This window comes from Leuciscus leuciscus (genome assembly GCF_965113295.1).
Source record: "Leuciscus leuciscus genome assembly, chromosome: 1".
In the NCBI taxonomy this organism is placed as follows: Eukaryota; Metazoa; Chordata; class Actinopteri; order Cypriniformes; family Leuciscidae; genus Leuciscus; species Leuciscus leuciscus.
This window is the reverse complement of record NC_138725.1, coordinates 4,300,729-4,511,109: the sequence shown is the minus strand read 5'-3', so window position 1 is coordinate 4,511,109 and position 210,381 is coordinate 4,300,729. Positions and strand designations below refer to the sequence as shown.

General features: G+C 39.0%; 10 protein-coding genes and 1 long non-coding RNA gene across 14 annotated transcripts; 8 read left to right on the top strand and 3 right to left on the bottom strand.

Moving 5' to 3' along the window:
- Positions 1-8,951: 8,951 nt before the first annotated feature.
- On the top strand, positions 8,952-47,284 carry LOC309494221 (alpha-2-macroglobulin-like protein 1). Of its 4 annotated transcripts, XM_082163482.1 has the most exons (36): positions 8,984-9,042; positions 23,647-23,864; positions 25,226-29,462; positions 37,336-37,516; positions 37,590-37,746; positions 37,866-37,918; positions 38,052-38,072; positions 38,169-38,334; positions 38,410-38,494; positions 38,572-38,686; positions 38,758-38,878; positions 38,985-39,094; positions 39,169-39,336; positions 39,432-39,653; positions 39,738-39,950; positions 40,030-40,179; positions 40,412-40,561; positions 40,650-40,725; positions 43,597-43,708; positions 43,790-44,015; positions 44,097-44,220; positions 44,291-44,412; positions 44,491-44,542; positions 44,637-44,720; positions 44,807-44,983; positions 45,094-45,169; positions 45,255-45,411; positions 45,485-45,559; positions 45,654-45,816; positions 45,894-46,078; positions 46,148-46,369; positions 46,455-46,576; positions 46,680-46,761; positions 46,847-46,930; positions 47,003-47,108; positions 47,187-47,284. In XM_082163482.1, exons 4-36 carry the CDS (start codon positions 37,343-37,345, stop codon positions 47,225-47,227), a joined length of 4,191 nt encoding a protein of 1,396 aa, XP_082019608.1. In that variant the 5' UTR covers positions 8,984-9,042; positions 23,647-23,864; positions 25,226-29,462; positions 37,336-37,342; the 3' UTR covers positions 47,228-47,284. The 4 variants fall into 4 exon arrangements, 3 of the variants coding, with proteins under 3 accessions (XP_082019609.1, XP_082019608.1, XP_082019607.1); XM_082163483.1 differs by lacking the exons at positions 23,647-23,864; positions 25,226-29,462 and having other exon boundaries at positions 8,952-9,042; XM_082163481.1 differs by lacking the exons at positions 8,984-9,042; positions 23,647-23,864; positions 25,226-29,462 and adding an exon at positions 36,467-36,845.
- Positions 47,285-51,039: 3,755 nt separating this feature from the next.
- On the bottom strand, positions 51,040-67,228 carry LOC309494476 (uncharacterized protein). Its single transcript, XM_082163860.1, has 12 exons — positions 67,185-67,228; positions 59,405-59,498; positions 55,047-55,194; positions 54,678-54,771; positions 54,109-54,406; positions 53,394-53,571; positions 53,213-53,289; positions 52,938-53,118; positions 52,595-52,843; positions 51,954-52,125; positions 51,708-51,853; positions 51,040-51,413 (listed from the first exon to the last, which is right to left on the bottom strand). Exons 4-9 carry the CDS (start codon positions 54,686-54,688, stop codon positions 52,782-52,784), a joined length of 807 nt encoding a protein of 268 aa, XP_082019986.1. The 5' UTR covers positions 54,689-54,771; positions 55,047-55,194; positions 59,405-59,498; positions 67,185-67,228; the 3' UTR covers positions 51,040-51,413; positions 51,708-51,853; positions 51,954-52,125; positions 52,595-52,781.
- Positions 67,229-77,789: 10,561 nt separating this feature from the next.
- Positions 77,790-79,613, top strand: LOC309474018 (uncharacterized protein). The gene is made up of 6 exons (XM_082136283.1): positions 77,790-77,845; positions 78,569-78,663; positions 78,752-78,878; positions 78,979-79,099; positions 79,175-79,242; positions 79,418-79,613. The coding sequence occupies exons 2-6, from the start codon at positions 78,611-78,613 to the stop codon at positions 79,529-79,531; spliced, it is 483 nt and encodes a 160-aa protein (XP_081992409.1). The 5' UTR covers positions 77,790-77,845; positions 78,569-78,610; the 3' UTR covers positions 79,532-79,613.
- A 4,019-nt stretch (positions 79,614-83,632) lies between these two features.
- Positions 83,633-96,504, top strand: LOC309494246 (alpha-2-macroglobulin-like protein 1). The gene is made up of 34 exons (XM_082163507.1): positions 83,633-83,795; positions 84,316-84,496; positions 84,568-84,724; positions 84,842-84,894; positions 85,028-85,048; positions 85,145-85,310; positions 85,386-85,470; positions 85,547-85,661; positions 85,733-85,853; positions 85,961-86,070; positions 86,145-86,312; positions 86,408-86,629; positions 86,713-86,925; positions 87,005-87,154; positions 87,387-87,536; positions 87,625-87,700; positions 90,613-90,724; positions 90,806-91,031; positions 91,113-91,236; positions 91,307-91,428; positions 91,507-91,558; positions 91,653-91,736; positions 91,823-91,999; positions 92,110-92,185; positions 92,271-92,427; positions 92,502-92,576; positions 92,673-92,835; positions 92,913-93,097; positions 93,167-93,388; positions 93,474-93,595; positions 95,904-95,985; positions 96,068-96,151; positions 96,224-96,329; positions 96,407-96,504. The coding sequence occupies exons 1-34, from the start codon at positions 83,716-83,718 to the stop codon at positions 96,445-96,447; spliced, it is 4,278 nt and encodes a 1,425-aa protein (XP_082019633.1). The 5' UTR covers positions 83,633-83,715; the 3' UTR covers positions 96,448-96,504.
- Positions 96,505-100,296: 3,792 nt separating this feature from the next.
- Positions 100,297-116,180, bottom strand: LOC309494433 (uncharacterized protein). The gene is made up of 10 exons (XM_082163786.1): positions 115,981-116,180; positions 105,902-106,049; positions 104,966-105,263; positions 104,251-104,428; positions 104,070-104,146; positions 103,795-103,975; positions 103,452-103,700; positions 102,811-102,982; positions 102,565-102,710; positions 100,297-102,245 (listed from the first exon to the last, which is right to left on the bottom strand). The coding sequence occupies exons 3-10, from the start codon at positions 105,215-105,217 to the stop codon at positions 102,067-102,069; spliced, it is 1,434 nt and encodes a 477-aa protein (XP_082019912.1). The 5' UTR covers positions 105,218-105,263; positions 105,902-106,049; positions 115,981-116,180; the 3' UTR covers positions 100,297-102,066.
- A 7,649-nt stretch (positions 116,181-123,829) lies between these two features.
- LOC309512824 (uncharacterized protein) lies at positions 123,830-132,715 on the top strand. The gene is made up of 11 exons (XM_082188552.1): positions 123,830-123,869; positions 124,022-124,253; positions 124,400-124,676; positions 124,755-124,932; positions 125,034-125,110; positions 125,348-125,528; positions 125,670-125,885; positions 130,858-131,022; positions 131,146-131,317; positions 131,560-131,708; positions 131,817-132,715. The coding sequence occupies exons 1-11, from the start codon at positions 123,845-123,847 to the stop codon at positions 131,993-131,995; spliced, it is 1,851 nt and encodes a 616-aa protein (XP_082044678.1). The 5' UTR covers positions 123,830-123,844; the 3' UTR covers positions 131,996-132,715.
- A 14,689-nt stretch (positions 132,716-147,404) lies between these two features.
- Positions 147,405-192,509, top strand: LOC309512054 (uncharacterized protein; the record flags this gene model as incomplete). The annotated part of the gene is made up of 4 exons (XM_082187460.1): positions 147,405-148,971; positions 151,425-151,624; positions 191,179-191,428; positions 192,184-192,509. The coding sequence occupies one exon, from the start codon at positions 147,405-147,407 to the stop codon at positions 148,830-148,832; it is 1,428 nt and encodes a 475-aa protein (XP_082043586.1). The 3' UTR covers positions 148,833-148,971; positions 151,425-151,624; positions 191,179-191,428; positions 192,184-192,509.
- On the top strand, positions 158,873-171,627 carry LOC309511274 (alpha-2-macroglobulin-like protein 1). The gene is made up of 34 exons (XM_082186372.1): positions 158,873-159,032; positions 159,583-159,763; positions 159,829-159,985; positions 160,101-160,153; positions 160,287-160,307; positions 160,399-160,564; positions 160,640-160,724; positions 160,801-160,915; positions 160,989-161,106; positions 161,214-161,323; positions 161,398-161,565; positions 161,661-161,882; positions 161,965-162,177; positions 162,257-162,406; positions 162,638-162,787; positions 162,871-162,946; positions 165,549-165,642; positions 165,724-165,949; positions 166,031-166,154; positions 166,225-166,346; positions 166,425-166,476; positions 166,571-166,654; positions 166,741-166,917; positions 167,028-167,103; positions 167,189-167,345; positions 167,420-167,494; positions 167,593-167,755; positions 167,833-168,017; positions 168,087-168,308; positions 168,396-168,517; positions 171,027-171,108; positions 171,191-171,274; positions 171,347-171,452; positions 171,530-171,627. Exons 1-34 carry the CDS (start codon positions 158,953-158,955, stop codon positions 171,568-171,570), a joined length of 4,257 nt encoding a protein of 1,418 aa, XP_082042498.1. The 5' UTR covers positions 158,873-158,952; the 3' UTR covers positions 171,571-171,627.
- LOC309506612 (uncharacterized protein) lies at positions 176,759-183,294 on the bottom strand. The gene is made up of 11 exons (XM_082180499.1): positions 182,901-183,294; positions 180,991-181,138; positions 180,623-180,716; positions 180,054-180,351; positions 179,343-179,520; positions 179,162-179,238; positions 178,887-179,067; positions 178,544-178,792; positions 177,902-178,073; positions 177,656-177,801; positions 176,759-177,352 (listed from the first exon to the last, which is right to left on the bottom strand). Exons 1-11 carry the CDS (start codon positions 183,195-183,197, stop codon positions 177,174-177,176), a joined length of 2,019 nt encoding a protein of 672 aa, XP_082036625.1. The 5' UTR covers positions 183,198-183,294; the 3' UTR covers positions 176,759-177,173.
- Positions 192,510-203,957: 11,448 nt separating the features above from the next.
- On the top strand, positions 203,958-206,090 carry LOC309510468 (uncharacterized protein; the record flags this gene model as incomplete). The annotated part of the gene is made up of 7 exons (XM_082185249.1): positions 203,958-203,997; positions 204,150-204,381; positions 204,528-204,804; positions 204,883-205,060; positions 205,162-205,238; positions 205,476-205,656; positions 205,798-206,090. Exons 1-7 carry the CDS (start codon positions 203,973-203,975, stop codon positions 206,088-206,090), a joined length of 1,263 nt encoding a protein of 420 aa, XP_082041375.1. The 5' UTR covers positions 203,958-203,972.
- Positions 206,091-206,110: 20 nt separating this feature from the next.
- LOC309481971 lies at positions 206,111-206,977 on the top strand. Its single transcript, XR_014200157.1, has 3 exons — positions 206,111-206,341; positions 206,584-206,732; positions 206,841-206,977. It is a non-coding gene; the product is annotated as an uncharacterized lncRNA (long non-coding RNA).
- Positions 206,978-210,381: the final 3,404 nt, after the last annotated feature.

Below are 210,381 nucleotides of genomic sequence, written 5' to 3'. Positions count from 1 at the left end.
TGCTAATACACTCGTGATCTATCTGTTCAGTTTCCTGGAAGTTACCCTTCCATCAGTGTCGTTGCTCATGATGGCTCATGAGGTATGTTCAGCGTAGTGCTTGAGTCACTCTATCATGAATAATTCAAATAAAATAAAGGTGTTGTGTCACGGTGACACCGCCTGTCGGTACTGTTTGTAATCATTCTCATGACTATTAATTTGGTGACGCACACCTTCGTTTTATTGTATTTATTCATGAGATTGCGAAAAAAGCGCTTACCTCATGGATACGATGAGCCTACGTCACCTGGCATCTTCCGTTCGGTGCGCGCCCGTGATGAGAATCGTATAGAGAGACGGGAATCCATACATCGTTTTTCCAAATTATATATTAGGCTACACTTCTTTACAGGTAACTGTGAACAAACTAGCTTTCGGTTATAATAAACACTGTTAAACATATTACGGTGGGTTGAAAATAGTTTTTTTTTAAAAACTTTATTTAAGTTTGTCATGAGATTGTTGCTTCGCAATTAGCGCGACAGCCTGCCATTATATGCAATACATCAAAAATACCGTTGCATGGAATCCATAAGAGTTGATGTTTCAGAGTTATGCATTTTCTTCGACTCACATATTTGGTCATTTAACCCCCTGTGATATGTCTATTAACAGCGAGTTATAGTACTAGAATAGGCTAGCCTATGTCTTAACACATTTAATCATTTTTTCCCCCAGAGTTTCCCCACATTTGTATGGTATTTACAAGATAATTAAATAATCGATATCAATTATATAAAAAAAAAAAAATACTTTAAGGCTTTTACTTTTATGGCACAACTAATCAAATAAAATGATGACACAATTACAAAAAATCTAGAAATTGGATGCAGTTATTATAAACTTTATTATAAACTGAATAACACAACAAATAAGTAAAGATAGATAGATAGATAGATACATGGTTTTACTACAGTTCTATTGTATCAATACAGTAAAACCATAGTAACCATCACTGTAGTAACCATGGTTTTACCAAATTATCTAGAATTACATTCAAGCCATTTTGTTACAACAAACATCTACAAAATAACAACAGAAAGAAAAGTTACCATTCTATGATACAGAGTTGATGACAGACAGATATAACTAGGCTACATAGATATCTATCATAGATAGATAGATGAAACCATCACATCAGCATTATTTCCTAAATATATTCCTAACTATATTACACTTATTTTATTCCTAAGTAACTATATTACACTATAATACACTTCTTTTCAGGAGGATTACAATGTTTTTAATTATATATTTAAAATTTGTAGTTAGCTTAATGGACATTAGGCTTAATAATAAAATGTATTTTAGAGTTATTTTTCATGCAATTTTATTGCTGTTTTATTTTATTTTATTCCTGGGGACAGAAGAAAAGACATTCCCTTTCGGTGGAATGACTCATAGGCTATAGGCCATCTGCGCATCTATACTTTACAGCTATTATATGGAGATAAATTTGCTGCCAACACTGATTAAGAATACACTATTAATAAACAATTAAAATGCTATGTAATTTTTTCAGACACATTTATTATCATTAGCCCACTTTTGCCGGTGCTTTGCGGCAATATGCATGCGCTTTGCACTCAGGATTGAATATAAACATGCGATTAGTCCGTGCTTAAATGAATGACCCTAGGAAAAATATTTAGTCTATGACAACTCTAATCAATAGCCCATTAAATAGCTGACATGATTTAATTAGTAGCCTAATTAGTTCCCAGCTCTTACATTAAACTGAGTTAGCATAATTAGTTAATTAACTAATAAAATCACAAAATAAATTTTCATAAGATGCTAACATATAGCATTGCTTATTCCACCACACAAATGACTGTTTATAAGGTGACAATCCGTTATACGATTGTAGGCTGTATCTTGAAGATTTTTGTATTTTATTGTATCTTCGATCTGTTATAAACACGAAGATTGACATTTCGTTAATAAAATAAATAATAACACAATGTTGTAAAAAAATAAACAACTCTAAGTTCTGGCTATTGTCACAACGCGCTGAGTGGAAGACAGACTAGAACAGGATGATGAAGAAAGTTTCTTTAATACTCAAAATAATTTCCAGAACAGAGAGATACTCACACACATGTAGCCAGGGCCGTTTCTAGGCATAGGCAAACTAGGCAGTTGCTTAGGGCGCAAACAGCCGGGGGGCGCCAGTAAGAGCCCTAGTCACACCAAGAGATTTTTTTCTCGCCCAAGCAAGTGGAAGAATTTTTTTTTTACATTTCCAATAACAGACAGTATATTTGCACAAAATTCCTGTGTTTATGACAAAAAGACACCTGCCACTAAATATCTACAGTGGGTAGGTCGTTGGGCGCGAGGTGATTGAAAGTAGCTTTTTTTTACACATTATAATGTATAATGTGCAAAGTGTGTGTTGATATATATACGATATATATCAGTCAGATTCACAAGTCTTAATGTGTTATCAGAAGGGGCTCTCTAACAAATAATGCATAGTAGTTAAATTATAAAAAGATGCTTTAGAAATATGCTACAGTAGGAGTGTAGGCTACATGAAAATACTATTTGAAGGAAATGTGTAATATTATCCTAACACAACTTCTATTGTGATTGTGAAAATGGTCATGACTTTCAGAGGCCAATTTAAAATATGCTGTAATTATATGTAGGCCTAGTTGTAACCTATATTCTGAAAAGTCATTGTTGAACATGTATTTTCACCTTAAAAACTGCTATTTACAAGCTTAATTTAGGTTCTCTGTGTTTGAGCAAGAGCAGCACCAAACCAGTAGGTGGTGCTAATGTCCCAAATTTAGGTACGCGTTAACACGTCATTTACGCGTTAACACACAATTTACGCGTTAACACGTAAATACGCGTTAACGCGTAATGACGTGTTAACGCGTAAATTGCGTGTTAACACGTAAATACGCGTTAACGCGACAGTTTCACACGTTTTGGCCCTTTTGGCCTTCCATAAATTTGGACGCATTAACACGCACAGTTTGTACGCGTCAATACGAAGTATATGTTCGGGTGTCGCGTCAGACCGCACAACAGCCAATAGCGTTGCTCTATTTAGGATTTCATTTGCATTTGTGATGCGATGGCACGTTGCTGTATACATATATAAACATCAGACGACATTTCTTTCCGTGAGGGATGATGTGCTGTTAGGTAAGCAAATACCTATGCAAACGTCACACGTAACATTTGTTCGTGAATGAAATCGTAATTTTACGTTGGCATGTACGTAGGCAAGCGTAAAACTTTAGAGTCAATGATGCATTTATACGTTGGCTGTGATGTCAGTGCTGTGTCATGCTGTGGCATCTCATCCCGTTTGTACTCATGCAGGTTTTTTTGTCTCCGGTAACGTGGAAAAGTGGATTGCTCTCTACGATGGCTCTTAGAAATGTTTTATTAAACTGTCAAAGAACTTTTACAGACTGCGTTCAGTTGGCATCCTCTTATAACAGGATGTACAGTGCTTAATTTGTAAAGTGGGAGGTCCCAGAGCGCAGTGGATCCGGCGACTCAAAACGGGGGTTGGAGGTAACGGAACAAAACAAAACAAAAAATAAATAAATAATTACACTGCCTAAGTAGCTTCTCTGCAGGGACAGCGCCAGAGAATTTTTAACGCATGTGCTGAGTGGGTGCTAGATTTGACGGAGAGCCGCGCAAAACTTGGCCACTAAATATTTAATATTCAGTTATGTTAATGATCACAATTAAAGTTTTAATTTTATTAAATTGAACAAGGGCAACTTTCAGCATTCAATCAAATAGGCCTATTCTAAAAGATGTAGGCTATTATTAATAATAATGTTATTTCAACACAATATCTCGTTATTTCGAAATAATATGTGTGCGTGCATCTGTAAATCCGGTGACGCGTGTATTGATTTTTATTAATAAACAAGTGTTTTCTCTAAAAGTGTCGACTCGGCTGCAAAGATGAAGTTGATCGATCGCCATCTCCGTGTGAACGCGCTTATAGAGAGAAATGCACATAATAAGCCTAATGGATTACATAATCAGAGAGTAGCCTTTTTCTTTTTTCGTTTTGAATTATTTCGTTTAAAGACATTTCAAGCTTTGTGTATTTGATGTATTTGTCATGTCTGTGTGAGGCATACACTGAGTTTCGTTAAGTTAGGGTGTGCTCTAGTTCACGTGCAATGCAAGTGAGCGCGCGGGCGCCTCCGTTATATTTGTTTCGTAGGCCTATTGATTAAATACAGGCAATTGGTTGATGAAAAATTGATTAAAATTAAGATACAATTTATACAAAACGAAATTCACTTTAAAGAAAGGCTTTCTACAAAACAACTTCAACTTCAACGGTCAAAATCATGTCTGACCCGCTCCATGTCTCATATTGCGCATCTTACTCGGTCGTGCTGTTGACTTTTCATAAATCAACATAAATGGGAAAAAAAATAACATTATAATATTTTAACAAATATGAAACTAAATACGCTTTTTTAATGGCTAAAACAGTATAGTAGGCCTACATACTTTCTATTTGTAAAAATTTCTGCACATTAATTTAATTCTGAATTTTGCACACACAAGTTGAAAGGCATTTGTTCAAATCAAGTTCACGGATAATTGTGCGGGCATTTATTAATCATTATGATACTAAAATCCTAACAAATAGGCTATGCTATGTACAAAAAACAGAAAAGCCCAAATCAGAAAAACAAATCAAATGAGCCCAGAATATGAACGCAATTACACGTTAAGCATTTTCCTCCCATAGAAACCCATTATAAGAACGCTTAATGTGGCTTAATGCAGATTAGAATGTCCCCTTATTATGTCGAAATAACGAAATATTATGTCGATACTATAGGCTACTGTGTCCACCGTGGTCTCCTTTTTGATCAGCGGAAACGATTTTTGCTTGTTTGGGATCTGACTGTCCAGCGTATTTGAAAAAGTTAAGCAAACTTTCCTGTCTTTTTGACATTTTTCCCCTGCGTGAAACGATCGAGGCTAACAGCAATCTCAACTCGTACAACAAGCGCGCAAGTCATGTGTCACAAACATTGAACACTACACAAACAGTATTTATTTATTTATTTATTTTTCATTTAGGCAATTAATTTTAGTGACACAGTAGGTGCCGGATGATCCGGATCCAATAAAAAAGGTGCCGGATCCAATGTCGGAGGTGACGGAACATCCGGCGTGTTCCGGCTCAAATTAAGCCCTGTGTATAACATATGTTAACATACAACATACAACACTGGATACGGCCATAGCCAGGGTTTAATAATTAGTGAGGTCCAGGGTGGGGTGTCAATAATTATACATAATAGTGCCAATAAATGCCATAAATCATTCAACTTTAATAAATACAATGAATAATAAAGTTAGCAAAGGCTAAATACTAAATACTGTGGCTATTGTTTTTTCAAAATGACTGGAGCAATCTGGTATGAGAGACTCTGGAATGCTCCTTGAAGTCGGGATGTCAGTTTGACTGGAAATAATTAATACACATATAGACTGTATGTATACTGTATACTGTATGTCAGATAAAAATAATCTAATAACAACAATATATTGTAACAATCACAAATTTAACAATTATATTATAACAATAAGGCAAATACAAAAGCAGAAAACAAAGCACCAGTAGCCTATGACAATTTACAAATCTTTATTCAACATTTAAACACAGACACAATCATACGACACATAAACATTACAGAATCACTACAGCAGGCGGACCACGTAAACTGTGGGGCAGCCAGTCCAAGTCCAAGTGTAAATAGCAACAGTTGTGGATTCAGTAGACATTTAGATGCTATAAATAGTGACAGATAACGTTACTATTTGCTCATCAGTATTGTTGTGCATTAAACATCCTGCAATATAACTGACAGTAGATTATTAGATTTATAAAACAATATTAAAATCATGGCAACTTATTGAGATATTAAAGACTAGAGCTACCCCTAACCTTACCCTAAATGTAACTTTTATGAATTAAAATGAATTTTAAGTCAAATAATTTGTATTGAAAACAAATGCGTTTAATAACTGTAAAGTTATAAAAAAAAAAAAAAGCGCTGTCAGTGGGAATAGAACCCCGGTCTCCCTTTACACGTTACGCCACAGAAACCGCTGACTAAAGAGGTGACTTTTTCCACATATAGGGTAGACTGGCCTAGTGTAATTAGTTCTGCCAACAAGTAGGCTATTTGCAGTGGTCCAAATAGACACCTCGAATGCATTAACCAGAGGGGAAATATGGTCGTTGGATCACAGAGACCACTCACTTTTCCTACAGGACAAATTCCTTTAACGTTACAAAAGAATATAATGTTAATGCAGTCATTGAATGTATTTAATCATTGACTCTAAATTATCACCAGTTTAACTAAAACAGAAAAATTTGTATGTCACACATCAAATAAGACTCAGAAATATTACACGTTCAAAAATGTCATGTTTACACGACGAAAACGTTCGTCTAGAAACACGTAACAAAAAAATACACGGCCAAAAATGTTGCGTTAAGGCGATACAAACGATCGTGTCTTTAAATAACATGACAAAAAACTTCGCGTTTAGACGTACAAAACGTTCGCGTTTACACGGACCAAAAAGACGCGTACAAACTGTGCGTGTTAATGCGTCCAAATTTCACGCGTTGCATATAATAGGTATTGTCCCCAACGGCGTTCCATACTGGAGTAACTGGAGTCACTTCAGTTCTAAAATAATAATAATGGAAAGCTACTAGTAAAGCTGAATCTGCATGGCCCTGATTGGCTGCGGGGGTGTCCCGTACGCTCCTGCGTTGGAGGCCGATGACGTCACGCCACCTGCAGACTCGGAGCCTGCATCTACAGTCCCGCACCCAGAGTCCCGCATTCTCAGACCCCTCATTTTTCGAGACAGCGCCTCCTGCTGTTCAGAAGATCGTATAACACCCATATCCAAATGCCATTGAAAACAATAGGATGCAATATTACGGTCTCGTTTTATTCAAAGTTATCCAAATAAATATTTGCGTTCCCTGCTTAATGCATGTGTCAAAAAAACTCATTCTGTTCTCTGACTAACAAATTACCCAGTAGTTATTTTTTTGAGCAGGGGTGTATTTGAAAGAAAATTACTGATGGAAGGGATACAATTACAGATTGAACTATCTTCTGAAAAATATTATGTGATATTATATTGCTACAATGTTTTTTTTTTATTCAAATTCCAATTTTTCTTTCAGTTCAACCTATAATGGTCTAATTAACATTATACCATGCTAACATTACAAAACCTGTTTTTTTTTATATTTTGAATGCAAAGCAAAACCCAAATAAGAATAGACAAAACCCCAATAATAAACAATTCTGTACTTTATTTAACAATCACCTAAACATCATCTTGCTGTAAACAGGACAAAGCAAAGAAAAAATTGTGTTAGTGACTTTACTTTTTCGTCTTCAGTTGCATTAAAAAAAACTCCTCATTTATAAGTCGCTTTGGATAAAAGCGTCTGCTAAATGAATAAATGTAAAATGTAATGTAAATGCATAAGGTAAAATAATTACTTTCTGGTAGGCGAATGTTGCTTTTTTTATTCTTTTTGCAATCGCTCTGTCAAATTCCTCGACTTCACTAAAATAAAAGATGAATGCCATTGTCAAAAATATTGTGTAATAATAAATAATATATATATATATATATATATATATATATATTTTTTTTTTTTTTTTTTGCAAATGCAAATTACAAGCATACCTAGGGTGATAAGTAGTGCCACGGAGGAACACCTCCTCAGCCTCCTGTCAAGATAATGCCTGCATCTCACATAGACTGGTTAATACATGAAGGCATAGTAAATTTGATTATTCGGCAATTGTATGAGTTGTAAATGGCTGGCAACAACTTCATATCACAGTTAAATTAATATTGATTCATTTTAATACTTACGTTTCATAAGAACTGATTTAAGTAGTCTACAAAAATTATATAAAGTAAAATAATTACTCCGGCATTAATTAATTCAATTTATAGTTTCAGGAGAAAAGGTCCGGTAATAAAAAAAAAGGTCAAATGGTAAATCTGATTAAATAATTAATGATGACATTCACCCAGCACACTTTCTGTTTGAACTGTTACCGTCTGGTCGACGCTACAGAGCACCGAGCACAAAAACAACCAGACACAGGAAAAGTTTCTTTCCCCAGGCCATCTACCTCATGAACACTTAAATGTTCCCCTACTGTGGAACAAACATGTGCAATACTTCCCTCAGACATTTCATTATAGCACCTTATAACTTTATATATATTTATAATTTATAATCTTTTATTTTTATTTTATTTTTATTTTTTCTATTTTTTTATTTATACCTATGTTACTTGTCACTTGTCTTGTCACTTTATATTGTATGTGTACTGGAAGCTACTGTCACCAAGACAAATTCCTCGTATGCGCAAGCATACTTGGCAATAAAGCTCTTTCTGTTTCTGTTCTGTTTCTGTTTCTTTGATATTAACACACTTAATGTATTTAATTGGTCTACTTTAATGTCAACCAATTTTAATCAAATTTTTACAATGGCTTGTCTACAAAAAATCTAAGGTTAAAGGCTAACCTTAGCTATAAAAATATTTTCGGGGGAAAAAGGCGAAAAAACATACGGTTCAAATTTTGTTAAAAACTATCTTTACAAATATTAAATGGACTATTCATATGTTTGTGTATCGATGAGCTATAAAGTAGTTTGATTAAAAAAGAAATCAAATGAGTATGATTCGCTAAATAAAATTGACGATATACTTACGTATATCGTCAGTACTTACGTATGGCTTAAGTTCTTCACATGTTTATCCGATCCAATTTGATAGGAGGCGCTGTCTCGAAAAACGAGGGGTCTGAGAATGCGGGACTCTGGGTGCGGGACTATAGCTGCAGGCTCGCGCCGTCTCCTCCGTCATTGTGTTGTGTTTTTCAGCGTCCAGTCTTGTGAGGCGAGGAGAGCAGTTCACGGTATTTCTCATATTTACTCAACCATCACACACACTTTAAACAGTTTGATTAAGCGACAGACTCATTTCTGTAGTGTTTTCATCGATCACAGCGATACTTGTGCGTCTTTTCTGGCGTCTTCCTTCTGAAATAAACATTTAGTGCAGCAGCAGCGAGCATGAGGAGAATATGTTGAGTTCATTCAGACCTGAGCGAGTTTGTGTTCGTTTGTGTGATTGTTTCCTCAAGTCAAAAGTCAAAGATTAAGATCTGTGAAGGGAATTAATGGATATCGATCTCAAGTGTCATACTGGAACAGAGACTGCTAAATGCTTTACATTATTTTACTTTACTTTTACATACTTTACAGCCTATAATGAGCCACTTGAGACATTAAACCAATAGCCTACTTATAAGAATAGCGTTTTACTCTTGGAACAATAGTGCTCTTTATTTTCAAAAGTTTTATAATAATTTTCAGTTTCTGCACATATAAAATGTTATTATAATGATTAACTTATAGTGATTACTGAATAATAAGATCAAACTATATTTTAGATTAGATAAGATTAGATTTTAGATTATTTATCTGTAGTGGTTGATGAAGATGAGTGTCATTTAGGGATGTAAATGTTCATAAATTCCCATTGATCGATTGTCGTTTAAATTAACGATCAATTAAAGGGGTTGTGACATGAGAAACCAAATTTGCCTTGATCTTTTGGTATATAAGAGGTCTTTGTACCATTAAAACGTCCTGCAAGTTTCATAGCTTAAGACGTCCTCTCCATTATAAACGAACCATTTATTTAATCAAGCTCTAAATACAGCTCGTTCTGGATCCATGGTATGAAGTGATGTCACGGTACGAAGTGACGTAGCAGTCGTTTGCATATGACCGCCTCCAGCGTAGACAACTACGCTTCCAGCGTAAAGACAACAACGCCGATCGTGTCGTTGTCGCGCCGCGTGTCTCAAGTGTGTTCATGACATGTAATACTCAAACATGCAGATAAACATAACTATTATTATTTGTCTTTTATTATGTGCACATACTTCAGGAGTCTCCATGCAGCATTTATGTTCTTGCTCAGTGGGCATTGCACCACAATTGCCACAAGTGCACCTGTGAATGTTTAAAGCAAACATAAATGTATTTGATATGACACCTTTTTTTCAGCACAAGACTGAATAGTCATTTTAAGGGTATTTACGATATTACTTTTTATCTCTGGTTAATATAAACACATTTGTATAATAGAATCTTGAAAATATGTTGCCTTTCTAGTAGGCCTACATGTGATAGAAAATTAAAAATGTTGACTTATCAATGCTGCATCTTCAAATGTGACCCTGGATCACAAAACCAGTCTTATGTTGCACGGGTATATTTGTGGCAATAGCCAACAAAACATTGTAGCCTATGGGTCAAAATTATAGATTTTTCTTTTATGCCAAAAATCATTAGGATAGTAAGTAAAAATCATGTTCCATGAAGATATTTTGTAAATTTACCACCTTAAATATATAAAACATTTATTTTTGTGAATGGATACAGTACAATCTCCAATAGAAATGAACAACTTTAAAGGCGATTTTCTCAATATTTCGATTTTTCTCTACCCTCAGATTCCAGATTTTCAAATAGTTGTATCTCAGCCAAATATTATCCTATTCTAACAAACCAAACATCAATGGAAAGATTATGTATTCAGCTTTCAGATTATGTATAAATCTCAATTAAAAAAAAATACCCATAAGACTGGTTTTGTGGTCCACGATCACAAATGTGGCAAATATGAAATATATAATTTCATCGAAATTAGATATATAATGTTAAACTGTTAGCAAAGTAAGCTATATAGGATAATTATGCAACAATAATCCGTTTTCAAGTGTCTTGGGTCACAATTTTATTAATTCAAAACAGTTTCACTTTCCATGTGGACACGGGCTGATCCAGTCTTCGTTGTTGTGGTGATGGTTCATTTTCCTCTTGATTCCTCGTCTGATTCCGGCTCAAACATATAAGGTTTTATCATTGCAAAAGCCATCGCTTCTCGAGCATCAGCCTCTACTAAACAGTTACGCTAAATCCGCAAATGTTCTGGCTGGGGGCGTTGATAATTGATACTTGGGCACTTACGTGTGCCAATCATAAGAGTGGGCGTTAACACTGAACTCTTAAAGGGGAAACACACCCAAAACAGACTGTTTGAATCAGAGGTTGAGAAACTGGTTGGGAAAAGGTCATAAATCAATACATTTAAAAAGTTTTTTGTTATAAAAACTATAGTAATACTATAAATGCACCTAGGGGACCATAATAATAAAATAAAAAATCACATGTCACGACCCCTTTAATAGATTAATCGTTAGCCTTAACACTGCAATATGAGTCTGCTGCAGTGGCATATGGCCAACAGCATGACAGGTTGTGCAAATACTAGGGCTGAACAATTTTGGAAAATAATCTAATTGCGATTTAGTTTTACCAATATAGCGATTGCGATTTAATATGAGGTTTTTTTAAGCTCTTTATCTTTTGTATTATTCAACCAAAACAAGCAATAAATTAGGGCTGTAGCTATCGATTATTTTAGTAATCGAGTATTCTACGGATTATTCCATCGATTAATCGAGTAATCGGATAAAAAATTGTGGTAATAAAAATAGATCCAAGTGAACAACAGCCTTTAAAATTACTTAAAGACAAATAGGTAACACTTTACAATATGGTTCATTAGTTACTAAGAATGAACAATATTGATTTCTACAGCATTTATTAATCTTAGTTCATGTTAATTTCAACATTTGCTAATACATTATTAAAATTAAAGGTTGTATTTGTTAACATTATTTGTAATGAACTAACATGAACAAACAATGAACAGCTGTATTTATATGAACAAATGTTAGTTACAGATGTAGCTATTGTTCAATGTTAGTTCATGTCGATTAATACATTAATGTTGACTAATGAGCCTTATTGTAGTGTTACCCAAATAACAATAACAAGCAAAAAATTATTGGTTCAAATAAAGTATCAAAGTAATCATATGGGTTTTATTGAACAACGCTGTTAAAATACACCATGTAAAATATATGATAACTAATAAACATAACATTTAATTCAAATGTCAACTTAATCTTTCATATTTGGTCACTTATGTACGATAGAAATGCAACAGCTGTCGTAATTTCTTGAAAAGAACATGTGCACGTCAAAACATGCAAGCAGTGCAAGGGTTAAACTTTTATTTTGAAATCGCGATGAACAACAATTCGCACATGAGAATATATGCGATTGCGAATATATTTCTGAATATATTCAGAAACATACTTATGTATTCTCCTGTGTTGGCGAAGATTTATAAATGAGCTGCGTTACGAATCTTGTGAAACGGCGCAGACTGCGTGTAGATGAACGTTAGCCGCACAAACTCAAAGCACGCAAAGATGGAGTTTGAGAAACCCGAGACGCTCCACGCATATAAAATGACAGTAAGTTACTATGAAACACGCATCCGGGGTTTTGCGTTCCCAAATGCATATTATTGGAAACTTAAACAAACAGAACATGCAGAGACTGAGTATGTTTGGAGCAGCGTTTACTGTGAACGGAGCTGAGGTACTTTTAACACAATCTGCACGCATGCAAATAATTAAACCGTCATGCTTTCTCTGTGGGAGAAAAAAAACAGCGCACATATTTATTTAACTTAATCTTAGCCTTTGTGATTTCACGATATCATGATTGTAAACAGTTAAATATATCGCGTAGCCTTAGAAAACTGTGTAATAATGCGGTTCATGGACTCTCGTCTGTGGAATGCGCCACTTCCGGTATTTTGCCGGTTACTCGACACGGGTAAATTGCAATCGAGGATCTTTTTAAATCGAGTACTCGACTTAAATCGAGGAATCGTTACAGCCCTACAATAAATCATTGTAAAATAGGGAAGGGAATCTTTAGGCACCTCATGAGCCGATTACATTTTGTTCTTTTATTGATCTTATTAATAAAACTTAAAATATTTAATTACATAATTATAAGTAGGCCTACTTATAATAATTACACATTAAAAAACTAAATTAATACAATTACATGTTAATAATTTTAACAAATATAGCTTCAAAACAAAAAACAAAGAGGGGAAAAAAATATTAGAAGCAATAAACAAAGAGTGCTTTCAGGATTTAAGAGTAGGCTATTTCAATGTTTTCATCTCTTTTGCAATTATAAGATGTGGTTTGTCCTGTCTGTTTAATAACTTAAGATATAACTGACTGTGTCTCATTAATTTTGCGTCATAAAAGCATTTTGAGATGCAAGTACATTTAACCACGTAGACGGAGTCAATCACAGCCGCATGCTCAAACGCTCTTCGCAAAGCGCGCGCAAGTATTTGAAATTGAAAGCAGCTTCTGTCGGTGATTTTCATATTTTTAATATATAAGTCAACTGCATTCCAAGACATATGATGCCTTCTTAGAGCATTTGTAAGTAAAATACCGGCGGGCGAGACCGCGCACTACAAAAGTAACATCACGTATCTGTGTTTAAAACTAAGCTCAGACATAAATCTGAAATGATCTTAATCGATACAGAATCGTTGGAGAGAATCTATAACACAATATCACATAAATTAAACATAAACTGTTATTTCCTGTAGCCAGGCCTATATGCGTAGCGTGCCAAGTTGATGCTTCATCTGTAATACAGACTGGTTTACTCTCGCGTGCCACGTGACCAGACTGTAATCGCAGCTTTGTGGTTAAAAACTCGCATTTCGTCATATCGTGATATTATCGCAAATGCAATTAATCGTTCAGCCTTAGCAAATACACAAAACGCTTCCTCACCAAATGAATGAGAGGGTTTTTAATCTAAATAAAGGGCTAGTAGGATTGTAAAATGTTTCGATGAGGTTGATCATTTAATTAAATTAATTATTTAATAATCAAATATAATGACTAATGAAAAGTGTCACCAACGCCTCAGATGCGTGCTTGTCAGAATATGTGACTGTTGTGGACGTCCTCTTCCTGGAACAACATGCTGAAAATGGCAACTAAACCCAAAGAATTCACAACGATTTAATAAATAGTGTTCTCATGTAATGTAATATGACGGTCCTAATCATAGTTATTATTAACCATGCATTGCTGTTTGAGCTACACGCTGAAAGGTAAACTGGAGCATTTTGCTAGCGCGTTATTTAACTCAAAGAAACGCATCCTATATGAGATTAATCAGATATACCAAATAAACATAATATTGCAAATTATATCTGCACAAAATTAAGCGAATGCACAAGTGAACTTAAAGGTAGGGTAGGTAATCCTGTTCAGAAACACTTTTTTTTTATACTGGGTGAAATGGTCCTTCCATCCTGAGAGTAGTCAATACATTATGTGTTTAGAAAAAGGAATGAAAAAAATCAGACCTCTGTAGCAGCTGCAGGACAGTAAAAACTCTGACCAATCACTGCCATTCGGTGCGAATGTAAAGAACCAATCAGATGCCTTCATGTCTCGTGCCCGAGCCCCACTGCGCGCGCTGCCCTGCGTGCACTCATCACATGTCACCGTTCCCGGAAATATTCAGCTCAAAGCACCTGCATATGCAGTCAGCGAAGGCAAACAAGGCAAAAACTACTTCCTCGGACCCTGCCCGCACTCTTGAACGACCTCCTCTGCTTCGCCCTCAACCCCGGACCTGTCCTCGAACCGACGATGCGGTACTTGTCTCCGGACTCGGAGTGTACGTTAGTCTTCATTAGAGTCAACAATGTTTTCATCATGGAAACTCTTACATGCAAAACACCGTATATGTTATGAATCTTACACGAAATTCACCTTCATCACAGTGTAACTGATTGTAATGGAAAAACGTGTATCAATGCAACCTGTTTTTAGTTTTGCCTTATAAATATAGCTCGTTACCGAATGAAACTTTACCATTATCGATATGCTAGCTTGATAGTGAGTACTAAAATAAATCTTATTTGTTTATATTCATAGTGATAAAGTTAGGTATTTTATTACATGTGATTCTGACATGATGTCACTGTATGTACTGCGCTCCTTCCTCTCCACTCGTCTCAGGTAATAAATGCGTCTTCCAGCTGAGCCTGAGCGTTTGGCGTCGCGCGTTCATGTGTTTTGGGGGCGTGGCTTTGGAAGGAGCTCAGAAGGGAGGGGGTGGGAGTGAATGGAAATAATGAGCTGTGTTTATTGCAGATTAAAAGGTCTACAGTCACTCGATTTTTATATTTTCTTTTTCAGAGTACTTACATTTTAATTATGTATTGGTATATAAAGACAGTTTAAACAAATTTGGAATGTTTTTTTTTTGAAAAATCCTACCTACCCTACCTTTAAGTGAATAATATGACAGTCCAATAGTCATTATTAGTCGTGCATTGCCGTTTGAGCTGCGCACGCTGAAACTAAAAAGGATCACCGTACACTTTACTACCTATACCTATCTGACCGCTACCATTTTGTCTATTTAAATGGAGAAAAATCGATCATAACTCCAGTAAACTATGGAGTGCCGCAGGGATCTGTATTAGGCCCTCTGTTATTTTCAATATATATGATGCCACTTGGAAATATTATAAGGAAACATGGAATTAGTTTCCATTGTTATGCTGATGACACTCAAATATATATTTCATCACGGCCGGATGAAAACGCTAAATTTTCCAAATTGACAGAGTGTGTTAAAGATATAAAAGATTGGATGACCCGTAATTTTCTTTTATTAAATCCAGACAAGACAGAGGTAATACTTATCGGTTCAAAAAACCGCCCACAAAACCTCGCACAATACAACTTTAACATCATAGGATGTCCTGTTACTTTATCCTCTACAGTAAAAGACCTGGGTGTTATACTCGATTGCAACCTGTCTTTTGAAAATCATATTTCATATGTTACAAAAACAGCATTTTTCCACCTTAGAAACATTGCTAAGCTACGTAATATGCTATCAGTTTCTGATGCAGAAAAGTTAGTTCATGCATTCATGACCTCGAGACTGGATTACTGTAATGCTTTACTAGCTGGTTGTCCTGCATCCTCAATAAACAAGCTACAGTTAGTCCAAAATGCCGCCGCTAGAGTTCTTACTAGATCAAGAAAATATGATCATATAACACCGATTTTATCATCACTGCATTGGTTACCTATAAAGTTCCGTATTAATTACAAGGTATTGCTACTGACCTATAAAGCCCTAAACGGCTTAGCTCCAGTCTATTTAACGGATCTTCTATCACCCTATAATCCATCGCGCTCTTTAAGATCACTAAATTCAAGGCTTTTGGTCATACCTAGGATATCCAGAACCACCAAAGGAGGGAGAGCATTCTCACATTTGGCTCCAAAACTCTGGAATAGTCTTCCTGATACTGTTCGTTGCTCAGACTCGCTCTCCCAGTTTAAAACTAGATTAAAGTCGCATCTCTTCAGCCAGGCATTCATATAATCCTACAGTTCAAACTACAATCCGGCCTCTAGCTCATAAATGCCAGAGGAGAACTGGCCCCCGACTGAGCCTGGGTTCTCCCAAGGTTTTTTTTTCTCCATTAGGTCACCTGATGGAGTTTTAGGACACCATTAGGTCACTTGATGAAGTTTTTCGGTTCCTTGCCACTGTTGCCTTTGGCTTGCTCAGTTGGGGATATTTTGGGAATATTTAATTTAATTTTATCAATCAATAAATTCCTCTTGAAACAAACTTTGTTGTATTATTTTAATTTAATACTGTGAAGCTGCTTTGATACAATCTGTATTGTGAAAAGCGCTATACAAATAAACTTGACTTGACTTGACTTGACTACATTAATTCTTAACCAAATGCATCCTTTATGAGATAAATCAGATATAGATAGGCCTACACAAAATAAACACAATATTACAACTCACATTTGCACAGAACAAAAGGCTGCGAATGCACACGCAAACTTATAGTCATGATAAAGGTGTAAAATGGTCCCAAAAATAACTCCGGCACGCTCGCTACATGTTTTGTGGTCGAGCAGCACGCAGACGCACGCTTATGAACCTGCTTAATCAATGACTGATAAGTTTTAATCGATTAAATGTATTATCGTCAATTAATCGTTAACATCCCTAGTGTCATTAGTGATTGTTTTTGTATTATTGATGTTTTATCCATGTCATAGTGTGAGAAATGACAGTATTGTCTTTCAATGGAGCAGTTTAATAGGCTTTTGTCATCTATCTGACTCAAATAATGTTTCTAACAGCAAACACTCAGAATAAAGTGAGTTGATCTGCTGGTGATTCTGAATGACTTGTTGAATGAGTGTTGATTAGGGCTGTGGCGATATGCGACATGAAACCGAAATCGCAACACTAAGATCCACGAACCTGTGTCGCGGTGTGAGAAGGCAAAATCGCTACTCTCCCCTTCCAACACTCAGATTTATTCTTCCCGTCTAGATCCAGTGCTATCTAGGGCTGTAAAGTGGCAGTTTTTTACCACCACGGTGGAAATTGACCAATACCGGCGGCGGTTAGGGGGTGTTTTTGAAAAAAATAATAATAATAATAAACGAGGCTCAAACGTCCATTTCGTTATTGACTTGCTTTTTTTAAAGCAATTTTGTCAAAGAAACAACACACTAAAGCCCGTAAAGCATTGAAATACATATTAGGGAGGGGAATTTTAAGCAAAAATAATATTTGAAGATCGCTGGGTATTACAAAAAAAACTTAAACATACATTTCATATTTATTTTTAAATAACATAATGTTATTTTTTTTATTTCATCCATGTTGATTATATGAAAACGGAAACCGTATAAGATGAGTAAGATAGGATCATAAGATGCCCAATATATTGGGAGACATATGGAGTGGGTCAGACATGATTTTGACCACTTAAGTTTTGATTTGTAGAAAGCATTTCGTTAAAGTGAATTTAGTTTTTTATAAATTGTATCTTAATTTAATAAATGTTTCATCAACCAATTGCCTGGGTTTAATAAATAAGAAGCAAATATAGCAGACAATATAATCAGGACACGGAGGCGCCGGTGCGTGAACTGGAGCTCGCCTCGTAAATGAACAGAAACTCAGCGTATAGGCCAGTGGTTCTCAACTCCAGTCCTCGGGACCCGCTGCTCTGCACATTTTGTATGTCTCCCTTATTTAACACACCTGAATCAGATCATCAGCTCGTTAAGAGAGACTCCATGAACTGAACTGAGTGTGTCAGATAAGAGAGACATACAAAATGTGCAGAGCAACGGGTCCCGAGGACTGGAGTTGAGAACCACTGGTATAGGCTATACTTGCCTTACAGACCTGAGAAATGTATATAGAAAGCTTTTAAACAGCTTTTTAAACTTTTAAACAAAACAGTTCAAAACGAAAAGAACTGGGCTACTCTCTGCTTATGTAGGCTAATTCGTATGAAGTGTGCATTTCTCTATAGGTGCGTGCACTAAGTACTGCGAGGATGGCGAGTCAGCATCACCAACTTTGTTTGCAGCCGACACTGACAGAAATCACTAGTTTATTAATAAAAATTAAAATGTCTCATGCATAATCATTACTTTTGCCGGTTATTTGTGGCAAGCGTTATGCCTGCGCTTGAGATGTGGAATCAGACTGGCACCCTCTGCATTACAATCTTCTGTTACATACGAGAAACATCAGACAAAACGAAAGTGAAACGAAACTGCACTAATCTTTTTTTTTTTTCGCTATTCGTTTGAGTTGAGCTCAAAACAGGTTTATTCGTGGGCTGCTCTCATTCACACGACACTGTTATTACACAGCGCTGGGAGATCCAGTGAGAAAGCGTTTGAATTCACCGCAGAATTTATAACATTGCAGCGAGATCTAATTGGAAGCATTCAAATTCGGCCACACGTCAGATCAAACAGTGCTGAGGTGGAAACCAGGACAACCTTAAAAGCTTCCACCCAACTCTGAAAAAGAAAAAGAAACTCTATCGCTATATTTATTACCAAATCACTTCCATTTGTTTAATTAATAAAATATATTGGAAGTAAATTCATTATGGATCATTATACTTTGCTTTAAAAGTACCAAGTAGTCACACAGTGGAAAAAAAAGATGCATCGATAACCGTTTTATCATCGCATTGTAGCCCTCTGAATTGTAATCGAATTGTGAGGTGCCTAGAGATTCCCACCCCAATGCTCGAATCATCTCCACATTGTAGTTTGGTTCTGTTTGTTTTTCAACAGTATTTTGTTACAAAGAAAATGTCTCAGGTTACGACTGTAACCCTAGTTCCCTAAGAAGGGAACGAGACGCTGCGTTGATGCTTTGGGAACGCCCCTGCGTAATTACGACTGAAGCACGTATGTCAACTAGTTCATTGGAAAGAACGAACTTCACGGGCGGGTGACATCATGAACAGGAAAGGATAAAAGCACATCCTGTGCAACCGGCGCTAGTTTCGAGAGCCGAAGCAAAGTCGATCACAGGGATGCAGGAAGTAGGGCAGGGCGACGCAGCGTCTCGTTCCCTTCTCAGGGAAATAGGGTTACAGTTTTAACCTGAGATGTTCCCTTTCGAGGGAACTCGCGCTGCGTCAATGACGCTTTGGGAACAAGAATACCCAATACGCCATATTTACAATTGCCTGTATGTAAAACTGTTGGCAATCTATGTAAGAAGCACCAGAGACCCTGGGGCAGCGTCCAGGTCAAGGCTATAAAATCTCACAAATGTGAGCGGCGAGAACCAACCCACCCCATCACAAACCTCTTGAAGGGAAACCCCTGATAACAAGGCTTTAGAAGCCGCCATACTCCTAGTAGAATGAGCTCTGACCACCAAAGGGCACGGCTGGCCAGAGGACTCATAGGCAAGAGAGATAGCCTCAACTATCCACTTGCTGATTGTCTGCTTGGAGGCTGGAAGACCCTTCTTAGGTGATCCAAAGCAGACAAACAACTGATCTGATTTTCTCCATGGGCCAGCCCTGTGGACATAAGTATCCAGTGCTCACACTGGACACAAGAGATTCAGTTTTTCCTGGTCCGAAGAAGCAAACTGAGGAGGACAGAAAGCCTGCAGCACAATAGGCCTCGGAATATTGGTCAGCACCTTAGGGACGTATCCCTGCTTAGGGTATAAGAATGCCTTGACAATCCTGGGAGCAAACTCAAGGCAGGTGGGAGAAACCGAAAGGGCCTGAAGGTCTGAAGGTCTCCGACTCTTTTGAGGGACGAAATAGCAAGAAGAAAGATGGTCTTGAAAGTCAGAAATTTTTCTGAGAGTGAATCTAGGGGCTTGAATGGAGTCCCCTGACAGGCCTTCCAAAACTATTGCCAGGTCCCAAGCCAGCACCCTAGTGCGAGTTGCTGGCCTCAACCTCAAGGTGCCACGAAGGAAACGTATGACCAGGGGGTCTTGACCCAAAAATTTACCACCCTCCGGGGCGTGGAAAGCCGCAATGGCCGCCACGTAGACCTTTAAGGTGGAAGGACATAAACCTGATGCAAAGCGATCTTGCAGAAACTCAAGTACTGTGTTTACAGAACAGTAAACTGGATCCCGCTGATGCTGGTGGCACCAGGAAGTAAAAACTCTCCACTTTAGTGCATATAATTTCCTCGTAGCTGGAGCTCTGGAGCTTAGGATGGTCTCAACAACCTCAGTTGAGAGACCAATCGCTATGAGTTATGCCCCCTCAGGTGAGTGAGGGAAAACCATAGTTGACAGAGCGTTGTGTATTGAGACGGAAACAAATCCACTTCTGCATGGTCGTAAAATTCCCGTATTTGCTCCACCACCTTGGGGTGGAGTCTCCAGTCCCCTGGCCTCAGCCCCTGCCTCGACAGGGTGTCTGCTCCTATATTTTGCCCCCGATACACTGCCCTTAGAGAGAGTGTTTTCCCTAAGGACCTCAGGAGGATCTGGTGCACCAGTTTGCAGAGTGGACGCAAATGTAGACCGCCACCCCTGACGATTTATGTAAGAGACCACCAATGTGTTGTCTGTACGGACAAGCACATGATGGCCTCTCAGGTCTGGGAGGAAATGTCTCAAAGCATTGAAGACTGCCATCATGTGCCACGTGATCTGATCGTACGAAGTGGGTTTCCCCTCAGGGAGAACCCTCTGGTCCTGAGCCACCACTGCAAGGGTCTCATGTACAGTAGGCCCAACAGTCTCTCAAACTGTTTCACAGTGCGTGACTGGCCTAGCTTCAACTCTTTTGTGGCTGTGAGGATAGTAGCAACACGAACAGGCAATAGTGTGGCTCGCATCATGACTGAATCCCATACCACACCAAGGAAAATGGTTCTCTGTAGTGGAGAAAGCACACTCTTCTGAACGAAAGCACCCGGTATTGGTATTCTTTCCCCCCGAAAGAAAACCTCAGGAACTTCCTGTGTCGAAGGAGGATGGAGACATGGACGTAAGCATCTTTTAGATCTATCTTGACAAACCAGTCCTCAGATCTGATTTGAGTGTGAGCCTCTTGAACTTGAGTTTCTCGACTGCTCGATTCAACAGACGAAGATCTAAAATGGGATGCAACCCCCCCCCCCCCCCCCCCCCCCCCCCCCCCATCATTTTCCGTAACATTGAAGTAGCTGCTGTAAAACCCTGATTCTCTATTGGGCGAGTACATCTGCTCTATTGCTCCATTTGTTAATAGAGACTCTACTTCTTGCTCCATTACCAGAGCCTGCTCGGGATGTACTAACGTGGGTAGCACCCCGTTGTACCAAGGAGGAGGAGAACCAAACTGGATTCTGTAACCATTCCCTATTATCAGCAGGAACCAAGGAGATCTATTCAGCAGATACTTCCATTCTGTCAGAAAATCTACTAAGGGTACCAGTCTCTCGAGACTGGCCTTTGGTGTTACTGTAACAGGCATTTCGGTGAATATGAGTATGCACAGCTGAAGCATACTGGCAGGAAACAACCGAACTGACTGTTTTTGAACCCCCCTCAGAGGGAGCGAGTCTGACGCAGCGTCGAGTTGACCCTTAGCCAAAAGCTGGAGACTGCTGCTCCCCGAGGCATCAAGGGTGTCGGGGTTGGCAGAACAGTCCCCTGAGGTCCCCGAAATAGAACGGGCACCATATACTGAGGTGAACACCGCTCCACCCCGGTTGGGGCTAAAGCACGTGGCGTCAGGACCGCTTCTGAGCCGAAGCCTTCTTAGCCATAAGAACGGTCCTCAAATCCGGCTTTGGCTTAGAAGACTTCGGCTAAGAGTGTCGGCTCGGCCGCCATGACTCTCTTTTTGTTGTGCACGATATGAGGATCTCGGCTAGGGATGCTTACGCCCAGCATCCCCAGGGGGCTGGACCCGGCGAGGGAGAAATTTCTTGAAAGCCTCTGATTGTTTTTTTTGGTGTCTTCAAATCTTCAACAACCGTGTTGACTGAGTTGTCAGAGAGACCAGAAGGAGAAATATGAGCATCTTCCTTTAGGAGGAGAACTAGGAGATTTAACCAGAGGTGTCTCAGTAGCTACAAGAGCTGTCATAGACCACCCATGAGCGATCTCCTTCGTAGCCCTGAGAGACAGATCTGTGGCCCGACGAAGTTCTCGAATTTCGTCGGACCCACTCCCTCACTATTATCCAGATCCCCCAACAGGTCTGCCTGATAAGCCTGAAGCACTGCCATAGTGTGAAGACAGGCTCTGGCTTGACCTGCTGCAGTATAAGCTTTGCCCAGTAAATTAGATGTAGTTTTTAAAGGTTTAGTGGGCAGCACGGGAGCCTTCAGGGACGATGCTTAACCAGGAGACAGATAGCTCACGAGCTTCTGCTCAGCCCGGGGCATCAACCCATAACCATGTTCTCTCAGTCCCCTTATGTCTGAATATGTATGCACCTGGTCTCCAACCCCGCCGAGAGATCCATTTGCGAACCCCAGGTATGCAATCTCCGTGCTGCCTCAGCAGCAGCGGGTCCTGCACCCTGAGGTTTGCGAGCCTGGCCACTTTCATCAAATAATGACAGGCGGGAGCGGAGCATGCGTGGCGGGAGCGGAGCATGCTCACAATACTGACAGTCAGCTCCCTCAAAGGCTGACATAGCATGCTCCACTCCCAAACAGATTACACAAAAATCGTGTGTATCCCCACCCGTAAGGAAACGAGGGCAAGGAGAAGCACATGACTTGAATAACTGTTTTGCCATACTTTAGATAATGATGTGACAGACAAACAATAAATATAATAGACAGTTTTGACACAGTGCTTTGCTGAGGCACAAAAGATAGCGCCGGTTGCACCGGATGTGCTTTTTATCCTTTCCTGGTCATGACGTCACCCGTCCGTGACGTTCATTATTTCCATTGGACTAGTTGACATATGTGCTTCAGACGTAATCACGTGGGGTTTTCCCAAAGCGTCATCGATGCAGCGCGAGTTCCCTCGGAAAAAGGGAACAGAAATGTTAGCCTTTAGCTTTGGCTATTTATGTATTTTAATTCGGTATATTGTTAATAATTTGCATAGGTAATATTGTTATTTGGTGTTTCGTTTATACAGGTTTTTCAAATGTTATTTAATAAGAATATCTTTTTTTTCCACAAAATATCTTTTTTTTTTCACTCCTGCACATCATCGGTGAAGCTCCTCCCACTGCAATCACATCATCAGTGAAGCTCCTCCCACAGTAATTCAGCAATAAATGCTGTAAATTCCTATCAGCTACAAGTGAAGACGAGCATGAAAGCATCAGGAAGAGCTGAAATCTGCAAAGACTGAGTTTATTAAAGAGGACAGTGAGAACATGAGTGATCCAGAACCCTGCAGAATGAAACACACTGAAGATCCTGAAGAACAAAGAGGTTGGTGTTTATTCTTCATTCATTCATGATGCTGAAGAACATTCATGTTAGAAACATTCAAGCACTTCATCACATTTAGATAAACAGTTAAACTATGAAATGGTACAGAATGTTCTGGGTTTTCTTCAACAAATGGACAGTAAAGGGAGATTTGAGACATTTTTATATTGATTGTCAACATCAGATCAGGCTAAATACTATTTTAATTGTTTTATTTTATATTTATTTTATATCTGGTTTCCAATTTGCAACAACGTTACCAGAATTGTAGTCATTTTCAACAGTTTACAAAATTAATTTTTTTTTAAGAATAGTCAGTAAACACCAAGTTACTGATAAAGTTGTATTTGTCAAATATACAAGTTATTCATAGTTATAGAGTCTTCTTACAGTAACTTTGATAACAGGGTTGATGAATACAATCAGTGCTACAGTTTGTGTAAAAACTGAGACAATGGATTGAGATTATTTTCTTGTCTTCCCATCATGCAGTAGAAAGAGCCCAGATGATTTCACTTCCTGGGTGTCACAGTTTTAAGAAATGCTCTGTTTTTAAAAGGAGGAAAATCATCTCAGGAGTAACAGGGTTGAGTGAAACATGTAGGACACAGATAAAGATAATAAAAAAAATTTAATTTAAAAATAGTTAAAGCCGCGGCCACTCTACACTTTGACCATGTGATATTTCTACAGACGATGCAACGGCCGTGAAATGACGTCACATTCTGCGGCAGCTTTTTTACAAACATATATATATATAACGTATAACAAATAATAATCATTCAAAATTTAAACAATAAACAATCCACTCCACTTGAATGCTAAACGCTTCTGTTATTTCTCACAGGGTAATTCACTTGAGCTTGTGTTTCTGGTGTCCCACTTTCACATGCGCATGAATGGAAGTCTATTAAGGAAAAGTCTAGTGTGAACGGCCATTAATAATTAAAAGGTTTTTAGTAAAATAAATATCAATCTCAAAGTTGGTGTCAAAACATGGCAGTTTTGTATATTTTAATGTTAATATCATGTTAGATAATTGTCATTGATCAAATACATTTAATAGTTCTTGCTAAAGAAACATGGGATTCGTGCCTATAATGTTTTAAAAATTATAATTGGAAGATAAATTGACCTCATTCATGGAAAGTTTCAAGGACATATAATCAATTTAATGATAATTTTATCATAATAATTACATTTATAAAAAGGCATCAAATTATCACAATCATTTATAACAGTTGTCTACTTTCTACTATTACATCAGGGCTCACTTTCATGTCCATTCACTTTATATTTCTCTCTTTGAATTATTTTGATGTACTGAAAATTAAATGTAATATTTGTTTCTTTCATGTCAGACCTGATGGAAGTGAAGGAGGAGAGTGAAGAACTGAGTGAAGTGGAGGAGGAGAGTGAAGAACTGAGTGAAGTGAAGGAGGAACATCATGTCAAACCTCAAAGTCCCTCAAAGACTAAAAAGACATTTTTAAAGAAAAGAAGAGCCAAGAAATCTTTCACCTGCACTCAGTGTGGAAACAGTTTCTCAAGCAAACAAAGTCTTGAGATTCACATGAGGATCCACACTGGAGAGAAGCCATTCTCATGTGATCAATGTGGAAAGCATTTCACACACATAACAAATCGTAATCGACACATGAGGATCCACACTGGAGAGAAGCCGTTCTCATGTGATCAGTGCGGGAAGAGTTTCAGTCAATCATCATCCCTTATTGTTCACATGAGAATCCACACCGGAGATAAGACGTTCACATGTGATCAATGTAGCAAAACATTTCTCTGTGCATCAGCCCTGAAGACACACCTGGCAGTTCATACGAAGGAGAAGCCGCATTCATGTTCTGTGTGTGGAAAGAGTTTTTCACTGCTGAAATATTTACATGGACATGAGAAAACTCCCACTGGTGTGAGAGAGTACATGTGCTTTGAGTGTGAGAAGACTTTTACTACAGCGTACAATTTAAAACAGCACCAGAGAATTCACACTGGAGAAAAACCTTACAAGTGTTCACACTGTGACAAGAGATTCAGTCACTCAACAAATCTGAAAACACATGAGATGATCCACACTGGAGAGAAGCCGCACACATGTGATCAGTGTGGAAAGAGTTTTGCTTTTAAAAGTGACCTGAAGCTACACATGAGAGTTCACACTGGAGAGAAGCCGCATGTATGCCATCAATGTGGAAACAATTTCGCATACAAACATTCTCTTGATGTTCACATGAAGATCCACACTGGAGAGAAGCCGTTCTCATGTGATAAGTGCGGGAAGAGTTTCAGTCAATCATCACACCTTAAAGAACACATGATGATCCACACCGGAGAGAAGCCGTTCACATGTAATCAATGTGGCAAAACATTTCTTTGTGCATCAAACCTGAAGAAACACCTGGCAGTTCATACGAAGGAGAAGCCACATTCATGTTCTGTGTGTGGAAAGAGTTTTTCACTGCTGCACAATTTACATAGACATGAGAAAACTCACACTGGTGTGAGAGAGTACATGTGCTTTGAGTGCGAGAAGACTTTTACTACAGCGGACTGTTTAAAACGGCACCAGAGAATTCACACTGGAGAAAAACCTTACAAGTGTTCACACTGTGACAAGAGATTCAGTCTGTCAGCACATCTGAAAAGACATGAGAGGATCCACACTGGAGAAAAACCTTACAAGTCATCCTTTACCAACTCTGTGTGAAAACAGCTTATTTGAACCGCATTCAGTCACCATTAAAATCCATTTTGAAGTTGTTTATAGTTGGATTTTCTGCAGGGGTTCAGCCGCAAGACTGCCGAATGAATAAAGAAACGTTGTCAGCAAGATGGTCGAAAACTGTAAATTTCTTGTCTATGACACCCACTACAACTTATACCAATGACGGAAATAAGCGCGATTAAAATATCTTAAAGCAAGGGTTCCCAAACTTTCCAAATGACAAGGCCCCCCAAATACCACTAGGTTCTGGCCAAGGCCCCCCTTTTGCAGGATGTGTTATTGAACCCATCGACAATACTATACTGCAAATGTAGAAATAACTAAAACATCTAGGTGAACATCTGGGGCCTGTTTCAGAAAGGAGGTTAAGTGAAAACTCTGAGTATGTTGACCCTGAAATGAGGGAAACTCTGAGTTTTCTGTTTCAGAATGGGAGGTATGTCAAACCTGAGAAAGCAGAGTAAGTCAAGCCTGTTTCTGAAAGAGAGGTAACACATACTCAGAGTCAGTTACCATGGTAACTTACTCTGTGAACCTAACCTGGTCAGGAGCAGGTTTTATTCGGTAAACCCAGAGTTTCTTTCGGTCTCCTCCCCTTTTTTAAAGAGGAAGCGGTGTTAGAACACCTCATTCATTCTTTCAGTACATTTTTATTAATAAAATTAATCTTTTATTAATAAATGAAATATTGCTATTTTTACTGCTGTTTTTTCTATTTTTTTTTTTTAATAAGATGAAGTCTATATAACTCCTTAACTGGCAACTGAAAATACAGTAGTAGATTAGAGTTACATAATGTAGTTCTAACATTAGGAGGGGGAGGGGGTTATACTTAGATTTAAACTTAGATAGGCTACTCCACATAAAAATGTGAAGAAATCTGAATGTGTAGATTGTTTGATGTGTAGACACATAATATTAACATTACTTCTGTAGAGGCCTACAGATAGGCCTCTCTGTGGCAGCAGAAACTCTTTATCCTCATTGTCATGTGAAGATGAGCATTTGGTTGAGTGCACTTTATAACACTATTTGTCATAATGGTGTATTGAGTAGGCTACTTACAACTGCCTGGGGTTCTGTTGGGACAGGAGGCTCCAAAAGACAGATATTACCATCAGAATCTGTTGGGACCAACAAAAAACCCAACCCAAAGTAAAATAAATTAAAATATCAAAAATAGCCTATATAAAAAAAGAACACCTATGTAAACCTCTTACATTTTATGAGGCCCTTGGATCTTCGGGAGTGACTGGCTCTGAAGTCCCTCCAGGAATTCCCTCAGCCGGAAATGCTGCTGCACTAGATGCTATTTAGTTAGTTATGTCAAATGTAAAGTCAGGTAACCTACACCCATGATATGCTCAAGCCTTACTTGATTGAATTATGTTTTTATATTTAATTTTCAGCTGCTGCCATGTTCTTTTAATGCCAGCAGGATTGCCCCTACATGAAAATTAAAATTAGGTTGAATAACAATGTTCTTCCAGTTTCACCTCTGATATTATAACAGTTGGGTAAGTTACTTGTATTGCTAACTACAAATGACATCTTCAACAGTGTAATTAGATTAATGTAATAATGGCTATCTTTAGAAAGCATTGGTCTACTTATTACTATTTACTAAATCCCATGTCAACCTCGACCACTTGAACAATACAAGGAGAGACAAGAAACTGCACTTTTAATGCTTTCAAATAAACAATATACAATTGCATGAATTATTCTTGAATTGACGTGAAGTGTGTAGAGGGAGAAGGTTACATTAAAAATATACCTTCTAAAAATGTATGTTAAATATAGGCTACAGAATTGTTCTATAGTCTAATGCAATTACATCAGATTTTACTTTAAATTACAGAAGAATTCAGAGTAATCCCTTTAATTAAATTACAGTATTAATGTTCTAATACTGTAAAATTACAGTAATAATGTTCGTACTGGTGAGAAATATGAAGACCTCTTTTTGTCTGGCGCTGTTGCCATGGTGACTCATAATAATAAAAAAAAATAAAAAAATGAATAAATGTAAATAATATCTGCGCTCCATTGATAATGGCTTTTTATAGTTGTGGTGCACGCGCTTAACTCAGAATAGGTTAACTCAGAGTTGATTGAACTAACTCATTTCAGCTGTTCTGTAACTTCAGAGTTTCCCATCTCAGGGTAAGTCAACTCAGAGTTCAGGTTTTAACTCAGAGTTGGTTGAACCTCCTTTCTGAAACAGGCCCCAGATTATGTGATAATGTTTGATACCAGCCAATCAGAAAGATTATAGAGATGCACTGATTACAATTTTCTAGGCCGATTCCGAGTTTTCATTGAGTTTGACCTGCCGATACAGATTTTAGCCGATTCCGATTTCATCTTTTTAACCACTTTACAGCACACACAAATATTTATTTTCTATATACAGTGGGGAGAACAAGTATTTGATACACTGCCAATTTTGCAGGTTACAAAGCATGTAGAAGTCTGTAATTTTTATCATAGGTATACTCTTCAACTGTGAGTGACGGAATCTAAAACAAAAATCCAGAAAATCACATTGTATGATTTTTAAGTAATTAATTAGCATTTTATTGCATGACATAAGTATTTGATACATCAGAAAAGCAGAACTTAATATTTGGTACAGAAACCTTTGTTTGCAATTACAGAGATCATACGTTTCCTGTAGTTCTTGACCAGATTTGCACACACTGCAGAAGGGATTTTTGCCCACTCCTCCATACAGACTGAAGAAACTAGGGTAATGGGAATGGTTCAGGTGGAGTGAGGGTTTGGTGAGCAAACAGAGTCTCGGTCAGAAGACGTCAGAGGATATGGAGTGATGAATGACAAAAGGAGAAGGCAAGGTTTGTTGCAACAACAATGGTTTTATTTTATTTTATCATGAAGTTTGACCTTGGTTCAATGCATTGTCTGTGTGCTACAGAAAGGAATAACAAAAAAATAATGACAATGGTCAACTAACACAAGTTGAACAATTCTACAAATCAACAAAGGAAATATAAATTTACTAATCACTTATACTAATAATACACTTATAATCACTTAAACTGAACAGGCTTTAAAACAGTTCAGACAAACTATCTTCCCACATGGCTCATGGCACATGTCTGGCAAACAAAGAAATCAGTTAACAGAGTGACAGTAGTGATGTTACATATGACACTGAAGCTTCGATGCGCGTATCACACAAGCGAAACAATTTCTAGTGAAGCCCCGTATCGGGGTGTGTATTGGTTTACTAGAGTCACGTGATCGATGACAAACAAAGCCTCACTGTCTCTCCAGTCACGTGCGCGTTTCGCTTTGGGGTGTCAGAAGGCTCGAACTCCAGATCGTATTTAACCCTTTGGGGTCTGAGGTGTTTTCTGGGCCCTGGAGGTGTTCTGACATGCTTTGACATTTGTGCTTATTTCTGTTACTTGTGACATTTTCATGGCTTAAGTCTGATTACACTGTATTCAGCACAAACTCTGCTACAATAATATATCAGCAGCATGTGTGTAAAAGTTTGTAGTTTTGAGATAATGACGTTTATGCGTGGTTTGTGAAAATACAAAAAAAAATTGTCACTGAAATAAGGTCATGAAACCCATACTGATTATTTCTTCACAAGACTTTTGAAAATTGTATCACGTAGCCTAGAATGTTTGCTCTAAAACTATGTGAAAATCATCCTGACTGCTCATTCAGATGAGACAATATATTGATTTAAAAATTTTACGACGTGTTTTGTGTCAAAAAGCTTTATGCGGAGAGGAGTGATCACCTCATTACTATGTATGTTTTCGCACCTTAGAAAGACAAAGACCCTCCCTAATGGCCCTATTAGGAGCTTATCAGGGCCCATCATTCTGAGCAACCTTGCACAAGAATGAGGAGATTTAAAAAAGAATGGCTGTTTGATTGTTAGGGCCTCCAGGACCAAAGAAAGATCCCAAATAGAAACCAAATAAGATCCCAAAAAGGGGGCCGCGGGGTATTCATCCTCCTGGCTCCTCTAAGGAAGCGGATGATGAGCTCGTTCCTTCCTATCGCACGGCTGCACGTCGGCTCAGCGAACGCTGTAATAGCCGCAAAATAAACTTTGAGCGTGGAAGGGGACCTGCCCTTGTCCAACAGCTCTTGAAGGAAGGAAAGCACCCACGAAACCCCACACGTGCGTGGATCCAGGCTCTTTGTAGCGCACCATTTGGAGAACACTGACCATTTAGACGTGTAGAGTCTTCTTGTAATCTAGACTGTGTGATCGTGTTCACGACCCCTTTTGGCAAAGCAACGGGTATCTGTTGATTATCCACGCATGCAGAGACCAGCGCTCTGGATGGTGATGCCAAATTGATCCACCGGCTTGAGAGAGAAGATCTCTCCGCACCGGGATCGGCCATGGGGCTACGTGCAACAGCCTCACCAGCTCTGGGAACCAGGTTTGGTTCTCCCATCACGGGGCTATGAGGAGCACTGAGTGGCGCGTTTCCCTGATCCTCTTGAGGACCATTTTCCCGGGGGAATGTTGTCCCTGGACAGTCTGTCTGGGCCGACTTTCCTATGGCCCGGTATATGCGAGGCTCTCAGCGAGCGCAACGAGTGATGGGCCCACACGAGAAGGCGTTCTGTCAGTTTGCAGAGGTTCCTGGATCTGACACCGCCCTGGTGATTAACGTAGGACACCACGGACATGTTGTCCGTGCGAACCAGTACGTGGTGGCCCCGCAGGTGTGGGAGGAAGTGCTTCAGGGCATTCTCGACCGCTATCATCTCTAGACAGTTTATGTGAAGGCTTTTCTCCCGGTCTGACCAGAGGCCATAAGCCGGTCTGCCCTCGACAAGAGCGCCCCAACCGAGGTTAGAGGCGTCCGTCGAGATCAGCTTTTGGTACGAGACAACTCCCATTGTCACTCCCAACTGGTACCATTCAGCTGCTATCCAGGGCTGCAGAGCTGAAACGCAGTTCTGAGTCACTCTGATTCCTGAGCCGCCGGCAGCCCAGGCTCGGTGAGGCACTCGTTCATAGACAGTACGCAGTAGACCCAGCCCGAGCACTGCTGCAGCTGTCGCCATATAGCCCAGCATTCTCTGAAATCTTTTCAGAGGAACAACGCTGGAAAGACGCCGCCAGGTGCCGAACACAACGCGTGCGCTGTGTCGACAAGCGGGCCGTCATAACCACAGAGTCCAGCTCTATTCCCAGAAAAGAGGTTGACTCTTTTGTGAGCTCTTGGAGCTCCAGTGAGCTCTTGGTCCAGTTGACCGTGAGACCCAGGCTTTCCAGATGGCTGAGAAGCACTGTTCTGTAAGATTTGAGTTCTCTCTCTGACTGTGCCAAAATCAGCCAATCGTCCAAATAGTCCAAGATTTGGTACCCTGACTTCTCAGGGGAGGGAGGGCCGCGTCCATGCACTTTGTGAATGTACGGGGTGCTAAAGACAGGCCGAATGGCAGGACGGTGTATTGAAATACCTGACCGTCGAAGGCGAATCTCGAGAATGGCCTGTGACGGAGTATAATCTGAATCTAAACCAGTCCCTCGGGTGAATTTGCGCGAGGATTTGTCTGGTTGTGAGCATTTTGAATGGCCGTCTCATGAGAGCTTTGTTCAAATATCTCAGATCTAAGATAGGTCTGAGAGCTCCGTCCTTCTTGGGTACGAGGAAGTAACGACTGTAAAAGCCTGACTCGCTCAGAGAAGGATGTACCGGTTCTATCGCCCCCTTGCACAGCAGCTTTGCTATTTCTGCTCGAAGTAGGTGTGCAACTTCCAGATTCAATCTCGTCTCGGTCCGTGCTCGAAAGCGCGGGGGCCGGCGAGCGAACTGTAGTGAATAGCCCTGCTTAACAGTATTCAGCACCCATTCTGACACGCCCGGAATCGCTTCCCATGCTTTTGCATGCATAGTCAAGTCAAGTCAAGTCAAGTCAAGTTTATTTATATAGCGCTTTTCACAACATAGGTTGTATCAAAGCAGCTTCACAGTAATAAATTAAAACAATACATCAATGTTTGTTTCTAGTGGAACGTCCACGTTTGGTAATGCTGATCAATAGTATCGTTGATTGATTAATTAAATTAAATATCCCCAACTGAGCAAGCCAAAGGCAACAGTGGCAAGGAACCGAAAAACTCCATCAGGTGACCTAATGGAGAAAAAAAAAAAAACCTTGGGAGAACCCAGGCTCAGTCGGGGGCCAGTTCTCCTCTGGCGTTTATGAACTAGAGGTCAGATTTACCTGTCAGATTAAAAGAATTATATGAATGCTTGGCTGAAGAGATGCGTCTTTAATCTAGTTTTAAACTGGGAGAGCGAGTCTGAGCAACGAACAGTATCAGGAAGGCTATTCCAGAGTTTTGGAGCTAAATGTGAAAATGCTCTCCCTCCTTTGGTGGATCTGGATATCCTAGGTATGACCAAAAGCCTCGAATTTAGTGATCTTAATGAGCGCGATGGATTATAGGGTGAAAGAAGATCCGTTAAATAGACTGGAGCTAAGCCGTTTAGGGCTTTATAAGTCAGTAGCAATACCTTGTAATTAATACGGAACTTTATAGGTAACCAATGTAGTGATGATAAAATTGGTTTTATATGATCATATTTTCTTGATCTAGTTAGAACTCTTGCGGCGGCATTTTGGACTAACTGTAGCTTGTTTAATGAGGACGCAGGACAACCGGCCAACAAAGCATTACAGTAATCTAGTCTCGAGGTCATGAATGCATGAACTAACTTTTCTGCATCAGAAACAGATAGCATATTACGTAGCTTAGCAATGTTTCTAAGGTGGAAAAAGGCTGTTCTTGTAACATATGAAATATGATTTTCAAAAGACAGGTTGCAGTCTAATATAACACCCAGGTCTTTTACTGTAGAGGATGAAGTAACAGGACATCCTACTATGTTAAAGTTATATTGTGAGAGGTTTTGTGGGCGGTTTTTTGAACCGATGATTAGTACCTCTGTCTTGTCTGAATTTAATAAAAGAAAATTGCACGTCATCCAATCTTTTAGATCTTTAACACACTCTGTCAATTTGGATAATTTAGCGTTTTCATCTGGCCGTGATGAAATATAGATTTGAGTGTCATCAGCATAACAATGGAAACTAATTCCATGTTTCCTTATAATATTTCCAAGTGGCAGCATATATATTGAGAATAATAGAGGGCCTAACACAGATCCCTGCGGCACTCCATAGTTTACTGGAGTTATGATTGATTTTTCTCCATTTAAATAAACAAAATGGTAGCGGTCAGATAAATACGATCTAAACCAGCTTAATGCTTGTCCTTGAACACCAGTATAATTTTGTAGTCGATCTAAGAGTATTGTATGATCTATAGTATCAAACGCAGCACTAAGATCAAGTAAAACTAATATTGAGAAACAGCCTTGGTCAGAAGCTAAAAGTAAATCATTTGTGATTTTAACGAGCGCAGTTTCAGTGCTATGGTGTGGCCTAAATCCAGACTGAAACTTTTCATAGATGTCATTTTCTTGCAAGAAAGAGCCTAGTTGAGCGGACACAACTTTTTCTAGTATTTTAGACATAAAAGGTAGATTTGAAATGGGTCTATAATTTGCTAGATTATGTGGATCTAATTGTGGTTTCTTAATGAGAGGTTTTATAACTGCCAGTTTAAATGTTCTTGGAACATAACCTAAAGATAAAGATGAGTTAATAATATTGAGGAGAGGCTCTTCCACTATAGGTAACACTTCTTTCAGTAGTTTAGTTGGTATAGGATCTAATAAACATGTTGTTGTTTTAGATGAAGTGATAAGTTTATTTAACTCTTTTTGTTCTATAGTTGTAAAGCACTGTAATTGTTCTTGCGGGGTGATAATTGAGGCTAAATTATAAGGCGCGATTGAAGATTGTACATTTACAATTGTGGTTCTGATGCTTTCTATTTTCTCAGTGAAGAACTTCATAAAATCATTACTACTAAACTGTAACGGGACATTTTGTTCGGGTGACGTCTGTTTATTTGTTAGTCTAGCCACGGTGTTAAATAAAAACCTTGGATTATTTTGGTTATTTTCTATTAGTTTGCGGAGATGCTCAGCCCTGGCCGCTTTTAGGGCCTTTTTATAACGTGACATACTGTCTTTCCACGCGATTCTAAAGACCTCTAAATTAGTTTGTTTCCATTTACGCTCTAAATTACGGGTTTCTCTCTTTAGAACATGCGTAGTATTGTTGTACCACGGTGCTTTAATTTTCTCTCTGACCTTTTTGAATCTAATAGGTGCAACAACATCCAATGTTCTAGAGAGAATGGTGCTCATAGTGCTAGTTAGTTCTTCTAGTTCATCTGTTTGTTTGGGTTCAGGCAGCAGCTGAGACAAATCAGATAAGCAATTCGAGAAATTATCTATGGTGGATGGAAGGATTGTTCTGCCTGGTTGATAACGCGGCGCCGCATGACATATTACAGCAGTACGCAATATGCAAGTTACCATGTAATGGTCAGTGACTTCATCACTTTGCGGTATAATATCTATATCGGTTGGATTGGTTCCATGTGATATAATTAAATCGAGTGTATGATTAAGACGATGAGTTGGTCCGGTGACGTTTTGCTTGACCCCAAATGAATTTAATAAATCTGTAAACGCAGCCCCTAACGCATCATTTGGATTATCTACGTGTATGTTAAAATCTCCAACAATTAATGCTTTATCGACATTGACTAATAGGTCTGAGAGAAAATCTGCAAACTCTTGTAGGAAATCAGCGTAAGGCCCAGGCGGTCTATATACGGTAGCCAAGGCTAGAGATAATAGGGATGTTTTTCTAACATCTAAGAGCGTAACATTTAGTACAGACGGGGCTCATGCTTATAGGAGTATCCAGGAGGAGCAGACTCATTTAGACTGAAATAATCATTTGGTTTAAGCCAGGTTTCAGTAAGGCAAAGTACATCGAAGCTATTATCTGTGACTATTTCATTTACAATAACTGCCTTAGGTGTGAGTGATCTAATGTTTAGAAGACCTAGCTTTAGAAATTGTTTTTGTTTACTAATAGCAACATTTTCTGTTTTAATAACAATTAGATTTTTCCTAGATCCTGCAGTGGATTTATTATTTGATCTCACTAAACGAGGAATAGACACGGTTTCTATGCAATATTCTACACTAGTATTTATATCAGTTAAATTGGTGCAGCAGAGACTATGATTTGGACTTTTGGTTAGTAGTCAAAAGGTATTTAACATTTTGGAGATGTTATCCGACAGAAGATCTGCTCCGAATCTGCTTGGGTGTAAGCCATCAGCACGGAAAAGCCTAGGACGCTCCCAAAACAGATTCCAATTATTTACAAAGAGCAGTTTCTGCTCATTGCACCTCACAATCAGAGAGGAACTGCAACCAGTTCAGAAGCCGGAAGTGTACTGAGAGTGAAACTTCTCGCCTTATTAGACATTCTCTGATGTTACTCATGTATCGCAAAACATTATTGGATAATTCTTATAATTGACATTTCTCTGGGCCAATCGGAATCTTAGCACTTTTTCTCTTGGCCAATCGGAATCTTAGCACTTGCGTCAGAATCTTGAAGCACACAGCGTCAACTGAGCTCACCATTGGATGAGACGCCTGGCTACCGTGTGAGTCTAATGTAAACTCACGCATCGCGCATGACATGTCCAATTCGCGAACTAATGACTCATTTGAACCGATTCATTTTAATGAATGGTTAAAACAACTAATCTTTCCAACTCAGGAGATGTCTGAATCGGTGTTTAACTAATCAGTAACACTTTACAATAAGGTTCTATTTATTACATAAAAAGTACAGTTTGCTTACTCAAGCTTTAAAATAAATAAAACCACTTGTTTTTTTTTTTAAAAGCATATGACTACATTTTTCCACACAGTGCTATCAAGAATCTTAGCTGTGCAGAATTTGCCAATTTCAAACAAGTCTAGAGTTGGCAACCCTGTGATTAATTACTGTGGCTCCGCCCTAAAGATGTCCAGATTGCCTGTGAGAGCTAAATCAAGCTGTTATGAATTATAAATAACGCTGGCAACAGTGCAGCTGATTTAGAGTTAAGCTGTAGAGCAGTGTGGATCTGAACAGAAGTGCTGCAGGGTTTTTGAAAGAGACTCTTGATTTCTGTCTAGTCTTGGATGATTGCTCTTCATGGCTGTGAGGGAGATATGTGTTTGGAAAGGGCTCATTTTAGCCCTTTTCCTCTTTGCTGTTGATGGACAGAAAAGGCCGTAAGTACTATGGGCTTTGAAGTGAAAAGTGGCCTAATGTCTAATCTATGCTGAATGATGCAGTTGTAAAGCTGGCAAAATGAAGCACCAAAGCATTAAATGTTTAAGTTCATTAATCATGTTGTACTTGTTCCCATCTAGTGTTCAAATGATGAATGGAGTTTGTGTGCTGTTGGAGTTATTGTTCCTCAAATATATTGCTGTACAAAAATGGCTGTATTGTGCTCTTATTTTGGGACCATGGCACATTGTTGTTAAATCAGAGGGTTTCCCATGTGTGTGTGGGGTGTGTTTTTTTTATTTTTTTTATTTTTTTTACGTTTGGTACTTCAACCCACTCTCTGATGGAGATAACCACTTTGGCTTATTTTTGATGCACAGACCTGGCAACCCTGTGGCAGCCACTTTCTGTGGATGTTCAACCAACATGTAAATGTTTTGACCTGATTCCCTTTGGTCTCTGAACCTAAACTTCATGATGTTTACACAGGTTATTCATGGTGACTTTCCCTGCAGTGATTGAAACTGGATCTGATGCCAAATTGTGTGCAAGTCTTCTGAAACCCCAAGAGAGTCTCACAATGACAGTTTCTCTGCTTGATGACAAAAGGATAACTCGACTTGTGAAGCAAGTTTCTTCAAAGCCATTTCATCAATGCTTTAGTTTCCAGGTCTGTTGTCATGAGACTTTTATTTTTTTTTATAGTTTTTTTTTTGTCTGAGTTAACTGAGCTTCTCCCACAGGCTCCTCAAGTAGATGGAGAATCTGTGCAGATGCTGAAGGTAGATGTTCAAGGGAAGGTCTTCAAAGCGACTGAAGAGAGAAAAGTCATGTTCAGACGTTACCTGCCTTTGACCTTCATCCAGACAGACAAACCCATCTACAATCCAGGACAAACAGGTGAGCTGTGATTGTCCCTTGGTTTAATATTAGAGGTGTGTATATAGTCCAGTACGCTACAAGTTCTGATTGTCTACAAGTGCATTATGCAAATAATATGAGTTTATCTGTCTTTGCAGTGAATTTCAGAGTTGTCACCATGGATGCCAAATTTGTGCCACTTGATCAGATGGTAAGGTCTGGCCATGAACAAATTGCAAATTTATTGCAGGTTATTTTTACGTGCACAGTTTTGCAGTTCTCTTCAATGATTGCTGCAATAGTGTCTATTTTAAATGCTTAATATTCCTGTCTTTGTCTTTCAGTACAATCTGGTGGTTGTGGAGGTGAGAATTTGTTCTGGTCCGAGTCTTTGAATGGAGCCACTGCCACTGTCTGTACATTTTGTTTGCCGTTTTATAAGCTGTTCATTGTTTTAATAGGACAATAATAATAACCGCATTGGTCAGTGGACAAACGTTTCCTCAACGGAGTGGATATTGCAGCTTTCTCACAAGTTAAACCCAGAGGCTCAGATGGGGATGTACACACTAAAGGCTTTTATTGGCGACCAAATGATCTCCCATGTTTTTGAAGTGAAAAAATATGGTAAGTTATTGTGAATGATGTGCAACAGTTCAGAGACAGATCTGAGGTCTTACAGCGTTTTTATTTCTGGTTTAGTTTTGCCCAAGTTTGACGTGACTGTAAACGCACCACAGACGTACAGCGTTGCAGATGTGGGACTGAAAGTCGAGGCTTGTGCCAAGTGAGTGAAACGTACAGATATTATCTTGTCTTGGGGGTTGGTCGGTTCTTAATTTTGTCCCTTGTGATGTTTCCCAGATACACATATGGCCAACCTGTACCCGGTCTAGCCTTGGTGGAAGTGTGCCGTGATCCTTTTCCATTCGTTGTGGTTCCTGATGTGACCCGTCGTTGCCTGACTAAAACTGCAGAGGTTTGACTCCTGCCTTACAGCGGAGGGTTTTTCTTGTGCTTGACTTTAATGTGACTTTGTTCTGTTACCAGATGAATGCCACAGGCTGTGCCTCCCTTAGCATCGGTACATCAGTGTTTTTCAACACTGAATTTGAAAATAATATGCAAGATACTTTTCTTGTAAATGTGAATGTCACTGAGGTGGGAACAGGTGAGCTTTTGGCTGATCTGAACCAATGGTACTTGCTTTAAAGTTTGTTTGCAGTTCTCTTTTTTTATTTTTATTCTTTTATATATTGCATCTCTCCACCCCCCAGATGTAGTCATGTCAAAATCTGCAACAGTGTCCATTACATTTGAAGTCGGCAGAGTTATATTTTTGGACATCCCAGAATATTTTGAACCTGGATCAATGATTAATGGGAAGGCAAGTATAAGTAATTCCTTGTTGCAGAAGCCTTCACATTGGTTCCCTTTCCTAACCTTGATCATTTCCAAAAGATCTCAGTGTCTCGTTTTGATGGAACTCCAATCGCAAACAAAGCGGTTTATCTCCTGGATAACAGCTGGCCCAACAAACTGCTGCTGAATCTGACCACAAACCAGAAAGGACTGGCCTCATTCTCCCTTAGCGCTGCTAGTCTTCCTAAAGCCGCTCTGAATCTGGTGGTACGATTTGCTCTGTGTTTTGTGAAGTGTAGACTCTGATCTCTGTAGATCTCAATTTCTCTCGCAAGAAGCCAATTCCATTCGTTGTTCCCCAGGCAAGTGCTACTCCAGCGGTTGTCAATGGTTACAAATCGCCATACTTCACTACAGATACAAGGGTTGTTCAGCTTCTCCAACCTGATTCTCCTAACAACCCATCTAGTGAACTGGCTATAGTGAAGCTTGAGCAGCCACTCAAATGTGGTGCTGCGTTTCCAGTGACCGTGAAGTATTCTTTTGGAGAGACTGGTGACTACAGCGTTGACATCATCTATATGGTGAGTGGATATCAGGTTTTTTTAATTTTTTTTATAATCATTGCTCTCGACTGTTTTTGCACCCACTTGTTTTGTGTTTGTCAGGTCTTGTCCAGAGGATTGATCGTCCTCCATGGATTTCAGACGGTCAAAGCGAGGGCTTCTAATACAGTCACGAGCGGCTCGGTGTCTTTCCAGCTGTCTGTCAGTGTCGATATGGCTCCAGTAGTGCAGATTCTGGTCTACTGCGTTCTGCCCAGTGAGAATGTTGTTGTTGGTAGTGCGTCATTTGAAACCGAAATGTGTCTCCGAAACAAAGTATGATGTGCATTAGCACTTTTTTGGCTTTAAGTGGGGTATGATGACGTGTCCTAAAGCGTGTTGGTCCTTGTTCCAGGTGTCTCTACAGTTCTCTCCTGCTACGGCCGTTCCTGCTGAGGGAAATGTTCTGACTGTCTCTGCTCAAGCAGGATCTCTGTGTGGCATCAGTGCTGTAGATCAGAGCATCTGGATCTTGGAGCCAGGAAGACGTCTGAGTGCGAAAATGGTATCCTTGTGCAGTTGATTAAAATTCTTGTTGGCTTTGACTGACATTCAGGTTCAGCTTTAGAATTTGAGTAATGCTGAGAGAAATTGAACAAACCTATTCTGTTATGATTATAGCAGTTTTAGTGTACATCTTAACATACATTTATGTACTCTGTGACATAACATTCCAAACAGTAATGAATCTTGTTCAACATTTTTTTTCAAAAGTGTCCTTTTTTTCATGGTTTCAGGTGTTTGACTTGCTCCCGGTGCGATCACTATCAGGTTACCCAAACAGCGTTCAGGATGAACCAGAGTGTCTAGGTTTTCGACCACGTCTAGCTTTTGATATAGATCCTGCCTACACTGCTCCTACAAATCAAGCCTACACAACCTTCAAGGTAGAAAACTGTATTTTGTGACTACATGGTCACAAACTGAGTCATTGACTTTAAATCTGTCTTGTGTTTTGACTTGTCTCTCTGACAGAGCCTGGGAATGAAGATCGCAACAAATCTCGCTGTACAAGCCCCTCCGTGCCTGCTGTATCCCAGTTTCCCAGATGGTAGGTCTATGCAGAGAGGTCGTTCTTTCAGTGAAAAATTCTGCATGACTTGGTGAACTTGCTTTCAGTTATGTGAGGTTACCCTTATGAAAAAGTATACTTGAGTGATGTCCAAGTGTATTTAAGTATACATTATGTAGTACATATACTGTCAATATGTACTAGTAGTAAACTTGTAAGTGTACTATTTTAATACCGCTTGGGACTAAATTGGCCCACTTTTAGAATATAAGTGTGTTTAAGTGTAAGAGTAGTAAACTGTAAGTGCACAACTAGTTCACAATTGCGTTTCTCATTTGTACTGCAAGTGAACTTATGGGTATACTAGTAGTTTACTAATTTAATACATGTAGCAATTTTTTAGTTTACGAAAGTACACTTTGAAGTATACTCAGTAAACTAGTTTAGTAGTTTTATACTAGTTCTTTAAGTGAATTTAACATCATACTTGTAGTTTACTAATTTTATATTTTTGCTCTTTTACCGTGCTAAGCTACTAGTTTAGTAGTTATATACTGCAAGTTTTCTCTAAGTGAACTTAAAATTATACTTGGCTTACTAGTATATTTTTGCACTTGCAGTAGGCCTATACCACTGTTAATTTTTTTTTTTTTTATATACTTGAAATACCTTTAACTGTACTTTAATTTTAAACATTTTATTAGCTTCATGCATCCTATTTAATCAACACTTGAATGTTGGTAATGTAGTGAATTTCTAGCTCAAATGATATAGGCAATCAATTATGATGAATTGGGGTTATGGTTCATCTTTCGCATACAGTTTAATAAAATTATTGAAGCTGAAAAATAGATCAATTGTGTATATATCAATAACCCATCACAATGAATTATAATTTAATCATTAATATATCAGCGGTCCATTGTTCAGATCAATTATCAGAATAACTTTTAATGGAAATTAATGTAGTTATCAACAGTTGTTTGTCCAACAAACGGCCCAAGATTAACCCATCAATTTCTCAACAAAAACGATCTCTTATAATTCGAAGAAAGCTATTTTCTGGCCATGAAAAATCACCTTCCTGTTCTTATAAGATTTAGGTTACTTAAATAGTAACACATTTGTAGAGCTTTTTGTAGTTGTTAGATCGTAATGTTTCAGGGACTTTGAAATGTTGAGCAAACCGCAGCAATCAGGCATATATTGTTTTTAATAATATAACTACGAATACAGGATATTACAATTCACACAAGTATGCATACACAAAATACGAACACAAACAAATACAAGATACGAATAACGAAAGAGAGTGAGAGAAAATGAGAGGGAGTCACAGGTATAGCAAGTTTCAAACAGTGAAGTCTGAGACACCAAGCCTTTGAATCGCCCGAAAGGGAATAGACAACCTTAAGCAGTTTTGATTTACACGCCGTTTAATGTTTGATCACATTATCTTACATTTGCGTGAGCAATCTTCTATCACTTGTTTCAGCTTCTATGTTTTGATCCGGAGATTCTGTACTAGATGTGTCATAGCGCCCCCTACCATATAACAGTGAAAACATGGACCGCTGGAATTCAGTCAATGGTGGGAAAGAGTAAAGTAGAAGTTAATTCCTATACACTACCAGTGGACTAGCCTACACAAAAAATCAGATACGCAGTATTAGAAATATGTTTTATATCAATTTTCTAACAATGTAAGTTTCATAAGACTGTATATGAAAAACTATGTAAAATTATATTTAATGGGCTACTTGATCAAGAGTTCAAACAACTAGGATACTTAATTATACTTTTGTATATCTCGATCAAAAGATTGAGTACAAGTACAGGCCAAATATACTTTTCTCTCAGTATAAGTCAAGTACACATGTAACTAAGTATATTTGAGAAGTGTATATAAAATGTAGACTGAAAGTATGCTTTCTTATTTTTAGTTGAAAATAAGTATACTAATAGAAAACTTAAACTTTTTTTGTAAGGGTTATCACTGTGTACAAGATCAGGTTCGGTTTCTTATTTTATTTACTCTAAGCTATTCCACCCAAAAGCTTGATGCTATCTGAACATGTTAGTTTATAAGACGGTGTGTAATGTTTTTTTTAAAAAGTATTTATTAAGCTACTCAAACAAAATAGTAAACAAGTACAAGCCAAGAATGCTTAATTATACTTTAAAGGAGAACTTGGTAACTTTTTTTAATGTAATAAAACTGTCTAGAAATCATTTGGATGGTTAAACAACCTGTTCTGGTGATATTGGTGACTTTTCCCGCTCCCCCCAGCGTTCCCAGGCGAAATTGGAAGTCTCGTGAGAAACGAGAATGAGAACGAGCGCGAAATACAAATTGCTTTATGGCAATTCGACATAAACAAACACGCATGTATGATGTATTACCAGATTACCCACCTCGGTAGACATAGCTCCACACAATACAGTTGGCTTGCTCCGATCAAAACAAACGCACATGAGCAGCGGTAGAGAGGGGGAGGAGGCCGCCGCAAGTGAGTTTTTTACGAACGTGTTGTGAAATATACGCCCCCCCACAGCTGTAGGGGGAGCTCGTGGGGAAAACATGCGACAACAAAAGGGAAAATCAGCGAAGAAGTGAGTAGAGTTCGCTAGAGTTACCGAGTTCTCCTTTAAGTAGCCTATATCTCGATCAACAAGTATAGGCCAATTTGAAGTGTATTTCTGAGAAGTACATACAAAGTATACTTTTTAGTTTAAAAGTATACTAATAGCACACTTTAATAAACCTTTTTTCGTAAGGGTACTACTTGTGGATCAACAAATTGTTGGGTGTTTTAATCATTTCCATAAATGCAATAAGAGGGGCAGTTATGAACCCTGTTTATTCTGCAGATACTAAGACAGTTTGGTGTAAAATTGCTTGTCTTTCAGTGGTGGTTTTGAATGGTCCTGTAGAAGAGGCTGGACCCAACACTTCCTCTTTTGAAGTGACTGTCAGGACTTACTTTCCAGAAACATGGCTCTGGCAGCTTGCTCGTGTGGGGTTCGTGAAGCATCTTGTTCCTTCTAAAGCTACTTGCGCAGTTTTTCTCCCTGTTCCCCTTATTTTTCTCCTGTCTTTCAGAAACACTGGATCAACACGAGTTCCCCTCACTGTTCCTGACACCATCACCACATGGGAGACTGAGGCGTTCTGCCTGTCTTCAAAAGGTTTTGGTCTGGCTCCTCCTGCTCTGCTGACAGTCTTCCAGCCCTTCTTCCTGGAGCTCTCCCTGCCATACTCCATTGTCCGTGGGGAGTCTTTTGAGCTGAAGGCCACAGTCTTCAGCTATCTGTCCAAGTGCATCATGGTCTGCCATGGTTTCTTTTATAATTCATCTGTATAGAGAAGGTCATGTGTCTTTGCTCCATGTGTTCTGTTTCATTGGCAGGTTAAAGTAACTCCAGCTTCATCCACTGCCTTCACTCTTAAACCATATACTGATCCGTATTCATCCTGTCTTTGTGCCAATGGGAGAAAGACCTTCAAATGGATTCTCTCAGCTTCTGTTCTTGGTCAGTTTTGGATCCTCTCTAAATTAAGTGTATATTAAGGGTGTTGCTCACTTCCTGTCTGTCACTGCAGGAACTGTCAATGTGACTGTCAGTGCTTCAGCTGAAGCATCCCAGACCCGATGTGGCACTGAAGTCGTGACTGTGCCTACGAGAGGACGCATCGACGTAGTCATTCGAAGTCTACTTGTCCTGGTAAGTGTTAACTAGCCTTCTGTAGTCTGGTCATGGAGCTCATGCTGCTTTACTGATGTGGTGTTATTGCTTCTATAGCCTGAAGGAGTTGAAAGGACAAACACCCAGAGTTGGTTACTGTGTCCAAAGGGTTTGTTTGCACTCCATGATTCCCAAATACGTTCTCCCTGTATAGCCAAACATTAGCCTAGCTCTAAAATGCTGATCCCTTCTCTTGTCTGCAGGAAAAGATCTTTCTGAAGACATGACTCTGAGATTTCCAACAAACATGGTTCAAGGATCTGCCAGATGCTCAGTTTCAGTCCTTGGTACTACATTTCATTCAGTAGAAACTGACGTGAAGTTTGGTAGAATAACTGTTTCTGATGTGGGTTTTATGCTTGACCTCTTGTAGGGGACATAATGGGTCGTGCGCTGAAGAATCTAAATGGGTTATTACAGATGCCATCTGGCTGTGGAGAACAGAATATGATCATTCTTGCTCCAAATATTTACATCCTACTGTACCTGAAGGTCACAGGGCAACTCACCGCAGCCATCCGAGAGACTGCCACAGGCTTCCTTCAGAGCGGTATGGATGACCAAATCCACTTTATATATGTAGGAGACTCAATTTCAAGGAAGCTTTGTCCTGCTCTTCCCATTGGACTATCACTTACATGTGCTGTATGATCTAATCAGGATACCAAGGACAACTGAACTTCAGACACAGCGATGGATCATACAGCACATTTGGTTATGATGAATCAAATACATGGTGAGTTTCACACTGTCCTACTGTTGTGTATAATCTGTCATGGCACAAACAGTTTGTTTAGTTTGTCAACCTTTTTCACGACCAGGTTGACCGCCTTTGTCATGAGGTCTTTTGGTCTAGCGAGGCAATTTGTCTTCATTGATCCACATGTCCTGCAGAGTGCAAAGGATTGGCTGATCAGCAAGCAGGGTTCAGACGGCTGTTTCATGCAGCAGGGAACTCTGTACCATAGTGACATGAAGGTGCATTACATGTTTCTAAATGCACTGGACAATTGACTGGTCTTCTAAATCAGTCTCTTTTCTTTCTTTTAAGGGTGGAGTTGGTGACAGTGTGACCATGACTGCCTACATTGTTGCATCGCTGCTTGAACTAGGTGTCCCCACCACGGTAACCAATCCAGTAGTTGTATAAGCTCCTTGCAGATGACCCTCCTGTTCTGGCTGACTGATATGCGCTTTTTTTTTTTTTTTTTTTTTTTAAGGATTCTGTCATTACCAACGGTCTGTCATGCTTGAGGCCTGTCGTTGGGAACCTTGGAAACACTTATGCCACGGCTCTGCTGGCCTACACCTTCAGTCTGGCCGGAGAGACCACCACTCGATCACAGCTTTTAACAGCCTTGAACAACCTTGCAATTTCTGAAGGTAAGATTTACCAGCCTCTTGATGTTGATTCATCAGGGTCTTTGGCATCAACTTTCTCACCTCCATCTTATCCTAAGGCACTAAGGTCCATTGGTCTCAGACGACATCTGGTGATACTCTGGCGGTGGAGATCAGCTCTTACGTGTTGCTAGCGGTTCTTGCTGTTCAGCCTCTCACGGCAGCTAATCTGGGTTATGCTAACCGCATTGTCAACTGGCTCGTGGCCCAGCAGAATCCCTATGGAGGGTTTTCCTCCACCCAGGTGCCTCTGACTACCAAACATGAGTGCAATCATTTTAAGGATTTATTTTTATCTTGTACTTGTTTTTAGGACACTGTGGTGGCTCTTCAGGCTCTGTCTGTGTACGCTGCTCAAGTGTTCAGCTTGGACGGCTCCAGCACTGTTACCGTACAGTCCTCAGTAGTAGGAGGAGACTCTTATAGCTTCAAAGTGAATCGGGACAACAGGCTGCTGTATCAAGAAAAGCCACTGAAGAACGTTCCAGGCAAATATAGTGTTAAAGCATCAGGATCCTCTTGTGTGTCTGTGCAGGTCTGTATCTTCATCCCATCTATCTATATTTGTTGTGCACAGCCAAATCTAAATGTGTTTGTTTGATTTTCTACTCGTACTATAGGTTGCGTGTTTCTACAACATCCCAACACCCGTTAAAGTCTCCATGACGCTGAGTGTCGAAGCGAAGGTGACTGGAGACTGCCAACCACTTGGAGCCAATCTCATGTTGAAGTTCACTGTGAAGTAAGCCGCATTGTGTCCTGTAACCAACTGATGTTTATGACTCTTACAAAAAGGGAAGCTGTGTTCTTGGTCTGGACTAAACCTCTTTTTCACACTCATTCAGATACAATGGTGTAAAATCAAGCACTAACATGGTTCTAGTTGACATTAAGCTCCTGTCAGGCTTCACGGCAGATGCGTCACTGGTTTGTATTTAAGATGATTTAGAAAGTCCCAAGATGCTTGAAGCTCCTTCAATTGTAATTGTGCAAATGATGATGTTCCCCTCAGCTTGGTTCTTCACCCCAAACGTTTGCCCCACTAGTGGAGCGGGTTGATGTTGAAGATGATCATGTCCTAGTGTATCTGAAAGAGGTGAGACTGGGTATATTACTAGCTGCCATCTTGAGTGTTGTGTATTTGCTGTTCATCCTTTCTGTCTTGTAGGTTCCCAAAGGCGTCCCCATGAGTTACACTCTGCTGCTGAAACAGGTTCTTGCAGTGGAAAATCTCAAGCCAGCAGTCATCAATGTTTATGACTACTATCAGCCAAGTACGCTTTCATCCTAACCATGCTTTGCTCTGGCTGAATTCACTGTTAAATGGAGTTCATTTTCTGTTCCTATTTCAGGTGATTCATTTGAGACCACCTACACATCTTCCTGTCCATGATTTGATTCAGTACTGGCTGTAGGACATGTGACTTGAATAAAACCACTATACAACCAGTTCTGTTGCCTCTTGTTCCTAACTGCACTTTTGCACTGCACTTTCCTTGATCTTTTGACAGTTAAGAGTTCATTACACTATAAAATACCCTGTAAGTTTCAAAACTTCCTTATTTCAAAAACTGCCTTTATTGAAACCAGGGCCAGAAAACCAAGGCATCTCAAGTGGAGACTTGTCACCTCACAGGGCAGTTGTAGACTGCCTTTGCAGAATACTATCAATGCCTGTAGGCTTGTTTGAGATGCGCCTTGCTTCGCCTGAGATGTGAGTAGGCGGCTGCCGTGAAAAGTGCAGGCAAACCGGACAGTTCTCTCTTCTCGCAGTGGATCAGACAGCTGCGAGATCAAAAATGGATATCGCGGGATTCACGCTTGTGCACAGTGTTGCTAAAACTGGATGTGTTTTAAGTTCTGTTGCTTTTATATAAAAATAAATATAATGAACAAGACGCCCAGAGTATGTATTTAATTCCATTCCAAAAACATGTTTATCAATCTTTTTTTCTTTAAAGGTGGTATCAGCGATTTCAGGCCCAAACATAAATGTTCACATTCATCTAATCTTACCTAACGATCCGCTAGCTGCCCACCCCATAAGCATGCCGTCAAAAAAAACGCGTCTCTGTAGGCAGCCTAGGCTCTGAGATCTGCACACAAAAACAGTTGTCTTCACCCAGTTTAGCCAAACACTCAAAACCCAAACAAATAGTGTTCCAACCAATCACTGACAGGGGTGGGTGTTGTGAGGTTTTGCGCTCGTGCACGGCTGCCTATGACGAGCCTAGGCTGCCTACAGAGACGCGTTTTTTTTGATGGCATGCTTATGGGGCGGGCAGCTAGCGGATCGTTAGGTAAGATTAGATGAATGTGAACATTTATGTTTGGGCCTGAAATCGCTGATACCACCTTTAATACGACACGTTTTCTTTAAATAAAAATTGCAATGCATAACCCATTGAGATCGCACTGTCAGATAGTTTGAGAATATTCACACATAACGTATACACATAAAACATAGTTTTAAAATAATTTTTAAAAAAAGAACAATTCATCACGGTTGTTTTAGCTAATGATCATTAAGCTGTGTCGTCAGCAAGTCGTTTCCCATCATGCTTTTGATCAGCGCAGTCGGTGGAGAGCAACTGCGCTCGACTGCAGAATTTGACACATCCGCCTTGCGCTCTCGAGAGTTTTTTGACATATGTTAGCATGACATCAGAGCAAGGCGGACCCAAGGGGGCAATCATTCGGAATAAACTGAAGTTTCCCCGGGCGCTGTCATTGATTAGCAGACCATCACCTGCTGTTAGCATTCCATTGACTCCCATTCATTTTGGCGTCACTTTGACAGTGAATAACTTTACATCTGAGGCTTTAAAGACTCCATTTGTCCATTATTTATTTCTAAAGAAACATGAAACAGTATAAAAGGCTCCATTACCTTGTATCTTACGCTATGGCTACGGTTTTGTAAAAGTAGGCTAACAATTGATTCATAACCACGCGACTCTCTGTCGCACAGTAGAGAGATTACCGTATGGACAGGAGGAGAAGCTCGCGGGCAATCGGGGGGACGTGTCAAGAAGAGACCGTCATTCTTGCCTTCAAAAAGTTCACTTTTGAAAACTTGATTACAGTCAGCAATGTGGTATGAGGACAGCAATGCTAGAGCCTTTATGTAAACGGGTCACGTGCTGTGTTTGTCCAGTCAATATTATTGACACCGCAAATAAGGACTTTAGCCCGGGATTTAGGAATGTGCAGTGTGAAACGGCAGCTTATGAATAACCAGGATTCCTCAGATGTTCCTCGGTTATGCGCAACAGAATGATAGTCACCCCTGCAATTGCTGAAAAATAAGCAATTTAACAAAAGTTAAGGGTCAAGAGCCCAACTAAAGCAAACGCTGATCACCATGATGGGGACCTCAAAGAAAACATTTTCAACCATCATCTAAACATCTGTTGACTCTCAATAAGAACTTCTGTAGACGTCTGATAGAAATAGTCAATCTGTTTAGTACAGAGATGGGAAGTAACGAAGTACAAATACTTCGTTACAGTACTCAAGTAGATTTTTCTGATATTTTTACTTTACTTTACTATTTATTTTTATTATTACTTTTTACTTTTACTCCTTACATTTTAACTTGAATATCGGTACTTTCTACTCCTTACATTTAAAGGAGTCATAACCTAGTATTACATTGGATACCTACTGCTGTATTATAGTATTTCAGGCCCTTCTAAAAAAGAAAAGTGGAAAAAAAATAAACACAGACCTACTTTTACCCTTATTTCTGAAGGCATTATTGTCTCGCGAGATCAATGCGATGTTTTGGCTGTCATGGACGCTCATTTTAATAATGCAAATGATGGGCGCGTTGATTGGTTGAAGGAAGGAGGGGGGTTGACACGCAGGTAACTTCAGCATCATTACAAACTGACATCATGGCGCAAGTGGTGAATGAACCCGACTCGGCCGCGACCTACGGGATTCAACCCTACATGTTTGAGCCGGACTCTGAACCAGAGCTGGAAAGGGAAGATGTAGAGTTGTTGGAAGGACGTCTACATCAAGATGTCTCTGAATGGTAAAGACAATCATTTTGACTGAGACATACATTAACATCGGTAACGAGCTAAAACGTTTGTTGCTATTTTCTCCCACATAGGTTTACCTTTTATTTAATGTCGATTACATTAACGGAGATGTAGTCTACTTATTTTATCAGCTTACAGTGGTTATTGAGATGAGACGTTTACTATCATGTGCTGTTTTTGCCTTGTTTCACGTTATTTAGACATTCAATATTTTTCTTCTTTAGACAGGTAACGTGTTGTTTTTCTTTATGTTTATTATTACTTGACTGTTTGTTTTATTTATCTATGTATCGTTATCTATTCTATAAAAAATCAATACAATGATATGTTGTCATAGTTATATAATATACAATTCTATGAAAATATAGCTGTATCATTTTCTTGTCTGTTTATCACTGAGGGCAAACTTCATAATAACAATGTATCATATTTTAAACTATATTTATGTACTTTTCAGTGAGTCACAGTGTATTAGATGATTCACTAATGTCCAGTGAAGTGGCTCATTTGCTAAAATACCATCCTGACTCCTGACACTGTAGTGGACATTATGCATCAAAGTGTCAATGTCACAATCTCACTCTTGTCTACTCCTAGCAGTGTTTTTGTAATTTGACAGATATATCAAAATCATCTAGTCATTCGTTTGCATACAAGCATTGTAACCTACTTTTTTGTTCATATATGTAAATATATATATATTTTTTATTTTTTATTTATATCACAGGTTTTAAGAAGGATGAATCAGATACAGACTCCTCCCATGTGTATGATTCAGCATCCTGGATTAGACCCAGTGTGTTTGAACATCTATTCTCTTCAAAATGCAAGAAACATTTATATGCAGGACTATGGACATCTGCCTATTGGAGGCAGTGAAAGGCAAGTTTTATTCAGCAACTGTAAACACTAATTGAATAAAGATTATTGGCATTGCCAACCTTATTCAACACAACAATAGGAAAACTAAGATGCTTGTTCAGTCTGATCATTGCATGTACACTAATAATTGCAACTTTACTGGTAATCTACAATTGTATTGGATGTAAATAGAATGTTATAGAACACAATAATATTTACAAAAGTTCTTGCAATAAGTACAATTTGAAGAAACAAACACCTGCAATTTAAACGTTGCTTTATTTTTTTTAAAACATGCAAACTTAAATAAAATTTTTTTTAAACATTGTACATCCTATTTACAGTGAATACAGGCACTTATCATATCGGTGCTTTGTGAGTTGGTGCTGGGGACATCTTGGACACAAGATCAGGGTGGTCATTCCTGCATGTGTGGTGCTGCGTATCCGCCGTGAGTTCCCCGATTCAGATGGAGGATATACAGGCTTCAGGGTCCCGCTCGATTGAAGCGTGACACATAGCGGGCTACAACGTCTTCCTTTGCTGGTGCTTCAAATTGAGAGCAGAGTGAGTCTGGCACAGGTATCTGCTTGAGCTGACTGACGAAAGGTTCTGGGTCAGGAAACACCACATCAAAAACCAGGTGCATCAGCTCATCCACATAGTCTGAAGGCAAGAACAGACATTCTTTGGATTAATAAACAAAACAGCCCATTTTTAAATTGTCATCAACATTCACTTTTAATTATTATTATTTTTTTTAATACAGCATCACATGTATATGTAAATGTTATGTTCACAGATTAAGGTCAGATAGGTTTCAAAAGTCTGTTTATATGGTGTTGTACAAGTCCAAATAATTGTAATTATACATCTGCATTTTATATTGTAATTTATCACATTATTTTTTATATATGTTTGATCAGTGTGCAATAATAAATAATTCATAAGTTAACTTACTGAATGTCGGCTCTTCTTTCAGTGGCTTTACTGTACATGTCCCTTTTCTTCCTTTTGGCCAGTAAAGTTTGAATGAAGGTTTCCCATCAGCCTGCCTTTGTGGACGGTCAGCGTTCTCATTATAGTGCATCGCAGACAGGTAGAGTCTTTGGAAAGAGAAATTCACAAATGTCGTCACTGTGTATTACGGATGTTGGGGCTCGATATTGAACATTTTCACAAACATTAAGACCCATTATTATTTACCTGCATAGCATTCCCAAGAATGGAAATGCCACACTTTTTGGAACAAATCGAATGACCACTGAGTGAAAAGCCTCCAGCGATGACGTTTGGTGATGGGGGCTTAGCTTTGACACGTCTTTCAGGACTCTCTTGCTTGTAAACAGCTTCTCCAACTTATAATGAACTGGTGTTCCTAATAGTTTGATGAAAAAAAAATATTGGACAACAACTTTATGCAACTTTTTGATTGTGACCTACTTGATGAATATAAAACAATGGTTATAGGTTAAGCTGTGTTCATACTTAGAAACCAATACAGTATAATACCTACGTATAGTTTTTACAATTCAAAATTCACTCGTTTTTATTTTACAACACCACATATGGAAAATTATGTGGTTTTTAATTTATTATTGTTGTTTGTAAAAACAGGACTCCACCAGAAGCTATTTTTAGCTTATAAGAATGGGGATCACATACAAAATACATATATATTTTAAATATAATTGCTGCTTATAATAGAATGAAATATGATGAATTTAATTATCTTTTAGAATTATAGATATTCTATTGCATTTTAATCAGGTATCTGTTTTATCGAATTCATAAATTACAATATTTTGTAGGCCATTTGGATTTGTGTGTTACCAGAATAAAATTACCTGCTTTCAACCATTTCTCCTTGTCCGTCGACACACGTGGAGCATGACGACAGGCTGGGTACAGGGGGTCATCGTGGTTATGGATGTCCTGTAGGTGGTTTATCACAGACAACCACTTGGCGATCCTCTCTGGCCCAGAGGTCGATGAAGCCGCAATCCAGTAGATCTGGTTCTTTATCATCGGCAATCATTTTTTCACCTTTTCACAGTCCTTTGTTTTAGAAATAGCCGTCAATTTTTTGCCCATACCTACAAAAACATTGAAAATATAAAATAATGGCCAGGGCAATTAAACATAGGTCAACAATTGCCATAATGAATGAAATAAGTAAATGTCAAACACCTTTCTCAAAGTGCCAGACATCATAGTACTGAGTTATTTTGGCATCAGTGAGGAATTTCTGGATCTGGGGGAGCCGATCCGATACGATGCAGTCCAACTTAATTCCAGACTCTGTGATGACTGCAAGGCTCCTCTTCAAACCTTCCTTTTCCATGTTCACGCTACCTCCAACCTCGTTGCTCTATTAAGAAATATGTATATGAGTGGATTACATTTAATACATTAAGGCTAATACAGCAAAGGCATCTCATAATTTATGTGATTTAGTCAGTTACCTGGACTAGCTGGATGTCGATGACTGTGTTTTTGTTCAAGTCCATCATGGTGTAGCTTCCAAACTTTGCACTATGTCCTGAACACATAATTGTATAAATGTTATTGATGAAAATAATGCAAAAAAAGTGCATTAATCCACTATTTTCCTGTATAAAGATTTTCAAAAATAAAAACAATTGCCTGGTGAATCAGCCCTCATATCGCCACCAAGAATAGCACTCCCGTCTGTACTCAGCTGTTGCAAGACGGCTGCCTGATCATTCTTCCACTTGTGAAGCACAGCGGGCTCGATGAAGTTGCGGCAATGTCTTCGGAACTGTCTGTAGCTGTGCATCTGCAACTGCATGGCCTTGAAGACCTGTCATGAAAAAAACAAAACAAATCACATTTAATGGGTTTACATGTTGATAAACATATTTTATTAACATTGCATATGTAGAAGAAAATTGTGGTGAGTCTAAATCTTATACCAAGCAGTGTTGCTATTTGGGTTTTACATGAAAAGACAAAAATCCAGAAATGGTGGTGTATCACTTTAAACAAACTTCCTTTTGACAGGGCTGACTCAACTTTAGTCCACCAGGTAGACAATCCCACAGACTTTTGAAGTGTTGCTGCTATATAACAGTAAATACAAAATGATTTGGTCATGAGGAGACTACTGGAGAGCTTCGGAAAGACCAATTGAAACCAAATAAGGCGTGTTGCTGCTGTTAATAACCAAATATATAAAGGATAGTGTGCGTTGAGGACTAAGGGGGTATTAATCACTGCACTATGCAACATCAAGTAGATGAGCCCCCAACCTCAGCCATTTAATGAAGAGCATTCCATTACCACAATTAATGGTTTTTGAAGCTATGATAACAATATTAGACAAACTCCTTGGACATACCTTCTGTATATTGAAGAAAGAAGCACCAGACACGTAGATGGCTGTAGAAAGCTGTAAATTTCCCGCTGGTGTGGAGTTTCCAATAACTGGCTGACTCTTCCACCGTCGTTGGTACTGGCAATGTGGACATCTCTGCCAAACTTCCATGAATGTACCTCTCAGTCTTGTCTTGACCTCACAAACTTTTGTACACACTGGGCACTTCTCAAAAAGCTCCATGAGGCATTCTTCAAAGACCAACAGCTTTCTCATTTTGGGAATGGCCGATGACTGTTCAGGAAGGGGAATGGTGTCTTCCCTACATTGACAAAAGTGAAAACAGTCACATGCAAGTACAATGTATAAATGCAGGTTTAGATATATAGGTCCAAGTCAATTGAAAAGGGAATACCAAACATTAAAAATTTTAGCAGTTCTTAGCATACAGACAAATGTCCCTGGTTTATAATCAAATACATCAGTACTCACATAAGGATTAACATGATATATAATTAAAAACAGTTAGTGAAATAGGATAAAAACATGTTGAATAGTAATCAGGCAATTTTTCTTAAATCAGAATAACTTACAATGTTTCCATTGACTGACTAAACACATTAACTGAATTTGCGGGGTTATACGTGGAGTCATCTGCTTCTGGTGCCACAAAAGAGGAGCTAGCCTCTGCAGTACTGGCCTCATCTTCATCCTCCTCCATGAGACGAGGCCTCTTTATACGTGGCTTTATTGGTGTTGAGGACCATGGATGGACAGGATGTAATGTAGATGGTGATGTGCAGATGCCTACATCAGTAGTGGTCTTGACTTTTGTCTGGGTTCCTTTTATGCAGAGAAACAGATAGACATGACAACACAATCAAAAAAAAAATTTTCTTGCATGAATAATGTGACACTCTTTGTCATTTTTTAGTTAAAAAAAAAAATTAAAGTCTACATACCTTCACTTCGGAAGTGTGGTTGCAAAGTTTTAAAAGACAGTTGCGTTCCAGTTGATGCCAGCACCACGGGTTCAGTCTGGCAGCCAACATCTCTAACGTTTGATGAAACGACAGTACTGGTACCAGACACTGCATGAGATGTGCTAGCCTAATAATGGCATAATGAAATAATAAAAAAAAACAATTACAATTAAAAAAAAAAATAAAAAAAATATGAGTGTAATTATTAGGGCTGGGCGATATGGACCAAAAGTCATATCTCGATATATTTAGGCTGAATATCGATATACGAAATATATCCCGATATTTTTTTCAGCAAACTGAGAGCAAATGTTCAGTCAAAGCCAAATATGACATGTTAAAAGTAGTTTTATTGAAACCAGCTATTTCAGTGAACAGTTGCAAAATCAAATGAATAAATAATAAACAGGTTTCTTCACCTTAGGGCTGCATGATTATGACAAAAATCATAATTGCCCATATTGTTATTTGCGATTGATTAATTATGATCATCAAAGTTTAAATTGAATATATATAAACACATTTTGTGTAAACATGTTATAACTTGCCTATATACACACACATATATACATATATACATACTTTTCCCCTTTACTTAACATGAATTGTAAGAATATGACTAATAGTAAAGACTAGTACTAATAAATAAACATTAGGCCTATGCTAAAGCTATTAAATAGCAGTCCCAAACTATTTTTGTTAATACAATGTTGGTATGAGCTGTCACGGGGTGACAAATAAGCCCGGGACTATCCCCGCCAGAGAAATGCCCTTGTTGAGATCTGGGAAGTGAAACACCATTCCAAAGCCAGGGTGAGTGCCTGTCGCTATGGTAACCGAGTGGCGGATTGATAGCAGGTGTGGGTAATTTGCGCTGAGCGTTTGAATGGGGCCACGCTAGCTCATGAGAATATAAAAAGTCAGAGGAAGAGAAAGCATGTGGTTGTTCCTCTCCCGCTTGTGGTGCTTTTGTTCTCGTTTGGATGTGGCTGGCTCCTGTTGGGAAGTGTTCTCTGAAGTGTGTCGTTGAGGGCTCGTTGTGAGGAAAAAGGAACGTCGTGTGTATGAGGAAGTGAAGACGGAGGGAGAGAGGATTTAAAGAGGGAAGTGCATCGTCTGGATGAAAGAGTGAAGATAAGTAACTGATTATTGAATCTCCTACCACACGTTTGATACTGAGATAGATGTGGGTTGAAGTGCTTGGAGTGTACTGTATGGATATCACTGAGTGAATTAAACTGATTCTCTGCCATTCTTATCTCCTCTTTCCGTTCGGATGGTGAAACGAATCCAGTTTATGCCTATGAAGTGTTTAAATTCTCCTTCCTCTCACTGCCGGTCCCTTGCGTTGTGAACCGAGACCCAGGGTGAGTGCTGGCCTTAAAGTATACTTGATGAGTGGATTTGCAGTGTTTGAATTGACGTTCCGTCTCTTCCCCCGTGTGGTATATTGGAGTGGAAATTCCTGTGAGTGTGTGAAGGTCTGTTTTTAAATGCCGTGTGCTCGCCCAAGAGGCAGGCTGGTATATTGTACATCTTCAGAGCTTGGAGAGATCGAGTACGTCCAATTTGCGGGAAGGCTTGGGAAGGACAGCTGGAGTGACGTTTCTGTCTTCCCCACGACACATGTGAGAACATTATATTGCTGTGTGAAGTATTGACTCTGTCTGCCCTAGAGAAAGCCCAGCCCAGTCTGTGACTGTGAGTGTGCTGCAGCCCCGAAGCCCACCTGTATGGAGTGAAGTTCCTGTCTTCCCCACGACACCTGTGAGAACATTATATTGCTGTGTGAAGTTATGATTCTGTCTGTTCCAGAGAAAGCCCAGTTCAGTCTGTGACTGAGTTCACTACAGCTTTGAAGCCCACCTGTACGGTGTGAAGTTCCTGTCTTCCCCACGACACCTGTGAGAACATTATATTGCTGTGTGAAGTATTGACTCTGTCTGCCCTAGAGAAAGCCCAGCTCAGTCTGTGACTGTGAGTTCGCTACAGCCTTGAGGCCCACCTGTATGGAGTGAAGTTCCTGGTTTCTCCGCGACACATGTGAGAACATTATATTGCTGTGTGAAGTATTGACTCTGTCTGCCCTAGAGAAAGCCCAGCCCAGTCTGTGACTGTAAGTGTGCTGCAGCCCCGAAGCCCACCTGTATGGAGTGAAGTTCCTGGTTTCTCCGCGACACCTGTGAGAACATTATATTGCTGTGTGAAGTTATGATTCTGTCTGTTCCAGAGAAAGCCCAGTTCAGTCTGTGACTGAGTTCACTACAGCTTGAAGCCCACTGAGAAAGCCCAGTTCAGTCTGTGACTGTGAGTTCACTACAGCTTTGAAGCCCACCTGTACGGTGTGAAGTTCCTGTCTTCCCCACGACACCCATGAGAACACTATACTGCTGCGTGAAGTTACGACTCTGTCCGTCCTAGAGAAAGCCCAGTTCAGTCTGTGACTGTGAGTTCACTACAGCTTTGAAGCCCACCTGTACGGTGTGGAGTTCCTGTCTTCCTCACGACACCTGTGAGAACATTATATTGCTGTGTGAAGTTATGATTCTGTCCGTCCTAGAGAAAGCCCAGTTCAGTCTGTGACTAAAGCCCAGCTTGGTCTGTGACCGTGAGTTCGCTACAGCCCTGAAGCCATCGGTACGGTGTGAAGTCCCTGTCTTTCTTGCGACACACGTGAGCCATTCTACCTGTGACCGTGAGTCCGCTACAGCCCTGAAGTTCATCTGTAGGGTGCGAAGTACTCACCCGTCCAAGACACCCGTGAGAGTTGTGCACCGCTCCTGAGCTTGCCCCCTCCTGCCCTAGGGGAAGTCTCGTATGGTGTTTACGGAGGACCTGCCGCAGTCTACCTGTCCACTTTTTACCGTTGTAATTGCCCTTGGTGTAGAAGGAGCTCGGTCGACCTACTTACCGTAAGATACTTACCTACACATTATTGACTGCTGTGAACTGTTCCCCACGTGGAAGAGGAGAGGAAGCTTTGATCATCTGCTCATTGGGAAACTCACCTGTTTCACCTCCTCCCATTGTGAACCTGATACCAGCGTGGAAGAAGGAGCTCGGTCAATCTATCTACCGTAAGATACTTACCTGCCCATCATCGACTGCTGTGAACTGTCCCCTACGTGAAAGAGGAGAGGAAGCTTTGACCATCCGCTCATCGGAGAACTCACCTGTCCATTACCCCCCCACCGTGCACCTGATACCAGCCTGGGAGAAGGAACGTCGACAACCTACTTACTGTAAGATACTTACCTGTCCATTATCGACTGCTGGGAACTGTTCCCCTCACGTGCAAGAGGAAAGGAAACTTGGATCATCTACCCACCTGTGAGGAACTCACCTGTCCAATACTTACCTGTCCAGCACTCCTCACTGGGAATTGCCGCCCGTGGGGAAGGGTGTGTCTGCTTGCCCCGCCTGGGATCCTCCCTGGACGAGGGAGAGAAGAAGACTTTTAGATTAGGATTATAAATTATTTTATTCTCAATAAAATTGTTACTTTTATCCTCCGTCTCTGGTCTCGTCTCTGGCACGCTCCTCAAAGTGTTCTTGGTCTAGGGGTGGGTGTAGTCTGGTTCGGCCCATCCCGACCTGTGACATGAGCCACTACAGTCATTTAAAAATACAAAAAATAACACAAAGAAAAATAGTGGCATTTGGGGGTTAACATGGAAACAACAGTTACCATGGCATGGTGAATACACAATACTAACAAGTACTGTTAATGAAACTGCTCCTGTTGAATATAATGAAAATCGTACCTGCTTTACTTTTATTTCGAGTAATTTTCAACGTAACGGCGTTGCATGCTCGTAGTTTCTTTTGCCCTTGATCAGTGAGGCGATACAGCGCGCGGGCGCCTCCGCATTTACGCGTGTATTGAGTGTGCGCTCCGAGCACAGGATAACGGCTGACAGGACAAGAAAGTCAGTTTTTCTGAAGTGAAAGACTTTATTTCAGCGTACACTAATGTCACTGTCTGGTAGTTCCTATTGTACTGGGGTTTCTGAAGTAGTCATAATTCATCTCTCATAACATAACATGCTCTAAACACGCACGCAGAGTGGAAAAGGAAGAGCGGAGGCGCGGGGAGCAGAGCGCAAATTTGAACTATATCGATGCGATATGGTCTAGCAAACAGTTTTAGCCACTGACCATGGACTCCTGTACCATCACTACTGTTGTGTAAAACAAAGTGGAAAGATGTGGATAGCATTCGTAGAGTCCATTCACCGTGTTTATCTCGAAGCTAACGTTACATACAATAGCCGCATTAGCAGTTAGCTGATGTTTGTTAACGTACACACAGTAGAGCAATAAAAACACAGTCTTACCGTTTCAATTTCAGGCAGGTCTCTGATGGTGGGGATGGCACCTTTTCCCAAACGGAGCTTCGAGGCCAACTTCGCCTGATATTGTCCCAAATTACTAAATGAATCCTGTGTAAAATGTTTAGCGCAGACACCAAACGTTAGGCCAGTTGAAAGGGTTGTTGGGACAGCGTCATTAAAAATTAATTTCATCCACTGATCCCTGATAGTTTCGTCCGTTTTGGGTAGAGAAAACACATTAGAATGCTGTTTATGGCAGTCAACCACAGAGCAACGCAGGTGTGCACTTGGTTTCTCCATCTTCCTTCTTCTTCTTCTTCCTTGGGTTTTTAAGGCAGTTGGTATCCAATATGTTACATTACTGCCATCTGCTGTCTATTATCATGTCACTTTTTTATTATATTCTTCTTTCCAGTCCAGTCCTCTTTAAAAAATAAAACAAATATTTCTTTCCTTGCTCACTCTTTCCACATCCTAATATACTTTTTAAATTGTACTGTCCTATACCAATTTCTTGTAAGCTATATTTCAACTCTTGTCTTTCTTTTATAAATTTCCTGCATGACATAAAAATGTGACTAACTGTTTCTTCCTCTTGACATTCATCGCATTGGCCTGTGGGATGTTTTCCTAACATATGAAGAGTTCCACTTAACTTACAATGCCCAATCCTAAGTCTTGTTAGTACCACTTGTTCTGTCCTTCTATTTGACATCTCTCTTATACTGCCTACTTTATTTTGAATCATGTATAGTTGTCTTCCTTTACTTTCATGATCCCATTGATGTTGCCATATTTCCATTATCTTTTTCCACACTAGACTCTTCCCTTCTGATTTTGACAATTTAATTTCAATGTCAACATGCTCTTTTTTTGTTGCCTTTTTTGCCAATTTATCAACTTTCTCATTTCCCTGTATGCCCACATGTGCTGGTATCCACATATATGTTATATTTTTCCCTTGTCTACATACCCTTGTATTTAAAAACAAGATTTCATATAATATTTCTTGATGACTACTAGCTTTTCCAGTCTTCATACTCATAAGAGCTGATACTGAGTCACTGCATACTAGAATGTTAATATCCCTGCATTGTTCAATCCATTCTAATGCAACAAGTATAGCACATAATTCAACTGCATAAACATTTATGCTGTCAGATGTTCTTTTGCTAATTCCTATCTCATATTTAGGGATGTATACCGCAGACCCTGTCGCATCTGTTTGTAGGTCCTTTGACCCATCTGTATAAATCTCCGTATTGTCCTTATACTTGTTCTTATATTTAAAATATTCATTGATTATATCTATATTTCTGTTACAACCTTTAATTACTAAAAGCTCTAGATCAACCTTCGGAATTTCCAATGTCCAAATTGGCTTAACAGGCCATAACACAGTATTAGCAAATCTTTTATTATACACTTCCATTTCTTTTGCAATTAAATCAGCTGTCCAGCCAAAACTTTCTTTCTTTCTTCTCTCCTTTTCCCAACACTTTTGTAATACCTTTTTTGTTGGATGACTATCCTCATGCCCTCGAAGATTTATCCAATAGTTTGCAGTCAGTTGTTTCCGTCGAAGCCACAATGGCATTTCACCTCCCTCCACCTGAAGTGCACATACTGGAGAAGTTTTAATTGCCCCTAAACATATTCTTAAGGCACACGCTTGCACAATGGTTTCTCCATCTTTCTTTGCCGAATGAATATGAGGGGGAGAGGGGTAGGGCGTGGCTTCCTGCTGCGCTGTCCATATATGGCATATCCTCCACCGTCCTGACGTCAAGCCAGGGTAGAAATCCAAAGGTGTGTTGGACATCGGCTGCGGCTGGATGTAACCGATCGGCGAGAGTAGCTGCGTGCAGGCGGGGAGGAGCTGCAAACGGAGACATGAAGTCGGACACTTTCTGGTTCCCGTAGTGACCGCTCACGTGGTGTTTGCATACTTTACCACAGCTGAAGTGAAATAAATGCAATTTTTGCCAAATAATGTTTCAGAGACATTTTCATTCAATACTTTATGTACAGCTTCATGCAACGTCTGTTTGAACAAGAATAAAGTTCAACATAAGTTACTATCAATGAAGTGGAGTCTACGTTTTTTAATCAGTTTTAATTTAATAAACATGACACAATATAACATCGCAACTACATGAAAAGAGTGTTTACTGTTATAAAAAATTGATTTGTGAGCGTTAGAGGAACTAAAGGTGTTCGGATAAACACGAAACACACGTGATCGTTGTCATGCAGTGAATCCGGCCAATCGTGGAACAGCTGTGTCGTCATCAGCCCTCGTGCAGCCGCTCTTGAGAAGCTGCGCTGGCTGAGTTCTCTGGCTACTCTCGAATCACTCTCGCGGTACTTTGATGGCATACGTCACAGTCACGTGGCGTCGGCGCTGGATCAAGTCGGACAAAATTTCTAACCGGCATGCACTGCTTCAAGTCAGCCACCGATCGGTCTGCGCAGAGCTGCATGAAGTCGAACAAGCCTAAAATCTCGTATACATAGTTCCCACAGGCCAATTAATGTCACGTGACCTCCCCGGAGACGCCATCTTTGAGGGCAAAAGCTGCTGTGTTTACAATGTTTTACCATACTGTCTATGAGTTTTACAAGCAAATTTCGAATATTTCTTTCCATTTATAATGTTACGAAAATCATGAAGAGACAAAGTGACAGAGATTATAAAGAGATTCTATTAACACAAGACAGAGAGAGGTACAATGCGAACATTTCAGTCATAAATGGTGTGGATCCGTATGCGCTAACAAAGGAAGCACTGAGCACTGATTATGCAGCTTTGCCTCAGATACAGTATTATCTGCTAGATATAGTATCATTATCTGGTATTGGCTAGGAGTTTTAATACATGTGAGCAATTCCGAGCCTGGAAATATGTGCATGAATATGAATATACACGGTATGAAAATAAATAAAACTCGCGGGCAAATTAATTAATGTAATGCGGAACTACTTTATACGCGGGTTCTTTAGGGACATAATCTGAGATTGCCGTGCTGGAATGTGTGTGTGAGAGTGAGAGAGTCGCGGGCGCGATCGAACAGTGGAAACAATGTTGTTTTTGTATGTTTTTAATATCTCGTCATTTTGTTCATACAGGACATAATTCAAACTGCAAAGTGTTAACTTATATTTGTGTACACTCGCAATAAAAAACAACAAATTCTTGCGTGTTTTGAGGGAGTTTCTTTCCTGTTTATCCTCGCCAGCCATAACCTCCGTCGTTGTTCTGACAAAAGCTTAGTCTTCTCACATTCACAAAGTCTAATGACGGGTATACTGTAAAATCCAAATTTAACTGAACCTCCGACACGATTTAAACATCCATTGACCCAGCAGGAGATCACCATTTTCACTTTTTATCACGAAATTAACTCGCTTCAGCTTCTTCTACTATTGTTCTGCCCACAGAAATGGCGCCGGGTCGGCAAATGCTAAAAAACTAAATTTAACTGAACCTCCGGCACGATTGGAACATCCATTGACCCAGCAGGAGATGACCATTTTCACTTTTTAATCACAAAATTTCCGTTTCAGCTTCTTCTTCTCATGTTCTGCATTGTAAGAATGTTGTGTTCTGCCCTCAGAAATGGCGCCGGGTCGGCAAATGCCCGTATGTTGTGACGTCATGTGGGAACTATGTATTTGAGTGCGCGTGCACGTGGGATATTTTACAAACCCTGAGGTAAACAAACGCTTCACTTTTAAATATCGGCTTCCCGTATAATCGTTAGGCAATCATAACATACATTGATTCTCGTGGAAAAATGCAAAATGTGGGTCATGACACCTTTAAGAGTTGTATGATCATTGTCAGTTTCTGTACATATGAATATGTAACATGTAAATGATGGAATTACTTTATTGCAATTAATAGTTATTATAAAGTCAAACTATATTTAGATTCACATATTAGGCCTATGTGTTGTAGTTATTTGCCTGGGGCCGTATTCACAAAGCATTTTATCTTACCACTAGGAGTACTCCTAAATCGCACTAAAAGATTTTAGCTAGGAGTTTTCTCTTAAAAGTTATTCACAACGTCTTTCAGACCTACTCTTAGTAAAGAAAAATGACAACTCCTAAACTAAGAGCGAGTCTTCGTTGCTATGGATGACTTCATTACTCATGCACGAGCTTGACTGAAGTGACCAGCTTGATTGGCAGATGATTGTAACGCGGTAATGATTCCAAACCCCTCCCCTACGATGATGAGTGACAGGTGAGAGGTCTGAGAATGCGTGCGCTTCACAAGTAGTGCAAAGGACGGAAGATGATGAATAACTGAATAAATAGCCTAAACGAATAAAGAGTAAGGCAAAACAAATAGCCTAGTAGCCTAATGAAACATATGGATTGATGCAATATCTTTGCAACATTATTTAATTAATCTGTCACTATGTGCCTCTGCCTACATTTGCAAAGAGAAGAACATTTTAATTTGATTCACAATGAAACGTTACAATTAGTTTACATGTAATGAGTAGCCTAGTTTTGGTTGTTGTTGGTGGCGTTATTGCATCCCTAGTTATGCCTACAATGCAAAATTGTTCCCTCGCGATCGGAAGCTCCTGTAGCCGCCGCATACGCATTTCAAAACATCGCGACGTGAAATACCACAAAAAGCGGTTTGTGAATAGGTCTTGTAAGACTGAAAATACTGGTTGAGGCCTGCATGAAGCAAAAGGCCCTGATGGCTAATTAACATTCGACCTCCCCCACACAGCCTGACTTCCTCTCACACACTACTAAGAACAACTCATACAAGAACATGGTTTAATGTGAATGTTTATCATTGACTGTTATGTTTTTGGTAGGGCTGTCCCCGACTATGGATTTTCATAGTCGAATCAGAATCGTCATGTCTTGCCTATAGTCAACTAATAGTCGAATCATGGGGGTGGGGGTGGGGGTGGGGCTGGGGGCGGGGCTTTAACGTTTCAAAGCCGTGATGTACAGAAAATCACACAAAGATATAGAAGAAAATGTATAAAAACATTTTTGATCAATAAAACTAAGAAATAACATAAATAACTCCAGAAAGGCCACACTGCAGATTTGCATTTCACATGCAAATCAAATTAAATCGGCTAAATTACCTGTGCGAGCAGGCCAGCCTACAGCACAACATCGATGCACCGAAGAAATAAACAATTAATTTACTAAATTAAATTAGAACAGAATATACCTTTCTAATAAATAAAAATACAAAACGAAATAAATCAGAATCAAGTCACAGGATGAGGAGCAAATGTGTGCAAAATGCCTAAAGTGCAGGGGAACATATATTCAAAACACAAGCCACAAATAGTTAGATTAGATAACCCTGACAGATTAATAAATAAAATAAAAATAAATAAATTATTAAAATAACGATAGTAGCCAGAATTTTCAACTTTGTCTTTTTAACTGCAGAAACAACAATAACTGCTAAACTGGAGAGACAGTCTTTTTAGCTAAAAATGTTCACAGCATCCAAAAATAAAATTAGAACCGGCTGAAAAGTTTTGAAATCACTTGTACCTGATTGAGAGAACAAATCCTGAAAGTCTTTCACTCTGTCTGTGTCCGTTGGAGTCTTTTCAAATTGTGCGCGCGGATAAAATACATTCTAACGTGAAACCCAGTCTATGCGTGAAACATGTTAACGTTGGCCGGCAGAAGTGTGCGATCATGGTTTTCCTGATGCTAAATCCAGCCTTGGAGAATATCCTTTCTAATCGTGTACATCCACACTTTAGATTTTCTTATCCCAGACATTGTTAAAGATTTAAATCCTTGCCGCGAAGACGCTCCTCTGTCGGTCACGGATTGAAAGTGAAACTTAAATCTGTCACGGGGTGTTTGGATTTATTCACGCACGTTAAAAAATATTTATTAAAAGCTTCTTTCTTTGCACATTTTTATATAGGCCTACAGCATTATCATAATAGGCTGAATATTAATGTATTTACATAAAAGCTAGTTCTATGTGAAATCAGACATTGAGCGCCCTCATATAGCCAAAGTGGCATGATCATAACACCTCTGCGAAGATTCGACCGTGAGATCGGTAGTCGAATCAGGCTCCTCCTATCGAAGCATCGAATCTTCGACTATTCGGGGTCACCCCTAGTTTTTGGTGTCATTTGAAATGTCTCAAAGTGAGTGGTACAGATATCTCATATCCAGATAGATAAAATAAAAGGAAATAAGGTTTATAGAAGTTTAGAGAAAACTGGTCCAGATAATGCCATCCCCCTTTTGTTGAATAAGAAGCCATTTTGAGGGTGGCCTCCCCCATCCCCCATGTTACCTGGTCAAGGGGATAAAGGAAGGTGTGCTCCGGGTCTCTGGGCTCTTCTTTGCTGGACAGGAATGGAATAGGTGGTCTCTCTCTCTCTCTCTCTCTCTCTCTCTCTCTCTCTCTCTCTCTGGTACAAGCTGGGTAAGATTATTTGGTGTAACCTAGGGCTGAACAATTTTGGAAAATAATCTAATTGCGATTTAGTTTTACCAATATAGCGATTGCGATTTAATATGAGGTTTTTTTAAGCTCTTTATCTTTTGTATTATTCAACCAAAACAAGCAATAAATCATTGTAAAATAGGGAAGGGAATCTTTAGGCACCTCATGAGCCGATTACATTTTGTTCTTTTATTGATCTTATTAATAAAACTTAAAATATTTAATTACATAATTATAAGTAGGCCTACTTATAATAATTACACATTAAAAAACTAAATTAATACAATTACATGTTAATAATTTTAACAAATATAGGTTCAAAACAAAAAAAACAAAGAGGGGAAAAAAATATTAGAAGCAATAAACAAAGAGTGCTTTCAGGATTTAAGAGTAGGCTATTTCAATGTTTTCATCTCTTTTGCAATTATAAGATGTGGTTTGTCCTGTCTGTTTAATAACTTAAGATATAACTGACTGTGTCTCATTAATTTTGCGTCATAAAAGCATTTTGAGATGCAAGTACATTTAACCACGTAGACGGAGTCACTCACAGCCGCATGCTCAAACGCTCTTCGCAAAGCGCGCGCGAGTATTTGAAATTGAAAGCAGCTTCTGTCGGTGATTTTCATATTTTTAATATATAAGTCAACTGCATTCCAAGACATATGATGCCTTCTAGAGCATTTGTAAGTAAAATACCGGCGGGCGAGACCGCGCACTATAAAAGTAACATCACGTATCTGTGTTTAAAACTAAGCTCAGACATAAATCTGAAATGATCTTAAAGGGACACTAAGTGGGAATTTCTCCCATCTAGTGGTGAAACTGTATTTTGCATTCAAACGAATAATGCTCTCCAGCGCCTCACTTTTCCAAATGCGCGTTGCATCTACGGTTGCCGTTATGTACCAACAAGCTATGACAGGATGTCTTATAATAGCACTTCGAGTTTTCCTTGGTGAACAGGTTTGTTATTTAAAACAAACTGAAACTTGAATCAACGAAAAAAAGAATGTTACAGTATAAATTACTGACTTTGAAAAACATTAACTATGGTAGTTAGCAGTAATGCCGCCTTTATTCGTTATATTTTTTTAAGTACGTGCATTGTTAGATATCATCATCATCCGTGCCTTCTCTAACTTTACTTTACTCAATAGCTGCTATTCATCAAAGAGCCTGTTTAACTTACTATGAATAGAATAGATAAATAGATATAACTATAAATGTTCTACTGTCTATAATAAAGTTCACAACAAAGCAATGAAAAATAAGCTTGTAATTAAGACCGTAACATTGACTTACCTGTCGAGAAGAAAGCAGGCAACTTCAGCATCTCTTTTGAAAGCTTTCTCCTGCAAACTCTATCCCGACAGTAAAGTTGGCAGTAAATTCACAGATTCGAACTTCCCGGGTCAATAACTCGTGAGCTAAACATTGTTTCTGCACAAATAACACCTCTTTTTAATCGTAGTAATGTAGACAATCAGCTACAACCTAATTTTCCTCCAAACGAGCTTTCCCTCGCAGTGGACAAAATACATTGATCTCTATGCGCAAGCGGCAGAGAGACAGATCCGAAGGGACCGTCTGCAAAGTGCAAAACCCGAAAAGCGTTACTACGAAAACAGTCAATAACTTCACTGTCACACACTATAGTGTCATCAAATTCAGTTCACACATCACTGCTGCCCTGATGGTTATACTACAACACTTATTTTGTATAAATATTGTCTTGCATATTTTTTATGATTATTATTTATGAAAAATATTCAATAACTTCACTGTAATTCACTGTAGGCCTATTGTTGGCAAATTCAGTGCACACATCATTGCTGCCCTGATGGTTATACAACAACACTTATTTTGGGAAAAAAATATATTTTAAATTGTATATACAATTGTAAATGTAGAAGTTTTATGATTTTTATCAAAAATATTCAATAACTTCACTGTAATTTACTGTATTGTTGCCAAATTCAGTTCACACATCACTGCTGCCCTGATGTTTATACTACAAACACTTATTTTGGGAAAAATATGTATTTTAAGTTGTATATACAATTGTAAATATGATGTTTTATGATTTTTATGAAAAATATTCAATAACTTCACTGTAATTTACTATATTGTTGCCAGATTCAGTTCACACATCACTGCTGCCCTGATGTTTATACTATAACACTTATTTTGGGAAAAATATATATTTTAAATTGTATATACAATTGTAAATGTAGAATTTTTATGATTTTATGAAAAAAATTCAATAACTTCACTGTAATTTACTGTATTGTTGCCAAATTCAGTTAACGCATCACTGCTGCCATTATGGTTATACTACAACACTTATTTTGGGAAAAATATATATTTTAAATTGTATATACAATTGTAAATGTAGAATTTTTATGATTTTTATGAAAAAAATTCAATAACTTCACTGTAATTTACTGTATTGTTGCCAAATTCAGTTCACGCATCACTGCTGCCCTTATGGTTATGCTACAACACTTATTTGGGGAAAAATAGATATTTTAAATTGTATATACAATTGTAAATGTAGAATTTTTATGATTTTTATGAAAAAAATTCAATAACTTCACTGTAATTTACTGTATTGTTGCCAAATTCAGTGCACACATCATTGCTGCCCTGATGGTTATACTACAACACTTATTTTGGGAAAAATATGTATTTTAAATTGTATACAAATGTAAATGTAGAATTTTTATGATTTTTATGAAAAAAATTCAATAACTTCACTGTAATTTACTGTATTGTTGCCAAATTCAGTTCACACATCACTGCTGCCCTGATGTTTATACTACAAACACTTATTTTGGGAAAAATATGTATTTTAAGTTGTATATACAATTGTAAATATGATGTTTTATGATTTTTATGAAAAATATTCAATAATTTCACTGTAATTTACTATATTGTTGCCAGATTCAGTTCACACATCACTGCTGCCCTGATGTTTATACTATAACACTTATTTTGGGAAAAATATATATTTTAAATTGTATATACAATTGTAAATGTAGAATTTTTATGATTTTATGAAAAAAATTCAATAACTTCACTGTAATTTACTGTATTGTTGCCAAATTCAGTTCACGCATCACTGCTGCCATTATGGTTATGCTACAACACTTATTTTGGGATAAATATATATTTTAAATTGTATATACAATTGTAAATGTAGAATTTTTATGATTTTTATGAAAAAAATTCAATAACTTCACTGTAATTTACTGTATTGTTGCCAAATTCAGTTCACGCATCACTGCTGCCCTTATGGTTATGCTACAACACTTATTTTGGGAAAAATATGTATTTTAAGTTGTATATACAATTGTAAATATATGATTTTTTATGATTTTTATGAAAAATATTCAATAACTTCACTGTAATTTACTGTATTGTTGCCAAATTCAGTGCACACATCATTGCTGCCCTGATGGTTATACTACAACACTTATTTTGGGAAAAATATGTAGTTTAAATTGTATACAATTGTAAATGTAGAATTTTTATGATTTTTATGAAAAAAATTCAATAACTTCACTGTAATTTACTGTATTGTTGCCAAATTCAGTTCACACATCACTGCTGCCCTTATGGTTATGCTACAACACTTATTTTGGGAAAAATATGTATTTTAAGTTGTATATACAATTGTAAATATATGATTTTTTTTTATGATTTGTATGAAAAATATTCAATAACGTCACTGTAATTTACTGTATTGTTGCCAGATTCAGTTCACACATCACTGCTGCCCTGATGTTTATACTACAACACTTATTTTGGGAAAAATATATATTTTAAATTGTATATACAATTGTAAATGTAGAATTTTTATGATTTTTATGAAAAATATTCAATAACTTCACTGTAATTTACTGTATTGTTGCCAAATTCAGTGCACACATCACTGCTGCCCTGATGGTTATACTACAACACTTATTTTGGGAAAAATATGTATTTTAAGTTGTATATACAATTGTAAATATATGATTTTTTTTAATGATTTTTATGAAAAATATTCAATAACTTCACTGTAATTTACTGTATTGTTGCCAAATTCAGTTCACACATCACTGCTGCCCTGATGTTTATACTACAACACTTATTTTGGGAAAAATATATATTTGAAGTTGTATATACAATTGTAAATGTAGAATTTTTATGATTTTTATGGAAAAAATTCAATAACTTCACTGTAATTTACTGTATTGTTGCCAAATTCAGTTCACACATCACTGCTGCCCTTATGGTTGTACTACAACACTTATTTTGGGAAAAAAATTTATTTTAAGATGTATATACAATTGTAAATATATGATTTTTTATGATTTTTATGAAAAATATTCAATAACTTCACTGTAATTTACTGTATTGTTGCCAGATTCAGTTCACACATCACTGCTGTCCTGATGGTTATACTACAACACTTATTTGGGAAAAATATATATTTTAAATTGTATATACAATTGTAAATGTAGAATTTTTATGAAAAAAAATCAATAACTTCACTGTAATTTACTGTATTGTTGCCAAATTCAGTTCACACATCACTGCTGCCCTGATGGTTATACTACAACACTTAATTTGGGAAAAATATGTATTTTAAGTTGTATATACAATTGTAAATAAATGATTTTTTATGATTTTTATGAAAAAATATTCAATAACTTCACTGTAATTTACTGTATTGTTGCCAAATTCAGTTCACACATCACTGCTGCCCTTATGGTTACACTAGAACACTTATTTTGGGAAAAATTGGTATTTTAAGTTGTATATATAATTGTAAATATATGATTTTTTATGATTTTTATGAAAAATATTCAATAACTTCACTGTAATTTACTGTATTGTTGCCAGATTCAGTTCACACATCACTGCTGCCCTGATGTTTATACTACAACACTTATTTTGGGAAAAATATATATTTTAAATTGTATATACAATTGTAAATGTAGAATTTTGATGAATTTTATGAAAAAAATTCAATAACTTCACTGTAATTTACTGTATTGTTGCCAAATTCAGTTCACACATCACTGCTGCCCTTATGGTTATACTACAACACTTATTTTGGGAAAAATATGTATTTTAAGTTGTATATACAATTGTAAATATATGATTTTTTATGATTTTTATGAAAAATATTCAATAATTTCACTGTAATTTACTGTATTGTTGCCTAATTCAGTTCACACATCACTGCTTCCTTGATGGTTATATTACAACACTTTTTGGGGGAAAATATTTTTTTATAATCTTATGATTTTTTTATTATTACAAATATTCAATAACTTTACTTTTACACACTGCATTAATGCCTCATTTTACCCTTATTCACTGTTTGGAGTCAAAATGACCCCATTGGACTTTTCCTTCATTTTTTAACAGTGTTACCTTCATCTCAGGGGCATAAAACTCTGTGACTTTTCCTAAATAATCTATCTAAACATGCACAAAAAACTGGGCTTGATTTGGTTGTTCTAAAGGTGTGTAAAACATTTTTTACCACTTAACGTGTTTGGACATTAATAAACTGCATTTTTTTTTAATGTATTTCAAAATGTTTAAATAAATATTCACAAAATATATATCATAAAGTTGTGAGGAGAAGTTTAAGCATCAAGAAAAATGAAGTGAAAATTAATGAGTCTCTATGGCCCTCTATTGGATACATGTGGTCATTGCAATTTCTTTCTTTAATTATAATTTCTAAAGTTTTTCCACAAACCAGCAGATGTCAGTATTATATTCCTAACACATAGAGCAATGTCCAAAAACTATTTAGATTTAATTAAGATCATCATTTAAGTGATTTTTTTCTTTAAAAAATCTTTTTTCATGAGCCAATGTATGGCCTAGTTATGTAATTGTGCAGTAAATAGTTTAAAAACTTCAAAATTTTCACAAAAACACAGCATAAATGTATAGTTATAAAAAAGATATATAGTTTTCCATATAAAAAATGTATATTTCCTTATGCAATCGCTCTTTAAAAGTTTGGTGACTTATCATTCTGACCCCAAACATCTTAAGTGTTGTCCTTTTTTAAATACATCACTGATGCGCAGTACTTTGTTTGAGACAAAGTTCAAGTTACTGCCTAAACAAATACTTTTTTGTTTTGTTTTTCAAATGCATGATAAAAGAGCCTAATTTTTCAGTAATGTTTATTTATTTTTTATACAAACATGAAAATCTATGAAGACAAAACGTTACATTTTCTTTATTTTTCTACATTTTCCATAATTGTAAAAAAAAAAAAAAAGAAGTGTGCATGCTTGTCTCATGGCTTCTGCCCATAAGCCAATCAAATGATAGTTGCAGAGGGTGACTAAATCAGTAGCCAGTCAGTAGCAACTTTCAATTAATCTCTACCTGTATCACTGCATGCACACATCAAAATTGCTCCTGATTGGCTAGTGAAGTCTGGTAGAGCTAGATTTTTTGTTTTTGTCTGTAAGAACTACTTTCGGAAAAGAATCTTTTCATACATTTTGAATCGTCTGACATTTTTTTCTTCAGTCAAGTTCCATCGTTACATGTAAGTAATATTTTGTTTTTGTAGCCTATAATGTAGTTAGTTGAATGCTTCTTACCTGTTCAGACGGCGTACGGACGTGTTTTGGAGAAAAACATTTATTTCATAATGTGATTTCCCCCCACTTTCAATTATTTTACTTCAATGAAAGGTTAGAATTTTGCAAATTTTTTGAATGAAAGATCTTTTTTTTACAGCCAGTTTTGATCATATTTACCAGGGGTGCCATTAATTGTGGAGGGCACTGTATACCTTGTCTAACCTATCATATATTAAGTTACTAATCAAATTATATACTTAAATCTGGGCTGTCCATCTAATGTTAAGTTAGTAACAAAATAGCAAAATGAACTAAATCAAAAATTAATGCGTTTAACCAATTCTGAGGGAGTGGGGATATTATATTTAAAGGGAAATGATCGATTGTCATTTGCACACTCTTAACAAGTTAATGAAGAGTGATCGACATTTTAATTGACATTGGCACTGGCACTTCGTGAAAAGGAGTACCATGAATTGATTGACATTTCAGCACTTCGTGAACAGGGACAGCGACCTTAGCATAACACGTAAATTCCTGCCGCGCATTTGTTTTGTTGACAAATAAGGGAAAACAAAAAGGAAAAAAAATTGCGAGGCAGTGTCTCGTAAATAGTCATTTCATAAATAACTAATTGTACAATAAAAATAGGAATTTAAAAGGTGTTGACTAGTAAATTTACTAAACATTAATTTACTAAGTGACAAAGTAATTGTCTGGACATTTTAAAGGATAATAAAAAGAGTAAATTTAAAATGATTTAATAAATGAGAAAATTAAAACATCAAAAATAATACAAAAAAGCAAACAAAACCGTTAAAAATGCATGAATGATTAAATAGTGTAATTTAATGTTGAAAATGCATTTTCAAAATATAAATAAATTACTGGATTCTCAAAATGAATCACATTGCTCTACATATTGATAAATACATGTGCATTTATATGTATATAAAAAGGGACATATGATTACCCTATGGATGAACAGTTCCTTGCACAGTTATGATTTATTATTATTACATTTACATTAACTTATTAATAGGCTTTTTTGTGGCATCTAAATGATTCTGTCTGTAACAATAAGGTGATGTATCATACTTTGGGATGTTCTTTCAGCAAATATCAATGCAATTTTAATCATGAAATCATGTTGATTACTTGTGAAAAATCAACATGAATTAATAAAAAAGATATGTAATTAATCTGATGAATGATTTAAATTGATGGACAGGCCTAAATCATTTAAGTTTTTTTTAAAGTGCCTACTGTATCCTTACATACGTGGGCCTACTTGTCTTATTGACAAAATATTTTACTACACAAACTGACTGTATCTTGATGAAAAGATTTGTCTGTTCCCTTTGTCCTAGCTTCGAAAGGCAATTTGAAACAATATGGGTAGAGTTAAAAAAGGACAGAGAGTTCAGAGGAAAAACTTGTGTGCAATGACTGGTGGAATGGATGCTTTGGTCAGAACAATGAAGAGTATTAACATTTCAAAGAGAGATACAAGCTATTCCTCAGAAATCTGGTCTGAACTCTCTCAGACTCTGTTTGGTCAAGATCATAATAAAAACCGTCATTGGCTATGGGTCATGTGGACCACAAATCGAAATGGAGTAAGAGATTTGGTTAGTAACACACAGATGAATGATGCTCAGGTAATGGATAAAAAAACAACTGATTGTAAAACTGAGGAGCCATCAGTATGCAACACAGACAAAACTAATGAAGAGAGATATGTTACAGAAGTATGTACTAAAGACAGTGGGACAGAAGAAGGAAGGAAGGAAGTGGTCACTGATGTTGTTGAAGTATCAGACAGAACTGACACAGAAGATGAACAGGAGAATGTGTCATTGGAGAGTATAGTTCAAGTGGAGGAAGTGGTCACTGATGTTGTTGAAGTATCAGACAGAACTGACACAGAAGATGAACAGGAGAATGTGTCATTGGAGAGTATAGTTCAAGTGGAGGAAGTGGTCACTGATGTTGTTGAAGTATCAGACAGAACTGACACAGAAGATGAACAGGAGAATGTGTCATTGAAGAGTATAGTTCAAGTGGAGGAAGTGGTCACTGATGTTGTTGAAGTATCAGACAGAACTGACACAGAAGATGAACAGGAGAATGTGTCATTGGAGAGTATAGTTCAAGTGGAGGAAGTGGTCACTGATGTTGTTGAAGTATCAGACAGAACTGACACAGAAGATGAACTGGAGAATGTGTCATTGGAGAGTATAGTTCAGGTGAAGGAAGTGGTCACTGATGTTGTTGAAGTATCAGACAAAACTGACACAGAAGATGAACAGGAGAATGTGTCATTGGAGAGCAGAGTCCCATCTGAACGTGGAGAAACAGGGAACAAAAAACAATGGAGAAAGATGACAGTGGTTTCAAAAAGGTTCATAATTACAGTGAACAGAAAGAAATGGCAAACAATTGTTCCACTGCGTGGTTCAACGAAACTGAGACAACCGTGGACCCATATATTCTACAACAGTTTCAGACAGAAAAACCCCTGTTGTACCCTTGCCTTCAAGAGCCAGCATATTAAAACTCCTCACAGCCGGAAAATTAATAGTCCATATTTAAATATTACAGCAGTTTGTACATTTCCTTCCTGCAGTGCAAAATACTTCTTTAAAAAGAAAAAGGAGCCAGTGGGAGACAACCCAGTGAAGATATCTGTGCTACAAAGAGGAAAAATTGCACACAAAAAAAGTGAAAGAAAATTCAGACCAGCATCAAACACAAGAAGAGGGAGAATTGCAAGAGCCCTACACAAAGGAGTTAGCCAATTCTTCTACAGAAAACTAAAACAAACACCTGTTCCTGAACTAATTTCAGGAAACATAACCCGAAGTCTGAACAAAAATGTTCTAAAAGTGATAAGTTCAGAAATTAGAAAGAGTAAAAGAATTCATGACGACATGTTCATTGAGATGTACCTCACTCAAAATATCATGAAGGACTGTGACATCAAATTTCACAAAATGCCTGGGTACATACAGCACTTTCAAGTGGACCCCTTCGGTGTGCACATGTACACTGAAACAGGAGTAAGCATAGTTGTGCAACACCTAAGAAAGAAGACTCCACTGACCTTATACCTAGATGCTACAGGAAATGTTGCATCAAAAGTTCCTGGTCAGACCAAAAGAGTCCTTTACTACTCTCTCACTCTACCTGGATGTGGTCAAAATGCACCTCCCCTCCCCGTCTGTGAAATGCTGACAAATGAACACTCTATACCACCAATCACATTCTGGATGATGCAGTTCCTCCGAAAACTGTCACAGTGTACAAAACTAAGAATTCATCAGATAGAAACAGACTATAGCTGGGCACTACTCCAAAGTGTTCTTCTGGCATTCAACAGGGAGAGCATTGTCAGCTACTTGGACAGGGCTTTTGACATTTGTTCAAAACTGAAGACATGGAAGGATATCGGAGCATTTACAGTGCTACATATATGTTCTGCACATGTGCTCAAAGCTGTCTCTCAGTCATTTGGGAGAAAAACGGCAGACAAAGGTTTGAAGGATTTTGCAACATTTGCATTTGCCAGGTTGCAAAACACTACCTCAATGACCACAGCCCTCAAAATCTTCCACTCACTGTGCACTGTATTAATCGGGAAATACAGCACCAGTACTGTCAGGATTAATCTGAAGGCCATCCAGGACTTAATAAAAGAAGGCAAGATTCCCGACATGGAAGAGACTGACAACTTACAGAACAGCCCCTTAACTCAGGAAGAAAATGATGTGGACAGAGCAAATGCCCGCACAATTGTTGGTAGATCTCCCTTCACATACGAATTCAAGAAGGTCTTGAAGGAGGTACAGGAAGAGCTTGGAAAAGAGGATTCAAAGACTACAAATGATGAAGAAAATGCATACTTCTGCCCTGGCATTGTTGATGTCCTTTTTGACAACTATCTTGGCATTTTTCCACTTTGGAGTGGTCTGCTGTTAGGGGATTTGAAAAGGTATGCAGATGGCAAAGAAGATGACAGCTCCATGCCAAGTAAAACAAGGGACACAAATTGCCATGTTGAGCGATGGTTCGGAATCGTGAAACACTCAATTCTGAAAAAACAAAGGCGATTGAGACCAGGAGCATTTGTCAGAAAAATGTATGGCTCTTTACAGGGGAGGTACAGAGAACACATCATGGCTCATAACTTCTCTGAACATTTGCTACTTAGACCCATCTCAAGAAAAGACATAACTCAATCTCAGGAAGGTTGGGCAAAGAGAGATGGTTCAAAGCCTCAAACCGCCAACTCGAAATTTTACACTCCTCCACTCACTGTTCCAATTCCAAAGAAAACAAAGGCAACCAAGAAAAAAAGCAAAGATGTCAATAACAGTAGTATTGACTTCAAATGTAAAATGTCGGAGACTACCACAGAGGTATGATCATTTAAATTACTAAAATCAACTCATGGTAATTTGTAGAGCCTGAAGCCACCTATAGCACTATAAGGAGCTATACAAATAGTATTTTTATCTTATCTTCAAATTTTTTCTCATTTAAAAAATATGAAAAATATTAATTCATATTCATACACCAAATGAAATGGGTTAGTTTAATGACAGTTGTCTGTACAAGGACAGTAGGATGTGCTGTCAGAGTAGCTTATTAAAACATTTAAAATGTAATTAATTAATATGGAATTTTCAAATACTGTGTGAAGTAATTACAGTTCTCTTCTTCATATCCTTGTAGGTTGATGCCCTTTGGAAATGCAAACCAACTGAAATAGTTGTTGCGGTTATAAGGCATGAACAGAGCCTGAATTTCACCCTGCGGCACAAAGAGTTCCAGACTTTAAGGCCGGATGAGTTCATTGTAGGCGAGGCAAGTTTCTCATTAAAACTGTTCTACCACTTTAATATATTTGTTGACGAATTTGAATCATTAATCTTCTGTACAATATTTTTTAGGCGATTGAATGTTACATTGGAGCCATCCTTAATTCAACAAGTGCTGCTGGCCGGCTATACCACCTGAATCACTACACCATCGATGTCATTTTACACAAATCGAGAGAAGAAATGGCCAGGCAAGGGTTAAGAAATGTAAGAACCTCTGTAATTATTTAATATGTATTTTGTTGCGCTGTCAAAGGATGAATCGTGATTAATCGCATTTGATATTAAATATCTAACAACGACAAACAATTGAGAGGAATTCCCAACTCACTGCAAGCATGTCTCTATTGTTTCTGTATACAAAATGCAGTTGTTCTTTTTTCATTTTCACACATTGTATCAGGTCACATTTGATGACTATGATGGAGCCATTGGATTTGTCAATATAGCAAAAGTACACTGGAAGTTTGTGGTGAGTATAGAGCTCATTGTGTAATAATTTGTGGCTAACGTATCATTCGTCTTTCAAAATTATTATTATTAACAGCATTTCTGCACAGTTCATGGTTTGTGTATTTAAAGCCCATCAGCCTTACAATGCTATAAATATTTATATGAATATAGTGAAGTAAATTCAACTACAAATACATATATTTTGTATTATTATTATTAAATATTTTATATATCACAAATAATATATTTATTTTATATTGCTATCAGTGTGTCTTATCAATTTATGTGAAAACAGTTATGTGTATGGAGGCCAAAATTAGCCAAACTTGACAGTATGTGACTCCTTTACAATGTTAAAAGGACCAATTTTTTAATTAATTCATTTTCAAGGTACTTTTAAGGATGAAGTAATAATTAAAATGTTAAATGTATCATAAATTCAATATTTGTTACTTAGTCGAGAAGTGGAGATAAATATCTTCAGCTGAACAGAGCTGATCACACTTACATGTTCTGTTAAAAAAAAAGTAGGATAACAGTGAAAATTTTTACAGTTTTACATTTAAAATGTACAGACATTTTAAGAAAGAAATGATTTACCTCTTGTGTTGACAGTTTGTCTTGAGCTGTAGAAAATCAGTAATGAGGTGGCCTTGACACCATTGGATTACTGGTCCCTATTCATGTAAAGATTTGAGTCTTAATGGAATGGTAAAATTATATGCATTTTTTTTTTCAACAGTATCTTCATGCCCTTTCAAAACACATTTTTGTGGTTGACCCAATGCAAGGGTCAAACGAAGTGAAGGACTCCAAAAAAGCCTGCTACAAATTTGGGTAATATAAGATGGATTATGGAAACTATTGGGAAAGTTATAAAAAATGGAAATGCAATAAAAAAAATCACTAAACCTTTACTTTTTAGAGAGTATTTCAAGATGCGACGGAATAGACTTGGAAAGGAGGACTGGGTTAACATCAAGTGGCAGCCTGGAAAGATAACCCACACCTTCCAAAAAGATGGTACCAGTTGTGGGGTCTTTGTGATGCAGGTAATTTTATGAAACATATTAATATTAGGATAGATGTGATAACACATACTGTATTTTTACTGTATAAGACACAATACATGTTCTTATGCCATCCGTACAGATGGCCAAGATGACAGTGATGGAGTTTCCAAACATTCCACGGATGTTTGAGATTGACTCATCAAAGCAAGCTCTTCAAAATCTAAGAAGAGACATGGCTGAAGACATTCTAAAAGGATCAGGTATCATATATATTACAATTATGTATACTTATTACAAACTTAACAGTTCATGTGTATGTATAAAATGTATTTCAGTTCCAAACATTGACTTCTGTTCCTTCTGTGGAAATAAAGACCTGCCAAAAACTGTGGATGCTGTTTGGGTGAGATTTATACTTTAATTGTTTTAAAATGTACAGTAGATAATGTAGTGGATTATGTAAAACATCTGGAGTGAAATTCCATGGATTATTTTAAAATCTTTCATTATTGTAACACTTTTATGCATTATAGGATTCCTAAAGCATATAATTGATATAATTATTTATCGCCTTATAGATTCAGTGTGGAGCTTGTGCGAGATGGTTTCACATACGATGTCTTGGAATGACAGCAGCACAAATACCACGCAAAGCTATCCCTTGGTATTGTGCTATGTGCAAAGCAAGTTAAGAGGCCGTAGGAGAGTTTGACAATATCTCTTGTCATTGACTATATTTGGCTCTATAGAAAATGTCCCAGGATTATGCAAAGGTTGTACAAAGGTTGTAAGTTTCTATCACAGTAAAATCTTTGTTAATTTTTTTTTTCATCTTTGTTATTTTTCATAATAAAACATTTTCCCCGAAATAAATTACAGTGAAGTTACTGGATATTTTTCATAAAAATTATACATTTCCAATTGTATATAAAATTTATTTTCCCCAAAATAAGTGTTGTAGTATAACCATCAGGGCAGCAGTGATGTGTGAACTGAATTTGGCAACAATACAGTAAATTACAGTAAAGTTATTGATTTTTTTTCATAAAAATCATAAAAATTCTACATTTACAATTGTATATACAATTTAAAATATATATTTTTCCCAAATAAGTGTTGTAGTATAAACATCAGGGCAGCAGTGATGTCTGAACTGAATTTGGCAACAATACAGTAAATTACAGTGAAGTTATTGAATATTTTTCATAAAAAATCATAAAAATTCTACATTTACAATTGTATATACAACTTAAAATACATATTTTTCCCAAAATAAGTGTTGTAGTATAAACATCATGGCAGCAGTGATGTGTGAACTGAATTTGGCAACAGTACAGTAAATTACAGTGAAGTTATTGAATATTTTTCATAAAAATCATAAAAATTCTACATTTACAATTGTATATACAATTTAAAATATATATATTTTCCCAAAATAAGTGTTGTAGTATAAACATCAGGGCAGCAGTGATGTGTGAACTGAATCTGGCAACAATACAGTAAATTACAGTGAAGTTATTGAATATTTTTCATAAAAATCATAAAAATTCTACATTTACAATTGTATATACAATTTAAAATATATATTTTTCCCAAATAAGTGTTGTAGTATAACCATCAGGACAGCAGTGATGTGTGAACTGAATCTGGCAACAATACAGTAAATTACAGTGAAGTTATTGAATATTTTTCATAAAAATCATAAATCATATATTTACAATTGTATATACAACTTAAAATACATATTTTTCCCAAAATAAGTGTTGTAGTATAACCATCAGGGCAGCAGTGATGTGTGCATTGAATTTGGCAACAATACAGTAAATTACAGTGAAGTTATTGAATTTTTTTCATAAAAATCATAAAAATTCTACATTTACAATTGTATATACAACTTAAAATATATATTTTCCCCAAAATAAGTGTTGTAGTATAAACATCAGGGCAGCAGTGATGTGTGAACTGAATCTGGCAACAATACAGTAAATTACAGTGAAGTTATTGAATATTTTTCATAAAAATCATAAAAATTCTACATTTACAATTGTATACAATTTAAAATACATATTTTTCCCAAAATAAGTGTTGTAGTATAACCATCAGGGCAGCAGTGATGTGTGCACTGAATTTGGCAACAATACAGTAAATTACAGTGAAGTTATTGAATATTTTTGATAAAAATCATAAAAATTCTACATTTACGATTGTATATACAATTTAAAATATATATTTTTCCCAAAATAAGTGTTGTAGTATAAACATCAGGGCAGCAGTGATGTGTGAACTGAATCTGGCAACAATACAGTAAATTACAGTGACGTTATTGAATATTTTTCATACAAATCATAAAAAAAATCATATATTTACAATTGTATATACAACTTAAAATACATATTTTTCCCAAAATAAGTGTTGTAGCATAACCATAAGGGCAGCAGTGATGCGTGAACTGAATTTGGCAACAATACAGTAAATTACAGTGAAGTTATTGAATTTTTTTCATAAAAATCATAAAAATTCTACATTTACAATTGTATATACAATTTAAAATATATATTCTTCCCAAAATAAGTGTTGTAGCATAACCATAATGGCAGCAGTGATGCGTGAACTGAATTTGGCAACAATACAGTAAATTACAGTGAAGTTATTGAATTTTTTTCATAAAATCATAAAAATTCTACATTTACAATTGTATATACAATTTAAAATATATATTTTTCCCAAAATAAGTGTTATAGTATAAACATCAGGGCAGCAGTGATGTGTGAACTGAATCTGGCAACAATACAGTAAATTACAGTGAAGTTATTGAATATTTTTCATAAAAATCATAAAAAATCATATATTTACAATTGTATATACAACTTAAAATACATATTTTTCCCAAAATAAGTGTTGTAGTATAACCATCAGGGCAGCAGTGATGTGTGCACTGAATTTGGCAACAATACAGTAAATTACAGTGAAGTTATTGAATATTTTTCATAAAATCATAAAAATTCTACATTTACAATTGTATATACAATTTAAAATATATATTTTTCCCAAAATAAGTGTTATAGTATAAACATCAGGGCAGCAGTGATGTGTGAACTGAATCTGGCAACAATATAGTAAATTACAGTTAAGTTATTGAATATTTTTCATAAAAATCATAAAAAAAATCATATATTTACAATTGTATATACAACTTAAATATATTTTTCCCAAAATAAGTGTTTGTAGTATAAACATCAGGGCAGCAGTGATGTGTGAACTGAATTTGGCAACAATACAGTAAATTACAGTGAAGTTATTGAATATTTTTGATAAAAATCATAAAAATTCTACATTTACAATTGTATATACAATTTAAAATATAGATTTTTCCCAAAATAAGTGTTGTAGTATAACCATCAGGGCAGCAGTGATGTGTGTACTGAATCTGGCAACAATACAGTTTATTACAGTGAAGTTATTGAATATTTTTGATAAAAATCATAAAAATTCTACATTTACAATTGTATATACAATTTAAAATATAGATTTTTCCCAAAATAAGTGTTGTAGTATAACCATCAGGGCAGCAGTGATGTGTGAACTGAATCTGGCAACAATACAGTTTATTACAGTGAAGTTATTGAATATTTTTCATAAAAAAATCATATATTTACAATTGTATATACAATTAAAATACATATTTTTCCCAAAATAAGTGTTGTAGTATAACCATCAGGGCAGCAGTGATGTGTGAACTGAATTTGATGACACTATAGTGTGTGACAGTGAAGTTATTGACTGTTTTCGTAGTAACGCTTTTCGGGTTTTGCACTTTGCAGACGGTCCCTTCGGATCTGTCTCTCTGCCGCTTGCGCATAGAGATCAATGTATTTTGTCCACTGCGAGGGAAAGCTCGTTTGGAGGAAAATTAGGTTGTAGCTGATTGTCTACATTACTACGATTAAAAAGAGGTGTTATTTGTGCAGAAACAATGTTTAGCTCACGAGTTATTGACCCGGGAAGTTCGAATCTGTGAATTTACTGCCAACTTTACTCAACTAAAGAGGTGTTTCTGCTCATTGCACCTCACAATCAGAGAGGAACTGCAACCAGTTCAGAAGCCGGAAGTGTACTGAGAGTGAAACTTCTCGCCTTATTAGACATTCTCTGATGTTACTCATGTATCGCAAAACATTATTGGATAATTCTTATAATTGACATTTCTCTGGGCCAATCGGAATCTTAGCACTTTTTCTCTTGGCCAATCGGAATCTTAGCACTTGCGTCAGAATCTTGAAGCACACAGCGTCAACTGAGCTCACCATTGGATGAGACGCCTGGCTACCGTGTGAGTCTAATGTAAACTCACGCATCGCGCATGACATGTCCAATTCGCGAACTAATGACTCCTTTGAACCGATTCATTTTAATGAATGGTTAAAACAACTAATCTTTCCAACTCAGGAGATGTCTGAATCGGTGTTTAACTAATCAGTAACACTTTACAATAAGGTTCTATTTATTACATAAAAAGTACAGTTTGCTTACTCAAGCTTAAGCTTTAAAATAAATAAAACCACTTGTTTTGTTTTTTGAAAAGCATATGACTACATTTTTCCACACAGTGCTATCAAGAATCTTAGCTGTGCAGAATTTGCCAATTTCAAACAAGTCTAGAGTTGGCAACCCTGTGATTAATTACTGTGGCTCCGCCCTAAAGATGTCCAGATTGCCTGTGAGAGCTAAATCAAGCTGTTATGAATTATAAATAACGCTGGCAACAGTGCAGCTGATTTAGGGTTAAGCTGTAGAGCAGTGTGGATCTGAACAGAAGTGCTGCAGGGTTTTTGAAAGAGACTCTTGATTTCTGTCTAGTCTTGGATGATTGCTCTTCATGGCTGTGAGGGAGATATGTGTTTGGAAAGGGCTCATTTTAGCCCTTTTCCTCTTTGCTGTTGATGGACAGAAAAGGCCGTAAGTACTATGGGCTTTGAAGTGAAAAGTGGCCTAATGTCTAATCTATGCTGAATGATGCAGTTGTAAAGATGGCAAAATGAAGCACCAAAGCATTAAATGTTTAAGTTCATTAATCATGTTGTACTTGTTCCCATCTAGTGTTCAAATGATGAATGGGACCAACCAAACTATTCATTAACACTTGTTTTTTTATACAAGTCCCTGTTGAATGGAGTTTGTGTGCTGTTGGAGTTATTGTTCCTCAAATATATTGCTGTACAAAAATGGCTGTATTGTGCTCTTATTTTGGGACCATGGCACATTGTTGTTAAATCAGAGGGTTTCCCATGTGTGTGTGGGTTTTTTTTTTTTTTTTACGTTTGGTACTTCAACCCACTCTCTGATGGAGATAACCACTTTGGCTTATTTTTGATGCACAGACCTGGCAGCCACTTTCTGTGGATGTTCAACCAACATGTAAATGTTTTGACCTGATTCCCTTTGGTCTCTGAACCTAAACTTCATGATGTTTACACAGGTTATTCATGGTGACTTTCCCTGCAGTGATTGAAACTGGATCTGATGCCAAATTGTGTGCAAGTCTTCTGAAACCCCAAGAGAGTCTCACAATGACAGTTTCTCTGCTTGATGACAAAAGGATAACTCGACTTGTGCAGCAAGTTTCTTCAAAGCCATTTCATCAATGCTTTAGTTTCCAGGTCTGTTGTCATGAGACTTTTATTTTATATTTATTTATTTTTTGTCTGAGTTAACTGAGCTTCTCCCACAGGCTCCTCAAGTAGATGGAGAATCTGTGCAGATGCTGAAGGTAGATGTTCAAGGGAAGGTCTTCAAAGCGACTGAAGAGAGAAAAGTCATGTTCAGACGTTACCTGCCTTTGACCTTCATCCAGACAGACAAACCCATCTACAATCCAGGACAAACAGGTGAGCTGTGATTGTCCCTTGGTTTAATATTAGAGGTGTATATAGTCCAGTACGCTACAAGTTCTGATTGTCTACAAGTGCATTATGCAAATAATATGAGTTTATCTGTCTTTGCAGTGAATTTCAGAGTTGTCACCATGGATGCCAAATTTGTGCCACTTGATCAGATGGTAAGGTCTGGCCATGAACAAATTGCAAATTTATCGCAGGTTATTTTTACGTGCACAGTTTTGCAGTTCTCTTCAATGATTGCTGCAATAGTGTCTATTTTAAATGCTTAATATTCCTGTCTTTGTCTTTCAGTACAATCTGGTGGTTGTGGAGGTGAGAATTTGTTCTGGTCCGAGTCTTTGAATGGAGCCACTGCCACTTTCTGTACATTTTGTTTGCCGTTTTATAAGCTGTTCATTGTTTTAATAGGACAATAATAATAACCGCATTGGTCAGTGGACAAACGTTTCCTCAACGGAGTGGATATTGCAGCTTTCTCACAAGTTAAACCCAGAGGCTCAGATGGGGATGTACACACTAAAGGCTTTTATTGGCGACCAAATGATCTCCCATGTTTTTGAAGTGAAAAAATATGGTAAGTTATTGTGAATGATGTGCAACAGTTCAGAGACAGATCTGAGGTCTTACAGCGTTTTTATTTCTGGTTTAGTTTTGCCCAAGTTTGACGTGACTGTAAACGCACCACAGACGTACAGCGTTGCAGATGTGGGACTGAAAGTCGAGGCTTGTGCCAAGTGAGTGAAACGTACAGATATTATCTTGTCTTGCGGTTGGTCAGTTCTTAATTTTGTCCCTTGTGATGTTTCCCAGATACACGTATGGCCAACCTGTACCCGGTCTAGCCTTGGTGGAAGTGTGCCGTGATCCTTTTCCATTCGTTGTGGTTCCTGATGTGACCCGTCGTTGCCTGACTAAAACTGCAGAGGTTTGACTCCTGCCTTACAGCGGAGGGTTTTTCTTGTGCTTGACTTTAATGTGACTTTGTTCTGTTACCAGATGAATGCCACAGGCTGTGCCTCCCTTAGCATCGGTACATCAGTGTTTTTCAACACTGAATTTGAAAATAATATGCAAGATACTTTTCTTGTAAATGTGAATGTCACTGAGGTGGGAACAGGTGAGCTTTTGGCTGATCTGAACCAATGGTACTTGCTTTAAAGTTTGTTTGCAGTTCTCTTTTTTTTATTTTTATTCTTTTATATATTGCATCTCTCCACCCCCCAGATGTAGTCATGTCAAAATCTGCAACAGTGTCCATTACATTTGAAGTCGGCAGAGTTATATTTTTGGACATCCCAGAATATTTTGAACCTGGATCAATGATTAATGGGAAGGCAAGTATAATTAATTCCTTGTTGCAGAAGCCTTCACATTGGTTCCCTTTCCTAACCTTCATCATTCCCAAAAGATCTCAGTGTCTCGTTTTGATGGAACTCCAATCGCAAACAAAGCGGTTTATCTCCTGGATAACAGCTGGCCCAACAAACTGCTGCTGAATCTGACCACAAACCAGAAAGGACTGGCCTCATTCTCCCTTAGCGCTGCTAGTCTTCCTAAAGCCGCTCTGAATCTGGTGGTACGATTTGCTCTGTGTTTTGTGAAGTGTTGACTCCGATCTCTGTAGATCTCAATTTCTCTCGCAAGAAGCCAATTCCATTCGTTGTTCCCCAGGCAAGTGCTACTCCAGCGGTTGTCAATGGTTACAAATCGCCATACTTCACTACAGATACAAGGGTTGTTCAGCTTCTCCAACCTGATTCTCCTAACAACCCATCTAGTGAACTGACTATAGTGAAGCTTGAGCAGCCACTCAAATGTGGTGCTGCGTTTCCAGTGACCGTGAAGTATTCTTTTGGAGAGACTGGTGACTACAGCGTTGACATCATCTATATGGTGAGTGGATATCAGTTTTTTTTTTTTTTTTTATAATCATTGCTCTCGACTGTTTATGCACCCACTTGTTTTGTGTTTGTCAGGTCTTGTCCAGAGGATTGATCGTCCTCCATGGATTTCAGACGGTCAAAGCGAGGGCTTCTAATACAGTCACGAGCGGCTCGGTGTCTTTCCAGCTGTCTGTCAGTGTCGATATGGCTCCAGTAGTGCAGATTCTGGTCTACTGCGTTCTGCCCAGTGAGAATGTTGTTGTTGGTAGTGCGTCGTTTGAAACCGAAATGTGTCTCCGAAACAAAGTATGATGTGCATTAGCACTTTTTTGGCTTTAAGTGGGGTATGATGACGTGTCCTAAAGCGTGTTGGTCCTTGTTCCAGGTGTCTCTACAGTTCTCTCCTGCTACGGCCGTTCCTGCTGAGGGAAATGTTCTGACTGTCTCTGCTCAAGCAGGATCTCTGTGTGGCATCAGTGCTGTAGATCAGAGCATCTGGATCTTGGAGCCAGGAAGACGTCTGAGTGCGAAAATGGTATCCTTGTGCAGTTGATTAAAATTCTTGTTGGCTTTGACTGACATTCAGGTTCAGCTTTAGAATTTGAGTAATGCTGAGAGAAATTGAACAAACCTATTCTGTTATGATTATAGCAGTTTTGGTGTACATCTTAACATACATTTATGTACTCTGTGACATAACATTCCAAACAGTAATGAATCTTGTTCAACATTTTTTTTCAAAAGTGACCTTTTTTTCATGGTTTCAGGTGTTTGACTTGCTCCCGGTGCGATCACTATCAGGTTACCCAAACAGCGTTCAGGATGAACCAGAGTGTCTAGGTTTTCGACCACGTCTAGCTTTTGATATAGATCCTGCCTACACTTCTCCTACAAATCAAGCCTACACAACCTTCAAGGTAGAAAACTGTATTTTGTGACTACATGGTCACAAACTGAGTCATTGACTTTAAATCTGTCTTGTGTTTTGACTTGTCTCTCTGACAGAGCCTGGGAATGAAGATCGCAACAAATCTCGCTGTACAAGCCCCTCCGTGCCTGCTGTATCCCAGTTTCCCAGATGGTAGGTCTATGCAGAGAGGTCGTTCTTTCAGTGAAAAATTCTGCATGACTTGGTGAACTTGCTTTCAGTTATGTGAGGTTACCCTTATGAAAAAGTATACTTGAGTGATGTCCAAGTGTATTTAAGTATACATTATGTAGTACATATACTGTCAATATGTACTAGTAGTAAACTTGTAAGTGTACTATTTTAATACCGCTTGGGACTAAATTGGCCCACTTTTAGAATATAAGTGTGTTTAAGTGTAAGAGTAGTAAACTGTAAGTGCACAACTAGTTCACAATTGCGTTTCTCATTTGTACTGCAAGTGAACTTATGGGTATACTAGTAGTTTACTAATTTAATACATGTAGCAATTTTTTTAGTTTACGAAAGTACACTTTGAAGTATACTCAGTAAACTAGTTTAGTAGTTTTATACTAGTTCTTTAAGTGAATTTAACATCATACTTGTAGTTTACTAATTGTATATTTTTGCTCTTTTACCGTGCTAAGCTACTAGTTTAGTAGTTATATACTGCAAGTTTTCTCTAAGTGAACTTAAAATTATACTTGGCTTACTAGTATATTTTTGCACTTGCAGTAGGCCTATACCACTATATTTTTGCACTTGCAGTAGGCCTATACCACTGTTAATTTTTTTTTTTTTTATATACTTGAAATACCTTTAACTGTACTTTAATTTTAAACATTTTATTAGCTTCATGCATCCTATTTAATCAACACTTGAATGTTGGTAATGTAGTGAATTTCTAGCTCAAATGATATAGGCAATCAATTATGATGAATTGGGGTTATGGTTCATCTATTTTGCATACAGTTTAATAAAATTATTGAAGCTGAAAAATTGATCAATTGTGTATATATCAATAACCCATCACAATGAATTATAATTTAATCATTAATATATCAGCGGTCCATTGTTCAGATCAATTATCAGAATAACTTTTAATGGAAATTAATGTAGTTCTCAACAGTTGTTTGTCCAACAAACGGCCCAAGATTAACCCATCAATTTCTCAACAAAAACGATCTCTTTCTTCTAATTCGAAGAAAGCTATTTTCTGGCCATGAAAAATCACCTTCCTGTTCTTATAAGATTTAGGTTACTTAAATAGTAACACATTTGTAGAGCTTTTTGTAGTTGTTAGATCGTAATGTTTCAGGGACTTTGAAATGTTGAGCAAACCGCAGCAATCAGGCATATATTGTTTTTAATAATATAACTACGAATACAGGATATTACAATTCACACAAGTATGCATACACAAAATACGAACACAAACAAATACAAGATACGAATAACGAAAGAGAGTGAGAGAAAATGAGAGGGAGTCACAGGTATAGCAAGTTTCAAACAGTGAAGTCTGAGACACCAAGCCTTTGAATCGCCCGAAAGGGAATAGACAACCTTAAGCAGTTTTGATTTACACGCCGTTTAATGTTTGATCACATTATCTTACATTTGCGTGAGCAATCTTCTATCACTTGTTTCAGCTTCTATGTTTTGATCCGGAGATTCTGTACTAGATGTGTCATAGCGCCCCCTACCATATAACAGTGAAAACATGGACAGCTGGAATTCAGTCAATGGTGGGAAAGAGTAAAGTAGAAGTTAATTCCTATACACTACCAGTGGACTAGCCTACACAAAAAATCAGATACGCAGCATTAGAAATATGTTTTATATCAATTTTCTAACAATGTAAGTTTCATAAGACTGTATATGAAAAACTATGTAAAATTATATTTAATGGGCTACTTGATCAAGAGTTCAAACAACTAGGATACTTAATTATACTTTTGTATATCTCGATCAAAAGATTGAGTACAAGTACAGGCCAAATATACTTTTCTCTCAGTATAAGTCAAGTACACATGTAACTAAGTATATTTGAGAAGTGTATATAAAATGTAGACTGAAAGTATGCTTTCTTATTTTTAGTTGAAAATAAGTATACTAATAGAAAACTTAAACTTTTTTTGTAAGGGTTATCACTGTGTACAAGATCAGGTTCGGTTTCTTATTTTATTTACTCTAAGCTATTCCACCCAAAAGCTTGATGCTATCTGAACATGTTAGTTTATAAGACGGTGTGTAATGTTTTTTAAAAAAGTATTTATTAAGCTACTCAAACAAAATAGTAAACAAGTACAAGCCAAGAATACTTAATTATACTTTAAGGAGAACTTGGTAACTTTTTTTAATGTAATAAAACTGTCTAGAAATCATTTGGATGGTTAAACAACCTGTTCTGGTGATATTGACTTTCCCCGCTCCCCCCAGCGTTCCCAGGTGAAATTGGAAGTCTCGTGAGAAACGAGAATGAGAACGAGCGCGAAATACAAATTGCTTTATGGCAATTCGACATAAACAAACACGCATGTATGATGTATTACCAGATTACCCACCTCGGTAGACATAGCTCCACACAATATAGTTGGCTTGCTCCGATCAAAACAAACGCACATGAGCAGCGGTAGAGAGGGGGAGGAGGCCGCCGCAAGTGAGTTTTTTTTTTTACGACCGTGTTGTGAAATATACGCCCCCCCACAGCTGTAGGGGGAGCTCGTGGGGAAAACATGCGACAACAAAAGGGAAAATCAGCGAAGAAGTGAGTAGAGTTCGCTAGAGTTACCGAGTTCTCCTTTAAGTAGCCTATATCTCGATCAACAAGTATAGGCCAATTTGAAGTGTATTTCTGAGGAGTACATACAAAGTATACTTTTTAGTTTAAAAGTATACTAATAGCACACTTTAATAAACCTTTTTTTCGTAAGGGTACTACTTGTGGATCAACAAATTGTTGGGTGTTTTAATCCTTTCCATAAATGCAATAAGAGGGGCAGTTATGAACCCTGTTTATTCTGCAGATACTAAGACAGTTTGGTGTAAAATTGCTTGTCTTTCAGTGGTGGTTTTGAATGGTCCTGTAGAAGAGGCTGGACCCAACACTTCCTCTTTTGAAGTGACTGTCAGGACTTACTTTCCAGAAACATGGCTCTGGCAGCTTGCTCGTGTGGGGTTCGTGAAGCATCTTGTTCCTTCTAAAGCTACTTGCGCAGTTTTTCTCCCTGTTCCCCTTATTTTTCTCCTGTCTTTCAGAAACACTGGATCAACACGAGTTCCCCTCACTGTTCCTGACACCATCACCACATGGGAGACTGAGGCGTTCTGCCTGTCTTCAAAAGGTTTTGGTCTGGCTCCTCCTGCTCTGCTGACAGTCTTCCAGCCCTTCTTCCTGGAGCTCTCCCTGCCATACTCCATTGTCCGTGGGGAGTCTTTTGAGCTGAAGGCCACAGTCTTCAGCTATCTGTCCAAGTGCATCATGGTCTGCCATGGTTTCTTTTATAATTCATCTGTATAGAGAAGGTCATGTGTCTTTGCTCCATGTGTTCTGTTTCATTGGCAGGTTAAAGTAACTCCAGCTTCATCCACTGCCTTCACTCTTAAACCATATACTGATCCGTATTCATCCTGTCTTTGTGCCAATGGGAGAAAGACCTTCAAATGGATTCTCTCAGCTTCTGTTCTTGGTCAGTTTTGGATCCTCTCTAAATTAAGTGTATATTAAGGGTGTTGCTCACTTCCTGTCTGTCACTGCAGGAACTGTCAATGTGACTGTCAGTGCTTCAGCTGAAGCATCCCAGACCCGATGTGGCACTGAAGTCGTGACTGTGCCCACGAGAGGACGCATCGACGTAGTCATTCGAAGTCTACTTGTCCTGGTAAGTGTTAACTAGCCTTCTGTAGTCTGGTCATGGAGCTCATGCTGCTTTACTGATGTGGTGTTATTGCTTCTATAGCCTGAAGGAGTTGAAAGGACAAACACCCAGAGTTGGTTACTGTGTCCAAAGGGTTTGTTTGCACTCCATGATTCCCAAATACGTTCTCCCTGTATAGCCAAACATTAGCCTAGCTCTAAAATGCTGATCCCTTCTCTTGTCTGCAGGAAAAGATCTTTCTGAAGACATGACTCTGAGATTTCCAACAAACATGGTTCAAGGATCTGCCAGATGCTCAGTTTCAGTCCTTGGTACTACATTTCATTCAGTAGAAACTGACGTGAAGTTTGGTAGAATAACTGTTTCTGATGTGGGTTTTATGCTTGACCTCTTGTAGGGGACATAATGGGTCGTGCGCTGAAGAATCTAAATGGGTTATTACAGATGCCATCTGGCTGTGGAGAACAGAATATGATCATTCTTGCTCCAAATATTTACATCCTACTGTACCTGAAGGTCACAGGGCAACTCACCGCAGCCATCCGAGAGACTGCCACAGGCTTCCTTCAGAGCGGTATGGATGACCAAATCCACTTTATATATGTAGGAGACTCAATTTCAAGGAAGCTTTGTCCTGCTCTTCCCATTGGACTATCACTTACATGTGCTGTATGATCTAATCAGGATACCAAGGACAACTGAACTTCAGACACAGCGATGGATCATACAGCACATTTGGTTATGATGAATCAAATACATGGTGAGTTTCACACTGTCCTACTGTTGTGTATAATCTGTCGTGGCACAAACAGTTTGTTTACTTTGTCAATCTTTTTCACGACCAGGTTGACTGCCTTTGTCATGAGGTCCTTTGGTCTAGCGAGGCAATTTGTCTTCATTGATCCACATGTCCTGCAGAGTGCAAAGGATTGGCTGATCAGCAAGCAGGGTTCAGACGGCTGTTTCATGCAGCAGGGAACTCTGTACCATAGTGACATGAAGGTGCATTACATGTTTCTAAATGCACTGGACAATGGACTGGTCTTCTAAATCAGTCTCCTTTTCTTTCTTTTAAGGGTGGAGTTGGTGACAGTGTGACCATGACTGCCTACATTGTTGCATCGCTGCTTGAACTAGGTGTCCCCACCACGGTAACCAATCCAGTAGTTGTATAAGCTCCTTGCAGATGACCCTCCTGTTCTGGCTGACTGATATGCGCTTTTTTTTTTTTTTTTTTTTTTTTTAAGGATCCTGTCATTACCAACGGTCTGTCATGCTTGAGGCCTGTCGTTGGGAACCTTGGAAACACTTATGTCACGGCTCTGCTGGCCTACACCTTCAGTCTGGCCGGAGAGACCACCACTCGATCACAGCTTTTAACTGCCTTGAACAACCTTGCAATTTCTGAAGGTAAGATTTACCAGCCTCTTGATGTTGATTCATCAGGGTCTTTGGCATCAACTTTCTCACCTCCATCTTATCCTAAGGCACTAAGGTCCATTGGTCTCAGACGACATCTGGTGATACTCTGGCGGTGGAGATCAGCTCTTACGTGTTGCTAGCGGTTCTTGCTGTTCAGCCTCTCACGGCAGCTAATCTGGGTTATGCTAACCGCATTGTCAACTGGCTCGTGGCCCAGCAGAATCCCTATGGAGGGTTTTCCTCCACCCAGGTGCCTCTGACTACCAAACATGAGTGCAATCATTTTAAGGATTTATTTTAATCTTGTACTTGTTTTTAGGACACTGTGGTGGCTCTTCAGGCTCTGTCTGTGTACGCTGCTCAAGTGTTCAGCTTGGACGGCTCCAGCACTGTTACCGTACAGTCCTCAGTAGTAGGAGGAGACTCTTATAGCTTCAAAGTGAATCGGGACAACAGGCTGCTGTATCAGGAGAAGCCACTGAAGAACGTTCCAGGCAAATATAGTGTTAAAGCATCAGGATCCTCTTGTGTGTCTGTGCAGGTCTGTATCTTCATCCCATCTATCTATATTTGTTGTGCACAGCCAAATCTAAATGTTTTGTTTGATTTTTCTACTCGTACTATAGGTTGCGTGTTTCTACAACATCCCAACACCCGTTAAAGTCTCCATGACGCTGAGTGTCGAAGCGAAGGTGACTGGAGACTGCCAACCACTTGGAGCCAATCTCATGTTGAAGTTCACTGTGAAGTAAGCCGCATTGTGTCCTGTAACCAACTGATGTTTATGACTCATTAACCGTTTGTCACAGACTCAAGTGTCTTATATCATTGGAATCCTTGGGTCAAGCCGAACAAAAATGGCCTCAAGGATTTAATTTCCGGTATGCAAATTTTTCCGCCATATTGGATTTTGTCCAAAACCTACTTTTGCGAACTAGTCCCTGGTTTTTTGCCCGATCGGAACCAAACCAGTGCAGAAATGTTCACAGGGGTCTGATTATCAATAATTATCGAAAAAAAGTTGAAATTTCGATCCACGGTTGCTAAGGGGTGTCAAAACGTTAGAAGGAGGCGGAGCCTATTTTACTAAAATGGCTATAACTCGTGAACGAAATGAGATTTTCACCAAACTCGGTACACGTGTATGGGTTCAGTCTGGGGTCACAGTAAAAAAATCGCGACGATTGAGCACTAGGTGGCGCTATAACATGAAAAAAACATGAAAAGGGCTATAACCACCTGACCATTAGTCAGATTGACTTGAAAATTGGTATGCAGTGTCTTGGTCCAAGGCCCCATGTATATCTATGAGGACATTGGTGTATCTGAAAAAACATGGCCGCCATTGGCCAATGAAGTTTGAGCACCTATTAGACAAGGTTAACGGAGGCCGATCGGAACGAAACTCGATGGGCATGTTCGAGTCATGGCCCTAGAGGTCTGTAAGAATTTTGAAAGAAATCGGCCACTAGTTGGCGCTAACGAGTTTTATGGCTCTGTAATCACGTGGCACAATATGCATATCATTTGATAGATCTGCTCATGCTGAACAACTTTGCCTCAAGAACCATTGCTGTCAATCAAACCGTTCATTAATTATTTGCAAATATGTTAAAAGCCTACTTTTGCGAACTAGTCCTAGGTTTTTTACCCGATCGGAACCAGACCAGTCTAGGACAATTTTATGGACTCTCTAGATCAATAATTATCGAAAAAAAGTTGAACTTTTGCATTTGGATGGCTGTAATAGGGTCATTTATAAAATGGGCGTGGCAAAATACATTAAAAAGCCTATAAATCCTAAATGAAAACTCAGAACTTCACAAAAATTGGTGAGCATATGTGACATAACATCATTAACAAGCTTGCCCAATTTTATGGAGATCGGACCAAAGGTGGCGCTATAACTGTTAAAAAGCTTTAAAACCATATATTACCAATGGTAAATTGCCTGCATTGGCTGTAAATGGTCTTTTTAATCTATGATCATATAATTTTCATATAATAATGTTCAAAACTAGTGCAGTACAATTCTCTGGACTCTCTAGATCAGTAATTATCAAAAAAAGTTGAACTACTTCATTTGGATGGCTATAATAGGGTCACATCAAAATGTGGCCTTGACCAAGTGTCCCTGAAAGCTTATATCTTTTAAGATGCTCAGATCTTCTTAAAAACAAGTCAGAACATGTGAAATATCACTCTGAACAAGCATGAAAAATTTCAGACAGATCGGACAAAATTTGACTCTATAACAGTTTAAAAAGGTGAAAATAATATGAATACAATGGCATATTAAGCCAATAAGTGGTATTTTACTGCCCCCTGCTGTTTAAAATAGTTATTTTGTCATATTGTTTCTATAATTCATATTTAGACTTTATAAAATCATTATTTTAACATTTACAATTACATTTAGTCAATCCATCTGTTAGTGTGTGTGTGTGTGTGTGAAATCATGAAGATGAAGATGAAACTGAAACTGAGCCAATAATGGTCTTCTAGTGCCCTCTGCTGGCCATTCTACTTATTAATGAAGTCTTTTGACATGTGCTTTTGAATTCATAATTAGACATTGTAAATAATACTAGAATGTGGTGTATCAAGGTAAATCATGCTAGAACATGGTAAATCAAGGTAAACTAAGATGAATTTATGGTAAACTATGCTAGAACAGGGTAAACCATGGTAAATCATGATAAACTATGGTAAATCATGCTAGAATGTGGTATATCATGGTAAATCATGCTAGAACATGGTAAATCAAGGTAAACTAAGATGAATTCATGGTAAACTATGCTAGAACAGGGTAAACCATGGTAAATCACAATAAACTATGGTAAATCATGGTAAATCATGCTAAAACATGGTAAATCAAAGTAAATTAAGATAAAATCATGGTAAACTATGCTAGAACATGGTAAATAATGGTAAACCATGGTAAATCATGATAAACTATGGTAAATCATGCTAGAATGTGATATATCATGGTAAATCATGATAAAGGGAAGCTGTGTTCTTGGTCTGGACTAAACCTCTTTTTCACCCTCATTCAGATACAATGGTGTAAAATCAAGCACTAACATGGTTCTAGTTGACATTAAGCTCCTGTCAGGCTTCACGGCAGATGCGTCACTGGTTTGTATTTAAGATGATTTAGAAAGTCCCAAGATGCTTGAAGCTCCTTCAATTGTAATTGTGCAAATGATGTTCCCCTCAGCTTGGTTCTTCACCCCAAACGTTTGCCCCACTAGTGGAGCGGGTTGATGTTGAAGATGATCATGTCCTAGTGTATCTGAAAGAGGTGAGACTGGGTATATTACTAGCTGCCATCTTGAGTGTTGTGTATTTGCTGTTCATCCTTTCTGTCTTGTAGGTTCCCAAAGGCGTCCCCATGAGTTACACTCTGCTGCTGAAACAGGTTCTTGCAGTGGAAAATCTCAAGCCAGCAGTCATCAATGTTTATGACTACTATCAGCCAAGTACGCTTTCATCCTAACCATGCTTTGCTCTGGCTGAATTCACTGTTAAATGAGTTCATTTTCTGTTCCTATTTCAGGTGATTCATTTGAGACCACCTACACATCTTCCTGTCCATGATTTGATTCAGTACTGGCTGTAGGACATGTGACTTGAATAAAACCACTATACAACCAGTTCTGTTGCCTCTTGTTCCTAACTGCACTTTTGCACTGCACTTTCCTTGATCTTTTGACAGTTAAGAGTTCATTACACTATAAAATACCCTGTAAGTTTCAAAACTTCCTTATTTCAAAAACTGCCTTTATTGAAACCAGGGCCAGAAAACCAAGGCATCTCAAGTGGAGACTTGTCACCTCACAGGGCAGTTGTAGACTGCCTTTGCAGAATAATATCAACGCCTGTAGGCTTGTTTGAGATGCGCCTTGCCTCGCCTGAGATGTGAGTAGGCGGCTGCCGTGAAAAGTGCAGGCAAACCGGACAGTTCTCTCTTCTCGCAGTGGATCAGACAGCTGCGAGATCAAAAATGGATATCGCGGGATTCACGCTTGTGCACAGTGTTGCTAAAACTGGATGTGTTTTAAGTTCTGTTGCTTTTAAATAAAAATAAATATAATGAACAAGACGCCCAGAGTATGTATTTAATTCCATTCCAAAAACATGTTTATCAATCTTTTTTTTCTTTAAAGGTGGTATCAGCGATTTCAGGCCCAAACATAAATGTTCACATTCATCTAATCTTACCTAATGATCCGCTAGCTGCCCACCCCATAAGCATGCCGTCAAAAAAAACGCGTCTCTGTAGGCAGCCTAGGCTCTGAGATCTGCACACAAAAACAGTTGTCTTCACCCAGTTTAGCCAAACACTCAAAACCCAAACAAATAGTGTTCCAACCAATCACTGACAGGGGTGGGTGTTGTGAGGTTTTGCGCTCGTGCACGGCTGCCTATGACGAGCCTAGGCTGCCTACAGAGACGCGTTTTTTTTTATGGCATGCTTATGGGGTGGGCAGCTAGCGGATCGTTAGGTAAGATTAGATGAATGTGAACATTTATGTTTGGGCCTGAAATCACTGATACCACCTTTAATACGACACGTTTTCTTTAAATAAAAATTGCAATGCATAACCCATTGAGATCGCACTGTCAGATAGTTTGAGAATATTCACACATAACGTATACACATAAAACATAGTTTTAAAATAATTTTTAAAAAAAGAACAATTCATCACGGTTGTTTTAGCTAATGATCATTAAGCTGTGTCGTCAGCAAGTCGTTTCCCATCATGCTTTTGATCAGCGCAGTCGGTGGAGAGCAACTGCGCTCGACTGCAGAATTCGACACATCCGCCTTGCGCTCTCGAGAGTTTTTTGACATATGTTAGCATGACATCAGAGCAAGGCGGACCCAAGGGGGCAATCATTCGGAATAAACTGAATTTTCCCCGGGCGCTGTCATTGATTAGCAGACCATCACCTGCTGTTAGCATTCCATTGACTCCCATTCATTTTGGCGTCACTTTGACTGTGAATAACTTTACATCTGAGGCTTTAAAGACTCCATTTGTCCATTATTTATTTCTAAAGAAACATGAAAAAGTATAAAAGGCTCCATTACCTTGTATCTTACGCTATGGCCCTGTAGAAGCAGTTTTTGTAAAAGTAGGCTAACGATTGATTCATAACCACGCGACTCTCTGTCGCACAGTAGAGAGATTACCGTATGGACAGGAGGAGAAGCTCGCGGGCAATCGGGGGGACGTGTCAAGAAGAGACCGTCATTCTTGCCTTCAAAAAGTTCACTTTTGAAAACTTGATTACAGTCAGCAATGTGGTATGAGGACAGCAATGCTAGAGCCTTTATGTAAACGGGTCACGTGCTGTGTTTGTCCAGTCAATATTATTGACACCGCAAATAAGGACTTTAGCCCGGGATTTAGGAATGTGCAGTGTGAAACGGCAGCTTATGAATAACCAGGATTCCTCAGATGTTCCTCGGTTATGCGCAACAGAATGATAGTCACCCCTGCAATTGCTGAAAAATAAGCAATTTAACAAAAGTTAAGGGTCAAGAGCCCAACTAAAGCAAACGCTGATCACCATGATGGGGACCTCAAAGAAAACATTTTCAACCATCATCTAAACATCTGTTGACTCTCAATAAGAACTTCTGTAGACGTCTGATAGAAATAGTCAATCTGTTTAGTACAGAGATGGGAAGTAACGAAGTACAAATACTTCGTTACAGTACTCAAGTAGATTTTTCTGATATTTTTACTTTACTTTACTATTTATTTTTATTATTACTTTTTACTTTTACTCCTTACATTTTAACTTGAATATCGGTACTTTCTACTCCTTACATTTAAAGGAGTCATAACCTAGTATTACATTGGATACCTACTGCTGTATTATAGTATTTCAGGCCCTTCTAAAAAAGAAAAGTGGAAAAAAAATAAACACAGACCTACTTTTACCCTTATTTCTGAAGGCATTATTGTCTCGCGAGATCAATGCGATGTTTTGGCTGTCATGGACGCTCATTTTAATAATGCAAATGATGGGCGCGTTGATTGGTTGAAGGAAGGAGGGGGGTTGACACGCAGGTAACTTCAGCATCATTACAAACTGACATCATGGCGCAAGTGGTGAATGAACCCGACTCGGCCGCGACCTACGGGATTCAACCCTACATGTTTGAGCCGGACTCTGAACCAGAGCTGGAAAGGGAAGATGTAGAGTTGTTGGAAGGACGTCTACATCAAGATGTCTCTGAATGGTAAAGACAATCATTTTGACTGAGACATACATTAACATCGGTAACGAGCTAAAACGTTTGTTGCTATTTTCTCCCACATAGGTTTACCTTTTATTTAATGTCGATTACATTAACGGAGATGTAGTCTACTTATTTTATCAGCTTACAGTGGTTATTGAGATGAGACGTTTACTATCATGTGCTGTTTTTGCCTTGTTTCACGTTATTTAGACATTCAATATTTTTCTTCTTTAGACAGGTAACGTGTTGTTTTTCTTTATGTTTATTATTACTTGACTGTTTGTTTTATTTATCTATGTATCGTTATCTATTCTATAAAAAATCAATACAATGATATGTTGTCATAGTTATATAATATACAATTCTATGAAAATATAGCTGTATCATTTTCTTGTCTGTTTATCACTGAGGGCAAACTTCATAATAACAATGTATCATATTTTAAACTATATTTATGTACTTTTCAGTGAGTCACAGTGTATTAGATGATTCACTAATGTCCAGTGAAGTGGCTCATTTGCTAAAATACCATCCTGACTCCTGACACTGTAGTGGACATTATGCATCAAAGTGTCAATGTCACAATCTCACTCTTGTCTACTCCTAGCAGTGTTTTTGTAATTTGACAGATATATCAAAATCATCTAGTCATTCGTTTGCATACAAGCATTGTAACCTACTTTTTTGTTCATATATGTAAATATATATATATATATTTTTATTTTTATTTATATCACAGGTTATAAGAAGGATGAATCAGATACAGACTCCTCCCATGTGTATGATTCAGCATCCTGGATTAGACCCAGTGTGTTTGAACATCTATTCTCTTCAAAATGCAAGAAACATTTATATGCAGGACTATGGACATCTGCCTATTGGAGGCAGTGAAAGGCAAGTTTTATTCAGCAACTGTAAACACTAATTGAATAAAGATTATTGGCATTGCCAACCTTATTCAACACAACAATAGGAAAACTAAGATGCTTGTTCAGTCTGATCATTGCATGTACACTAATAATTGCAACTTTACTGGTAATCTACAATTGGATATAGAACACAATAATATTTACAAAAGTTCTTGCAATAAGTACAATTTGAAGAAACAAACACCTGCAATTTAAACGTTGCTTTATTTTTTTTAAAACATGCAAACTTAAATATTTTTTTTTTTAAACATTGTACATCCTATTTACAGTGAATACAGGCACTTATCATATCAGTGCTTTGTGAGTTGGTGCTGGGGACATCTTGGACACAAGATCAGGGTGGTCATTCCTGCATGTGTGGTGCTGCGTATCCGCCGTGAGTTCCCCGATTCAGATGGAGGATATACAGTTGTGTTCAAAATAATAGCAGTGTGTTTAAAAAAGTGAGTAAAGCTCAAAATCCTAATAATAACTTTTATTTCAATACACAAAAATGCATTGGGAACACTGCACATTCTATTCAAGATCAAAACATGAAGAAAAATTTATCAAATTTGTTATTACTTTATAGAAAGTGAAGAAAAGGGAATATTAGGCTGTTCAAAAAAATAGCAATGTCTGCATTTTTCTTTACAAAGTCAAACATTTACTGTATAAAATGAAAAATGCTTGAAGATTTAGCTTTCTTGTGAATCACTGAACTAATATTTAGTTGTATAACCACGGTTTCTGAGAACTGCTTCACATCTGTGTTGCATGGAGTCGACCAACTTCTGGCACCTGTGAACAGGTATTCCAGCCCAGGACGATCGCACTACAGACCACAGTTCCTCTGCATTTCTTGGTTTTGCCTCAAAAACAGCATTTTTGATGTCACCCCACAGGTTTTCTATTGGATTAAGGTCCGGGGATTGGGCTGGCCACTCCATAACGTTAATCTTGTTGGTCTGGAACCAAGATGTTGCTCGCTTACTGGTGTGTTTTGGGTCGTTGTCTTGTTGAAACACCCATTTCAAGGGCATTTCCTCTTCGGCATAAGGCAACATGACCTCTTTAAGTATTTTGATGTACTCAAACTGATCCATGATCCGTGGTATACGATAAATAGGCCCAACACCATGGTATGAGAAACATCCCCATATCATGATGCTTGTGTCACCATGCTTCACAGTCTTCACAGTGTACTGTGGCTTGAATTCAGTGTTTGGGGGTCGTCTGACAAACTGTCTGCGGCCCCTAGACCCAAAAAGAACAATCTTGCTTTCATCAGTCCACAAAATATTGCGCCATTTCTCTTTAGGCCAAATTGTATCCTCTTTAGCACATGTCGTTTTTTCAACAATGGGACTTTGCGGGGGCTTCTTGCCGATAGCTTGGCTTCACATAGGCGTCTTCTAATTGTTGCAGTACTCACGGGTAACTTTAGATCTTCTTTGATCACCCTGGAGCTGATCATTGGCTGAGTCTTTGCCATTTTGGCTATTCTTCGATCCATTCGAACGGTAGTTTTCCGTTTTCTTCCACGTCTTTCTGGTTTTGGTTGCCATTTTAAAGCATTTGATATCATTTTAGCTGAGCAGCCTATCATTTTCTGCACGTCTTTATAAGTTTTCCCCTCTCCAATCAACTTTTTAATCAAAGTACGCTGTTCTTCTGAACAATGTTTGGAACGGCCCATTTTATTCAGATCTTCAGAGAGAAATGCACTATAACCACCATGTACAGTCCAGTACTGCCTTCGTCCTTAAATAAGGGCCACTTATTGACGCTAGTTTTTTCACAGAATGATTAACCTCACTAATTGAACTCCACACTGCTATTATTTTGAACACACCCCTTTCAATTAATGATTCAATTATACAGAATTAGCAGCATACATGTCATGACTGTTGGGTCTGTTGTTTTTCTATTACTCTACTACACCTACTAGTAAATTATTTGCCATGTAGAAATATAATTTCTACCAAAAACAGTGATTGATCTGGTTAGTGATGTTGGACTGCTACTATTTTGAACACAACTGTACAGGCTTCAGGGTCCCGCTCGATTGAAGCGTGACACATAGCGGGCTACAACGTCTTCCTTTGCTGGTGCTTCAAACTGAGAGCAGAGTGAGTCTGGCACAGGTATCTGCTTGAGCTGACTGACGAAAGGTTCTGGGTCAGGAAACACCACATCAAAAACCAGGTGCATCAGCTCATCCACATAGTCTGAAGGCAAGAACAGACATTCTTTGGATTAATAAACAAAACAGCCCATTTTTAAATTGTCATCAACATTCACTTTTAATTTTTTTAATTTTTTTTTTTTTAATACAGCATCACATGTATATGTAAATGTTATGTTCACAGATTAAGGTCAGATAGGTTTCAAAAGTCTGTTTATATGGTGTTGTACAAGTCCAAATAATTGTAATTATACATCTGCATTTTATATTGTAATTTATCACATTATTTTTATATATATATATATATATATTGTCTATGTTTGATCAGTGTGCAATAATAAATAATTCATAAGTTAACTTACTGATTGTCGGCTCTTCTTTCAGTGGCTTTACTGTACATGTCCCTTTTCTTCCTTTTGGCCAGTAAAGTTTGAATGAAGGTTTCCCATCAGCCTGCCTTTGTGGACGGTCAGCGTTCTCATTATAGTGCATCGCAGACAGGTAGAGTCTTTGGAAAGAGAAATTCACAAATGTCGTCACTGTGTATTACGGATGTTGGGGCTCGATATTGAACATTTTCACAAACATTAAGACCCATTATTATTTACCTGCATAGCATTCCCAAGAATGGAAATGCCACACTTTTTGGAACAAATCGAATGACCACTGAGTGAAAAGCCTCCAGCGATGACGTTTGGTGATGGGGGCTTAGCTTTGACACGTCTTTCAGGACTCTCTTGCTTGTAAACAGCTTCTCCAACTTATAATGAACTGGTGTTCCTAATAGTTTGATGAAAAAAAAATATTGGACAACAACTTTATGCAACTTTTTGATTGTGACCTACTTGATGAATATAAAACAATGGTTATAGGTTAAGCTGTGTTCATACTTAGAAACCAATACAGTATAATACCTACGTACAGTTTTTACAATTCAAAATTCACTCGTTTTTATTTTACAACACCACATATGGAAAATTATGTGGTTTTTAATTTATTATTGTTGTTTGTAAAAACAGGACTCCACCAGAAGCTATTTTTAGCTTATAAGAATGGGGATCACATACAAAATACATATATATTTTAAATATAATTGCTGCTTATAATAGAATGAAATATGATGAATTTAATTATCTTTTAGAATTATAGATATTCTATTGCATTTTAATCAGGTATCTGTTTTATCGAATTCATAAATTACAATATTTTGTAGGCCATTTGGATTTGTGTGTTACCAGAATAAAATTACCTGCTTTCAACCATTTCTCCTTGTCCGTCGACACACGTGGAGCATGACGACAGGCTGGGTACAGGGGGTCATCGTGGTTATGGATGTCCTGTAGGTGGTTTATCACAGACAACCACTTGGCGATCCTCTCTGGCCCAGAGGTCGATGAAGCCGCAATCCAGTAGATCTGGTTCTTTATCATCGGCAACCATTTTTTCACCTTTTCACAGTCCTTTGTTTTAGAAATAGCCGTCAATTTTTTGCCCATACCTACAAAAACATTGAAAATATAAAATAATGGCCAGGGCAATTAAACATAGGTCAACATTTGCCATAATGAATGAAATAAGTAAATGTCAAACACCTTTCTCAAAGTGCCAGACATCATAGTACTGAGTTATTTTGGCATCAGTGAGGAATTTCTGGATCTGGGGGAGCCGATCCGATACGATGCAGTCCAACTTAATTCCAGACTCTGTGATGACTGCAAGGCTCCTCTTCAAACCTTCCTTTTCCATGTTCACGCTACCTCCAACCTCGTTGCTCTATTACGAAATATGTATATGAGTGGATTACATTTAATACATTAAGGCTAATACGGCAAAGGCATCTCATAATTTATGTGATTTAGTCAGTTACCTGGACTAGCTGGATGTCGATGACTGTGTTTTTGTTCAAGTCCATCATGGTGTAGCTTCCAAACTTTGCACTATGTCCTGAACACATTATTGTATAAATGTTATTGATGAAAATAATGCAAAAAAAGTGCATTAATCCACTATTTTCCTGTATTAAGATTTTCAAAAATAAAAACAATTGCCTGGTGAATCAGCCCTCATATCGCCACCAAGAATAGCACTCCCGTCTGTACTCAGCTGTTGCAAGACGGCTGCCTGATCATTCTTCCACTTGTGAAGCACAGCGGGCTCGATAAAGTTGCGGCAATGTCTTCGGAACTGTCTGTAGCTGTGCATCTGCAACTGCATGGCCTTGAAGACCTGTCATGAAGAAAACAAAACAAATCACATTTAATGGGTATACATGTTGATAAACATATTTTATTAACATTGCATATGTAGAAGAAAATTGTGGTGAGTCTAAATCTTATAACAAGCAGTGTTGCTATTTGGGTTTTACATGAAAAGACAAAAATCCAGAAATGGTGGTGTATCACTTTAAACAAACTTCCTTTTGACAGGGCTGACTCAACTTTAGTCCACCAGGTAGACAATCCCACAGACTTTTGAAGTGTTGCTGCTATATAACAGTAAATACAAAATGATTTGGTCATGAGGAGACTACTGGAGAGCTTCGGAAAGACCAATTGAAACCAAATAAGGCGTGTTGCTGCTGTTAATAACCAAATATATAAAGGATAGTGTGCGTTGAGGACTAAGGGGGTATTAATCACTGCACTATGCAACATCAAGTAGATGAGCCCCCAACCTCAGCCATTTAATGAAGAGCATTCCATTACCACAATTAATGGTTTTTGAAGCTATGATAACAATATTAGACAAACTCCTTGGACATACCTTCTGTATATTGAAGAAAGAAGCACCAGACACGTAGATGGCTGTAGAAAGCTGTAAATTTCCCGCTGGTGTGGAGTTTCCAATAACTGGCTGACTCTTCCACCGTCGTTGGTACTGGCAATGTGGACATCTCTGCCAAACTTCCATGAATGTACCTCTCAGTCTTGTCTTGACCTCACAAACTTTTGTACACACTGGGCACTTCTCAAAAAGCTCCATGAGGCATTCTTCAAAGACCAACAGCTTTCTCATTTTGGGAATGGCCGATGACTGTTCAGGAAGGGGAATGGTGTCTTCCCTACATTGACAGAGTGAAAACAGTCACATGCAAGTACAATGTATAAATGCAGGTTTAGATATATAGGTCCAAGTCAATTGAAAAGGGAATACCAAACATTACAAATTTTAGCAGTTCTTAGCATACAGACAAATGTCCCTGGTTTATAATCAAATACATCAGTACTCACATAAGGATTAACATGATATATAATTAAAAACAGTTAGTGAAATAGGACAAAAACATGTTGAATAGTAATCAGGCAATTTTTCTTAAATCAGAATAACTTACAATGTTTCCATTGACTGACTAAAACACATTAACTGAATTTGCGGGGTTATACGTGGAGTCATCTGCTTCTGGTGCCACAAAAGAGGAGCTAGCCTCTACAGTACTGGCCTCATCTTCATCCACCTCCATGAGACGAGGCCTCTTTATACGTGGCTTTATTGGTGTTGAGGACCATGGATGGACAGGATGTAATGTAGATGGTGATGTGCAGATGCCTACATCAGTAGTGGTCTTGACTTTTGTCTGGGTTCCTTTTATGCAGAGAAACAGATAGACATGACAACACAATCAAAAAAAATGTTCTTGCATGAATAATGTGACACTCTTTGTCATTTTTTAGTTAAAAAAAAAAAATAAAGTCTACATACCTTCACTTCGGAAGTGTGGTTGCAAAGTTTTAAAAGACAGTTGCGTTCCAGTTGATGCCAGCACCACGGGTTCAGTCTGGCAGCCAACATCTCTAACGTTTGATGAAACGACAGTACTGGTACCAGACACTGCATGAGATGTGCTAGCCTAATAATGGCATAATGAAATAATAAAAAAAAACAATTACAATTCAAAAAAAAAAAAAAAAAAAAAAATATGAGTGTAATTATTAGGGCTGGGCGATATGGACCAAAAGTCATATCTCGATATATTTAGGCTGAATATCGATATACGAAATATATCCCGATATTTTTTTCAGCAAACTGAGAGCAAATGTTCAGTCAAAGCCAAATATGACATGTTAAAAGTAGTTTTATTGAAACCAGCTATTTCAGTGAACAGTTGCAAAATCAAATGAATAAATAATAAACAGGTTTCTTCACCTTAGGGCTGCATGATTATGACAAAAATCATAATTGCCCATATTGTTATTTGCGATTGATTAATTATGATCATCAAAGTTTACATTGAATATATGTGACTGTCTGTGTTTGTGTGTGGATGGAATCACACGGAGAGCAGGTGGATGGTTACTCAAGATCTCTTTACTTAGCCTGCAACAGACAGACTGGGACAAACAGGACCAAAAGCTGGTTAAAGGCAGTGCATCACGCATCAATGTTGCTCATAGATCATCAGCGAGAGATGTGAAACTCTGCTGGATATACATTTTTACAAAGTGATCGTATAGTGGAATTAAACTCAAAATAAAACATACATTAAAGAAATAAAGTACAAATCACTGTCTCTGTTCTCATTTCTCATAAATTCACAAATACAGAGAAACTAAATTTAAGCAACCATCATTTTGTATATTTTTGGAATACAGAAAGAAAAGAACGGCCACCTAAAATGGCGCAGTTACACAGTTCAGCACGTGCGAGCACGTGAGAGCACATAGCACATGTGATAATGCTAACACTCAGTTCAACTAATATATTCTTACACAGACCATGACAAATCCGAATATAAAACATACCTGGGACAAACAGGACCAAAAGCTGGTTAAAGGCAGTGCATCACGCATCAATGTTGCTCATAGATCTTAAATGAAATCAGAGATTCGGAGTTCACAAGCAGGTTAACACACACACATCACGTTTCATCATCGCAAATAACACATTTGACTCGACTGACAGAACTAGGGACTGACAGGCACATGAAGTAAACTTGTGTGTAGTTAAAAAGACCAACCTTACACTTGAAAACAATCTAAACTCAGTTTTTATGACGCAGCACTTATTGATGCGACTTACCATCAAGCGAGAGATGTGAAACTCTGCTGGTGGTGACGTAGCTCCGCCCTTAATATCACGCACACAAATGCAAGGGACGCAACAGCCAATGTCGAGTTTTCCCAATTAATGCATGAATTTAACAGCATTATTTAAACTCCGTTACATACACCCCCCTTAAATTCTGCTAAATTGGGCTAGAACCGGAATATGTAACAAACTAAATATACAGTAAAGATTGCAGAAAAAAAAATATGAAAAAAACAGGTGTGAGTAAAAGAGCTTTACAATACAGTATGTCAGAATTTATCTCTTCCCCAGGAAGTGTGAAAGAATGGAATGGTACCAGGTTCCACACTTAACACAGACTATAGGAGGTGCAGTCTACACGCTCCTAGTGGCTACAAATGTATCTGCTCTTCAAATATCTTTTGATGCAAACAACAAACTTCTCAGATTCTTTCTCAGAGAAGAAACTCACTTCAAAGTCATTCTCTTAACATCATAGTCGACTCTTAGATATGAATCATCATTTAGACTCAGTCATTTTAAACAAAAATGTTCCTTAACAACTCCACTACAAAGTTAGTTCCTTGAAAAATAACTTGTGCATCACTGTGCGAATCACTTTCCACAATTTTCTGACTATCAATTTCACAAATAAGTCTGTTAGGGGGCTTAACTGATCTCCCTAATCGTGTAGTGATGTGGCCTGTATATGTACTTGTGGGCTGTTCGCAAATGACAGGGGCAAGCCTGTTATCAGTTTCTTGCAAACAACTGGGGTACTCATTCGGCTTGGTTGCAGGTAAACTCTTTATACTCTCAGCAGGTTCAGGAACATGCTCAGGTTCTGCACTGTACTGATCATTGCCAGAGCACTCAGGAGTCATCTCATCAGGAATGTCTGAAACTCCACCACAAGTGGCATCTTGCATTTCGTCACTGTCATGTGTTCCATCCATCTGCATTAACCATTCTGATGTTTTTGAAACAGGGTCAGGATCATCCATCAGAGCGGAATCGAGAGCACTGCCACGGGTAGCACCAGTGGAATCTGATCGAACTGATTCTTCCTCACCATCATCCCAGGATAAAAAATTCACTGGAAGCAACAGATTTCTGTGCACCACTTTTCCTTTGCCAGTCTGAACATCTGTAATCCTGTACACATTAATTTCTGGTCTCACTGATTGAACCTCATACAAAACAGAGTCCCACTTGTCCGCAACTTTCCTCTTGCCTTTCTCTCCACGGTTAGCCAGCAAAACTCTATCTCCCACTGCTAAGGGTGAACCTCTGACCTTCCGATTGTAAAGAATGGCATGGCGGTTCTGCTCTTTGAGACTGTGTTTCCGGGCAATTTCTGCAGCTGCGCTCAGATCTCTTCTCAGTGCAGTGACAAACTCATGGTGGCTGACCACCCTCTCATCGCAAAGGACATGCTGAAACATGATGTCGATCGGCAGCCTCGGGATACGCCCAAACATAAGATAAAAAGGAGCGAACCCGGTTGTTTCATGCACAGTACAATTGTAACTGAAGGTTAACGTTCTTAGAAGCTGTGGCCACCTCGCCTTGGATTTCACTGGGAGAGCTCTTATCATATTGCCCAAGGTCCTATTAAAACGTTCTGCCAGACCGTTACCCATAGGGTGGTATGGTGTGGTGTGTGATTTTTGAACACCAGCCATCTCAAGCAAGTTCTTAATGATTTTGCTTTCAAAATTTGCACCCTGGTCTGAATGTATTCTCTTTGGAAATCCATAAATGCAGAAGAGGTCATTCCAAAGGCGATGGGCAACTTGCTTAGCCGACTGGTTGTGACAGGGAAAGGCGTGTGCCATCTTAGAAAAGTGATCCGTCACTACTAGGACATCGACGACCTTCCCTGAAGTCTGTTCAGCACTCCAGAAGTCAATACATACTAGTTCCATAGGCTCAGAGGTGCGGATGTGCTCAAGGGGTGCACGAGCATTTGGCTCTGGTGTTTTTCCGACAACACACCTCTGGCAGTTTTTCACATAAAGCTTGATGTCTTTACTCATTCCTGGCCAAAAGAACCTTTCAGCTGCAAGGGAGAGAGTTCTTGCACCACCTTGATGTCCAGCTGAGTCATGAACACCACGGAGAACATCATGCTTTAGGGAATCTGGTACAACGTATTGGAAGAGTTTCTTATTCATCAGTTGATCTTTCTTCACTCTGTACAGCACATGATTACGAATCTTTAGCTTCTTCCAGTGCTTCAAAAGGTTTGTCACAGGGCTAGGCTCCTTTGCTTTCTCACTCTTTGAAGGACGTTTATGTCTCAGAACATAGTTGATGACTCTACCCACTATGTTGTCCTGCTCTTGGAGGTTTGCAAGTCTGGAAAATGGGATTGCAACAGATGGATCTTCATCAGGGAGCTGGAATGACGTTGGACTTGTCACGGGCAATGGACTAACTCCACCATCGCAGTGAGCACCCAGAAAAGCAGAAACTTCAGCAGCATCAATAGATCCAGGACATGAGTCATTCACGTCATCCTGCAACTCGTTCTCAGTTTCGTCGTCACTGGTAGCCTGCACATTCTGACAGTTGGTAGTGACACGGAAGGCATCCTGCACGGTTCCAGTAACAACACCATTTACCTCATCCAAGAGAGAAATGTATGGTTCTTTCAACAGACGATGGCTGACACAAGACTTGACAAAGGGCTCTCTGCTCAAGGCATCTGCAACAACGTTCTTCGTGCCTGGCACAAACTTCAGGTCAAAGTCGTAAGCAGCGAGCTTCGCCACCCATCGCTGTTCACACGCATCCAATCTGGGTTTGGTTAGAATATAGGTCAAGGGGTTATTATCAGACCATGCAGTGAAATGTCTCCCTTTTAGCCAGTGGCTAAACTTGTCAGAAACGGCCCACTTTAAAGCCAGAAATTCGAGTCTATGTGCTGGGTAGTTCATCTGAGACTTGGAGAGCGTTTTGCTGGCAAAAGCGACTGGACGTGCAATTTTCTCCCCAGGGGGGACCTGAGATAACACAGCTCCTATGCCATCAAATGAAGCATCGACAGAGAGAATAAAGGGATGACTGAAATCTGGGTGTGCTAGAGTAACACTGTGCAGAAAGTCTTGCTTTAAAGTTTCAAAAGCATGTTTTCTGTACAGAAAAAGAATGTACAGAAAAAGCAGTACATTCACTAGTCCAATCCTCAGGTGAAAGCTTCACGACACTGAGTGGCTTCCTCATCCGACCACACTTCCTCTGAGCTCTTTTCTGTGACTGACCTGATAGGAGACTAAAAAGAGGTTTCGCCTTGGCAGAACAGTCTATAATGAAATGCTGATAATATAAAATCATACCCAGGAAAGATCTGATCTTCTTTTGAGAAGGGGTTATACTATCTGCTTCCATGAGGTCAGCAGTCTGGATGTCACTGATCACCTTCACCTTTTCTGGGTCGGTCTGGACACCATTCCCAGTGACAATGTGTCCCAAGAACCTGACAGATCTCCTGAAGAACATACACTTCTTTGGTGCCAGCTTTAAGTTGTGCTTAGACAGGCGTGAGAAAACAAGTTCCAGTCGGTCAAGAGCTACTTGCTCACTTGGAGCGAAAACCATCAGATCGTCCAAGTAGCAGAGAAGGCTTGTGAAGTTTTCATCCCCGAAAATGGACATCATCATCCTCATAAAGGTTGCTGGACTGTTGGTCAAACCCTGAGGTAGACGATTGTACTCATGAAGGCCGAAAGGAGAGGAAAAGGCAGTGTACTTCTTATGCTCTTCAAACAAGGGGACATTATAAAAACCAGAAGTCAAGTCCATGGTTGAAAAGAAAACGTTACCGCCCAAAGCTGCGAGTGCATCCGCTTGATGTGGGAGTGGGTGAGCGTCCTTCACTGTCTTCGCATTCAACCATCTAAAATCTGTACAAATACGAAGGTCACCATTCTTTTTCCACACTAAAACTAGTGGCGATGCATATTCACTCTGAGACTTCCTTATAATGCCTTTAACTTCCATCTCACTCAAGGCAGTGCGCAGCTTATCATAGTGGCTGGGGGCTACACGTCGATAAGGGAGTCGAAATGGCTTCTCGTCCACCAAGTGGATTTTGTGGACAAAGTCGGTGGCTTCTCCACAATCCATTTTTCCACGTGAAAAGGTTGACTCATACTTCTCAATGAGGTTCAGAAGTCTATCCTTCCACTCCTCTGACACTTCACAATCATCCAGATTCAAATCCTGCAGTTCTAACTTATCCAGCACGTTTCTCCTTTCATCACTGGTCCGTACATGATTTACAGGACTTGCAGCACACTGAACGTTACTCTTCAGGGACTCAGGTGTAGACAACTCTTCCACAGCAATACAAGTAAAAACATCCACAATCTTTGTGTTTTTCTTAAGAATGATTACATTGTCTGTAGGGTTCATTATTTTGAACGGCACCCATCTACTGCCCCACATAGGTGTGATGACTCTCCCTATGATCACGTTCCTTGGACGGCATTTACAGAGGGTTGGCTCAACAATGACTGTGCTCCCCACAGAAACAGCTGTTGACTCAGGAAGCTAAGCCCAAGCGAGATGTTCATGGTTCGGTTCTAGAGTTATTTTCTCCTTCAACTTAGCAGTGCCCACTCTATCAGGTATGTCTTCACCCTTCCATCGTTCCACATTTGAAAGTAGAGACAGGAATTGGTGACATTCAACATCTTCAGAGTTAAACGGGCTGGACACGAGTCTCCAGTATCCGTCGGTCTCTTTCATTTTTTGAATCACCCACTTGATAGCATTGCTGCCCAGGATCAAATCGTCGGTTTGCCCTGGAACCACTAAAACTGGAACAACCATCTTGCAGGCATAAACTGAGAGCTCAAGCTCATACATCACTTTTGGTGTAACACGCTGTCCACCACAACCAATTATGACAACATCACTGGCAGGGAAATTTCGTAAATCAGGCTTGTACTGTAACAAGAGACGTTCAGCAGATTCACTCATCGTGCATGCCATGGAGCCACTGTCAACCATAGCTTTCAGCTGAAGGTCGCCCCATACTGTTGCCGGTGTGTAAAACAGACTATCAATTCGCTGTACTCTGTGCGTGTTCTGAAAAATTAAAGTTTTCCCTGCAGGCTCAACAGAACTAGAAAGACTATAAACTGAGGTTGGGTCATTCATACAACACTGGTTTGGAGGAATAAACTCATGATCCACACTGTCCTCCCTTAAGTGCAGATCTTCTAGTTTCCCAGCCCTTGAGAAGACAGAGATTTCACTCTCTCAGGACAGACAAAGCGGGAATGGTCAGGAGAGTGACACTGGAAGCACAACTTTTTCTCAAGACAATGCGTGAGGCCAGAATGATCAGGGCTCGAACAGACAGTGCATGGCAGGTCATTGAGGCCTTTTACTCGAGGCAGGCTTCCTTTGGGCTTCACACGTGAACTTGGCTCTTTGCTGGCAGACTCTTTTAACAGGACTTTTTCCAACAAGCTCATGACTCGTTCTAAAGCAGACGCTTCCAAAGACCTGGACTGCTGAACATCAGAAGGAGCTGGAAGTACTGCAGATGACAGTTCCACTTCAGTTCTGTTCACAGGAATTTTAGTGGGTGCTGCATTTCTTACTGCTGGTACAAGACTGGAATCAGAGTGATATTCGTTCAAAATATCTTGAACTTCTCGCACAGACCATGCGGCAATTGTTTTAGATCGAAAGGTGATGGCAAGCTCTTTACACGGGCAGTGTCTGATGAACATGCGTGTTACCTCTGTTCCTGGACAATCCAGTACTTTACCCTGTTCTTTCAAGCGCTCAGCAGCGACGTCAACTGCACGGTTTAGCCTGATCCAGTACTCATAGGCATCCTCATCTGGTCTGGGTAAGGTGGTATAAAAGTCAGCCAGTGGGAGAGGAGAACAAGGAGCAGCTTCGAAGTGTTTCCTGAGAATACTAAAGATTGCATCAGGGTTATGCACAATGTCAATGTCACAGTTTCTTATGCCAAACTTGACCACATCCCTTGCTTTGCCTCTCAGATGGACCATAATCTCCTCCGCTTGATGCTCTTTCCTCAAATTATTGCGTTTTATATAGTCTCTCATGGTATCTATCCACTCATTTAAGTCAACAGCATCAGAAACTTCTCCCCTGAAGCTAGGAGGTTCTCTCACATTTCTGGAAAAGGACAACTGGCTTTGTATCAGGTCCAGCATTTGTGAAGCTGATCCATCTGCAGTCACATTTTTGGAAGAATTGTCAACTGAATGTGCGTCAACTTTACGTGTTGGGCTTAGTCTGGTGACAATGCTATCAGCAATTTGCTGACCAACTTGGCTGATTATGTCAGTCATTGCAGTGATTACATTTGGTGGCTGTGAGTTAGGGTATGGAGTAGACGAAAACACACCCTGTTGCCCTCTAGAAGCATCTGATTCATAACTTGTGGATGGGCCCTCACAAACTAATGGGTCTGAATTTGAAGTGTTACTGTCTATGACTACATGAGCTTCACTCTGTACACCAGGCCCGCTGAACTGTAATGTCTTTGGCACTTTCAATAAACCCCATCCTCTACCTTTACTACCACAGACTGGAGTGTGATAATTATCAAAACCACTCATAATGAATATCAGTACTTGTAAAAAAAATGAATACAATAAATCAAAAACATAAAATGTGCTGTTGTCTCTATAGCAAATTGTCCTAAGCAAACGTTGCAAACTGCTTGAGTGCAGTCACTGAATGAAAAAAATAGTCTCTTTTTTTTTTAAAAAAAAAAAAAAAAAAAAAAAACCTGTTCCTGAGCAAAATTATGTCCACCTGACTCCAGCGGAAGCTTTAAGATGAACCCTCGGCCGCTTCAGGAAACATCTTGATTGAAGAAACAACGGGTCACGGCACCAATGTGACTGTCTGTGTTTGTGTGTGGATGGAATCACACGGAGAGCAGGTGGATGGTTACTCAAGATCTCTTTACTTAGCCTGCAACAGACAGACTGGGACAAACAGGACCAAAAGCTGGTTAAAGGCAGTGCATCACGCATCAATGTTGCTCATAGATCATCAGCGAGAGATGTGAAACTCTGCTGGATATACATTTTTACAAAGTGATCGTATAGTGGAATTAAACTCAAAATAAAACATACATTAAAGAAATAAAGTACAAATCACTGTCTCTGTTCTCATTTCTCATAAATTCACAAATACAGAGAAACTAAATTTAAGCAACCATCATTTTGTATATTTTTGGAATACAGAAAGAAAAGAACGGCCACCTAAAATGGCGCAGTTACACAGTTCAGCACGTGTGAGCACGTGAGAGCACATAGCACATGTGATAATGCTAACACTCAGTTCAACTAATATATTCTTACACAGACCATGACAAATCCGAATATAAAACATACCTGGGACAAACAGGACCAAAAGCTGGTTAAAGGCAGTGCATCACGCATCAATGTTGCTCATAGATCTTAAATGAAATCAGAGATTCGGAGTTCACAAGCAGGTTAACACACACACATCACGTTTCATCATCGCAAATAACACATTTGACTCGACTGACAGAACTAGGGACTGACAGGCACATGAAGTAAACTTGTGTGTAGTTAAAAAGACCAACCTTACACTTGAAAACAATCTAAACTCAGTTTTTATGACGCAGCACTTATTGATGCGACTTACCATCAGCGAGAGATGTGAAACTCTGCTGGTGGTGACGTAGCTCCGCCCTTAATATCACGCACACAAATGCAAGGGACGCAACAGCCAATGTCGAGTTTTCCCAATTAATGCATGAATTTAACAGCATTATTTAAACTCCGTTACATATATATAAACACATTTTGTGTAAACATGTTATAACTTGCCTATATACACACACATATATACATATATACATACTTTTCCCCTTTACTTAACATGAATTGTAAGAATATGACTAATAGTAAAGACTAGTACTAATAAATAAACATTAGGCCTATGCTAAAGCTATTAAATAGCAGTCCCAAACTAGTTTTTGTTAATACAATGTTGGTATGAGCCACTACAGTCATTTAAAAATACAAAAAATAACACAAAGAAAAATAGTGGCATTTGGGGGTTAACATGGAAACAACAGTTACCATGGCATGGTGAATACACAATACTAACAAGTACTGTTAATGAAACATGGAAACTGCTCCTGTTGAATATAATGAAAATCGTACCTGCTTTACTTTTATTTCGTGTAATTTTCAACGTAACGGCGTTGCATGCTCGTAGTTTCTTTTGCCCTTGATCAGTGAGGCGATACACAGCGCGGGCGCCTCCGCATTTACGCGTGTATTGAGTGTGCGCTCCGAGCACAGGATAACGGCTGACAGGACAAGAAAGTCAGTTTTTCTGAAGTGAAAGACTTTATTTCAGCGTACACTAATGTCACTGTCTGGTAGTTCCTATTGTGCTGGGGTTTCTGAAGTAGTCATAATTCATCTCTCATAACATAACATGCTCTAAACACGCACGCAGAGTGGAAAAGGAAGAGCGGAGGCGCGGGGAGCAGAGCGCAAATTTGAACTATATCGATGCGATATGGTCTAGCAAACAGTTTTAGCCACTGACCATGGACTCCTGTACCATCACTACTGTTGTGTAAAACAAAGTGGAAAGATGTGGATAGCATTCGTAGAGTCCATTCACCGTGTTTATCTCGAAGCTAACGTTACATACAATAGCCACATTAGCAGTTAGCTGATGTTTGTTAACGTACACACAGTAGAGCAATAAAAACACAGTCTTACCGTTTCAATTTCAGGCAGGTCTCTGATGGTGGGGATGGCACCTTTTCCCAAACGGAGCTTCGAGGCCAACTTCGCCTGATATTGTCCCAAATTACTAAATGAATCCTGTGTAAAATGTTTAGCGCAGACACCAAACGTTAGGCCAGTTGAAAGGGTTGTTGGGACAGCGTCATTAAAAATGAATTTCATCCACTGATCCCTGATAGTTTTGGGTAGAGAAAACACATTAGAATGCTGTTTATGGCAGTCAACCACAGAGCAACACAGGTGTGCACTTGGTTTCTCCATCTTTCTTTGCCGAATGAATATGAGGGGGAGAGGGGTAGGGCGTGGCTTCCTGCTGCGCTGTCCATATATGGCATATCCTCCACCGTCCTGACGTCAAGCCAGGGTAGAAATCCAAAGGTGTGTTCGACATCGGCTGCGGCTGGATGTAACCGATCGGCGAGAGTAGCTGCGTGCAGGCGGGGAGGAGCTGCAAACGGAGACATGAAGTCGGACACTTTCTGGTTCCCGTAGTGACCGCTCACGTGGTGTTCGCATACTTTACCACAGCTGAAGTGAAATAAATGCAATTTTTGCCAAATAATGTTTCAGAGACATTTTCATTCAATACTTTATGTACAGCTTCATGCAACGTCTGTTTGAACAAGAATAAAGTTCAACATAAGTTACTATCAATGAAGTGGAGTCTACGTTTTTTAATCAGTTTTAATTTAATAAACATGACACAATATAACATCGCAACTACATGAAAAGAGTGTTTACTGTTATAAAAAATTGATTTGTGAGCATTAGAGGAACTAAAGGTGTTCGGATAAACACGAAACACACGTGATCGTTGTCATGCAGTGAATCCGGCCAATCGTGGAACAGCTGTGTCGTCATCAGCCCTCGTGCAGCCGCTCTTGAGAAGCTGCGCTGGCTGAGTTCTCTGGCTACTCTCGAATCACTCTCGCGGTACTTTGATGGCATACGTCACAGTCACGTGGCGTCGGCGCTGGATCAAGTCGGACAAAATTTCTAACCGGCATGCACTGCTTCAAGTCAGCCACCGATCGGTCTGCGCAGAGCTGCATGAAGTCGAACAAGCCTAAAATCTCGTATACATAGTTCCCACAGGCCAATTAATGTCACGTGACCTCCCCGGAGACGCCATCTTTGAGGGCAAAAGCTGCTGTGTTTACAATGTTTTACCATACTGTCTATGAGTTTTACAAGCAAATTTCGAATATTTCTTTCCATTTATAATGTTACGAAAATCATGAAGAGACAAAGTGACAGAGATTATAAAGAGATTCTATTAACACAAGACAGAGAGAGGTACAATGCGAACATTTCAGTCATAAATGGTGTGGATCCGTATGCGCTAACAAAGGAAGCACTGAGCACTGATTATGCAGCTTTGCCTCAGATACAGTATTATCATGTGTATCATTATCTGGTATTGGCTAGGAGTTTTAATACATGTGAGCAATTCCGAGCCTGGAAATATGTGCATGAATATGAATATACACGGTATGAAAATAAATAAAACTCGCGGGCAAATTAATTAATGTAATGCGGAACTACTTTATACGCGGGTTCTTTAGGGACATAATCTGAGATTGCCGTGCTGGAATGTGTGTGTGAGAGTGAGAGAGTCGCGGCCGCGATCGAACAGTGGAAACAATGTTGTTTTTGTATGTTTTTAATATCTCGTCATTTTGTTCATACAGGACATAATTCAAACTGCAAAGTGTTAACTTATATTTGTGTACACTCGCAATAAAAAACAACAAATTCTTGCGTGTTTTGAGGGAGTTTCTTTCCTGTTTATCCTCGCCAGCCATAACCTCCGTCGTTGTTCTGACAAAAGCTTAGTCTTCTCACATTCACGAAGTCTAATGACGGGTATACTGTAAAATCCAAATTTAACTGAACCTCCGACACGATTTAAACATCCATTGACCCAGCAGGAGATCACCATTTTCACTTTTTATCACGAAATTAACTCGCTTCAGCTTCTTCTACTATTGTTCTGCCCACAGAAATGGCGCCGGGTCGGCAAATGCTAAAAAACTAAATTTAACTGAACCTCCGGCACGATTGGAACATCCATTGACCCAGCAGGAGATGACCATTTTCACTTTTTAATCACAAAATTTCCGTTTCAGCTTCTTCTTCTCATGTTCTGCATTGTAAGAATGTTGTGTTCTGCCCTCAGAAATGGCGCCGGGTCGGCAAATGCCCGTATGTTGTGACGTCATGTGGGAACTATGTATTTGAGTGCGCGTGCACGTGGGATATTTTACAAACCCTGAGGTAAACAAACGCTTCACTTTTAAATATCGGCTTCCCGGCCAGTGTATAATCGTTAGGCAATCATAACATACATTGATTCTCGTGGAAAAATGCAAAATGTGGGTCATGACACCTTTAAGAGTTGTATGATCATTGTCAGTTTCTGTACATATGAATATGTAACATGTAAATGATGGAATTACTTTATTGCAATTAATAGTTATTATAAAGTCAAACTATATTTAGATTCACATATTAGGCCTATGTGTTGTAGTTATTTGCCTGGGGCCGTATTCACAAAGCATTTTATCTTACCACTAGGAGTACTCCTAAATCGCACTAAAAGATTTTAGCTTGGAGTTTTCTCTTAAAAGTTATTCACAACGTCTTTCAGACCTACTCTTAGTAAAGAAAAATGACAACTCCTAAACTAAGAGCGAGTCTTCGTTGCTATGGATGACTTCATTACTCATGCACGAGCTTGACTGAAGTGACCAGCTTGATTGGCTGATGATTGTAACGCGGTAATGATTCCAAACACCTCCCCTACGATGATGAGTGACAGGTGAGAGGTCTGAGAATGCGTGCGCTTCACAAGTAGTGCGAAGGACGGAAAATGATGAATAACTGAATAAATAGCCTAAATGAATAAAGAGTAAGGCAAAACAAATAGCCTAGTAGCCTAATGAAACATATGGATTGATGCAATATCTTTGCAACATTATTTAATTAATCTGTCACTATATGCCTCTGCCTACATTTGCAAAGAGAAGAACATTTTAATTTGATTCACAATGAAACGTTACAATTAGTTTACATGTAATGAGTAGCCTAGTTTTGGTTGTTGTTGGTGGCGTTATTGCATCCCTAGTTATGCCTACAATGCAAAATTGTTACCTCGCGATCGGAAGCTCCTGTAGCCGCCGCATATGCATTTCAAAACATCGCAACGTGAAATGCCACAAAAAGCGGTTTGTGAATAGGTCTTGTAAGACTGAAAATACTGGTTGAGGCCTGCATGAAGCAAAAGGCCCTGATGGCCAGTGGCGGGGCGTGCATTTCACACCTAGGCCTTCAGTGGAATTAATCCACCTCTTAATAGGCTACCATCATTATTACGCCACGACTATATAAACCATCAATATTATACATAAACGCAGTACAACAGGCTGTTGCATCACAGACGGTATCTCTCATGCAGCGAGAATTAATGCCATTACTAAAGCAAAAAACCCTATGGGCCGTTCACATATCGCGTCTAAAAACGCGTCACTTTCTTTAAAAAGCGCGTCTTGCTCTAACATTACTGTCTATGGTCTTGCTTGCGCTCCCATGGCGTCTGTCGTTGCTATGCAACCAGCCACAGCAGCGCCACACTAGCAGAAGCATCTGCTCTCGGTTTTCCGTGCATTTTGTCGATGATTTTTTAGTAGCTACCGTTTGAGTTCTCCGACCACGGAATTGTTTTAAATTAAATTCAATTCAATTTTAAATGAAGGCAAAGTGTGTGTTTTTGTGCAAATTATACGAAAGAAAACGCAAAAGTTTACCAAATGTTTCTTTTGAACAATAAAAATATAGTACATTTCTTTTCAGGTGATATATAGCCTACAAAGTATTTTTCATAAAAAAAAAAATAATTTAAACCCACATTTATTTATTTAAAAAAGTCGATTTTGATAATATGAAAAAGTTTTTAAATAATATAATTTATGAAAATAAAAAAATTATATTTTTCGATCATAAATTCACAATAAAACATAAATCATATTCAGCACAGAAAAAATGGGGCAAAAAACAGGGCCCGAGTTAGCCAAACTAGTTGTTTTACTCGCTGTATAAACAAATGTAGGCTAAATAAAATGCATTATAGCCTACTCACCAAAACTGATTCTCTGTACACAAAATCCATTCTCCTTTCTTTTCTCAAGAAGACTTCAATTACACTGTTGTACAAGTTATTTGTACGTTTCAGTTCCAACAATTCCATTTCTATCGCCATGGAGGTTAATGCTGAAAGTCGAGTCTGTCCAGTCTTATTTCTGTCATACGTTTTAATTCTCTTTAGGGCTGAGAATGTCCGCTCGACAGAAGCAGTGGACACAGGGACAGTCAGCGCCAAACATGCCAAAAAAAAGCTGTATTTAATCGCTATACATTCTTTTATATATTGTACTGTACAGATTCCGTTTGCGGTTTGCTCTGACTAGCTATAATAGCACGGGTTCTGACCATCCAATCGAAAGGACGTGAAAAGGCTGACGTTATTCTAAGCCTTCTAGATGGCCCCAGTGTCGCCATCTCGAAATCTGATTGGTTGATTAAATCTGATATCAGTATCTGATTGGTTAAAGAGCACCGTTACGTTGCCATTCTTTTTAAGCAACAGGCGCCTGCACGATTGATTCTGAAGGCCTTAAGGCAGATTTATTTGATCGTGGCAACACATTGAGACTGAAATATGATTGGATAAAAGCTCTAACATAAAAATACACTACTGGAAGCAGCGCGACCAAGAAAAAAGCTATGAAATTAAGAGAATAGACTATTGGGAATCATTTAATACACATTCACAGGAAAAAAAAATATTACATCAATGCAAGCCAGTGATTCTGATAGTGTTTAGGCCAGCAGAGAAGGCCTTGCTGGCCCTGACGCTCCACCACTGCTGATGGCTAATTAACATTCGACCTCCCCCACACAGCCTGACTTCCTCTCACACACTACTAAGAACAACTCATACAAGAACATGGTTTAATGTGAATGTTTATCATTGACTGTTATGTTTTTGGTGTCATTTGAAATGTCTCAAAGTGAGTGGTACAGATATCTCATATCCAGATAGATAAAATAAAAGGAAATAAGGTTTATAGAAGTTTAGAGAAAACTGGTCCAGATAATGCCATCCCCCTTTTGTTGAATAAGAAGCCATTTTGAGGGTGGCCTCCCCCATCCCCCATGTTACCTGGTCAAGGGGATAAAGGAAGGTGTGCTCCGGGTGTCTGGGCTCTTCTTTGCTGGACAGGAATGGAATAGGTGGTCTCTCTCTCTCTCTCTCTCTCTCTCTCTCTCTCTCTCTGGTACAAGCTGGGTAAGATTATTTGGTGTAACCAATGTATAACCATGTTCTAGATATTTGAATTGATTGTGGAATTAATCTCTGATATCTGAAATATTAAATTGTTACATTTGGTTATTCTAACTGATTTTGACATTGTTCATTTAATGGTTAAAGGAATAGTTAAACATTCGCTCACTTTTAGTGAGGCACAGATATTATTAAAACCTTTCATTTATGGAGTCAATACATATAATCAATGTATTACAAATCTAACCAACCAATACTTTGCATGAGTGAGGACAGAACACATGATACCTTCCCCGTGTATTGGCGAACCGGCAGATTGGACCAATATAGCGGGCCTTAGAGTCTTAGTGAGTTAGGAGTCCTCTCGACTTCTTTTAAGCTATCCCAGGCTTAGGTGCTACTTTTAGGGCTAAAATGCTTCGTGAATTACTCTTAGTCAAAAAAATTAGGAGTCCTAAAGTTACGAGTGACACGCCCATTATATTTAGGAGTTGCTCCTAAATTCGCCAGTTAGGAGCTACTTTTAGCCTTAAAATTCTTTGTGAATACGGCCCCTGAAGAGGTTCATAAAGAGAGGTTATTTAATTATTTTGTTTTATTATTGATGATTTATGTTATATTGTGAGATATCTTTCAATATAGCAGTTTTACAGGCTTTTATCATGTATCCTGACTCAAATAATGTGTTTCTAACAGCAAACACTCAGAATAAAGTGAGATAATCTGCTGATGATCCTGAATGGCTTGTTGAATGAGTGTTGATAGTCTGAGGCTCATCAATATTAACAGATCTGCTGAAAACACTCTTTATTTCATGACAATAGTTCCGGTTTTCACCTCATTTATTATGCTGATGTCTTCAGATCTCCTGTAAATTGACACTTAAAGCTCATTTCATTGGTGTCAGCAGACTGAGGGGATTTGTTGCCTACTATATGTAGCTTTATGAAATTCTAGTATGGTAGTCTCAGCAAAAGCATATAACAGAGGGATTTCTTTGTTCTGAAAGAAGGTACTGTCTCCTATTCTCTATTATGAACACAGTATAAGGGTCCTCCAGGCTACTAATGTACATGTGGTAGGATAGCCAGAAACTGACCATATACAGTATATGACCTTGTTATTCAATGTATATTATTCATATATGATGTAAGTTGTACACTATCTTATTGGTTAACTCTCTGTAACTCCCCTCATATTCTTGCTATATCTTCTGAGCAGAGGTGGAGAGTAACAAAGTACATTTACTTAAGTACACTTTTTGAGTATCTGTACTTTACTTGAGTATTATTTTTTCTGGAAACTTTTTACTTTAACTTCTACTACATTTGAAAGACAAATATCTTACTTTTTACTCCACTACAATTCTGTCAGGTCCTTGAGTAGAAAGTAGTAATGTCAGACAGGGGATGATTTTGGTTACAGGGACCCGCAGGGGTTGCATTTTTGCAGGGGTTGCATTGTGACTGGAAATGAAAGTCGAATTGATGTCAGAAAGTTTTATAATAATTTTCAGTTTCTGCACATATAAAATGTTATTATAATGATCTAACTTATAGTGATTACTGAATAATAAGATCAAACTATATTTTAGATTAGATAAGATTAGATTTTAGATTATTTATCTGTAGTGGTTGATGAAGATGAGTGTCATTTAGGGATGTAAATGTTCATAAATTCCCATTGATCGATTGTCGTTTAAATTAACGATCAATTAAAGGGGTTGTGACATGAGAAACCAAATTTGCCTTGATCTTTTGGTATATAAGAGGTCTTTGTACCATTAAAACGTCCTGCAAGTTTCATAGCTTAAGACTGGTCCTCTCCATTATAAACGAACCATTTATTTAATCAAGCTCTAAATACAGCTCGTTCTGGATCCATGGTATGAAGTGACGTCACGGTACGAAGTGACGTAGCAGTCGTTTGCATATGACCGCCTCCACCTTCCAGCGTAAAGACAACAACGCCGATCGTGTCGTTGTCGCGCCGCGTGTCTCAAGTGTGTTCAGGCGACGTGCAGCGAGTGGGTCTGTGTACAGGAAAATTACAATGCCACGCAGATGTGCTGTTCCTGGCTGTGGACAAACAACATCTTTGAATTCGCTGCCGAAAGATCCAGACGTCAGGGAAAAATGGATGGACTTTATTTTTTGCGGACGTCCCAGTCACTCGAGTGTTAATTTAAGCGTTTGTTCTATACATTTTAAGGATGACTGTTTTGAAAACAAATCCCAATATGATGCTGGCTTTGCCAGAAAACTGTTGCTCAAAGATAAGGCCGTGCCGACTATTCTGGGCTCAACTGCAACGACGACGCAAACTGTAAGTAATGTATTTAAAACTTTAAACTACTTTTTAAAAGGCAATTTCATTCATTACGAATAATCAGTGTTTTTACTTAGTTTACTTGCATATTGTTTTCAGAGACCGCCATGTTCAGGCCCCATTACAAAAGATGTTGGCTGTCAAACACAGCTGTCGTTTCGAACCATGAGACCCAAGTATCGTAGCAAAGGTATTATTTATAAAATCTTAACTTGTGTCATCCTAATTCCATTTTTAAGAAGCTTTATTGTCAAAAAGGAAGTATTTATAGTCCATATTTTTATAAAAATGCAATTACAATTGATATAATAAAACTTCACATTGTATTTTCTAACGTTATAGAAACACAAACAGAGCCGTCCTCAAATCTTTCAAGTGGTGATGTCGCCATACCCTGGACTACTTCACAGCCTTTTACTTCGACTCCTTTAAAAGATGAAAGGCCTGCCAAAAGGCGTCGCTTTGAATTGGAGGTTGAAGAAAGTGTGTCTTTTGAAGAAGTCTGTGACACTCAGGACGTAACATATGACCCTGCTCAGTCTGTCACCAGTGTGACTGAACCATCAAAGCATTCGTAAGTTTTGGTCTTAATCATGTTAAGTTTAGCATACATTTATGTGAACTGTATGTTTTATTGACTCGTAAAATTGATTATGTTGAAAAAAAAAAAAAACACACACAAATTACATTAATTTTGTTATACATTTTTTCTTGTGATAGCATGTACACATCCAAAGCCTCTCATGAAGACACAAAATATATTGTGTTTGAAAACTGTCTACTTGAACTGTTTGAGACCTGTCCAGTATGTTCAAGAGCCTGCAATATTCGGCCTCGTAGCAATGGGACTTTTTTGGCCATTGATCAACTTTGCCCACATTGTGAGTACTTCAGACAGTGGAAGAGCCAACCCTGTGTTGGCAGTACCCCTGTTGGTAACCTCCAGCTGTCTGCTGCCCTGTACTTCTCAGGAGCTTCATTCTTACAGATGAAAAAGGTTTGTGGGGTGTATTGTTTTTTTCCTGTTTATAATAGTTTAAACGTATAATGCATAATTATTTTTTTCCTTTTGAAGGTATTTCAGTCAATGCATTTGAAGATGTTCAAATACAGAACCTTCAGAAGGCATGCCAGCATGTACCTGGAACCACTAATAATATATAAGTGGAAGAAGGAACAGGTGGATTTAGTGAAGGATCTCTGTGAGGCGGACAAGGTGATAATTGGTGGCGATATGAGAGCTGATTCACCAGGTAAAGAGTCATGCTTGGTGATGCAAGTTCTTCTGCAGTCTTAATAATTTGTTCCTGTGTAAACTATTTTATATAATATTATTTGTGTTGTGACATTTTAGGCCATTCAGCCAAGTATGGGAGCTACACCACAATGGATCTTCAAAAGAACCTCATAATAGACATCCAGCTAGTGCAGGTGAGAAAATGCAAAGATCACATCATGTCAATGCACACAAAATTACCAGAAAAAAGTGGCAAAAGAGTATGCCATTCCAGTTTCAAATTAAACAATTTTAAATTAAAATTGTATTATAAATTACAATTGCTATTTATAATAAACCTTTTATACTTCAAAGATGTAGTCGGATATGATTATTGTTTTAAAGGAATTAAATAACTGACTTTCACTGTCCTGATAACTATTTTTTCACAGAGTAATGAGGTCGGTGGTAGCTACCACATGGAGAAAGAAGGGTTAAAACGAAGCCTGGAATGGCTGGAGGAATGTGGTGTAAGGCTAGACTGCATTGTGACAGACCGACATCCCCAGATTCAAAAGTTTCTGAAAGAACGAAACGTCACACAGTACTATGATGTCTGGCATTTGGAGAAAGGTACGTTTGAGTTTTGTTGTCTTGTGGTTATAACTGTACTTATTACAGATCCTGAAAATAAAAACATCTCATGCTAATAAATAGGTAGTTTTTTTTTAATTACATAAACTATATTTCTTTTTGGGTATTACAATTGATTAGGGTTGTCAAAGAAGTTAGAGCAAATTGCCAGAGACAAGGACTGTTCAATAGTGAAAAAGTGGCAGCACAGCATAAGGAACCATCTCTATTGGACTGCAGCATCCTCTACTTCAGGACCAGAGAAGGTAGCCAAGTGGAAGTGTCACAGGCGGGGAGCGCTAACCGCCTCCCCTAAGTTGCGTACCACCCTGAGGAGCAAGACCGTATTCCCACAAAGTCAGAACAGGACACAGAATAGCTTCAAAAGGTTTTATATTTATTAAATGATTAAAAGAGTCTTTAAAGTAAGCAATTACTCCCAGGAGGAATCGACCAGCAGTTCCTCGTTCTCTCTTCAGACAGAGAATGGAGGGTACGTATACTTCACAGCTTTAGCAGGCTCTTCACTAGACTCAGACAGAGAATGGAGGGTACGTACAACTCACAGCTTCAGCAGGCTCTTCACTGGACTCAGACAGAGAGTGGCGGGTACGTATAACTCACAGCTTCAGCAGGCTCTTCACTGGACTCAGACAGAGAATGGAGAGTACGTATAACTCACAGCTTTAGCAGGCTCTTCACTAGACTCAGACAGAGAGTGGCGGGTACGTATAACTCACAGCTTCAGCAGGCTCTTCACTGGACCCAGACAGAGAATGGAGGGTACGTACAACTCACAGCCTTAGCAGGCTCTTCACTAGACTCAGACAGAGAGTGGAGGGTACGTATAACTCACAGCTCCAGCAGGCTCTTCACTGGACTCAGACAGAGAGTGGCGGGTACGTATAACTCACAGCTTTAGCAGGTTCTTCACTGGACTCAGACAGAGAGTGGCGGGTACGTATAACTCACAGCTTTAGCAGGCTCTTCACTGGACTCAGACAGAGAGTGGCGGGTACGTATAACTCACAGCTTTAGCAGGCTCTTCACTAGACTCAGACAGAGAGTGGCGGGTATGTATAACTCACAGCTTCAGCAGGCTCTTCACTGGACTCAGACAGAGAATGGAGGGTACGTATAACTCACAGCTTTAGCAGGCTCTTCACTAGACTCAGACAGAGAGTGGCGGGTACGTATAACTCACAGCTTCAGCAGGCTCTTCACTGGACTCAGACAGAGAATGGAGGGTACGTATAACTCACAGCTTTAGCAAGCTCTTCACTGGACTCAGACAGAGAGTGGCGGGTACGTATAACTCACAGCTTTAGCAGGCTCTTCACTGGACTCAGACAGAGAGTGGCGGGTACGTATAACTCACAGCTTTAGCAGGCTCTTCACTGGACTCAGACAGAGAGTGGCGGGTACGTATAACTCACAGCTTTAGCAAGCTCTTCACTGGACTCAGACAGAGAGTGGCGGGTACGTATAACTCACAGCTTTAGCAAGCTCTTCACTGGACTCAGACAGAGAGTGGCGGGTACGTATAACTCACAGCTTTAGCAAGCTCTTCACTGGACTCAAACAGAGAGTGGCGGGTACGTATAACTCACAGCTTTAGCAAGCTCTTCACTGGACTCAAACAGAGAGTGGCGGGTACGTATAACTCACAGCTTCAGCAGGCTCTTCACTGGACTCAGGAGGCTGTTTATCTGGAACTGTAGATGCAGACCAAACAATCCGAAACCGTCAAAGCACTCGTGCACACACTTCAACCTTCCCAATGTGAACACTTTAAGAACAAGACACTTCAAAACAGTAAACTCACTGTGACCAAGGCAATTGAACAGTGTCCAAACAAACATCTCCTTGAAGTTGGACTGGGCTGGTTAGCTGCTGTGTTGAAAGAAGAGCAGTACAACAGTAGGGTAGTAGAGCAGCAGAACAGTAGAACAGTCGAGCCGAGGGAATCCCTTTTCAACTGGCAGAGAAAACAGAATATGAGCAAAGCTCACCATACAGGTCAGGGGAGTCACAGGCTGTCACACATCCCATCACATTGAACCACGAAGCAGGCACACACGCCTCTCAACCCGACAATCGGGGCCGTGTCCACGCGACGGCGGCAGCCGTAGTGATCGCGAATTCCAGTTCCGTCAGAATGCCGGTTTCGTTTCAGATCCTCGTCGGTTTCGCGTTACAAACGCGCTCGATCAAATCGTCGGCCGAGCGCCCCTTCCTGGGCGCCGGTCTCTCCCTCGTCTCCTGCCGCGTTCTCCCCCGCGTCTGCTGCCCTTTCCTCGGCCGAGCGCCCCTTCCTGGGCGCCGGTCTCTCCCTCGTCTCCTGCCGCGTTCTCCCCCGCGTCTGCTGCTCTCCAACTGTCAGCAACAATGAACATATAAAGCACTCCCATCACACATGTGGGCCAATCGCCAGCATAGACTATTCCCGCCGAACACCTGAAGCTGATTTATCTATTAGATTGCTAGATTGTCACCATTAACATCCAGGCACAGGAAACAGCCATTTTGCTGGGTGTTACATTAAAAACATTCCCAGAGGGAAACCCATTCCCTGGCATGTGCGTTCCTCCCCCACTGAACATAGTCAGCCCGTGACATCCTCCCCCACTATTGAGTTCTAGTCCCTAGAACCTGGATGGAAAAAAAAAAGTCTCTGGAATGGCACAGTGGGGATAGCGGGTCGTTGCTACAACACAAGTGAGGCAGTATTAATACAGTAGAGCAGCAGAACAATAATACACCTCCAGTATGGAAGTTGTTTAAAATAGCATGCACTTGCTTGTCCCAGCCCAAAGTCATCTCTCTTGCTCTCATCAGATTCCGTCTCCCACGGCCCAAGGCAATCCAGCTCTCAAATCACTCGTAATTGCTGTCATCTCCTCGCTACCCCCTCCCAAGTCACGTCTCCAGTGTATCCAGACAGCTCTTGAATCAGCCATCTGAAACTTGCCGCAAACCTCCAGGCCACCATCACGTCCTCCCTTTAGCCGGGCATACTGCTCCCGCATTCAGTCCCTGCAAGCCAGGCACTCGGTGCGCGACTTCCACTCCTGCAAACTCAGCTCTGATCCTCCGAACCTCCGCACCCAAGGGGCACCCATTAAGACCGGCATAACTTGGGGGCATGTTGCTGGTGCTTCGTCGTCTGACATTTGGAGGTCTACGGTTGCTCAAACCCAGGGCGGAATCCTGCCGACTACGCCAAGTGTCACAGGCGGGGAGCGCTAACCGCCTCCCCTAAGTTGCGTACCACCCTGAGGAGCAAGACCGTATTCCCACAAAGTCAGAACAGGACACAGAATAGCTTCAAAAGGTTTTATATTTATTAAATGATTAAAAGAGTCTTTAAAGTAAGCAATTACTCCCAGGAGGAATCGACCAGCAGTTCCTCGTTCTCTCTTCAGACAGAGAATGGAGGGTACGTATACTTCACAGCTTCAGCAGGCTCTTCACTGGACTCAGACAGAGAGTGGCGGGTACGTATAACTCACAGCTTCAGCAGGCTCTTCACTGGACTCAGACAGAGAATGGAGGGTACGTATAACTCACAGCTTTAGCAGGCTCTTCACTAGACTCAGACAGAGAGTGGCGGGTACGTATAACTCACAGCTTCAGCAGGCTCTTCACTGGACCCAGACAGAGAATGGAGGGTACGTACAACTCACAGCCTTAGCAGGCTCTTCACTAGACTCAGACAGAGAGTGGCGGGTACGTATAACTCACAGCTCCAGCAGGCTCTTCACTGGACTCAGACAGAGAGTGGCGGGTACGTATAACTCACAGCTTTAGCAGGCTCTTCACTGGACTCAGACAGAGAGTGGCGGGTATGTATAACTCACAGCTTCAGCAGGCTCTTCACTGGACTCAGACAGAGAATGGAGGGTACGTATAACTCACAGCTTTAGCAGGCTCTTCACTAGACTCAGACAGAGAGTGGCGGGTACGTATAACTCACAGCTTCAGCAGGCTCTTCACTGGACTCAGACAGAGAATGGAGGGTACGTATAACTCACAGCTTTAGCAAGCTCTTCACTGGACTCAGACAGAGAGTGGCGGGTACGTATAACTCACAGCTTTAGCAGGCTCTTCACTGGACTCAGACAGAGAGTGGCGGGTACGTATAACTCACAGCTTTAGCAGGCTCTTCACTGGACTCAGACAGAGAGTGGCGGGTACGTATAACTCACAGCTTTAGCAAGCTCTTCACTGGACTCAGACAGAGAGTGGCGGGTACGTATAACTCACAGCTTTAGCAAGCTCTTCACTGGACTCAGACAGAGAGTGGCGGGTACGTATAACTCACAGCTTTAGCAAGCTCTTCACTGGACTCAAACAGAGAGTGGCGGGTACGTATAACTCACAGCTTTAGCAAGCTCTTCACTGGACTCAAACAGAGAGTGGCGGGTACGTATAACTCACAGCTTCAGCAGGCTCTTCACTGGACTCAGGAGGCTGTTTATCTGGAACTGTAGATGCAGACCAAACAATCCGAAACCGTCAAAGCACTCGTGCACACACTTCAACCTTCCCAATGTGAACACTTTAAGAACAAGACACTTCAAAACAGTAAACTCACTGTGACCAAGGCAATTGAACAGTGTCCAAACAAACATCTCCTTGAAGTTGGACTGGGCTGGTTAGCTGCTGTGTTGAAAGAAGAGCAGTACAACAGTAGGGTAGTAGAGCAGCAGAACAGTAGAACAGTCGAGCCGAGGGAATCCCTTTTCAACTGGCAGAGAAAACAGAATATGAGCAAAGCTCACCATACAGGTCAGGGGAGTCACAGGCTGTCACACATCCCATCACATTGAACCACGAAGCAGGCACACACGCCTCTCAACCCGACAATCGGGGCCGTGTCCACGCGACGGCGGCAGCCGTAGTGATCGCGAATTCCAGTTCCGTCAGAATGCCGGTTTCGTTTCAGATCCTCGTCGGTTTCGCGTTACAAACGCGCTCGATCAAATCGTCGGCCGAGCGCCCCTTCCTGGGCGCCGGTCTCTCCCTCGTCTCCTGCCGCGTTCTCCCCCGCGTCTGCTGCCCTTTCCTCGGCCGAGCGCCCCTTCCTGGGCGCCGGTCTCTCCCTCGTCTCCTGCCGCGTTCTCCCCCGCGTCTGCTGCTCTCCAACTGTCAGCAACAATGAACATATAAAGCACTCCCATCACACATGTGGGCCAATCGCCAGCATAGACTATTCCCGCCGAACACCTGAAGCTGATTTATCTATTAGATTGCTAGATTGTCACCATTAACATCCAGGCACAGGAAACAGCCATTTTGCTGGGTGTTACATTAAAAACATTCCCAGAGGGAAACCCATTCCCTGGCATGTGCGTTCCTCCCCCACTGAACATAGTCAGCCCGTGCCTCATCAATCACATTCAGGATGTTCACATCCATGATGATCCATTATTCCCACAATGTGAACATTCAGATCGAGTGTCAAAGGGCAGCAGTAAACACTTCAAACCTGGTGAGTGCATAATATTTCATATTATTACCGATCAAAGTGGCTGACTGTTGTTCATCTGTGTCCCACAGTGTTAATACTGTTTTCATTATCGTACACACAAATTAATACATACTACTATTCCAGGTTCAAAACCAGTTTACAGAGTCGAAAAGGTGCTGACTAACAACAGAGTCCTCAAAGATGTTGCAAAGCTCAGCCCTCACTTCCAGACATCATCCTTGGAGGCCTTTCACAGTGTTATTTTACGCTTTGCCCCCAAAAGTGTGGTATTTCCTTTTATTGGAATGCTGTGCAGGTATGCAATGTAAAGTTGTATAGAATCATCTTCTTGACATTTAATGAACCATAAAGTACTATTATTTCATAATTGTATGTAATACAGGAAGCCTAGCATAAGCTATAAAATAATTTTAAAAGCAGTTATAAAATTTCGAATGCTTTGTCATGTCTTATTATTTAATATTTTCTTGAATAAATAATAACACTGTGTCACTCCGACTTTTTTGTAACTACATTTTTTTTTTCCTTCTGTTTTAGGTTGTATTTGGCTGGCATGCATTTCAATGAAAATTCAAACCGTCCAAAGGCTACTACATCATCTGGAAAGCCAATGTACAGACTTTTGTTCCCCAAGGCTAAAAAAGGATTGTACACCACAAAACCAGTGACATCAAACCCAACGTACTGTAAGTTTGAATAGATGTTTTAATTAGTAATTTACAAAAAAATTAAAATACAATACAGACAAAGTGTATAGACCTTAATTTACAGTATTGTCAAAAAAAAAATTCCAGGCTACGTCTACGAACTGATGACACTGCTTTTCGAAAAGGTTCTGCCAGATCCTTTTCCCTACATGGAGGAGCTGCATAAAATTACAGTGCCTGACAGTCTATGCACACAGTATGACAGACCTTCATTTGAGGAGGCCATTGCTAAACATGTGTCGAGGTTTAGTCAAGGGGCAGTTTGAATCCGACATAGCTGCCTTCTGCATCTGGGAATTTTTGCCTTATATACAGGACAACGCATGACGGTATTACAACTCTGATCTGTCTGCCTAGATAGCCCCAGCGCCAACTGACAAAGCTTCTGTAAGCCAAATGCCTGTAGCGCCTGATGGAAACAGACAAAAGACATTTCAAATTATACATTTGAAAGGTGTTTTGGAAAGTGTTTTGTGTCTGTATATATATATATAATATATATATATATGCCAAAACTATTGTTATTTGAATATACATTTTGTTAAAATAAAAATTTGTAATCCATATTAACATAAAACAATTGTGTATGTCAGTTTTCTTACTGGTGTAACCCTCTGAGTCTTAACGGACCGTAGTCTGCCCTGTAAATGTTATTTGCATTCTGTAAAGAATACAAATTTAGGCAAACAGGTTCAAGTCCCGGGTGATGAATCATACAGGTAGGTGGTACTGGTGCCTGGTTAATTCTTCTGACAACCTATTGACAAGGCTATTGAGTTTACAATTGTAGTACAACATGTATGACAAGTAATACTCAAACATGCAGATAAACATAACTATTATTATTTGTCTTTTATTATGTGCACATACTTCAGGAGTCTCCATGCAGCATTTATGTTCTTGCTCAGTGGGCATTGCACCACAATTGCCACAAGTGCACCTGTGAATGTTTAAAGCAAACATAAATGTATTTGATATGACACCTTTTTTTCAGCACAAGACTGAATAGTCATTTTAAGGGTATTTACGATATTACTTTTTATCACTGGTTAATATAAACACATTTGTATAATAGAATCTTGAAAATATGTTGCCTTTCTAGTAGGCCTACATGTGATAGAAAATTAAAAATGTTGACTTATCAATGCTGCATCTTCAAATGTGACCCTGGATCACAAAACCAGTCTTATGTTGCACGGGTATATTTGTGGCAATAGCCAACAAAACATTGTAGCCTATGGGTCAAAATTATAGATTTTTCTTTTATGCCAAAAATCATTAGGATAGTAAGTAAAAATCATGTTCCATGAAGATATTTTGTAAATTTACCACCTTAAATATATAAAACATTTATTTTTGTGAATGGATACAGTACAATCGCCAATAGAAATGAACAACTTTAAAGGCGATTTTCTCAATATTTCGATTTTTCTCTACCCTCAGATTCCAGATTTTCAAATAGTTGTATCTCAGCCAAATATTATCCTATTCTAACAAACCAAACATCAATGGAAAGATTATGTATTCAGCTTCCAGATTATGTATAAATCTCAATAAAAAAAATAAAAAAAACCATAAGATTGGTTTTGTGGTCCACGATCACAAATGTGGCAAATATGAAATATATAATTTCATCGAAATTAGATATATAATGTTAAACTGTTAGCAAAGTAAGCTATATAGGATAATTATGCAACAATAATCCGTTTTCAAGTGTCTTGGGTCACAATTTTATTAATTCAAAACAGTTTCACTTTCCATGTGGACACGGGCTGATCCAGTCTTCGTTGTTGTGGTGATGGTTCATTTTCCTCTGATTCCTCGTCTGATTCCGGCTCAAACATATAAGGTTTTATCATTGCAAAAGCCATCGCTTCTCGAGCATCAGCCTCTACTAAACAGTTACGCTAAATCCGCAAATGTTCTGGCTGGGGGCGTTGATAATTGATACTTGGGCACTGACGTGTGCCAATCATAAGAGTGGGCGTTAACACTGAACTCTTAAAGGGGAAACACACCCAAAACAGACTGTTTGAATCAGAGGTTGAGAAACAGGTTGGGAAAAGGTCATAAATCAATACATTTTAAAAGTTTTTTGTTATAAAAACTATAGTAATACTATAAATGCACCTAGGGGACCATAATAATAAAATAAAAAATCACATGTCACGACCCCTTTAACAAATATAGGTTCAAAACAAAAAACAAAGAGGGGAAAAAAATATTAGAAGCAATAAACAAAGAGTGCTTTCAGGATTTAAGAGTAGGCTATTTCAATGTTTTCATCTCTTTTGCAATTATAAGATGTGGTTTGTCCTGTCTGTTTAATAACTTAAGATATAACTGACTGTGTCTCATTAATTTTGCGTCATAAAAGCATTTTGAGATGCAAGTACATTTAACCACGTAGACGGAGTCAATCACAGCCGCATGCTCAAACGCTCTTCGCAAAGCGCGCGCGAGTATTTGAAATTGAAAGCAGCTTCTGTCGGTGATTTTCATATTTTTAATATATAAGTCAACTGCATTCCAAGACATATGATGCCTTCTTAGAGCATTTGTAAGTAAAATACCGGCGGGCGAGACCGCGCACTACAAAAGTAACATCACGTATCTGTGTTTAAAACTAAGCTCAGACATAAATCTGAAATGATCTTAATCGATACAGAATCGTTGGAGAGAATCTATAACACAATATCACATAAATTAAACATAAACTGTTATTTCCTGTAGCCAGGCCTATATGCGTAGCGTGCCAAGTTGATGCTTCATCTGTAATACAGACTGGTTTACTCTCGCGTGCCACGTGACCAGACTGTAATCGCAGCTTTGTGGTTAAAAACTCGCATTTCGTCATATCGTGATATTATCGCAAATGCAATTAATCGTTCAGCCTTAGCAAATACACAAAACGCTTCCTCACCAAATGAATGAGAGGGTTTTTAATCTAAATAAAGGGCTAGTAGGATTGTAAAATGTTTCGATGAGGTTGATCATTTAATTAAATTAATTATTTAATAATCAAATATAATGACTAATGAAAAGTGTCACCAACGCCTCAGATGCGTGCTTGTCAGAATATGTGACTGTTGTGGACGTCCTCTTCCTGGAACAACATGCTGAAAATGGCAACTAAACCCAAAGAATTCACAACGATTTAATAAATAGTGTTCTCATGTAATGTAATATGACGGTCCTAATCATAGTTATTATTAACCATGCATTGCTGTTTGAGCTACACGCTGAAAGGTAAACTGGAGCATTTTGCTAGCGCGTTATTTAACTTAAAGAAACGCATCCTATATGAGATTAATCAGATATACCAAATAAACATAATATTGCAAATTATATCTGCACAAAATTAAGCGAATGCACAAGTGAACTTAAAGGTAGGGTAGGTAATCCTGTTCAGAAACACTTTTTTTTATACTGGGTGAAATGGTCCTTCCATCCTGAGAGTAGTCAATACATTATGTGTTCAGAAAAAGGAATGAAAAAAATCAGACCTCTGTAGCAGCTGCTGGACAGTAAAAACTCTGACCAATCACTGCCATTCGGTGCGAATGTAAAGAACCAATCAGATGCCTTCATGTCTCGTGCCCGAGCCCCACTGCGCGCGCTGCCCTGCGTGCACTCATCACATGTCACCGTTCCCGGAAATATTCAGCTCAAAGCACCTGCATATGCAGTCAGCGAAGGCAAACAAGGCAAAAACTACTTCCTCGGACCCTGCCCGCGCTCTTGAACGACCTCCTCTGCTTCGCCCTCAACCCCGGACCTGTCCGTGTATCAATGCAACCTGTTTTTAGTTTTGCCTTATAAATATAGCTCGTTACCGAATGAAACTTTACCATTATCGATATGCTAGCTTGATAGTGAGTACTAAAATAAATCTTATTTGTTTATATTCATAGTGATAAAGTTAGGTATTTTATTACATGTGATTCTGACATGATGTCACTGTATGTACTGCGCTCCTTCCTCTCCACTCGTCTCAGGTAATAAATGCGTCTTCCAGCTGAGCCTGAGCGTTTGGCGTCGCGCGTTCATGTGTTTTGGGGGCGTGGCTTTGGAAGGAGCTCAGAAGGGAGGGGGTGGAGTGAATGGAAATAATGAGCTGTGTTTATTGCAGATTAAAAGGTCTACAGTCACTCGATTTTTATATTTTCTTTTTCAGAGTACTTACATTTTAATTATGTATTGGTATATAAAGACAGTTTAAACAAATTTGGAATGTTTTTTTTTTTTGAAAAATCCTACCTACCCTACCTTTAAGTGAATAATATGACAGTCCAATAGTCATTATTAGTCGTGCATTGCCGTTTGAGCTGCGCACGCTGAAACTAAAAAGGATCACCGTACACTTTACTACATTAATTCTTAACCAAATGCATCCTTTATGAGATAAATCAGATATAGATAGGCCTACACAAAATAAACACAATATTACAACTCAAATTTGCACAGAACAAAAGGCTGCGAATGCACACGCAAACTTATAGTCATGATAAAGGTGTAAAATGGTCCCAAAAATAACTCCGGCACGCTCGCTACGTTTCGTGGTCGAGCAGCACGCAGACGCACGCTTATGAACCTGCTTAATCAATGACTGATAAGTTTTAATCGATTAAATGTATTATCGTCAATTAATCGTTAACATCCCTAGTGTCATTAGTGATTGTTTTTGTATTATTGATGTTTTATCCATGTCATAGTGTGAGAAATGACAGTATTGTCTTTCAATGGAGCAGTTTAATAGGCTTTTGTCATCTATCTGACTCAAATAATGTTTCTAACAGCAAACACTCAGAATAAAGTGAGTTGATCTGCTGGTGATTCTGAATGACTTGTTGAATGAGTGTTGATTAGGGCTGTGGCGATATGCGACATGAAACCGAAATCGCAACACTAAGATCCACGAACCTGTGTCGCGGTGTGAGAAGGCAAAATCGCTACTCTCCCCTTCCAACACTCAGAGTTATTCTTCCCGTCTAGATCCAGTGCTATCTAGGGCTGTAAAGTGGCAGTTTTTTACCACCACGGTGGAAATTGACCAATACCGGCGGCGGTTAGGGGGTGTTTTTGAAAAAAAAAATTATAATAATAAACAAGGCTCAAACGTCCATTTCGTTATTGACTTGCTTTTTTTAAAGCAATTTTGTCAAAGAAACAACACACTAAAGCCCGTAAAGCATTGAAATACATATTAGGGAGGGGAATTTTAAGCAAAAATAATATTTGAAGATCGCTGGGTATTACTACAAAACTTTAACATACATTTCATATTTATTTTTAAATAACATAATGTTATTTTTTTTTATTTCATCCATGTTTATTATATGAAAACGGAAACCGTTTAAGATGAGTAAGATAGGATCATAAGATGCCCAATATATTGGGAGACATATGGAGTGGGTCAGACATGATTTTGACCACTTAAGTTTTGATTTGTAGAAAGCATTTCGTTAAAGTGAATTTAGTTTTTTTATAAATTGTATCTTAATTTAATAAATGTTTCATCAACCAATTGCCTGGGTTTAATAAATAAGAAGCAAATATAGCAGACAATATAATCAGGACACGGAGGCGCCGGTGCGTGAACTGGAGCTCGCCTCGTAAATGAACAGAAACTCAGCGTATAGGCCAGTGGTTCTCAACTCCAGTCCTCGGGACCCGCTGCTCTGCACATTTTGTATGTCTCCCTTATTTAACACACCTGAATCAGATCATCAGCTCGTTAAGAGAGACTCCATGAACTGAACTGAGTGTGTCAGATAAGAGAGACATACAAAATGTGCAGAGCAACGGGTCCCGAGGACTGGAGTTGAGAACCACTGGTATAGGCTATACTTGCCTCACAGACCTGAGAAATGTATATAGAAAGCTTTTAAACAGCTTTTTAAACTTTTAAACAAAACAGTTCAAAACGAAAAGAACTGGGCTACTCTCTGCTTATGTAGGCTAATTCGTATGAAGTGTGCATTTCTCTATAGGTGCGTGCACTAAGTACTGCGAGGATGGCGAGTCAGCATCACCAACTTTGTTTGCAGCCGACACTGACAGAAATCACTAGTTTATTAATAAAAATTAAAATGTCTCATGCATAATCATTACTTTTGCCGGTTATTTGTGGCAAGCGTTATGCCTGCGCTTGAGATGTGGAATCAGACTGGCACCCTCTGCATTACAATCTTCTGTTACATACGAGAAACATCAGACAAAACGAAAGTGAAACGAAACTGCACTAATCTTTTTTTTTTTTTTGCTATTCGTTTGAGTTGAGCTCAAAACAGGTTTATTCGTGGGCCGCTCTCAATCACACGACACTGTTATTACACAGCGCTGGGAGATCCAGTGAGAAAGCGTTTGAATTCACCGCAGAATTAATAACATCGCAGCGAGATCTAATTGGAAGCATTCAAATTCGGCCACACGTCAGATCAAACAGTGCTGAGGTGGAAACCAGGACAACCTTAAAAGCTTCCACCCAACTCTGAAAAAGAAAAAGAAACTCTATCGCTATATTTATTACCAAATCACTTCCATTTGTTTAATTAATAAAATATATTGGAAGTAAATTCATTATGGATCATTATACTTTGCTTTAAAAGTACCAAGTAGTCACACAGTGGAAAAAAAAGATGCATCGATAACCGTTTTATCATCGCATTGTAGCCCTCTGAATCGTAATCGAATTGTGAGGTGCCTAGAGATTCCCACCCCAATGCTCGAATCATCTCCACATTGTAGTTTGGTTCTGTTTGTTTTTCAACAGTATTTTGTTACAAAGAAAATGTCTCAGGTTACGACTGTAACCCTAGTTCCCTAAGAAGGGAACGAGACGCTGCGTTGATGCTTTGGGAACGCCCCTGCGTAATTACGTCTGAAGCACGTATGTCAACTAGTTAATTGGAAAGAACGAACTTCACGGGCGGGTGACATCATGAACAGGAAAGGATAAAAGCACATCCTGTGCAACCGGCGCTAGTTTCGAGAGCCGAAGCAAAGTCGATCACAGGGATGCAGGAAGTAGGGCAGGGCGACGCAGCGTCTCGTTCCCTTCTCAGGGAAATAGGGTTACAGTTGTAACCTGAGATGTTCCCTTTCGAGGGAACTCGCGCTGCGTCAATGACGCTTTGGGAACAAGAATACCCAATACGCCATATTTACAATTGCCTGTATGTAAAACTGTTGGCAATCTATGTAAGAAGCACCAGAGACCCTGGGGCAGCGTCCAGGTCAAGGCTATAAAATCTCACAAATGTGAGCGGCGAGAACCAACCCACCGCATCACAAACCTCTTGAAGGGAAACCCCTGATAACAAGGCTTTAGAAGCCGCCATACTCCTATTAGAATGAGCTCTGACCACCAAAGGGCACGGCTGGCCAGAGGACTCATAGGCAAGAGAGATAGCCTCAACTATCCACTTGCTGATTGTCTGCTTGGAGGCTGGAAGACCCTTCTTAGGTGATCCAAAGCAGACAAACAACTGATCTGATTTTCTCCATGGGCCAGCCCTGTGGACATAAGTATCCAGTGCTCACACTGGACACAAGAGATTCAGTTTTTCCTGGTCCGAAGAAGCAAACTGAGGAGGACAGAAAGCCTGCAGCACAATAGGCCTCGGAATATTGGTCAGCACCTTAGGGACGTATCCCTGCTTAGGGTATAAGAATGCCTTGACAATCCTGGGTGCAAACTCAAGGCAGGTGGGAGAAACCGAAAGGGCCTGAAGGTCTGAAGGTCTCCGACTCTTTTGAGGGACGAAATAGCAAGAAGAAAGATGGTCTTGAAAGTCAGAAATTTTTCTGACAGGTCCCCTGACAGGCCTTCCAAAACTATTGCCAGGTCCCAAGCCAGCACCCTAGTGCGAGTTGCTGGCCTCAACCTCAAGGTGCCACGAAGGAAACGTATGACCAGGGGGTCTTGACCCAAAAATGTACCACCCTCCGGGGCGTGGAAAGCCGCAATGGCCGCCACGTAGACCTTTAAGGTGGAAGGACTAGTGTTGTCAAAAGACCCGGTACTTCGGTACCAAGTCGGTACTAATTTTTTTTAAACGTCACGGTCAGAGCCGGATTAACGCAAAGGCAAACTAGGCACGTGCCTAGGGCCCGATTGGCGGGATGGGGCCCAGACAGAAGAGGGACAAAAAAAAAAAAAAAAAAAAAAAATTACAAATGTCCTATCTACAATTTATTTCAATATTTAACTAAAAATAGTGACGATGTTTATCTTAACCATAGACTGTTACATTACTGCAGTTAAACCAATTAATGTGTCCGTTACAAAGCGGGTGCCGGCTTCTGAAAGTATCGAACGCATCCATAAGGTGCTGCGAGGCAAAAGCCTAATAAGCACACAAAGAAGCACAGCTCATAATGCAGGTGTGTGAGTTGTCGTCATCTATTTTGGAGTGATTGCAATGTATTCTAAATATAAACTTGTACTGTAGATCAGCGTCATTTCTGGAAAAATCATTCACCGCTTTATTACGAGTTTAAAAGAGCGCGAGCGTCATTAACGTGCCCAGACGCGACGCTTTGAATTTGCGCGTACAATGAATAACATCGCGTCGGGAGCTGACTAGTAAAAAAGCTACAAAATTAAAAGACAAGACGTCTGTATTCTAAGTTAAAAAGCCAACACACTACAACATTTTTAAATGTTTCAAATAAAGGATCTCATATCTATGGGTCTATCTTCTAAATTCTGCTGATGATTAGATTATACCCTGACATTACGCCAATAATATCAGTTTATATATTTTTTTTCTGCTCAGTTGCGATCGTGTCTTTCTCTTCCACTTGATTTGTGTAGGCTATAGCATATTTAAGGTAGCAATGCAATATAAAAGCACTTATGCTCATCTACTGAAGTGGGATTCTGGAACTGTGAATAAATTGAATAAAACAGCAAAATAACAAAAACAACAATAACATCTTCATTAAACAAAAAAGAGATTACCTTAGATAAAGTTTGATTAATATGTACATACAGTACCGGTAAAAGTCTGGACCCATTACTATTTTTAATGTTTTTGAAAGAAGTTTATTATTATGCTCTACAAGCCTGCATTTATTTGATCAAAAATACAGAAAAAAACAGGAATATTCAGCAAGGATGTGTTAAATATATAAAAAGTGATAGTGAAGACTTTTTTAAAACAACTTTTTAATAATCAAAAATCCTGAAAAAAAGTATCACGGGTTATAAAATAAATATTAAAGGAGAAGTTAACTTTTAAAATGAAAATTCTGTCATCATATACTCACCCTCATGTTGTTTCAAACCTGTATGAATTTCTTTCTTCTGCTGAACACAAAGGAAGATATTTAGAAGAATGTCAGTAACCAGACAGTTTTTGGGTCCCATTGACTTCCATAGTATTTTTTTTTTCCTACTATGGAAGTCAATGGGACCCAAAAACTGTCTGGTTACTGACATTCTTCTAAATATCTTCCTTTGTGTTCAGCAGAAGAAAGAAATTCATACAGGTTTGAAACAACATGAGGGTGAGTATATGATGACAGAATTTTCATTTTAAAAGTTAACTTCTCCTTTAAGCACAATTTCTAACATTTGATAATAAATCAGAATATTATAAAGTTTTCTGAAGGTTCACGTGACACTAAATTCAGCTTTGCATCACAGAAATATAAAGTATAGTAAAATAGAAAACCATTATTTTAAATTTTAATAATATTTCACTATATTATTTTTCTGTATTTTTGATCAAATAAATCCAGGCTTGATGAGCATAAGAGACTTCTTTCAAAAACATAAAAAAATAGTAATGTGTCCAAACTTATGCACTTTTTAAAATGAAATGTTGTATAAATAAAAAGGTTAGGAATCATATTTGTTTCAAGTGTTTTTTTATTGGGGGTGGGGGGCCTCCAACATGAATTTTGCCTAGGGCCTCCTAATGTCTAGAACCGGCCCTGGTCACGGTACCAGGTTTTCTCAAACCCGGTACTTGATGCGCGTGCGTGCAGTTGCGTCCTCTTCATAAAAGCGCTGATGGCGATCGGCGGTGCTGCTGCTGATGTGGTGCTGATGTTTTTGCGCGTGCAGATACGTTATTTCAAATGGCGCGCGGCAAGCGCGCTCATAATAGAAGCGGCGCGCTCGCTTTTCCACGTGCGTTCACGGATGTATAGCAACGACAGACGCCACGGGAGTACAAACGCTTGTGCGAACTGCGCTCTCCATGACGACGAGGAAGTGTGACATAGGCCTATTAATTGATTTCTAGCCCTTGCATTAGCTTTACTACTACATATATTTATGGAGATGAGAAATAAAAAGCCGTCATTAATATCAGTCCGTCAGAAAAGCAGCTCTAGTCTTATTCTTGGCTGGATAACTCTTAGCAGGTTTAAAAAGCCCTTTTAAAAGTTAAATATGAATACAGTTTTAGATTAAATAAAAGTAAAGTCAAGTCAAATAAAACATATTTTATCTCCTGTATAGTTTGGTAATGCTACAATAAGATACCATTCATTAACATCACTTAATGCGTTATCTAACATAACACATTGAGTGAACAATATATTTTTACAACATTAATTAATGTTTGTGAATGTTATTTAATACAAAACACTTGATTGGTCATGTTTGTTCACTTCATTCATTGTGCATTAAATAATGTTAACAGAAATAATGTTAACTTTTGATTTTAAAAATGTATTTTTAAATTAACCCCTAAAGGAGAATAATTGTGACAGTATATAACTATTGTTTTTTTTGTTAGGTCATTTTATCTAATGTTATCTAACAAATGGAATCTTATTGTAAAGTGTTTTTAATACTACAGTTTCCATCTTTGTGATATACACTTTAATATAATTATGTAAATTTAATCTAAATTAAGCTTTGGTACCGAAATTGGTACCGAGAACCGTGGATTTTCACTGGTATCGGTACCGAATACTGAAATTTTGGTACCGTGACAACACTAGGAAGGACATAAACCTGATGCAAAGCGATCTTGCAGAAACTCAAGTACTGTGTTTACAGAACAGTAAACTGGATCCCGCTGATGCTGGTGGCACCAGGAAGTAAAAACTCTCCACTTTAGTGCATATAATTTCCTCGTAGCTGGAGCTCTGGAGCTTAGGATGGTCTCAACAACCTCAGTTGAGAGACCAATCGCTATGAGTTATGCCCCCTCAGGTGAGTGAGGGAAAACCATAGTTGACAGAGCGTTGTGTATTGAGACGGAAACAAATCCACTTCTGCATGGTCGTAAAATTCCCGTATTTGCTCCACCACCTTGGGGTGGAGTCTCCAGTCCCCTGGCCTCAGCCCCTGCCTCGACAGGGTGTCTGCTCCTATATTTTGCCCCCGATACACTGCCCTTAGAGAGAGTATTTTCCCTAAGGACCTCAGGAGGATCTGGTGCACCAGTTTGCAGAGTGGACGCAAATGCAGACCGCCACCCCTGACGATTTATGTAAGAGACCACCAATGTGTTGTCTGTACGGACAAGCACATGATGGCCTCTCAGGTCTGGGAGGAAATGTCTCAAAGCATTGAAGACTGCCATCATGTGCCACGTGATCTTGATCGTACGAAGTGGGTTTCCCCTCAGGGAGAACCCTCTGGTCCTGAGCCACCACTGCAAGGGTGTCATGTACAGTAGGCCCAACAGTCTCTCAAACTGTTTCACAGTGCGTGACTGGCCTAGCTTCAACTCTTTTGTGGCTGTGAGGATAGTAGCAACACGAACAGGCAATAGTGTGGCTCGCATCATGACTGAATCCCATACCACACCAAGGAAAATGGTTCTCTGTAGTGGAGAAAGCACACTCTTCTGAACGAAAGCACCCGGTATTGGTATTCTTTCCCCCCGAAAGAAAACCTCAGGAACTTCCTGTGTCGAAGGAGGATGGAGACATGGACGTAAGCATCTTTTAGATCTATCTTGACAAACCAGTCCTCAGATCTGATTTGAGTGTGAGCCTCTTGAACTTGAGTTTCTCGACTGCTCGATTCAACAGACGAAGATCTAAAATGGGATGCAACCCCCCCCCCCCCCATCATTTTTCGTAACATTGAAGTAGCTGCTGTAAAACCCTGATTCTCTATTGGGCGAGTACATCTGCTCTATTGCTCCATTTGTTAATAGAGACTCTACTTCTTGCTCCATTACCAGAGCCTGCTCGGGATGTACTAACGTGGGTAGCACCCCGTTGTACCAAGGAGGAGGAGAACCAAACTGGATTCTGTAACCATTCCCTATTATCAGCAGGAACCAAGGAGATCTATTCAGCAGATACTTCCATTCTGTCAGAAAATCTACTAAGGGTACCAGTCTCTCGAGACTGGCCTTTGGTGTTACTGTAACAGGCATTTCGGTGAATATGAGTATGCACAGCTGAAGCATACTGGCAGGAAACAACCGAACTGACTGTTTTTGAACCCCCCTCAGAGGGAGCGAGTCTGACGCAGCGTCGAGTTGACCCTGAGCCAAAAGCTGGAGACTGCTGCTCCCCGAGGCATCAAGGGTGTCGGGGTTGGCAGAACAGTCCCCTGAGGTCCCCGAAATAGAATGGGCACCATATACTGAGGTGAACACCGCTCCACCCCGGTTGGGGCTAAAGCACGTGGCGTCAGGACCGCTTCTGAGCCGAAGCCTTCTTAGCCATAAGAACGGTCCTCAAATCCGGCTTTGGCTTAGAAGACTTCGGCTAAGAGTGTCGGCTCGGCCGCCATGACTCTCTTTTTGTTGTGCACGATATGAGGATCTCGGCTAGGGATGCTTACGCCCAGCATCCCCAGGGGGCTGGACCCGGCGAGGGAGAAATTTCTTGAAAGCCTCTGATTGTTTTTTTTTGGTGTCTTCAAATCTTCAACAACCGTGTTGACTGAGTTGTCAGAGAGACCAGAAGGAGAAATAGGAGCATATTCCTTTAGGAGGAGAACTAGGAGATTTAACCAGAGGTGTCTCAGTAGCTACAAGAGCTGTCATAGACCACCCATGAGCGATCTCCTTCGTAGCCCTGAGAGACAGATCTGTGGCCCGACGAAGTTCTCGAATTTCGTCGGACCCACTCCCTCACTATTATCCAGATCCCCCAACAGGTCTGCCTGATAAGCCTGAAGCACTGCCATAGTGTGAAGACAGGCTCTGGCTTGACCTGCTGCAGTATAAGCTTTGCCCAGTAAATTAGATGTAGTTTTTAAAGGTTTAGTGGGCAGCACGGGAGCCTTCAGGGACGATGCTTAACCAGGAGACAGATAGCTCACGAGCTTCTGCTCAGCCCGGGGCATCAACCCATAACCATGTTCTCTCAGTCCCCTTATGTCTGAATATGTATGCACCTGGTCTCCAACCCCGCCGAGAGATCCATTTGCGAACCCCAGGTATGCAATCTCCGTGCTGCCTCAGCAGCAGCGGGTCCTGCACCCTGAGGTTTGCGAGCCTGGCCACTTTCATCAAATAATGACAGGCGGGAGCGGAGCATGCGGGGCGGGAGCGGAGCATGCTCACAATACTGACAGTCAGCTCCCTCAAAGGCTGACATAGCATGCTCCACTCCCAAACAGATTACACAAAAATCGTGTGTATCCCCACCCGTAAGGAAACGAGGGCAAGGAGAAGCACATGACTTGAATAACTGTTTTGCCATACTTTAGATAATGATGTGACAGACAAACAATAAATATAATAGACAGTTTTGACACAGAGTGCTTTGCTGAGGCACAAAAGATAGCGCCGGTTGCACCGGATGTGCTTTTTATCCTTTCCTGGTCATGACGTCACCCGTCCGTGACGTTCATTATTTCCATTGGACTAGTTGACATATGTGCTTCAGACGTAATCACGTGGGGGCGTTCCCAAAGCGTCATCGATGCAGCGCGAGTTCCCTCGGAAAAAGGGAACAGAAATGTTAGCCTTTAGCTTTGGCTATTTATGTATTTTAATTCGGTATATTGTTAATAATTTGCATAGGTAATGTTGTTATTTGGTGTTTCGTTTATACAGGTTTTTCAAATGTTATTTAATAAGAATATCTTTTTTTTCCACAAAATATCTCTTTTTTTTCACAAAATATCTTTTTTTTCCACAAAATATCTTTTTTTTTCCACTCCTGCACATCATCGGTGAAGCTCCTCCCACTGCAATCACATCATCAGTGAAGCTCCTCCCACAGTAATTCAGCAATAAATGCTGTAAATTCCTATCAGCTACAAGTGAAGACGAGCATCAGAGCATCAGGAAGAGCTGAAATCTGCAAAGACTGAGTTTATTAAAGAGGACAGTGAGAACATGAGTGATCCAGAACCCTGCAGAATGAAACTCACTGAAGATCCTGAAGAACAAAGAGGTTGGTGTTTATTCTTCATTCATTCATGTTAGAAACATTCAAGCACTTCATCACATTTAGATAAACAGTTAAACTATGAAATGGTACAGAATGTTCTGGGTTTTCTTCAACAAATGGACAGTAAAGGGAGATTTGAGACATTTTTATATTGATTGTCAACATCAGATCAGGCTAAATACTATTTTAATTGTTTTATTTTATATTTATTTTATATCTGGTTTCCAATTTGCAACAACGCTACCAGAATTGTAGTCATTTTCAACAGTTTACAAAATTAATTTTTTTTTAAGAATAGTCAGTAAACACCAAGTTACTGATAAAGTTGTATTTGTCAAATATCTTACAAGTTATTCATAGTTATAGAGTCTTCTTACAGTAACTTTGATAACAGGGTTGATGAATACAATCAGTGCTACAGTTTGTGTAAAAACTGAGACAATGGATTGAGATTATTTTCTTGTCTTCCCATCATGCAGTAGAAAGAGCCCAGATGATTTCACTTCCTGGGTGTCACAGTTTTAAGAAATGCTCTGTTTTTAAAAGGAGGAAAATCATGTCAGGAGTAACAGGGTTGAGTGAAACATGTAGGACACAGATAAAGATAATAAAAAAATGTTAATTTAAAAATAGTTAAAGCCGCGGCCACTCTACATTTTGAGCATGTGATATTTCTACAGACGATGCACCGGCCGTGAAATGACGTCACATTCTGCGGCAGCTTTTTTACAAACATATATATATATAACGTATAACAAATAATAATCATTCAAAATTTAAACAATAAACAATCCACTCCACTTGAATGCTAAACGCTTCTGTTATTTCTCACAGGGTAATTCACTTGAGCTTGTGTTTCTGGTGTCCCACTTTCACATGCGCATGAATGGAAGTCTATTAAGGAAAAGTCTAGTGTGAACGGCCATTAATAATTAAAAGGTTTTTAGTAAAATAAATATCAATCTCAAAGTTGGTGTCAAAACATGGCAGTTTTGTATATTTTAATGTTAATATCATGTTAGATAATTGTCATTGATCAAATACATTTAATAGTTCTTGCTAAAGAAACATGGGATTCGTGCCTATAATGTTTTAAAAATTATAATTGGAAGATAAATTGACCTCATTCATGGAAAGTTTCAAGGACATATAATCAATTTAATGATAATTTTATCATAATAATTACATTTATAAAAAAGCATCAAATTATCACAATCATTTATAACAGTTGTCTACTTTCTACTATTACATCAGGGCTCACTTTCATGTCCATTCACTTTATATTTCTCTCTTTGAATTATTTTGATGTACTGAAAATTAAATGTAATATTTGTTTCTTTCATGTCAGACCTGATGGAAGTGAAGGAGGAGAGTGAAGAACTGATAGAAGTGAAGGAGGAGAGTGAAGAACTGAGTGAAGTGAAGGAGGAGAGTGAAGAACTGAGTGAAGCGAAGGAGGAGAGTGAAGAACTGAGTGAAGTGGAGGAGGAACATCATGTCCAACCTCAAAGTCCCTCAAAGACTAAAAAGACATTTTTAAAGAAAAGAAGAGCCAAGAAATCTTTCACCTGCACTCAGTGTGGAAACAGTTTCTCAAGCAAACAAAGTCTTGAGATTCACATGAGGATCCACACTGGAGAGAAGCCATTCTCATGTGATCAATGTGGAAAGCATTTCACACACATAACAAATCGTAATCGACACATGAGGATCCACACTGGAGAGAAGCCGTTCTCATGTGATCAGTGCGGGAAGAGTTTCAGTCAATCATCATCCCTTATTGTTCACATGAGAATCCACACCGGAGATAAGACGTTCACATGTGATCAATGTAGCAAAACATTTCTCTGTGCATCAGCCCTGAAGACACACCTGGCAGTTCATACGAAGGAGAAGCCGCATTCATGTTCTGTGTGTGGAAAGAGTTTTTCACTGCTGAAATATTTACATGGACATGAGAAAACTCCCACTGGTGTGAGAGAGTACATGTGCTTTGAGTGTGAGAAGACTTTTACTACAGCGTACAATTTAAAACAGCACCAGAGAATTCACACTGGAGAAAAACCTTACAAGTGTTCACACTGTGACAAGAGATTCAGTCACTCAACAAATCTGAAAACACATGAGATGATCCACACTGGAGAGAAGCCGCACACATGTGATCAGTGTGGAAAGAGTTTTGCTTTTAAAAGTGACCTGAAGCTACACATGAGAGTTCACACTGGAGAGAAGCCGCATGTATGCCATCAATGTGGAAACAATTTCGCATACAAACATTCTCTTGATGTTCACATGAAGATCCACACTGGAGAGAAGCCGTTCTCATGTGATAAGTGCGGGAAGAGTTTCAGTCAATCATCACACCTTAAAGAACACATGATGATCCACACCGGAGAGAAGCCGTTCACATGTAATCAATGTGGCAAAACATTTCTTTGTGCATCAAATCTGAAGTCACACCTGGCAGTTCATACGAAGGAGAAGCCACATTCATGTTCTGTGTGTGGAAAGAGTTTTTCACTGCTGCACAATTTACATAGACATGAGAAAACTCACACTGGTGTGAGAGAGTACATGTGCTTTGAGTGTGAGAAGACTTTTACTACAGCGGACTGTTTAAAACGGCACCAGAGAATTCACACTGGAGAAAAACCTTACAAGTGTTCACACTGTGACAAGAGATTCAGTCTGTCAGCACATCTGAAAAGACATGAGAGGATCCACACTGGAGAAAAACCTTACAAGTCATCCTTTACCAACTCTGTGTGAAAACAGCTTATTTGAACCGCATTCAGTCACCATTAAAATCCATTTTGAAGTTGTTTATAGTTGTTGATTTTCTGCAGGGGTTCAGCCGCAAGACTGCCGAATGACTAAAGAAACGTTGTCAGCAAGATGGTCGAAAACTGTAAATTTCTTGTCTATGACACCCACTACAACTTATACCAATGACGGAAATAAGCGCGGTTAAAATATCTTAAAGCAAGGGTTCCCAAACTTTCCAAATGACAAGGCCCCCCCCAAATACCACTAGGTTCTGGCCAAGGCCCCCCTTTTGCAGGATGTGTTATTGAACCCATCGACAATACTATACGGCAAATGTAGAAATAACTAAAACATCTAGGTGAACATCTGGGGCCTGTTTCAGAAAGGAGGTTAAGTGAAAACTCTGAGTATGTTGACCCTGAAATGAGGGAAACTGAGTTTTCTGTTTCAGAATGGGAGGTATGTCAAACCTGAGAAAGCAGAGTAAGTCGAGCCCGTTTCTGAAAGAGAGGTAACACATACTCAGAGTCAGTTACCATGGTAACTTACTCTGTGAACCTAACCTGGTCAGGAGCAGGTTTTATTCGGTAAACCCAGAGTTTCTTTCGGTCTCCTCCCCTTTTTTAAAGAGGAAGCGGTGTTAGAACACCTCATTCATTCTTTCAGTACATTTTTATTAATAAAATTAATCTTTTATTAATAAATGAAATATTGCTATTTTTACTGCTGTTTTTTCTATTTATTTTTTTTAATAAGATGAAGTCTATATAACTCCTTAACTGGCAACTGAAAATACAGTAGTAGATTAGAGTTGCATAATGTAGTTCTAACATTAGGAGGGGGAGGGGGTTATACTTAGATTTAAACTTAGATAGGCTACTCCACATAAAAATGTGAAGAAATCTGAATGTGTAGATTGTTTGATGTGTAGACACATAATATTAACATTACTTCTGTAGAGGCCTACAGATAGGCCTCTCTGTGGCAGCAGAAACTCTTTATCCTCATTGTCATGTGAAGATGAGCATTTGGTTGAGTGCACTTTATAACACTATTTGTCATAATGGTGTATTGAGTAGGCGACTTACAACTGCCTGGGGTTCTGTTGGGACAGGAGGCTCCAAAAGACAGATATTACCATCAGAATCTGTTGGGACCAACAAAAAACCCAACCCAAAGTAAAATAAATTAAAATATCAAAAATAGCCTATATAAAAAAAGAACACCTATGTAAACCTCTTACATTTTATGAGGCCCTTGGATCTTCGGGAGTGACTGGCTCTGAAGTCCCTCCAGGAATTCCCTCAGCCGGAAATGCTGCTGCACTAGATGCTATTTAGTTAGTTATGTCAAATGTAAAGTCAGGTAACCTACACCCATGATATGCTCAAGCCTTACTTGATTGAATTATGTTTTTATATTTAATTTTCAGCTGCTGCCATGTTCTTTTAATGCCAGCAGGATTGCCCCTACATGAAAATTAAAATTAGGTTGAATAACAATGTTCTTCCAGTTTCACCTCTGATATTATAACAGTTGGGTAACTTAATTGTATTACTAACTACAAATGACATCTTCAACAGTGTAATTAGATTAATGTAATAATGGCTATCTTTAGAAAGCATTGGTCTACTTATTACTATTTACTAAATCCCATGTCAACCTCGACCACTTGAACAATACAAGGAGAGACAAGAAACTGCACTTTTAATGCTTTCAAATAAACAATATTGCATGAATTATTCTTGAATTGACGTGAAGTGTGTAGAGGGAGAAGGTTACATTAAAAATATACCTTCTAAAAATGTATGTTAAATATAGGCTACAGAATTGTTCTATAGTCTAATGCAATTACATCAGATTTTACTTTAAATTTCAGAAGAATTCAGAGTAATCCCTTTAATTAAATTACAGTATTAATGTTCTAATACTGTAAAATTACAGTAATAATGTTCGTACTGGTGAGAAACATGCAGACCTCTTTTTGTCTGGCGCTGTTGCCATGGTGACTCATAATATCTGCGCTCCATTGATAATGGCTTTTTATAGTTGTGGTGCACGCGCTTAACTCATTTCAGCTGTTCTGTAACCGAAAACTCAGAGTTTCCCATCTCAGGGTAAGTCAACTCAGAGTTCAGGTTTTAACTCAGAGTTGGTTGAACCTCCTTTCTGAAACAGGCCCCAGATTATGTAATAATGTTTGATACCAGCCAATCAGAAAGATTATAGAGATGCACTGATTACAATTTTCTAGGCCGATTCCAAGTTTTCATTGAGTTTGACCTGCCGATACAGATTTCATCTTTTTAGCCACTTTACAGCACACACAAATATTTATTTTCTATATACAGTGGGGAGAACAAGTATTTGATACACTGCCAATTTTGCAGGTTACAAAGCATGTAGAAGTCTGTAATTTTTATCATAGGTATACTCTTCAATTGTGAGTGACGGAATCTAAAACAAAAATCCAGAAAAACACATTGTATGATTTTTAAGTAATTAATTTGCATTTTATTGCATGACATAAGTATTTGATACATCAGAAAAGCAGAACTTAATATTTGGGACAGAAACCTTTGTTTGCAATTATAGAGATCATACGTTTCCTGTAGTTCTTGACCAGATTTGCACACACTGCAGAAGGGATTTTGGCCCACTCCTCCATACAGACTGAAGAAACTGTAGGGTAATGGGAATGGTTCAGGTGGAGTGAGGGTTTGGTGAGCAAACAGAGTCTCGGTCAGAAGACGTCAGATGATATGGAGTGATGAATGACGAAAGGAGAAGGCAAGGTTTGTTGCAACAACAATGGTTTTATTTTATTTTATCATGAAGGTTGACCTTGGTTCAATGCATTGTCTGTGTGCTATAGAAAGGAATAACAAAAAAATAATGACAATGGTCAACTAACACAAGTTGAACAATTCTACAAATCAACAAAGGAAATATAAATTTACTAATCACTTATACTAATAATACACTTATAATCACTTAAACTGAACAGGCTTTAAAACAGTTCAGACAAACAATCTTCCCACATGGCTCATGGCACATGTCTGGCAAACAAAGAAATCAGTTAACAGAGTGACAGTAGTGATGTTACATATGACACTGAAGCTTCGATGCGCGTATCACACAAGCGAAACAATTTCTAGTGAAGCCCCGTATCGGGGTGTGTATTGGTTTACTAGAGTCACGTGATCGATGACAAACAAAGCCTCACTGTCTCTCCAGTCACGTCCGCGTTTCGCTTTGGGGTGTCAGAAGGCTCGAACTCCAGATCGTATTTAACCCTCTGGGGTCTGAGGTGTTTTCTGGGCCCTGGAGGTGTTCTGACATGCTCTGACATTTGTGCTTATTTCTGTTACTTGTGACATTTTCATGGCTTAAGTCTGATTACACTGTATTCAGCACAAACTGCTACAATAATATATCAGCAGCATGTGTGTAAAAGTTTGTAGTTTTGAGATAATGACGTTTATGCGTGGTTTGTGAAAATACAAAAAAAAATTGTCACTGAAATAAGGTCATGAAACCCATACTGATTATTTCTTCACAAGACTTTTGAAAATTGTATCACGTAGCCTAGAATGTTTGCTCTAAAACTATGTGAAAATCATTCTGACTGCTCATTCAGATAAGACAATATATTGATTTAAAAATTTTACGACGTGTATTGTGTCAAAAAGCTTTATGCGGAGAGGAGTGATCACCTCATTACTATGTATGTTTTCGCACCTTAGAAAGACAAAGACCCTCCCTAATGGCCCTATTAGGAGCTTATCAGGGCCCATCATTCTGAGCAACCTTGCACAAGAATGAGGAGATTTAAAAAAGAATGGCTGTTTGATTGTTAGGGCCTCCAGGACCAAAGAAAGATCCGAAATAGAAACCAAATAAGATCCCAAAAAGGGGGCCGCGGGGTATTCATCCTCCTGGCTCCTCTAAGGAAGCGGATGATGAGCTCGTTCCTTCCTATCGCACGGCTGTGCGTCGGCTCAGCGAACGCTGTAATAGCCGCAAAATAAACTTTGAGCGTGGAAGGGGACCTGCCCTTGTCCAACAGCTCTTGAAGAAAGGAAAGCACCCACGAAACCCCACACGTGCGTGGATCCAGGCTCTTTGTAGCGCACCATTTGGAGAACACTGACCATTTAGACGCGTAGAGTCTTCTTGTAGAAGGAGCTCTAGACTGTGTGATCGTGTTCACGACCCCTTTTGGCAAAGCAACGGGTATCCGTTGATTATCCACGCATGCAGAGACCAGCGCTCTGGATGGTGATGCCAAATTGATCCACCGGCTTGAGAGAGAAGATCTCTCCTCACCGGGATCGGCCATGGGGCTACGTGCAACAGCCTCACCAGCTCTGGGAACCAGGTTTGGTTCTCCCATCACGGGGCTATGAGGAGCACTGAGTGGCGCGTTTCCCTGATCCTCTTGTGGACCATTTTCCCGGGGGAATGTTGTCCCTGGACAGTCTGTCTGGGCCGACTTTCCTGTGGCCCGGTATATGCGAGGCTCTCAGCGAGCGCAACGAGTGATGGGCCCACACGAGAAGGCGTTCTGTCAGTTTGCAGAGGTTCCTGGATCTGACACCACCCTGGTGATTAACGTAGGACACCACGGACATGTTGTCCGTGCGAACCAGTACGTGGTGGCCCCGCAGGTGTGGGAGGAAGTGCTTCAGGGCATTCTCGACCGCTATCATCTCTAGACAGTTTATGTGAAGGCTTTTCTCCCGGTCTGACCAGAGGCCATAAGCCGGTCTGCCCTCGAAAAGAGCGCCCCAACCGAGGTTAGAGGCGTCCGTCGAGATCAGCTTTTGGTACGAGACAACTCCCATTGTCACTCCCAACTGGTACCATTCAGCTGCTATCCAGGGCTGCAGAGCTGAAATGCAGTTCTGAGTCACTCTGATTCGCGAGCCGCCGGCAGCCCAGGCTCGGTGAGGCACTCGTTCATAGACAGTACGCAGTAGACCCAGCCCGAGCACTGCTGCAGCTGTCGCCATATAGCCCAGCATTCTCTGAAATCTTTTCAGAGGAACAACGCTGGAAAGACGCCGCCAGGTGCCGAACACAACGCGTGCGCTGTGTCGACAAGCGGGCCGTCATAACCACAGAGTCCAGCTCTATTCCCAGAAAAGAGGTTGACTCTTTTGTGAGCTCTTGGAGCTCCAGTGAGCTCTTGGTCCAGTTGACCGTGAGACCCAGGCTTTCCAGATGGCTGAGAAGCACTGTTCTGTAAGATTTGAGTTCTCTCTCTGACTGTGCCAAAATCAGCCAATCGTCCAAATAGTCCAAGATTTGGTACCCTGACTTCTCAGGGGAGGGAGGGCCGCGTCCATGCACTTTGTGAATGTACGGGGTGCTAAAGACAGGCCGAATGGCAGGACGGTGTATTGAAATACCTGACCGTCGAAGGCGAATCTCGAGAATGGCCTGTGACGGAGTATAATCTGAATCTAAACCAGTCCCTCGGGTGAATTTGCGCGAGGATTTGTCTGGTTGTGAGCATTTTGAATGGCCGTCTCATGAGAGCTTTGTTCAAATATCTCAGATCTAAGATAGGTCTGAGAGCTCCGTCCTTCTTGGGTACGAGGAAGTAACGACTGTAAAAGCCTGACTCGCTCAGAGAAGGATGTACCGGTTCTATCGCCCCCTTGCACAGCAGCTTTGCTATTTCTGCTCGAAGTAGGTGTGCAACTTCCAGATTCACTCTCGTCTCGGTCCGTGCTCGAAAGCACGGGGGCCGGCGAGCGAACTGTAGTGAATAGCCCTGCTTAACAGTATTCAGCACCCATTCTGACACGCCCGGAATCGCTTCCCATGCTTTTGCATGCATAGTCAAGTCAAGTCAAGTCAAGTTTATTTATATAGCGCTTTTCACAACATAGGTTGTATCAAAGCAGCTTCACAGTAATAAATTAAAACAATACATCAATGTTTGTTTCTAGTGGAACGTCCACGTTTGGTAATGCTGATCAATAGTATCGTTGATTGATTAATTAAATTAAATATCCCCAAATATCCCCAACTGAGCAAGCCAAAGGCAACAGTGGCAAGGAACCGAAAAACTCCATCAGGTGACCTAATGGAGAAAAAAAAAAAACCTTGGGAGAACCCAGGCTCAGTCGGGGTCCAGTTCTCCTCTGGCGTTTATGAACTAGAGGTCAGATTTACCTGTCAGATTAAAAGAATTATATGAATGCCTGGCTGAAGAGATGCGTCTTTAATCTAGTTTTAAACTGGGAGAGCGAGTCTGAGCAACGAACAGTATCAGGAAGGCTATTCCAGAGTTTTGGAGCTAAATGTGAAAATGCTCTCCCTCCTTTGGTGGATCTGGATATCCTAGGTATGACCAAAAGCCTCGAATTTAGCGATCTTAAAGAGCGCGATGGATTATAGGGTGATAGAAGATCGGTTAAATAGACTGGAGCTAAGCCGTTTAGGGCTTTATAAGTCAGTAGCAATACCTTGTAATTAATACGGAACTTTATAGGTAACCAATGTAGTGATGATAAAATTGGTGTTATATGATCATATTTTCTTGATCTAGTTAGAACTCTTGCGGCGGCATTTTGGACTAACTGTAGCTTGTTTAATGAGGACGCAGGACAACCGGCCAACAAAGCATTGCAGTAATCTAGTCTCGAGGTCATGAATGCATGAACTAACTTTTCTGCATCAGAAACTGATAGCATATTACGTAGCTTAGCAATGTTTCTAAGGTGGAAAAAGGCTGTTCTTGTAACATATGAAATATGATTTTCAAAAGACAGGTTGCAGTCTAATATAACACCCAGGTCTTTTACTGTAGAGGATGAAGTAACAGGACATCCTACTATGTTAAAGTTATATTGTGAGAGGTTTTGTGGGCGGTTTTTTGAACCGATGATTAGTACCTCTGTCTTGTCTGAATTTAATAAAAGAAAATTACGCGTCATCCAATCTTTTATATCTTTAACACACTCTGTCAATTTGGATAATTTAGCGTTTTCATCTGGCCGTGATGAAATATAGATTTGAGTGTCATCAGCATAACAATGGAAACTAATTCCATGTTTCCTTATAATATTTCCAAGTGGCAGCATATATATTGAGAATAACAGAGGGCCTAACACAGATCCCTGCGGCACTCCATAGTTTACTGGAGTTATGATCGATTTTTCTCCATTTAAATAAACAAAATGGTAGCGGTCAGATAAATACGATCTAAACCAGCTTAATGCTTGTCCTTGAACACCAGTATAATTTTGTAGTCGATCTAAGAGTATTGTATGATCTATAGTATCAAACGCAGCACTAAGATCAAGTAAAACTAATATTGAGATACAGCCTTGGTCAGAAGCTAAAAGTAAATCATTTGTGATTTTAACGAGCGCAGTTTCAGTGCTATGGTGCGGCCTGAAACCAGACTGAAACTTTTCATAGATGTCATTTTCTTGCAAGAAAGAGCCTAGTTGAGCGGACACAACTTTTTCTAGTATTTTAGACATAAAAGGTAGATTTGAAATGGGTCTATAATTTGCTAGATTATGTGGATCTAATTGTGGTTTCTTAATGAGAGGTTTTATAACTGCCAGTTTAAATGTTCTTGGAACATAACCTAAAGATAAAGATGAGTTAATAATATTGAGGAGAGGCTCTTCCACTATAGGTAACACTTCTTTCAATAGTTTAGTTGGTATAGAATCTAGTAAACATGTTGTTGTTTTAGATGAAGTGATAAGTTTATTTAACTCTTTTTGTTCTATAGTTCTAAAGCACTGTAATTGTTCTTGAGGGGTGATAATTGAGGCTAAATTATAAGGCGCGATTGAAGATTGAACATTTACAATTGTGGTTCTGATGTTTTCTATTTTCTCAGTGAAGAAGTTCATGAAATCATTACTACTAAACTGTAACGGGATATTTTGTTCGGGTGACGTCTGTTTATTTGTTAGTCTAGCCACGGTGTTAAATAAAAACCTTGGATTATTTTGGTTATTTTCTATTAGTTTGCGGAGGTGCTCAGCCCTGGCCGCTTTTAGGGCCTTTTTATAACGTGACATACTGTCTTTCCACGCGATTCTAAAGACCTCTAAATTAGTTTGTTTCCATTTACGCTCTAAATTACGGGTTTCTCTCTTTAGAACATGCGTAGTATTGTTGTACCACGGTGCTTTAATTTTCTCTCTGACCTTTTTGAATCTAATAGGTGCAACAACATCCAATGTTCTAGACTCTAGAGAGAATAGTGCTCATAGTGCTAGTTAGTTCTTCTAGTTCATCTGTTTGTTTGGGTTCAGGCAGCAGCTGAGACAAATCAGATAAGCAATTTGAGAAATGATCTATGGTGGATGGAAGGATTGTTCTGCCTGGTTGATAACGCGGCGCCGCATGACATATTACAGCAGTACGCAATATGCAAGTTACCATGTAATGGTCAGTGACTTCATCACTTTGCGGTATAATATCTATATCGGTTGGATTGGTTCCATGTGATATAATTAAATCGAGTGTATGATTAAGACGATGAGTTGGTCCGGTGACGTTTTGCTTGACCCCAAATGAATTTAATAAATCTGTAAACGCAGCCCCTAACGCATCATTTGGATTATCTACGTGTATGTTAAAATCTCCAACAATTTATGCTTTATCGACATTGACTAATAGGTCTGAGAGAAAATCTGCAAACTCTTGTATGAAATCAGCGTAAGGCCCAGGCGGTCTATATACGGTAGCCAAGGCTAGAGATAATAGGGATGTTTTTCTAACATCTAAGAGCGTAACATTTAGTACAGACGGGGCTCATGCTTATAGGAGTATCCAGGAGGAGCAGACTCATTTAGACTGAAATAATTCATTTGGTTTAAGCCAGGTTTCAGTAAGGCAAAGTACATCGAAGCTATTATCTGTGACTATTTCATTTACAATAACTGCCTTAGGTGTGAGTGATCTAATGTTTAGAAGACCTAGCTTTAGAAATTGTTTTTGTTTACTAATAGCAACATTTTCTGTTTTAATAACAATTAGATTTTTCCTAGATCCTGCAGTGGATTTATTATTTGATCTCACTAAACGAGGAATAGACACGGTTTCTATGCAATATTCTACACTAGTATTTATATCAGTTAAATTCGTGCAGCAGAGACTATGATTTGGACTTTTGGTTAGTAGTCAAAAGGTATTTAACATTTTGGAGATGTTATCCGACAGAAGATCTGCTCCGAATCTGCTTGGGTGTAAGCCATCAGCACGGAAAAGCCTAGGACGCTCCCAAAACAGATTCCAATTATTTACAAAGAGCAGTTTCTGCTCATTGCACCTCACAATCAGAGAGGAACTGCAACCAGTTCAGAAGCCGGAAGTGTACTGAGAGTGAAACTTCTCGCCTTATTAGACATTCTCTGATGTTACTCATGTATCGCAAAACATTATTGGATAATTCTTATAATTGACATTTCTCTGGGCCAATCGGAATCTTAGCACTTTTTCTCTTGGCCAATCGGAATCTTAGCACTTGCGTCAGAATCTTGAAGCACACAGCGTCAACTGAGCTCACCATTGGATGAGACGCCTGGCTACCGTGTGAGTCTAATGTAAACTCACGCATTGCGCATGACATGTCCAATTCGCGAACTAATGACTCCTTTGAACCGATTCATTTTAATGAATGGTTAAAACAACTAATCTTTCCAACTCAGGAGATGTCTGAATCGGTGTTTAACTAATCAGTAACACTTTACAATAAGGTTCTATTTATTACATAAAAAGTACAGTTTGCTTACTCAAGCTTAAGCTTTAAAATAAATAAAACCACTTGTTTTTTTTTTTGAAAAGCATATGACTACATTTTTCCACACAGTGCTATCAAGAATCTTAGCTGTGCAGAATTTGCCAATTTCAAACAAGCCTAGAGTTGGCAACCCTGTGATTAATTACTGTGGCTCCGCCCTAAAGATGTCCAGATTGCCTGTGAGAGCTAAATCAAGCTGTTATGAATCATAAATAACGCTGGCAACAGTGCAGCTGATTTAGGGTTAAGTTGTAGCGCAGTGTGGATCTTAACAGAAGTGCTGCAGGGTTTTTTGAAAGAGACTCTTGATTTCTGTCTAGCCTTGGATGATTGCTCTTCATGGCTGTGAGGGAGATATGTGTTTGGAAAGGGCTCATTTTAGCCCTTTTCCTCTTTGCTGTTGATGGACAGAAAAGGCCGTAAGTACTATGGGCTTTGAAGTGAAAAGTGGCCTAATGTCTAATCTATGCTGAATGATGCAGTTGTAAAGATGGCAAAATGAAGCACCAAAGCATTAAATGTTTAAGTTCATTAATCATGTTGTACTTGTTCCCATCTAGTGTTCAAATGATGAATGGGACCAACCAAACTATTCATTAACACTTGTTTTTTTATATAAGTCCCTGTTGAATGGAGTTTGTGTGCTGTTGGAGTTATTGTTCCTCAAATATATTGCTGTACAAAAATGGCTGTATTGTGCTCTTATTTTGGGACCATGGCACATTGTTGTTAAATCAGAGGGTTTCCCGTGTGTGTGTGGGTATTTTTTTTTTTTTTTTTTTTTTTTTTTTTTTTTACGTTTGGTACTTCAACCCACTCTCTGATGGAGATAACCACTTTGGCTTATTTTTGATGCACAGACCTGGCAACCCTGTGGCAGCCACTTTCTGTGGATGTTCAACCAACATGTAAATGTTTTGACCTGATTCCCTTTGGTCTCTGAACCTAAACTTCATGATGTTTACACAGGTTATTCATGGTGACTTTCCCTGCAGTGATTGAAACTGGATCTGATGCCAAATTGTGTGCAAGTCTTCTGAAACCCCAAGAGAGTCTCACAATGACAGTTTCTCTGCTTGATGACAAAAGGATAACTCGACTTGTGCAGCAAGTTTCTTCAAAGCCATTTCATCAGTGCTTTAGTTTCCAGGTCTGTTGTCATGAGACTTTTTTTTTTCTTTTCTTTTTTGTCTGAGTTAACTGAGTTGTCCACAGGCTCCTCAAGTAGATGGAGAATCTGTGCAGATGCTGAAGGTAGATGTTCAAGGGAAGGTCTTCAAAGCGACTGAAGAGAGAAAAGTCATGTTCAGACGTTACCTGCCTTTGACCTTCATCCAGACAGACAAACCCATCTACAATCCAGGACAAACAGGTGAGCTGTGATTGTCCCTTGGTTTAATATTAGGTGTAGATAGTCCAGTACGCTACAAGTTCTGATTGTCTACAAGTGCATTATGCAAATAATATGAGTTTATCTGTCTTTGCAGTGAATTTCAGAGTTGTCACCATGGATGCCAAATTTGTGCCACTTGATCAGATGGTAAGGTCTGGCCATGAACAAATTGCAAATTTATTGCAGGTTATTTTTACGTGCACAGTTTTGCAGTTCTCTTCAATGATTGCTGCAATAGTGTCTATTTTAAATGCTTAATATTCCTGTCTTTGTCTTTCAGTACAATCTGGTGGTTGTGGAGGTGAGAATTTGGTCCAAGTCTTTGAATGGAGCCACTGCCACTTTCTGTACACTTTGTTTGCCGTTTTATAAGCTGTTCATTGTTTTAATAGGACAATAATAATAACCGCATTGGTCAGTGGACAAACGTTTCCTCAACGGAGTGGATATTGCAGCTTTCTCACAAGTTAAACCCAGAGGCTCAGATGGGGATGTACACACTAAAGGCTTTTATTGGCGACCAAATGATCTCCCATGTTTTTGAAGTGAAAAAATATGGTAAGTTATTGTGAATGATGTGCAACAGTTCAGAGACAGATCTGAGGTCTTACAGCGTTTTTATTTCTGGTTTAGTTTTGCCCAAGTTTGACGTGACTGTAAACGCACCACAGACGTACAGCGTTGCAGATGTGGGACTGAAAGTCGAGGCTTGTGCCAAGTGAGTGAAACGTACAGATATTATCTTGTCTTGGGGTTGGTCAGTTCTTAATTTTGTCCCTTGTGATGTTTCCCAGATACACGTATGGCCAACCTGTACCCGGTCTAGCCTTGGTGGAAGTGTGCCGTGATCCTTTTCCATTCGTTGTGGTTCCTGATGTGACCCGTCGTTGCCTGACTAAAACTGCAAAGGTTTGACTCCTGCCTTACAGTGGAGGGTTTTTCTTGTGCTTGACTTTAATGTGACTCTTTGTTCTGTTACCAGATGAATGCCACAGGCTGTGCCTCCCTTAGCGTCGATACATCAGTGTTTTTCAACACTGAATTTGAAAATATGCAAGATACTTTTCTTGTAAATGTGAATGTCACTGAGGTGGGAACAGGTGAGCTTTTGGCTGATCTGAACCAATGGTACTTGCTTTAAAGTTTGTTTGCAGTTCTCTTTTTTTTATTTTTTTATTTTTTTATATTGTATCTCTCCACCCCCCAGATGTAGTCATGTCAAAATCTGCAACAGTGTCCATTACATTTGAAGTCGGCAGAGTTATATTTTTGGACATCCCAGAATATTTTGAACCTGGATCAATGATTAATGGGAAGGCAAGTATAATTAATTCCTTGTTGCAGAAGCCTTCACATTGGTTCCCTTTCCTAACCTTGATCATTCCCAAAAGATCTCAGTGTCTCGTTTTGATGGAACTCCAATCGCAAACAAAGCGGTTTATCTCCTGGATAACAGCTGGCCCAACAAACTGCTGCTGAATCTGACCACAAACCAGAAAGGACTGGCCTCATTCTCCCTCAGCGCTGCTAGTCTTCCTAAAGCCGCTCTGAATCTGGTGGTACGATTTGCTCTGTGTTTTGTGAAGTGTAGACTCCGATCTCTGTAGATCTCAATTTCTCTCGCAAGAAACCAATTCCATTCGTTGTTCCCCAGGCAAGTGCTACTCCAGCGGTTGTCAATGGTTACAAATCGCCATACTTCACTACAGATACAAGGGTTGTTCAGCTTCTCCAACCTGATTCTCCTAACAACCCATCTAGTGAACTGACTATAGTGAAGCTTGAGCAGCCACTCAAATGTGGTGCTGCGTTTCCAGTGACCGTGAAGTATTCTTTTGGAGAGACTGGTGACTACAGCGTTGACATCATCTATATGGTGAGTGGATATCAGGTTGGTTTTTTTTTTTATAATCATTGCTCTCGACTGTTTATGCACCCACTTGTTTTGTGTTTGTCAGGTCTTGTCCAGAGGATTGATCGTCCTCCATGGATTTCAGACGGTCAAAGCGAGGGCTTCTAATACAGTCACGAGCGGCTCTGTGTCTTTCCAGCTGTCTGTCAGTGTTGATATGGCTCCAGTAGTGCAGATTCTGGTCTACTGCGTTCTGCCCAGTGAGAATGTTGTTGTTGGTAGTGCGTCGTTTGAAACCGAAATGTGTCTCCGAAACAAAGTATGATGTGCATTAGCACTTTTTTGGCTTTAAGTGGGGTATGATGACGTGTCCTAAAGCGTGTTGGTCCTTGTTCCAGGTGTCTCTACAGTTCTCTCCTGCTACGGCCGTTCCTGCTGAGGGAAATGTTCTGACTGTCTCTGCTCAAGCAGGATCTCTGTGTGGCATCAGTGCTGTAGATCAGAGCATCTGGATCTTGGAGCCAGGAAGACGTCTGAGTGCGAAAATGGTATCCTTGTGCAGTTGATTTAAAATTCTTGTTGGTTTTGACTGACATTCAGGTTCAGCTTTAGAATTTGAGTAATGCTGAGAGAAATTGAACAAACCTATTCTGTTATGATTATAGCAGTTTTAGTGTACATCTTAACATACATTTATGTACTCTGTGACATAACATTCCAAACAGTAATGAATTTTGTTCAACATTTTTTCAAAAGTGACCTTTTTTTCATGGTTTCAGGTGTTTGACTTGCTCCCGGTGCGATCACTATCAGGTTACCCAAACAGCGTTCGGGATGAACCAGAGTGTCTAGGTTTTCGACCACGTCTAGCTTTTGACATAGATCCTGCCTACACTTCTCCTACAAATCAAGTGTACACAACCTTCAAGGTAGAAAACTGTATTTTGTGACGGTCACAAACTGAGTCATTGACTTTAAATCTGTCTTGTGTTTTGACTTGTCTCTCTGACAGAGCCTGGGAATGAAGATCGCAACAAATCTCGCTGTACAAGCCCCTCCGTGCCCACTGTATCGCAGATTCCCAGATGGTAGGTCTATGCAGAGAGGCTGTTCTTTCAGTGAAAAATTCTGCATGACTTGGTGAACTTGCATTCAGTTATATGAGGATTACCTTATGAAAAAGTATACTTGAGTGATGTCCAAGTGTATTTAAGTATACGTTATGTAGTACATATACTGTCAATATGTACTAGTAGTAAACTTGTAAGTGGGAAGTGTACTATTTTAATACCGCTTGGGACTAAATTGGCCCACTTTTAGAATATAAAAGTGTTTAAGTGTAAGAGTAGTAAACTAAGTGCACAACTAGTTCACAATTGCGTTTCTCATTTGTACTGCAAGTGAATTTATGGGTATACTAGTAGTTTACGAATTTAATACATGTAACCAATTTTTAGTTTATGAAAGTACACTTTGAAGTATACTCGGTAAACTAGTTTAGTAGTTTTATACTAGTTATTTAAGTGAATTTAACATCATACTTGTAGTTTACTAATTTTATATTTTTGCTCTTTTGGTGCTAAGCTACTAGTTTAGTAGTTGTATACTGCAAGTTTTTTGGAGCACCTAGCTTGCAGAGAGAGAAGGGGGGAGGACTCGATAATGATCTCTCTGAAGCTTTCCCTAAGTGACTCGTGGGGACAGGTCTGTTGTTCTGGAGACCCTCAGCGGGCCCATAAAAAGTGTCGGGGCAATTTGGCACAGACTTTCTGGCGTTAGGCCCTGATTTGCATCTGAGTCAGGAGGTTGAAGCTTTAGGAGTCTTTAGAAATGTGTTCATTGTTTGCAGAAAGAATCATGAATCTAGTCCATGCGCTACAGTAAGTTTCATAAAGGGAACATTTTAAACGGTTGAATCTTATTTTTGCCAAAGACTGTGCCTTGATCAGGTTCAGAACGATGATCAAAACACAGTTGGAGTCCAACACCCCAAAAGCTTCAGTTGCTTTCTTTTCATGGGTTATGCTTCATTTCATTTGGAAATATTAAGCAGTTTTGATTTACACGCCGTTTAATGTTTGATCACATTATCTTACATTTGCTTTCAGCTTCTATGTTTTGATGACAGTGACAGTGACAGTGACGGCCAAGTATGGTAACCCATACTTGGAATTTGACCTCTGCATTTAACCCATCCAAGTTAATGCACACACATTAGGAGCAGAGTAGTGAGTAGTTAACACACACACACACACTGCAAACGTGGATACACACACCCAGAGCAGCGGGCAGCCTTTGTGTGGCGCCCGGGGAGCAATTAGGGGTTAGGTGCCTTGCTCAAGGGCACCTCAGTCATTTCCCACCGGTTCTGGAATCGAACCAGCAACCTTTGGGTTACCAGTTCAACTCCCTAACCACTAGGCCATGACTGCCCCAATCCGGAGATTCTGTACTAGATGTGTCATAGCGCCCCCTACCATATAACAGTGAAAACATGGACAGCTGGAATTCAGTCAATGGTGGGGAAAGAGTAAAGTAGAAGTTAATTCCTATACACTACCAGTGGACTAGCCTACACAAAAAATCAGATACGCAGCATTAGAAATGTTTTATATCAATATTTTCTAACAATGTAAGTTTCATAAGACTGTATATGAAAAACTATGTAAAATTATATTTAATGGGCTACTTGATCAAGAGTTCAAACAACTAGGATACTTAATTATACTTTTGTATATCTCGATCAAAAGATTGAGTACAAGTACAGGCCAAATATACGTTTCTCTCAGTACAAGTCAAGTACACATGTAACTAAGTATATTTGAGAAGTGTATATAAAATGTAGACTGAAAGTATGCTTTCTTATTTTTAGTTGAAAATAAGTATACTAATAGCACACTTAGGCGGCGTTCACATATCGCGCCTAAAAACGCATAGAAAACGCTAGGCGCGCCGCGTTCTCCTTTTTCCAAAGCGCTCGGGTGGTTGCGCTCCGGAGGCGTCTGTCGTTGCTAAGCTTGGTTCTTGTCACGTGACCTGCGGTGCGCTTGCGGCATTCTTAAAAGTTGAGATGTTTTTATCTCGATGCGGCGTGGACACGCTTGGAAAAAGAGCGCGTCGCACCGCGACCGCGTCACTTCCATTATGAGCGCGCATACCGCGCGCCTACATTTGAAATAACGAACTTGCGCGCGCAAAAGACGCGATATGTGAACAGGCCCTTAAACATTTATTTGTAAGGGTTATCACTGTGTTCAAGATCAGGTTCAGTTTCTTATTTTATTTACTCTAAGCTATTCCACCCGAAAGCTTGATGCTATCTGAACATGTTAGTTTATAAGACAGAGTGTAATGTTTTTAAAAAAAGTATTTATTAAGCTACTCAAACAAAATAGTAAACAAGTACAAGCCAAGAATACTTAATTATACTTTAAGTAGCCTATATCTCGATCAACAAGTATAGGCCAATTTGAAGTGTATTTCTGAGAAGTACATACAAAGTATACTTTTTAGTTTAAAAGTATACTAATAGCGCACTAATAAACCTTTTTTCGTGAGGGTACTACTTGTGGATCAACAAATTGTTGGGTGTTTTAATCATTTCCATAAATGCAATAAGAGGGGCAGTTATGAACCCTGTTTATTCTGCAGATACTAAGACAGTTTGGTGTAAAATTGCTTGTCTTTCAGTGGTGGTTTTGAATGGACCCGACACTTCCTCTTTTGAAGTGACTGTCAGGACTTACTTTCCAGAAACATGGCTCTGGCAGCTTGCTCGTGTGGGGTTCGTGAAGCATCTTGTTCCTTCTAAAGCTACTTGCGCAGTTTTTCTCCCTGTTCCCCTTATTTTTCTCCTGTCTTTCAGAAACACTGGATCAACACGAGTTCCCCTCACTGTTCCTGACACCATCACCACATGGGAGACTGAGGCGTTCTGCCTGTCTTCAAAAGGTTTTGGTCTGGCTCCTCCTGCTCTGCTGACAGTCTTCCAGCCCTTCTTCCTGGAGCTCTCCCTGCCATACTCCATTGTCCGTGGGGAGTCTTTTGAGCTGAAGGCCACAGTCTTCAGCTATCTGTCCAAGTGCATCATGGTCTGCCATGGTTTCTTTTATAATTCATCTGTATAGAGAAGGTCATGTGTCTTTGCTCCATGTGTTCTGTTTCATTGGCAGGTTAAAGTAACTCCAGCTTCATCCACTGCCTTCACTCTTAAACCATATACTGATCCGTATTCATCCTGTCTTTGTGCCAATGGGAGAAAGACCTTCAAATGGATTCTCTCAGCTTCTGTTCTTGGTCAGTTTTGGATCCTCTCTAAATTAAGTGTATATTAAGGGTGTTGCTCACTTCCTGTCTGTCACTGCAGGAACTGTCAATGTGACTGTCAGTGCTTCAGCTGAAGCATCCCAGACCCGATGTGGCACTGAAGTCGTGACTGTGCCCACGAGAGGACGCATCGACGTAGTCATTCGAAGTCTACTTGTCCTGGTAAGTGTTAACTAGCCTTCTGTAGTCTGGTCATGGAGCTCATGCTGCTTTACTGATGTGGTGTTATTGCTTCTATAGCCTGAAGGAGTTGAAAGGACAAACACCCAGAGTTGGTTACTGTGTCCAAAGGGTTTGTTTGCACTCCATGATTCCCAAATACGTTCTCCCTGTATAGCCAAACATTAGCCTAGCTCTAAAATGCTGAGCCCTTCTCTTGTCTGCAGGAAAAGATCTTTCTGAAGACATGACTCTGAGATTTCCAACAAACATGGTTCAAGGATCTGCCAGATGCTCAGTTTCAGTCCTTGGTACTACATTTCATTCAGTAGAAACTGACGTGAAGTTTGGTAGAATAACTGTTTCTGATGTGGGTTTTATGCTTGACCTCTTGTAGGGGACATAATGGGTCGTGCGCTGAAGAATCTAAATGGGTTATTACAGATGCCATCTGGCTGTGGAGAACAGAATATGATCATTCTTGCTCCAAATATTTACATCCTACTGTACCTGAAGGTCACAGGGCAACTCACCGCAGCCATCCGAGAGACTGCCACAGGCTTCCTTCAGAGCGGTATGGATGACCAAATCCACTTTATATATGTAGGAGACTCAATTTCAAGGAAGCTTTGTCCTGCTCTTCCCATTGGACTATCACTTACATGTGCTGTATGATCTAATCAGGATACCAAGGACAACTGAACTTCAGACACAGCGATGGATCATACAGCACATTTGGTTATGATGAATCAAATACATGGTGAGTTTCACACTGTCCTACTGTTGTGTATAATCTGTCGTGGCACAAACAGTTTGTTTACTTTGTCAACCTTTTTCACGACCAGGTTGACTGCCTTTGTCATGAGGTCCTTTGGTCTAGCGAGGCAATTTGTCTTCATTGATCCACATGTCCTGCAGAGTGCAAAGGATTGGCTGATCAGCAAGCAGGGTTCAGACGGCTGTTTCATGCAGCAGGGAACTCTGTACCATAGTGACATGAAGGTGCATTACATGTTTCTAAATGCACTGGACAATGGACTGGTCTTCTAAATCAGTCTCCTTTTCTTTCTTTTAAGGGTGGAGTTGGTGACAGTGTGACCATGACTGCCTACATTGTTGCATCGCTGCTTGAACTAGGTGTCCCCACCACGGTAACCAATCCAGTAGTTGTATAAGCTCCTTGCAGATGACCCTCCTGTTCTGGCTGACTGATATGCGCTTTTTTTTTTTTTTTTTTTTTTTTTTTAAGGATCCTGTCATTACCAACGGTCTGTCATGCTTGAGGCCTGTCGTTGGGAACCTTGGAAACACTTATGTCACGGCTCTGCTGGCCTACACCTTCAGTCTGGCCGGAGAGACCACCACTCGATCACAGCTTTTAACTGCCTTGAACAACCTTGCAATTTCTGAAGGTAAGATTTACCAGCCTCTTGATGTTGATTCATCAGGGTCTTTGGCATCAACTTTCTCACCTCCATCTTATCCTAAGGCACTAAGGTCCATTGGTCTCAGACGACATCTGGTGATACTCTGGCGGTGGAGATCAGCTCTTACGTGTTGCTAGCGGTTCTTGCTGTTCAGCCTCTCACGGCAGCTAATCTGGGTTATGCTAACCGCATTGTCAACTGGCTCGTGGCCCAGCAGAATCCCTATGGAGGGTTTTCCTCCACCCAGGTGCCTCTGACTACCAAACATGAGTGCAATCATTTTAAGGATTTATTTTAATCTTGTACTTGTTTTTAGGACACTGTGGTGGCTCTTCAGGCTCTGTCTGTGTACGCTGCTCAAGTGTTCAGCATGGACGGCTCCAGCACTGTTACCGTACAGTCCTCAGTAGTAGGAGGAGACTCTTATAGCTTCAAAGTGAATCGGGACAACAGGCTGCTGTATCAGGAGAAGCCACTGAAGAACGTTCCAGGCAAATATAGTGTTAAAGCATCAGGATCCTCTTGTGTGTCTGTGCAGGTCTGTATCTTCATCCCATCTATCTATATTTGTTGTGCACAGCCAAATCTAAATGTGTTTTGTTTGATTTTTCTACTCGTACTATAGGTTGCGTGTTTCTACAACATCCCAACACCCGTTAAAGTCTCCATGACGCTGAGTGTCGAAGCGAAGGTGACTGGAGACTGCCAACCACTTGGAGCCAATCTCATGTTGAAGTTCACTGTGAAGTAAGCCGCATTGTGTCCTGTAACCAACTGATGTTTATGACTCATTAACCGTTTGTCACAGACTCAAGTGTCTTATATCATTGGAATCCTTGGGTCAAGCCGAACAAAAATGGCCTCAAGGATTTAATTTCCGGTATGCAAATTTTTCCGCCATATTGGATTTTGTCCAAAACCTACTTTTGCGAACTAGTCCCTGGTTTTTTGCCCGATCGGAACCAAACCAGTGCAGAAATGTTCACAGGGGTCTGATTATCAATAATTATCGAAAAAAAGTTGAAATTTCGATCCACGGTTGCTAAGGGGTGTCAAAACGTTCGAAGGAGGCGGAGCCTATTTTACTAAAATGGCTATAACTCGTGAACGAAATGAGATTTTCACCAAACTCGGTACACATGTGTATGGGTTCAGTCTGGGGTCACAGTAAAAAAATCGCGACGATTGAGCACTAGGTGGCGCTATAACATGAAAAAAACATGAAAAGGGCTATAACCACCTGACCATTAGTCAGATTGACTTGAAAATTGGTATGCAGTGTCTTGGTCCAAGGCCCCATGTATATCTATGAGGACATTGGTGTATCTGAAAAAACATGGCCGCCATTGGCCAATGAAGTTTGAGCACCTATTAGACAAGGTTAACGGAGGCCGATCGGAACGAAACTCGATGGGCATGTTCGAGTCATGGCCCTAGAGGTCTGTAAGAATTTTGAAAGAAATCGGCCACTAGTTGGCGCTAATGAGTTTTATGGCTCTGTAATCACGTGGCACAATATGCATATCATTTGATAGATCTGCTCATGCTGAACAACTTTGCCTCAAGAACCATTGCTGTCAATCAAACCGTTCATTAATTATTTGCAAATATGTTAAAAGCCTACTTTTGCGAACTAGTCCTAGGTTTTTTACCCGATCGGAACCAGACCAGTCTAGGACAATTTTATGGACTCTCTAGATCAATAATTATCGAAAAAAAGTTGAACTTTTGCATTTGGATGGCTGTAATAGGGTCATTTATAAAATGGGCGTGGCAAAATACATTAAAAAGCCTATAAATCCTAAATGAAAACTCAGAACTTCACAAAAATTGGTGAGCATATGTGACATAACATCATTAACAAGCTTGCCCAATTTTATGGAGATCGGACCAAAGGTGGCGCTATAACTGTTAAAAAGCTTTAAAACCATATATTACCAATGGTAAATTGCCTGCATTGGCTGTAAATGGTCTTTTTAATCTATGATCATATAATTTTCATATAATAATGTTCAAAACTAGTGCAGTACAATTCTCTGGACTCTCTAGATCAGTAATTATCAAAAAAAGTTGAACTACTTCATTTGGATGGCTATAATAGGGTCACATCAAAATGTGGCCTTGACCAAGTGTCCCTGAAAGCTTATATCTTTTAAGATGCTCAGATCTTCTTAAAAACAAGTCAGAACATGTGAAATATCACTCTGAACAAGCATGAAAAATTTCAGACAGATCGGACAAAATTTGACTCTATAACAGTTTAAAAAGGTGAAAATAATATGAATACAATGGCATATTAAGCCAATAAGTGGTATTTTACTGCCCCCTGCTGTTTAAAATAGTTATTTTGTCATATTGTTTCTATAATTCATATTTAGACTTTATAAAATCATTATTTTAACATTTACAATTACTGTGTGTGTGTGTGTGTGTGTGTGTGTGTGTGTGTGTGTGTGTGTGTGTGTGTGTGTGTGTGTGTGTGTGTGTGTGTGTGTGTGTGTGTGTGTGTGTGTGTGTGTGTGTGTGTGTGTGTGTGTGTGTGTGTGTGTGTGTGTGTGTGTGTGTGTGTGTGTGTGTGTGTGTGTGTGTGTGTGTGTGTGTGTGTGTGTGTGTGTGTGTGTGTGTGTGATCATGAAGATGAAACTGAGCCAATAATGGTCTTCTAGTGCCCTCTGCTGGCCATTCTACTTATTAATGAAGTCTTTTGACATGTGCTTTTGAATTCATAATTAGACATTGTAAATAATACTAGAATGTGGTGTATCAAGGTAAATCATGCTAGAACATGGTAAATCAAGGTAAACTAAGATGAATTTATGGTAAACTATGCTAGAACAGGGTAAACCATGCTAGAATGTGGTATATCATGGTAAATCATGCTAGAACATGGTAAATCAAGGTAAACTAAGATGAATTCATGGTAAACTATGCTAGAACAGGGTAAACCATGGTAAATCACAATAAACTATGGTAAATCATGGTAAATCATGGTAAAACATGGTAAATCAAAGTAAATTAAGTAAATCATGCTAAAATGTGGTATATCATGGTAAATCATGCTAAAACATGGTAAATCAAAGTAAATTAAGACAAAATCATGGTAAACTATGCTAGAACATGGTAAATAATGGTAAACCATGGTAAATCATGATAAACTATGGTAAATCATGCTAGAATGTGATATATCATGGTAAATCATGATAAAGGGAAGCTGTGTTCTTGGTCTGGACTAAACCTCTTTTTCACCCTCATTCAGATACAATGGTGTAAAATCAAGCACTAACATGGTTCTAGTTGACATTAAGCTCCTGTCAGGCTTCACGGCAGATGCGTCACTGGTTTGTATTTAAGATGATTTAGAAAGTCCCAAGATGCTTGAAGCTCCTTCAATTGTAATTGTGCAAATGATGTTCCCCTCAGCTTGGTTCTTCACCCCAAACGTTTGCCCCACTAGTGGAGCGGGTTGATGTTGAAGATGATCATGTCCTAGTGTATCTGAAAGAGGTGAGACTGGGTATATTACTAGCTGCCATCTTGAGTGTTGTGTATTTGCTGTTCATCCTTTCTGTCTTGTAGGTTCCCAAAGGCGTCCCCATGAGTTACACTCTGCTGCTGAAACAGGTTCTTGCAGTGGAAAATCTCAAGCCAGCAGTCATCAATGTTTATGACTACTATCAGCCAAGTACGCTTTCATCCTAACCATGCTTTGCTCTGGCTGAATTCACTGTTAAATGAGTTCATTTTCTGTTCCTATTTCAGGTGATTCATTTGAGACCACCTACACATCTTCCTGTCCATGATTTGATTCAGTACTGGCTGTAGGACATGTGACTTGAATAAAACCACTATACAACCAGTTCTGTTGCCTCTTGTTCCTAACTGCACTTTTGCACTGCACTTTCCTTGATCTTTTGACAGTTAAGAGTTCATTACACTATAAAATACCCTGTAAGTTTCAAAACTTCCTTATTTCAAAAACTGCCTTTATTGAAACCAGGGCCAGAAAACCAAGGCATCTCAAGTGGAGACTTGTCACCTCACAGGGCAGTTGTAGACTGCCTTTGCAGAATACTATCAATGCCTGTAGGCTTGTTTGAGATGCGCCTTGCTTCGCCTGAGATGTGAGTAGGCGGCTGCCGTGAAAAGTGCAGGCAAACCGGACAGTTCTCTCTTCTCGCAGTGGATCAGACAGCTGCGAGATCAAAAATGGATATCGCGGGATTCACGCTTGTGCACAGTGTTGCTAAAACTGGATGTGTTTTAAGTTCTGTTGCTTTTAAATAAAAATAAATATAATGAACAAGACGCCCAGAGTATGTATTTAATTCCATTCCAAAAACATGTTTATCAATCTTTTTTTTCTTTAAAGGTGGTATCAGCGATTTCAGGCCCAAACATAATGTTCACATTCATCTAATCTTACCTAATGATCCGCTAGCTGCCCACCCCATAAGCATGCCGTCAAAAAAAACGCGTCTCTGTAGGCAGCCTAGGCTCTGAGATCTGCACACAAAAACAGTTGTCTTCACCCAGTTTAGCCAAACACTCAAAACCCAAACAAATAGTGTTCCAACCAATCACTGACAGGGGTGGGTGTTGTGAGGTTTTGCGCTCGTGCACGGCTGCCTATGACGAGCCTAGGCTGCCTACAGAGACGCGTTTTTTTTTATGGCATGCTTATGGGGCGGGCAGCTAGCGGATCGTTAGGTAAGATTAGATGAATGTGAACATTTATGTTTGGGCCTGAAATTGCTGATACCACCTTTAATACGACACGTTTTCTTTAAATAAAAATTGCAATGCATAACCCATTGAGATCGCACTGTCAGATAGTTTGAGAATATTCACACATAACGTATACACATAAAACATAGTTTTAAAATAATTTTTAAAAAAAGAACAATTCATCACGGTTGTTTTAGCTAATGATCATTAAGCTGTGTCGTCAGCAAGTCGTTTCCCATCATGCTTTTGATCAGCGCAGTCGGTGGAGAGCAACTGCGCTCGACTGCAGAATTCGACACATCCGCCTTGCGCTCTCGAGAGTTTTTTGACATATGTTAGCATGACATCAGAGCAAGGCGGACCCAAGGGGGCAATCATTCGGAATAAACTGAATTTTCCCCGGGCGCTGTCATTGATTAGCAGACCATCACCTGCTGTTATTCCATTGACTCCCATTCATTTTGGCGTCACTTTGACTGTGAATAACTTTACATCTGAGGCTTTAAAGACTCCATTTGTCCATTATTTATTTCTAAAGAAACATGAAAAAGTATAAAAGGCTCCATTACCTTGTATCTTACGCTATGGCTACGGTTTTGTAAAAGTAGGCTAACAATTGATTCATAACCACGCGACTCTCTGTCGCACAGTAGAGAGATTACCGTATGGACAGGAGGAGAAGCTCGCGGGCAATTGGGGGGACGTGTCAAGAAGAGACCGTCATTCTTGCCTTCAAAAAGTTCACTTTTGAAAACTTGATTACAGTCAGCAATGTGGTATGAGGACAGCAATGCTAGAGCCTTTATGTAAACGGGTCACGTGCTGTGTTTGTCCAGTCAATATTATTGACACCGCAAATAAGGACTTTAGCCCGGGATTTAGGAATGTGCAGTGTGAAACGGCAGCTTATGAATAACCAGGATTCCTCAGATGTTCCTCGGTTATGCGCAACAGAATGATAGTCACCCCTGCAATTGCTGAAAAATAAGCAATTTAACAAAAGTTAAGGGTCAAGAGCCCAACTAAAGCAAACGCTGATCACCATGATGGGGACCTCAAAGAAAACATTTTCAACCATCATCTAAACATCTGTTGACTCTCAATAAGAACTTCTGTAGACGTCTGATAGAAATAGTCAATCTGTTTAGTACAGAGATGGGAAGTAACGAAGTACAAATACTTCGTTACAGTACTCAAGTAGATTTTTCTGATATTTTTACTTTACTTTACTATTTATTTTTATTATTACTTTTTACTTTTACTCCTTACATTTTAACTTGAATATCGGTACTTTCTACTCCTTACATTTAAAGGAGTCATAACCTAGTATTACATTGGATACCTACTGCTGTATTATAGTATTTCAGGCCCTTCTAAAAAAGAAAAGTGGAAAAAAAATAAACACAGACCTACTTTTACCCTTATTTCTGAAGGCATTATTGTCTCGCGAGATCAATGCGATGTTTTGGCTGTCATGGACGCTCATTTTAATAATGCAAATGATGGGCGCGTTGATTGGTTGAAGGAAGGAGGGGGGTTGACACGCAGGTAACTTCAGCATCATTACAAACTGACATCATGGCGCAAGTGGTGAATGAACCCGACTCGGCCGCGACCTACGGGATTCAACCCTACATGTTTGAGCCGGACTCTGAACCAGAGCTGGAAAGGGAAGATGTAGAGTTGTTGGAAGGACGTCTACATCAAGATGTCTCTGAATGGTAAAGACAATCATTTTGACTGAGACATACATTAACATCGGTAACGAGCTAAAACGTTTGTTGCTATTTTCTCCCACATAGGTTTACCTTTTATTTAATGTCGATTACATTAACGGAGATGTAGTCTACTTATTTTATCAGCTTACAGTGGTTATTGAGATGAGACGTTTACTATCATGTGCTGTTTTTGCCTTGTTTCACGTTATTTAGACATTCAATATTTTTCTTCTTTAGACAGGTAACGTGTTGTTTTTCTTTATGTTTATTATTACTTGACTGTTTGTTTTATTTATCTATGTATCGTTATCTATTCTATAAAAAATCAATACAATGATATGTTGTCATAGTTATATAATATACAATTCTATGAAAATATAGCTGTATCATTTTCTTGTCTGTTTATCACTGAGGGCAAACTTCATAATAACAATGTATCATATTTTAAACTATATTTATGTACTTTTCAGTGAGTCACAGTGTATTAGATGATTCACTAATGTCCAGTGAAGTGGCTCATTTGCTAAAATACCATCCTGACTCCTGACACTGTAGTGGACATTATGCATCAAAGTGTCAATGTCACAATCTCACTCTTGTCTACTCCTAGCAGTGTTTTTGTAATTTGACAGATATATCAAAATCATCTAGTCATTCGTTTGCATACAAGCATTGTAACCTACTTTTTTGTTCATATATGTAAATATATATATATATATATTTTTTTTTTATATCACAGGTTTTAAGAAGGATGAATCAGATACAGACTCCTCCCATGTGTATGATTCAGCATCCTGGATTAGACCCAGTGTGTTTGAACATCTATTCTCTTCAAAATGCAAGAAACATTTATATGCAGGACTATGGACATCTGCCTATTGGAGGCAGTGAAAGGCAAGTTTTATTCAGCAACTGTAAACACTAATTGAATAAAGATTATTGGCATTGCCAACCTTATTCAACACAACAATAGGAAAACTAAGATGCTTGTTCAGTCTGATCATTGCATGTACACTAATAATTGCAACTTTACTGGTAATCTACAATTGGATATAGAACACAATAATATTTACAAAAGTTCTTGCAATAAGTACAATTTGAAGAAACAAACACCTGCAATTTAAACGTTGCTTTATTTTTTTTAAAACATGCAAACTTAAATATTTTTTTTTTTAAACATTGTACATCCTATTTACAGTGAATACAGGCACTTATCATATCAGTGCTTTGTGAGTTGGTGCTGGGGACATCTTGGACACAAGATCAGGGTGGTCATTCCTGCATGTGTGGTGCTGCGTATCCGCCGTGAGTTCCCCGATTCAGATGGAGGATATACAGTTGTGTTCAAAATAATAGCAGTGTGTTTAAAAAAGTGAGTAAAGCTCAAAATCCTAATAATAACTTTTATTTCAATACACAAAAATGCATTGGGAACACTGCACATTCTATTCAAGATCAAAACATGAAGAAAAATTTATCAAATTTGTTATTACTTTATAGAAAGTGAAGAAAAGGGAATATTAGGCTGTTCAAAAAAATAGCAGTGTCTGCATTTTTCTTTACAAAGTCAAACATTTACTGTATAAAATGAAAAATGCTTGAAGATTTAGCTTTCTTGTGAATCACTGAACTAATATTTAGTTGTATAACCACGGTTTCTGAGAACTGCTTCACATCTGTGTTGCATGGAGTCGACCAACTTCTGGCACCTGTGAACAGGTATTCCAGCCCAGGACGATTGCACTACAGACCACAGTTCCTCTGCATTTCTTGGTTTTGCCTCAAAAACAGCATTTTTGATGTCACCCCACAGGTTTTCTATTGGATTAAGGTCCGGGGATTGGGCTGGCCACTCCATAACGTTAATCTTGTTGGTCTGGAACCAAGATGTTGCTCGCTTACTGGTGTGTTTTGGGTCGTTGTCTTGTTGAAACACCCATTTCAAGGGCATTTCCTCTTCGGCATAAGGCAACATGACCTCTTTAAGTATTTTGATGTACTCAAACTGATCCATGATCCGTGGTATACGATAAATAGGCCCAACACCATGGTATGAGAAACATCCCCATATCATGATGCTTGTGTCACCATGCTTCACAGTCTTCACAGTGTACTGTGGCTTGAATTCAGTGTTTGGGGGTCGTCTGACAAACTGTCTGCGGCCACTAGACCCAAAAAGAACAATCTTGCTTTCATCAGTCCACAAAATATTGCGCCATTTCTCTTTAGGCCAAATTGTATCCTCTTTAGCACATGTCGTTTTTTCAACAATGGGACTTTGCGGGGGCTTCTTGCCGATAGCTTGGCTTCACATAGGCGTCTTCTAATTGTTGCAGTACTCACGGGTAACTTTAGATCTTCTTTGATCACCCTGGAGCTGATCATTGGCTGAGTCTTTGCCATTTTGGCTATTCTTCGATCCATTCGAACGGTAGTTTTCCGTTTTCTTCCACGTCTTTCTGGTTTTGGTTGCCATTTTAAAGCATTTGATATCATTTTAGCTGAGCAGCCTATCATTTTCTGCACTTCTCTATAAGTTTTCCCCTCTCCAATCAACTTTTTAATCAAAGTACGCTGTTCTTCTGAACAATGTTTGGAACGGCCCATTTTATTCAGATCTTCAGAGAGAAATGCACTATAACCACCATGTACAGTCCAGTACTGCCTTCGTCCTTAAATAAGGGCCACTTATTGACGCTAGTTTTTTCACAGAATGATTAACCTCACTAATTGAACTCCACACTGCTATTATTTTGAACACACCCCTTTCAATTAATGATTCAATTATACAGAATTAGCAGCATACATGTCATGACTGTTGGGTCTGTTGTTTTTCTATTACTCTACTACACCTACTAGTAAATTATTTGCCATGTAGAAATATAATTTCTACCAAAAACAGTGATTGATCTGGTTAGTGATGTTGGACTGCTACTATTTTGAACACAACTGTACAGGCTTCAGGGTCCCGCTCGATTGAAGCGTGACACATAGCGGGCTACAACGTCTTCCTTTGCTGGTGCTTCAAACTGAGAGCAGAGTGAGTCTGGCACAGGTATCTGCTTGAGCTGACTGACGAAAGGTTCTGGGTCAGGAAACACCATATCAAAAACCAGGTGCATCAGCTCATCCACATAGTCTGAAGGCAAGAACAGACATTCTTTGGATTAATAAACAAAACAGCCCATTTTTAAATTGTCATCAACATTCACTTTTAATTTTTTTTTTAATACAGCATCACATGTATATGTAAATGTTATGTTCACAGATTAAGGTCAGATAGGTTTCAAAAGTCTGTTTATATGGTGTTGTACAAGTCCAAATAATTGTAATTATACATCTGCATTTTATATTGTAATTTATCACATTATTTTTATATATATATATATATTGTCTATGTTTGATCAGTGTGCAATAATAAATAATTCATAAGTTAACTTACTGAATGTCGGCTCTTCTTTCAGTGGCTTTACTGTACATGTCCCTTTTCTTCCTTTTGGCCAGTAAAGTTTGAATGAAGGTTTCCCATCAGCCTGCCTTTGTGGACGGTCAGCGTTCTCATTATAGTGCATCGCAGACAGGTAGAGTCTTTGGAAAGAGAAATTCACAAATGTCGTCACTGTGTATTACGGATGTTGGGGCTCGATATTGAACATTTTCACAAACATTAAGACCCATTATTATTTACCTGCATAGCATTCCCAAGAATGGAAATGGCTCACTTTTTGGAACAAATCGAATGACCACTGAGTGAAAAGCCTCCAGCGATGACGTTTGGTGATGGGGGCTTAGCTTTGACACGTCTTTCAGGACTCTCTTGCTTGTAAACAGCTTCTCCAACTTATAATGAACTGGTGTTCCTAATAGTTTGATGAAAAAAAAATATTGGACAACAACTTTATGCAACTTTTTGATTGTGACCTACTTGATGAATATAAAACAATGGTTATAGGTTAAGCTGTGTTCATACTTAGAAACCAATACAGTATAATACCTACGTATAGTTTTTACAATTCAAAATTCACTCGTTTTTATTTTACAACACCACATATGGAAAATTATGTGGTTTTTAATTTATTATTGTTGTTTGTAAAAACAGGACTCCACCAGAAGCTATTTTTAGCTTATAAGAATGGGGATCACATACAAAATACATATATATTTTAAATATAATTGCTGCTTATAATAGAATGAAATATGATGAATTTAATTATCTTTTAGAATTATAGATATTCTATTGCATTTTAATCAGGTATCTGTTTTATCGAATTCATAAAATTACAATATTTTGTAGGCCATTTGGATTTGTGTGTTACCAGAATAAAATTACCTGCTTTCAACCATTTCTCCTTGTCCGTCGACACACGTGAAGCATGACGACAGGCTGGGTACAGGGGGTCATCGTGGTTATGGATGTCCTGTAGGTGGTTTATCACAGACAACCACTTGGCGATCCTCTCTGGCCCAGAGGTCGATGAAGCCGCAATCCAGTAGATCTGGTTCTTTATCATCGGCAACCATTTTTTCACCTTTTCACAGTCCTTTGTTTTAGAAATAGCCGTCAATTTTTTGCCCATACCTACAAAAACATTGAAAATATAAAATTATTGCCAGGGCAATTAAACATAGGTCAACATTTGCCATAATGAATGAAATAAGTAAATGTCAAACACCTTTCTCAAAGTGCCAGACATCATAGTACTGAGTTATTTTGGCATCAGTGAGGAATTTCTGGATCTGGGGGAGCCGATCCGATCCGATGCAGTCCAACTTAATTCCAGACTCTGTGATGACTGCAAGGCTCCTCTTCAAACCTTCCTTTTCCATGTTAACGCTACCTCCAACCTCGTTGCTCTATTACGAAATATGTATATGAGTGGATTACATTTAATACATTAAGGCTAATACGGCAAAGGCATCTCAGAAGTGCTGTGATTTAGTCAGTTACCTGGACTAGCTGGATGTCGATGACTGTGTTTTTGTTCAAGTCCATCATGGTGTAGCTTCCAAACTTTGCACTATGTCCTGAACACATAATTGTATAAATGTTATTGATGAAAATAATGCAAAAAAAGTGCATTAATCCACTATTTTCCTGTATTAAGATTTTCAAAAATAAAAACAATTGCCTGGTGAATCAGCCCTCATATCGCCACCAAGAATAGCACTCCCGTCTGTACTCAGCTGTTGCAAGACGGCTGCCTGATCATTCTTCCACTTGTGAAGCACAGCGGGCTCGATAAAGTTGCGGCAATGTCTTCGGAACTGTCTGTAGCTGTGCATCTGCAACTGCATGGCCTTGAAGACCTGTCATGAAGAAAAAAAAATCACATTTAATGGGTATACATGTTGATAAACATATTTTATTAACATTGCATATGTAGAAGAAAATTGTGGTGAGTCTAAATCTTATACCAAGCAGTGTTGCTATTTGGGTTTTACATGAAAAGACAAAAATCCAGAAATGGTGGTGTATCACTTTAAACAAACTTCCTTTTGACAGGGCTGACTCAACTTTAGTCCACCAGGTAGACAATCCCACAGACTTTTGAAGTGTTGCTGCTATATAACAGTAAATACAAAATGATTTGGTCATGAGGAGACTACTGGAGAGCTTCGGAAAGACCAATTGAAACCAAATAAGGCGTGTTGCTGCTGTTAATAACCAAATATATAAAGGATAGTGTGCGTTGAGGACTAAGGGGGTATTAATCACTGCACTATGCAACATCAAGTAGATGAGCCCCCAACCTCAGCCATTTAATGAAGAGCATTCCATTACCACAATTAATGGTTTTTGAAGCTATGATAACAATATTAGACAAACTCCTTGGACATACCTTCTGTATATTGAAGAAAGAAGCACCAGACACGTAGATGGCTGTAGAAAGCTGTAAATTTCCCGCTGGTGTGGAGTTTCCAATAACTGGCTGACTCTTCCACCGTCGTTGGTACTGGCAATGTGGACATCTCTGCCAAACTTCCATGAATGTACCTCTCAGTCTTGTCTTGACCTCACAAACTTTTGTACACACTGGGCACTTCTCAAAAAGCTCCATGAGGCATTCTTCAAAGACCAACAGCTTTCTCATTTTGGGAATGGCCGATGACTGTTCAGGAAGGGGAATGGTGTCTTCCCTACATTGACAAAAGTGAAAACAGTCACATGCAAGTACAATGTATAAATGCAGGTTTAGATATATAGGTCCAAGTCAATTGAAAAGGGAATACCAAACATTAAAAATTTTAGCAGTTCTTAGCATACAGACAAATGTCCCTGGTTTATAATCAAATACATCAGTACTCACATAAGGATTAACATGATATATAATTAAAAACAGTTAGTGAAATAGGACAAAAACATGTTGAATAGTAATCAGGCAATTTTTCTTAAATCAGAATAACTTACAATGTTTCCATTGACTGACTAAACACATTAACTGAATTTGCGGGGTTATACGTGGAGTCATCTGCTTCTGGTGCCACAAAAGAGGAGCTAGCCTCTGCAGTACTGGCCACATCTTCATCCTCCTCCATGAGACGAGGCCTCTTTATACGTGGCTTTATTGGTGTTGAGGACCATGGATGGACAGGATGTAATGTAGATGGTGATGTGCAGATGCCTACATCAGTAGTGGTCTTGACTTTTGTCTGGGTTCCTTTTATGCAGAGAAACAGATAGACATGACAACACAATCAAAAAAAAAATGTTCTTGCATGAATAATGTGACACTCTTTGTCATTTTTTAGTTAAAAAAAAAATTAAAGTCTACATACCTTCACTTCGGAAGTGTGGTTGCAAAGTTTTAAAAGACAGTTGCGTTCCAGTTGATGCCAGCACCACGGGTTCAGTCTGGCAGCCAACATCTCTAACGTTTGATGAAACGACAGTACTGGTACCAGACACTGCATGAGATGTGCTAGCCTAATAATGGCATAATGAAATAATAAAAAAAAACAATTACAATTCAAAAAAAAAATAAAAAAAATATGAGTGTAATTATTAGGGCTGGGCGATATGGACCAAAAGTCATATCTCGATATATTTAGGCTGAATATCGATATACGAAATATATCCCGATATTTTTTTCAGCAAACTGAGAGCAAATGTTCAGTCAAAGCCAAATATGACATGTTAAAAGTAGTTTTATTGAAACCAGCTATTTCAGTGAACAGTTGCAAAATCAAATGAATAAATAATAAACAGGTTTCTTCACCTTAGGGCTGCATGATTATGACAAAAATCATAATTGCCCATATTGTTATTTGCGATTGATTAATTATGATCATCAAAGTTTAAATTGAATATATATAAACACATTTTGTGTAAACATGTTATAACTTGCCTATATACACACACATATATACATATATACATACTTTTCCCCTTTACTTAACATGAATTGTAAGAATATGACTAATAGTAAAGACTAGTACTAATAAATAAACATTAGGCCTATGCTAAAGCTATTAAATAGCAGTCCCAAACTAGTTTTTGTTAATACAATGTTGGTATGAGCCACTACAGTCATTTAAAAATACAAAAAATAACACAAAGAAAAATAGTGGCATTTGGGGGTTAACATGGAAACAACAGTTACCATGGTGAATACACAATACTAACAAGTAGCCTACTGTTAATGAAACATGGAAACTGCTCCTGTTGAATATAATGAAAATCATACCTGCTTTACTTTTATACGCTGATTTCACGCAGCCGCCATTTTGAAATCGAAAGTGAGGCTCCGGTGGGAAGAACCCCGGAAGTAAAGATAAACAACAATGCCTTGGATTACCAACCTGAAGCTGCTGCCGCGATTTACACTATTGGATGTTACTACCGGTATTCAATATAGGATATGTATATAGTTCATTCCTGCTTCTTTTTTTACATTCTGAATTAGATATAAAAAAAATATTTTATTTATAAATGAATTTCACTGTATATAGTCTAAAGTAGGAAATAAATGTATGTACATTTTTAGAATTGACACACCATCATTAAACACAACAATACGCCATCGCATTCACGACTCTCCTGTGATTAAAGGCGACACTTCCGGTTTTCTTCCCACCGGAGCCTCGCTTTCGATTTCAAAATAACGGCTGCGTGAAATCAGCGTATTTCGTGTAATTTTCAACGTAACGGCGTTGCATGCTCGTAGTTTCTTTTGCCCTTGATCAGTGAGGCGATACACAGCGCGGGCGCCTCCGCATTTACCCGTGTATTGAGTGTGCGCTCCGAGCACAGGATAACGGCTGACAGGACAAGAAAGTCAGTTTTTCTGAAGTGAAAGACTTTATTTCAGCGTACACTAATGTCACTGTCTGGTAGTTCCTATTGTGCTGGGGTTTCTGAAGTAGTCATAATTCATCTCTCATAACATAACATGCTCTAAACACGCACGCAGAGTGGAAAAGGAAGAGCGGAGGCGCGGGGAGCAGAGCGCAAATTTGAACTATATCCATATATGCGATATGGTCTAGCAAACAGTTTTAGCCACTGACCATGGACTCCTGTACCATCACTACTGTTGTGTAAAACAAAGTGGAAAGATGTGGATAGCATTCGTAGAGTCCATTCACCGTGTTTATCTCGAAGCTAACGTTACATACAATAGCCGCATTAGCAGTTAGCTGATGTTTGTTAACGTACACACAGTAGAGCAATAAAAACACAGTCTTACCGTTTCAATTTCAGGCAGGTCTCTGATGGTGGGGATGGCACCTTTTCCCAAACGGAGCTTCGAGGCCAACTTCGCCTGATATTGTCCCAAATTACTAAATGAATCCTGTGTAAAATGTTTAGCGCAGACACCAAACGTTAGGCCAGTTGAAAGGGTTGTTGGGACAGCGTCATTAAAAATGAATTTCATCCACTGATCCCTGATAGTTTCGTCCGTTTTGGGTAGAGAAAACACATTAGAATGCTGTTTATGGCAGTCAACCACAGAGCAACGCAGGTGTGCACTTGGTTTCTCCATCTTTCTTTGCCGAATGAATATGAGGGGGAGAGGGGTAGGGCGTGGCTTCCTGCTGCGCTGTCCATATATGGCATATCCTCCACCGTCCTGACGTCAAGCCAGGGTAGAAATCCAAAGGTGTGTTCGACATCGGCTGCGGCTGGATGTAACCGATCGGCGAGAGTAGCTGCGTGCAGGCGGGGAGGAGCTGCAAACGGAGACATGAAGTCGGACACTTTCTGGTTCCCGTAGTGACCGCTCACGTGGTGTTTGCATACTTTACCACAGCTGAAGTGAAATAAATGCAATTTTTGCCAAATAATGTTTCAGAGACATTTTCATTCAATACTTTATGTACAGCTTCATGCAACGTCTGTTTGAACAAGAATAAAGTTCAACATAAGTTACTATCAATGAAGTGGAGTCTACGTTTTTTAATCAGTTTTAATTTAATAAACATGACACAATATAACATCGCAACTACATGAAAAGAGTGTTTACTGTTATAAAAAATTGATTTGTGAGCGTTAGAGGAACTAAAGGTGTTCGGATAAACACGAAACACACGTGATCGTTGTCATGCAGTGAATCCTGCCAATCGTGGAACAGCTGTGTCGTCATCAGCCCTCGTGCAGCCGCTCTTGAGAAGCTGCGCTGGCTGAGTTCTCTGGCTACTCTCGAATCACTCTCGCGGTACTTTGATGGCATACGTCACAGTCACGTGGCGTCGGCGCTGGATCAAGTCGGACAAAATGTCTAACCGGCATGCACTGCTTCAAGTCAGCCACCGATCGGTCTGCGCAGAGCTGCATGAAGTCGAACAAGCCTAAAATCTCGTATACATAGTTCCCACAGGCCAATTAATGTCACGTGACCTCCCCGGAGACGCCATCTTTGAGGGCAAAAGCTGCTGTGTTTACAATGTTTTACCATACTGTCTATGAGTTTTACAAGCAAATTTCGAATATTTCTTTCCATTTATAATATTACGAAAATCATGAAGAGACAAAGTGACAGAGATTATAAAGAGATTCTATTAACACAAGACAGAGAGAGGTACAATGCGAACATTTCAGTCATAAATGGTGTGGATCCGTATGCGCTAACAAAGGAAGCACTGAGCACTGATTATGTAGCCTGGTAATACCAAACTCTGCTACTTCGCTTTGCTTCGTAGACAGAGTCTGGAATGGCATAATAGAGAAGTGTTTTCTCTCTCGCGGGGGGGCGCTTGTCTGAAGTTTAAAATCATTGGTTACCCGTAAGCCAATCACATAATGTTTGGTTACGGCGTGTGTTATGCGCATGCTCAGCCGCATCTAACTTCCACTGTAAACACACATATGATGCGAAAACAAAAACCATCGAGCGAAACACCGGAGTGAACATGGCTGTGAACGACTTCTGCAGATTATGTGAAGTAAATCTATGCATCCACGGTACAATCAGCGTCTACGTCACGGCTCTCAGCCCGCCCTCTGTTCGTTGATTGGCCCGGCTGTTTTCAGGCCGGAGGAAAACGGAAAGCTATGACGCTGTCTCAGACTGAGTACAGAAGCGAAATGAAATTGAGCGGAAGTACGAAGTCTGACGTAGTCAGGCTACTGATTATGCAGCTTTGCCTCAGATACAGTATTATCATGTGTATCATTATCTGGTATTGGCTAGGAGTTTTAATACATGTGAGCAATTCCGAGCCTGGAAATATGTGCATGAATATGAATATACACGGTATGAAAATAAATAAAACTCGCGTGCAAATTAATTAATGTAATGCGGAACTACTTTATACGCGGGTTCTTTAGGGACATAATCTGAGATTGCCGTGCTGGAATGTGTGTGTGAGAGTGAGAGAGTCGCGGGCGCGATCGAACAGTGGAAACAATGTTGTTTTTGTATGTTTTTAATATCTCGTCATTTTGTTCATACAGGACATAATTCAAACTGCAAAGTGTTAACTTATATTTGTGTACACTCGCAATAAAAAACAACAAATTCTTGCGTGTTTTGAGGGAGTTTCTTTCCTGTTTATCCTCGCCAGCCATAACCTCCGTCGTTGTTCTGACAAAAGCTTAGTCTTCTCACATTCACGAAGTCTAATGACGGGTATACTGTAAAATCCAAATTTAACTGAACCTCCGACACGATTTAAACATCCATTGACCCAGCAGGAGATCACCATTTTCACTTTTTATCACGAAATTAACTCGCTTCAGCTTCTTCTACTATTGTTCTGCCCACAGAAATGGCGCCGGGTCGGCAAACGCTAAAAAACTAAATTTAACTGAACCTCCGGCACGATTGGAACATCCATTGACCCAGCAGGAGATGACCATTTTCACTTTTTAATCACAAAATTTCCGTTTCAGCTTCTTCTTCTCATGTTCTGCATTGTAAGAATGTTGTGTTCTGCCCTCAGAAATGGCGCCGGGTCGGCAAATGCCCGTATGTTGTGACGTCATGTGGGAACTATGTATTTGAGTGCGCGTGCACGTGGGATATTTTACAAACCCTGAGGTAAACAAACGCTTCACTTTTAAATATCGGCTTCCCGGCCAGTGTATAATCGTTAGGCAATCATAACATACATTGATTCTCGTGGAAAAATGCAAAATGTGGGTCATGACACCTTTAAGAGTTGTATGATCATTGTCAGTTTCTGTACATATGAATATGTAACATGTAAATGATGGAATTACTTTATTGCAATTAATAGTTATTATAAAGTCAAACTATATTTAGATTCACATATTAGGCCTATGTGTTGTAGTTATTTGCCTGGGGCCGTATTCACAAAGCATTTTATCTTACCACTAGGAGTACTCCTAAATCGCACTAAAAGATTTTAGCTAGGAGTTTTCTCTTAAAAGTTATTCACAACGTCTTTCAGACCTACTCTTAGTAAAGAAAAATGACAACTCCTAAACTAAGAGCGAGTCTTCGTTGCTATGGATGACTTCATACTCATGCACGAGCTTGACTGAAGTGACCAGCTTGATTGGCTGATGATTGTAACGCGGGAATGATTCCAAACCCCTCCCCTACGATGATGAGTGACAGGTGAGAGGTCTGAGAATGCGTGCGCTTCACAAGTAGTGCGAAGGACGGAAGATGATGAATAACTGAATAAATAGCCTAAACGAATAAAGAGTAAGGCAAAACAAATAGCCTAGTAGCCTAATGAAACATATGGATTGATGCAATATCTTTGCAACATTATTTAATTAATCTGTCACTATATGCCTCTGCCTACATTTGCAAAGAGAAGAACATTTTAATTTGATTCACAATGAAACGTTACAATTAGTTTACATGTAATGAGTAGCCTAGTTTTGGTTGTTGTTGGTGGCGTTATTGCATCCCTAGTTATGCCTACAATGCAAAATTGTTACCTCGCGATCGGAAGCTCCTGTAGCCGCCGCATATGCATTTCAAAACATCGCAACGTGAAATGCCACAAAAAGCGGTTTGTGAATAGGTCTTGTAAGACTGAAAATACTGGTTGAGGCCTGCATGAAGCAAAAGGCCCTGATGGCCAGTGGCGGGGCGTGCATTTCACACCTAGGCCTTCAGTGGAATTAATCCACCTCTTAATAGGCTACCATCATTATTACGCCACGACTATATAAACCATCAATATTATACATAAACGCAGTACAACAGGCTGTTGCATCACAGACGGTATCTCTCATGCAGCGAGAATTAATGCCATTACTAAAGCAAAAAACCCTAGGGGCCGTTCACATATCGCGTCTAAAAACGCGTCACTTTCTTTAAAAAGCGCGTCTTGCTCTAACATTACTGTCTATGGTCTTGCTTGCGCTCCCATGGCGTCTGTCGTTGCTATGCAACCAGCCACAGCAGCGCCACACTAGCAGAAGCATCTGCTCTCGGTTTTCCGTGCATTTTGTCGATGATTTTTTAGTAGCTACCGTTTGAGTTCTCCGACCACGGAATTGTTTTAAATTAAATTCAATTCAATTTTAAATGAAGGCAAAGTGTGTGTTTTTGTGCAAATTATACGAAAGAAAACGCAAAAGTTTACCAAATGTTTCTTTTGAACAATAAAAATATAGTACATTTCTTTTCAGGTGATATATAGCCTACAAAGTATTTTTCATAAAAAAAAAAAAAATTTAAACCCACATTTATTTATTTAAAAAAGTCGATTTTGATAATATGAAAAAGTTTTTAAATAATATAATTTATGAAAATAAAAAAATTATATTTTTCGATCATAAATTCACAATAAAACATAAATCATATTCAGCACAGAAAAAATGGGGCAAAAAACAGGGCCCGAGTTAGCCAAACTAGTTGTTTTACTCGCTGTATAAACAAATGTAGGCTAAATAAAATGCATTATAGCCTACTCACCAAAACTGATTCTCTGTACACAAAATCCATTCTCCTTTCTTTTCTCAAGAAGACTTCAATTACACTGTTGTACAAGTTATTTGTACGTTTCAGTTCCAACAATTCCATTTCTATCGCCATGGAGGTTAATGCTGAAAGTCGAGTCTGTCCAGTCTTATTTCTGTCATACGTTTTAATTCTCTTTAGGGCTGAGAATGTCCGCTCGACAGAAGCAGTGGACACAGGGACAGTCAGCGCCAAACATGCCAAAAAAAAGCTGTATTTAATCGCTATACATTCTTTTATATATTGTACTGTACAGATTCCGTTTGCGGTTTGCTCTGACTAGCTATAATAGCACGGGTTCTGACCATCCAATCGAAAGGACGTGAAAAGGCTGACGTTATTCTAAGCCTTCTAGATGGCCCCAGTGTCGCCATCTCGAAATCTGATTGGTTGATTAAATCTGATATCAGTATCTGATTGGTTAAAGAGCACCGTTACGTTGCCATTCTTTTTAAGCAACAGGCGCCTGCACGATTGATTCTGAAGGCCTTAAGGCAGATTTATTTGATCGTGGCAACACATTGAGACTGAAATATGATTGGATAAAAGCTCTAACATAAAAATACACTACTGGAAGCAGCGCGACCAAGAAAAAAGCTATGAAATTAAGAGAATAGACTATTGGGAATCATTTAATACACATTCACAGGAAAAAAAAATATTACATCAATGCAAGCCAGTGATTCTGATAGTGTTTAGGCCAGCAGAGAAGGCCTTGCTGGCCCTGACGCTCCACCACTGCTGATGGCTAATTAACATTCGACCTCCCCCACACAGCCTGACTTCCTCTCACACACTACTAAGAACAACTCATACAAGAACATGGTTTAATGTGAATGTTTATCATTGACTGTTATGTTTTTGGTGTCATTTGAAATGTCTCAAAGTGAGTGGTACAGATATCTCATATCCAGATAGATAAAATAAAAGGAAATAAGGTTTATAGAAGTTTAGAGAAAACTGGTCCAGATAATGCCATCCCCCTTTTGTTGAATAAGAAGCCATTTTGAGGGTGGCCTCCCCCATCCCCCATGTTACCTGGTCAAGGGGATAAAGGAAGGTGTGCTCCGGGTCTCTGGGCTCTTCTTTGCTGGACAGGAATGGAATAGGTGGTCTCTCTCTCTCTCTCTCTCTCTCTCTCTCTCTCTCTGGTACAAGCTGGGTAAGATTATTTGGTGTAACCAATGTATAACCATGTTCTAGATATTTGAATTGATTGTGGAATTAATCTCTGATATCTGAAATATTAAATTGTTACATTTGGTTATTCTAACTGATTTTGACATTGTTCATTTAATGGTTAAAGGAATAGTCAAACATTCGCTCACTTTTAGTGAGGCACAGATATTATTAAAACCTTTCATTTATGGAGTCAATACATATAATCAATGTATTACAAATCTAACCAACCAATACTTTGCATGAGTGAGGACAGAACACATGATACCTTCCCCGTGTATTGGCGAACCGGCAGATTGGACCAATATAGCGGGCCTTAGAGTCTTAGTGAGTTAGGAGTCCTCTCGACTTCTTTTAAGCTATCCCAGGCTTAGGTGCTACTTTTAGGGCTAAAATGCTTCGTGAATTACTCTTAGTCAAAAAAATTAGGAGTCCTAAAGTTACGAGTGACACGCCCATTATTTTTAGGAGTTGCTCCTAAATTCGCCAGTTAGGAGCTACTTTTAGCCTTAAAATTCGTTGTGAATACGGCCCCTGAAGAGGTTCATAAAGAGAGGTTATTTAATTATTTTGTTTTATTATTGATGATTTATGTTATATTGTAAGATATCTTTCAATATAGCAGTTTTACAGGCTTTTATCATGTATCCTGACTCAATTAATGTGTTTCTAACAGCAAACACTCAGAATAAAGTGAGATGATCTGCTGATGATCCTGAATGGCTTGTTGAATGAGTGTTGATAGTCTGAGGCTCATCAATATTAACAGATCTGCTGAAAACACTCTTTATTTCATGACAATAGTTCCGGTTTTCACCTCATTTATTATGCTGATGTCTTCAGATCTCCTGTAAATTGACACTTAAAGCTCATTTCATTGGTGTCAGCAGACTGAGGGGATTTGTTGCCTACTATATGTAGCTTTATGAAATTCTAGTATGGTAGTCTCAGCAAAAGCATATAACAGAGGGATTTCTTTGTTCTGAAAGAAGGTACTGTCTCCTATTCTCTATTATGAACACAGTATAAGGGTCCTCCAGGCTACTAATGTACATGTGGTAGGATAGCCAGAAACTGACCATATACAGTATATGACCTTGTTATTCAATGTATATTATTCATATATGATGTAAGTTGTACACTATCTTATTGGTTAACTCTCTGTAACTCCCCTCATATTCTTGCTATATCTTCTGAGCAGAGGTGGAGAGTAACAAAGTACATTTACTTAAGTACACTTTTTGAGTATCTGTACTTTACTTGAGTATTATTTTTTCTGGAAACTTTTTACTTTAACTTCTACTACATTTGAAAGACAAATATCTTACTTTTTACTCCACTACAATTCTGTCAGGTCCTTGAGTAGAAAGTAGTAATGTCAGACAGGGGATGATTTTGGTTACAGGGACCCGCAGGGGTTGCATTTTTGCAGGGGTTGCAAAATGAAAGTCGAATTGATGTCAGAAACCGACTGATGTTGGTTTCTGACGTCAACCCGATTTTCGTTTTCAACCACAATACAACGTCTGTCTAACGTTGGAGATTAATGTCAATCTGCCGTTGATTTTCATTTTCAACGTTGGGTTTGGTCTCCTAAATGCGAATGTTGTCATTGTTTTGGTGCACACTAGCTTATAGATAACAGTAAGGCTAACATATTCATACTAAAAGCCAAAACACTTTAAATAGGGCACTATTTGAGGGAACAGCCATTTGGGTGTCCGAAACCATTGTGGACGTTATTGAGTGACTTATTCAGTCTCACATTCAATCCCACTGGAACTGTGTTCTAGAAATACATGTGATATTGATTTGACGGTAGGCAGGCATATATTCAGAGGTAAGTGTAAGTGTGTAAGTATTACACACAACAATGCAACAATAATAAAACAATGCATTGAAAGTTCCTTTTAATAATTAAGTACTTTTAAAGTACTTTTAAAAACAAGTACTCCTGTACTTTTACTTAAGTAAAAATCGGTCTTTACAACTTTTACTTGTACCGGAGTAATATTTGACCAGTAGTATCTGTCCTTTCACTCAAGTAAGGAAGTTGTGTACGTTGTCCACCTCTGCTTCTGAGACAAAGATGCTAATAAACTTGAGAGAAACCTTTTCTCCCTCAGCGCTGGGTTTGGCATTGTTCGTTCAATCTAGCAGTAGCCTATGTTTATTTCTGTTTATGCTTTCAACTGTTTTTCTTACCATTATTTATATTTGGAAGAATTTACATTATTATATTCTGATGTCCATGAGCATAAAAACAAACTCAGTAACTTATATATTTTTGATTTTGGCAGATAAACTCTTCACACTACATTCACATCATCACTGAAGCTCCTCCCACTGTAATCACATCATCACTGAAGCTCCTCCCACTGTAATCACATCATCAGTGAAGCTCCTCCCACTGTAATCACATCATCACTGAAGCTCCTCCCACTACAATCACATCATCAGTGAAGCTCCTCCCACAGTAATTCTCCAATAAATGCTGTAAATTCCCATCAGCTACAAGTGAAGACGAGCATGAAAGCATCAGGAAGAGCTGAAATCTGCAAAGACTGAGTTTATTAAAGAGGACAGTGAGAACATGAGTGATCCAGAACCCTGCAGAATGAAACACACTGAAGATCCTGAAGAACAAAGAGGTTGGTGTTTATTCTTCATTCATTCATTCGCTGAAGAACATTCATGTTAGAAACATTCAAGCACTTCATCACATTTAGATAAACAGTTCAACTATGAAACGGTACAGAATGTTCTGGGTTTTCTTCAACAAATGGTCAGTAAAGGGAGGTTTGAGACATTTTTATATTGATTGTCAACATCAGATCAAGCTAAATACTGTTTTATTTTACATTTCTTTTATATCTGGTTCCCAAGTAGCAACAACGTTACCAGAATTTTAGTCATTTTCAACATAGTTTACAAAATTATTATTTTTTAGGAATAGTCAGTAAACACCAACTTACTGATAAAGTTGTATTTGTCAAATATCATACAAGTTATTCATAGTTATAGAGATTCTTCTTACAGTAACTTTGATAACAGGGTTGATGAATACAATCAATGCTACAGTTTGTGTAAAAACTGAGACAATGGAATGAGATTATTTTCTTGTCTTCCCATCATGCTGTAGAAAGTGCCCAGATGATGTCACTTCCTGTGTGTTTTAAGAAATACTGTGTTTTTAAAAGGAGGAAAATCATGTCAGGAGTAACAGGGTTGGGTGAAACATGTAGGACACAGTTAAAGATAATACAAATAATTACTTTAAAAATAGTTAAAGCTGCGGCCACTCTACACTTTGAGCTTATGAAGTTTCTACAGACACTGCAACGGCCTTGAAATGATGGAAATAAATTTAACATAACAAATAATAAAAAAAATTCTTTCCTGTCAGACCCGAAGGAAGTGGAGGAGGAGAGTGAAGAACTGAGTGAAGTGGAGGAGGAGAGTGAAGAACTGAGTGAAGTGAAGGAGGAACATCATGTCAAACCTGGAGAAAAACCTTTGAGTCGCTCAAAGACCAAACATACATTTTTAAAGAAAAGAAGAGCCAATAAATCTTTCACCTGCACTCAGTGTGGAAACAGTTTCACAACCAAACAAAGTCTTGAGATTCACATGATGATCCACACCGGAGTGAAGCCGTTCTCATGTGATCAGTGCAGCAAAAAATTTCTTAGGTCATCACACCTGAAGTCACACCTGACAGTTCATACGAAGGAGAAGCCGCATTCATGTTCTGTGTGTGGAAAGAGTTTTTCACAGCTGTCTAATTTACATAAACATGAGAAAACTCACACTGGTGTAAGAGAGTACATGTGCTTTGAGTGTGAGAAGACTTTTGCTTTAAAAGGTGAACTGAAGCGACACATGAGAGTTCACACTGGAGAGAAGCCGTTCACATGTGATCAATGTGGAAAGAGATTCAGTCGATCTTCACACCTTAATGTTCACATGAGGATCCACACCGGAGAGAAGCCGTTCTCATGTGATAAGTGCGGGAAGAGTTTCAGTTATTTATCATCCCTTGATGTTCACATGATGATCCACACCGGAGAGAAGCCGTTCTCATGTGATCAATGTGGCAAAACATTTCTTAGGGCATCAGGCCTGAAGACACACCTGGCAGTTCATACGAAGGAGAAGCCACATTCATGTTCTGTGTGTGGAAAGAGTTTTTCACAGCTGTCTAATTTACATAAACATGAGAAAATACACACTGGTGTGAGAGAGTACATGTGCTTTGAGTGTGAGAAGACTTTTACTACAGCGTACAATTTAAAACAGCACCAGAGAATTCACACTGGAGAAAAACCTTACAAGTGTTCACACTGTGACAAGAGATTCAGTCAGTCATCAACTCTGAAAACACATGAGAGGACCCACAGCAGAGAGAAGCCGCACACGTGTGATCAGTGCGGGACGAGTTTCTCCTTTAAAACTCACCTTAATCTACACATGAAGATCCATGCAGTGGAGAAACCACTTAAGCACAGTCTGAGATCACGGTAAGTAGTTTATTTTCATGTGCTGAGAAACAAAGTCTCTTCTGTGTAAGTCATACAAAACCTTTCTTTTTAGCAAACTTTGTGCACACAAACAATGTTGTCAATGCTCTAGTTCATATGTAGAGCCCCTGGTGATACTTCAAGTAGTTTCATGTTGTTTTGAGCCTCCTTATTGTTTTAAAAATAGTGATTTTGATGCTCTCTTTGTTGTGCCCCATTCACTCCCATTCAAAAGGCATTTTGACCGAAAACGAAAATACGGTCAAACTTAAAAGTGGAGTTTCCATTCAGATTATGCTTTTGCACGAATGTTTGACTCGGGTAGATTAACAAAAAGAGCCTAGGTTCGATTCTGGCGAGAGTAACCCTTTAAGAGTCGCTGTCCATTTGTCAAGTGTGGAAATGTCACCTTGTAGAATGGCTGGTAATTGTAGCTCTTGCTTGTATTATGAAATTTTTAGCCTCATTGTTTTCATGTGATGTGCAATTTCTATGAGGCCAATAATCTATAAAAGCACAAACCTACAGCAAAATGGCTGAACCAAAAAAAAACTTTTTTTCAAAAAGAGGAGATTAATGTCATTTTAGAGGAGCTGGAGCTATACAAACATATTTTTTCAGCAGGTTTAAGGGCAGTCATACAAATAAACAAAAACAAAAAATCTGGGAGGATATTGCTACAAAACTGACTTCAACTAGGGGCATTAAAAGATCAGGGAAGGAGGTCAGGAAGAAGTGGCAGGACTGTGCCAGCCTTGCTAAAAGGAAAATAGCACTGCAGAGGACAACATTTAATAAAACAGGTACTGGGCCCAATGAGTCCCCCCTTCTCACAGAAGAGGAAGAATGGGCCAATACTTAGCACAAGTGCTTCAGATGGCATTTGTGGTGGTTTCATGAGTTCACATCTACATATAATTATTATGGTAAAGGTTATGCGGATTTGGCGTGCTGTCCGGGTGGAGGGCTTCGAGCTCGGATTTTCTGCCCGAACCCAGAGTACTCCCCCTGTTGGTAAGAGTAGACGGAACTAGAAGTGAGGAGATGGGGTGGAGGTGGGATGCTGATAAACTAAGCCAATTAACAGAGGTGGGTTAATTAACAGAGGTGGGATCACACTTGATCAGCTAATCAAGTCCTTTAGATTTATTTGAAAACTGCAGGTGTGTGTGTGTTGAAGCAGGGTTCGAACAAAACTCTGTAGGGCTGTGGCCCTCCAGGAACTGAGTTTTACACCTGTGCCTTAGTTTCGCTAGAGAAGATTCCAGAATGCATTAGAAGATACATAGTCATGGAGTAGCCATGACGGAGTAACCAGACAGACGAGTGACCATGTAGACGAGCAGACGAAAGAACCCAACTCAAGATCAGAAGGGGTTAAACCGCTTCATTCAACCCATCTAACTACTTTCGCCTCACTTTTCTTTCTCTTATTTAGTTTATTTTCTTTTCCGTTGAGAGTCTCGGTCCTAGGTACGTTTTGCTGGAAGGTCTCGGTCAACAATTTGACTGCAAAGCCCGCTTCCAACTCCAACGCCAGCAGCCATATCACCCTGTAGGCCAAGACTGGTTGCCCACTGAAGCTAAGCAGGGTTGAGCCTGGATAGTATCTGGATGGGAGACTCCTGAGAAAGCCAGGTTGCTGCTGGAAGATGTGTTAGTGAGGCCAGCAGGGGGTGCTCTCTCTCTCTCTCTCTCTCTCTCTACTATAGCTGGTGTGTGGTGAGTGTACTGGCGTCGTTGTACTGTGGCTGCCGTGAGGAGAGATCTCTGATATGATTGTGAAGCGCTTTGGGTGTACAGTAGTACATATGAAAGCGCTATATAAATGCCTCATTCATTCATTCAAAGACTTTCCATGTGATTGACTTCTCAAGACATCAATCCAGATGTCTTTGTCATCAAGACATCGATCCAGGTTAGACCGCCAGCCAATCAGTGAACCCGAACGCAGACAAAGGAAAACCCCTTTGAGTAAAGGAACGCAACAAACGCTAGTAGCCTCCAGACTCTGGTGAACTGGTAGCCTGGGAAAACCCAGACTACTTCTGGCGAATTTTAATTCTCTCTCCAGGATAGTCTGGAGAAGAGCCCATTCAAACTCATTTCTGTGCCGCCGAAATCGCGGCACCAATCAGAAACGTTTGGGGAGGGATTTACATGATGACGACAGCGCAGCGACGCTGAAGGAGATTTCATTAAAAAGATGGATGCCGCCGTGGAACATCACTCGTTCGAATCATAGACAGTATATAAACGAATCAGTTATCGCGTCTGTTTTGAGCGATTTAAACTTACCGTTTTCGTTAAAACCGGAGCAAAGAACAACACTCGAAGCATTCGTCATCTCCTTCATCGATCTGATTGGTTTTATGACTATCCAATTGCGCCCAGAGGAATTTGAGCTACGTCGGTTGGTGACGCCCCTTTGGAAATGATTTGTCTACATAGCTTCACCAGACCCTATACTCAGTTTCAACTGAGAAGGGTCTGGTTTTAACCAGGCTAGTGAACTGGTGCCTTGATATAAAACTTAATAACCCACCTAAGAAACTATAGATGGGTTAAATTAATGATTGTTGGTTCATTCAGGTCATGTCTTATAAGTGCATATATTTAGCCTGACGTCATCATAGACTCATATTCTGACTAGAATCTGAGTCTGAGACTGCTCCATTGGGCTGTGATTATGGGGCGTGTTTCAACCGAACCAGGAAAGAAAATGAAAATAAGTGACGCATGTTCTTCATTCATCTTTACAATCGAGAAATGCTTTGATCGCCGTTCTCTGTTCCTCTTGTAAAATGAATGTGCTAATGTGTGAATATCTTATGTAATGGACGCAATGGTGGAATCTACACCTGAATTCTCCAGTGGCAGCCATCTTTGTTATTAACGAATTTAACCCAAGCGCTCTTTGTGACGTGGATGAATACGTTACTGTTGATCATCTGTCCATCATCGTATAAAAAACGCCCTGACAATTTGATTGGTCCGAACAGCTCTGGTTCGAGCATAGTTGATCCACAACGGATCAAGCCCAGACCAAACTTCCCGACCTCAAATGTTGCGGGCGGGGCTAAGTTCGGCTAGCATATTTTGCTAGAAACTTGGCATTTCATCATCTCACTCTTAAAACTCATTCTTTCCACACTTTTCAGGGCTCCTGACTAACTTTTTTCACTATGAGCACAGTTGTCACATCCACCGTCTGTCTTCCTCATCTGTCTCTGCACTACACTCCCCAGAATCCTCCTTGGCGCACACCTGCACTCACTCTCCTCTAAGTAGTATCACCGTCACCTGGATCCCATCACCAGCTCACCTTTATATGCAGCACTCAGTCACTCACTCTTGGTCTGGTCTTGTCAATACATGTCTATTCATGACACACAGACTTTCTACTTCACCTACCTGCATACTTACCGTCGATCCCGATCTTCTTCAGCCTGTCTTCAGTCCATCTTCAGAGAATCTTCATCATCTGCATCTGCAAGAGAAAGAGAGACTTTGTTATCATTCAGTTAAGCTTCATCCAATTATCTACTTCCTGTTTACTCACCTTTCACGCTGTGTCCGATCCATTCTGCTATTAAAATATCAAACTTACCATCTTGCCTGCTTCGTTTGTACGAAACCTGACAACAGTGGCCCCCAACTTAAAATTTTAGGGGCACAACCAGAAAATCTAGGGACGCACACTGTAAATCAACATGCTAACCAAATCTACTAGTTTCCAATGTATTACTAATAAATACTTTGATAATAGCTGCAGAAATTACAATGTGCTGTTTCAAATTCAGTGTCACATTTTATTGTGCACTTTTGAACATGCAACAACAAGGTAAACTGACATGACAGTACACATATTAAACAAATATATCATACATTCAGAATAAAAAAAGTGCTTAGTAACAATGTGCTTAGTAACCTTTTGGTCATTTCACAGTTACAAACAATACTTGAATGTATGTAAACATTAGGGGCACTGGCTAATAACATTCCACTAGAACAAGTAGGCCTAAACAACCATTTCTGAACAGAGTGAAAGGAAAAACTGACCAAACAATCTAGGTTAAGGATCAAAGTAAATGTTTGAAATGTTGCTCTGTGTTATACTTTTTATATCTTTATGATAATTTAAAAAGAGTCACTAACCTTGTTAAGACAGAGGAAATGTGGTCTAGCAGGAAGTCCAGCTCCTCTGTACCATAGTCTGTCAGCAATATACTGGTTGCACATGTAAATGTAAAATGTAATGTAACAATGTACATGGATGTAAAATTCAGTCACGCACTCTCAAATTTTAGTCGCAAAATGCGACCATTTGTCGCAGTCTGGAGCCCTGCTTCCTTTCTGTCTGCAACTCGTATTAATGTGTGTGTGTTTGTTAGATATTAGTTCTATGTAATAGAATATCAAGTCTTGTTTGTATTTTAAAGAGAAGTGTTCTTGTGTTATGTGCTTAGGAATTTAATGTCTTAAACTGCTGATCTAAGTTACCTTGCTCATAAATTGTGTTTTCACTAGTTTGGATATTTATATCCGCTGCAGAGCTGATAGTTACGGCCTTAAATTAATTAATAATTCCCTCTGAGCTCAATTGACCTGTTTGACCCTTACACCCTTTCAGGGAGTGCTTAATAAACTGGTAAAATTTATATCCGTAAAACAACTCTGATGTAATAAACGACTCTGACTCTGACTGTAATAAAGTGCGCATTACTGTCGTTACTAACGTTAGGCCTATCACTCCGGAGACTGTAAGCTGGATCACGGTCAGTTGGTACAGATCCATTTGAACGAAAGTAACGAAACACTGGCGGACTGTGTTTAGCTCACTCAGGGCGGGTCTACGCTAAAACTGCAGTGTCCGTCAAACACCATGTAAAAGTGAATTTTGCATAACAGGTGCCCTTTAAGTCACATGATCAATGTCACAATGTCTGAAATATTAATAATTCCTCTCACATCATGTCTGTTAGAAATGAAACTTGTTTGTTTTTAGCAGAACTACCAGAAAGCATCTGGAAGGAGAGGACAGAGAGAACGCCAGTGATCCAGAATCTGCAGAATGAAACACACTGAAGAACAAAGAGGTTGGTGTTTATTCTTGATTCCTCATTCATTCATCATGATGAAGAACATGCTGATGCTCACCAGATTTACATTGTTTCATGACCAAACTAGTGATTTATAACACAAATCATCTTCATGACATTAAAATAGATCGTAATCGTGCACAGCAGTTGTTGACCAGATTTGATGGGATTAAAATGTCTATTGAATTTATCAGTGATATTGACTTTGAGCTTCACTTTTCATTTCACATTTGTCTCTCATTTGAAATCTCACTTGATTTAATGTTTATATTAGACCCGATGGACGTGAACAAGAAAGGAATAACAGAAGCCAATAAATCTGTCTCCTGCCCTCAGTGTAAAAAACGCTTCACATGGAAAAGTCTGAAGGTTCACATGAGAGTTCTGCCTTCTCATTCTGAAGAAGAGCACCGGAAAAATACACCGGAAAGAAACTGTGAAATGTGATCAATGCGGGAAGAGTTTCATTTAAAGAAAAGACCATTTAATTGTGATCACAGTGCGGTAAACAATTTCATAGGGCATCAGTTCTGAAGATTCACACAAAGGAGAAGATTTATCCTTAATATTACAGCAGAAAAGACACAGTGGTGTGTGTTTCAGTGCAGAAGGCCTTTACTATAGAAGATGAACTGAAAGACCACCAGAAAATTCACATGGAGAAGGCCATAACACTTTTAAGAGAGATGTGAATCTGATATTAATTTTTAACTCGTTCTTCATTGTTTTTCATTATAACATCTAGTTTCTCTTCCACTTCTTGTATCTTTGAAACTGGACACTTTTCTTCTCTTCTTCTCTTGAGATGCTTCGGCTCAGTAAAGAGAGAGAGAGAGAGATCTGTCTCATTCACTTTTACTTAATGTTTGTATTTGCTATGTAATGATTGATTAAACTCTTTACTCATTTTATCAACATCTCATTGTAATTGTCCATTTTCTTATTTTCTGCTGATTTTGCTTGAATTAGTTATAATTTTAGTTCTGAAAGTCATCCTGATATGATTGCTTTTTGAGCTTTCCATGTTTTCATTTTCTCAATAGAGTTTTTAAATGCCTAATAAATGACATTTCACTGCACACATGACTGACATTGAAGAGATTGCTGTCTGTCTTCATTATTAACAGTTTCATATCCAGTATCATACAGTATATATATTTCAAAGAGTTTGTTCTAGTCAGTTTGAAGTTCATTCACACCATGAGGCTTCATGAAGTCAGAACAATCACTATGAACTTTAAACAACACCAGCCCCGGCTCCAGCTTTGAGATGTAGGGTGGGCCAAGTGAAACAACTAGTTTTAACTCTGCATTATTTTTTACCCGTAACAAAACTTTATTTTATAACAAAAGAGGAAGGTCTTGATATTTGCAGGGCTCAAATGAGCTTTTTCTACAGGTTCATTCTGGTTCAGATTTTTACTTGCCCTGCAATAATCTTCACTGGCCCATCACAAAAATATATATTTTGTAAGTCTTTTAATAAATATACAGACAAGTAAACAGTGCAAGTAAAAAGAACAAAGATCAGGGGCTCGTTCTTCGTACGTTGCTTATTACATCCGAGATCAAATGACACATCCAAGATGATATCATCGTGCTAATCATGATCTGGCTAACTCGGTTCTTCGAACACACTTGCCGGATATGATTAGTATAGCTGGATTGAGTTATCTGAGATAATTGCGCGTTCATGCGCTGGTTTAAAAGGGGACATGTATCGATAGTAGAAACATTGATCAGCAACGCTGCTATTGGCTGCTCAGCGTGGCCAAAGAGCGTGCTCAGTTTTTCTCCTCAGCAGAGCAAGAACTAATAGTCGAAGTTTCTTCGGAATTTTAATGTTTAATCAAAACGCCAGGGAACACCTCAAAGTCTGCAAAAGCCAGGAGAGAGGGCTGGCAAAAAGTAGCAAACAATTTAAATCCGTTAGAAGTGGCCATGTTAGATGTTTTTATCACTTATTAGCCTATATTTTTGTATTTTAATAGTTGCATAATTACTTTGTTCATTGTAATGTCAGAGTCACCACACTAGAACATGGGAACAAACAAAAGTGAAGTACAAAAATATTCTACATAATGGTAATTTTTAGTTAGCCTATAGTCTCTTTTATAAAAGGCACTGTTAAATAAATGGTTGTCTGTTTATAAAAGCAACCAAGAAAAAGGCTGAGAAAAAAAGAGAAAAGATCTTAGTAGCCTACACTGTAAAATAATTTTTGCTGCATTAAATTAAGGCCGTATAGTCATTTAAACTGTTAAATCTTGAGTAATGATGAATTGCTTTGACTTGTGAAAGTGAAAACTGATAAACTTGTTAATGTAAAAATATTTTGCCATGAGTTATTGATCACATTTTTCCCTGTTCATTGTAATGACATTGTGTTTTCCTCTTTTGTGCACTTTTACATAATACACCAACACTTGTATCTGTTCCCAAGAAAGTGGTGGCTGAAATATGTGCAGTAAGTGGACATTTTCTAACTTTCCAAAGGAAAGAAAGTATAAGACTTTGTAATGTCCATTTGTTTCCATTGCACTGGACAGTGAATAAACCCTCTCAGATAACTGTCATATGGAGGAACTAGCCTACCTGCAAGTGCATAAATAACTTTACTTCATTTATACTTGTATGCTTTATGGCAGCAATATAAGTGTCAGGATTCCACATCTACAGAAAGGCCTACAGAAGAGTCAGCACAGACAGAGGACACATAGGCCTACAGGTGGGCAGTGTATAGACAACTTTTCCTTTTTATTTGTTGCATGAGGCATGTGTCTAATATCACTTGACCACTGGCTTTTCTTTACAAAGAACAATTGAAATAAAACTCAAGGAACTAAGCATATTTGTCTTTTATTAAACATTTAATGAAAAGTTTTTTTTTTGTTTTTTTTTTGCAATGTTGTGTAATATGGCACATGCAACAGTGTCACAGGCCCTGTCAGGTGTGCAACCCTCAGACTTATCAGACACTGAAATCTTCCCTTTAGTTAGCCAAAGTTCATTTCATTGTGTGCCCTTGTCCTGGCTAGAGCTGCATTGTAACTGGTTTGGGTCAGGGAATGGGGTCATAAACACCTGTCTGCAGGCAGGAACATGTCATAATCACCTATGAAGAAATGCAGTTCTGTTAGGATCAGCATAAGTGTATGTAATACAGTGAGCTTGATATTTAATTGTGGAACTTTCCTTACCACTTTCAAATAATGTGCATAAATGTGAATTTCTGAAAATTATTAAGTCATGCACAGATCCTGGCCATTTTGCTTTCACATTTGTGATATGGAAGATTTTAGTCAACTGCCTTTTTAAAATTTGATATAATATTATTAATCTGGAATATTAAGAATCCCAATAGTAACTGGGCTGCACATTTACATTGTGAATCCCCTTTCTGTTCACATAATCCCCTTCATTGAGGCCTTGATGGCAGTCTATGGTCTAGCCTATAGTCTATGGTACCAGTCACGTTAGTGAAGCCTGAGTGACACATACTGTAATCGGCATGGTCATGATGGCATGATCTTCATAAAAAATTATGATAGCCTAAAAAAAAAAACTGCTTTAAAAAAATCTGCTTTACAACATTGGGTCTTAAGTGGCTTGGAAATGCCACAAAAAAACCTAAAACTGTTTTTTAAACCTAAAAGCACCAGGTAAACTCCGAATGACACGACAGACACTTTCCATCAAGTTCTCCGCATCTCCAATAGTGTAAAGGAAAGAGCCACTCGCAAATAATCTCAGGGCAATGCAAACAGTTTGTGCTGTAGTTAAAGCCCGACTCCAACAAGTCGAAAATAAATGTGCGTTTCCAACAATTTTATAATGTAAACGACAATCTCACGAGTCACGAGAAAAAAATATACATCTGAGAAAGTGCACTATCGCGCTGCGCTGGACTTCCCCATGGACTTCCCATATCAGCTCCGCTTATGAAGCCGCAGTCTAATCCTGTTTACATGAAATAAGCTGCTCCCGAGCAGGTTCAAGTTTGCGCACCTGTTGCTATGACAGCAAGTCCAGGATGAGCGTCGAAGAACCAAACAATCCAAGATCATGCCAAATCGTCAACAATCAAATCCAGCTAACTGAGTTAGCGACGTACGAAGAACGGGCCCCAGTTCACGGTATTTCTCATATTTACTCAACCATCACACACACTTTAAACAGTTTGATTAAGCGACAGACTCATTTCTGTATTGTTTTCATCGATCACAGTGATACTTGTGCGTCTTTTCTGGCGTCTTCCTTCTGAAATAAACATTTAGTGCAGCAGCAGCGAGCATGAGGAGAATATGTTGAGTTCATTCAGACCTGAGCGAGTTTGTGTTCGTTTGTGTGATTGTTTCCTCAAGTCAAAAGTCAAAGATTAAGATCTGTGAAGGGAATTAATGGATATCGATCTCAAGTGTCATACTGGAACAGAGAGTGCTAAATGCTTTACATTATTTTACTTTACTTTTACATACTTTACAGCCTATAATGAGCCACTTGAGACATTAAACCAATAGCCTACTTATAAGAATAGCGTTTTACTCTTGGAACAATAGTGCTCTTTATTTTCAAAAGTTTTATAATAATTTTCAGTTTCTGCACATATAAAATGTTATTATAATGATCTAACTTATAGTGATTACTGAATAATAAGATCAAACTATATTTTAGATTAGATAAGATTAGATTTTAGATTATTTATCTGTAGTGGTTGATGAAGATGAGTGTCATTTAGGGATGTAAATGTTCATAAATTCCCATTGATCGATTGTCGTTTAAATTAACGATCAATTAAAGGGGTTGTGACATGAGAAACCAAATTTGCCTTGATCTTTTGGTATATAAGAGGTCTTTGTACCATTAAAACGTCCTGCAAGTTTCATAGCTTAAGACTGGTCCTCTCCATTATAAACGAACCATTTATTTAATCAAGCTCTAAATACAGCTCGTTCTGGATCCATGGTATGAAGTGACGTCACGGTACGAAGTGACGTAGCAGTCGTTTGCATATGACCGCCTCCACCTTCCAGCGTAAAGACAACAACGCCGATCGTGTCGTTGTCGCGCCGCGTGTCTCAAGTGTGTTCAGGCGACGTGCAGCGAGTGGGTCTGTGTACAGGAAAATTACAATGCCACGCAGATGTGCTGTTCCTGGCTGTGGACAAACAACATCTTTGAATTCGCTGCCGAAAGATCCAGACGTCAGGGAAAAATGGATGGACTTTATTTTTTGCGGACGTCCCAGTCACTCGAGTGTTAATTTAAGCGTTTGTTCTATACATTTTAAGGATGACTGTTTTGAAAACAAATCCCAATATGATGCTGGCTTTGCCAGAAAACTGTTGCTCAAAGATAAGGCCGTGCCGACTATTCTGGGCTCAACTGCAACGACGACGCAAACTGTAAGTAATGTATTTAAAACTTTAAACTACTTTTTAAAAGGCAATTTCATTCATTACGAATAATCAGTGTTTTTACTTAGTTTACTTGCATATTGTTTTCAGAGACCGCCATGTTCAGGCCCCATTACAAAAGATGTTGGCTGTCAAACACAGCTGTCGTTTCGAACCATGAGACCCAAGTATCGTAGCAAAGGTATTATTTATAAAATCTTAACTTGTGTCATCCTAATTCCATTTTTAAGAAGCTTTATTGTCAAAAAGGAAGTATTTATAGTCCATATTTTTATAAAAATGCAATTACAATTGATATAATAAAACTTCACATTGTATTTTCTAACGTTATAGAAACACAAACAGAGCCGTCCTCAAATCTTTCAAGTGGTGATGTCGCCATACCCTGGACTACTTCACAGCCTTTTACTTCGACTCCTTTAAAAGATGAAAGGCCTGCCAAAAGGCGTCGCTTTGAATTGGAGGTTGAAGAAAGTGTGTCTTTTGAAGAAGTCTGTGACACTCAGGACGTAACATATGACCCTGCTCAGTCTGTCACCAGTGTGACTGAACCATCAAAGCATTCGTAAGTTTTGGTCTTAATCATGTTAAGTTTAGCATACATTTATGTGAACTGTATGTTTTATTGACTCGTAAAATTGATTATGTTGAAAAAAAAAAAAAACACACACAAATTACATTAATTTTGTTATACATTTTTTCTTGTGATAGCATGTACACATCCAAAGCCTCTCATGAAGACACAAAATATATTGTGTTTGAAAACTGTCTACTTGAACTGTTTGAGACCTGTCCAGTATGTTCAAGAGCCTGCAATATTCGGCCTCGTAGCAATGGGACTTTTTTGGCCATTGATCAACTTTGCCCACATTGTGAGTACTTCAGACAGTGGAAGAGCCAACCCTGTGTTGGCAGTACCCCTGTTGGTAACCTCCAGCTGTCTGCTGCCCTGTACTTCTCAGGAGCTTCATTCTTACAGATGAAAAAGGTTTGTGGGGTGTATTGTTTTTTTCCTGTTTATAATAGTTTAAACGTATAATGCATAATTATTTTTTTCCTTTTGAAGGTATTTCAGTCAATGCATTTGAAGATGTTCAAATACAGAACCTTCAGAAGGCATGCCAGCATGTACCTGGAACCACTAATAATATATAAGTGGAAGAAGGAACAGGTGGATTTAGTGAAGGATCTCTGTGAGGCGGACAAGGTGATAATTGGTGGCGATATGAGAGCTGATTCACCAGGTAAAGAGTCATGCTTGGTGATGCAAGTTCTTCTGCAGTCTTAATAATTTGTTCCTGTGTAAACTATTTTATATAATATTATTTGTGTTGTGACATTTTAGGCCATTCAGCCAAGTATGGGAGCTACACCACAATGGATCTTCAAAAGAACCTCATAATAGACATCCAGCTAGTGCAGGTGAGAAAATGCAAAGATCACATCATGTCAATGCACACAAAATTACCAGAAAAAAGTGGCAAAAGAGTATGCCATTCCAGTTTCAAATTAAACAATTTTAAATTAAAATTGTATTATAAATTACAATTGCTATTTATAATAAACCTTTTATACTTCAAAGATGTAGTCGGATATGATTATTGTTTTAAAGGAATTAAATAACTGACTTTCACTGTCCTGATAACTATTTTTTCACAGAGTAATGAGGTCGGTGGTAGCTACCACATGGAGAAAGAAGGGTTAAAACGAAGCCTGGAATGGCTGGAGGAATGTGGTGTAAGGCTAGACTGCATTGTGACAGACCGACATCCCCAGATTCAAAAGTTTCTGAAAGAACGAAACGTCACACAGTACTATGATGTCTGGCATTTGGAGAAAGGTACGTTTGAGTTTTGTTGTCTTGTGGTTATAACTGTACTTATTACAGATCCTGAAAATAAAAACATCTCATGCTAATAAATAGGTAGTTTTTTTTTAATTACATAAACTATATTTCTTTTTGGGTATTACAATTGATTAGGGTTGTCAAAGAAGTTAGAGCAAATTGCCAGAGACAAGGACTGTTCAATAGTGAAAAAGTGGCAGCACAGCATAAGGAACCATCTCTATTGGACTGCAGCATCCTCTACTTCAGGACCAGAGAAGGTAGCCAAGTGGAAGTCCCTCATCAATCACATTCAGGATGTTCACATCCATGATGATCCATTATTCCCACAATGTGAACATTCAGATCGAGTGTCAAAGGGCAGCATTAAACACTTCAAACCTGGCGAGTGCATAATATTTCATATTATTACCGATCAAAGTGGCTGACTGTTGTTCATCTGTGTCCCACAGTGCTAATACTGTTTTCATTATCGTACACACAAATTAATACATACTACTATTCCAGGTTCAAAACCAGTTTACAGAGTCGAAAAGGTGCTGACTAACAACAGAGTCCTCAAAGATGTTGCAAAGCTCAGCCCTCACTTCCAGACATCATCCTTGGAGGCCTTTCACAGTGTTATTTTACGCTTTGCCCCCAAAAGTGTGGTATTTCCTTTTATTGGAATGCTGTGCAGGTATGCAATGTAAAGTTGTATAGAATCATCTTCTTGACATTTAATGAACCATAAAGTACTATTATTTCATAATTGTATGTAATACAGGAAGCTTAGCATAAGCTATAAAATAATTTTAAAAGCAGTTATAAAATTTCGAATGCTTTGTCATGTCTTATTATTTAATATTTTCTTGAATAAATAATAACACTGTGTCACTCCAACTTTTTTGTAACTACATTTTTTTTTTCCTTCTGTTTTAGGTTGTATTTGGCTGGCATGCATTTCAATGAAAATTCAAACCGTCCAAAGGCTACTACATCATCTGGAAAGCCAATGTACAGACTTTTGTTCCCCAAGGCTAAAAAAGGATTGTACACCACAAAACCAGTGACATCAAACCCAACGTACTGTAAGTTTGAATAGATGTTTTAATTAGTAATTTACAAAAAAATAAAAATACAATACAGACAAAGTGTATAGACCTTAATTTACAGTATTGTCAAAAAAAAAATTCCAGGCTACGTCTACGAACTGATGACACTGCTTTTCGAAAAGGTTCTGCCAGATCCTTTTCCCTACATGGAGGAGCTGCATAAAATTACAGTGCCTGACAGTCTATGCACACAGTATGACAGACCTTCATTTGAGGAGGCCTTGAATCCGACATAGCTGCCTTCTGCATCTGGGAATGTTTGCCTTATATACAGGACAACGCATGACGGTATTACAACTCTGATCTGTCTGCCTAGATAGCCCCAGCGCCAACTGACAAAGCTTCTGTAAGCCAAATGCCTGTAGCGCCTGATGGAAACAGACAAAAGACATTTCAAATGATACATTTGAAAGGTGTTTTGGAAAGTGTTTTGTGTCTGTATATATATATATAATATATATATATATGCCAAAACTATTGTTATTTGAATATACATTTTGTTAAAATAAAAATTTGGTATCCATATTAACATAAAACAATTGTGTATGTCAGTTTTCTTACTGGTGTAACCCTCTGAGTCTTAACGGACCGTAGTCTGCCCTGTAAATGTTATTTGCATTCTGTAAAGAATACAAATTTAGGCAAACAGGTTCAAGTCCCGGGTGATGAATCATACAGGTAGGTGGTACTGGTGCCTGGTTAATTCTTCTGACAACCTATTGACAAGGCTATTGAGTTTACAATTGTAGTACAACAGGTATGACAAGTAATACTCAAACATGCAGATAAACATAACTATTATTATTTGTCTTTTATTATGTGCACATACTTCAGGAGTCTCCATGCAGCATTTATGTTCTTGCTCAGTGGGCATTGCACCACAATTGCCACAAGTGCACCTGTGAATGTTTAAAGCAAACATAAATGTATTTGATATGACACCTTTTTTTCAGCACAAGACTGAATAGTCATTTTAAGGGTATTTACGATATTACTTTTTATCTCTGGTTAATATAAACACATTTGTATAATAGAATCTTGAAAATATGTTGCCTTTCTAGTAGGCCTACATGTGATAGAAAATTAAAAATGTTGACTTATCAATGCTGCATCTTCAAATGTGACCCTGGATCACAAAACCAGTCTTATGTTGCACGGGTATATTTGTGGCAATAGCCAACAAAACATTGTAGCCTATGGGTCAAAATTATAGATTTTTCTTTTATGCCAAAAATCATTAGGATAGTAAGTAAAAATCATGTTCCATGAAGATATTTTGTAAATTTACCACCTTAAATATATAAAACATTTATTTTTGTGAATGGATACAGTACAATCGCCAATAGAAATGAACAACTTTAAAGGCGATTTTCTCAATATTTCGATTTTTCTCTACCCTCAGATTCCAGATTTTCAAATAGTTGTATCTCAGCCAAATATTATCCTATTCTAACAAACCAAACATCAATGGAAAGATTATGTATTCAGCTTTCAGATTATGTATAAATCTCAATTAAAAAAAAATACCCATAAGACTGGTTTTGTGGTCCACGATCACAAATGTGGCAAATATGAAATATATAATTTCATCGAAATTAGATATATAATGTTAAACTGTTAGCAAAGTAAGCTATATAGGATAATTATGCAACAATAATCCGTTTTCAAGTGTCTTGGGTCACAATTTTATTAATTCAAAACAGTTTCACTTTCCATGTGGACACGGGCTGATCCAGTCTTCGTTGTTGTGGTGATGGTTCATTTTCCTCTGATTCCTCGTCTGATTCCGGCTCAAACATATAAGGTTTTATCATTGCAAAAGCCATCGCTTCTCGAGCATCAGCCTCTACTAAACAGTTACGCTAAATCCGCAAATGTTCTGGCTGGGGGCGTTGATAATTGATACTTGGGCACTGACGTGTGCCAATCATAAGAGTGGGCGTTAACACTGAACTCTTAAAGGGGAAACACACCCAAAACAGACTGTTTGAATCAGAGGTTGAGAAACTGGTTGGGAAAAGGTCATAAATCAATACATTTTAAAAGTTTTTTGTTATAAAAACTATAGTAATACTATAAATGCACCTAGGGGACCATAATAATAAAATAAAAAATCACATGTCACGACCCCTTTAATAGATTAATCGTTAGCCTTAAAGGGATACTTCACCGTTTTTTCATATTAAACTATGTTATTCCCTTAACTAAGACGAGTTGATACATACCTCTATCGTCTCAGTGCGTGCACTAAATCCCTCTGTCTTGCGGCGAAACTTTGTTAGCCCAGTTCATTTAATATGGGCCAAGCAGAGAAGCTACCAAACACCTCCACGTTTTCCCTATTTAAATACAGTTACTCGCGAAGTGTAACTCGACCTAGGACGGTGACACAAAACAAAACGTTGCGCTTTTCTAAGCGTGTAAAATGGATAACTATTTTGTATGGCGGAATACCATAGCAAGTGCTTGTAAGCACTTCGACTTGGCGTAGGAATATCTTCACTCGTGAAAAATCCTCTCACCGGCCCCCGCTCCCTCTAGTGAAGATATTACTGCGCCAAGTTGAAGTGCTTACAAGCACTTGCTATGGTATTCCGCCATACAAAATAGTTATCCATTTTACACGCTTAGAAAAGCGCAACGTTTTGTTTTGTGTCACCGTCCTAGGTCGAGTTACACTTCGCGAGTAACTGTATTTAAATAGGGAAAACGTGGAGGTGTTTGGTAGCTTCTCTGCTTGGCCCATATTAAATGAACTGGGCTAACAAAGTTTCGCCGCAAGACAGAGGGATTTAGTGCACGCACTGAGACGATAGAGGTATGTATCAACTCGTCTTAGTTAAGGGAATAACATAGTTTAATATGAAAAAACGGTGAAGTATCCCTTTAACACTGCAATATGAGTCTGCTGCAGTGGCATATGGCCAACAGCATGACAGGTTGTGCAAATACTAGGGCTGAACAATTTTGGAAAATAATCTAATTGCGATTTAGTTTTACCAATATAGCGATTGTGATTTAATCTGAGATTTTTTTTTAAGCTCTTTATCTTTTCTATTATTCAACCAAAACAAGCAATAAATCATTGTAAAATAGGGAAGGGAATCTTTAGGCACCTCATGAGCCGATTACATTTTGTTCTTTTATTGATCTTATTAATAAAACTTAAAATATTTAATTACATAATTATAAGTAGGCCTACTTATAATAAATACACATTAAAAAACTAAATTTATACAATTACATGTTAATAATTTTAACAAATATAGCTTCAAAACAAAAAACAAAGAGGGGAAAAAAATATTAGAAGCAATAAACAAAGAGTGCTTTCAGGATTTAAGAGTAGGCTATTTCAATGTTTTCATCTCTTTTGCAATTATAAGATGTGGTTTGTCCTGTCTGTTTAATAACTTAAGATATAACTGACTGTGTCTCATTAATTTTGCGTCATAAAAGCATTTTGAGATGCAAGTACATTTAACCACGTAGACGGAGTCAATCACAGCCGCATGCTCAAACGCTCTTCGCAAAGCGCGCGCGAGTATTTGAAATTGAAAGCAGCTTCTGTCGGTGATTTTCATATTTTTAATATATAAGTCAACTGCATTAGACATATGATGCCGCC

Coding starts and splice junctions, on each gene's coding strand:
- LOC309494221 (XM_082163481.1), top strand. CDS start 36,766: ATGGCTGTGAGGGAGATATGTGTTTGGAAAGGGCTCATTTTAGCCCTT. Junction 38,335..38,409: donor TTTTGAAGTGAAAAAATATG/GTAAGTTATTGT, acceptor TTTCTGGTTTAG/TTTTGCCCAAGTTTGACGTG. Junction 44,543..44,636: donor TTGGTTACTGTGTCCAAAGG/GTTTGTTTGCAC, acceptor TCTTGTCTGCAG/GAAAAGATCTTTCTGAAGAC.
- LOC309494476 (XM_082163860.1), bottom strand. Junction 53,572..54,108: donor CTTTCTTCAATATACAGAAG/GTATGTCCAAGG, acceptor TTTTCATGACAG/GTCTTCAAGGCCATGCAGTT. Junction 53,290..53,393: donor TATGAGGGCTGATTCACCAG/GCAATTGTTTTT, acceptor TTATGTGTTCAG/GACATAGTGCAAAGTTTGGA.
- LOC309474018 (XM_082136283.1), top strand. CDS start 78,611: ATGCAAGGGTCAAACGAAGTGAAGGACTCCAAAAAAGCCTGCTACAAA. Junction 78,879..78,978: donor GTGGGGTCTTTGTGATGCAG/GTAATTTTATGA, acceptor CCATCCGTACAG/ATGGCCAAGATGACAGTGAT. Junction 79,243..79,417: donor AAACTGTGGATGCTGTTTGG/GTGAGATTTATA, acceptor ATCGCCTTATAG/ATTCAGTGTGGAGCTTGTGC.
- LOC309494246 (XM_082163507.1), top strand. CDS start 83,716: ATGGCTGTGAGGGAGATATGTGTTTGGAAAGGGCTCATTTTAGCCCTT. Junction 86,926..87,004: donor AAATGTGTCTCCGAAACAAA/GTATGATGTGCA, acceptor TCCTTGTTCCAG/GTGTCTCTACAGTTCTCTCC. Junction 91,032..91,112: donor ATCTGTCCAAGTGCATCATG/GTCTGCCATGGT, acceptor TTTCATTGGCAG/GTTAAAGTAACTCCAGCTTC.
- LOC309494433 (XM_082163786.1), bottom strand. CDS start 105,217: ATGAGAAAGCTGTTGGTCTTTGAAGAATGCCTCATGGAGCTTTTTGAG. Junction 104,429..104,965: donor CTTTCTTCAATATACAGAAG/GTATGTCCAAGG, acceptor TCTTCATGACAG/GTCTTCAAGGCCATGCAGTT. Junction 102,711..102,810: donor TTCTTGGGAATGCTATGCAG/GTAAATAATAAT, acceptor CTCTTTCCAAAG/ACTCTACCTGTCTGCGATGC.
- LOC309512824 (XM_082188552.1), top strand. CDS start 123,845: ATGAGACCCAAGTATCGTAGCAAAG. Junction 124,677..124,754: donor CATTCTTACAGATGAAAAAG/GTTTGTGGGGTG, acceptor TTCCTTTTGAAG/GTATTTCAGTCAATGCATTT. Junction 125,111..125,347: donor TAGACATCCAGCTAGTGCAG/GTGAGAAAATGC, acceptor ATTTTTTCACAG/AGTAATGAGGTCGGTGGTAG.
- LOC309511274 (XM_082186372.1), top strand. CDS start 158,953: ATGGCTGTGAGGGAGATATGTGTTTGGAAAGGGCTCATTTTAGCCCTT. Junction 161,566..161,660: donor AAGCCGCTCTGAATCTGGTG/GTACGATTTGCT, acceptor GTTGTTCCCCAG/GCAAGTGCTACTCCAGCGGT. Junction 167,104..167,188: donor TATGATGAATCAAATACATG/GTGAGTTTCACA, acceptor TTTCACGACCAG/GTTGACTGCCTTTGTCATGA.
- LOC309506612 (XM_082180499.1), bottom strand. CDS start 183,197: ATGGAGAAACCAAGTGCACACCTGCGTTGCTCTGTGGTTGACTGCCAT. Junction 178,074..178,543: donor GGAGAAATGGTTGAAAGCAG/GTAATTTTATTC, acceptor TCAAACTATTAG/GAACACCAGTTCATTATAAG. Junction 177,802..177,901: donor TTCTTGGGAATGCTATGCAG/GTAAATAATAAT, acceptor CTCTTTCCAAAG/ACTCTACCTGTCTGCGATGC.